Genomic DNA, 281,348 nt, shown 5'->3' with positions numbered 1-281,348 from the left:
TTTCTGCCAAGTAAAATTAGGGAAATAAATAAAACCTAAAGGCCTGACCCGGAGAGGCAGCGGCTCCGAGGCCGAGGTGCTTTGGGTGGCTCTGGGGTGGCGCTTTGCCCCTTCCGACAGGGCATAGGCACGTCCCTTTCCTCCTGGTTGTTCCCCTCCACATCTCAGCGAGAGGTGTGTTTGCTTTTTGCGCTTAAATAACCGCACGCTGTTTGCTCAGGCGGCGGCGCAGCACCCGGCCGACTTCCCTCCGTGTTGACGAGGAGCAAACAGCCCGGCGGAACAGGGGTTCCCGGCGACAAGCAATGTTTGCAGAAAATCCAGAGGCGTCTGGCTGCGTTGGGAGCCGCAGCTTCGCTGAGAGGGAGCAGCCACGTGGCTGCTTCTGCCGCCGCGAGGGGTGCGGAGAAGCCCCCGGCGCCGGCTTTGGCGTGAGCTGTCTCCCACGTGAACCCCAGCGGGTTGAGTGGGAGAGACGAACACGTCCCGTGGGGAGGAAGATGCTGGGGTTTAGCTGTTTTGCTGTAGCGGGCGATGCGGACCAGACCCGAGGTTCTGCAGAGCATCCCCTCCCGCCTTCCCTGCGATGCCGAGTCACCGAGCGGCCAAATTAATTAGGGAAGAGGCTCTCAGCCCCTGCTCCTCCGCTTGTCCCTGGCCGGAACGAGCCGGGGACTGCCGTGTCCTCCTCCTCCCGGGGCTTCTCCCGTTATCCGGGCGCGGATCCGGCTGTTGTCGGCAGGGATGCCGGGAGCGGAGCATCCCTGCGGGAGGGCGGTGTGCGGGAAGCATCGCTCTGGGGCTGCCGGCGCTCCCCGCGCTCTCGGATTCTAATAAAGCACAAAGGGAGCTCGGGCGGGAAGGTAACAAGCTGTGCTGCCGGGGAGCTGGGAGCCTCGCTCTGCCGAGCACCCAAAACACATCAGGCTGCAAATTCTCCTTCTCCACCGCTCGACCCTCTCCCCAGCACCACCGCCGCCAACCCCCCTCCCCCCCCATCTGTCAGCCTCTCCACAAACTGCTCCTGGGCTCCTTCTCCGCAGATGGCACTGGGGGGTTATTTATTTATTTATTTATTCATTTATTTATTTCCTTCCCTTTAAACCCAGCTGAAACCACTGTTTGCTGACAGCTCGGCCTCCCAGAGACGGCTGAGCGCCGCGTAGGCACCTGCAAAAAATAGATGCGCTGCTCCATGCCCCCCCCGCCCTACCCCCAGGGCCAGGGGGGGCCGGGGGTACCCCCAGGGCTGCGGGCATCACTCGGGGAAGGGGGGGCGGCAGCTCTTGCCTTGGCTGCCTGCTCGCCCCTGCCCACCTTTGGCGTGTGAGCTGCAAGCAGGAGGGGCGGCGTGGGCAGCAGCCTCCCGCCCTCCCCCCCCCCTTCCCTGCTTCCCGAGGATATAATATCCCTCTTTCCGCCTCTCCCTGTAATAAGGCGGCGACGCGGCGAGCGAGCGGCAGTGACCGATGCGAGGGGCTGATTGTCTGTATGGAGATGCTGAAAGGGGTCGCGACTCTCTAAGTGCTCGTCAGGATGAGGGATGACAGCCCCAGACAACGAGACACTTCCCTCCTCTCCCGCTGCTAATGAGTGCTCGGGCGGCCGGGCTGCCAGTGGTTTTAGTTTGTTTTCCCTCGCTTACTTCTTTCCCCGCTTATTTGTTTAGTTAATTTATTTATTTTAGGCTTCTCCCTCCCTTTTTTTCCCCTCCCTCCGTCCTTTCCCTGCCTCCCCTCTGGCTCCTGCAGCTATTTGTGTTGGATCCTGAGCAGTTTGCGCTCTGAAAAATTAATTAGGCGTTTGGATGAAACCTGAAAGCTGAGCCTCTGCCGGAATTGAGTCTGCAAGACCCCCCAGCCCCCTCTTAAGGCCACGTTGCAGTGGGCAGGGGGACACAGGAGCCCCCCCGGGGCCCTGGTGCCGTTGCCCTGATCCTGGGCGGGGGGGGGGGCTTGCATTCCCCTCCACCACCAACGGAAAATGTCTTTTATTCACGGGGGAGGAACTGGGATGAAAATGGAAGTGCGTTTGTCAGAAGAAGCCCCTCCCCAGCTCATTCTGCCCCGAACAATCAGCAGAATTAGCTGGAGGGTGGGGGCTGGCGATTCCTCCGCTAAATCGCTGGCAATCAGCTCACCAAGCAAAAAAACAATGGATATATTTTCAATTTCCAACCAAAAGGCTGGCCCGTGCGCCCCTCAGCATGTGCTGCTGGCTCCTCGGAGGAGGAAGAGGAGGAGGAGGAGGAAGAGGAGATCTCTCCAAACCTGGGTTGCCGCTCTTCCCTGAAGTTTTCCCTTCCTGCCTGTTTTCAGTGCCTTTCAGAAATGAGCTTTATCTGGCTTTGAAGGTCTTATTCTGGGGACGTTGCCTTAAAAAAACCAACCCACAAACCCCACAGCCTCGGCGGCCTCTTCCCCCTGTCTGCGGGGACACAAAGGGGTGATTCTCACGCGCTGCTGCAGGTGCCTTTCGGGGGCGCGAGGGAAGGGTCCCCGGCAATGTCACCCGGGAGCAGCAGCCCCGCTCCTCCCCTGCGAGAAGGATTGCTGGGGTTTGTTTCCTTCCCTGCTCTATTGCAGAAATAATTTTAGCCTTTGCAGTGCCTTTTTTGATCTCTTTTTCTTTTTTTTTTTTTCCTCCTCCTTATTACCGAACAATAGGACTTGTCCTGCTTTTATTCATTATTTTATAATATTATCTATCTCTCTATATTTATTATGTTATCTTGTGTCGGGAGAGCTCGATGTGAGCAGGGAGTGAAGAGAGGAGGAGACGGGCCCGGGAGGGATGCGGTGGTACCCGCAGTGGTTCCCACAGCAGGGTCGGGGCTCCAGCCCCCCCCAGCATCCCCATCCCTCACCCCAGAGCACTCAGCAGCGAGGGGACCGCATCAGCCCCCTCTTTGTTGTCTATTAAACGAGTACAAGCTTGAGAAGGCAGAGGTACTGCCTTCCCCCGGCGTTACCACATAAAGCCTTGGAAGTGTGAGCAGACACTAACAAATTACTCACCGAACTGACAGTTTGGGGTGGTTTTTTTTTCCTACTGTAAAACAAGTAAAAAATATACCAGGCTCTTTTTTGCCTCTCTCTCCTTTTTTAACAGGATCAGTTAGACGCGGGGACTCCAGCGTGAATAAACTGAGATTTATGTCCCCATCAGTGGGATCCTTAAACTTCCTAAGTACTTAAAACGTACACATTTTAGCTTGAAAAATTACCAGGTTTGTCTAAAGGAAAATTTCTAACATAAAACAGGAAACTCATTTGAAGGGAGAAATTCTCCAATGAAGCGAACCCAGGCAGTCATAAAAAAGTTAAACCAGGCATAAAGGGAAATGTCAGATGTGTGGGAGAGCCAGATGTCTCTCTATTTTTTTCTCTTTTTTTATATTTTTATAACCTAGATCAGATTATAGGAGAATATATGAATGTATCAAGCAGGGAGGGGTACGCGGTGAGAGGAGGAGAATTTCGCTTCCAGCCTTTAACTTGATGTAATGCGGAGTGCTCTACAAAGAAAAACATTTTTTTATTTCTAAATAAAGCACTTTAGAGTGACACATTTATTGCTGGCAAAGAATTACTCAAATAAGAGACATTGTCAGCTATTTATTTTAAAAGCCTTTTTTTTTTCTATTATTTGAGTTTGGGGAAAAAAGAAAGATCAAAACCCCTTTCCGTTCTTCTGAATATTCCCTTAAAAGCTTTAAAATAAAGTGGGTTTTCTGCTCCTACGTTGCCTTTCTGGTGTTCCCAGGGATCCGTGGGCACCAGGGGCTCTGCTGGGGAGCTGGGCCTGCAGAGTTCCCACCTGGGGGATGCAGGGGGGAAAAACCCCCCTGGGTCTCATGAGGGATTTACCGAAGGTTGCCCGCCTGGGGTGTTCGCTTGCCACTCCACCGGCACTGAATTAAGGTGTTTTCAGGCTTCCCGCGTGACGTGGGTGGCCAAACCAGGTTGAAATGTGTGGGCGTTGAGCCTCTGGACCCCCGGGACAGCTCGAACCCGGCCTCTGGGGCTGTTCCCAGCCGAGCTGGTGTCCCCAGCTGCCCGGTCCTCGATGCCACCGGGGCCGGCAGCGCCTCCACCAGCAGCTTCCAGGAGAGAAAGAGAAATGGGGGCCCCGAGGCGTTCCCGGCTGTAAATAACCTGTAAATAACTCTGCGCGCACGTGGAGCAAAGCGCCGCACGCTGTGCTGTTCCCCGGGACTCTGCGGTACTAAATGCTCACCGGCTCCTAGGTCTATTTATCCAAAGCGGTGTGAGGCCCCGGAGCCTGTTGCTGAAACGTGCCGGGCTCATTTGTTTGGGAGCAAAGGCGGCAACGAGAGGCCAGGGTGACGCCAGCCGGAGCCTTTCCCGAGAGATGCCATGGGTGGGATGGAGCCGTGTGGGTCACGGAATCACGGAATTGTCAGAGTTGGAAGGGACCTCTAGAGATCATCCAGTCCAACTCCCCTGCTAAAGCAGGGCTGCCCAGAGCACATCGCTCAGGGCTGCATCCAGGCAGACCTTGAAGATCTCCAGAGAAGGGGACTCCACACCCTCCCTGGGCAGCCTGTTCCAGGGCTCTGCCACCCTCACCGGAAAGAAGTTTTTCCTCACTTTTGAATGGAACTTCCCATGTTCCAGCTTGTGCCCGTTGCCCCTCGTCCTGTCACTGGGAACCACTGAGAAGAGTCCGGCTCCATCCTCCTTCAACCCACCCTTTAGGTACTTGTAAACATTGATAAGGTCTCCCCTCAGCCTTCTCTTCTCCAGGCTAAAGAGCCCCAGCTCTCTCAGCCTTTCCTCGTAAGGGAGATGCTCCAATCCCTCCATCATCTTAGTTGCCCTTCGCTGGACCCTCTCCAGTAGTTCCCTGTCTCTCTTGAACTGGGGAGCCCAGAACTGGACGCAGTATTCCAGTTGTGGCCTCACCAGTGCAGAGCAGAGGGGGAGAGTGACCTCCCTCGACCTACTGGCCACACTCTTCCCTACTCAGCCCAGGATCCCATTGCCCCTCTTGGCCACAAGGGCACATTGCTGGCTCATGGAAAGTTTGCTATCCACCAGGACTCCCAGATCCTTCTCCTCAGTAGTGCTTTCCAGAAGATCCATCCCTAACCTATATTGGTGCCTGGGGCTCTTCCTCCCCAGGTGCAGGACCCTACACTTGCCCTTGTTGAACCTCCTTAGGTTCTTCTCTGCCCAGCTCTCCAGCCTGTCCAGGTCACACTGGATGGCGGCACAGCCCTCTGGAGTGTCGGCCAGCCCTCCCAGTTTGGTATCATCAGCGAACTTGCTGAGGATACACTCTGTCCCCTCGTCCAGGTCATTGATGAACCTTCCAGGGCTCCCTTCTGGGAGGAGAGGTTTTGGGGTGCTGAGAGCCTTGGTGAGACGGGACACCCCATCACTGCCGTGTACATCCCGTGGGCATGGCTGGGGAAGGCGCTCAGCTTGGCAGAGCAGGCGGTTGAGGCCACCCAAAACATTTGGAAAGCCGTGATCGTTCCTACAAGGTCGGGCGATGTGAAACAGCTCATTACACTGCTCAGTTGCTGAGCCCTGTCTTTAACCAAGGCCTTTTAATGTCAGTTCCTACAGCCGAAGCAGCAGAGCATTAGCATACCTGTCAAGGCTTCCCGGGGAACCTCTCCGGCGAGCGCACTTTAAGCACCTTTCTCAGCCCATGGCTCCTCTCCCCTCTCTCTCCTGCAAAAAAAAAAAAAAAAAAAAAAGGAGAAGGAGAAGGAAAATAGCTCTTCCTACGTCAGGCTGCAGAGAGTCCTTCTGGCTGCGTGCGGGATTGTTTTGCGACGTGGCCACTCTGTTTAACCCTGTGGAAAGGCGTCCCCGCAGCTCGGATCCAGCGTGGTGGGGCAGGTTTGGGGGCGTTGCTGGGGGCAGCCCCCCTTGGAGACGCTGGTGATCCCACAGGGGCTCGGCATCAGCCTGGGAGAAGGAGCGTGGACCAGGCAGGAGGCCAAGGATGAGAGCCGAGTCCTTGGCTTCACCCTCCCCTCTCTGTGTATCGCCCTTTAACTCGTCTGTGCGGTGATACATTTGTCATTTCGTTAGCTTTTCATCTCACCTGCCTTCCTTCCCCCTCAGATTATTCCATTTCTTTTGCTTTCCCCCTTTTCTGTTCCTTTTACTCTATAATTGGATCATTTGCAGTTTATGGGAAGGGCGTGAAACAAAAGGTATTGACAATCCAAGCATCCAAAATTATGTGTCAAGCTCAAAAAAAAAAAAAAAAAGAGATGAAAAGAAAATCTGGATCCTCTTCCTTTGCATTCTGATTTCTGAATCCACGGAGCTCATTAGTTTCCCATGTTCTGGGCTTTTTCGGTGTCTGTAGAAACTCAAAGCCTACTTTTAAGAGGAGCTGCAGTCGGTTGCCTCCAGCGCCTGGGGATGGATGAAAAACAGCCACGGAAAGGGCTGTGGGAACTGCTCAGCGTCAAACCCCTCCTCTTGGCGGGGTGAAGCTCTACAGCCAGGCCCCACGCTCTTCGCACTGGCCTTGGTAAAGACGATGGGTTATTTTCTGGAAGAAAACGAACGGGGTTTTTATTGCGGGTGACTTCTCAGAGCGAGCGGCTCCTCGCTCTCTGGGCAGCCACTGTCTGCCAGGATGGGGCCACACAAAATGCTTTCTCCCGGGAGACCTGCGGCTGTAATTCCCGACTTCCAGCTTCATTTGCGGAGAAAGCAAGTCGCTGCCCTTCCTGCCAAACTTGGGGTCCAGCAGCTTCTCTCCAAGATGTGACTTTTGGCGGCCCAAGCCCAGCGGCAGGGACGGGAGGTGGACGCCGGCGCGGAGCATCGGTGTGCGGGACAACCTGCCAGCGCCTGACCAAGGCTCACACCAATTACTGCTGGCACCGGCCCAAACCATCCATCTCAGCAAATTTCCCTCCAGGGGCCGCCCCATTAGTAGCAAATAACTAATTATTGCTGTCAGCTTTAATAAAAAAACATTAGTTGAAAGACATTTTTTTCCCCCCGTAACTTTCCGACACTGTATAAATTACCGGAGTCAAAACTAACTTCTAAATTGAGTAATTCCAGACATTTGTCAGACTCCAAGAAATGTTTTAATTAGCGTTGGTTAATAAAGTGTTTAGGTAATTAGGAGAACATTTGTCCTGCCTGTGCATTTTCTCCCTCTTGCTTACGACAACTCAAAGATATTAATTGGAGTCCAGGCTTCGAGAATTATTAGGCTTTTATTTATTTATTTTCACGCTTCCTTTTTGTCATGAAGTACTGGTGAGGGCATTGATGATTACAAGCTGGAGTCATCCCGACTGATGGAGTTCTGAAAGTTTTCCCTGTTTTTCCCGGGGCGGGGCTGGTGGGGAAGGAGTTAGGGGCAGCCTTGGCCGGTGGAGGAGCCCAGCTGTTTGCCATGAGCAGAGATCTGAGGACAGGCTGGCAGGAATTAGGGCTTGCCAAGGCTATAAAAGGGCTGGTGCTGGGGTCATGGAGGGCTCTGATGGCTGGGGGAAGGTTTGGGTGCTGGGGAGAGGACAAGAGAGGGTGTTTGATAATAGGGTACCACCAAGGAAGCTGTGAGCAGACCCGTGGTGCTTTCTCTGGACAAGGTGATGGAGGCCACCCTGGAGGTGAGCAGGGCGTCGGGCACGGAGGTAGCGAGGGTCCTGGGCACTCGCTGCCTCCTCTGCAGATTTCCACCTTGCACTTGTGCTGTGGGAAGCTTTTCTGCCCTCTCCAGACATCTCCTTCTGGCTCTCCCACGTCTGTTTTAGCAGCCGGTGCAAACCAGCTCTGCTCCTTGAGCTCGGCTTGGTGGAGAACAGAGGTGTTTGGCAGGTGCTTATGTTTCAGACTTAAGAAATTTAAGGGCCGGTTGGTCTTGAAGATATCCTCCTTGAAAGGTCGTCCCTTTCTGAGTCTGAAAAGCCCACGTAGGTGTATTTTGTGTCATGCAAACGGTTTTTAGTGAGAGCTGAAACCCAGTGCTGCGGCTCTCAGTGGTTTTGCATTAGTTATTGCATCTCAGCCTTTCCAATCAATACATTAAGTGACTCTGCAATTAATTTGCTTGTCTGGGTTACAGAAGTCTGGATACCGTGAGAAACGCAGGGTTTTCTGCTCTGGTTTGGGCTGAGAGGACTCTGTTTGCATAGTGCAGGCGGCCCTAAACCCCTCTGGCTTTGCAGTCTGGGACTCCTTAAGCTCATTCTGTGCCAAATTCCTGGTTGTTGTGTCGTGGCTTCCTCCTTGGGGCAACTCTGGTCCTGGTGGCTTGGCCCTTCTGGGGAGAGAAGGGCTCTGAGAGGCCGCCGGGCTCATGGGTGTCCCATCACCAAGCCCTGGGTCTGGCAGCGACTCGGAGGGTTGTGAAACTCCGCAAAGTCCTGGCAGGGAAGGGCAGAGCTCGACTTCCAGCCCCTACATCAGCCCAGCAACACACAAAGACCCCCTGGGAGTTAAACCCAGCACTTTCCTGTCCTTTAACCCATGGTGATGTGTCACTGATCAGCACAATTGGTTCTAATAGCTCCCCAGGTAGATTTGGGAGAGCAACGAGTTGAACATAAAAATCCCTTTATTATTGCCATTTTGCTTTTATATACCCATCAAGCTTTCATATTTAATCTCCTACATCACAATAGCTGATCATTTTTAACATTTGACATTGATAAAGTGCCCGCTGCTATTATTCTGACATACTATAAAACATTACACCCATTTGCAATAGAAAAGGCAAAGAATCAATACTCAGCCCCATTTTCCAGCGTGGCAGTAAATCACGGGGAGCCTAACAAATTGTTTTAAATATAAGCACCTTCAGAACCAATAAAGAACCCAACCGATCCCTGTCCGTTGTCGTATCTGTCAAATGTCTTTTCTGTTAAATGGGCACATGGGTGTTCACCCAGCAAAGGCCCCTCCACCACCTCGGGCCCCCGGGAGAAGGTTTTGGGGGACACAGAGGGATGTGCCACGTCCTTCGGGCGGCTGGCTTGGACGTCAGGGGCTGCCTTACAGCTTGCCTCTGGCAGGGGTGGGGATTAGTAAGCCCATGAGCTAAACGAGATTCAGGAGGTGAAGCCCTCAGCCCAGCAGCACAGAGAAAATTGATGCTCCTGATTGTCCCCAGCTCCGTAGTTGGGCGGCGAGGTCAGCCCTTGCCGTGGGTGTTGCAGAAAATGGTCCCAGATTGCTTATTTTTTTAATGTATTTGTTGCTGGAGAGCCGTGACCTTGCTGTAAGTGAGGGCGGACGCGTGTTCCCCGGTGTTGCTCCCGGGGCCGGTGTTACCGCAGCCCATCCATGGCCGTGCTGCCTCCCTTGGGCTCAATTCCCTGGCGGAATAAGGTATCGCCTGATGTTTTACGTGGTTGTCCCTTCTTGTCAGAGCTTATTAGTCCCTGGGTTTACCCCTGTGCTTGCTTCGCTGTGAGTCGTGTGTGTCCCTGTGGAGCCTCCGCCTGCCCATCTTCTCCCCTGTAATATCTCTGTGTGCTGGGTGCTTAGTCACAGAAAGGTAAAATAAACAAAAAAAGAGCGTACAATTTTTACATCTGAGATGATGCAAACCTTGCGTGCGTAGTTCAGAACTGTTTTCGGCACGTCTGCTCTCAAACACCTCCTAAATAATCCGGCGTACCTGGGCTGACTGATTTATAGGGACCTGGCTCCCAGACCCCAAGGATGACATTTTTAAACGCATCTCCCTTTCATTTGTAAGGGATTAAACGAACGTGTTTTGACAAGATTGATCATACGGAGGTTCTGACGATTCCTCTTTGCGGCTTCAATCTATAGCTTGTAGGGCCGATAGGATGTTATTGTGTCTCATTAAGGTAATGCGTGGCTGGCAGGCGTCGCTGCGGGCAGGCGGAGGGGTGTTGGGGGGTTCCCTTTGTGTGGCCCCCCCCGGAGAAGGTCATGGCAGACACAGCTCCTCGTTCCTGTTGCCTCCCGCGGAGACTCGCTCGGGCCCTTGTTAGACATTTATTGAACGCCTGCTCCCGGAGGCTGCCCTCTGACAGGATTGCTCTGAGCCGCACCGTGCCGTTAACACCAGCTGGGAGCGGGAGGTGGATTCCGATTCCTCCGTTTCTCCGCAGGAAAGGTCTTCCCTCTTTAGCTGTTCCTGTTATTCTCCCCAGTAATTACATTTAGAGAGGGGGCTGCGTCTGCTGCCGTGCCCTGGTGCTGGCGGGGGTGCCCCAGGAGTCCGGTTTTGTCTTCCAGGCCCTCATTCTGCAAAATATTCCGCAGCTTTGGGCACCGAGGCTCGGTGGCAGGACCGGACTTGCCCCTGCAGGATGAAGGGTTTTTTTGGAGATCATACTCGTCGTTTCGGTTTCATTAACCTCGTGACCACTGTTATAGGCTGTCTGCCCTCCATTGCCTTCGGAGAAAATAAAGGGGAAAAAAACATCTTTCAAATCAGACAAACATCTTTAAGGCCAGAAGCCTTAGACGACCCAAACGGGCTTGTTCTTGCCCCAGGAATGCTCGAGCCTTGCAGTTCCTTTTGCAGAGGGAGCGGTAAATCCCTGTTGTCCTCCTCATGGGGATGGGGAATCGCCGGTCTGGCCGCCGGGAAGCGTCAGGAGGAGGGCAGTGGTGGGGTGGGGGTCTCTGGGCCCCTCAGGGTCGGTGGCATTTGCAGGGTCTTGTTAAGGTGCTGCACGGGAAGGCCAGTGCTCGGTGGCCTTGGATGCCATGCTGGATGCCTGCCCCCGGTGTGGCTTTCAATGATTAAAGTCAGCCTTTAAATGGTTTTCTGTGAAGGTGCTGCTGGTGCCAGCAGGACCATCGGGAGCCGAGGAGGAGAGTGGAAAGAAAAACTGTATTTCTTCCACAGGCTAAATGTAGAAGCACCAGAAGGCTTTGCAGGGCCAGTCTGGTCCCAGTTCATCCAGGCGACTTGTCTTCTCCTCTCTTGCAAAGTCTTGCTCCTGACATTGCCCTTAGGCAGGCGGCCAAATGGAAATGGGAGAGGGCTTTTTCTCCGTCCTCTTCTCTGCTTCCAGACGTGACTTATCTCCTTCCTGGCTCGGGAAGCCATTACCCTCGGATGGCAGGTGAAGGCAGCGATCTCCTAGGTATTCGCTGGCGATTTGCGTTGCTGCATTATGCATGGGCAGAAAACACCGAAATAAAGTACGAGGAACAGGAAATCATTGTGGTGTTTTTAATCTGAAAGGTGAGATCGAACTGCTGTTTGTAGGCTCCCTGTAATGGCCCCTCAATTGGTAATTAGTGTTATATTATCACATATCTTTAATAGAATATTGATGCTGTTGGCAGAGATATAATCCCGGTGTCGAGAGTAATTCCCCTCTTTCCAGCGCGTTGCACTTATTCCACACGGGCCCAGCAGAGCCAGTCGTGAGGCTCGGCTGATGCATCTCAAATCAATTAGACGCAGCACTTCACCAGGAGTGACTTAGGGTACGTCAGAGAGATGCATATTAATGATTTGCTTTGGGAGCGTGAACTGCCAGGGAGGAGGTGCCAGCTTGGTCTGACTATTGCCGACTGCCGGGAGGGGTTCCAGGAGAGCCTCGGGGGGCCAAACCCCATCCTGGATGTGCAGGAAGGACATCCCCTTCCTCGGGGGTTCGGCGGAGCCCTCGGTTCATTCATCAAAGCGCCTTCGGTTTCCATTTGAAAGGAGGTGAAACAATAATAAATACCGAGCAAGGAAAGTTAATCTCTATCCACAGCGCTGTAATAAATGGGAAGTTAAACAAAAATCGATGTGGACCTGTTAATTCCAGCCAGCTCCCGAGCGCTCTGCGGAGCTGAATTCAGCCCTGGTGGGAGCTGCGGCCACCCCTGTCCCCCTCGGTGACACGGGGCGTTATTCCCACGGCTCTGGGAAGCGACACCTTCACGAGAGCCTTTTCCTCTGCCGGAGCCAGAGAGGTCTCACTTGCCGATGAGCGTCAGGCCCTCGAATTATTTCACTGAGGTCATTTTACGTCTTATGCCTCGGGACTATTAGAAGAATTGCTTAATGAATCGCATCCCATCTCTTCCTGAGGCGCAGGCACGGATCAGAGAGATAACACAGTCCTCCAGCCATCGCCTCTCGAACGCCAGCAACGGCAAATTGGGATCAATACTTGCCCTGTTATCTCCGCCCGCGAAAGACTGCGCTGGCTCTGGCTCTGGCTCTCCTTGGCTGCGAAAGCCACACGCCAGAGCCCTCCTTCCCCTCGCTCCCGTCAAGGATTTCTCAGCCATCTTTCAAGGGCAGCAGCGGCCCCGGGGCGGTGGAGAGCAGTCAGCATCCTTCAGCCTGTCTGATGGTGGCGATGCCGGGGCTCTGGCTTCCCGCAAGGACTGCGCCTTTCCCTCCCCACGCTCCCCAGCCCCCAGATGCGCGGTGAGGTCCCTGGTGGGGCTCCAGCCCGCTGTCGGTCCCCCGGGATGCTCCTCCACTGGCCTCTTGCCGGGGTGGCACTGGCAGCTCTGATGGATGTGTTTGCGGGAAGAGCGTCACATCCCAGCGGAGTGATGCTGTGCGCGTTCCCGGTACAGCGTAATGTCAAATATCAATCATCCACGATAAACACAGTTTGAAAGCAAAGGACACTTCGGAAGAACAGGAGGGAGGAATTTCAGGGCTAGTTCAGACCTGGTGAGGGACCCAGTTTCCCAGGAGAAGGGTGATGCCGGAGCGGTGACCCCCCCCGTGGTGGTTCCTGGAGGCACTGGGCAGCTGTGCAAGCTCAGCACCTTGGGTTTTTTTTCCCTTGAGATGAAAGAATTTGATTACTGCAGAAACTGCTGTACTGAGACAGCTGCAAACAACACCCCGTGCTCAAGACTGAGCTGAGTATCCCCAGATGCTGCAGAGCCCTGGATGGGTGTACCCTTCTGGGGAACCTGTCAGGACAGTGAGGACTCCTCTCTCCACAGGACCCTAAAAGCCCTGCTGGGACTGGCGTGCTGGTGTGCCGCCTCGCCCCTGTCCCCCCGCTTCCCTCCACCAAGGGGAGCTGCAAACCCATCTCTGCTGGCAAGGTGGTTCAAGCTTTGGGCTGGGGCTTGGGCTCCTCTTCTGGTGACATTGCCCTTCCTTCCCAGGACGTCCCTGAGGACATCCCTGGCCTCCGGAGAGGCCCGTGTTCACCCCGACCCTCCCTTTGGATCCAGCACTGCTCCATCACCCGCGGGCGCTGATTTAGAGAGGACCCATGGATGCCTCCTCTGACACCTGCCAGCGTCAGGCCACCTCCACCAGCCTTGTGCTGGAGCAGGTGCGGTAAATCTGCTGGGGCTCTGCTGCTTCCATTTGCACGGCTCCCTGATTTATTTCTTTATTCCCTTTCAGTGCCTTCAGCCTCAATTAAGTAAAATAGCGTGCTCTGTGCCTGCATTACAGCCAGAGTCCCATTGACATTTACACTTGAGCAGGGCTCTTTTTTTTTTTTTTTTTTCCTTTTTTTCAAAGCACCATACTGTATGGGAGCCTTTAAATAGCCTTGTTTCCATTTTGTTGCACGTCAGTGCCGAAGACAAGGAACAAAACTCTCTGGGAGACGGAGCGAGGAGTCCACGTGTACAGAACCTTCTCCTCTTCCTACAGAAACCTGCTCTCGGTAACTCGTTTGTGTCCTGCGCTGTCTGCGAGACTCGGAGGTGCCCAAGCCCCATGGGTATGGAGAAGAAGCCCACGAGAATAGATGGTGACTCCCAACTCTGAAATTCAGCCGGCGCTCTGCCGCTGGAGGGATGCGGGGCGGCGCAGCATCCCATTCCCATCCACCTCCAGCAGGATTTAGAGCTCCTGGAGAACTTGATCCGTAGACTCCAAACAAATCCCGGAGCTGGGGTGCGGTGGACGGGAGCCACCGCTGGGCAAATTCTGCTGCAAAACGCTCGCAGTGAGTTTCAAAGCCTTGGATGTATTTAACTTTTAGCAAAACACCAGCAATCAGAAATCTTTTCTTCGTAGAGACGAGAGCGTCTGCGGCGAGGTCTCCCAGATAATGACGGCGGCGCACATTAGCATATATTTTCTTGAGAACTGAGCCGTCGTGAGGCCGGCCTCGAAAGCTATTCCGAGTATTTACAGCTTTTATGAGGCCCCCCGGGAGAGAGTAATCCTAAAGTACTGCAGACGCTGCTTGGAAGAACTGTGAAAAACATTCAATTTAGGAACAATTTTGCCTCCATCTATCTATTTTTTTGTAAGCGCTGGTGATTTCCCTGCCCTGGCAGTGGGTCGCAGCAGAAGCGACTCCGATGGCGCAAGCGGAGAACTAAGGGATTGGGCAGGGAAAGGGCAGCAGCGGGTGGAAAGCTTGGGGAAAGGAAATCCCGTCTTCCTGCAAATACCGCTTTGGAAATGAGAGAGAGAAGCAGAGACACGCAGGAAGACAAAGCAGCTGAGTTGTCTCTAAACGGCGTGCTCTCCGTACTTTTCCAGGAGGCATCGGTGGATTTCTGAGTCTGCCCGAACGCATCCGTCGTGTCCTATTACCCCACCCTCAGGATTCTGTAACCATGTCAACCAGAAGGGGAGACAAGGAAAGCAAGCAAAAAAGAAGGGGGAAAAAAAAAAAAAGGAGAAAGGAAAGGAAAACTCAGCCTGAAACCCACTGTCTCTTGGATTATGCAAAACACACCAGTACCTGATCCAGCTTTCGAAATTACAGGGTTTTGCAGCTTTCTGTTTATAGTGGGATGTCACAAGCTGTAAGGATCTGCCATATCATTACGGGAGCAGATGCCAAACTTAGCTCTCTGCCTGTTTATAGAAAGGCTCTCGCCTGCTGTAGCGCCGCGGAGGCTTTCGGAGCTCCTTGGCAAGCCGGGGGGGCCGGCGCTGGTTTGCCCAGGGGTGTGTGTGCAAACACAGCTGCCGTGGGGCCGGCGTTGGGAACCGCTCCCCCCTGCACGGGGGAATTCCACGGGCTGGGATACACATCCCACCCAACAGCCGCATCCTCCCGCCACCGAGTGCCGGCTGCGCTGCCACCGTTGTTACTTGATTGTCATTTTTCTGTTACTTAAAAACTTTAGCGCAAAGCAGAAACAATCCATTCTGGCCAAATTCCCTGCAAAGTAAATGAAAACGGCAAATGGGAGCCTGTGAGCGGGCAGCTCGGACCAAGTATAACAGGCAGAAAATTCCTCTAGCTCCCTGGTAGATAATTCTGAAGCGGTAACAACAGCCATGGAAATGAATAGCAGTTTAAACAGTCTGAAGATGTACAAACATCTCTCTCGAGTGGTTTGCCGCACCTTTGCTCAGGCATAAATGGAGCAGGCGGAAAACAAGCCTCGGGTCTGGCCTTGGCTCTGCCAAAGCCTTGGGAATCACGAGGCAGCGACTGGAGTGGGACAACGGGAACGCGGAGTCAGCAGTGACACCGTCCCTGTGCATCCCTTGGAAATCCCCCCCGCCCCCCAATGCTACTGGGGGTGAGCAGAGGAAGGACTGCTGATGGGGGGCTCGTGGCATTATTCATCCACCGTTATTCACGGGCGCCAGCATCCAGCACCCCCTATCTCCCGGGCAAGCCACGGGAGGCTTATGAAAACAGCCCCATCGTTCCCTGCGGAAAATAGCCCGAGAGGAACAACAAGCGGTGCCCCTCTTTGCAGGTATTTGCCAAAAAAAAAAATAAACATGTGCCTGAACAGAAAGAAGGAGGAATAAAAGAATTCTTGGAGCTCGTCTTCGGGGCACAGCAGGGTGAAGGGCATGTTTTATTCAGCGAGGAGCAGCTGCACTACCTGGAGCAGAAATTCAGCTCGTTGAGGCCTAATCTGGGTAGATCACTGAAGCTTTGGAGAGTCTAAACAGCCGGCGAGCAGAAGATCTCCTCTTTGTTGCAAGCAAGAGGCTTCTGCAGAGGGGGTCAACCTCCTGCCTTCATCCCGCCCAGCGTCACCCCATGATGTAGGGGTTTTCACCATCTGAGACCCTCGTGGGGCAGCTTGGGCTGTTCCCTCCACGGGCTGGACCCTCCTTCCCCCGCCCCCAGTGCCTTGCTTTTATGGGAATAACCTGCTGGAAGGGGCAGGAAAACAGGGAGAGAGCGTGGCTGGATTCTGCAGGGACGGTGGAGGGGTGGCTAAATGCTGGCGGTCATTTTGGGTTGCAAACACCCAAGGTGAGGTTTTACCAAAGGATGTGATATCTGCTTCCAGAAACAACGTCCAGGCGGTTGCTTGTGCTGTTTTCCTTTTCTCTTCTGCAGTGCCCCCCCCCTCCTCTGACACCCCAACCTGCGGGATCAGGGAAGGACCCCGAGGATGCGCTGCTCTTCCCGGCCTCCAGCTCAGCTGGAAAAGCAGCTCCGGGTCTCTGCCGGCTCCTCGGCTGCGGTTCCACATCCCGGGCAGAAATGCAGGGTGTGTTGGAGCCTGGCTCTGCTGCTGGAGGTCAGAGAGAGCAGGTCGTGACACGCTTTTATTCTCCTTTTCTTCTGCGTGCTGGGCTTCGGAAGATAAAGTTAGCAAAACTCCTCCTGTTCAGGGCAAAGAGCAAAACCTGCAAAGGCAAAAGCCTGGCAAATAAAATCCCTCACGTGCCTGGAACACGAGGCGCTGGGCGATGCGCTGGGGCTGGAGGGAGGCGGTGAGACCCCTGGCGCTGAGGCTGCCCGTGTGCCCCGCTTCCCCTGGACAATCAGTCATAGTCCACGGTGGCTTTTCCTTACCCAAGTTGGAGGATTCCCCCGTTAGCAGAGGGATTCCCTTTCTTCCCCACCCACCGTGACCCCAAAAGCCTCTCCCCGCGTTATCTCCCTCCCTGCAGCCGAACAAACGCGGAGGCAGAGCCGAGCCGCCCCCCAGCTCTTCCTCCAGCTCCCCGAGCGCCGACAGCTCCCTTCTGAGCCGTCTCTTCAATCTTTCATATTAAGCACACACCAACTCTGGAGTTTCTCTCGGCAGTTCTGATCTGAGTTTTTCTATTTTTAAGCTACATGTGTGTCAGCCGAGGACCAGCCCCACGTCCCAGCGCAGCTCCCATCCTTGTGCATGTCGTGGAGCCCAATCCTGACTGGATCTCGGGGTCTGTGATGGGGATGGACCAGAGAAGTCCCCCCAGGACACCGCATCCAGCAGAGCGAGGGACTGGCCAGGGCTCGTGGCAAATGGCTGCCAGCGTGGAAAATGATTTAGGGGAGATGGTTTAAAAGTCCGGATGATTAATGTATGTGACTTCTCTGGCACGCTGGAAAGGATAAATCAAGAGGGAATGGGGAAGCAGGGTATAAATTCAGAGGGTCTCTGGCACCGAGGAAGGCAAGGCTCAGCCTGGGTGGCCCCCACACCCTCATACCAGTGAGGATGAGGAGGGTACATGGTTTCCTACGTGCTGCTCCGCTGCCGGGACCCCGCGCCAAGGGCGCACGGGTTTGCTCAGCAGGGTCCTCCCCCGTGGCATCCCCACAAAATCACAGTAGGTTAAATTATCTGCATGGAAAAGGTGCAGGAGGTGTCCTGGGGCCCCTTCCAGAAACCCAGTATAATCTTTGAAGATGAAGGAAGCAAGAGGTTTATGTATAGAAAAGGAGAGAAGAAGGGGGGGGAAAGGGAGATTTTATTACTGAAATTTGCCAGAGACTCTTTACTAATGTCATTCATCTTTCTGTCAAATACATCACATTAGGGTAGTGAAAATGAACTTTGAGAAGGTGAATTAAGACTTAAATACATTAAAATGACTTAAGGAATGTTTAAATACAATACGACGTGGTTTTTTGTGTAGGCTTGTTTCATGCTGAAGTCTCTCTGCCGTGTCGGAGGCCGGCACAAAGCCCGTGGAGCGTGTGTGTGGCTGTGCATGAGCAATGCCACTTCCCATGGAAGCGAGATGTAAATCAGGCTTTTCTTTGGACCAGCGATAAGCTGGATGCGATGAGCAGGCACGCAGCCGTCGCCAGCTCTGAACCCAAAAGCCGAATCGCCCTGCGAAGCCCCTGCCCCGGGCGAGGGGAAGCTCGGGGAGGGAAACGCCATCCTTCGGTGTTGGCTGCTTTTAAATTCCAGGCTGCCGGTAACCTTCACCCCGGCGTTCCCACCTGCTGCGTCCTCGAAGGGACTGGCATCAGCAAGGGCAGATTTATCCTGCTGCGCCACAAACACCGCCCTCCTTTGCCGTGGCCTCACGAGAGGAGCGCATCTCAGTTTCCCAGCTCCGAGGCCGTGATTTTGTGCAGCCCAGGGGTGGCAGCAGCTCGGGGGGTGCCCATGAGAAAGGTCCCTGCCCCGCGCAGCGAACCACGCTGCGGGGAGAGAGCGAGCCCCCTCCTCCTGACACATGGCTTCTGCCTCCCAACGACTGAGTTTGAGAAAAGAGAGGAGGAGGTGGGGCGGGGGGGGGAAGGGAAATGAAAAAGAAAAAAAGGGAAAAAGAAAATTGCCTGGAGCTGCTTCTTGTTCTGCAGCGTTAGGACTAAAAATAGCTGGGCAGAGGGTTTCTGGCTGTCGGTGCTGCGCGCGGAGCAGGCGCCCGCTCCTCCCCGGCGCGGGAGGCAGAGCCGGCCCTGCCTCCAGTGGGGTATTTGTCTGTCTGTCTCCTGGAGAGGGCTTTGGTTGACTTTTAGTCTGTTTTTGCTTCTCGTCCCTAAGTGCTTCATCAGAGAGAAGCCACAGAAAAACGCTGAGAGGGATTCAGCTTCTAGGAAATACAAAAAAAAGGGGGGGGGATGATGCTGAAGCAGAAAACTCAGTGAATGCAGGATGCGCCGTGCTGCAAAAATTGAACTTTCCCTGCCATGCAGCGCTCTTTGAAAGCATTCAATTATCTCCCCGCGCCTATAGAAAGTGTTGGAATTGCTTCCCAAAGTCTTTAAAGGCTCTCTGCAGAAAAGGCACGCGGCTGCTGCGTGCTGGAGGAAATTAAAAACCCTCAAGAGCAACCTGTTTGTTTGCCCGGGGGGGAGATGGGTTCGTCTGGAAACATCCGCGCCTGTGCCCGCATCTTCCTCCCACCCTCCCCGGGGCCGGGTCTGCCCCTGGTCCTGGCTCTCCCCACGGAAAAGGTGGGATGGCTCTAGTCAGGCAAGGAGAGGGGGCAGAGGACACTCGCCCCAAGGGCTTGCAAAGAGGATGGATAAAAGGAGAGGCAGACGCTGCCTATTTTGCCAGTGTGGGACCCCTCGGGGATGGGGCAGGTACCCGTGTCCTCACCCAGCACATCAGCAGGAGCAGAATTAGCATCTATCTGAGGCCACGAGGTTAAAAGGAGCTGGATTTAAAGAGGAGCTGCCTAATTTTCTGATCAATAATAATATTTGTGAGCCTGCATAGCAGATGGAGGGCTAACCAGCTCCCATGCCGAGGGCAGCGAGCTAATGGCCTCGGAGGTCGGGAAGGGTTTCCCCCGTGGCACACGGCTGCCCAGGTGACTCCGTGAGCGGTCACGGTGTCACCCCCCTCTGAAGCAGGGGACACCGGGGGTGAGGTGTCAGCCCGGATGGACCAGGGCACTGCTCAAAGCGTGTCTGTGCAATTACACAGGATGCATGGATCTGTGATTCGAAGCCGCCTTGGGAGAGCTGAAGGGTACTGGCTCTGACTGGTGACATTCCATGATGTGGGAAGACAAGGGGAGGGGGGACATTCTCTCTGTGCTCAGACTCGATCCCCCCTGAAAAGCCTTTTTGTAGAATCACAGAATGGTTTGGGTTGGGAGGGACCGTAAAGCCCCCCCAGTGCCACCCCCTGCCCTGGGCAGGGACACCTCCCACCAGACCAGGTTGCTCCAAGCCCCCTCCAACCTGGCCTTGAACCCCTCCAGGGATGGGGCAGCCACAGCTTCTCTGGGCAACCTGGGCCAGGCTCTCACCACCCTCACAGCAAAGAATTTCTCCCTAATTCCTTCCTTTTCTCGGCTGCCTCCCATCCCTGGCGCTGGGGGGGTCTCAGGAAGGCGGAGGGAGGGCAGGGAGATGTCAGTGCCGCAGCCGCTCCCTCCGGGTGACCTTCTCGCTGTCAGAAAACACATCCTTTTCGAGAGTCCTTGGGCTGCAAACATCCCCCGGCTTAAACCAGACAAGAGGCTTTCGCCGTACGGCTAATGTTGTTAGGGCAAGCTGGGTTTTGAAGATCACAATTCTCCAACTATTAAACCCCAGGTGCGGTAACGCCGGCTTCGTTTCCCTTCCCGGAGCCGGCTATTACCGGGCACGCTCATTATTGTACGGTGCAGAAACCCCTCGGAGTTATTCCAACATGTATAATACGTGTCAAAACGTGGAGAGACCCTGTTTCTGGGCCACATGCATATTTATGGAGCATCATCCCGGGGCGGGGGGAGGCTGGCACCGGGGGAGGACTCACAAACAGCCCCCTCCTGCAGCGTCAGTCTGCCCTGCTCCCCCCCTGCCGTCGTCTCTGCCGCCCGGAACGCCGACTGACGAGTTAACAGATGTGACAAATAACTGGTATATAATTGGTGTAACTTGTCAGCAGCGTTCTGGCGCGCTCCCGCCCGTGTGTGCTGCAGTCATGCTGCATTTTAGGCTCCCCTGATCTCCCGCTCCCGTCTCGGCAGAATGAACAAGAAGGATCTGAGCGCAGGAACAGGCGCAAACGCGCAGGGAGCGAGCGGGAGCTCACACTTGTCTTTCACTCCATAATCAGGAGGCAACATCCTCCCCCCAGCCCGAGCCGGGGGGAAGTTGGGGACAACGTGAGACAATCCCCAAATGTGTCCCGCGGGGCTTGGGTTTGATGCCCCCTGGAACGTGATGCGGCGTTGGGGGAAAGGTAGCAGATTAGAGAGTACCTGACAGCAAAGAGCGTCAGGGAGCCGTGCTTTCCAGGGGGATGGTGGGTCCAGAGCGACCCCGGGGCTGCCCCTGGCCCCAAGGGATCCTGGTTGTGCTTTCGCAGGCAGTGAGTGGGGGTCCAGCATCTCAGCACGGGCGGCTGCTGCTGCGGTGCCTCCCCGGGCACCTCCGTCGCCGCCGGTGGCCCTCGCTCACCCCCACGGCATCTCCCCTTCTCTCTCCTCTAAGCCCCTCTGCCCTCTGTCTCTTTTCCCTGAGCAGAAACCCGTTACTGCCTGTGATATATTTTGGGTCAACCTCAGATAAGTTTCCCCCCGTGCCTTTATTTTATGTCCTCTGCAGGATTTCATGAGCTTTGGGATGTTTTGCTTCCTTTTCCCATGATGTGTTTTATGAGGTTTTAATTGTTATTGTTTATTATTACCCTGCTTTAATTGTCTGCTTGTTTCCCCCGAGCCCTTGAGTGAGCGATTTATCAATAACATATATAATTATTGCTATTTTTTGTTTAGCTTTCTCATATTCTCCACGTCTCCCCTCTGCCCCTTTCCTGTTTTCCAGGCCTACATGTTAAGTTCCTTCATCTTAAGTTCATTCATTCCTTCATCTTCATCTTCTCTTAAGTCAGACGCTGCTGAACGCTCTCAGCTGTGTTTTCACTCGACTTTAACGCCCTTTTTCTCTTGCTTTTAGTGAGATGCTTCGAAGCGCAGCCCTGCCGGAGCAGTTTATTACCAGGCGTAGCCCTGCGGCCACGAAGCCACCAGCCTCAGGCACCACCTTGGACTGCGGCCGCGCTGCGTTTCCCATGCTGCCCAGGAGGAGCTGGGGTGGATAACGAGGAGCTGGGATGGATAACGAGGAGCTGGGGTGGATAAGGACCATCAACCATCACTCTGCCACAGCAGCAACCCACCGTCCTTAAGGTGAGAGCTGGGGGTCGGCGCACAGCTGCTCCCCCAGGTACCACCCATCGCTGGGGCTGGGCCGGGGGGGGTGATTAACGATGGGCAAGTGGAAGGATGAGCTGGGTGATTAGGAACCACTCCCTGCCCCACGGCCAAGCCTCTCTGGCAGTGGGAAAGGTGGCGTTGGGGACCCGTGAGGTGTGGGGCTCCCTCGGGTGCTCGTGTGGGGATTAACGCTGCGGGGATGCGGGGCTGGGGAAGATGCGCCTCCTTGCACGGGGTCAGCTCTTGCCAGAGCTGCCTGGCAGCAACCTCGGGCTCCTTCCAAAAGGTCACAGCTTTGCTGGTACAGAAAAAACACCGAGGTTTTGCTCCGCTTCTCTGCGGGAGACCCGCTCGCAGCCTCCCCCGGAGCCGGGTACCAGGTCGCAGAGCGCTGTGGGCTCCTTTGCCTTGCTGTGGTGGCCGGGACCGGAGGGTGGCCGGGACTGGAGGGTGGCCACCACTGGGTGCGATGGGCAAGCAGCGGTGTGTGCGTGCGTGCGAAGCCGCTCCTTTACCCCCGGAGCCGCAGTCGGTAGCGCCTGGGCAGCCGGGTTCGTCTCTCGCTCCCAATGAACGTCTCTGCTGATGAGTTTGCTGGCCGGAGCGGCTGCACGGGCAGCGGTTCCGCAGCCGGTGCCGGCTAGAACTGAATTTTTAGCTCATAAAGAGAAGGGCTGTCCACTGGAGCCCGGCACTAGATGTGGCAGCCACGGGAGCTGCGCCGGCACCGAAACGCCTGCCTGGGGTCGGCCACGCAGTGACTGGGACACGCAGGGGAGAGAATGATAAAGTTTTGCCCCCCGGTAACAGGAGAAGGAGGAAAATGCACATTATTGTTGGGTAGATGGTGTTTGCTGGGCTTTGGTTCTTTTACTGGGGGACTAACCGGCCCTTGGCACCGCGGTCCCTGGGGTCTCTCGAGCCACCGGGCAGCATCTTCGCTCCCCCCAAGCCCAGGCCTCGTGTCGGGCATCTCTAATGAGGGGGGAGCAAACCCGGGCTGGCAAACAACCGCGCATCGCACCCCCCTCTGCAAAGAGAATTTTTACAGCCGGATTAAATGGGTTTTGGGAAAACGTCTTCAGGATTGGAGCTACAAATGGCTTTTTTGATCAAAACAAAAGCGTTCATTTTGAAAAACCCAAACTGTTTCATTAAACATGTTTGGGCTTTGTTTGTTTATGTCAGAAGCGATAGGTTTGCCGGGGTCTGAAAATTGAAAACTTTTAAGAGTTCTTCTATCTTGGACTCGCAACGAAAAAGCAAATCCGTCTCAAAGGTGATGTGGAAGAATAAGAACAATTAAAAATTTATTTCCCAGCAGCAAAAGGAATGATTAGAACGATCGGAAAAAAGTTCACGTGTCTCTTTTCAGGCAAACTTCTCTCGGCTTTAAAGGTAGGAGATGGCATCTGGGATGAATAGAATCGCGCAGGGTCCTTTTGTGTCATTTGAAGCTGGAGAAGGGAGTCCGCCGGGGGATGCAGAAAGGCTTTGCTGACACCTGACATTTGAGGCAATCTGCCCTTTTCCAAAGGCAAACGCCTTAGAAGTATTTTCATGAGCGGTAGCGATAATCAGGCTGAAACCCCAGCTCCCCTGAAATCAGTGGGCTCTTTTGCAGCCCCCGTGACGGGGGCAGCGTCTCTCCCAGCCTCCACTGGGGATGAATTAGCGGTGCCAGCGCGGGGCAGGGACCAGGGCGATGCCTGGAGCTGCTGGTCCTCAGCCCGTCGGCAAGGAGCCTCCCAAATCCGCAGGTGGAAAGCGTAAAGGACGGACCAAGGACAAAAAAGGAATGTACTGAAGGGAAATGGGTAAAACAATTAAAACAAAGTAATTCAGAGGGCTCTCCCGTGGCCCTTCCCTACGGGGGATTTTGGGCACTGTTGTTAAAAATTCCACATCTTTCATCCACGCAGACGGCGAGAATCTCCTCGCCAGGGGAGCGGGATCCGTGCCCCACCACCACTGGGTATAGAAATCTCTCTCTTCTGCGGGGTAAATCCTCTGGATTTCATCCCGTTTCCAAGGGACGATGATCTGCAGAGCGTAGGGGCGCGCTCGGCTCCGGTTCCCTCGAGAGGGATGGAGAGGGACGTACCGCAGCTCCCTGCTGTGCTGTTACCCCAGCCCGGGGTGCGGGGCTGGGCTGGCATCACTCCCCCAAAGCCCCAGCGTGTCCCTGACCCGGTGTCGGCAGCACGATGCGACGGATGAAGGGCGATGGGACCTGGGCTGTGTGGATCCATCCTGCAAACAACAGAAACCCGCGCTTAAAATGAGACAAAACCTCTGCAAAGGGGCAGCAGCTGGCTCCGCTAATTAAACGTTAAAAATTCCTGCAAGACGAGCGAAACCAGAAAACAAACAGGTGCGACAGCCAGGGTGGAAGGAGCTCAAAGGATCCCTGCTGTTCCCCGTCTTCCCCCGGCAGCACCCCACAGCACCCCGCACCTTCCCCTCTGCGCCTGGCTATAGGGAGCCCGTGGCCGGTGGCCACCACGGGCAGCCCTGCCTTGCCGGAAGGCGTCTCCATCGCTCTTTATTTCATGGCTTGGGGGAAGGGGGTAAATGTTTGTTAGTGGTGGTTTTGCAAATCGCCTCTTTGCGGAGAGGAAATAAGAGCCATCCATTTGTGCTGGTGCTATTAAAGATTTTCTATAAAGTGCCTACATTTCCAGTACAGCTGAATGGATTTTGCTGCAGAAAACTGCCAGGATGGAGAGGCACAGTGGAGGAAAATATCATATACAATGATTCACAAACACATAAAAATACCCTTCCCAGCTTGTCTATTCTTCACCCGCACAACAAACACCTTGTGACTCATTCTCCAACGTATGGATGTATTTGAAAATGAAAGTTGGATTTGAACATTATTCATTAAGACCTGGGATTAGTTCACTTCTCCATTTAGCCCCCTGAAAGCCAGGGCGCCAAGTCAGGCTAAAACACATTTTAAGGCTGTCTTGGTCACAAGGCAGCTCTAGCAGCCACGGTATTTTTCTACATCAATGTTTCTGTATTCAGCTTAAAAAAACCACCCCAAACCTTAATTCTTTGCTCCTTGCATTGAATTAATCAGATGTCTGGAGGTAGGTGGAGGAAAAAGAATCAACATTTTTCTTGGCAGGCACATTTAACTTGAAGGGCCGTAGCTCTTCCTGCAGCCGACAAGATCACAACGTCGAGAAGATAAAGGAAAGGGGACGGAGGGCATCCGTGGAGTGACAGCCGTTTGAACGCCCTGCTGCCGGCGACGGCAAAAATCAAGATATTCGTAGGGAGCCAGCAGGATGATTTACAGGCAGGTGTTGATACAGCGTCCTTTTTACAAACACGTGAACTCCCACCTCGGAGGAACCGTTAATGAAGAGTCCCATCAGCCCTTCCGACGCCTGTCAGACACGAGGACATCGCAGGCAGAGCCGAGGTTGGGAGCGGCACCGGGGTCCATGGCCATCCCCGGCGGCGAGGGATGTTCACCCACTGCTGCCGTGCTCCGGGAGCCCCGTGTTCCACGCCGGACGTGTAACCACCTTCTCCCGGGAGCAGGAACACGCTGGAGAGGCGTGTGGCACAGGGGATGGCTGACAGGACACGAGTCACGGGGCAGAAACGGCCCAAAGCAGATGCGATTCAGCTCACAGCTTCAGCGCCTGCATTTCACTGGCGCAGCAGCATCCTCTCCTTCCTCTGCCAAGGGGGAAAACCAGCACAGCTGTGCTTGCCGCTGCTCCCAGGTATATTTAGGCTCGTTTAATGACAGTGCGGGGCATTTTGATGCAAACATATGGATGGTGTGACCCTATTTGGGCGATTACTCAGCAAACCGGTGATTGCACCTGCCCTTCAGATGCCTGACCCTGCGTCGGGGACCGGGGAGGGCTGGGCGTGTGGGAAAGGAGCCATTAGCAATGCTGTGCCCGTAGGAGATGCCCTCTAAGGTTAGATTGCTCCCAGGCTCTCAGCAGCAGAAACACCGTGCGAGCGAGGCACCTAATGGAAGGCAAGCGAGCGGCCGGCATTGCCATGCTCGGGGTGTCGGGCTCTGGCCGCCAGCCGGCTCAACGAGCTCCGGGCCAAGGCGGCAGCTCCCCTGCATAATTTCACAGAGGACCGATACCTCTGTGAGAAGCACAAGCTGCTTGTGGGCAAAGAATCAAAATTCATAGAATAAATTACACGGCACTAAATTATTTGCCCAGCTTTGTTGATGATCTGCCGTTAAAAAGTTGGAGAGAGCTGAGCTCCTCCGCACGTAAACACCAGACGGATACTCGTAGTCAGGAGGTGCCGGGGTTTGGCGGAGGGAAGAGGAGAAGTTCCAGCCCCGGAGAGGAGGTGCTGCCTGCGGACCCCCCCGGCAGCCCCCGGCTCTGGGGACCGGGGCAGCCCCGTCCCGCAGGCGGGCAGGGAGCTGCGATGAGCATCTTGGCAGGGTTTACTCCAGTGGTACCCAGCTGCAGCAGGGTGGCCATGCTGCCGTGGGTGAGAGGGATTTACTGTTTGCTAACTGAACGAAACGGGGTTTATGACGTCATCTGTACGTTATAGAGCATTTAATGGCGTAAATGCAGCTCGGCATAAGCATCGGAGCGAGGGCTTGGCTTGCTGTGCACGCTGCTTTTCCAGCCTTAATCCCTAGAAGCAGTGCCAGTCCTGCAGTGGAGAGGTGTGGGGACCCAGGGGAGGGAGGCAGGGATTTCGGAGATGCTGAGGTTTGATTTACCCGTTTCCAATTCAGCCATGAGGGCAAAAGAACGATCAGGCAAATATTTGGGGAAAGTGGTGTTCTGTAATTTAAAGCTGCGGTGAAGATGACCTTAAATATCCAGGTGGTTCTCCAAGCTCCGTGCGAAGGGATCTGCGGTGGTTTTAGTCCCACCAAGAGGGTGTCCTGGCTTTGGGGACCGAGCCTTGGGTGCCCAACGCAGGGATGAAGGGTCCTGGTCCCACCGCTGCTGGCCACGCTCCGGCTCTCTGTGAGGAGGAGGAGGAGGAGAAGGAGGAGGAGGAGGAAGCAGGCGGTGGGTCAGTGTATTGAAGGTCTCTGATTGAACCCGATGATGAATCGCAGCTTGATGACTTCCTCTACATCAATGGAGCTGAACTGGCTTGGGGAAACTGTTTGATTTAAGAAGAATGGGCCTAATTTTGGAAGTGCTTCACACCCATCAATCTAAGTGAAATTCATTTATCTGAGGCACAGCTGATATGTCTCCCATTTACATAGTATTAAGTGCCTCACAATCCTTGATATATTGAGGCTCGCAGCGGGGGAAAAGGATGGCGCTGCTATCCCCGTTCCGCAGGCGGGGAAGGGAATCTGCAGCGTAATCAAATGAGTCACCGGAGTCAAACCAGGGCTCTGCCCCGCGCCCAGAAGTGGCCTCCTCCCGTCGCAGACGGACACGCTGCGGCTCCCGCGGACAAAGCGGCTGCGTGTACGGGGGGCCTGACGTACACGGGGGAAAGGGCAGAAGGAGCCTTCAAAGCCTTTTCCATCTCCCATCTAACACGGTTTTATGAAGTGCTTGCGATAGCGTCTCAAAGGCAAGGTTGGAAGGCGGGCTGGGAATCACAGCGGTATCTGATGGAAGAGATATTTAGAGAGAAGAGACATATGGCATCTTAAATAAAAAGAGCCTACTCGGTGGTTAATCTCCACTTGAAAAACATCCAGGACAGCCTCGTTCATCTACCGCTGCGCTCCCCGCCACGCAGCCTGCTGTCCGAGGATGCAGACGCCGCAGTTCACACCGTGGCTCTTCCCGGACGCGGGAAGCGTCTCCATCCCAGCCCGGTGGCTCTGGCCATGCCATGGATGGCGCTACCCTTGGGAGGGAGAGGGACAAGTCCTGCTGCTTCCTTGGCTGATGTTCCCCCGATGCTGGCTGCTCACTGGATGTACCAATTCATGGTCTGGCTTGAGAGTAACGATGCTTCATCAGTGGCAAGGGGGGGGTTGTCCCCACGTTCCCCCAGCTGAGGTTTAGGCTGTGGTTTGGTGCGAAAAGGAAAAGCCAGATCACTCGATGGAGGAAATTCCAAGGAGCGCTTGAGGGTTCCAGGACCAGGGCCGGGTTTTTCAGGGGAACCGAAGCTCGTTCCCCACCTCTCGCCGGGTCCTGCCTCCGAAAACTCCAGCCCAAGCCAGGCAGAGAGGCTGGGGGGAAAGCGGGGGTGGGGGGACAGGGACCCTCAGTGCCAGCCCCAGCGTGTCAGCCCCTGCTCTGGCTCTGTCCTCTGTGGCCTGACAGCAGAAACGGGCAGGAGAAACAAGTGCCTCCTTCCCGCAACTCTCTGTGGACACTTAGGACAATGACGAAAAGTACTCGAGCAATCACACCATGTTTATTTAATGCCAAAACTATCCCAGCCGCTTTATAAACAAGCATGAGTAATGGGAGGGGGGAGGGAGGACAGAAGTTTCTCTCTCTTCCTCTCAGATCTTCTGAGTAGGCACTTCTGCCGTGATTTATCCTTGTTGCAACCTTATCGACTGACTGGGGATGTAAATCAAACAACCCAACATTTTACCCGGAATTCCAATTATTTATACATAGATGGAAAGGGTATAATTACGGCTGCTAAATGCGGCCCGGCAGAGAGGAGAGACACAGGTGTCCATCCCCGCCGAGGTCAGGGATGGAAAAGTCCCCACTGGCTCCCTGCCCGTCCCTGCGGATGAGGGGCTCGCTGGCGCTTGGGCTGCTCTGCTGCTGTGGAGGACGGGGGAGCAGGAGCCCTGGGCTGACACGCGGAGCGGGGATATATTTAGAGTGTGGCAATTAGCCCATCGGTCTTCTGGAAAGGACCTGACAGTGGCTCTTTCCCTTTTTTTCCCGTCTTGTATGTCCAACCTGTTCTGGGAAGAGATCTCGAGAGGAAAAATCGATGAATCCTACGTGTGATTTTCTTCATCTCTCCCCCGGGAGCCGGTGTTTCTCGGGAGGGATGTTGTGGCACGCGCTGTGGCTGGGTGTTGGTTTGCAGGTGGAGTTACGGGGACAGCATCTGTACGCACCGCGTCCCTGCTCACCATCGCGGGGTCCCAGCGTGGCATCACGGGAGATGGAGCCGCTGGTGATGGCTCTTCCACAGCCGGGTCTCCTGGTAGGAGCCCAGGGAGGTGGCCGAGTCTCTGGGCACGGGCAGGACCCGTCCCAGCTCTCCTCCCCAGACGCAGCATCCCATCTTGATTTCCCCGCGGATTTATTTTGTGGTTGGAAGAGGGGAGCAGAGACAGGCACGAGCCATGTTTTACTTCCCAGAGGAGGACCCGAGGCACTGGGGAAGCAGCAGCAGCCGTGGCCGGTCCATCAGAGCGCTCCTGAAAATCTGCCTGACGTCACCTTCATTAGCTGATTTGCTCCAGCCGTTGGGGAAAAGCTCCTGACAAGTGATTTAGGTTCCCGGTGAAAGCGTGGCGCGGTGGGAGCCGTCCCTGGCCGCCGGTGCCTGGCTGCCAAGCAAACTTTCCCCACTCCTCTTCCAGGTGCTAAATTAGTCTCTCTTGGCAGAACAGCAATCTGTTGTTAATTAAAGGATACCCAAGGAGGTGACAACACTGGCCTGGGTGAAAAGGAAAACACGCGAACGCTTTTCCCTCGTCGTTTGTCTCGTCCTGTCGGCTCATCCCCACCTCGTGTCCCCAAATTAAAGCTTCCCCGGCTGGGGCTTGTGGTGGGGAGGCAGCAGAAAGGCGGCGGGCGGGCAGCCCACGCCGCTCCAGCCCGTGTGCCGGTGGGACGGCACATTAAAATAAAACTGTTACATGCTCGAAGGGATTTCAGCTCTGGCTGGGAAAGAGATTAACGGCGCTGCTTCCCCCCTGGCACCGGCGTGACTGGCAGCTTGGGTAAAGAAGAGCCCACTCTAAGCGCTCCCAGGGGTCCCGGGAGGAGCTCATTACGTCTAGACTGGCAGTAGCCGGCAGTTCTGCTTTGTGAGCTGTGAAACTAATGTTTATCCACCACTCAGCTCGATTCAGCGCCATTTAAGGAGCCCGGGGTATTAAGCAGGAGGAAGGAGTACGTTCCCCGGCGTGTTACTGCAGCAGATCTCGGTGAGGAGGACGGGAGCGGGACCCCGTCCCACCGAGGCGGCACAGGGAGTCTGGAGGCGTTTCCAGGGTCTCCCGCCCACCCACGCTTCAGCAGGGCTTCTCCTCCGACAGCCCTCCCACACGAGCCCACCGCCAAATTGCCCTTCAGCTCAAGGCAGCTGCTGCCTGTTTCATCTGTAAGTTGCCATGTACTTTAACAGCATCTCCCTGATCCCTTGTAATCTCGTTTTTTTCCACTGCTTCCAGTCATCCCTCTCTCTCCTTCCCTCCCTCCCTCCCTCCCTCCCTCCGGCAGCCGCAGAGCCCGCGGCAGCCCCACACGCCTGGTAGAGGCTGGAGAGCATCAGAGCATCACGGCAGAGCCCGCGGTACCCGAGCATCCCACGGCTGGGCGAGCACCGATGGACCAGCAGCCAAACCCTTGGGCACCTTCACCGGGAGACGAAGTGCAGCTCAGGGGCCAGCAGGCTTTTCTCCACGACGCCCTTCAGAGGCCCGGAGTGAAAGACATCTAAAATTCATAAATGTCAAGGAGGAAAGGGAGTGAGGACAACTAAATATAGATATCCAAACACCTCCTTTAAGACTACAAAAGCAGTGATATATGCAGCCTAAAAGCCTCTTTCCCAGGCACTCAAGCCTGGGAAAGAGCTTAAGGGCGGCCTGGCACGTGGGGACCCACGGTTTTGCCTGGGTCGGTGGCTGCCGTGCACCCCCAACCCATCCTTGCCCCTCTCCCACGGGCACTGCCATGCTCCTTGTCCCAGCAGCAGCCCGTAGGGGTGGGGAATAGCTCCTCCCGCTGATCCCAAAGGTCTGGCAGGGCTGCTCTTCCAAAGGGGACCTCGCAGTTAGACCCTGCGACCACCAGTGCGATCGGTGAAAGGTGGGGATGGGTTTTCTTTGCGGGCTGGGGCTGAAAGGGGTCGGGGGGGAGCCTGAGTGTGGCTGGGATGGGGAGTGGTGGTGGGAGAGCAAAGCCGTGAGCCCAAGCGATGATTTGAACTTCTTTCCAAATGGTTTAAATAAGGGAAAAAACCCATCCCCTCCCTCCCCACCCCTACTGGCTTCTTCCCTGAGCATCCTCCACGGGCAGATGCCAAGGGATGTCCCCTCAGGAGCCAGGGGCGAGCTCTGCTGTGTCCTCGTGTGTCCTGCCGGAGCACGGGGGCTGCCTGGAGCTTCCCCACTAAAACCTGTCCCCGCTGGAACCCAGGGTTTCACCAAAACAGGTGGTTTGCGTGGGAAAATGGAAGTGAAAACCCATGACATTTCTGAGTAGAAAATGTCTTTTCTTTCCGTCCCACAGGAATCCTGGCTGTTTACTTCTCCATTCTGCTTCCAGGGGAACAAAAACAGGTCCCGACGTGTCTGGGTTTCCTCTGGAAAGGAGATGCTGGTTTTTCAAAAGGGAATCGCGAAGCAGAAATAGCTGAAACCCGAAAATACATCCAGAGCTGTCAGAGTCTTCAGTTTCTCTGTTAATTATTGCTCTAGTGGGATTTTCTCAGAGATTATATTTCCACAGTGATAACCGGTATCGCTTTATTTTATAGCCTCCACTATTTGTGAGCCAGGAAGGAGCAGGGTGAGCGTCCAGAGGAGCTTCCAGGACAGGTCCAAAAGCAGACAGCGCTGGTTTTATCTCCTCCCCGCTGACGAGGAGCACGGCGTTGTCCCCAGCGTCCCCATCCCAGTCCTGTGGTGGCACGGCCGTCCCCTGCAGAGGCCGAACGCCGAGGACGTGCCGAAATCAGCCGGGTGAGCGGTGTGGTTGGTGCCCAAACGCCTCGCAGCGCCGGCAGGATCCAGGCCCTGTAAGTTACACCCCGACAGAGCGAGGGAAACGGGATGGCGGGGGCAGCCCGCTGCGAAGCCCGGCCCCCGTCTCTCCGGTCCCATCATTTTTGTTGGGAAGTTTTATCTTTTTAATTTGTTACATATCATGCATCGTCTGATTAATTATTGCCTCTCTGCAGGGAGGACTAGAGTTTATAGAGCAATATAGCATTAGTGTTAGCTTTATACACCCTCAAAGCCCAGAGGAAGCTCAGCTCAGTACTTATGCGATGTTCTGTCGATAATAATGACTCAGCACTTGGCCGCTCGCTGGGTATATCAGAAGCGCTTTATTAAAGCGTACACAGTATATGCGGCGAACATAAATACAGCCCAGAGATGGGGAGCGTGTCGTGCCGCATACGGATCAGCCTGCGCGGATGCCGGGGGAGCTGGGCACCCACAGCCCTGCCTCCTCCTCCTCCTCCTCCTCCTCCTCCTCCTCCTCCTCTTCCTTCTCCTCCTCCTCCTCGTTCCGCCAAGCCCCGGCAGCACAGGAGTTTAATTGCCCCGGTGGCCTGGGATGCATCGAGCTGCTCGGCATGTCCTTCAGCTGCGCGAATGCAGAAATAGCCACTGTAAAATTCCCTTTACAGCCCCATCTCTCCGCCGGCTGCGCGGGAGCCCTCTCCCCGAAGAAGCCTTCCCATCCAGCCAACGCTATTAAGGAGGTTGTATAAGTGATTGGGGAGGGTACTGCGGCAGGACTAACAGCAATGAAATGCAGTTGAACATTTCCAGCACTGAGTAAACCATATGTCTTCATAATTTGATTGTGCCCCGGTCCCCCAGGTACCTCCCAGCCCTATTGAACACCGATGGAGTTATTTAGAATCATAAATAATATTATCAAAGAGGGTCTGCTGGGTAAACAGAGTCGGTGTATAAATTGTCCGTGTGCGATATTGATTGTTCTGAGCTGACTAATGAATTATTCTGTTTAAGGGCCCGTGGAAATAACGCTCAGCGTTTTCAAGGCAGGGGCCCTTTGAAGAATTTCCCCCCCGGGCGCTGCTGGGCTTTGTTGTTCCAGCCACTGTGGGCTGGTGGCCATCTCCCCGTCCCCAGCCCGCGTGGCACGGCCGGCGCAGCCCTCGGCACAGACCAGGCAGGGAGGGATTAACGATGGCAATTCGCAAAATGTTGCCCGAGCCTTTGATCCCACCAGCTCCATCTTTTCCTCCTCATTTCTCATCTTCCCTTCTTCCTTCCATCTTTGTACACGCAGCGCCTGGTGGAGAAGGGACCTGACGGGAGATCTGGGGATGCTCCGAGACGCGCACCAGGAGCCTCGCTGCTGCCTTGTCCCATCTGAGGCTTCCTACCCTCTTCCCACCACCTTCTCATCCCCTTCCCACCTCCTTCCCATCCCCTTCCCACCCCCTTCCCACCTCCTTCCCATCCTCTTCCCAGACCAAATGCTTTTTCCCACATGCGATGAACCTGGGCACTTCTCCCACCTCTTGGCGCTTCTCAGCTTTTTGGGCTTGTATCTGTTTAAATAGGGTGGGTTTTTTTCCCCAGAGACGTACTGGCTGCCTTAAGGCCTGCCCCAGAACAGGGAGAAATGAGACATCCTTTTTAACAGAACTTGCTTTTTTTTTCTTTTCCCCACCTGCATAATACGTTCTGTTAAATTTATAGTTTTTCAATCCCTTTGATGTAGAGGACTCAAAACACTTCCCTGCTAATCTCACGCAGCGCTGCCTGAAACGCTGAAGGCGCTGGCTTGGGACATGGCAGGGAACCAGACAAAAATTATTGGCGTTTTTGGGGGCTGGGGCAGCATTAGGAGACAGCTAATTTTAAAATAAATTATGCCATTAAAATGCTTTTGTTCTTTTTCCGTTCTTTTTGGGGGCTACAGGCTCACCAGAGAAGAGGCAAAGCCAGAGCATCCCAGTGGAGAAGCCACGCTGGGCACAGAGGTTTGCAGGAGGAGGAGGAGGAGGAGAAAGGCAGCTTTGTCTGGGAACGAGCCCCTGCCCTGGGTGAACGCACTTGCCCACCACCCATAATTAATTATTACCGATTTTGCCATAATACCTTATATTTTAGTGCATTATCTTTCCTCTCTTCCCCTGTTTGAGCTGTGATTGCTACTCCGCTTTAGAAAGGCAGCCCCATTATTTTCCCTCACAAATAGGGCCGGTTCAATTTTCATAGCCCCTTTGCCAGCCCATTAAACATTACTGAATTCACCATTCCTCACCCATATGACACTATTTCTGTCTCCGCTCGCTTTCCCTTTCTCCCGAAAGCTCGGGAAGACGCTCGCTCACAACTGTGGGTTTAGCATCCGAGAAACCCAAACATTTGCTTAAAGTTAAGCAGAAATTTGAACACTGCCGGGACTTTACCAACGGGCAGGATCAGCTGGGGCCTCAGCCCAGCCTCTGCCCAGCACTGGGGTGAGCGTGTTCTCTGGATGTGATTCATTTGGTTAATGAGGGTCTCCGGGGACTCCTTAAGGATGCTCACCCATTAGTTGGGATCAGGGGATGCTGTTCTCTCCCATGAGGGGTTTTGCACCGGGGTCTGGAGTGGGATGGAGCGGGATGGAGCAGGATGAAGCGGGATGGAGCGGGATGGAGCGGGATGCTCCGGAGCAGGATGCCCGGACCACACTGGACCGTGGGAGCGCATCCCCTGGGATCCTGCCTGGATAAGCACACACGTTCTCTCCGGGTGCATGAGGACGGGAAGGAGTTAAGCCAAGCCATCCCAGGACCTTAATGTCCAGCATAATTCAGACCATTTAATGAGTGTCCCAGGCTCGGCATGTTCGATAGTGTTTCCCCCCCAGGGAGGAGCACACCAGCTCACATATATTGCCTGTTATCTTCCAAGTACTCGGAGCAGAATGCTTTTTCAGTAACCTCATCAAAGGATAAGCCAGGATTCAGATAAGCTTTTCAAGGAGGAAGTCAGGGTTATAATTTTCAGAGACTTCTGAATGTCACCTCCAATTTTCGGCTCCGGCGTTGGAGCGGCCGGTTTTGGAAGCCACCCAGCCTCAGATATTGAAATGGGTGACCTGTGGACTCGGGCCTCCTCAGTTCCTGGTCACCGTCAGTCTGGCAGATCCCGGAGTTGAAAGTGCTTGAGATTTCTGACTTTGTAATAACGCGGTTTCTCAGAAGTGCAAATTACTGAGGAATTGGTGCTAAACTCCCCATTAGCTATAGAGCCCGAGAAATCCTCAGTGTCCCAAATTACCTGTCACTTTCTCTGTAACACGGCATAATTCTGTCACTTAAACAAAAAAAAAAAAAAAAAAAAGGCCATAATTTGAAATTTCAGTGAAATTCCTAATTGACTGTGCAGCTCGCTTTGTGAGCGAGCCATTCCCCCCTCCCAGCGTGGGTTTGGCATCCCAACACCGACCGCTTCGCCCCTGGGCATCGTGATGCTCCCCAAGCCCCTGGGTAGGACCCGCTGGTGATGCTCCCTCTTCCTTGGTCTCTTTAGGGCACTGGGGACCCTTCTGCAGCCCTCAGCTTCCAGAGGGCCTGGGGATAAGGGTGTTTTTGAGGGTGCCCAAGACCGTACGGACAATCTCAAATGGAGTGTGGGTGCAAGCTTGAGCCTAAACACGCCAGAGGGAGAGGGTGGCAGGAAAACTCCAGCTAAGGCTGATTTCAGGGTTAAACTGGCTGCTGTGCCTGTAATAAACCTGTGTCTCGTGGGAGAAATTAGCTTATTAGGAAGGGTTTGGATATGGGTGGTTTTCCGGAGTAGGAGATGGAGGACAGATACAGGTGACGGCGTCGAGAAGCAGGTGAGGAATTAGACTCTGAGCTGTGGTTTTTTTGAGGGGGACATTTTGCTGTGAGTTAGGAATGGCTTCTGGGTGTGTTTCCCAGACCACAGTTTCATTCACGACCACAAAAAATTGCCCAGACCACATAAAAAGGACTTTTACATAAATACAGAGGGGGGAAAACCCAGGAAAAAACAAGGACCCAACTGTCGTGGCCTTTCACCAAACGCCTGTCGGGAGGAACAACGAGCCCGTCCCAGAGCTGCCGTTTCACCTGCAGTTTCTGCCTGGATTTGGGGGTTTGCTGCACGCCCTTGGGCAGGCTGGAAAAACCCCTGAGCGGGGGGGCCCGGGGGTCCCGTGCCCTGCTGTGACCGCCCCAGGGGACCGTCCTCAGCAGCTCTCTGTGCTCCACCGCAGCCCTCTCTCCCCCTTTGTTTGTCCGATGCAATTCCCGTCGCTTCCAAAGGGGTGGTTTGGACTTATCCCAGCAGGGGAAGAAAATTGGGTCTCTCGAGTCCATTTGCAAACAGATTCTGGCTTCGGTTTTTTCTTCCTGTAAACGGCAGCAGCATCAAGCTGCTTTGTCTGAGAGGTTTCCAGCCCCGTGCTAAGTGTATAGAACCGGTTCATCTACACTTAAAAACTTGCTCCTGCCGCAGTTAGCGGCAGCACTCCCAGGCCTAATAGCTCTCTCCAGCCTCAACTTGCCATCGATTTCCTATTTTCCATCCCCTTCCCCTGATCTCCCGGCAGTTTCCCAGCTGGGGTGGGAGTGCAGGTGTCCTGGGTCAGCCCCCCCCCAGCCTCAGCTGCCCCCCGTTCCCTATAAATAGCCGGGGCAGAGTCACAGCTCCCTTTGGCTCAGACGGGAACGGGGCTGCTTTGGTGCTGCTGGCTCTCAGGACAGCGGTGGGGACAGCCAGGGTGAGTCGCTGCGTGCCGGTGTCCAAGGCAGGACCCCTCTGTGAGGGCTTCTGACCCAGATTGCAAACTTTTGGTGTACAAAGATTTATTTGCCGGTGTCTGGTCGAGGTGGTGGCTGCTCTCCGGGCTGTGTTTTGGTGTGTCTGCCCTGTGTGTGGCCAGCTCAGTGGCCCCGGAGGGACAGGAGCCTTGGTGGCCCCTTAGAGGGGATGCTGGCGCGCATCGAGGCTCTTTAGCCCAACGTGTCGTTCGGCTGTTACCCCCTGAGGAGGCGCTTCTGCTAACAAAAACATGTAATCTCAAATCTCAGCAAACCCCTCAAAGCGGCTGGGGCCGGGCAGGGTGGAGGGGACGGGCGAGGAGCATCCTCCGGCTCCCTGCATCCCGGTGCTGGGGCTGTCTCAGGCTGGTGGGACGTGTCCCCTGCCCTGGGGACAGGGTGGGAGCTGTTGGAAAGAGCAGCCCCAGGCCAGAGCTCGACAGCGACTTGGTGCCTTTTCTTCCCCTCTGTTTTTTCTCTTTTTCCCTCCTGGCTGAATCAATAATTAAGCATATTCTAAGTAGCGCAGTTTTGCTTGAAATTTTCCATTTGGCTTGTGCATTAGTTGGAAATGAAATATTTAGAGGACAGAATATAGTAATAAAGCCAAGACACATTTTCTGCTAGTATATTTTATTTATTTTGTTTAATAATGAGGTTCCGTGTCTGTCTCTACCCCCCTCTGTATCGGTGGCTTTCTCCTCTTCCCCTTTCCTTTGGAGGCAGAAGATAATATCCCCCTTTTAAAAAAATAATAAAGTCAGGCTTGTCTAACAAATCAGGCCCCGTGCTCTGATGTTGTAAGTGTTCAGAGGAGTTTCCCACAAGGCTTAGGGAGAGGAGTAACCCGGCATCTCCGCGCCGACGCTCCTGCTAACCAATGATTTGTCTGCAAGGGCAAAGCGAAAAGGATTCCTTCCCTTAAAATTATTTGTTCCCCGCCGTGAAACCTTTAATAATTCCCCGGGAAGAGAATGGATCCTTTCCAGGCAGGAACACCACCTGCCCCGTGCCATCTCCTCCTCTGTGGCTCCGCGTTTCCACTCGCCAAAGGCTCGTTTGGGGCCTTTTTCTTACCTCCGGCTGCGGTGGGAGAGGTTTGCAAGAGCGGGTTCCCCTGGGAATTTGATGAATACATCAGTGATGCTGACGGGGAAGCAGGGAGAAAGGGCTGAAGGCCGGGTAATTGGCCTGGGGAGGGAAGGCTGAGGGACCCTCTGCGGCTCCCAATCCTTCATGTGCCGCCGCATTTCCCAGCCGGTCGAGTTCCCTAGGGATCTTTGGGGAAGGTAGGAAACGGCTGCGCTGCCCTGAGAAACTCTGCGGCTTCAACCTTTTTTTTTTAATCCCCCTCCCCCTTCTGCTTTTGGGATGTAAAAGCAAATGTAAATCCGTGCAAGAGAAATTACACCAAGGAAATTCATTTCATCTACAGCAAAGCGCTTCATCCCAACAGCTTCAAAATATTTCACTGAGATTTTGATCTTTTCTTCAAAACCTGTTTACAGTTAAAAAAAAAATAAAAATACGTGTGTATGTATTTGAAATTGTGTATGTATTTGAAATGGAGTACTTCTTACAAGCAGCCTAAGTGTGGAGAAATGCCTCTTGTCTGAAAAGCAAATGAAGTTTTCCATCAAAGGAAAGAAACCTGGAGCTTCCCTGGCTCCGGGCAGGGCTGGGGGGATGCAGCTGGTCCCGCTGGAGTTCTGGGCATGTTTTCTTGTGCACGATTTTCTGCCGAATCTGGGCCACAGTCCTTTCCCAGTTCCACAGAGGTTTTGCCAGGGTCCCGCGGGGTTTTTGGTGGTGGCTGAGCCAGGTCACGGCTCCGGGGCTGCTCCCGCCTTGGGGGCTGTTGGTGTTTCCCAGGCTTGGACTGTGCGTGTCCCCTCCGAGAAGGGTCCCTGGTCCCATGTGGGTTTATGCAGGCATCAAAAGTCGTTTTCTACCCATCCCCAAAACCTCTCGGTCATTGATTCTGCTCCGCAAAGGTGTGATTAAATAAAAAAATTAAATAGCAAAAAAAAAACCCTCCAGCCTTCTGTTTCAGGTGTGGAGGTGCTTAAGAGGAGTAATTATTTGCACAGCTTGTGTCTCTAAGCTCTTCTGCACTTCAGATAAACATTTTGTATACATTTGAACTCGGAAATTAGGAAGAAAGCTGAGCTGTGCTGATCCGTTCGGGATCTTGCATGTTTGAGAAGTCAATCCGTTCATCTCCCGCAAATTAGGGGGGCCAAAAAACCTTATATTTTTCTAATATTTACTCAGGCTGGCGTCACGTGCCATGTGCTCCCGGGAGGAAAGGCTGTCGCGGGAATTTTACCACCGGCTGGTACAACCTCCTCAGCTCCACAGCTGTGGAGCACGGGAAATAGAGCGGGTGCTAAATGAAATTCCTGGGGCCCGATTCTCACCTTGCCCTGGCAGGGATGATGCTCCGGGTGAGGTGTATGACAGACCTCGTCCATCTGTCCTTCTGCAGCCCCTGGCAGCCTTAGCTGAGGATTTCCTTGTTGGTCCAAATCTTGACCCTGTTTTGGGCAGCCCAGGGTGAGTTTGCGTCTCCCTTTTTGTGTGGGTACTGCTAAAGCCCCAGTTTGTAACTCTCCAAGAAGGCGGGGGGGCGGGGGTCTCCGTTAATGGGTCTTGCTGGCAGGGCAGGGGGAACCCTTCCTCGTCGGCTGCTGGTAGTTAATTCTCGATAATAGTTCTCCCATTGTTAATATTGTTGCTAAACTTCTGCATCCTCACCGAGCAAGAGGTAATTATAATAATTAACAGAGAACTCCTGAACTTGTCAAACTGGTAATTATAAACCGCAGGGACTTTTATCATTAAGAGATGCCATTCAGGAGGGGAGAGATGGGATGCGAGGCCTCTCGTGATGAGATCTGTGCCTGTGATGAGTCTCGCCTCTGCCCGGGTGCCTTCTCTCCTGGGGCTCGCACTGCTCCAGCCCGTCTTCGCCGTGCCCTGGCTGAGCAGGGGGCTGGCGCTGAGGATGCTCAGCCTGAGCTTTTCTCCCCTGGGCTTTCCCTCCCTCCTCCGGCTTCTTCCATGGAGGAGGCCCCTGTGGTCCACGATGCTCCTGTGTGCTCCCCTGGCAGGGGGATGGGCAGGAACCCCTGCATGGAGAACCTTCTTTTGGTGCAAATTGTCCCTTCCCTGTCCCCAGAAACCAGCACAACCCAGCGCACTTCTGCTGTTGGATCAACACCAACACCTTTGGCAGCGGAGGCTCCATCTCTGGCTCCCAGGCACAGCCCTGCGCTTGCCCACGAGGAGAATATGTGGGCTCAGAGCCTGGTCCTGCGGCTCCCTGGGGTGCTGGTCCCCGTGGGCTGGAGCCACCAGGGGGTGGGCAAGTGCTCTCCGCAGGGCTGGGACCCCGATGGGCGCCGCAGGGAGAGGGGCATCTTCCTCTTGTCGTGTCCATCTTGTCTTTTCCCTTTGATACCTCAAACCCCTCACCCCCAGCTTCCCGCTGTGCCCCAAGGTTCTCCCCGAGGGTCCTGGATGTGTTATTCCGAAACGGGAGCCATTTCCTTGGAGGAGCTGTTTAGGTAGTTGCTAGAATGAGTTCTGTGTTTCACACCATGCCTCATGTATCTTAGCTGCGTGTGCCCCTTTGTGTGTGCCCAATTCTCGATGAAACCAGGAATAAGAGTGCACTCTCGGTTTGTCTTTACGAAAAGCACAAAGCTTGAAGTATTTAGGCTAAAGGGGGTTCTGGGGGTCCCATTGGCTCCGGGAGGCGGCTCCAGCAGAGCCCACCGTTTGGGGCAAGGCAGGGGTGAGCACAGGAGCTGATTTTGCATTAACCTGCGGGTCTCCGCCGTGCGGCCTTTTGCCAGTGGCCCCGTCACCCGCAGCTCCCGGGGCGGCAGGAGAGAAAGCAGGAGCCGCCCCTCGTCCTGCAGGGTACCACGTTTGCCTGTTTTCAGCCCAAAACGGGGTCAGCGGGAAAGTCAGATCTCAGGATCGTTCTGTGTGTGGCCGGGCAGGTTTTGGCCGGATTCCCTGGAAGGGAAATGCCCTGGAGTCGTTGCAGCGAGTGCTGTGGCAGGATCTCCTGCCATGTCCGTGCCCGTCGCTTGCTCCGGGGAAACTTCTAAGGAAGGTTTTGCTCCCCTGGAAGCTGCGTTTGCCAGGACAGCATCCCTTCTCCGTGCTGAGTCCCGGCAGAGCCATGTGCCTCCCCAGGGAGCCCTGTGCCCCTCAGCAGCATCGCTCCCTCCTGGCCCCGGCGAGTTTTGCTCAGATATTCCCCAAGTTTCCTCTCGTGCCTATTGTGAGCTTTCTCTCCCGGACAGTAAACAACAAATGGTCCTTTTCACCCAGGAGATAAGATTGTTCATCTTCCAAAGTCACCGGCACTTGTGACGCGGGGTCTGGAGCAGTTTGAATAATGAGCCTTCGGGAGAACTCGTGTTTCTCTCCGTGTCCTTTTCTTAACAAAGACCTGAGGCTCCCAAGGCAGCGGTGGCTCCACCAGGCGCCGTGCGCGACAGGGGCTGCTTCTGAAGGGCACAAGTTACAGAGAAGATTTTCTTTTCTTCCCTTTTTATTTTTCTCCTCCACTTTTCCAATTGTATCTTTTTCAGGCGGCGTCGCTGAACAATCGCTCCTTTATAGAAAAATTCCCACCAGGAGCGCGGCGAACGCTGCTGCGCAGATCCCCCTCCTCCCGTGCAGCCGCTATCTCGCAGTGCCTCGCATACACATCTCAACCTAAAAAGCCAACCAGAAGTTCCCTGTGTCCTTAAAGCTTTTGTGGCTCTTATGCATCGCCTTTCCCATCCTGTCTCGGCCTTCTTCCTCTCTTCCTCCTCTCTTCCTCCCTTCCCATCTGGCTTTGCCCTCTCTTCCAACTAAAGGGAGCGTAACAAGAAAAATAAAGCCATTTTCACAGCTTTATTTTGGAGGGGAAAAGCATCATGGACAAATTAGGGGCCTTTGCCCACTGCGATTGTGGGGTTTCAGTCCCTGCGCTGGGCGGCTCAAAAGCCGTCTGGAAAAACTCCTGCCAGAGCTTGGCAGCCTTTTTGCATCAGCCCCTTCGGAACTGGAGCCTGCCCTTGCCCTGACAATGAAGACACAGGGAAACATGCAAAGTGAAAATAAAGGCTTTCTCCCAGCAGCGAGGTAGTGAAGATGAAATTCATTCTCCCCGCTTCCTGGAGCGGCCCCAGAAAAGGCAGAAAGGCTTTGTTTCCTCACTGCTGAACTTGCGAGGGTGGATCTGAAAACTCAAGCCGGGATTTTCTTCCTTGTGTGCCGTCCAGACCCTGTCAGCCGCACCATTTCCCAATTTCTTGTGCAGCGCAGCCCGGTCTGACACGGGCTCCCCCCGAGCACCGACGGGACCGGGGAGGGATGCGGGCGGTGGCTGGAGGTGATGCCCAGCACCGTCACACCCAGAGTCAGGGAGGGGAAAAACCAGCCCAGTTGCCAAAATCGTGGGGTCATCCTGGTTGCCACGAAACCTGCTGCCGGAGGAGGTACCGTTCTCGGCCAAGCAGCATGAAGGACTTGGTGGGACACGTCCCCGTCTGTGCCTTGTCCCTTTGGGAGGCTGTGGAGAGACGGGGAGCGAGGGGGGGCCTGGCCAGCCTGGTGCAGGGAGCCATTGGAACGGCACATTCGAGCATTTAAAATACATTAAAGGAGCCCTCCCTTTGAAGTAGGAAACTATCTCTATTTAATCAGAGAGAAACAACTTTTCAAAAGATTTTTTTCCTTCCCCCTGCCTCCCCCCCCCCCTTTACCTTCAGCTGTCTGGCTTCTCCTGTGGATAGTACCATGAATAAAACATGCATATCCCAATTAAATCTTGATTTAATTTCTCTTCTTCGCAAAGCTGATGAACTCGAGTGCTTTCATAAAGACGTGAACATTAGCATTCTTTTGTGATGCACAAGCCGGTCAGAGGAACGAGGGACTGAAATAATCACCCGCCTCTCTCTTGGCCTTGCCAAGCTCTGTGCTGGCTTGGAGAATAAACCCGGGGCTGGGGTCACCCTCCGGAGCGGTGCCCGTGGCCGGCTGGACCGTGCTGGGATGCTGGCACCCAGCGAGGCAGGTCCCGTACAGCCCACTCCCATCCCGTCCCGTTCCCAGAGGAGCTCCCAGTGTCCTGCCCACACCAAAACAGAAGCCACCCACTCGCTGTTGCTGTATTACAGCTGGCCGATATCCTCCAATTTATATTTTTGTGGGAAAAAAGTAGGTTTTAGTAGATTTAGCGTATTGTAAATTGCCTCTCGTATGCAACCTCTGAAATAAATAATGCCATTTACGCTGATGTGGTCCTGCCCATCGTTTCAGGCTCCTGGCACTAATCGATGCTCTCTAATGTTGGCAGATCGACTATAATACTTCAAATTACCTGTCTTTACGCTACGGCGCATTCGCGTTTTTCCTTGCTGTCTTGGGGCCCCGTCATATGGAAATACCACCCTTGTTTATTTTTCCGTGCTGGAAGCCATTTCCATTGTACCTAATGACCTTATATTGCAGCCAAACATGAAATGCTTCTCACATAAAAAAAAATTGGTAAATGGTTCAACAAAGTTTAATTTCTGCACAAAAAAACCCATACACAAAAATCCCTCTCAAAAAAGGGCTGGTCTTTCATTAAGAAATGAAACCCTAAAAACCAGGGCACTTCAAACTTTCTTTGCTGAAGAGCCTTTTCTTTAAAAAGAAAAAAGTCTATAAACCCTCTCAAAACAAATTCCCACCAGCAAATTGTTTTTGCCCTTCCATTTTTAATACGGATATTTAAAATTCATTTCCTGCGTAGCTCTATACAGAGCCGCTGAAATGTCACCATGGTGATTGTCCTCGTGACATTTCCGTTCAGGACCTGGAGCAGGGAAACCAATCTGTGTGCCTGGCTGGGGAAGGGGGCGGGGGGGGCCCGACCCCTCGGGGCACCCCTTCGGGAGGGCTGGGCTCCTCGGCTGCCCGTGCCTCAGTTTCCCCGCCAGGGCGATGCAGGGTCGTGCTTCTGATGGGAAGAAATAGCTCGGTGGAAGCGGGGATAAAGAAACGCTGGATGGGAAAGCGTGAAATGTGGCCGCTTTCATGGGTCATTGCAGGAGATTACGAGTCCTCTCGGCGCGGCGAGGGCTGGAGTAGCCTTGGCTGGCTGATGTGTGCTCTGCTGCGGGGGATGCAGCTCCCGGATGGAGGGGGATGCTGGTTGGGAGGGCTCGGGGACCCCCAGAGCGGGTTGCCACATCCCGGCTGTCTTAGCGGCCTCTGGAGCCGCCGAGCAGCCCACCCTCCGGGCGGTGGAAGGCGTGGGATACAGGGGAATCTCCCCCGTGCCTCCCCTCCGCTCGCACCGAGCCCATTTCCCTGCTGACCCGTGGCCCCTAATTTATTTGGTGAGGGTAGTGATTTATTTACACCCCAAAAAAAGTTTGGCTCCGAGTTGTGTCTGGTTTAGGGATGCTCTGCTGTGTCTGTGCAGCCTGGTAAATACTGGATTTATTGGCTGCCCCAGACCCCGCGCTCCGGCCTTGGGGGCACGAACACGGGTTTCCCCACGCAGCCAGAGCTCCTCAGCTGCGCCGGCGCTTGTCGGGGGGGTGGGAATAACTTTCCTGTGCACCCCGACTTCTTGACCGGGCTATGGAAAATGGCAATTTGTCCCCCATCTGTCCCCCACAAAGAGCTGTGCCCGTCCCTGGTTTTCAGAAGGGAAGGGGGGGTGGCTGCGGGCATCGCAGCTTCCTCCGCTGGAAAGCAAAGGGGGGCGGAAGGAGCCCCCCCAAGTTAATGGCCGAGCGAAGCTGTTGTGTGCAGGGGGAGAAAGCCGGGAATACGGTGCTTTCACCTGCCCGGCTGGATAATTAAAAGCCGCCTGAAGCACCACTAGCCTTTTTTTCATCGCGGCATCGTTCGTTATAAAGCCAGAAAGAATTAGCTATGCTGCATTATCAGATAGAGAAAAATATTAATAGCAGAAACGGGAAAGAGAAAGGAGGAATTTTGGGTAAGTTAATTAAACTACACATCCTCAATGACTTATTAAGTAGCTGGACAGGCTTCCTTGGGCTTAGCTGGCCCTCGAGAGTGCAAGATACTGTCCTTGAGGGAGAAACTCGTCAGCTCGAGCAACTTCTCTGTCTGAGGCCAGCACGTGCGTGGTCGTCCCAGCTCTCGAGGCAGGCTGAGAGCTTCTAACAGCAGCGTGGATTTTTACCCTGACGTATTACCCTTAGTGTGAGGCAAACGCGGGTGGTCGGAGCCGGAGAGCATCTCTGCCAGGTGAGCGTCTGGCTCTTTAGGGCTCTGCTCATAACACACCTCGCCGGGGGCAGGACTCGACAGCCCCATCCCATAAACACCCATCGACAGACTCGGCAGCTCCTCCCCGAGCTCTGCAACCGCACAATTCCGTACCCGGCGCTGCCGAGTACGAGCGGGGACGCTTCTCCCGGTGACAGCTGAGCTCTCAAACCCTGATAAATCACGCCGCGTAGGTATCGGCTCCCAAAGGCGCCTTCGGATGCGTGTGTGAGCGGTGGCGAAGCCCTTTGCAGCCTGCATGGGGTTAATTAAGAGAGGCACCCTCGTGCTAAGTCGCGGGGCAAAGCTCAATTAAGTTGGGAACTGAAATGGATAATTCCATTAAAATGGATTTATTCACTGCGCTGCTGCGGATGCGTGTCACGCTGAGGAATGTTTTCAATGGAAGTTTGTATTTTATCAGCTTGGCTTCCCCGTCCTCGTGGTCCCCAAAGGCCTGGGGTGAGCGGAGCAGCCATTCGCAGGTGGAGCAGAGCCATGTCCCCCAGGTGTCCTGGTGGTCCCACGAGAACCAGACCTGGCCCTTCCCGACGCCGCGGGATGCGACCATGAGCTGGCATCGGGCTGGTTCGTTCAGATGTCTGTGGTCGCTCAAGACCCCCAATAACGAGGGGGGACATAAAAAGCTGACCCGTGGGCTGCAATGCGGCTCTCACCCCGCCTTTGCCCCACGCAGCTGGATTTTGCTGGGGGGTTTCCGTCCTGGTCAAGTTTTACGGCGCCGGGAAGGTTTTTCTTTTGCCCTGGTGCCACGGTTGTAGTCTCACCGGTGCCGGAACCCCTTCTCCATCCCTCCTGCCGTGGGGATGCGCTGGCTTGGCCAGCAAGAGGGAAGCGGCACTAGTCACACCGCTCACCGGCGGAGGAGCACATCCGAACGGCGGTAATTAATAGGCGATCACAGAGTTAAGCAAATGCAGAGTGACAGCAGCCCCAGCTCACTTTTAACCTGCGCCTCCGCTAACATTAGTTCTGCAGCTAGACCCGCTGTCTGTTGACATGTTGTTTCTCCTCATTAATAAATAACTGCCTGAAACAATTATCCCGCAAGAAACCAGCCTTATTATTTTTACCTATTCGTTTATTTGTTTGTTTGGCCTGTGAAATGTAGAGGAGAAGCTAACAGCTCAGGCTGCCTTTGGGAGCCAGAGCCCGGGCATCCCTGTGCCGGCCCCTTCTGCCCAGGGACAACTTGAAAAATCTCTAGAAATCTGATTTTTAGACCGTAAGGCTGAAGGCGTTGCCCCCCCATAGCCCCAGCCCCTGCGGAGCCAGCCCGGAGCAGATGCCTGGATCTGGATGCTGTGGGTGCAGGTGGGATCCCGGGAAGGGATGGGTGACGGCTTCGAGCTCTGGGATGTGGTGACCACCTTCCTCCAGCTGGCCCGGGTCCTACGGAGTCGCGTCTCGCCGTGGCCGTGCTGCCCGGCGGCTGGAGCGATGCGTTGGTTCAGCTGCTCCAGGACCTGGGAGCAGGAAAAGGACCACCATGTCCTTCTGTCACCTGCATCCGGCACCTGGACCCAGCTCCTGCGGCGCTGCTGGCCCAGCCAGCACATCCCTTCATCCGAGGAGCGTCAGGCCGCCAAGGAGGGAATAAAAAAACCAACCCTGGAACGTTTAAGAAATGAAATTGTTTCATTCTTTCCAAAGGTCAGTTGCTTTAAACTCGGTTCAAGCCACTGGGGCACCTTTCAGTTCCATTTCTACTGTTTAATTCTCGCCAGTTCATTAAAGCCTGACCTTCCGTGCTCTTGGCAACTGCTTACGATGGCCAGCGAGAGAGAAGCCCTTCTGCTTTCGAGGCTGTTAAACTGCCAGGGATATTTTAGGGTCTTTTCTTAATATTTCTGATAGCAACTCGTCAGTCGCTATCGGAAACCTTAGCATGTAGCAGAGAGTAGAAAAAGCAGAAGATAATAGGAAAGAATAGAAGAATGAAGCCACCGAATGCCGTTCCTTGTGAGCTGAGGAAAGGTCAGGCGAGATTCTGGACAGTTATCTCCTCGCCGTCGCTGATAAAGCAGAGGAGAGCTCACAGCCACCAGCGGCCACCTTTAAACAATGCAATATTTAATTAAAGCCCACGAAAAGAAAAGAAAGGATAAGTGCTTTAGAGATAAATTCCTACAACCTAGCCAGGCTTGAAGATACGTGAGAGTCAGGATTTAATCTTCCCGTTACCGCTCGGCAGGGTGCCTGGGCATCAGCTGAGTGCCTGGGGTGACGCGGGGGCACCCTGAGATGAGGCTGTGAGGTTTGGGGGGGCTCGGGAGCACCCCGGGCTCCTGATGTGCTGTTTGTACCGTGGGGGGGGGGAGACAGAGCCATCCTGAGCCGGGGCTCCGGGCTCCATCCGGAGACGATGTGGGCAGCTCCTGCCCTCGGGAGAGCAGGGGAACGCCGGGCGCATGAGGGTGGGACCTTGATATCCACATCGGGGGCAGTATTCAAATATTCGTGCCTGGGGAAGGGCCGTGAGGACAGTTCAGAGCCAGATGCTGCCGTGGGAGGAGGCAGCCCTGTCCCCGCGCGGGGCTGCCCCGGTGCCAAGCGGCGCAGCGGGGGTCTCCAAAGCAAAGCTTAATGCTGCGATGGGTGGAAAAGGTTCTTTTCTGCAGGGTTTTAGCCTGTGCTGTGTTGGAGCTGGTGGGGGCTGGAAGTCTTGAGCTCGCGATGCTGAACACAGCCCTGCCGGTGTGGGGGGTGAAGGTGAGAGGATGCTCCTCAGCATCCATTCCCACACCTTCAGTGTCCATTCCCACCTGTGCCATCCATCCCTGTCCCGTCGGTGTCCATCCCTGTGGCAGCGCCGAAGCCTGGGTGAGCATCCCGCAGTGGGAAGCGGTCCTTCGCAAAGGCAGAGGCCGGCAGTGCCCGAGCAGGCCGGCTGTGGGTATTTAGACATCACGTTTTATTTATTCCTCTAATTAAAACAGAGGTGGATCTGGCTCTTCCCTGCCCAACTGTCCAGTGCCGCTTTGTGGGAGGTGTTGATTGTGCCGCTGCAGCTCGCAGCGGAGATTTGGGGAGAACCAGGTCCCAGAAGAGTCGCACTTTAATAAAAACACTAGCATGATTTATTATCTCCCGTGCTAAGGGAGCAGGCTCGCTCTCTCTCTCCAGGTGAAAACCACCCTCTGCATCCGCTCTCTTCATTTGCATAGGTAATGGTCATGTCATGAACAGCTCATTAGGAGCAGACAAAACAAAAATTCAGAAGTGGTGAGGTAGAGAGGAGCGTGGTCCCCTGCCCGGCAAGGAAACGCCACCGTGCTCCAAACCGCGGGTTCGGAAAGCGAGAGCCGGGTCTGGGAGACAGGGAAATACAAAGGGAAGAGCCACGGGTCTTTTGGATCTTATGAAACGTAACGTGGGAGGAGCGATTTGTAGAAGGAAGGTTAAAATTGCCCTGTTGTGGCCATCGCAGCCCGAAACTGCTGGTGGCGGGGAGTTTGGGGGGTGAGCGGATGGGGAGGAGGTAATCGAATTGTCGCAGAGAGCAGAGGGAATGGGATGCATGGATGCTGCCAGGCGATTCCCGGCTCCTGCCTTCCCCGGACCATGCCAGGGATGCTGTGCCAGGGATGTCCCACCAGCACTGCGGAGCTGGGGACAGCCAACGACCGGCTGAATGGTGACCTTGCCAGGGCACCGCTGGTCCTCAGCTTCTCCAAGTGCCACTTGAATTACCCAGGCAATTTAAAGAGTGGGAGAAAATAGTAAGTTGAGAACGAGCCAGCCCTGGTGAGCAGGGGCTTTTGTCAGGAGAGAAAGGCCCCAGAGCCCTCAGATGAAGGGGGAAAAGAAAAAATAAAATAGAAAAAAAAAAAAGAGGATAAAATATAAATTAAAAAAGAATAGAGCTGGTTTCAATCAATAACCCTTGAATTATTGACTGCTCTTCCCATTACAGTCTCATTCCCAGCAATCTTGCGGGGAGGTGCGTGCGGAGCTGGGCTGGGGAGGGAGGTGGTCGCTGCCCACCCTGACTCCTTCCCGCCCCGAGTGGCAGCCACCTCGGGGGCTGTGGGGGGGTGTTATTTCCAAAAGTGATCTGGTGTCATTGCAAATAGCACGACATGGTCATACGGGAGCCCTGTTAACTGTTGGGAAAAGAGGTGTCTGGGCCGGGGGGTGAGCTGTCGCTGCGGGCAGCAGGGCTTGTTTCCGAGGGGACGGTTGAGGGACGTTCACTTTCCCTCCCGTCAGCTCGGCTCCGACAGCCCTCGTCTCCCCAAACGTGCCACTGCAGCGGAGTTTTCCTGATGGGAAAGGATGTTCACGGGAAAGGGGCTGAATGTAGTCAGATTAAAAAAAAAAAAAAAAAAAAAAATCAAACCCCAACCCCTCTTTCAAGTGACTGAGGTGGATGAAATGACAAATTTTGTCTGAGGCAAAGAAAAATCTGTTTGGAAGCAAAACTTTGCCTAAAAAAGCTTAGGGTATTTATTTCCCCACCCCACCCCCAGTGTACTTTGGGTTGTTGTTTTTTTTTTAAAATATATATACACACACCCGCTGCTGATAACGTGCAAGTAGCTGTTTTTGTGCTGAATTTCCCTCCTTTCCGTGAAGGCTGGGAAAGGGGCATCTCACGCTGAACGTGCTCGCTCAGGACTGCCTTGGGGTGGATGAGAACTGGAGAGATGGCAGCCGAAGCTTCCAGCCTGTCATTGGAAAAGAAAAGAGCAAGTTTGGGGGTCTCTGGTTTTGGGTGTCCGAGCGGGAATGTCTCAGAGGGGGGGATCTGCAGGATCCAGCTGCTTTTCCTCCTGCAAGGCCAGGTGAGGCTCCAACGGCGCGCGGCTTCCTCCAGGGCATCGTCTCCAAACAGAAAAGCAAAGCTCTGCTGAGTTTTATTATTAAGACGTACGGCCAGGAGTTATTTTCCGTGGCAATACTGTCCGCTGCCTTTATGAGCGGCAGTTACAAAGCGCTGGGTATCCTGGAAAGCAACAGGCTGGAGCTGAGATCTCAGCTCATCGCCCCCAGGAGCGGTAAGAACCAGGGGCGTTCGTTGGGGTGAGACGCGGGGTGCCCTCCGTCCACAGGAACCCACCCCAAATGCAGCCTCTGGGGCTTCCGCGGTGGCCTCCCAGAGCGTGTTGTTAAGGTAATATTTACCCTGAACTCAAGTAGCTGAGGGGCTGCTTGCTTAAGGAATTGCACAAAGATTTCTCTTATTTATAAATAGTATTGTTGTTATAAACAAACTCCGCCCAAACACAGGCAGAGAAGGGGAAAAATCAGTGAACTCTGAGGCAACATTGGTTTATGTCTCTTACAAATGGGGGAAAAAAAAAAAAAAAGAATTAGACTTTGAGAAGTAAAAGTCCTTGGGAGCCCCGTAATTCTTAAAGGTGGTATTTAAGAGCAGCCCGGTCAGAGAGCCGCCGCTGCCATCGTGCCTTTGCTCCAGCCCCCGCGCAACTCAATATTTATACACGGGAAAGTAAACGTTCGGAATAAAAAACAAACCAGGTTAAAGTCCCGCTGCGGGAGCTGGGATTTAGTAGAGGAGGAGGAGGAGGAGAGCTCGGGAGCTCTGCTGCGGGGGGAAGTGTCCGTGCCACATCCCTGTGCCGAGAAAGCTCTTTTTGTTGCTTGTTTTTTACCAGGGCTGGAACAAACGGGGCATATTCCTTCCTGCTGCTCGCTTGAGCTAGAGACAAATAATGGGCAGGTCTTGCCACCCTGCTCGAGGAGCCCCGGGAGCCTGGAGCATCTCTTTGGGGTACCGGAGAGCTCAATCCTAGTTTGCCAAGGGCTTGGGGACCCTCGGGGAGGACAAGCGGCAGCAAGGACGATGCCAGCACCCGGCCGTGTCCCCATCCCTGCCCGCCCTGTGCGCTGGGACCACAGGGATCTACAGGTTCCACCAATTCGGTTTGCCCTGTTCCATGCTCATAAATTAATCGTCTCCCAGGATTAGACTCTGCGTGCCGGTAACACTCCCGGGGTGCTTTATTTACACATTAATAATAGGGAGAAGAATAAGAAGAGAAAAGCAGGACAAGTTCTGACACCTTTCCATAACGGCCTGCAATACAGGCAGGAACGGGCTCCTCGCTGTCCTGAGATGATAATTCCATCCGCTCAGTACAAGGGGGTGCTCTCTCTCCTTTCCAGGTAGCGTTTTAAGACACCGTTTTCCTTCTGGAAAGCGCTGTCACCCCAGAGGACGTCTGGCTGAGTAACCTGTATCGACGCCTTGATTTATTTCTGTTCATTGTCACCGCTGCTCTTCTCCTCTTTAATTGTTGGGTTATTTTAGGAGCAAAGTGCAGTTGGGGGATTTATTATTTATTGCGGTGTTGCCTACCAGGCAATTCTCTCAAGCTGTTAAGCGTAAACCCAATTCTTTGCTGAGGAGATACGTTGCAAACGTAATATAAAGCTGATACGCCGTCAAAAATAATTGCTCCCCATCCCTCACCCTCTCCGGTCGGACACCTTCCCTCCCTCTGCTCTCCCAAGGGATGGGTGAGGAGCATCCATCGCTTCTGCACTCCCCTGGGGACTGATGCTCCTGCATCCTTCCCGGGGGGCTGGGACTTCTCCAGCGTCCCCTCTCCTCTCCTCCTGCCACCTTCCTGCTCGCTCCTGGGCCCGAGGAGCATCATCTCCTTGGGGTTTGGGAATCCGCTTCCCCGGTCACCTCTGGGACGGCCTTTGGAAACGCTCGGCAGAGCTGGCGGCGGCCGAGGGGCGCCCGGCCAAGGCTTTTCTTTCTGCTTTCTGCTCCCCTGCGCGCGCCTTTCTTCCCAGGGCGGGAATGTTTGAACACCTCCGAAGGCGGAGGAATAACACCAGGCAGGAGAGTCGTACTCCATTGACTGGGCTGTGAAAAAACAGGACGATTAATGCTAAGCTCCAGCCCGTGGAACACAGAAAATGGTATTAAAGGATTTGCTTTTCATGACCATAATTCAGAGTTAATGTACATTTGATGTTTAATGTATGAACCACAGGTGATTTCAAACTGGCACAGCCTTTTCTAAATAGTGTTTTAATCTTAGGGGGTTTTTTCAGTTTTTTAAGGTTCAGCTACTCAGCCTGTCAGACAAGAGCAGAAAAAAACCACGGCAAAGCTAGGTATGAGAATCCAATGTGGGCAGAGGCTTTTGTTCTGTCTTTTATTGAGGTTTTACCTCTAATCTCTGCCTTTTTGATGCAATTTAAGATTAAGGAAATGAAAGGCAAGGCTGCCTGCGAACGGTTATACAAACAGGACAGCCGAGGGGCGCTTAAAGGCGATTTTGTAAGAGGCTTTGGGCAGCTTTCCCCGAGGAGAGAAGCCGGAGGCTCGGCAGCGGCCGGCCCCGGATCCCAGGGAGCGGGGACTGGGCATCTCCCGCTCCCCATCCCACCTCCCGGCCTCCCCAGTGGGGACCAGTTCCCGAGCACAGGGATGCTGGGCTGCCGGGACCTGTGCTCCCACCCGGAGAGGTGATGCTCGGGAACCGGAGTCCCTCATCGGCTTCTGTGGGTGTTGTGCACACTTTGTCATGATAAAAATCCACATTTTGGGCTTTGTGGGGTACCGAAGGGGTTCTCTGAACACAGGCACAGCCGGTCCCAGCATCTCGGCTGGAATAAACCCACCTCTCTCCCATCAGCGCCGTCTCCGGTGGCACTTTGCCCTTGCTGCCCGTCCTGGGATGCCCCGGCCCCAGGAAAAGCCTCGTGCAGCCGGGCAGTATCCGACTGGGACTCTCAGAGGGTGCGTCCCTTGAGAGGCTGGGAAAACAGGGGGGAAAAACAAGTTCCTGCCAGGAAAAACATCTCGAATAATCAAGGCCCTTCACATGGCACTGGTGATAAATTGGCACTACTTATCCTGACGAGCTGAAAGGTCACGAGGAGACCTTCCAAAATAATTATTAAATAACTTTGCCATTTGTTCAGGATCAGTTGCAACCTCATTACTGGGACCGGGAGATGATATCTCCGCATCCTGGGCACAGATCCAAAGAGGTCATTAGTAACAATCGTCCCAAATTTTGCAAGGGGAGGGAAGATTTATCTTCAATTAACACACGTAACTTTCCAGGCTTTTGTCTTTCTGGTAAACAATCGGTGAGGACTCGGGAGATCCATCTTCTCTCTTTCTATCGTTCCTATTTCAGTAGCCTTGAAGGGGGCGAAGGGCAGCGGCGGAAAGAAATGTTCTGTCATTGTGAAGCTTTAAGCTCAGCAACGAATCAAGAGCCATAAATTAGAGCCTCTTTAGTCCCCAGGACTCTTTGCCTTGCCTGCGGTGTGCAGCGCTGACCGGAGCTGCTGGTTCACACCCCGATGGAGCCTTTGGGCTCCCCAGTCAGCGCCGTGTCCCTCCTCCTCTGTTCCCAGTCCCCAGCCAGCGATGAAACTGGGATGTGTCTTCAAACCCAAAACGGGTTTGCCAATCGAAAATGGGCAAATGGGAACTCACCCAACGAGGTTTCTTTGTAAACCAAGATTCCTACAGCCCAGTGCGGGATCATTCACGTTTCCAGTCAAAATAAACGCTATTTGGGGCTTTGGAAAAAAAAATAAAAATAAAAGGCAACATCTCCAGGAAGGCTTCCCCCCAACTCATCAACCACCTCTCAGCAGTCAGGCAACTGTGAGTAAAGCCCAGCTGAGGCCATCCTTGCTCCTTGTCCGGGGCTGGTCAAAATTAGGTGGAGACCAAGACATCTTGGGACCAAATTTGCTCTTTTTCCAGCCGTTCCTCCCAGCAGATTTCCCCCTGTTTTGCCAGGCTCACAAGTCACAATGCAAAAGTGAGCACAAGCCCTTTGCAACGCGCCCCAAAGCGCCCCTTTTCGGGAAGCCTGTCCAGGATAAGGACTCAAAGGCGGTGAGTTGGGGCTCCTGTTGAAGGAGGCTCTAGGTCTGAAGGGATGTGCATCAATAACCCGGCGTGTGCGCGGTCTCTGACTGACTTTCAGCCCAGTTCCTGGACTTTTCTGTGCATTTCTGTGGCTCCTCAGCTGTGGGGATGTCTCCGGTGTCCCCAGTGGAGCCCAGTGCGGGTCATGGGATCAGCCATCAGCCCAACAGCTTGCCCTTTGCTTTTATTGTGCTGAAAATTTAATTTGCTGCTGATTCAAAGGAGAGAAATCCCTTCTCTTCGCTTTAATCTGGCGGCTGCTTTCGTCCTCCTGGGGTTCCAGCGTCGGCCACTGATTCCTTGAGGACAATCAAAACGGTCTTAGAAGAATTTCCCATACCATACCTGCCTGCATCGCTGCATTAGGAAGCGTACGTCACGCTGCAGCCAACGGACGGGGGCTCAGCTCAGCAGATCGATCAATCGCCCTTAGTCAAACCCCTCTTGCCAAAGGTGGGGTTGGACAATCGTCCCTCGAGGTCGTCTGATCCATCCCCGGATCCAGGGCTTCACGGTCCCACCTAAACCGCTCCTGACAGCCTGTGAGTCTCCGACCACGCTCTCCCCCTTCCACCCGTCCCAGGACTCCCCCAGCCGGGCCACCAGCCGCTGTCACCGGGCGCTGGCTCTTCCCAAAGCCCCTCCTCGCCTCTGGAAGCGCGCTTCTGATGTCAAACATGAGCGCTCCTTGCTGCAGTTTATGTTTATCTTGTCATCATCATAGCGAACATGAAAACCTGTTTATTCCCTTCCTTTTCAGAGCTTTCCTTTAAATTTTTGAAGACTCTTTGCACGTCTCCCCTCATCTTTCTTCTCTGGAATAAGCAAGCTGAAATTTCCTCCACTTTTATCACATATCAGTGGTTTAAACTCTCTGCTTCTCCTGGTTGCTCTCCCCCAGACTGTTCCCAGTGTTTTCCCATCCTCGGGAGCAGCAGCCTCAGTGGACAGGAGGATGGGCAGGAGCCCGAGGGGCACCGGGAAGCTTTGGCATATTCCTGAGCAAAATACCCTCTGTTCCCGCTGACTTTGCCTGGTTTTTGCCTAATTGACAAAAATCCGGGAGTGTTCCCGGCACACGGCAGGGGTTGATGGTGCTTTCCCCACGGTCCCGCTCCCCTCTCCAGCTCATTGCCCCTACAAGAAAAGCTGCTGTTTGAGCTTCTGGAGCTTTTCCCCCCGAGCAGCTCGGAGTGCGGGGAAAGAGGCGGTGGGAGCGTGGAGGCAGAGAGGGCGGCTGGGGGAAGCGGGAGGAGAAACACACCACCGGAGCTTTCATTTAAATAAAGAGCAAAGTAACATTGTGCTCCATTGATTACACATTTTTTCTGACTGTTGTGACATTTGCAGGAAGGCTAATTTATTCAAGCATGGAAATCTTTAAAAACTTAATTAAGTTATTTCTGCTATTTCCATGCCTTATTGTTTCGACTTCACATTTAACTTTTATTTCTGGTTAATGTGGTTTTTTTTTTTTTTTTTTTAAAAAAAAAAGAAAGAACACCAAAAAACTAGAAAGAGAAAAAAAACATTGAAAGAAAAGGGAAGATCTGGTGGGAACGCTGGTTTGTGCGCCTTGTGAGCGTCGTTTCAGGGCTCTGTCCTGCGGGGGCTGCTCTCTGATGTCGGCTGGCGTGTGGGCACAGAACTGGTTTTGGGGGGTGACCTTGGCCTTCCCTCATGCCCATCGCAGGTGGCTTGGGCCGGGGCAGCAGCACGGTTTGGATGCGGATGGAGAGGGCTGGATGGAGAGGATGGAGAGCAGGAGGCACCAGGGGAAGGAGGGGAGCAGGACCTGCCGTCTGCTCCTCCTGGCTCACCCCCAGCAGGATGCAGTCCCCATCCCGGGACCTCGCCTGACCCCCTGCCACCACCCAGCACCCCAAATAGGGCGGGGGTGGGTGCTCCCAGACCCCCAGGAGGCAAAACAGGGGCAGGCACATCCCCCCAACCAGCTCTGCCCAGCGCCGCTGCCGCCGTCACAGGGGCTGGGCTGCCCCCGGAGCCAGTGTTTTGCTGAACAGGATGCTCTGAAGGGCGCAAGACGCTGCCCGCAGAGCTAAATGCTGCGTTAATAAAGTTTCTGTCAGTAAATTCACTAATTAAGGCGCACAGATGGAGCTGGAAGGGATGCTTGTGGTGAAACTCAAGAAGTGTGAAAATTGGCCGTTTTTGCAGGCGCACAGCAAGTCTGGGGAAAAAAAAGAAAAAAAAAAAAAAACAAAACAGGGGGGAAAAAAGAAAGACCTTCAGGAGTTTCAAACAGCGTCCCCTGCGTCGCAGGAGAGGGGGGTGAGAGCGAAGGTCGGGTCTGGTGGCTGCGGGCGAAGGGGGCCTCGGTGAGCTGGGGCTCGGCCAGAGGACACGGCCGCGGTTTGACAGCAGAGCTGGCTGGGAACAGAGGTTTGAACCGCGTCCAGGTCTCTCCAGTCCCAGGTTAGTTCCCTAATCACCAGATCTTCTTGTCCGTGACAACAGAGACACGGACAAGGAGGAACCGCTACCGCTGTCACAACCCCCAGGGCCATAAAGAGCTCCAGCCGTAAAAGACAAAGTGCTATAAAGTCTCCTGCGGCCGGGGCCGAGCGATCCCTTTGCTGCCCAGCGCTGGCCGAGCATTAGGATGATTTCCCCCGGGCCTGCCGACGGGCCCTTCTGTGTTCTCGCTCTGTTTCTGCGTATTATTTTGACGCCGTTAGCCTCTACCTCCTGTTCCGACTCCACAGCTTTTACGGGGGAAATTTATGGCGTGCCTCCTCCGAACAAGGCGGCAATTCAGAGCGGGGGCGAATGCCCCGCGCTAATGGATATTGCTCTTGGCTGGTGTTTTTTCCCCTCCTGTGCTGGAAAGGGCTGGTTGGGGGGGAAATGCTCCTTCCCCCGGCGCTGGCTGAGGGGTCCAGGATCCCTCGCCTGGCGCCAGCCTCTTCCCAAGCATCGAGGTATGCAGATAGGGATGGGGAATGGTGGCGGTGCCGCGGGGATGGTTCCGTGCTGCTCCTGGCCGGGGAGAGCAGAGGAGACGCGGGGAGTGCGTCTGCTTTCTTCTCTGCCACAGCGTTTCTGCCTTTCCTCCCTCTGTAGCTAAGGCAACATTTGTATTTGTCAGCCTATGGCGATCCTTTGCATATGGAATGCGTTTGCTTTGGGTGTTTGCCATTAACATTTTCATTTCTGTTTAGTGTCAGGAGTTTTCGATTACTGGCCTTGCGGAGGAGCGAGCTGTTGTTTTCATGCTCGCTTTGTTTTCATTTCCGCATACCGTCCGAGGAAATTACAGGACGGGAGCCTTGCCCCGGGGAATGCAGGGAGAAACCCACTTACTGCACTAGATTTGGGGTTGGCTCTTCTCAGGCGGTTGTTGGCTTCTGGGGCCTGGCTTTGTCCAAAGCCATACTGTACTGAAGGGAAAACCAGGGACTGAACAAACCCGTTGCCCCCTTTGTCCCCTCTCTGCTCTGCTCCCCTCCTCTTGGGAGGTAAAAGGGGCTGAGAACGGGGAGAAGCTCAGTGCAGGTGTGTCCCCCCAGGTCAGCGGATGCTGTGTGGCAGCCTCCGGTGCAAGGTCCTTCTTCTCTCCCGTGTCCCAGCCGTGCTCTGCTCTCCCTCCGCCGTGGCTTTATGTCTCTGCTTTATAACTGAACTCCATGAAGTCGAGTAGAGATAAAACTGCTTTATCCCGTAAAGAAATGAAGGCCGAGTAAATGCACATCCTGACTGAGACAGCAAGCTCCGTATTTCTGAAGTGCCGCTTTCCTAAAATATAATTAAGCCATAATGTTTAGACGGGAGCAGTTGAAAGAGCAATAAATGGCTGCCAGGTCAGGTAAACGGCAGAGCAGCCGCAAAGCGTTTAGCGAAGCTGAGAGCCCTTTATTGAGAGCACACGATGTGCTCCCAGAGGTTATTGCGTTACCCGGGCTGTCACAAATCCCTGGGAGCACGGGGGAACTTTGGTGGTCCCCACGGCCACGGGTGGGTGATGGACTGATGGACGGGTCCCCAGCTGAACCACAGACGGGAGGGGGAGGAGCTGGTGCTAAAGCTCACAAGTTTTCAAAAAGTTATCCCGGTCTTCGTGCCTGCAGGCCAAGAGAGAGAATGGAACCGAGGGCGTCGAGAACGGGCCAGAATCTGTGCCGAGGCTTCCAGAAAGGTCTCAGGGGTGGACTAAAAGCTGGTTTTCCCTCTCCCATCCAGAGCCCACTGCCGGGGAGCACGTCTCTGAGGGATGCTCTGGCTGCCCCAGCTTTCCTGCCCTTGGTAGACCCGGGGTGAGCAGCATGGGGTGCAGCATCCCACCCCTGCTCCGGGGCTGCTGTGGGGATGGAGAAGTCCCCAAGAGCCAGAGAGGTCCCCAAGGTCCTCAGGGGACCTTCTCCCACACAGCACAGGGCTAGGGCAGTTTATCCCTGGCCAGGTTTATGCGCATGGGAGCGGGTGTTGTTTATGAAAAGGCAAGCGATTGGAAGTCAGTCCGTATCCCGCAGGATTTACTGCACCACGCCACTGATTTCAAATGCAGTAAAATTTGACTCCTTTCATACAGGGCTAAATATTTTGTAAGTAATGCAACATCTCTTTTTAAATCAGCGTGACAAAAATTTTATGGCAGACGTAACGCAGGCATGAGGAAATATACTGTCGTTTCTTGTAGCTAAATTTCAGAAGGCGGGGGGCAAACTCCAGCTCAGCAAAGAGAAACGAGGCAAATAAATCCAGCAACTGCTTAATAACTGCGCACACATCACCTCGAACATGCAGATCGCCTCAGGTGCCCCACCGCCGGGCAGTGCCCGCAGCCAAACACACCCACCCACATGCCCAGCCTAAGGCCCCGTGTGTGAAACCTCCAAAATACACTGAAACCGGTGTATTTTGCAGGTATAAATTGTTCATACCTCCCCGCCCTGCAGATCATCCCTCCGTCGTATCCGCACCCGGCAAGATGCAGCCCCTACCCCAACCCAGGGTGGATGGAGATGGGGTAAGGAAAGGAGAGCTTCCCAGGAGCCCGCCGGCTTTCTGGAATAAATGGGGAAAGGCAGGAAAACCATCCTCTGACGACCATTAATGCGCACAGGGTGCACGGGAGATGGTGCAGGATGGCAAGTTGTGCAGCTGTACCAAATGCAGGTCACCTCTGATTTAAAGTTGGGGTTTCCTTTGATTTAAAAGGATTTTAAAGGTCCCTGCACTCCAGCAATCTAATTACCCAAAAGATTTCTGTTAGATTTTTTTTTTTCCCTCCCGCTTTGTTTCTAAAGAGGGCTTTCTAAGAATGCCACTAGGTTAGAGTCATTATGGCGTATAATGCAAACAGGGCCATTTATTGCATTTTTATGAGGGTAATGCTGCACCAGCTAATAAATTTTACAGGAAGAATTCGATACAGAAAACGCTGAGGTTCAGCCACAGCAGGGTCAGCCAACGCGAGCTCTAATTTCAGATGAAAGTAGTTAAGGGGGCAAAATATGTATTTTTCGCTCTCCAGTTTTGGAAAGGGTAGGGAAGGATGGAAGCTAAGGAAAAGCAGAGGAATATGAGGACAGATGAGGCAGCAGATAGAAATGAATTAGCTCAAACAGAATGAGAAGGTCCCAAGCTGCCAGAGCAAGAGCTACATCTTAATACAGGCTGAAAACATTGGCTTCTTTCCCCATCGCTTTGCATTTCTTTGGGAGCTCTGAAAGGGCTGGCTTCTGCTTGGCCGTGGCACAGGAGGTTTTTGCCGAGAAGAAACGTGTGCTTGGTGGCAGAGGGGTGCACGAATCCCCCCGATGCTCGGGTGGGGACTCCAAGTCTCGGGCCGTCGCCCCAGCGTGGCTGGTAGCCCACTAGCCCCGGTAAGCCGTGCCCGGAGCGGGGAGCCTGGTGTGTCCGAGGGAGCCGCTGCCCCACCGAAAGCAGCAGGACAGTTTGCACTGGGTTTTGCAGCCGCCTTTGCCTTCATCAGTTCCTTACAGCAAGCAGGGGGATCAATGAGAACAGGGTATCGATCAGCAATTCATACCTTAAAATCAAGCTGCTGGTTCATTTCTCCGTGGCAGAGACAGATCTATCCCTCCCCTTCCCTGTGAAATCCTCCACCGCCGCAAGCCGCGATGGCATCCTCGCACTCGGGAAGATGCAGAGACGCTGCGATGAAGCACATGCCCATGGCTGTGACGAAGCCCCGAGCCTCCCGGCGATGTTTGCATCTTATCTGTTAGGAAAAAGGGAACTTGGAGCAGGTCCGTGGCATCGCCGCTCCCCCCCCGCCCCCCGGCTGCTGGGCAGGATCCTGGGGATCCAGCCCCGGGGATAAACAGGCTGCACCACCTCCTTCTGTTGGAGACATGGTAGAAGTCAAGGGTACAATTAACCACTGTGAATAACCAACAAGATGCAGCCCTGGAGAAAGAACAAGAGGATACCATAAAGTAGCCAAAATTAGGGAATACTGAGATAAACTCAAGGGGAGCAGAACTGCTAACAAGGGCAGAGAAGAAGTCACTGGAACTATGAACTACCCCAATTAACATAGTGAAAAACCCAGCCTTGGGTTGGGAAAGCCCCCTCCTAACAAAAGCCCCCTCCTCACGGAGCCTTCATAATCTGACAGCTCATCTGGGCTTTCCTGCTCCTCCTCTTCTCCCCCTCACAACCGATGGATCAAAATTCTCCCGCAAATTCACGGGCTGTTTCCTCTGCTGCCGATACAGGGACCTGAGAACTGTCCTCGCCGGCCTTCCCCACCAAAGGAAGAATTCAGTTATTTATCGCTGCCTCTGGGAGAGCTAATTGTATTGCTAATTGTTTTTTCCCTAGGAGGAATGTTGCATTTTTTCAGGCAAACGGCTTCAGGCAGTTTAAGGGTTTATAAAGAGTATTTCATCAAACACGTGATTCAGGAATGAACTCACCGAGATGACATTTCCTTTCCAATTTTCTGTTTATATTATGGAAGTGGGGATTGCTGGCAGCCCAGGGCTGTAGCTGCTAACCTGATTCATTCCCTACACGGGGATGGGACTCAATACAGATGAATTTTACCAAATTGGCCAGTGTTTATGTGTAATGGTAACAATGATACATTTTATTTATCTCTCGTTGAACTCGAGAGGAGTTTTCCCAGTAAGTTCAGCAGCAAGAGGATCAAGTGGCTACTGCAATGTCTCGTTGGAGGACTTCGGGGTACTTTTCTTCCACCACTTCGGATTCTCGGGAGGGCTGGAAGTGGCACCTGGGATCCTGTGCATCCCTCACATGAACAGGAGTTGGGAGAAGGGAAGGGCACGAGCCCATGAAGGACACGGGGACATTTCCCTCTATCCAGGGAGGCACCAGGCACCCCGACGAGGAGCGGGTGCAGGGCATAGTCCAAGGTGTGGGAATATCAAATCCATCCTGCGCGAAAACATGAGGGTTTCCATGCTTCCTCTTCCAGCCGGCAGAAGCTCTCCCATCATGTCTTCTGGCTTTCCAGAACCACGATAAATCTTCCCGCTTAAAATACACCCCGAAGAATGACAACATCAATCACTTATTAACTGGAATTAGTTTACAAGCTTCCTAACCCCTCCTGTGCTCGGAGTACTTGCTGTCTGCCAGAGAAGAGACGCAGCCGTGGAGCCTCAGTGATGCTTCTCCACGTGTTCCATCTCCAAAATGTCCTGCATGGACCCTCCTTCCCTCCCAACGTGGTGTCTGAGCTCCCCCGGGGCGTCTCGGACCATCCGAGCTCCCTGGACCAAGCCACCCCTTTCCCCAGTCTGGAAAGAAAAGGGGGTTTGCAATTCTGTTCTCATTTCCACAGCATTAGGAGTAAAGCGGGAGCTTGTTTCAGGCCAATTCCCTTTCCTGATTCCATACAATGAAATGCAGCGACGAGGGAAACATAATACTTCATTATGCTGCAATACAGCCAGCAATTTACATGCTGCTCCTTTTTTTTTAATGGTGCCGGCGCACCTGAAGATTGCTGTGAGCTGTAAAAACAAACAAACGCATCCTTATCCCCGAGTCCTCCTGCTCCCAGACTCTGCAGACCCTGCAGTCCCCCGCAGGGCAGGGGGAGGTGAGGAGAAGCCCCCGTTCCTCGCCCAGGGCCAGCAGAGCCGTCTGGGGCTGCTGTGATTCAGCCAAAGATGGGCTCGTGGACCGTTTCAGCTCCCGTCCTCTGCCCGTAGGATGTTCCCATCTCTGGGATGCTCTGCCCATCCGAGGGGAACTGCTCCTTCCCCGCAACGGGAGCACAGCCGGTGCTTCGGCTGCAGCAGCGTCATCCCCCAGCGCACAGTAAATCAATGAGACTTCCCTGCATCGACAAGCCCTTGCCACTTAAACAGACGAGGAGCAGGGAGGGATGGATCCTGCGGGTTCCTCCCGACCACGAGGCATAAATCTCAAGAGAACAGCAGCAGAAAGGTAAAACACTGCTGGAAACGCAGGGTGGGGGTTTAGGATTTGTTTGGAGTTTTTTTGTTTTGACAGTAAGGAAAAAGCGACGGCACTTCTTCTGCCATGGGTCAGCAATTAGTACGGCCGCAGGAAAAGGTCGTTTGATGGTGAGCACGGCAAAGACCTCGCCGCACGTGCCTTGGTGCCGCACAGCCCTTCTGAAGATGATGATTTGTAAAAATCGGCTTTGACAACATGTCTTCACCCTGGCTATTGCTTCATTTCGCTTAAACGAGGGCTGGGCGAGGACCTCTCTCCCCCTCCAGACCCGTCTGCCGCTGGTTGTGCCGCTCTGCTGTGGCCAGCGAGGCGCCACCGCAGAGAGCCGCGCTGTGACAAGGTCTGTAAGCGTTCTGGTGGCAGGACGGAAACACTTAGAGGGCATCCGATGCTCAGATAACGAGCTGGGTGTAATTATCCGTGATGGATAGGTAACAAGATGGAGAAGTATAAATGGGGAACTAGGAGACTGAAGGGCCAGCTTGGCTACTGCCATGGAGAGGGTGGCTCCTGCCCCAGCCCCGCAGCTGCGGGCGATCTGCCCTGGCCAGCTCGGGTATGAGGCGGTGGGGCAGAGCCCGCCGGCCCTTCGCGGGGTGAGCTGGCCGTGTCTTTGGGAAAACAAGTGCTTCTTGTTTGGAAGAACAAATGCTAAAGCCATTCCATCCCTTCCCTTGCCGTGCGGAGGGCAGCCAGCCCGCGCTGCTGCGAGGAGAAATGTCATTTCTGAGGCGTAATTTGGCTGGGCCCCGCTGCAGGACAGCCGCAGCTGCAGAGGCAATGCCAAATAATGCTCAGCGCTGTAATTGCATATGTAAAGAGGAAGAAAAGAGAGAAAGCAGCCTCCTCTCCTCCGGCGGGTGTTACAGATGTAGCTGTCAGCCGCTTCCCCCGGCGGAGTACCGGGACTCGACACCTACAACCACTCCGCCGGGTGTTGTAGAGAGATTGGAATATCATTTCCGATGCGCGGAGGTCAAGCCGTGGGGCTTTACCGGTGCCTCAGGGCTCTGACAAGGACTTATGGAGCTTAGAGCTTGATCCCATGTCCCTGTGCGAGGGTGGCCGGGCTGGCGTGGGAGAGCTGCGCCTGCTCCCGGAGGTGGTGCGGGGCAGCGGGGGCAGCGGCAGCTCGGGACCCCCCTGACCACCCTCTTGGGAGGCTCCTTCGTCCTTCCTCACCTTTGTCAGTGATTGGCATCATCCCGCTCGCTGTCCTGCCCTTACGCCTTTGGGATCAGGTGTCTGGGAGATGCTGGAACCAGGATCCCCTCAGCCCCCAGGTCTGCTTTACCCCAGGTCTGCTTTACCTACAGGTAAAGCAGTGATGGACGGACAGACGGATGGATGGACAGATAGATGGATGGATGGACAGATGTGCAGATCCCTCCTCATACCTGCTGCCCTCCCAAAATAGCCCGCGTCCTTGCCCTGGTCTGCTCCACCGACCACACCACCTGTGAGTAACCAGTATTTGCTTTACGCTAAAAATTCCGTGTTAAATCCCTTCAGGTGCTTTGCAGAAGAAATATAATATTGTTGTACTGTGTCCTAAATGAGATGGTCTGCTTTATATAGACATTAATCAATACATGAAACAGACACCATTAGAGAAGACAGAGCTTTTTCTCTTTCAAATGAACTCTTTGCCATGTTACATCCCAGATTGTGCAAATTGAAATCAATTTGTCAGTCTAATTTTCTGTTCACAATTTATGCTTTTATTTTTCAGTTCTCTCTAATCGGGCAGCAGAGCTAAAGAGAGCGGTTTCTCTGCGCACGGACAACGTCCTGGTCCCGGTTTGCTGTGAATTCAGGCTACGTGGGGGATGCACTTCCCTAGATGGGATGCAGAAGTGATGTTCCCTCGTGCTATGGGATCATTAGAGTTTCTGTGTTGCCTTTTTTTGTGATGTGGAGTTAACCTGCTCTGGTAGTTTCATCCCCCTTCCCTAAATTATTCATCTTTTCCAATGGCCTCCCTCTCTCAAGTTATTTTGTGGCTGTGGAGGTGGTGGTGTCTCAGCAGCAGAGGATGATCTCCGCAGACCTTCCCACCCGCCGTGGGGGGGGCTCAAGGCTGGGCCACCTCCCGCTTGCAGCCAGAGACCCCCCCGGGGATGTCGGGACACGGGAAGCCTTCCTGTGACGGAGCGAATGTTTCCTTCCGAAGGCATCGGCCGGGTAATCCCCGACGGCGCTTTGCCGTTCCGCCTCTCGGCTCCTTCAGGTAGTAAATGTTTGCTATTTCTAACAAGCTGTGAATCTGATGAAAGTGTAGAAAACCCAGGACCGAGCAGCAGCAGAGACAAACTGTGCAGCACGCAGAATATTGCTCCTATAGGGTATCCGCGAGTTTGCCCGGTAATGATCCGGCAGCTGCGGATCTATACAAAGCAGCGCTGCTCCGAAGGGCTGTAATTATTAATCTGCTAACGCAGACACAATGCACTCAGCCTTCCTCTCCTCCTCTCCCAGGAACGGGAAATAATGCTGGAGTGGCAATTACCTTAATGCAATTATCTCAAACGTGAAATTTCATAGCGGCGTGGCGCGTCCTGGATTTTAGGGAATGGAGGGGGGGAAGTGGGGGCTCTCCCTGAGCTCTCACACCCCCGGGCCCAGGCTTTGGGCTGGCTCCCGGTGCCGGAGGGTCTCATGTCCCCATCAGATGGGCTCTGGTTTAAAGCCACACCAGTAACAGAACCTGCCGTGTCCCACGGCACGGTCATCGGTGAGCCCATCCTTCACAGAGCATTGCTGTGGTCGCCAACGGGCAGGACCATCCTTCTACGTCCGTCTGTCCCACGATCTCACCTCTTCCCACTGATGCTTTGGGTCCCAAGTGGTGGGGAACACCACTGATGTTACCAGAGCCATGTCCTGAATAAGGAATCCAGAAATCAGGTGGCGTCGGACGAGCAGTGAAGGCAGTTTTGGGGCCTTCCTCGCCCCAAAAACGGGCTGGAAGGAGCTTAGATTAATTTGTCTTGTTCAGACCCCGCTCCGGGCAGCCCTTCCCGAGGAGAGCGGCCGCGCTGCTGGCAGTCCCGGGTTAATGGTGAGCATTAACAGCACGGCTCCTCCAGCTCGCAGAACCCATGGCAACCCGTCATTAAGGACACTCGGCAGGAAGATCTAAGCTACAGAAAGAAAGTTCCTTGAGACACTTGCGCACGCACACACCAATCAGCCGAGAAAATATTCCGCAATTTGTTCAAGATGGACTTGGAGACTATTTCGGTGTTCTCATCTCCGAGGAAGGAAGAAACTAATTGCAAGGGATTTTTAAAAGAAAGACTGTAACTAGCCCAAAAACAGTAAATGGATTTTACTTCCTCTCCTCTGATAAATATTTAATTGCCAAAGGTAACGCAGGGAGTGAGTTTTGTTCCCGGTTGTTTTGATAGGCCTGTGTTTGTTTTCACAGGGATTTATTTATTTATATTCTGCGCTTCCATTGCAACTGACGTCCTTGTGTGGCGTCTTCAAGCTGATATCTCTTATAATTAGACAGGATTGTCTTTTCATACCGCTAATCTGAACCGACTAATTACTCGATGAATATTTAGCTCCCGTACGAGGCGGGGAGGCGGGAGCCGGGTGGGTGGCAGAGCTGGGGAAGGGCACTGGGGCTGCTGGTCCCGGTGCAGGAGGATGCTGAGCCCCCAGGAGGGTGCTTTACCTGGAATCTCTCCTTACTTTGGTACAGCCAAAGTGGCAGCAGGTTGGAGGATCTGTAGGAAGGTGACTTTCCACCGAACCCCAGGAACCAAAGGGAAAAATCCCTTGGAGAGACCCCGAGAAGCCCGGACACCACAGGACTGTTCCAGCTCCTGCAGCAGCCACCCAAAAATCCAAAAATAAACCTCCTCTCTGTGGATCCCACTCTCTCCCTACGCTCATTTCTCCGACGGCTGCTTTTTCTGCTTTGTTTTGGTTTTTTTCCTCTTGTTTTCTGGTGTAATCCTGCACAATTCTTAACTTTTTTTTTTTTTTTTTTTTTTTTTTTTAAATCTCAACCCTATAATGTAATCGCTTGAAAACGTTTATTTACTTAAGGGACTCTTTACTGAAAACTCCAGGCTCTTGACTACTAATATCATACATTTACGTAATTGTGTAATTAGAAATCAAATGACAAATGTTCATTTAGGCTCCATTTCTCACTCAGGCTCTCAGTTCGCCCCGTTCCGGGAGCAGCGCGTCGCTCGGGGCTCGTTTCTGCTCCCCCAAGCCCTGGGGCGCGTGTCCCTGGGCAATGACCCCCCCGGTCCGGCACAGCCACCCCGCAGGTGCCCACACTTCATCCCTCCCCGGCCTGCACTCAAGCCTTATGAATTATTCCTTATGCAAAATCTCATTAAAATCACGGAGAATTTGCACAAATGAAGCACCCCAGGATCTGGCAGGATAATCCTGCTCTGTCCTACGGAGTCAATGCCGGTGCCGCGTCCCTGGCCCGATGACCGTCACCATCCACACACACTCCTGGTGGTGTCCGGCCCCGGCTCCATCCCGTTCCTCTCATTTCCCACTGCAGGATTTTTCCCAGCAGGATTGATAACGCTATAGCCCCGTAAATAACGTTCCCCAATGGGACGCTGGGCTGGTGTCTGGCTATTAATGGTTGTGTATCTTTCTTCATAATGTTCAGCTGCCTTATTTCTGATTCATGGCGCTCACTGTCTTTCTGAGGAGCAGCTCAATGGCTATTACTGGCTGGGTTGGTGGGGCTTAATATATTTTTTTAAATTGAAGCGGTTGTTACTGCTGAAGGCCCCTACGTGTCCTTAAAGCCAACTGGGAATGCCTGGTTTTTGCTCTCTGGCCACCTGTGAAGCTTTTTCCTGCAGAGGTGACTCTCTCCCCACCTGTGGCTGCAGCATCCCGGGTCTCCCCCCACTTTGACACGCAGAATATTCCCAAACGGCGCCGGCTGCAGGTGCGATAAAGCCTCGGCTCCGCTCTCAGCTTTGCTTCCCGCCACAGAAAGGTCTCTGGATCTGGCATTTGATGGCCTCAGGCTTCTAAGTAGCCATAAAAAGGTAAGGGCAACTACACCTTAAGGTATCGTTTCCCATCGCCTCCCCCCGATACGCTGCCGTGTGTCACCAGCCGCTCCTGGCCGGGAGAAGGGATGAGAACCGGGTACGAGCAGAGTTATGGGAGGGAGATTTAAGGCTCTTCACTCTTTGTTAGGAGCCCCTTTGACAAGTAACCTCACTCACATCTCTTGGCGCCGAGGTTCCAGCAGCCAGGGAGCCTTTGGAGACGTGGGACAATGGGTCAGTGCTGCCTGGGCATCGCTCCGACCAGGAATGGGGAAGAGAGACAGGTCCCTGGGTATGGACAGAACCCGCCGGGTCCCCGAGGAGCCATTCCGAGAGCCTTAAAGCCGGTGGGTATGTTTGATGTCGGCTTTCATCGTTTCATGAATCCCACTGAACCTACATCCATCAGTTAGAGGCTTTCAAAGTGCAGGGGAATAAAACTCCTCATTTATAACGGCCCCAAAAATGCCTTTTGGCAGCTTTATTGCCTGTAACACGCAGGGAAAGGAGCAGTTGCAGTGTAAGAACCAGAAACCACTTTGATAATTCCATTAATAACCAGCCAAAGGTAAGGCAAGGGGAGCTTTGTTTTCACCGAGGAGGCGAGAGCTGCCGGAGCTCTCCCGAGGAGCGCTGCCTTGGATCTTGAGCTGGATCTCAATGGCACTGCCGATGGGAGCCCAGTGAGTGGGAAGAGGTTTGTACCAGCCAGGAAAACCCGCCCCATGCGTCTCCGTGGTGGAAATCTCCAGAGCTTGTGAGTCAATCCCGGGAGGGAGGTGTTAGACTTGCGGGTATGATCATGGAATCATGGAATTGTCAGAGTTGGAAGGGACCTCTAGAGATCATCCAGTCCAACTCCCCTGCCAAAGCAGGGTTGCCCAGAGCACATCACTCAGGGCTGCATCCAGGCAGACCTTGAAGATCTCCAGAGAAGGGGACTCCACACCCTCCCTGGGCAGCCTGTTCCAGGGCTCTGGCACCCTCACCGGAAAGAAGTTTCTCCTCATATTTGAATGGAACTTCCTATGTTCCAGCTTGTGCCCATTGCCCCTCATCCTGTCACTGGGAACCACTGAAAAGAGTCCGGCTCCATCCTCCTTCAACCCACCCTTTAGGTACTTGTAAACATTGATAAGGTCTCCCCTCAGCCTTCTCTTCTCCAGGCTAAAGAGACCCAGCTCTCTCAGCCTTTCCTCATAAGGGAGGTGCTCCAATCCCTCCATCATCTTTGTTGCCCTACGTTGGACTCTCTCCAGTAGTTCCCTGTCTCTCTTGAACTGGGGAGCCCAGAACTGGACGCAGTATTCCAGTTGTGGCCTCACCAGTGCAGAGCAGAGGGGGAGAATGACCTCCCTCCACCTACTGGCCACACTCTTCCCTACGCAGCCCAGGATCCCGTTGCCTCTCTTGGCCATGAGGGCACATTGCTGGCTCATGGAAAGTTTGCTATCCACCAGGACTCCCAGATCCTTCTCCTCAGTAGTGCTTTCCAGAAGATCCATCCCTAACCTATATTGGTGCCTGGGGTTCTTCCTCCCCAGGTGCAGGACCCTACACTTGCCCTTGTTGAACCTCGTGAGGTTCTTCTCTGCCCAGCTCTCCAGCCTGTCCAGGTCACGCTGGATGGTGGCACAGCCCTCTGGAGTGTCGGCCAGCCCTCCCAGTTTGGTATCATCAGCGAACTTGCTGAGGATACACTCTGTCCCCTCGTCCAGGTCATTGATGAATATGTTGAACGGGACTGGGCCGAGTATTGACCCCTGGGGGACACCACTGGTTACAGGCCTCCAACTCGACCCTGCTCCATTAATTACAACCCTCTGAGTTCTGTCACACAGCCAGCTCTCAATCCACCTCACTGCCCCCTCATCTAGCCCACACTTCCTTAATTTTCTAAGGAGGATGTTATGGGAGACAATGTCAAAAGCCTTGCTGAAGTCAAGGTAGATGACATCTGCTGCTCTCCCCTCATCCAGCCATCCAGTTATAACGTCATAGAAGGCTATCAGATTGGTCAAGCATGATTTACCCTTGGTAAATCCGTGTTGACCACTTCCAATAACTTCTTGATCTTCAATGTGTTTGGAGATGACATCCAGAACGAGTCGCTCCATTATTTTCCCAGGGACAGAGGTGAGACTAATTGGCCTGTAGTTTCCTGGGTCCACCTTCTTGCCCTTTTTGTAGATTGGTGTGATATTTGCCTTCCTCCAGTCAATGATATCCCAATGGGCATGGTGTGAACTTCCCTGCTGGTCTTCAGGGACATGGGAGAGGGCTCTGGGTCTGCCAGCAGTGGGAATAGATTGGAGGTGGCATAGAGGGTCTTTGCTGGATGTGTCCGTGCCATCAGGATGAGCTGGCATCAAATCCAACCCCGTTGTCCTGCTGACTTACCTGCTCCACTGCTCCTGGTGGCACAGGGCTGTGGATGGGACCCCCATACTCATGGATCTCTGTCTCATCGCAGGTCCCAAACACCGTGAAAATAGGCAGGAACTCACTCCTCGGAAGCCAGGCTCGGTGTGCAGGCTGCCAGGGGTCCAGACCCCACTGACCCCCCTGGGGCTACCAGCCCCCGGCTCCAGTAGCCACCACGTCCCCCTGCCCAGCAGCAGGACTGCGCCGGCAGATGGACTCCCGGCGTCCAGATGTTGTCACCGGGAAGTCCTGCCAGGGGTTGCTGGCCGGGGTCTCGTTCTCGCCTGTCAGACTTGACATCTTCAGCGTATAATTAAATGCCAGGACGCGAGCAGCAGAGCAGGTGCATGCTAATGAGGAGATCAATTTTAATTATGATTTTAATTAAACACCCAATCCAGTAGGAAATATGACAAGCAGGCTAGAAATGCAAAATTTATAATGGGGAAAAAGAATGGTGAGAGACAGGGAAGACAGAAACGAGGCGTGGGCATAAGCAGAGTGATGGGGAAACCGCTTCGTTAAGTCTAAGCAGCTAACGAGCAGGGGGCGAGGGGCGTCCTGCTTGGGCCCCTGGGCTTTCTGCCTGGGCAGGCAGCCCCTTCCCAGAAGCTTTGCTGGCAATGGGAGATCTTAGCTCATTTTCCAGTCGACACAGGGCATGATGGTGAAATCCCTCCGGGTCTTCGTGTCCCCTCTGCAAAGCACAGGTAGGTCCCCTTCCGGACCCCCGAATTGTCAATGAAGGGGACAGAAGTGCCAGGCACAGGTCAGGTGGGAGGAAGGATGGCGTGGTGGCTACCAGCCGGGGCTGACAGGGAGCCCCGCGGGCGGCAGGGTCTCCCGGCTGGATGGAGGCAGCCAGAGAACAGCTCTGCTCAGCGGGATGTTCTCAGCACAATCAGAAGACAAAAAGAAAAAAAAGAAGCTGAAAATATCTTCTTGTTGCCACAATTTGATGAGGAAAGTTCAAAGAAACCCACATTTAACATTCTGTTGTTGGTGGTTTTTTTTTCCAACTCCTGTTTTTTGTAGGCCCTGTATAAACGGGGTGGTGGGGCCAGCGTGGCAGCGGGGCTGCAGGGAGGGTGCTCGGGCACTGCCTTCCCTGCTGTCCCCCCCCCCCGCCGTGGCGCCTGGAAGCCGAAGGCGATGCTCCCGCTCCTCCTCTTCAAAACAGATGTGTTGGTTTAGAGTCGGTGGCAGAACACAGGAGGGGGGGGAAATCAGCTCGATGGGAGCCAGCTGAGAAAGGAGCAAAACAGGGCGAGGAGAGGCGATCTGCCGGGGAGTCGCAGGCTCTTGTAAACCACAGGGTGTGCACACTAGAAATGGGCTATAAAAAGAATTACCACGAAACGGAGGTCTTTGGCAGGAGGCTTGAGAAGAGGCCTGTGTCATGGGGGGGCTGCGGTTTTGGATGGCGGATCAGAAGGAGCCTTTGGGATCCCTCGGGACACAGTCTGGTACGTTCGGGTTAACCCCTGCGCGGACCCGGGCACGCTTCGAAAGAGCAAATCCCTCCCCGATTCTCAGTCTCCCCGGAACGGGAAACCCTCCATCGCTCCCACCGTGGGTACCTTCCGCCCCGTCGCTCATCCTAATCTGTCTCCTGAGCTTGTTCCCTTTGCAGCGTTACGGGATGCCTTTGAAGGAGGGGTTGGGGAACCACTTAAATCAGTGATTTCTCTTCCCGGGGCAGGTAGACCCAAGGTGGCTCGTGCTGTAGTTGCCTCCTGGCCGCCTGCGCTCCTGAGCCCTGGGTTCTGGGGGGCAGCCCGAGGTGGGATGGTGCCTGGGGGTACGGTCCCACCGAGGGAAGAGGAGCCGGAGGACGCTCTGCTGGTCCGAGGCCCCGGGAAAGCATCAGAGGAGGTGGGTGAGGGCTGTCCCACCAGACCTGGCTGCTCAGGCATGTATTTAACACCGGCCCAGATGTGGGGAGTGGGGTTTGGGGTTTGGGGACAATGGACCTCATCCATTGTCTGAACTGGGTCCTGGGTCCCCTCTCTCCCCCCAGTCTCCCCCTGACTCTGCAGAGATATCGATTTTGTTGTTTTTCACTATTACATATTATAAATTGACTTCAGCAGCCCTTTTCCCTAACTAATGAGGCCATTAGCGCCAGGGCGTGGGCGGACAGGCAGCTAACCCAGGATCAATCAGAGGAGGGGACCTGTCTGCACACAGGGACGGACAGGAGACGTGGGCCCCCGCGGAAACACAGCACATCCCGCACCCACCGCCTCCGAAATCCATTCCCAACGTGGGGGCCGGTCCCAGTCCCCGGCCCCCGGAGGGATGCTGCAGGGATGCAGGGCCCCGGGGCGATGGCAGCGAGTACCGGCCTGAGGACACGGAGCCTGGGGCAGGAACCAGCGGGGTCCGTGGGTAAATGGGGAATTGGGGGTGGGCGTCCAGGGACGTGCCTTTGATCGCACCTTCCCGTGCGGTTTGGCTCCTGGCCTCGGCGCTCTGAATTGGGGTGAATTCTATTTGGGGCTGTGAATTGGCTGCACCGAGCCCCGCTCCCCCCGAAAGGAGGAGGCTGAAAGCAGCAGTGCCGGTGTCCTTCCCGCAGCCCCCTCGCTCCCCCGCCGGGCCAGGCTTTTATTTGCTGGCTTGGAAGTTTGCTTTACGGATTTGTCCCTCCCGTTTAATTAGCTGCTTCGAGAGCTCAGGCAGCAACCGAAAAGCCCCGGCCTGTGGGTTTTTTTTTTTATAGAGCATGAGATCCTTCCTGCGTTTTTACCTCTCACCCTCTGGAAATGTCAGAGCGGCGGGGAATCCGCACCGCTTTGTTGCCTCTACTGTTTTAATAACTTTATGGCTTGCAATCCTCCGGTGGCCCCCTTTCTGCCCACCTCCCCCCTCGGAAGAGGAGGGCGCGGGGAGATAACAGCCCATCTGATGTAGAGGAGGCGGCGAACAAGAGCACCGCATATATCTTTAACCCCGGGCATCGGCGGGGTCACTTCATTTAGGCGGCACGGTATTTTCTGCCGCCTGAGCAGCAGAGTCCCGCGCACTTTCACACGGCGGCCCAGTAAATCATCCTGGCCGAGATAAAAATGAAAAGGATGGTTAGTTACTTATCTGGGGCTCAATTTAAAAGCAGGCAGATGGGGGGGGGGGGAGAAGGGGGAAGGCTGACGGGCGCGGGGGCACCTCGGCTCACCTCCGGGAAGGGGTGGTTGTTAGAGCTGAGCCACCTCGGGCTGCAGGAAGCAATTTGTCTCCCGGAGGCTGACAGGGGCTCCTTTCTTCTCCACTTACTCCTTGCTCAGACATAAAAGGGGCATCCGCGCACATGAAAAGCAGGGAAGGCTCCAGGTTTCCCTTGTGAGGTCTCTCCCAAGCTGGCACGGACGGGCAATTTGTACAAATGACACTTCCCTGGGAGGGAAAAAAAGAAGCAGCAGCAGCAGCCAAACCCACCCCGGCTTCCAATTTGTGCTTCGTCAGTCTGCTCCAGTTCCTCTTCTCCCCCACTTTCAGCCGCATTTGTGATGCTCTGGCTCAGGTCCCCGTCTCCCCCATGGCTCCCCCTCCCTCTGCTCTGGCAAGCGGCTGCCATCCCGGGGGCCGACGTGGCTTATCCCATGTGGGGCTGATGGCCACCCTCCCACAAGAGCCGGCTCCCGGTCCAGCATCAGCATCACTTGGCCTGACAGGGATGCGCAGGCCAATGCATCCCAATTACCTCGCGAAGTGGCTTAGTTAAACCTCCGCAGACTCCTCGGTGGGTGTTTTTATTCAGTATTAGAGTGGTTCTAATTCGATTTATCTTAATTCACTTACAATTTGCTTATAATTAAACTACAGTGAACCAAGGGATCTGATTTACCCGGCGCACTGAAATCTGATGAGGATTGTGAATCAGCCATCTCAGTTCGCTGCACAGTGTATTAATATAAATTGAAATCAATGGTGTTTTACATTAATGCTTTCTTGACTGTCCATATACGTGCATGTCCGGGAGAGAGCGCGGAAGGCATTTGTCTTTGGGGAAAAACACCATCCCCTGGGCTTTGTGCTCCCCCAGGGCACCCGGGACCAGCTCCTGGGCTTCCCATCCTTTCTCCCTATTCCCCTGCGTCTTCCCAGGGACTGTGCAATCCCAAATTAACCTAAATTGGCACAGGAACTCCCACTCGGCTGTCATGCTGCTGGCGAAGGGTTAGGACGAGTGAACTTGACCCCAGCTGGAAAGGTATTGCCCGTGGAGGCTTCCAGGGAGACTTGTGGGTGTAGGAGTTTCCCTTTCCCACCCCACGGCTTCGTTCTGAGCCGGGTGCCGGGAAACAAGCTCTAAATCCAGAATTCCCGAGTTAGAGTGACAGGCGTGATTTGCACGTGGAAACCCTCTCGGAGTCAGCCAAAGCCACGCACCAGAGAGCAAGTGCGAGAGTTCTAACGCACGGCGGTAACGACCAGGCAGAGAGGGAGCGCGGAAAAGCGTGTTTTGGAGATGGAATAGGATTTTTTCCCTGCAAATGACCTGGGATCTCATCATTCGCAGGCCGCTGGCTCAGGAGGTGAGTGCAGCATCCCATCCCATCCCACCCCATCCCATCCCATCCCATCCCATCCCATCCCATCCCATCCCATCCCATCCCCTGCTGCCACCCCCCCGCCTGTTGCTCCTGCATCCCTGCATCCGAGGATGCAAGCCCCGGCTTTGATTTGTAAAGCCGCCCGTGTAATCGGACAAAAGAGTTCAGCGGAAGGATTTATTCACCCCCAAAGTCTCTCCTAATGGCCCCAGCGCCTGACAAAAGGGGGTCGTTATCGCGAGATAATGGACCTTGTCAACATTAAGCTCTCTCAGGACGCAATTCAACACACTCAATTATCTCCTAATCAGGGCCGTTTTGTCAGAGGTTATTGCCCTAAGGAATCAATTAGATTATATATACGTCATTAATATTTTATGGAAAAATCATTCCCACGAAAGTGTTAAATACCTTTGCAAACTTCCTTTCCCCCCCAACGCTCCCAGGGAAAACTCCACCTCCATCCAGAGGTGTCCCATGAAAAGGTGCTCCTGCCTCATCCTGACCCTTCATACGCAGGTTGGTGGCACCCGAGCACCCCAAGGTGTTCCTTTTTCTCCTGAAAATCCCTTCCCCGCCTGCCCGCAGAGGTGACCTGCAGCACGGCCGTGAAGGTGACACATCTCGCCAGGGTCAAGCTCACTCCATCCCTGCCTCGGGGAAGCTCCGGCGGTGCCTGCAGGTCCCTGACTGGAGTCCCAGGAGGGACGGGGGTGTGGGGCTGCTCTCGCACACCCGTCCCCCACCGGCTCCCTGTCCGGCTGCTCCCAAGTTATTTCCACGCTCCCAGTTATATTTAACTCGAGCCATAACAGTTTGGCACTTGAAAACCTCTCTGCTTTATTAAGTGAGGCATTTGGATACTTGCAAGTAGAGCTGGTTGGAAAATGGAACTGCAGAGAATTGCAAAGTGATTTATTTCCATTACTTTTTTTTTTTTTCCCCCAGAAAACCCTCGTTCCCTGTGCCAGGCCCTTGCCCCCTTCCTCCAGGACATCTTCTCTTCTGGACTGGAAGCCGGTGGGGGCAAAACCTGCTGCTTATTCCGTGTGGGTGTATCACCTGTGGTAACGGGTCTGGGGCTCGGTAAAGGCTGCTAAAACACCCCCTCCGTGGACCTGTTAAAATAATTATAATGATTGCAGAGGGTGCCAAATGTCCTTAACATCCACAGAGTTCAGCTCCTGAGCAACAGCCATTAAAATTAATGCCCTTGGGAGGCTTTTTCCGAACATTGCTTTGGTGGGCTCATACTGTTCTCTCAGGTGGATTTTCTTGCTGGTAAGAGCACAGTGAAAAGAGTGAAGTTAAGAGAGGAAAAACACATACGAAAAGCTAGTAATGCTGCAAAATGTTGTGATATTCCCGCGTCTTCTGAGGTTTCTCTGTGTAAATAAAGAACCCGGCTTTGCTCCCTCGGACGGATTTGTCGGAAGAGCTTTTGAAAGCAATAAAGCTCTTGTTCTAAAGAACAAGGTCTATGGTCTCAGGACGTGAGTTCTTTGAGAGGGTCCCTGGGTCATGGTGATGCAGAGCCTTTGCCAGGGGCTTGGGGGCGCAGAGACACCCCCTCCCCGCCCCGCAGCGATCCCTCTCCCCCGCCTTGCAGCCCAGGCAAGTGTTTCACATTAATGGGGATTGACATATGGTAGGGTTTATTTTTTTAAAAAAGTAGTTCTCCTCGTTCCCTAGGCAGTTTTGATGTGAATATTAATATTAACATAATTTCATGATGATTAGAGAACACAATTAGGGGCTATTAATAATGACACAAATAATGACATTTAAGGCCTCATTTTCATGTGAGTAATACTCTGTCTGGTGGTATTTAAACAGCTCTGTCTGGCACAATTACGGCGGTGCCAAGGTGCAATCGCATAATGGCAGTATCAATCCTGCGGCTCCTCGCCAGCGCCTGCCCCCTGCAAAAGGAACCGGCGCTGCGGGGTCTCCCGGCACCTGGGAGGGAGCGGGAAGGGACAGGGATGCTTCTGTGGGAGAGTTTGGAGAAACTCGGAGAGTGCCGCGAAGTCAGTGAGCATCAGCGTTGCCATCTCCGTACATCAATTTAGTGTCATCGTCACCCTCTGCCCCTGGGGACCGCAGCCAAAATATGAGCGACCTGGTGGCTGGTGGCAGCTGGAATCATAGAATCAGAGAATGGCTTGGCTTGGAAGGGACCTTAACTATCATCTAGTTCCAAGCCCCCTGCCCTGGGCAGGGACACCTCCCACCAGAGCAGGTTGCTCCAAGCCCCCTCCAACCTGGCCTTGAACCCCTCCAGGGATGGGGCAGCCACAGCTTCTCTGGGCAACCTGGGCCAGGCTCTCACCACCCTCACAGCAAAGAAGTTCTTTCCCACATCTCAGCTCAATCTCCCCTCTTCCAGTGTCAAACCCTTCCCCCTCCTCCTGTGGCTGCCCTCCCTGATCCAGAGTCCCTCCCGAGCTTCCCTGTAGGCCCCCTTTAGGGACTGGAAGGGGCTCTAAGGTCTGCCCGGAGCCTCCTCTTCTCCAGGCTGAACCCCCCAACTCTCTCAGCCTGTCCTCACAGCAGAGGGGCTCCAGCCCTCCCAGCGTCTCTGTGGTCTCCTCAGGTCCTGCTCCAGCAGGGTCTGGAGGACCAACTGGAGGAGCAAGGAGAAATGATAGGGCAGCGCTGGGGGTTGATGGGGACGCTCAGGGGCTATTTTCCACCTTGAGGAGCTGCCTCCTTTTTGCAGGGGGCCCTCCAGCCACCCCCACATCTCCCCACAGCTCAGCCGTGGGGCTGCAGAAGGGAAAAGCTGCCATAGTCTCAGCAGAGCACCGTCCCGGTGAGCGGCCGATCTTCTCCAGGCTCTCCGGAGGCCGTCTCCCACGCCCCACGGGAAAAGCAGCCTGACGGGGTTGCTCCGGCTTAACTCCGCTGAGGCCGGGCATTGAAAACGCCCCGTTTGGGTTACAATGCGCTCTCTGCCGGGCTCAGCCCTTGCGAGTGGCTGTGCTGTGCTAATGGGACTTAATGGAAACCTCTGAATCAATTTTTCGCTCCCCGAAGAAAATCCCCCTGGTTTATGCGGCCAAAGCTGTAATACTGAAAATGGCTGCAGATTTTTGTGGGGGAAAAAAAAAAAAAAAAAAAAAGAGAAGAAAGGTGTATTGTAGTTCCAGAAAAAGAGGGTCAAGTGGAACTTTGCCAGGTAAGTGACGGGTCTGTACGTGTTGCCCCTGGGGCAGTACCGGGCTGTGACGTGCTGCGGGCTGTCCCCAGGGCTCTGTGGGGACATGGCACGTTCCCCCCCTGGCAGCAGGATGGGGATCTCTGTCTTTCAGCCTCCCAATCACAAAATCCCATTTATTGAACCCCCCCCCGTGAGTGAGCCCCTCAAGCCACAGAGAGGCAGATGATGAGAATGAATTGGGGGGGTATTATCCCACCACCCCTCCCAGGTACCAACCCTCGCCCCCAGCCACCCCAGGGGACCCTCCGTGACACGCAGAGCATCCCTCCCAGACTCTGTCATCCCTGTGGCACAGAGGAGGTGGGTGGCCGAACCACCAGAGCCCTCCTTGGTCAAGCCTCACACCGAGGGGCTCTCAGGGACAGCCAGCAGAAAGTGTCGCCATCCTGAGCATCCCCTCTGGTGACCAACGACTCCTGCTGTGTTGTACCCGGCTCCTGTCACCGCCACCAGCGGGTGTGTGCGGGGGTCCCTGGGCAGGGGATGCAGAAGGCGCTCCGTGCGTTCGGCGTTACCTACACCCGTAACTCACACGTACAACACGCCGCGGCAAACGGAGCCTTCTCGTTAAATTCTTAAGACAAACAGCTCCGGGCCATTCTGCATTTCACTGCACACACGCCGACACCTCGGTCAAGTTCTGCTCGTTCAGACTTAATGTTTAATTTCCCCGAGAGCGTTTTCATCCCGTTTCGCAGGCAGGGCCCGGCGGGTGCGGAGGCTCCGGGATGTGCCGGGAAGGAGCTGCTCTTCCCTGCTCCCAGCCTGGTTTGCAGGCAGGAGCCAGAGCCAGAGCATCACAGCTTAGGGTGGCCGCCGAGAATGGAAAGGACTTTGCAGGCAGGGCTCTCACAGCTCTGGCGATCTGCAGGCGAGCGTTTCCAGAGACTAATTACCCACTCAGAGGTTCTCGATGGTGCCAGAGGGGGTTCGGGCAAGAGGATGAGCGTGACCTTCCCAAGAAAGCCACCGGAGCCAGCGTTGGCAGAGCAGGCGGCAGAGCATCCTGGAGAAAGGCAGCCCCGGGGGGGTCCCTGAGACCTCTCAAACCTGCCACCCCCTGCCCCAAAGCCCCCCAGAGCCACCTGCCCCCCCCCAGCAAAGGCAGGGCTGCCGGTGGGAGGGCGCAGGGCTCTGCCACAGGCAGAAAAAGCCACCAAACAAGTTATTAAACTTTAATCAGACAATGCAGAAGGCTACAGAGATAATACTAAAATTTAATGAGCCGGTCTTGTTGGCTTCCCAGAAGAACCGCACGGCAGTAAAAGCGTGGCTCCTGAAAGGGGCCTGACTTCCAGATACCATCCACAAACCCGCCCCGCTCTTTGTTCACCAGAAGAAACGACGTGTGAAGGAGTTCATTACGGCTGGTTAAACGAGGGTTTGGTTTCCCCCCTCCTCCCGCAGGCCAGATACTGATCATTTTTTTTCCTTTCACTTTCTCATCTTGTGGCAGTTTATTTATTCTGGAATTTTGTCTCTTCCTTCAGAGCACAGGAGCAGAGAGGCCTCGTGGTCCAGCATAAATGCAGATTCTCTGTGAATAACAGGGATACTGGATTGATTAAGCAGTTTTGTGTGTGTCCCCCAACCCGCAGGGATTTTGCTCCGGGTGCCCCTCACTCCAAAGGGGCTCAGTCCAGGCTCCCCCCACGCTTGCTTCTTGTGCCCAGGGACCTTAATGGGGTCCCACCACCCCGTGTCCCTGGACTGAGCAGGGTCACGCTGAGGGATGGTGGGGCGGTCGCTCGGCGCTGCTGGGCCAGCTTGTCCCAAAGGCACATCTACAGCCACACCACCCTCTGCCCCCCCTGCAGCCTGTGGGTTCCAAAGCCACCCGGCCACCTCAGCCAGGGAAAAAGGGGAAAAAATCTGGAAAAAACTCCTGGGTGGGCCTGGAGACCCCAGGGTAAGGCGTTCTCCCCCCAGGGCGTTTCATCCTCCTCCACCCATGCTTTAGCCCCCACGGGCTGGGGTACCAAGCCCAGCACCCCCACCACAGTTCCCCGAGAAGCAGCAGGCAGGTTCTGGATGGGCACAAAAGAAAAGAGACCAAAACAAGAGTGTTTTTTTCAGCCGAGGAGATGCTCCACCTCCCAGTTCAGGATGCAGGCAGCATAGCAGCCAGCACCGCACAGCTGCATGGAGCAATTCAAAAATTGTCTTGTTGGACTACAATGTGCCAATTTTTCAAATTTACAGCCATTTTCAGTATTACAGCTTGTGGCACCGGAGCCAGGAGGCTTTTCTTCAGGGAGCAGGGAGAGATGTGGAGGTTGCCATTACTGCCCGCCGCCGCAGCACGGCCTCTCCTCCGGCTGCGAAGGGTGGGGGACTCGTGGGAGAGGGGCTTCAGTGGCTGCATTTCATCTGCCCTCGGAGCAGCGGGGAGATAGGGGGCTCCTGCGGGAAAGGGGAGCCAAGTCAGAGCCCCCCCAGTCCAGACCAGGGGGTTGGCAGCGGTTCCCGCGTGGTTTTAATACGCCTGCTTGGACTCCAGGCTTCCGAAAGCAAATCGGCCCTTGGGCTGGAGCCAGGGCCGTGGTACCTGCTCATTAATTGAGGGGCTGATTGCAGGGGTGCTTCAGGGTGCCAGGCAGGGGTGAGGGTGCAGTGGGGTCCCTGTGGCCTCGAGTGGGTTCGGCTGAGGCAGTTTTGGGTACAGCTATGCCTGCGGCAGCTCCCCCTGCATCCCTGCGTAGCTTTATTTATGCGATAGGAAAATGCCATTCAGGGCGAAGGCGGGCTTTCCCAAAAATCCCCACGGAGAGCGTTTCCGGGCAGTACCTGGCCCGGCTCGGAGCTGCTGTCTTTGCCAGCAACACCCACCGCAGCAAATCGCCCTGTCTGGCGGAGAGAAACTCCGCGGCAGCGCCTGGTGCTGGGGCCTTTTTCCATTCCCCCCCTCAGCTGGTCCTATTCCCCAGCTCCACGAGCCCCCCACAGCCTCCCCTGGCCTTTATTAGTAGTTATTTAGTGAGCATTTATTTTAATTTGCAGAAATTATTATTATTCCTCAAAAAAAAACCCCTCTAAAAGGAGCTCTGTTTGCTGTACAGCAGCTTTCCCATGTGGAGGGGGGTGTTACAGGGGGGCAGGTGGGGCTCATTGGGAGGGCAGGGAGGGCTGATGGCAACGGCTGGCAGCTGCGGGGCAACTGGAGAGGCTTTATAAGGGGGTGGCCGGGTAGGGACCAGCTTTTTCCTTAGGAGCTGAGGGCCGGGAGGGCTACGTGGAGCTGCGGTGAGTGTGGGGTGTTGGGGCTGGAGGCGGGGGGGGGGGGGAAGCTTGTACCGCTAAGTGCTGACAGGACGTCGCTGTCAACACAATGTTCCGCCTTGATGAACCTTCATCTATAAAGATATTTAATGAATTAGTTAATTAATGAGTGGGGTTTGATTGATGGATCACAGGGAGTTCTCAGCAGGGTGAGCCTGACCCTGGGATATTGCTGCTGTTGCTTAAATGCATCCCCTCGCTGGTCCGAAGCACTCTGTGTTCTGGCAATTTGCATGCATTAAATGTAGCTCCTTAATAGGATGTAATGTTAGCGAAAAGCCAAAAGCATAGCAGCTGTAACTTAAAAGACAGCCCCATTACTGCAAGCCTTATAATTAGGGTAAGAGGGAGACTTGCGCTGCCATATGTTAAACTCTTTTGAGGTTAATAGCTCTGTAAGATTTTGCAATTTAAAAAAATTAGTCTTGAGGAACGATGACAAGGCTCGTCAACGAGCCTGTTCAGATGGCGGGCCGGGGATGCTCTGCCCGGCCGCAGCCTCGCCACGCTCGGGAGACGGAGATGCTCACGGGCATCCTGTGCCCTGTCTCGCCGCTCTCCTGCCCTCCCCTTCCCCAGCCTTGCTGCAAAAAACCTTTATTTCTGGCCTCTCTTCGCCCCAGCTGCAGCCGGGAGGTGCTGGGGGCTCGGCTGTACGGGCAGCTCTTCTCCCTCTGCCCTGCTCCTTCAGAGGCAGCTCGTTTAAATTACAAGAGCCAGCTGATGCCGCTGGGTCCCTGGACCAGCGTTTGGCTGATGCCGGGGAAAAAATAACCCTTGTGCAATTCTTGTTCATTAAAGCCCTTTTCCCGTGTAATGGCTGCAAAGCGCCCCTGTGCTTGGTGTAAGTCAGACCCCTGGGTGCAGGGGGGCTCGGCGAGGACTGGGGAGGGTTTGGGGCAGATCTGTGCTCCCGGTGCTGGTTGTGGCTCGGGGCTGGAACGGGGACGCGGGGGGGGTCTGCATCGTCTGCCTCGCCTGGCGGGGGGGCTGCTCCCCGGAGGCTGGGCTTGGTGGGGGGCTGAGACGGCTCCTGGATTTTTCCTTTCTGCTACTGCTGCTTTTTCTCCCTTTCCGCTGTCATGTGGGCAAATTATTCTACCTTCCTAGCCTCAATTTCCTCATCCATAAAACTGAGACTAAAAATGTACTTGTTAAGGGTGTCACAGGGCCTTCCGAGTCTACAAGGGCTTTGAAGTCCCCTTGTTAAAAGTACCGTGGAAGTGCAAGTCATTTATTATTACCGTTACGTGAGGTGGGTGGCTATCAGGCAGCAGCCGGGCTGCCGGGACCCTCTGGGGACACTTGGTTTGGGCACTTAACGCAGCAGCCCGTGGTGGTGGCCCAGGCGGGGGACTCCCCGGGCACTGGATTTTTGCTCCTGCTGCCAAATGACGGGTAAATGGCCTTTATAAGTAGCCAGGAGGAAAATAATAGGTGCGCTGGGTGCAGGGTGGGGATGGGTGCTCTGACCAAGTCAGCCCCACTTGCTAAATATTAACGTTCTCAGCTACAACAGGTTTTAAGGTCATCCTGAAATCGCTTTAATAGTTTCCTTCCCGCCTCCCCCTTGCCTTATTAAAGTGTTTAATTGCTTTCTTATTTAAATGCATCAAGATTTCCTGATATGCTAGTCCATTTGGCACACTTCTGCTCTTTAGGGAGGATGGAGGAATCGAAAAGAGAAAATTATCTTGAAACTCCAGGTTATTGCCGGGGGGGCGGGGGGGGGAGGAGATACAAGATTGTTAAAGGCTTTCCATCGGAGTTGGAGTATCATGAAGTTTGGGGAATGCTTTGATATTGAACTGGGTTTCAGCTTTGCGAGTTCATGATTTTTTTTTTTTTTTTCCTTTTGCTACTTGGAGACAGAGGCCTCAGCTCGGGGTGGTTGGAGCTGCTCAATTACCCGCGCTGCTGGGATGGTCCTGGTGCGGTTTCTGAGGAGTCTGGCTGCAGCAGCTGGGGATTCGCACTTGGGAGGTGTGGTTTTGGGGATGTAGACCCCAAAGTGGTCTGACGCCTCGGGCAGGGGCTCGTTTCAGTTTGGGTGGTTCTCGGCACGGCAGAGCCCTGGTCTCGTGTGGGGCAGAGGCACCTCTGAACCCCCAGCAGCAGCTGATGGACATCGTCAGCAGCAGCCGAGCCCTGGGGAAGAGGCTGCCTTTTTCCTTTTCCCATCGCATGCTCCAATGTCAAAGGCAAAATCACCAGCTTTGGATCAATAGCAAAGCCATTAAAGTGCATCTTCAATTTCTGCGCGTGATGCTGCTGTGTTCATCACGGCATTGGCAACTGTTTTATAACAAGTTCATCTCTTCTTGGAGAGGGAAATACTTCACTGTCCTCCCTTCTGCAGGCTGACCGTGGGACGGCTGATCCCTTAGCAGGGAAAAAGAGGGGTTAGGGAGATTTTTTTGGAGCCCTGTAGCTACACGGCTGCAGATTTCCAATGTGAAGGAGGAGCTGCCAGCCTGCAGCTTGCTCACACTTCAAAATAAAGCCGCACTCGGGGCATGAGCGGTGCCAGAGCATGAATAACTTGCTTAGACTGCTTTTGCTCAAGGGGACTTACATTTGCAAGCATATTCTAAAGCGTGACTCCCCTACACGGGAGCAAGAAAAGCCCTTCGCTGCCCTCTCTCATGTTCCTGGTGATGTTCCTGGCCGTGCTGGCGGGGACCAAGCCGGATTGGCAGATCCTGGGTCCGGCTGCAGCCCACGGATCCCTTTAGAACTGCTTTGCTCCCGCTCCCCCCTCAGCCTTCGGAATTTGCTGATGCAAAGCGTGGGTTCTGCTGTATTATGAGGTGCTCAGGGTATTATTGGCGTTAGTGCCTGGGTGCCGGGGCACTCTTCGGTGCTGTGTCGAGAGCTGTGGCAGCTCACCTGTAGCTGCAAACCTTCTCCAGCTCCCTTTGGTCATCTCTGCGGAGCGGGCAGGTGAGGATGCTTCGGTCCCGCGCTCCCCTCCTCTCCTCCGGCTGGGAACAAAGCTGAGCCAGCAGCTTGCTTGGCTTCCCGTCTGCTTCTTCCACGCTGGAGGAGAATGGTGTCTTAGTTGTCTGAGCAGAGACTACTTTTTAATCATTTCTGGTCTGCCTGGGGTTTGGGCCTCGTTGCCAGCTAGTAGGAAAAATCAATAATGTTTAAATTATTCAATTAAAAGCACTGGCTGCCAGTTCCTCTTCCTCCGACGCAGCCGGCTCCTGCTGGAGGGAATGTCTGGGGCGTGTGTGCTGCTGGGGGGCTCTGGGGGGGCGTACCCCTTCCTGATGGCGGGGGGGGGACTGGCAGGGTGCCCTGCCCGGAGCCGTCTGCCCAAGCAGCATCTCTCCAGGGATGCTGTCGTGTCCTGTGTGAGGCTTTGTCTGGGCTCCAGGAGAGCTGAGCTCCTGGCAGATCTCTGGGGAGAGACATGTGTGTGCCAGGATGCTCCAGCCATGCCTCATCTTCCTCTGATGAAGAGGTTTTGGAGGGGTTTGAGGGTGATCTGACCTTCTGATAAGACTATTCAAAGGCAGTGGAGTTGGGGTACGGGGTGCCCACTGATGCTGACACACCTCAGCTGTGTCCCCAGTGCCGCTGTTCGGGGTCCAGTTTAACAGCCGGTCACGGGGGGGGATATAGATCTTACCCTCATCCTGCTCTGACGGATGGGAGAAGTCCCTCCAGGAGCTGGGGACCCGCAGCCGGCGCAGCGAGGGGCTGACGGGCGTGTGATGAGTGAGGACAGTGAGCGTAACAGGAGGGAACACAACGCAAATCCATCTTCTGGCCCTGGTTAAGTAATGATGGTGGTGTTCGGACAGCGGAGAAATATCCTTTGGACAGCGTGACAGAAAACCTTATGGATGCTGTCAAACATGCCCTTTGCTCCTCTGAGCACATTGTTGATCTCGCCGTGAGACAAATAGCCTCTGTGGTGAGCGCGAGTCCAGCATCCTCCATCCCTCTCCTGGTGCGACGGCAGGTGCTGGAGCAAAGGGGGTTTGCAGAATTCCTGCTGGGAATGGGGAACAGGCTGGGACAGAAGGGCCACGAGCAGCTGCTGAGGCTCTTGTTGCAGAGACGTCACCCCAGCTGTCCCATCGCCCCGTGACCTGCCATGGGCCCCTTAATCTCCTCCGTGCTCCTCTCTAAAAATAGGGGCTGGTGAAGCTGATCCGGGGGGGACAGATGTGTGGGGGCCGTGCTGCCAGCGATGGTGGCCCTGGGCAGGGAGGGGTGACAAGCTGCATGGGGCTTTCCCAGCTGTTGATAACTGTTGCTCGCTGTTTTTCCTCCTTCCCCCCTCCCCAGCCAGCAGCGTCCTGGCACTGCTGAGCGCTGATGAGGTGTAAATCCCGGCCTGACCTCAAATTCCATCCACATTTCCTCAGATACGCTCTCCTGAGCAGCGCTTTCGCTCTCGATTCCCCCAGCAAAGCGGGGCGGGGGAGCGGAATAATGCTTTTCACTGTTTTACACCTCTTTGCACCAGAAGGTTTCCAAGCCCTTTGCAAATATTAAGGGAGGCGGCAGGTGAGGATTAGTGTTCCCGTTTCGCCGATGGCCGTGAACCCAAAGCCGTGCGGAAGCAAATCCGAGGTCGTGCAGTGCGTGAGCATCAGGATTTGGGCTGAGCATCCCGAACCTCAGCCCCATCCGGCTCCACGGGCATTGGTTTTTTGGGAAGCTTCTTGCCTGGGGGTTGTCCCCAAGCAGGGACCAGGAGCTGCTGCTCCTCCATGGTCCCGGGGGCCGGCAGTGCCCCAGCAATCAGCTCCAGGCAAGCCCAGCATCCCAGAAATCTCCTGCCTCTCGGTGCAAAGCATCAGAACCGAGAATCTGACACACAGAACAACCTGTCATGTTGTGTTCCCCGAGGTTTTGTTTCACTTCTTAAAATTATTTAATTGATGAGCCCTTTCTTTTTACACATCCACGTTAAGCTGGTTTCCACAGTAACAACCAAACCTGGAACCCAAAGCTTGGAGCCCTATCTGAGTAAATAATGCCAAAACCAATCTTTGAATATTTAATTAAATTCACTGTCATGCCCCTTTTATCTTTATTTTCTGTGGATGTTTGTAAACAGATTTCATGGAAACGTGGGCTTTAAAGACAATAGGGGAGGACACCCTTCAGGGGAGATGCCCTCGGTGGCCTCGGCTCCGCTGCCAACATCGATCCAGGGCAGAAAAGCTCCTTTGTGTCTCGTAAAGCGCGTGTTGGGAAAGGCATCCTGCTACGATGCCTTCGTGCAGCCTGGGACGCTCCTGGCTCGTGTTCAGTTTGTGACCTGCAGTAACTCTGGGCTCCTTCTGTGGTCTTGGTTTTCTAGCGACACCTTAAAAGTTCATTAGTTTCCCTGGATTTTTAGATCGAATTCCCCGTTTCTGGATCGCTGTCGATCCGAAACTCATCTCTGCTGTACTCTCACTCCTAGCACCGTGTCATCTGCAAATCTCATAATTCTTTCTGTCCCATCATTTTGGTCGTGAATGAAAATACTGAGCAGTGCCAGACCTCGGACCTCAGCAGTGTCCTTGGCAAATCCATCCTTCGGCTCTGACAGCAGACCATTCATAAGTCCTCTTTGCATACAGTAATTCATCCCGTGACACAAAGGCGTCCTCTGGTCAGAGTTTGAATGATGTGCTTTTGTACCTAGAGCTTCATTCCAACCTGTCCTTCCTCCCAAAATGCTCCTCAAAGCAGCGGTCAACCCCGTCGAGGTGTTCACCAGGAGCTCCACCGTCTCCAGTGGGTGGCTGACCCCGGGGGGGCTTCCACCGAGAAACACCCCTGTGGGACCACTGGCCTTTGGGGTGGGCTGGGCTTTCTGCTGCTGGTCCTGGGCTATTGAGTGGAGTCACCAGGGATAAGTTGGAACAGCATCATCCCAGGGATTAGCTGCAGCGGATAAAGCCAAAGGGAATTCCTCCCCACCAAATCCTCTGCCGCAGGGGAAAGGAGGATGACGAGACGCGCACCTCTGGTGTGGGAGGCTTAAGGAATGTTCTGTCCCAGATTCACCTTCCCACGCGCAGGTCAGCGGCTGCTGCTGCTGCTGCAGATACGACGTCAGGACAAAGAACAGTGGTTTGATTTGGTTGCCTGGAGATAAATTTCCAAAGATGCTGGTAGGTGTGTAAATACTGCGTAAAAACCTGGCCCCAAACTCTCCAAAGGGGATGAGTCCCAGCATCTGACCTTGTAGGTATGATTCACAGCCAGCTGAAAAAGTGTGATTTGTTCTTCCCCCGCCCCCAAAATCGAAAGAATTGCAGGGATTTATTTTTAGAGAGCCCCAAATCAGCTGTTCTCCAGCAGAACTTTGAGTAGAAGTGAAGGTTTGGGGATGGGGGAGGATGGCAACAGGCACCCGGTGCCTTTATTTAAAGCCAGAGGAATGGCGAGGTGGCTTCAACAGCAGCAGGTAAGAAACCAGGACTGTTTGGGGCAGGTTTTTAGCCTCTACCTCCCCCCCGACCCGCCCCGCTGCTGGTGCGTGGAGCGGGAGGTTCAGCATCGACAGCATTGTCAACTTGCAGCAATTATCTTGGTTAACCTCCAGGCAGATCAATTATCCCTCCTGACAAGGAATGGAATATTAATACCCAGTTGTGTTGGTTTACTTACAATAGCTCTTTGGTGCTTTTCCATGGTATCACAACACATCTTAATCAGATGGTGAGTGGGCTTAATTAGCCGAAGTATAGGTTTTATTTTTGATTTCTATGACTACTTAATCTAATGGAAACACATTATCTGCTCCGAGGTCTGCAGTTTTCCATTTGTAATTATTGCTGCTCTTAATTGATAGTGCATCAGGGGTTGTGGCTGCAATATGGGAGTTGAAATATGTCTCCTTTCCGGAGTCGGGCTCCTGATCTGTTCCTGGGAAAGTGTCTGCCCCCCGACGAGCCGGAGCAGATGGACTCTGGGCTCCGAGTTGCCCGATACCCGGCTTCTGTCAGAGGGAGGAGGAAATCCTTTGGAATAGTGGAATATTCCGCGTCTGTGGTGCAGGGGGGGTGTGTTATGAGGTTGATGGTGCCATTTCACGGCGGAGTTGAGAGAGAACCGTGGTGCCTGGCTGTAGTGGCTGGAAGCTGTTCAGGTGATGGAAGCAAAACAGCTTATAAATTTCCAACACACCAGGCCTGGCATTTATGACTAAAACCTCACATTTCGGGACATGCAGATGGTTAGGAAGGAACAGCTTGGAGGGATGGGCTAATAGAAAATTATTAATTGTAGCAATTTTTGCACCTTTTTTTTTTTTTTTCAACCGAGGGCCGCGGGTGCAGTAGGTGCAGTTTGCAGTGGCCAGCGGGAAGGGCTGGGGGTCCGGGGGGGTACGCTGAGGCTAACACCACGTTGCTGAGCCGCAGTGGCTGTTCTGCAGGCTTTTCCTGGACGGAGCTTGCAGGGCGATGTAGCTTCGCCTCCTGCGTCTTCCCTGGAGGGAGGGAACCAGGCTGTGGTGTCTGCTGGGACCAGTGGTGCCCGTGTGGCCTGTTCCCACCCAGCAGCTCATGTGTGGTGACATGCGGGGCTGTTTGAGGGCTACACGAATATATATATACACACACATATATTTTGAGATGTTTTTCCCAAGTCCCGGCATCTTCACGAGGCTGTTGGGTGTTGCCTTTTCCAGCTTCTGCCAGCAGAGGGAATCTACCTAAACGTGCCAAAGGCTCTCTTCTCTCTATTTCCTTCCATCACCAGGACCCTGCTCAGCTGGAGAATGGGACACCGCGATGATGTCTCTTGTCCTGGGCCACACTGGCTTGTTCTCAGGACCCCAGCAAGGGCTTTCCCATGTGCAGGGGGAGGCAGTTTGTTTTACACCGTATTTGCACGGGTTCCCTCGTGCCTGACCTGCTTCGGTGACAGGGAGAAGCTGAAGCCTCTTCCCCAGCCTCTCACAGGGTGACTGATCAGATAATGTTCTCTAAGCAAATGCACAAATAACATGAATTGGGGTTGGCACTGAGCAGTGAGGTGTAAAAAAAGCAATTTGAGGTGTTCTAAGAAAATGCCAGAGCCTCTGAGATGTGATTGCTTGTCGGAAAGCCGTGCCCACGGCGCGGAACTGCTGGAGAGCTGCTGGCGAGGGAGCAGCCCCGGGGCGAGCAGGAGGGCGAGCGTGTGGGGAAAGCAATGGGACCAGCTCTGGGGACCGATTTTACGGGCTCTGTGTGATCCTGAGCGCATCGCTTCATCTCCTTTGGCTGCGGCACCTCGGCTGTGGCTGTGCGTTGCTGGCTGTGTGTTGTAGATGGTGAGGGCAGGGAGAGGCTGTGCTGCAGCCCCCGGTGTGATGGGGGATGCAGAGCAGGGAGGCAGCACGGGTTTGAGGGATGCTGAGGCGAGAGCTGGGCTGCCTCCTCCTCAGCAGAGGGAACAACAAGCTCAGCAGAGCCAGTATCACCCGCTGTTTCCCAGTTACAAGTGTTCCCGAGCACAGGCTCCTCTCAAAGCGTGTGGCTTTGCGTGCGGGACACGTCCCTCCCCGACGCCCGGTTCTTCCTCGCCCCCCGTTCCAGCCGAGCTGCGGGTCCTGCCGTGCCTCGGTTTCCACGCCAGCCTGTCTGGGGAGCGGCAGACGATATCTGAGATGGCAGCCTTAATTTCTGCTCCATTTCCCTCCAGCCTCTGCCTCCTCCCTCCCCTCCTGTAACGTTCATTAGCTGCGGCGAGAGCGGGGCTGGAGCTCTGCGCGGAGGCTGTGGGCAGCCCCCCAGTCTCCTGCCCCCCCCTCTCCCCCGCCAGCTCCTCTCCGTGGAGCGATGAGTCCTCACCTCCCTGCCCCGGCTGCCCCATGTAATACCGGTGTTTCCTCGTTAGCGCCTCAGAATCAGCTTCTGTCTCCTTTACGGTGCCTGTTTACAGGGAAACTCGGGGGGGGGGAAGCTCTTTGTTGTTCGAACTAAGAGGAGGGTTATCAGACCTGGGAATTCCGTGTTATTTAGGAGATGCGCATCTTGCAAGTGTCAGAGATGAGCCGCTTGCCACCTTCAGGGTTTTACGGGCACCTGAATTCACATAAATGGCCCTGTTATGGGGGGACCCTTTGGGTGCTGGGAAGTTTTGGGGTGGCCTTCCTGCTCCGCCAACTCCAGTAGAGATCCGGGAGGGTCCCACAGCTCAGGTGTGTTACTGGGTCAAGCTGTTGCTCTCCACGTTGCTTTCGGAAAGCCAGTGTGTGCAGCCTGTGACAAAGGAGACCCCGGAGCAGTGCCAGGTGAGGAGCACAGCCACCTCCAGGATGACACCAGGAGAACCCACCCCAAATACCCCTGTTCCCCGCAACTGGTGTGACTGGTTAGTGCAGCTGTGGGGGTTTGGCAGATGGGCTTTTGATGTGATGCAGGTGGTTCTTCTGCGAAACCGAAGGTGCTGGTGAGGTTTGAGGTGAGCGGCTGGAAAGCTGCCTTCCTCCCCGTCCCCTCCCGAGCGCTCCCGGTGCTTTCCCTGCGTGTCTTTACTGCTGCTTGAGCACAATGCCCGCACGGGAGCTAAAATACTCTTGCAGATAAGGATGCAAAGGGAATTATCTGGAAGCCCGCAGACGCTGGCTGTGAGGGGGAAGGTCACTGGAAAGAGGGAGGAGATGGAGATTAGGCGATTTGGAGATGGTTTGAGGGATTTAGTGGAGAGGCAGAGCTCCTGCGGAGCATGGCCGGGCAGTAGCACCTCTGATGGATTATAGGGAGCCTTGTTCAGCGGCTTCCCAGGCTCCTGCAGCCCCCAGCAGGGGAGAGACGGGGAAATCTTGCCTTGAGAGGAGGCTGCAGAGCTCCAGAGAGTGACATCCCTTCTGTCCCTCCCCACCCTGAAATCCCTCTCACACAGGCAGAGAGAAGCAGCCGCCTCGCAGATGGTGAATCCGGCTTGGCACGGTGAATCCCAGGGGCAGAAGCGTGGCCACGGGAGGTGAAGGGGGGGATGAAAGGCCTTTTCTTCCTCTAAGAGCTCATGGTGGGATGCTCTTCCCACGGCGGGGTGTCTGCAGGGGGATTCCTGTCCTTCCGAGCCCTGCTTCTCCGTGCCTTGCTGTGTTCATCTTCCTGTCCTATTTCAAGCCCTCCTCTTTTAGTGACAGCACGGCTTACAGTCTTGCCCCTACGGGCAATGTCTTGCTTAAGTTGTACCAGGGCTTTTCACTGCCACAGAAAATAGGGGCCAAGCTGATTGTGCCGTGCAATTGCTGCCGGGGATGTGAACCCCAGGTAATCAGCCACCAGATCATATCTTTTCAGCTGGTCGTGAGCAGCGAGATCCCCCCGTCGGCACCGGGCAGGCTGTACCAGGCTTTATCCTCTATTGTTAAGGACAAAGAACAGGGATTTGTGTCCCAGGCTTAAGCTTTCTCAAATCTCCAAGTACATTCCCCAAATGGTTTTCCTGGCTGTTTCCAGAGCGGCTTTCTCTCCCAGTTGCCTTTGTTTTCAGTTGACGTTGCATTTTATGGTATGTATTTAGTAAATATCGGCGGTGTTTACTGCAAATTGGCACCAGTGTTTCTTTTTTGCTTCCCCTGGGATGCTCTGCCTTCCCCGGGGCGCCCTGGGCACCCCACAGCACCCGTCCCCAGTGCAACCCAGGCTCTGGGCTGCTGCCGGCACCAGTTGGTGCTGCCTCTGAGGCGCGGGAGGTGCCTGCATCCCGGAGAGCGTGTTAACATTTAAATCAGTGCAACGGGCTGGGAATAGCATCGAGTTAAAAGGGCCTCTCCTGAAAAGAGCACAGCGGGGACCTGGCTGAAGAGTTCTCTTAGCCCTTTAAGCACAGGCGGCTGCACGGATTCCCATCAGCAGCCAGTCCATTAGGGCTTGATTTAGACACTTTTGGGGCAGGGAGGAAAGGGGGGCATGCCCGTTCTTCCCCCTTCTGCAGGGCGGAGGGGGTGTGTGGGGGGGTGTCTGAGATCTGCTGGGTCCTTTCTTCCATTGTTTGGAATTTTGCCTGGGCCTGTTCTTGGGGCCCTTCCCGTGTGGGAGAACCCTGTGACCAGTTTCCAGTGGGGTTTGGGCTGGTTTTGGAGTCGCTCTTATGCTTCTGTCGTCAAACTTGAGGCCGAGGTAATAAATGTGTAATCATCTGCCCCACACATGAGGCTTCATCCCAGTCTCTTAATAGTCCAAGGTGTTCTTCAGCGTGAAAGAGGAGGTTTAAAACTCTCCTCGGCAGCGTTTCGCTATGTTTCAATGAGCCCGGGTGCTCCCGGTGGCTGTGTGAGCCCTCGGTCCCCCCTGGAGCCCTGCTCGGCTTTTGGCCTGATTTCCTGTGGCAGGAACTTCAGCAACTTAATTACCGCGCTGGAGAAATAGTTCTTTTTATCAGCTTGGACTTTCTTCCTGTCTGTTTTTATTGAAAGCCCCGGTTCTCATGTCTTACGAGATGGTGGAGAAGTCCCAGCCTCCCTCTCCGGGATCATCCGTTGCCTCGTTATTGCCTCCTCTCACCGGCTGCCGTCCCAAAACCGGAGTCTCGTTTTTTAAAACAATCTGTCTTTACTTCAGAGTTTCCCAGGACCTTCATGCTCCCCTCTGAGCACCCCTATGCCTTTGGCCCCCTCTTTTGTGTTGGGGGGAGAGGGTGGGGATGCGGTACCACTGGTGGGATGTGGGATGCAGGAGCCATCCCAGCCTGAGGAGCCTTCCCCCTCTTGGCCGCCGAGCCGGAGCTTTCAGCGAGCTGTCTGTAAGGCTGGCAGCCCCTTCAGCTGAGCTGACAGGATTAATTTAAAATCCCATATGGTGGAAGAGTTGGCTTTTCCCTCCCAGATTGCTCCCTGTGTGGAGAGAGGTCCATGTTGGCGGCTCGTTGCCACCTTACCTGGGTTTGTGGTGATGGCTGAGGCTCCCTGGTGGTCCCTGGCCCGGTGAAGGGCGTCCTGCCTGCGTGGCCTTGCCATTCTCACCTCCTCCTGGGGTAATAAACCCCATCAAAGCCCACAGTTGGACGCCCTGAGCCCCATATGGGGTGTCAAGATCCTCCATGAGTGATTTAGGGAGCTTGGAGGAAGGCGGAGGCTTCCACCTCTGACCCTTGATCTGACAGCGGTAGTTAAAAACCAAATAATGCACTTTCTGGGTAAAACGTGCAGGGAAATGCCCCGTTCTGGATGGGGAGGCAGCCACGGTCCCGGGGCAGTGCCCTGGTGAGGGCTGCCTTCCCCCCAGGGCCGTGGGACCTGCTTTATCTGGGGCTGGCAACTCTGGGGCAACTCCTGAACCGCCTGGGCTTGCAGCGGGGGAGCCGGGACCCGGTTTCCGCTCGCGAGTTCGGCTTGATTTAATGGAACTTCGGGCAAGTGAATTAATCTTCCTGCATTCGTTGCTTTTGCAGCTCCCAGCGCCGAGGTTTTGTTGGTTACTGTTTATAAAGTCTTTTGAAATGTGGCTGTTGGCGTGCAGGTCCAACAAAGAGAAGCAATTGTGAACAATAAAAGAGTATTTTCCAAAATACAGTCTAGTAAAAGCAACCGAGATAAGGTCTGCTCTCATTAATTTAAAAAATGATATTTTCCTCCTTCTTTCAATAAAAACTGTCTGCATGATAAACTGACATCTTTAACAATTGTTTAAGCTGCACAGGTTTAAATATATACTTCCTGCATAGGCTGCTGATGAGTCACTAGTCAAAATTATTTATCGGGAGAGATGGCTCTGTGCTCGACAGCGCAAGACTCGGCTCTTTCTTTTCTCGCTGGAGCTACGTGGCCACTGCGAACAACGGCCGGGGCTCTCAAGTTCTGCCCGCAATTAGATGATTTTGAGTCCATTTTAACATCTTTGGGAAGCCGGGCGAGTTCTAGAGAAGGGTGTGTGCGGCGCCAAAATGCAATATTTTCCCTAGTCTGAAGGAATAAGCGAAGCTTAAGCCATTCTTGGGAAATGCCGTTAGAAATGCGTTTTGGGAATCTCAGATGCTCAGAGCTCCGCTGTCAATTCCCGAACGCTTACAATCCTATTCCTTTTGATTGCAAACACATAAACACTCTTCAGCTAACCTACGAGCTACTCGCTGGGCGAGGAAAGAACAAACAGACCGTACCGGGGGCTGACAATACGTACGGCGGGAGAAGGGGTTTAATAAACGTATATAGACACGCACACACCCAACAAGCTTTTATTTGTGTCGACGCGGAATGGTATGTAACGAGTATAAACACCTTAAGGAAGGCGGCTCGTAAGGCACCCACCAAAGGCAAGCTCTGGAGTGTTGCTGTGTTGGTTTAGAGACTTGAAAGGACGGAGATGTTGGCTTTTGTGATTTCATGGCACCGGGGCCAGTGTCTGTAATTGCGGGGGGCGCGGGAGGCTGCGGGCTGTGCCCGGGGAAAGGGCCCACGCGTGCCAGGGGCTGGCCGGGGTGATGAGGGTGGAACGACGAAGAGGATGCTGAGCCACAATAGATTGTTGATGGGGCTGCTTTGGCTGAGCCCAGAGGAGCCCTGGCGCTCGATGGGGAGGAAGGGGAAGGTGGGTGGCCGCCCCCGCTGGTCCCTTTGAAGCCCCACTGGCCTCTTGTCTCCAGTGTCTGGCGACCTCCGGAGCGAAGCCCGTGCCCTTGCCTGCCAGAGGAAGGGGTCTCTTTCTTCCGGCGTTCGCAGGGCGGCTCTCCCACCCCAAAACACCTTTATTTTCTTTTAATCAAATTGTCACCAGGAGACACATCTGTTCCCGCTTGCCTGCCCGCTTTCATCAGGGGCGAGGATGGAGCCGTCCTTTTGAGCAGCCGGTGCTTATGCAAAACACTCCAGCCAGGCAGGGCTACTCGGATATCAAAGGCAGAGACTGAAGAGGTGGCCTGCTGGAATTTGCATATAAAATTGCGTGCTGAAATCCAAACAGCAGAGAGATGTGAAGATCAGTGTGAAGGGTGAGCATGAAAAGCACTGGCGGGCCCGGGGAAGGGGGGAGCGAGGGCAGGTAGGGGGAGAGCAGCGGCGAGATATGAAAGAGGAGGAAAATGAACACACAGAATATTTTAACTAACAGAAAAGTTTCTTGTACCGCAGACAGATGATGAAAGAGAGACAGCGAGGAATTATTAGGACAGAAGATAAGGAAACAGCAGAGATAGGAAATAATTATTTTGTATCTGTCTTTATAAATGAAAATGAAGGGCATTAACTTAAATAGGATTTAGATTTTCAGGGACAGAAGGGGATGAATTAGGAAGTGTTCAGATAACGGCAGAAACGATTATTAAAGGTCGGGGGCTCTTGAAACCGACGCCGGGGCTGAGGCTGCGCGGGAGCATCCCGGGACGGGCCACCTTGGGGGCTGCCCTCCCGGAGGGGACACCCCGCTGGCGGCCAGTGGGGGTGCTGGGGGGGGGGAGCAGTGCCCCTGGAGCTGATGGGCCTCCCTGGGGAGGGATGGAGGAGTATTCGGTGTTGGTGCTTGGAGAAAAGCCGTAGGTCACCTCGTCCCACCCTGGTGAGGCCGAGCAGGCGGCTGGTTACGCTGAATTACTCCAAGAATAATGTGCTCGGGGTCCGTTTTCTCCCTCAGACCCCTCGCCCGTGGCCCATGGTTCCTCAGGAAAGATGCTGGTGTTTAGGGTAACGCAAATTAGGAACGCTTTCCAATATTGCTGTGAGGGGAAAAAAACCCACCAGCCCCAGTAAGAGCTTCCTAGAGGCGTGTTTTTATTCCCCTCGTGCCCGTAGAATGAAATTCAGCGAGTCAGGCATTTTTATCCTGTTCTGAAGCCAAACAGCCCTGGGCCCTATTACGTTTTTCAGGCACTTAGAAGAGCACTTGCAAAATTCTTTTCCCTTGCATTTAGTTTAATTTCAGCTGATGCCTTCGTAAATCAGCTTCCCCACTCAATGAAACCCGGTGGATGTGGCTAAAAATGTGTGTTTGCCCGGTTTAACAGAGCAAGGGGGGGGGGTTGGCTCCGCCGGTAACTGCAGACGTGGAGGTCGGGCCGCGTGATTCCTCTGAAACTACAGGTCGGGATTTTGCAAACAGACCAGTTTAATGTCCGAAATGGAGCCGTTTGAGCGAGGCCTGACCCTGGGGGCTGCGTGCTCTCTGCTGCCTGGAAACGCCGCTGGAAGCGCTTTGGTTGGGACGTTGAACCCCGGCAGCCAAAATCCCCGCTGCTCCCCCGGCACGACCCGATACGAACTTTTAACTTCTACCCCGATAAACAACACGTAACAGGCTTTAAATAAACCGAATAACAGTCATTTCTCTTCACCTCAGACTCTTAATAACGCTTCTCTCTTGTGTCGCCGGGATGCGCTGAACTTCTCTGGTGACGGATTCGGGTTTGATGCCGCCGTTGTCTGCGCAGGGTGGGATTCCTGTAGGGTTTTACCGGGGTCCTGCCAGCAGCTCTGTGCCCTCTGTCTGCCCCGGAGAAGCCGGGGTGGGATTGGGCCGACTTTAGGCTTGGAAGACCTCGGGTAACCAGCTAATCCCTGGGTCTGGCGGGGCTGGAGAGCTGCGGGATGCGCAGGGCTGGTGCTTGCTGCCTGTGGGAGCCCCCGTGGTGATGAACCGAGCCCCTGCCGCGCGATCCTCCGGTAATCCCCCTGGCAGCCCCTCCGCGGGGACCGCTGGAGGAGTTCCCCCTGTCTCCCGCCTAAAAGCGGAGCGGGATCAACCTCCCGAGTGGGCGAGCGGCTTATTTATAACTCTCCCCCTGAGCGGGGGTTTGTTTAATTTTCTGGAGCGGCGCTGTCGAAGGAGGCTGTATAAATTTGCTAACAATAGCGTCCCCACCTATGTATAAACCTGAGGACACCGCAGTCCAGGGCGCATTCCAATTAACGGGGTGATGCATGATATACGGCACCTATCTGGGACCTTCCGCTGCTGCTGGTCTTATCAGCTCCCTGGGAGCGACGCTTACGCCTCCCTTCATCACAGCTTCAGAAAAGTTTAGATACCACCCGTTCTTGTCCTCTGCTGTGTATTTTGGGGCTACCTTAAGTGTTGAGACCCACACATTTGGGGTGTCCCCCTGCATCTCTTGCATCCAGGTCACTCTGGCACCCTGTGAGCGACGGCAGAAGGTCTGTGTGGGACGTTGGTGTCGGTCCCTGTGGCGAGGATGGGGATGCTGCTGACGCTGCCACCGAGCAGAGGGTGGCAGGCAGCGGAGGGCAGGGATGCAGGGGAAGAGGGAGGTGACATTGCAGAGTGAAAGGCGGCAGCAGTTTCAGCACATCAGCAAGCAAACTGCTCAGGGGTTTTAAATAGACACCATTGGAAAGAGGGTTTTTTTTTTTTTTTAAGAGATGTCCATTATACTGTTAATTGCTAATTGATAAAATCTGACACAGAGTAAAGGCCGGAATCTGCATGAGGGAAGCTGAGCTTGTCCTGTAAATTACCCAAACAGGGCTCGAGTTTCCTCCTTGGCTATTCTGCCAGCAAGAATAGGTCTATTCACCTGTTAAAGTGGAAAACCATGATTGAAATGAGATTTACAGCACGGTTGTGGGAAATAATCAAAGCGAGAGGCTGCCTTTTCAAGCCTCTAACTCAAGCAGAGAACTGCCGTGGGCAGGATGGCCGCGGGATGTGGGGAGGGATGTGGGGAGCGGGAGCATCCATGGGGCAGGTCCTGGGGATCGATACCCACCGAGGAGCTTCAGGTGAAGGGAGTGCTGAGGTCCTACTGTGGGAGCATCTGGAGAGCAGCGGAAATACCCGCGTCGGTAAGGCGCCTGTAACTGCACCGTTACTCCTGTAAGACCTAAAAATCGGATCAGAAATAAGCTCTTGGCCAGAGGGACCCTTCCTCCAGGACAGTGTGGTGTCTCCGCTCGCTCTTTGTAGAGGAGCTGGTTTGAAATGCAACCCCAGCCGCGGCGACGGCAGCAGAAAGCTTGGGAGAGCAGACCCGCCTGTACGGTGTAAGGACAATTTATACCCCGAATAAGCTTCCCGGGCACACGCGCAGGCTCGGTGCTGCTTGGCATGCAGCAGCCAGAGCAAGTCGTGCACTGTCTTAATGGAGCAAAGTAAATTCCATCAGCTCCAGAGGCTGCGGACTGGACCTGGGGAGGGGCCGCTCCAGCCTCCCCATAAACCCAGTCGCAATATCACCATTTCATGTCATGCAAAACAAAAGGTGCAATTTAAAATACCATCCTTCAGGTGCATTGAGCAGCACTGGGTCGTCAAAGCGGGATTTCTTTAAGCCACTGGTCCAGAATGAACTGGTAATGAAGAGTCGCTTGACAGCAGGCAAGCTGGAAAGGTGGATGTGAAAATAATACGCGGGTCTCCAGTTTATCGTGCGTTTAGCTGACATTTTTTCTCACGTGCGGCTACTTACTGCAGAAGGTGATTCAGCCTAAGTGTGTGTTTGGGAAGGAGACTGAATAAGCGAGTTGCAGGCATAGAAGGCGTTTGAAAGGGCATTCCAGCAGCAGTGGAATGAGGCAGGAAGGAGAAGCCTGTGCTCGGTGGGCTGCAGCTCTTGTCGAGCTCCTTCTGTGCATCACTCCCTCCTCGGCTGCTTTTGTACCAGTTGTAGAGCTCAAAAACAAAGGTGTTTTCTCCAATATCTGGCTGTGCTTGCGTTGCAGCCGCTATAGAACTGACTTGTGCTGCCTTGGCTGGAGGTCGGGCACGGCATCCTTCACACCGAGCCAGCGTTTGTATCGAGAAATCCCATTTCCCGTCTAACATAGAGGGTAAACGCCCGATTCCTGATTTTCTCATCCTCCCCCTGCAGTCTGGAAGAAGCGGCTGACAAGACCTATTATTTTTCCGGTTATCCAAACTGTCCGCATCTTAACAGCTTCCTACTTCAGTCGAGACAGTCTGAAAAGTTTAATATCATTTCAAATCAGAGCGCCAATAAAACTTGACATTATTAATATGGTGTCAAGGGGTTTTCCAACTGCTTAGGGAAAAACAACGTGTCCCATTAAACCAAGCTCCCTGCATTGTGAAATATTAAGTGACTTTTCAACGAGTGCCAGCTGGAGCTATTAGTTTTCCTTTGGTGCCGTTGATGTGGAGAGGAGGCTGGTTGAGAACCTTTTATGAAGACATTAGCTGAATCCGTGCAGTCGGAAAGGCTTTTGCTTTCCGAGGGACGCGAGGATGAATTATTAAAGGCGGTAAATACATTTGGTGGGATGTGCTTTCTCCCCCCGCTTTAATGCACTTGTTACACTGGGGAGTCTGGATCACCTACTGGGAGTTGGAGCTGAGATTTTAATAAACCAAACCCACTTCTGAATCTCCTCCCGCCTCTTCCAGCGGGAGCTGGAAAACAAGGGAGCGTCGCCGGCTTTATCTCCCGGGCTCTGACTCAGGGCTGGACCGTGGGCGTTCGCTCCAGGCGCCGCCGCCGGGCATTGCCTCATTGCCCTCCTGCACCTTGGCCTCCGAAGCCTGGGTTGGGGCTGGGTGTTAATTTTTCCACAGGGACTTCCCCCCGGCAGAGCTGCTGCCGCGTTCCTGGCTGGATTTGCTTTTCTTGCCAGGGCTCGGGCAGCTTCGAGGAGGCAGGAGGCCTGATGCCGCCGCGATCTCTCCTTTGCCTCCCAATTACTGCCGAAGAAAATCGCTTCATCTCTTTGTCCAGACTAAACAAGTTCTGCACAAAAAACAGTTGAAACAGATTTTTTTTTTTTTTTTTTTAGAATGCCTTTGGTAACACACCCCGGGACTGAGCAGGTTTTCAGTGTGCTTAAGGCTTTGTAGAGCACATTAAAGGCTCGTCTATCCGAGATGTTTACAATGGGCATGTGTTGGTGCACGTTCTTAAACACACCTCTGATTCTGGTCTTGGCTCTGCCTCCGTCTCTGGTTTCCCCACTTGTACAATAAGTGTGGCTTTGATGTCTCACAGGGGAAGTGTAAGTATTTAATTTAACTTTTATGAAGTTCTTTGACAATGTAAAGAGTGCTGCGTATAAAGCTGAGTTTCAGGGAAGTCGAGGCAGTGATGTCGCCCTTTTATCTCCGAGAGAGTTCCCACATCTGAGCACGAAGCCCTCCAACCCCCAGGGCTTCCAGCCAGACGCGCTGTTGCCTTAAGGCCAGAACTATTTTTGGCTTTTTTGGCCAATAAAACCATAAAACCCCCTTTTCACATTCTAATGCACCGGGACCGCTTTATTATCCCAGCAGTTAATTCTGCCGGGCTGGGAAATTCCCAAGGGTACCCCCGTCCCCTGCGCGGGGCTGAGATCTGTCCCGGAGCATCCCTTGGAGCATCCCCTCAGCGTTTGGGGACCTTCCAGGCAGGAGCGTGGGGCTCGGGCTCCCGGATAAGCCCGGCTCCTGGAAGGAGCAGGCAGTTGTTATGTAGCCCTTGAAGGAGGAGGAAGCCTGGCGCTGCCTCTTCCCCGCTGCACAACCTTCCTTCACCTTCTTCCTTTGAATGTCTTAATCAAGTGGCTGATAAGAGAAGCGATCCATGAAAAGGACGGGTATCTTGACAAGGCACAGAAGCTTGTGGCAGCACTTTCCCCACAGATCAGCATCCTCCGCGAGAGGGAGAGACAAAAAAGGCAGATTTTTGTACCCTTAAGCTTCCACCACTGCAGTTCAAAAGACCAATCTTTACAGAAAATAAATTTAAAGGAGAATTTTTGATGTATATGATGGTCTCTTGTGGTCGACAGGAGTGCTGCTGGCAGTGTATGGAGTTATGCAAAGCCAGGGTTGGGATTACTTAAAAGTGTCTGTAGTGCTTTGATTAACCGGTGTGTATTTTATTTTTTATATGGCACAATCACAGCCCTACATTGATAATATCTCGCTATTATTGTTCGATACGCGAGGCTCCCCTTTTTCCTGCAGCATGTGGCTGCTTTTTAGGGCACTTTTTAAAGAATTCGCTCTCTGCATATTAAATTCCCGGATTGAAGGGAGGGTTTGCATGCCAGGGTGCGATTTTGTAATTTGAAGGGGGGGGTTGTGGGAGCGCAGGAGGGGAAGGATCTGTCTCGTGATAATCGTAATGCTGGCTGGTGGGGGGGACAGGCTGGACCGGGAGCCTGGTGGCATCCTCCGCCCCCGCACCGAGGGCAGGTTCTGGAGCTGCCGCAGCAGGAGCGATGCTGAGAATCCACGACGCTCTTTTTTTTTTTTTTTTTTCCGTGTGATTCTTCACCAGTTTTACAAGAAAGGCATGTGAAGCGCGGGGGTGAGGGGGAAGGAACTGGCCCCACAAGAGGCGCGGGGTCAGCGGGAGCAGATGCCCGGCTGCTCCTCTCCTCACTGACGGCGTTCTCCCTGCAGCCCCTCTCACCAGCTGCTTCCTGGGCTAAAGGCGCGTGAGGCGTTGGCGAGCCACGGGGGATAATAATAGCAAACTGGGAGAAGGCAGAAGTGAGCAGTCTGGGGCTGCTGGAAGGGGAAGTTGGGCAGCTGGAGGGAAACAAAGGAGCTGGGCCACGGGGTGGCTACTGCCTTCTGCTTTGGCCACCTCCCTGGACCAGCAGGTCCCCTCCACCCGCGGCCAGGCAGGGCAGAAGCACAGAGCAGAGGTGAGATGCTGTGCGCCCCGTGTGCGCGATGAGAAGTCCGTCCCTGCCCCGAAGTCCTGGCAGCCTCGGCAGCAGAAGCCAAACCCGAAGCACGGCTGCACACTCAAGCCGAAACCGCAGCCGGGCTGGGCCCTTCTGCTTTTATCCTGTCATTTGATTATTTTCGCTTCTGGCCTCTCTCCGCCGCGTGCAATACCAGTTCCTGAACGGGGACCGAGCTGGTGCGGGGTTAATCCCTGTGCTCTGTGTGTTCCGTACCACGCGAGGAGGCTCCGGCTCTCCCCGCCGCGGCTCTGCGGCGCTGATGGCCCTAATGGCTTGTTCTTGCCAGTTGGCTGAGCAGACAGGACTCCCGGGGTAGACGCGGAGCCAGAGATGAGCTACATCAAGGTGTCTGATTTTTCCCCTGCAGGCTTACCTCCGCCTTCCTCGGGAAAGGGGGGGAAATAAACCGCAGGAAGGTTATTTAGCCCATTCCTGGGGACCGGGGAGCGCTCGGCATCGCTTTGGCTTCAGCGAAGGAAAGGGCACCTCCTGTTTCCATGCGTTGAATTTACACGGGGACCATGATGGTGGTAATAAATGGTGTAGAACAGCCTCGGATCAGCATCCCCGGAGGCTGTTGTGGGGTGAGAGCTGTCTGGGGGTGCTCTGGGAAGGAGAAGGCGGATGTGGGGCCTGGTCCCACCTGGTGCTGTGGGATCAGACATGGAGGGGGAAGGGATGCTCAGCCCTTTGATTGTTTTCCCCCTTTCATAATGCTTTCGTTTCAAATAGAAATGAAGGTAGAGAGTAAATTTCCCATCCAAAGGTGGGTGTCTGCTCCTGAATAGGATCGATTGAGGGTCAGCGCTTCAACAGCGCGCCGGATTTGGGTTTCAAAAGTTCCCAGCCATTACTGCAGTCAGGTTTTTCTAAAGGGCCCAGCATGATGACATTTACAGCCAGATTTTTCAAAACCGGCGTAGTACTTCAGATGCTGAACTCCTGAAAAATCTAGTCATTTAATTTGTTAAATGAGAGCGAAGGTCTCTTCGGATAATCTCCCAGTCATTGTAAGAGCTGAGCTCTTCTGCGGGAAAAGCAGCCCATTCCTGACTGAAGCTCCTTTAAGGTTCCAAACACGTTACCCTGGAGTCACTTTAAAGAACGTTTTAAAGGCGGAGAGCAACCTAGAGAGGGCAAAATGCGACGTGATATCAATTAGCTGGAATTTGCATGGCTTGTCTCTTCAATTGGGAGGTGTTTGGGCTGTGACAGCAATGTCTGCGCTCATCGGGGGTGTCCCGCTGGAGCGAAGCACGGCGTTTTCCATGTGCGTGTGTGGCTGGAGCGGGGAAGGGGACTGGAGAAGGCTGCACGAGTGAGCGATGGGTCTCCGAAGGCAGATAAAAATACTTCTGTGACAATTCACTCCAAAGATTTCAGGCGCATCTTTTCCTGAAGAGACTCTGGCGGGGGCTGAGCACCGTCTGGGGACGCACAGCTCCGCGTCCATCGCTCCCTCCAGCCACAGGCTTTGTGCGAGGAGGGCAAAGCACTTCATCTGCCAGCCCCGCTCTGCGCCGTGGGACCGGCGGCACCGCAAGCCCTCAGCGGGATGCTGGAATTCCCGCCCTGACTCCGTGTTTGGGATCAGACCCCAGCCCTGCATCCTGACTGGGGGTCGAGGTTCATTGTTGGGCGGTTTTCCCTCCGTCGTCGTAACCCTCTGGGGGTGAAGCAGCGGCTGGTCGGTCCCTGGCCCCTCGCGCCCCCGTTTGCTCCGGATGCAGGATGCGGGTGGGACCGTGGCACCAAGATGCTGCCACCTCTCTGGGGACACAGTGATTTGAGAGGATACTTCTCTGAACACCACGGGGAGGGGGTGTGTAAATACCAACCGATGGGCTAAACCCCTTACTGACCTTTAACTACTTGGTAACTGGTTCTCTCCCGTAATAAATACCTCCTGCAATTAATAGTCAATTGCTACTTAATTAATGAAGCAATAACAGTGGAACAGAACATTGTCACAGGATAATGGCCTCCCGCAGCCATTACACCGTAGCTGTCCCACTAAATCAAAATTAAGTGCGGTGTGATGCCCGTTTGGAGCGGGGGAAGCGGAGCCGTGCGGCTCTGGCTCTTTTCCTGCCGCTGGCCCCGGCCCACGGCTGCCGCTGGGCGCTCGCGGCACTCGCGTCCCCGGGCGGGTACGGCAGGGGAGAGACACCGGTGTGGAACGGGCAGGTGCTCGCAGTGAAGGTTAAGAGTACAGAACGAACAAACGGCGTCTTTAAATAATCTCCCCCCAAGGTCTTGCGTAGCCGCTTGGCAGGGCTGCAGCTGCGAGGGGAGGGGTGCTGGGAGCCTCTCTGGCAAGCGGGGCTTTAAGGAGCGATGCAGGAGCCTTTTGCCCCCAGGATGGGGCTCTCTGGGAAGTCTCCCTGTGCTGTACAACCCCCCCGTGCTCGCTGCTGTGCCCCGTCCTTTCCCCAAGCGCAGGCTGGTGCGTTAGAGGTGACTCAAAGCCTGCCAACGCCGGTTTCCTTCTCGGGGTTCTTTTTTTTAAAAGTCCCATTTTTCTGTCTTGTCAGGTCTATTTAAGCATTTAATGAGGTGAGATAGTACCAATAAATTTAACACAGCACAATAACTCTGATGTGGGCCACAGCCTAATAAACTTCCATCCTTGGGCCGGGAGGGCGATGCAGCCGGTGGGAGATTGCATCTGGTGTGATTGCTGCGCTCAGGCGTTCCCGAGGTTGACCAAGGACTTTGAAGGCGCTGCCAGAGATCTGAGGGTGTTCACCAGGACGGGCTGGAGCGCGTTTCCCGAGGGCACAGGGGACAGGAGGACCCATTTTGCCCGTTTCCAGCTCCTCTTTGTCCCGTACCCCTCGTGTCGCCATCCCCTGGGAGGGTCCCGGTGGTCCTGCTGCATCCAGCCTCAGATGAAACACTAGGAGATTGCTGCAGAGTGTAGAGAGATTTGTAGCTTGGCTGGTTTGAATGTCTCCTGAATGAGTAACTTGACAGATTTCTTGCTTTCCCCCCCTCTCACTACTTGCAAATCTGTTTGCAAGCAGCTTGCTTTCTCGGAGGAGGACTTGGAACCGTCAGCTGGCTCCTGCATCCCGCTTAGTGAAGCATCCCTTCCTCTGACTGCCTTTGGCAGTGCCTTTTCTCTTCATCTGAATGGGGTATTTTGGGTGGAGAAAACCGGGAAAGCTGAGCTTAAAGCCATTTCATGCTGGGCCATCTGCAAGTTTAAGGGTTATTCTGGCCTTTGGCACGTGCCTTTGTGGCTGGAGCAAAGTTACGTCGAAGTTAGAAAGGATTGCCTCTGTCTCTGTACCCGTCTTGGGATTTTCATTGCCCCTGCGGTCTGATATTGCCCGTTGAGCAGGGGCCAGAGCTGAAGATCAGGGGAATTACCCATCTCTATGTGGGTCCTATACGTTACAGCAGTGTACAGCAGGGAATTATAGGGAGTCTGTGATTCTCCTGCTTTTTTCCTAAGGCTACGTAAGACATAAACTAAAAGTCACCCGGCACTGACACCCTCCTGGGGCGCTGGGGGAGAGGTGAGAAGAGCATCCACGCTGTTTGTTGGCGATATCCGGGCACGCCAGTGGGCCCTGTTTACAAGAATCCCACACAAATTCCCTTTGTTTTCTTCTCTATTTATAGCTTTCCAGTGCTGGCCCACGCTAAACCCCATCACACTCTAGAACCGGCCAGACACAAATCTCATTACCCCGAAAGGGGAGGGAGCGGAGAGGAGAAAGCAGATAGAAATTTCATCACCCAGCCTTGTGGAAAGGTGTGATCCGGAGCCCTGGCTCTGCGGAGCGGGGCTCCCCTTCAGCAGCACGGCTTCCTTCAGCTCACTTCTGCCCAGGATTTTTTTTTTTTTTTTTTCCTTTTTTCCCTGCTCTGTGCCGAGGGACGCGCCGCGAGTAGTTTATTACAGCTTTCTGTTGAGTTCTGCTGCAGTACAGTAGAAATAATGCAATCACGCCTCGGCTCCATCTGGCCTCGGAGGCTGAGAAGCAGAACAACCTCTGGCTTTGTTTGCCTCCCCGGCGCTGGGGGCTGCTGCGGGGATGGCTGGTCCTGGGCTCCCACCCCGGCACCTCCCCGTCCCCCCTCCGCCGCTGGAGAGGAAGTGCCGGGCTTGGAAAACAGCCACCCTGTAGCTAAATATTTGTGTTTGTGTGTGTGGGCTCCATATTGCAGAGCACTGCAGCCTCTCTGGCGCAGCGGGTCAGAGCATCCCGCACGGGGGGGGGGACACGCTGCCAGGCTCCAGCGCCCCCCTGCTCCTCTCCCGCTGCAGAACATAAACCTGGCGCTGCCCCCGGCCGTCACCGCCGTGCCCTTTGCTGCTGCTCTTACCCCGCGATGTCACCCAGGGCTGTGGGAGATGTGGGTTGGCGCTGGGCTTAGAAAGGAGCAGGGTGGCGATGGCTGCAGAGGGTCTCCGAGCCCGATCGGGGTTGGATTTGGCAGGAGGACAGGCCACGGAAACTAAGTTGAGGGTGTTGGGGGTGAGCTCCATCCGGAGCATCCAGGCGTGGATGCGATGCTTGGGTTAATTCTCAGAGTGAGCTGCTCCAAACAAATCCAGGGATCACTCGCCGCTCGGAGCGGGGACCCCGCTTTTCAGCTAAACGGAGAATTTAGCAGTTCTTTGAACAAAGGCTTGGGAGGTGCGAGTCCTGTCAGGTAAGACGTGAGTCAGTGCGGAAAAATGCCTGGACTGCTGGCTTGGCTGGGCTGCGGGGGTCGTGAACTCTACTAAATTCTTCCAGCCTCTGGTTCTGGAGCTCCATGAAAGGACCCCGGGGGAGAAGGAAAACATTCCCGGTGCCCCCGGTGCCTCCGCGGAGCCGCGGCAGTGCCTGCTTCCAATTACTGCCAGGAGTTTGCATGCGCGGGGTGATCCCACCCAGCGCCCCCGGGTCTCCGTCTCCTCGCTGCTGTGGAGGGAGTCTGCCAGCCGGCATCCACGCTCCTGGGAAAACACAAAATCCGGCTCTGTCTCTCATCGTAAAGATAAACTCTATCCCAGGGAAGAGAGGAGCAGAGGGAAAGCGAGCGGCGTGGGGCAGGGGATGCTCAGGACACCGACCCCTCTGCGGGGAGCCGGGGGGGGACACGCTCCGGGCACCACGCAGCCAGGGCTGGGTGCCGGGAGCCGTTCTGTGTGTATAAACCAGCTTGTCTGACTCGCTGCCTTTGAGAGAAAAACGGGAGAGAACGGCTCTAAGGGTCTCTCAAACCTACCCAGAGCCAGCTCCGCACACGGCGATTTCCTCGGGAGGATAAAGCGGTAAATGGGGGGTGTTAAGTGTCCGTCACGCTGTTTAAACACCCCGCTGTTGGACACGGGCGGTGTTCAGAGAGACCTTGGGGAAAGGTGTGGGGGAACGGCTTGACATGCCGGGAAGGCTTTTGCCCAGGGCTGGAAAGCGGCAGGAGAAAGCGGCCGTTGCCTGTGGAGCTGGGCAGAGGGACAGGACCCACCAGCCCTGCTGCAGGAACCTCATCGTGCGCTTTTCCGAGAGTCTGATGCTTGGAAAACACTCATGGTGTTGGTGTCAGGGCAGTTTTTCTCCCTCCTGAAGGGGCTCATGTTTGCTTTCCACGGCGCTCCCAAGCAGGGGGGTCTCGAGGAGAGCCCACCTCGAGTCAGAGAGAGGAAAAGGTGCTGCTGGATGGAGCCAGGGGGTTAAACGACCCTCCGTGGGGTGGAGGAGCTTTGGGAGGGTGTCAGACTCCGCTTTCCTTAGAGAGCCAGCTCTCGAGGCCTGGCTTAATGGGAGAAAGAATTTGCTGGCAACTTCGGGAGCCCAAATAAAAAGCCTCGCACAACCTGCAGGATGCTTATTTGCCTCCAATAATGGTTTTCTGGGAGGCAAATTGGCAAAACGCAGGAATATTCGGTGTCTTACTGCAAAGCGGGGAGAGGGGTGGCTGGTGGCAGAAGGAATGTTGCCTGGCGCAGGGCTGGGGGTGCCAGCCCCCTCCGGCTGCCCCGCTCCTCGCCCCGCACAGGGACCGGTGCCTCTTTGCAGCCTGTACGAGCCAGCAGCAGCAGAGACCCTTGGCTGCCTGACAGCCCCAATGTGGTCGAAATGCCATATGTTTCTGGCTCTAGCCCTCCGCGGAGTGCCCCGCTTTCTCCGTGTTTTGATATATTTGTCTTTTTTTTTGGTTTTTTTTTTGGGCTCAGGCTGGAGCAGCTCTTCCCGTCGGCCCCAAGGCCGGGGGGGGGGAGCCCGCTCCTCCCCGGGCTTTTGTTGCTGCAGTAAATGAGGCAGGGTCTGGGCTCCCTTTCCCTTCCCGTCCTTTCCCTTCCCTTGTAAATCCCGCAACTTTCTCGGGTGACGACATAAATTCGCAATGGCGTTGTACAGCAGCTCCCCGCCAAACCCGCGCTGCCTGGCATCCCTAACAAGCTTATCAAAGGGTTTCTTTGCAGGGAGATCTGAGCCCTCCAGGTTTTGATTCGTAGCAGGTGAAGGCAGAATGTGCCGAAGCCTGATTGAAATGTGCGAGGTCAACAAAATAGAGCAGAGAGTGCACAATAATTGGGGAAGAAGCAGCCGCCTCGCTTTCTGCATGTGTTCCTATGATCCCTCGACTTTAATCTCCCATTTCCAAAGGGAAGCCTGTCTTGCATACTTTATTATAGTGCTCATTTGCACAGGAGGCCTCTTTTTGCTGGAAAGGGAGAAAACCCCCAAACTAAAACCACGGCTGACTTTATTCTCCCCCTTCCTTGTGCAGCCGAGGAGGGAGATGTCTGGAGCAGGGCTGGGGGGAGAGGAGCGCTTCCCGCCTTTCATTTTCAAGGCGTTTTGCTGCTCCCAGAATTTCAGCCTTTTTTTTTTTTTCCTCCTTGTCGAAGTGCTGGTACTTGCTGCACATCTGGAGATGAGGAAGGGGTTTCTGTGCTCTTTTGGAAGTTAAAAATATCTTGAAGGATGGGGCGCTGGGGCTGAAATAGCCGGGCTCCGTAGGGCAAACCCTATTTGCTAGCACGGATTTGTGCCTCGTCTTGGGAGAATTTACACTTTTGGGGATCTCTGGCCTTTCTCAGAGATTTGGGGAAGAGGTAGGAAGAGTGTTATTTTAAGTACACCTTTTCCCCACAGGCTAGAACACTTTGCTGGAAATACTCCGTTCCCTCACATCTGTGCAAATTAAAGCCTTGCTTTGCTTCCGAGCGTGCGTTTGGGGGGTTTCCCTTCGCTTCTGCAGTCTGGCTCTGAAGGGGGAATAGATAAAAAACCAAAACAAAACAGGGAAGGGGGAAGAAATCTGTCCCCTTTTCCCTCCTTCCCATCTGTTGTTTAATCACCAGCTGCTTGTCCTTAAGCTTGGATTACAACCTCTCCACCAGCCTCTTTGCTCCCCCACCCCGTGCAGCGGGGCCTCCGTGTTCTGCATCCCCGCCGGTGGAAAGAGCAAACCTGGGGGAGGCTTCCAGCCCCACGCCGTCTCTCCAGCAGAAACCTTCCTTTCTTCTCCCTCTATGTTCCTGCTGGAGACCTCTGTGTTGGAAATGCCCGTGGGGGGGACGGGTCTCTGCCTCTGGCCCGGGGATGCGGGCGTTCGGGGTCGCTGGCTGTCCGTGCAGTGAGAGGGATAAGCCACCAGCCTGCATTGGGGTAGTAAATACATGTAGGGGGTAGTAAATACATGTAGGGTGTAGTAAATACTGGCTGTTTTGGCAGCACGTTGTTTACTACACATTGAGGGAGTGGATAAACAAGGCTGAGTTTCACCCCCGTGGCTGGGAGGCGATGCCCGGCCGGTAGCCAGCGTGGCTAGCAGGCGCCGGAGCAGCGTGCCCTTGCTGGGGCCGGGCTGTGGGAGCTGCGAGGGTTTGTGCCACGCTCTGTTCCCCGGCGTCTGCCTCACGGACGGGAGCTGCGACAGGCGGAGGAGCTGATGGTGCTTGATGGAGTACGAAGCCAAGAGTGACGCCGGGTTTTTAGGACGGGAGCCAGCTCTGCCTCCATCTAGAAGAGCTGCAGGAGAAGTCAGCATAAAACCCAGGGATTGCTTAACAAGCTCTTTAGTGCTACTGAATGTGCTGAGCTCATCCAGGGAAGCCGGGGGTGCCAAGTCTTTCTCACTGACGGACTTAATGCCGTAGGACAGGGAGCCATCGGTCGCTCCCTCTGCTTCCCAGCTTCTCCCAGCCCCGTGGACAGCCTCGGAGAGGGGACGAGGCACCGCTTTGCCCCATCTCCCTCTCCCGGAGGTGCTGGATGTGGTGCTTCCAGTGCACAGGGGTGCGACGGCTGCATCCCTGGCATCGCCTTCACCTGCCCCTCTTTGCTGGCTCCGTGGTCCAGACCCCTGCCCAGCGGGTCTGGAGGATCCGGGAGGCTCCACGGTTGCCTGAAAACATAGCTACCGGAGCCTAATTATCACCAAACTGGATCACTACCTCGCTGCAGCCACCAGCCTGATGAACAAACAGCCCCCGGCAGACGAGAGCCCCCTGTAACCCGTGGGAGAAGCCTCCCTGCTCCGCAACAAAGGAGGTGGAGGTTTAAAGAGGCGACGTCTCCCTGGGCATGCAGCGAGGCACCGCACGGCGCCTGCTACATCATTATTAACGATCCCAGTATCAAATGTAAACTGTTCTTAGGCACCTGTGTCAGTGGGGGAGGACAAGAAAAAAAGCAGAAGTGCAGGGCTGCCAAACACAACATCCAAAATATTTTTATAGATTAGTCTGGGCTCTTTTTCCAGAGCAGGGGAAGTTCAAAGGAAAGCAGGGCAGGGTAAGCAGCCTGGTACAGAAACCTGGGAATCCATTGATTTAGCTCTGGGCTCGTACTCGTACAACAAAAATCCAGGGAGGAGCTGGGGCTATGGTTTTGGGGACGCAGCAGAGGTCTGGGGGGTTCTTGCTGGCGAGGAAGCTGCTGGAGATGGGATGGATGTTGCTCCCATGCCCTGTGTGGGACACCCGGGCGGGTGTCGAATGTGGTGTTCGGTACATCCACGTATGTAAAGAGGAAGAACGGGCTCCTCTGGCTTCAACCAAACCGGAGAGGAGCGTTTAGAGGTGGGGGCCAGGGTTAGTTCTGCTGCACCCATCACTGATGAGCTTGGTGGAGGACTTTCAGGTGGGACCGGCGCTGATATGGCCCTGTCCTGATGCTGCAGTGAACCTCTGGAAGAGAGGACAATGCTGTATTGTCACCTGAGGCATGCTTACAGCCTGCGCTGTGACCGCGGGGTCACCTGCCTCCCTGCACTGCAGGAGACGTCTCTGAGGGGTGGCTTTAAAAGACGGGCTTTTCATCTCGGATTTCCTGGGAAACCTGGCAAAGCAGGGCTAAGGGGCTCTTTGGGGTCAGGAAGGCCCAGAGGTTCGTTGGTTAATGCATCACCAGCAAACCCCAGCTTCATTAGGCGAGGGCTAATCATTTACAGGCTATACGTTGAGATGTCTGGCTTTAAGTTCATTACTTCATGCCCCGAGTATGTGCGCCGGTTTCCTGGCTCTAGGGGGGTGTCTGTGGGTCCGTCCTTGTCCCCCTGTGCAGCAGAGGCTGGCGATGCAGCGCGTATGGAAGCCAAGGGATGCAGAGGCTCCTGCCTCTCGTCTGGCAACCATCGGTGCCGATGTCTGTCTGGGAAGAACCACCCACTGCCAGCGTGGCCAGTCCCGAGACGCTCGAGCTCTTAAAACCTTCTGTCCTTTGGCTTCTGTACGTATGGAAAGAGCCTAAATGAGGAGAAACCTCAGCTGTTGACTTGGAGCGGGGCTTCCAGGTCTGACCCAGGAGAAAGCCTAAAGCTCCGACTCAAAATAACGCAAAACGTGTGCTCGTGTGCCAAACTCGTGCCTGGAAGAGGCAAAGTTTGCTCGTGACTCCGAAAGCTCTGGGTTTTGGTGTAGGGGACGGAGTCTGTTTGCCTTGGTGGTGCCACCTGAGTTTCGGTGTCACTAGATGCTATCACCGTCGTGCCAGGGCATTGCTCTGTCGCTGCTGTGCTGTACCGAGGGCAGCCGGTGCCCGGCCGGAGGGTCTCTGCCCCCCAGACCCCCCACCTCGCACCACCCTCCTCCTCCATTCCCACTCCTCTCGGCTCAGTCCCTGCCTTCGCCTCTGAATTTCCCCTTCGAAGCAGCTATTGATTTTCCTGACTAATGCACCGGGCTACGTTGTGCACCACGCACCAAACAAAACAAAGAGAACTCAATCAGCCACTTAAACAAAAAAAAAATCAAAAAACCCCACCGGCTTCCCATTATAGGCTGGGCAGATCGTGCAGTTAGGACTTGAAAGGGTTCCCATTGACCCATAGCACTCAGTTAAAATGAAGGGAGCAATGCAAATACAGGCTGGAGATGCAGGCTCAGGAGAGCTCTTTCCTTACATAAAAAAAGAAGATTCTGCTTTTTTCTTTCTTGTTACCTGCAAATGAGAACGAAACGCTGCTCTCCCCCGCTCTGTGTAGCGTTATTCCAAGCGTACCGGCTCTCGGCTCCCTTTTCCCTTAGCTAATAAGTAATCATGAGGAGGTTTGTGGCCTCGTTTATTATATTTGGCCCAGAAAATGCCCTTTTTTTTTTTTTTTTTAATCTCCCCCTCCCCCTGCCTCTTTCAGTAAAATGCTTTGAGATTTATTTGTAAGCCTGTAAATACAGAGTAAATAGCTTTAATTTAATTTACTGGGCTACTGTAAGAAACAGTATCTGCAAGCAGGGATTCCATCAGCCTCTGCTGAGCGGGGAAGTGTCTGTGGCTGCCGGACAGGCAGATCCTTCCCACTTTTCCCCCCTTTTTTCCTCCCCTTCCTAAGGAAGAAGCTGTTTCCTTGCCTTCCGCTGCCTTCATCCCAGGGTTCCAGGAGCTTTGCGTGCGGCATGCTCTGGGTGTGGGTGGGATGCTTGGTGTGGCCATGGCAAACGGCCACTTTGGCCCTGGGGAATGGACAATAGCGAGCTGGTCCTCAAGGAGGCCCGTGTGGCCACTGGCCTGGCTCGCTTTGACATGGCAGAGCCAGAGAGGACGCCTTGCTCCTCTTGCAGCCTGCGCTCCCAGAGACATCATTTCCATATTTTCTCATGGCTCTTGGAGGCTTCCCGGTTTCTGAAAAATCCTTGGCAGACGGGGTTTGATGCCCGACTATTGCTATAACAGCGTCTCTAGGGAGATGTGGCTGAGGTGCAGGGTTTTATGAATGGGGAATATGGGCGGCATATGGGAAGCTGTGCTGAGCCTAAAATCCCTGTGAGAAAGACGGGAGAGGATGCTCGCTAACGGCCGGGATGAAGGCGGTTCCTGCGTCGCTCCGGGTCTGGGCACTCGCGGAGCCTGGCTGTAAGGGATGGACCAGAGCTTGCCGTGGCTGCCACCTAACAGAGCTGCTCTCTAAAGCTTGTGGGCTCTAAAGGGACAAGGACAGTACCCAATGACAGGTTCACAACATCCCTTCCCAGCCTGGGGTGAGTGCTTTGCTGGCCTCCTTAGCCCTTCACCCCGGGTCCCAGCAGATAAAGCTGGGCTGGCAGCCCCATCCATCCTCCTCTGCTCATCTCCAGGAACATAACGGGGAACTGCAGCCAAGTTATATCACTTTTTAACCCATTTTCCCAGGAACAGCGTGTGCAATAGCTGGTCACGGGGGCTCCTGCGTGACTTGAACTGTCCCGTACGCAGGAGCAGCAGTAGCACAATCCCACTGCTTTCGGAAAGGCAGGGCCAGTGATGAAATGAGGTGGCTACACCGCTTTCTCTCCTGATTTCCAGCGTTGTCCTGTCCATCTCCGCTCCCTCCCAGCTCTGGGGCCGCGGGGAGAAGCTGCTGGTGGAGCTCTGTGAGGTCAGAGCGCTCTGCGGCAAGAACCCGGAGCAGACTGGGTGGGAAGGCGGGCGAAGCTGTGACAGCCCCGGCATGTTAGCAGAGATAAATCCTGGAGAAATGAGTCACTGACACAGGAGGCTTGCTCTGCCCTGGTTCGCCCCCGTAACGGGGGCTGGCGCTCTCCCAGTTAATCCAGCGCGGCTGGTGCTTGCCCGGCTGATGTGCAGGACTGGGATGCTGCTCCAGGCTGGCTCCTCTGCTGGCAAGGAGCCCCGAGCTGAGGGGGTGGCTGAGCTGCCTCTGTGCCTACGTGTGGTTTCACGCTTCCAGTTATGAGATTTGCTGGCTGAGATGCTGAGATTTCTCATTTTGCATCAGTCTGTGAGGAGCTTCCCCCTTCCCCACCTCTCCGGTTTCGTTACCTGCCTGGGTTCAGCCCGACAGCTTCTTTAGAAGGGGCTGGCGCCCAGAGGCAGATTTTGCAAACAAATAACTCTCACCCGACGCGACAGCGCGCAGGAGACTGCGAGAATCCCGGGCGGCGCTGGCTGAGGTGACAGTGACAACAGGAGTTTTGTCCTCATTAGTTTTCCCCACACAAAGGCTTCCAGCTCCGCCTGGTCCTCGCTGCGCCTCGGTGGGAACAGGCTTTCCCACCAGCTCCCTGCTTCCCAGCCGGCCCCTGTGCTTGGGGGGCTGGAGGGGTGCGGATCCCCGGCCCCCTCGCCCTGCTGGTCCCCCCGAGCCTTGTTCCTCCACCTACGGAGAGGGTTCACCCCGGTGTGCGACAGCAATTAGCGTGAGGGTGAATCCACGCCTGGTTTGGGGTGGGAGGGAGGGAGAAGGGAAGGCGGCTGCGGTGCCTTTGGCTGCTTAGCACAGATCTAAGAGCTGCAGCGAGCGTCGCTCCCTTCTGTGGTCATAGCAACTTCTAAATTAATTTTGCTTACTTTTAATCTGGAGTATTTGCGGTTCCCACATGAGTTGTCCTCTCCAGCGCCAATCTCAGTTACCGTGTAAATGGGAGAGCGGGGAGGGGGGGGGAAGAGGAGTGAATCCCCCCCCCCCCCCCCCCCCCCCCGGCCGAGAAGGGGCTGGGGGCTGGGATTTACGAGGCTGATCTTCCTGGGCTCTGCGGGGCGGGGCTGAACGGGGAGAAGGGGGACACCGCTGTTTAATACAACTTATTTCTTGGGCAGTGTGTCCGCCAATACGTCTGCCCCCTTATGACCACTCACCTGATAGAAAATGGACTTATTTCAGTCCATTTCAGTCTCCTTTATTTAAGCCTTGGGACACGGAGCTCTCGGGGGACGGAGGAAGCGCTTCTCCATCCCCTCCCGATCCCAGGCATGCAAATGCCTCAGGGGCAGCTGCTGAGCACCCAGGGAGAGAAACTGCCAGTCTCCCCGAGAGCAGAAAGTGATGAGAGACTTCTCCTGCCGTGGGGTGCCAGTGGGCCACCATTTTTCCTAATTAGTCATGATGTCTTGCCCATCACAGGAATAAATAGCAAGCTTTCCCTAAGGATGTGAGACGAGGAGCACTATTTATTGTAGCTCTCAGAGGAAGCTGACAACATGACAGGTGAAATATCAGGAATAATTAAGAAAAATAAGGGCTTATGTACTTTATTGCACCAGCAGCAGGGATGTATTGCCAGTGACTCGTACATCCTCATGGATGCCCCCATCCTGACACCGGCTGTAAATACTGTGTGTTCTGGGCCGTGCTCCCGTACTTGCGCGGTGCCTCTCGCCCAGGAGCCGGTGCTGCTCGTGGGTCCCGGATTTAGTGGCTGGAATGAGCCACGGGCACCCACTTGGTGCTTCGGTGGCCGGGTCCCACCTGCAACTGGTCCTGCCTCTGAGGCAGGAACACGTCAGCTATAAACGTCTCTTTAGGAAATGCCATTTTCCAGTGAGCTCTTTGTCCGGGAGAGAGGAAGGAAAAAAACCTCGGTTAGCTGTGTACGACTTGGGGATTTTAGCCTGGTTATAAATTGCTGACTTGAGGAAAGTGGCTGGGAAGTGGATCCCCCCCCGGGGTGTGTTGTCTGAAGGGGCTCAGCCCCCGCCTTCTGCCTGGCCACGCTGGGAAGAGCATCTCCAGGCTGCGACCCAGGGCTTGCGCCGTCCCCGCTGGAATCGATGATGGATGATGTGCTGGGGAAGGGGAGCCGCTCCGATGACCCCGTTTTCCATTAGAAAGTTAGGCTTGGCCCCGGGGTGCTCCTGGGTCCACCGGGGCTAATGCCGGGCTCCGTACCCTCCCGGGGAATGAAGTTAAAGCCGCGGCGTTGGGAGATGTGTTTGCTTATGAGGCAGGACAGCTGGGGAGCCCGGGAACTGTATCTGCTCAAACAATGTGGAAATCTGATTACAGCGAGTGTCACTGGGCATCACCGAACTCTCCCTGCGCAGCCCTGGCCTCGCCTGACAGGCATAATAGATCTCCTGGATACATCCTGCGCTGAAATAAAATGCCTCGTCAAAAGCAGTTAAAATCCCTCAAGTTTTGAGTTTGCTAATCATGGCTCTCGTCCGCTGGCTGCGGGGCCGGCCGCATTGAGCCTCATTACGCCCCAGCAGCAGCAGCAGCGTTCCCGGGCGCGGGCAGGAAAATGCCTCTTTCTTTAGGCGCTCGGAGAAAAGAGCATCACGCTCCTGGTCCCGTCCCCTCCGACCACGGGCTCCGAGCGCTCAGCGGCACTTTTTAGGAGGTTTTGTGAAAGGGACCCTTTGTCAGGGGGAGGAGGAAACCAGCAGCAAACAACCCCTGAACTGGGGAAACGCGGCTCTCGGGGCACTTATATTTAGCAGCACTCGCAGCACTGGCCCTTCAATTTACACTCACCCTTTTGTTCCTTTTAACTACCAGCCGAGGGTCTGAAAGAGAAGGATGCCAGCGAGGAACAGGCAGCTTCTCCTCGCCGAGCTGAAGGTATTTTTAACACAATGCCCGAGAAAAAGGGATTTGTTTCCTCCAACCTTCAGTCAAAATCGGTGCGGTGAAGGGTCTCTGAAGGGAGAGCAAAGCCCAGGCGCTTCCATCGGGTGCAGCAAAGGAAGCAAAACCCCGTAGAAAAGCTGAAGAGGTGCGTTGAGAAACGAAGGTAGAAGTTCATCCTCGCTTCGTGGCCTGCCGTGACTCACGCTGGAAGGCGAGGTGCTGCGAGGGAGGCAGGCAAGCCACGGGCATTCATTTAAAATCTGCGGGGTGGCCGGGATGCCAGCCCGGCAGCAGGAGAGGATGATGGCTGAGCTGCAGCGAGAGCCAGGTCCCTGCCAAAACCGAGACCGGTTTTTTGTTCTCCTAAATATTTATAGAGCGCTGGAGTGCCTTGTGCTGCAGCCTGTGTTCCCAGAGGCTTTGGAGGAGGAAAACATGCCCAGAGCAGGCTTTGCATCTTCTGCGAGATGCTACTTCAGAGCCTGACCTTGAGGATTTCTCACCTCCCTCCTTTTGACTCACGTTCTGGCCTCTGTGCCTGTCCCCCTCGGATGCCCTGGGCTACCGGGCAGGCGGGGAGGTGATGGCTAACGGTGGCCTCGGCTCCGCCCGGAGGTTGCAGGCGAGGAGCAGGGCTTGCAAGGTGTGCGACGTGCACACCTTGACCCGGGAATCACGTTCCCGATGGAGCTCACCCAGCTCCTGGGATGCTGGTCCTGCCCCAGCAGCTCCCGGAGCATCTCTGGGAGAGGCATCACCCGCCAGCTCCTCTTCCCCGCTGCCGTGCCCGACTCTGGGCACCTTCTCCCAACTTGCCCATCCTGCCAAGAAAAAGCTTCCCCCCCCCCGTCTCCTCTATCTTTAAAATGTTTGCTTTCTTTATCAGTAGCCAGCTGGTATCAAGCCCGACAAGCCTTGGGTTTAACTGCCTGATTCCTCAATTCTCCAAACAAATAAGCCCAGATAAAGCCCAGACCTTTGAAGCCAATTGTAATTTAATACAGCTTAAATTGTAAACATCGAACAGTCGCAAAGGAAATATGATCAAAGGCATTGATTTTTTTGTAGCGACACAGTGTCTTTTTGAATAATTCCCAATAATGAGAAAATCTGAGAAAATTGAAACCTGTTTGCAGGTATTATAAAGCTAAATGGTCAAACAAATAATTAGCAAGCTACTCATCTAAGCTCTGCATATGGAAAAGCAAGAATATCCTTGATTTCAAGTAGAAATGCTGGACTAAGCATCTCTTTTGAGTAAAATGGAAAAAAAAAAAAAAATCACTCTGGGCAGAGGGGCCGATGGATTTCTTCCACTGGAAGAGCAGGATGCTCATTGTGGAGAACAAACAGCTTTTTCCACACTGCGTCAATAGAGCACTATACGTTTTCCATTGCGCGGCTCGCGTTTTTCTTCTGGTCTGTGGACTAATTTTAGAGCGCTAATGAGCTGCCCTGACAGAGCATTTAGAGCCCGGAGGAGGAGTGGGGTATTGAGAGCAGTTACACGTCCGGCCTGCGTTTGAAGTTGTGAAAAACAAGAATATAAAAATATTAGGGTTTCTGCCTGGTGAGAGCCTGACGGGGCAGCACTGATGTTCTCCAGATGTTCGGTCCTGCCCCGCATCCCGCCGTGCCGGGGTCGGGATGAGGGTGGTGGGAAGGGGGAGGGCGACGGAGGGGTGAATCGGTGCTGCCGCTGCCTCCCCTGCTGCGGCTCCGCTCCACGCCGTGGGCACCGGCCCCTCGGGGAGCCAAAGCCAGCTCAGCGCCGGCGGGAAACAGCGCTTTGAAATATTTCTTGCTAATGAGAGCATCCCGGGAAGGCCGGTATCAGGCCCCTTCTGGTAAGAAATGTGTTTGTAGTCGCGTTTGTTTAATACGGGCTGTCTGCGATGCCACAACAGAGGGCAGGTTTAAAGTGCTGTCAGTGTCGGGCTGACTCCCCCTTTACGTTTGCGAAGGGCACAGCACGCCAGAGAAGAGGTTTAAAGGAAGAGAAGCAATTTGTTGCCGCTTCCCTCCGAGCGCGTGGAGAGGAGATGCTCCCACTCGCGCCCAGCCCGGCACCGCTCCTTCTCTTTCCTGCTGGGCTGGAAGCGGCCGGTGGCTCCAGCTCACCAACTCCAGCTGCACCAACCCCGCCGAGCAAACCTCTGTTCATCTGCCTTTGTGCGTAAATCTTCGTTTTCCTTGGGGAAAACCCATCCCCGAGGGTGTTGAGCTGTTGGGGGACACACAGAGCCTGAGCCCTGCGCCCGCGTCCCTCCTGGATGCTCTCCATCCACCACGATCCCGTGCTGCCCCGTGTTCCCGGCTCTTCCAGCCCAGCAGCTCCCGCTCCGGAGCACTCATCCTACCCCTTGGGTTTCACTGGAAGAAAATGGTTTCTGTTCTAATTTGTTTGGTCTGGGAGAGTAGCTTTGGCTTCCAACCCGGGAAGTGGGGGCGCGGGGTATGGGATGCCATTGGGTTTGTGTAACTCATGGGAGGATGCTCTGCGATGTTCCCGTCGCGGGAATTTGGTGGTGATTGTGAGAGTTATGCACTGGAGGGCAAGAAAGTGAGGTTTCTAGTTTCCCCAGTACAAAATACCTGCCTGATTATGGCCCTGCAAAGGCTTCCAGACTTTCCAAGCCATGTCTCTCCCGCCGGGCCGGTTCCGTGGGCAGCTTTACCCCCCCTGCCCCCGGCAGAGACGCCTGCGCTCAGCGTTCAGGTTTCTCTGCGTTTCCACCTGCAGCCTGGCTTTCAGATGTCGAGATTTCTCCCGGGGCCTCGTGGCCGCTGCTCCAAGCGGGAAAAATAGGGTGGCCAAAAAACGCAGGATGCGGCAGATAATGCTGGCAGCGGCGGCGGGGCAGGAAGCCACCGGTTATTGTTAATGCCAGGCCCGGGCTCAAAGTGGATGTCCTCGAAACACAGCCGCGCTCTCCCCCGGCCCCGCAGACAGAAATGAAAAGCCTTTCATGTTCTGCGGGGGCGGAGAGCACAATTTGTGATGACCCGGCTCTGGCTGGTATTCGAAAGGTCACTTTGAGTACGACGCTCTCTGAGCCCATTGATTTTTAAAAAAAAAAAAAAAAAAAAAAAAAGGCTCCAGCGCTGGAGAGAGGGGGAACGCGGGGGAGAGGAAGCGAAAATAGCTCTGGCAACACTCATTGTCTAAAACCAACAAAGAGGCGCTGAAAGGCTCCCCGCTCGCCGCTGTCAATAGCCACGGCAAGGGCGCTGCCCGGCACGGCTCGGGCAAGCTGGCGGCGGAGCTGGGCTCGTGGGGAGGACTCAGAGGGCACGGGAGAACCAAAGCTCCCTCCCGATGGCGAGGGGCGGGTACCGACCCCCCTCCGGGGACACGGGGCCGTCCCGTGGGCCAGGGTGACACTTTTTAAATAAAAACGGGCATGTCATGGATGGGCAGCACTTGGCACAGGGGTGCGAGAGCCCAGGGGATCTAATCTGGGCTCCCACAAACCCAAATGTAGTCTGTGGGGGCCTCGCCCCCCAGGCACGGCTGGATCGTGGCCTCGCACGCATCCGAGAGAGAAAGGATTCGCCCTAAAGAGCTCGGGCAGCTGTCAGCCGGTTTGTGAGCATCAGTGAGTAATGAGGAGCGAGGGCGGCGTGAGCCCTGCCTCTGTGCAGGCGGCTGTCACCTAACGAGGGAAGTATTGGCACGTTGTCATGTTTCCGACGCTGCTGATCAATGTTTTTTCAAAAAAAACAAAAACAAAAACAAAAAAAACCCTGCCCTGGGTGTGCCCGGAGGCCCCGCGGCTCTAACCCTTGCTCCTCATCGGAGGTTACACTCCGCGCTGGAAAAAATGGGGCGAGTTGAGGGGAAAAGGGGTGGGATGCTCAGGAGAAGGGGGAGTTTGAGTGACAGAGACCCAGCTGCAGGGAGCTGTATTGCCTTGGTGTCCGCGGGGGCTGGACAAACTGACCCCCAGCTCCTGCCCTGCCTGTGAAATGGGGGACGGTGGCATCTCAGAGGTGCTCCGGGGGTGGGAAGAGCCTGTGACAGTCGCAGGTCGCTCTGCCGCTGCCGTGGTGGGAATACCAGGAACGCGGTGGGTGGGAGAAGCCTGGCAACTGCCACCTCCTTGATTGCTGTCTCCCATAATTAATTGCAGTGCGCAGCGGTAGATGCTCTGGTGGTTGAGAGGGGAAAGGGAAGACTGAGACTCGTAACTACGTGAGTCAGGAGAGAAGAACTGAGTTTTTCCCTGCCCGGTGGTGAGAGAATGCTGCAGGGGGATGGTGGAGGCAGCATCTCCTGCCCTGGGTACCAGGAGGGACGATAATCCGAGAGCAGAGGTGGCTTTTCTAGCAGGCTCATGCTCACAGGTGTCCAGGAAAATGGTATTTCCCTGTTGCCTCGGTGGGGCAGAGGACAAAAGGATCCCTGCTGTTAAGGCGAGTGATGGGAACCCCTTTCCTCTGGGCACGAGCGGGTCCCGGTCGGTGGGACGTGCCAAGGAGGCAAAGCTCCGGGCTGGCAGGAGGGGACTCGGCAAAATCCCTTAATGGATTTGTTCTTCCCATTTCCCTCGGCTCTTCCGAGCTTTGGCTATAAGCAAGGAGAGCAAGTTAAGGCACCGATTATAAAAGTGATGGATCTCCAGAAAAGGGAGAGGTGGGAAGGGCTGAAATTTACTGCAAAGCCTGGCCCAGGGATGACCCTCCTCCTCCTCTGGATTTTTCTGTCTTGTGCAGAAAAATGCAGCTGGTCAGCTCGACGAGTGGAAACTGTAGCTTTGTCATTACTGTGCGATGCTGAAACAATGATGTATGGCTGGCGATAGATCATGTTGGGTTTCCGGAGAGCAGGGAAGACGAAGGCATGAGACTAATTCATGATGCATGAACGCATTGATCTTCCTGGCTCTGAAAATACAATGTAATGAACCCCCGCTAACACATCATTTTTATGCCACCGCACCTCACTAATATCTAATGATTTCACCTTGCTCTCAGATAAAATATAATTGTATGGGAGTTCCAGCTTTGTTCTTTAATACGCGAGTAGAGTTAACGAATTATGTTTTGCTCGGTAGCTGTCGGCAAGTTGAGACAAGCGTACAAAAGCCCCGCAATTATGGGGTGAAGATGCGGGTTTAAAACACGGGGGGGTGTGTGTAGATGTGTGTGTGTGTGTGTGTATCTGCTGGGGATGCAGTGAATGCACAGAGCGTGTGCCGGGAGCTGGCGAGGAAGGATGCTCTGGGGATGCTGAGGAGCGGCGCCCGTCCCTGGGCGTTTCTGGGTCTCATCCTTCCAGCCGGTGCTCGGGGACGGCGACAGCTTCGGGATGGAAACTGCCTGTAAAAGCTGCTGCCTGTGGCATGCCAGCAGGAGACCGGAGAGCACAGAATCCTCTCGCCTTTTCCAAAGTCCACCCGCCTTTTGAAGATCAGCCCCCCCCGGTGTGCCCTCCCAAAGCCCCAGCCGGGCGGTGTTTCTCCCCCGGCCAGGGCCAGGCAAAGCATTCTGCTTAAGAAAGTAAATTTGGGGTCCTTTTGATAGAGCTCTCCTGAGTTCTTTGTACTTCACTCCGCTGAAGGCGCACGTTTTTCCTGCTTATTCTTTGTCCCTGAGCAAACGCTGCCTCCGCTCCCAGCCGGCCTGGGAAGCGGGGTCTCCCTGGGCACGTACCCGAGTCCCCGTCACCCCTTGGTTCTGGGAAGCTCTCTGGGGGCGAGCGAGTGGCAAACGCCTTGTTCCACAGCGAGGGCTGCTGCTGGGGTCCTGGTCCCCGGTGGTGGCTTTCAAGTGCTAAAAATGAGTGGGGCAAAGGAGCGGGGGCCGGGAGATGCGAGCTGAAGGTGATGTTTGTGGAGCCTTCAAAGGCGAGCCCTGCTCTCACAAAAGAAGTCAATGGAAATCTAACCACTGCTGACAGTGAAAGCTGAAGTAATGTTGTACCTAATTTGAAATTCCCTCTAGGCTAAGTGAGACTCTTCCTTTCATGTGCGGTGTCTGTATCCCTTCTGGGAGCCCTTTCCTCTGTACCCAGCTCGGTTACATGCCGTGTTGACAGATGATTAAGACGCAAAGTCTCTTAAATCAGAGGAGCAGCCAGAGTTTGGCGTTGTGTGCTCAGGTGTTTACCCACAGCGTTTGCAGCGTCTCGGCCCGACTTTGAGGTTGGGGACGTGCTGGCTCTTGCAGCTGAGGCGTCCCCAGCGGAGGAGGAGGTGCAGGGAGCAACCAACCGGGGTCGTACAAGCAAGGGACCAGAGGGGGGAAAAGGTCCTTTACTGGTAGCAGATGATCTTACTGGCTTTGCTGGTCTCCTCAGAAGTTACCTTACAGGCTTTGCTTTGTGGAGACGAGGAGCAGAAGCCTCTACAAGGCTCTGGTCCCTGTTCCCACCAAGAGAAGCTCGTGAGGTGACTTAGGGAAACCGTGGTTCCGGCTCTGAGAAATAGTGCCTTTGCATCTTCTGGATGTTTCCAAAACCCAAGGTTAAAGAGCGTTGCTGTCGTTTGCATCATCATCGTTGTCTGCTGCTGCTCTGGAGCCCTGTCACTGGGGTCCACGCTGGGTTTTTGGCTGTTCAGGTGGGGCTGGCAACACCCACGAGGCATCTCGTGGGGAAGAAACACCTTTTGATGGGATCAAAAGGGCTTTTTTTCCCCGGCAGCTTGTGTGTAAACAAACAAACAAGCAGAAAACCCCAAATCCTTGCCCGTGGTGCCCGTCTGGAGGGCGCTGGACCGGAGCAGCCGAGTCCCGGCGGCAGCGCCGGAGCCGTCTCCCGTGGCAGAGCTGCGCTTCCCCCGGCACTTATGGTGCTGGCTCCTTTCCACCCCCGCCTCCCCGTGATCCCCGTGTCTTGACTTTTGCAGGCACTTTTCTCCTATAAGAATATTAAACATATTTAAAAAACACTTAAATGCTAATGCGGAACCTGAAAAGAGGATGTCAAACGCAAGCGGCGCTCTGAAGACACGATGTCTCTGCAGAAGGGTTTGACCCCGGTAATCTAATTTGCTTTACATTTAAAATGATACTTCATTCTCTTATTATAAGGCTCTGTGTCATTGGCTCGTAAAGATTACAATTTCTTGTCTTCCAATTGTAATAAATCCCATTCAAGCACCCTCTTGATTTGAAATTTGTCACAACAACACGCAGAGGGCACAGTTCCTGAGTTTTATGGCGCGGGTGCATTAGAGACTCATCTGCAGGGAAAGATGATGCAAGACTATAAAATGATTTGTCCCCCTCCTTTCTCAATTGGATCTGTGTTTTAAAAAAAAAAAAAAATTAAATAAAAAATGTCTAAATTATAGCTTATTCCTCATTACCCAGTAGTAAAAAGGTTAGAGCGGCAGGGGAGCCAGACTGGCTAGATCCTTCGTGCTCTGTCCTTACGCTGGGGAATCAGCCAGTTTCCTCAAAGCCGTCTGAAAATGAAGTTTCCTCTTGTTTCAGCAGACTCGGGAGCTGAACCTTTTCTGGTGGGGCTCAGCGGGGGCGATGGAAAAGCGATGGGTGTTTGATGTGTACACCTTCTCGGGCCCTAAATGACACAGAGCCGGCAGCTGATGGGCACAGCGGCTTCCCGACAGGGAGCCGGGCGTCCAAAGGGATGTCAGAAACCAGCAGTTTGGTTAAAATCGGGTTTATATGTGCATTTCAGTCGCAGGGAGGTGCTGCGGGGGCCGGCGGCTCCGTGGGGTGCTGGGGTGAGCAGGGGGTGACTTTTGGTCTGTGGATGGGGTGGTGACAGGGAGGTGGCCACCGTCCATCGGTGCCGTGGAAATGCCTTTTTTTTTTTTTTTCCCTGTTTTTTGGACAGTCTGGAATAAATACACGCGAGAGACTTTGCTCAGAGAGAACTTTTATACTTTTAGTGTCTGTTGTTCCTTGGGGCTTGGGATTTTTTTTTATTTTTTTATTTTTACTTTTTTTTAACAAAGGTTTTAGCCGAGCAAAAAAATCCCATCTGTATGGCTTTTTTATTAAAAGATAAAAAGCCCGGAGTTCACAGGAGTTAGCATTAAGTCACAGTCCGCAGCAATCCAAGGTATTCGCTGGCTGGGGACTCTCTCTGTTTATTTCAAATACCCCTTTATCATTTTGTTGAAAGAGCGGTGTTCTCTGTAAAGCTCTGCCAATTGAAAAAAGAATCAGATAATGAAGACTGATGCCGCACTGATGACAGCCCTTCAGATCCTCAATAGGATTTCTCCAAAATCAAAAGACTTTTTTTTTGTTTTATTGTCACACTTGTGGCTTAAAAATAATTAAATTTAATCTTTGTGCTCTAGAAGTAAAAATGAAATTTTAAAAACAGGCCCCCCCCCCCCCACCATGTGGGAAAAAGACAAAGCAAATGCAAATATCTGGTGGGTGCTGGAGAAGATTTTGTAAATTATACATGAGAATATGGTATTTGGGGTGGGGGCCCGGCACACGCGCCCCACAGACCCTCCGTTACTGCTCTCGGCAGGTGCGACCGGTCTGTGGGAGCTGCAGGGTTTGTCCCCGGGGAATTAAAGTCAGCATATTATCCACTCCTACAAACCTTGCTTTCCTTTCTTTCCTTGGCACCGGCATTTTTTGGAATCACTGTGCAAGGTACCGTCTTTTCACCCCAAAGCCCGGCGTGCCCCCCCGGGTGGTGAGAGCCGGGCGACACGACCTGCCCTCCCTCCTCGGCGGTGGCTCCGCACCTTTCCAAACCGGGGACAAAGCTCCTCTTCCTGGCAGGGGAAGGCAGATAAATACAATATATCGGGAGCTATTTGTGCTGTAACTAAAGCCCTAAATTTCTAGCGGGAGAGCGTAGCAAATGAGGACTTTGTCACAGCACATGAAAGGCTGGGAAATTGGGCTTTGCCTTTTTACCTCGTCTTTAAAGAGCCGGCGGCGGGTCCCGGGGCCGGGGACAGGTAAGGGGGGGCTGCGCCGGGGAGCCCACCCAGGAAGCGCCGAGGTGGCTCTCAGGCGAGGCGTTAAATCCCCAGTGCTATAACTTGATTATTCCTCCTCCGGATTCCCTTTGACGAGCTCCTCCGTTTTCAAAGAGTTTACACAGGATTTAGCCCCGCGCTGGCTTTAGCGGGAATTGTGTGGCTAAAATTGCGTGCGGCTCTTTGAAAATCTCAGAGCCGGCGCTTTTCCCCGAGATCGACAACTGTTTTATTTCTCTTGACAGAATTTGGAGCGCGAACAAACACCGCCGTTCGCTCGGGAGCCTTTTTGGTCCCCGGCTCCGTAGCACCTTTAATCTGAGGCTGAAAGAGCTGCATAAGAATGGAAAGTCCCACTCTACCTGCGAAAGTGAGATGCGTCCCGCGCTCCCCTCCTTTTCTAGGGCTCTTCTTTGGGTTCTTTTTGCCTCCCTGGGCTCGTGTAGGGGGCAAATGGCAAAGCCAGGGGACTGGGTGGAAAGGCAGTGTGGCTAGCGGGTAATCTGGGTTCCCTTTGCCGGGGTTTGTGACACTGAGGAGAGGTCACCGACGGCTGGTCGTGTAAACCCGTTGGAACCAGCTGCCCCTGGAGCTGCTGCTGCGAGGGCTGTAATTACCCTCCGCTTCCTACAATTACCCCAACATCAGGAGACTTGTGCCCTCTGAGGCCATTCATGGCTTCTGCCCCAGGGACACGCCGAAAGCACCGTCCCAGGGCTGGCTGGGGGGGAGGCAGAGCACAAATGGAATTTAGGGAGCTCCTCACGCCTCCCTCTGCGTGTCCCTGGAACCGAGGGCTCGGCTCTGGCTCCGGGAAGACACCCCAGACTGGAGTTCTCCATTTGGAGTTGGTTGCTGCGCCCGATGGAAAAGCTGCGTCACCAAACAATTGATTATCGGTTCTAAAATGCAAAAACACCATCTGGTCTTTGAGTTGTGCTAAACTGCGGCTTTGGGAGGGGGGCTGGGGGGGAGCAGGAATGACACATCCGAAGGATCTCGGCAAGTGGCGCAGGGCGATGGCTCCTGGGGGACATTCCTGCCGCTCGTAACCGGGGTCAAAGCCGAGGGGGAAACTTGATCTTTCACGTGGGGACCAGGGGAAGTGCCTGTGTGGCCGCTGACCTGTCACCCGGGCCCGGAGGGGCTGGCTTGGAGGCTGCTGCGGCATCCCAGCCCACCACAGCGGCACAGACCAGAGCCCGGTCCCACCGGTGCTCCTCCGTCCCTGATGCCAGGAGCTGGAGAGGTGGCTGTAGGTGCTGGTGGCCCTGGGGCTTCTCGAGGGCCATAACATGCCGTTGGCTGCGCCCGGAGCGGGCGCGGAGCGGCTTCTCTGCATCCTGCATCTCCCGGAGCATCCCCGGAGAGAGCCGGGTCACGGCTGCCCGTCAGCGGGACGGGTCGCCCGGGGACCAACCTTGTCACGTAGCGCCCACCATCCCGCCAGCGGTATTGGTGGGTCGGGTCAGCCCCCACCAGCCCTCTCTCCCCCCCCCCGGGTCGGTCCCGCCGCTGCCCCCGGCTGCCTGCGACCTGCTTTAACGCAGCTTTCAATCACCGCCAAAGGGGCTCGCGCTTCCATATCGTAACCGCTAAACAGGCGGTGACAAATAATCTGAGGCTGAGCTTCCAGGACAGAGGAAATCGTTTCCCCCTCGAAATTAAAGTTGATGCATAATGGAAGGCAGTAAGATGTTTCCAGCAGGAACGAAGCCAGTTCGAGTGCATCTCGAGTCCCTCTTTGTCTGCCGAAGGAGACGTAGGAGGTTAGGGAAGTCATTTCCTAGAGTTCAGGATTTGCAATTTGCATTCTATAATCCCCCGGTCATTTAGCAGCAGATAATTTGTCATGGTTTGTTTTAGCTGTTGTGATATTGATATTTATTATGCAAATTGTATTTCCTACTACTTATTGTTCTGCACCCTATGAATACTTGAATTATTATAAACCTTTTTAGTTAATCCGGGTTGTCTTTCAGCGTGATGCTCGGGCCGCGGTGGGTCGTAATGGACGATATCGTACAAAAGGGTCTAAGCCATGTAATTAAAAAGAGACGACGAGGGCAGCCGGGGGCCTGATGCCGCAGAGGGAAGCGAAGCTTCGCTGCAGAGCCCTCCGGCCCGAGGTGCTGCTGTTTCTTCTGCAGAGAAGGGGATTTGGCGTCGCGGATAAATGCTTTGTTACAAACTTGAGGGATAAATATGGATTTGTCGTGGAATTGCGATGATTATGGTGGCCAAAACCAGTGCACTTGTTGAGCGGATGGAAGGAGTCGTCGGATGCCTACGGAGCAGAAAGGCTTGATGTGCTGGGAACATGCCGTGGGGCAGCGCAGGGGGTCCTATGGGGAGGTGGGGACACTGGGAGGGAGTGGGAATGTCCCAAACCCGGCCCAGAGGAGCAGCCTTTTGCCTTATCTCGGGAGCCGGCGCTGTGAAATCATTCCGGTTTCGCAATCCGGTGAGCGACGGCTCTTCCCCGCGCCGGGATGTGACTCAAGACTGGCCCTGAGCGGTTTTCACTGCAGGCCTGGCAGGGGAGGGGATGATGAAGTTAAACTGACACCTCACCTGCCTCAGGTTAACTTGGAATAACCTAATTAATAACGTCAGAAATATTTGACATCCTCTGCGCTTCCTCCGCTGCTGCTCGCGCAGGCCCCTGGTGTTTCTGGCCTGGGCGGTGGGAGGGAGGGGGACGGGGAGGGGGACCCTTTTCCAGCTGGGATCAACCCCCCCCGCCCTCCCACTCCCCGTGGATTCAGGCACGGCTCAGCAGGCGGGGGGGGTAGGGTGGGGGGGAGCCATTGTGCTTTTCTGATTAATTTTCTCAATTTAACCCCTGTCAAAACCCATTGCACGGCCGAGAATCTGCAGCGAAGGTTGATTTTTGCCGGGCTGCGGTTAATGAGCCCCCCCCGGCTCCCGCTGGCCGCCGCCCCCGGAGCCGGGGAAGGCTCAACACCGCCTCCAGCGGCCCGGGGCCCGGCGGAGCGGGCGGGGGGTGCCGGGGGGGCACCCCGGGACGGAGGATGCTGGAGGGGGGGGAGACCCGAAGGACGCTGGGGGGTGACGGACCCCGGGAGGAGGATGCCGGGGGGTGCTGTTGAGGTGTAGACCCGGGGGGGGACCCCAGGAGTGGGACCCCGAAAAGGAGGAAGAAAGGATGGGGGGGGGGGGGAAACACGGACCCCGGAGGAGGATGCTGGAGGGGGGAGGAAGCTCGACCCCGAGATGGAGGATGTTGGGGGGGGACGCGATGCTGGGGACAAGCGCCGAGCGGCTGCTGCGCGCATCCTCCGCGCCCGTGGGAAACGGGGAGCTTTCGGGTGGCTGTTTTGCAAATGTTGTTGTTTTTCTGCGGCAGCGCGGTCTCCCCCCGCCCCGCCGCCGGTGCCGGGAGGGGGGGAGCCGGCAGCCCCGCTCCCTCTGCCCCGATGGGGGTCCGCGCCCCCCCCCCCCCCCTCTTGCCGTGCAGGGGCGCCGTGTCCCCGCCGCGCCCCTGCGCCCCGCGCCGCGCCCGGCACTTTGCCCCCGGCCCCTGGCGCGGCGGGGAGGGGAGGGGAGGGGCGGGGCGGGGCGGGCGTGGCCTGAGCGTGGCCCCGCCCCCCGGCGCGGTGACGCGGGCGCATCTCATTATCGTGGCGCGCGGCGGCGGGCGGCGGGCAGAGGCGAGCAGGTGCCGGCGATGGCGGGTCGCGCCCAGCCCAGCGGCCCCGCGGGCAGCGGCGGCGCCCGCGGCCTCCTCCCGCTCCTCCTGCTGCTCCTCTCCGCCGCCGCCATCATCCCCAGAGGTACGAGCCGACCCTGACCCCCCCCCCCCCCCCGCGGGGGGGCGCCCCGCGGACGGGTCCGGGAGGGGGAGTGGGGGGGGGCGGGCGGTGTGTGCGTGTGTGTTATGGCGGGGGGGAGCCTCGGTCCTCCCGCATCGCCCCCCTTTCCCCCCTCCCTCCCTCCCCAGCCCCGGCGGTCCCGGGAGGCGCGGCGAGCCCGGGGCGAGCGGGGAGCGGCGGCGGGCTCAGCCGCGCGTGTCGGGGCGGCCGGTTGCCATGGAAGCGGCTTCTCCCCGCTGCCCGCGGGCTCATCGACCGGCCTCCCAATTAAAAAGTAATTGCTGTGCGCGCCCCCTCCCTCTCCCCCCACCTCCCACCCCCCGGCGTTTTCCTGCGCGGCGGCGGGGGGGGGCGATGCGGGACCGGGGGTGGGCGATGCGGGAGCGGGGCGATGCTGCGCCGCCGCCCGCGGTCGCGGGGAACCTGTTGGAATCCGAGCGCAACTTGCCCGGCGCTTCCCTCCCCCGGTGGCCAACGGGCGCCTCGCCGGAGACGCCTCCGGTGGCGAGCGCCCGGCTCGGGGCGGGTGGGGGGGGGGGGGGGGGCTCGGGAGGGAGCGGGCGTTAAGCGGCCGCGAGTCCCGTCCGCGGGGAAGCCGGGGCGGTGCGGGGCCGCCTCCGCACCCCGGAGCCCCGGGCGAGCGCTCGCCACCCCCCGGGCTGGCCGCGGGAGGGACCGCGCCGGCGGGATGAGGCGTCCCCGTGTCCCCCCCCCCCCCCGTCCCTTACCGCCGCTTTGCATTGGCGGCGTGTCCCCGGGGAGGCACAGGGCTCCATTGAGGGGCCGGCGCGGCCGGGGCGGCGAGCGCGGCTCGCCCGGGCCCTTCTGGGCAGAACAAGGGGGCCATTGAGCCGCCGCCGGGCTCCGCTCGTAGGGAGAAGGGGGGACGGGGGCGCGGGCGGCCCGGCCGAACAAAGGGCTGCATTCACAGGCGCGCTCGGCAGGCTCTCCCCGGTCCTCCCCGGTGGCCTTGCTGGTGGGATGCTGGTTTCGGGGTGCGGGGGGGAGAAGCCGGTGACATCGTGCCGCTCGTTTTCCCTCTGCGAGAGACGGGCGTCCTCGGAGCGGGGCCGGGGGCTGCCGCCCGAAAGGCTGGCCCCCGCGGCGGGGATGGCTCCCTCTCTCCGCGGCGCCGTCGCCTGGGCTGGGGAGCCCGAAGGGTCGGTGGGTGTCGCGGCTGGTGTCGCCTGGGCGCGACTCCCAGATGTTTGTGTAGTTCCTGCCTTCCCTCCCGCCTTCCCTCCGGCGGCTTCCTCGCAAGGTGCTTTTTTTGGGTGGAATTCGGGCTCGGCGTAGCTCCAGGCGGGGTGACTCTCCCGCCGCCCGGAGACCCCCCCAAGCTTCACGGACGCCCAGATTTAAAAGAAAAGCCCGGCTGCGGGAGAGCCGCCGACCTTCTTTGTTTTCCCGTCGGACTCCTGGCACCTCGCCTTTCCCAGCCTTTCCTTCAGGAGCGGGTTTGGGCTCCCGGCTGCCGTGGTCCTGCCGTGGGGGTACGGCCGCGAATCGCCACCCGGCTAACGAGCGTAACGAGGCCGAGCGGCTGCGGAGAGACAAAAGCGGGGCTGGACGCTGGATGCTGGATGGAAGGGACCGTGCCTGACCTCCGCAGCCGGGCTTTTCCAGCCGGGAAAGGCACCACCCGGCGTGAAGGGGGATTGCGACGCCGGCGGCGGAAGATAACTCCCTCCTGGTTTTCGTGCTCCGTCGTGAATCGCAGGATAAAATCCCAGACCTCCCGCTTTCACGCCTTTTGGACAAGATTTCCTTAAGGCCAAAGAACTCAATTTTTTTTGTTGTGTTTTTTTTTTTTTTTTTTCTTGTTTTGTTCCCCCCCCCCTCCCCTTTCCACAGCCATCGATTTGTGGGCTCCCGTCGCCTCGGAAGAGAGGAGGAGGGTCGTGGCAGTGATGGCAGGGTGCTGTCGTGGCGGCTCCCGTCGGGGCTGCCACCCGAGGCACACCGCTGCCGTGGCCGTGTCAGCGCCGTGGTGGCACCCCGCGCTTCGGGGCCGGTCGTGGCGGCTTTTGGGGGGTGTCACTGGAACGGCGAGGGGCAGCGCCTGTTTCAACCGAGACGAATCCGTGCATTTCTGCGGCGCCTTTTAATCTGATGGCAACGCTTTGCAGTTCATTACGCTCCAGAACCCCCCTGCGACGTCGGGGGAGAGCGCAGGAAGGATTTTTGGCTGATTTTGAGCATCGGCCAGCGCCGGGGTTGGAGCGCAACATCCGTCTCACGGAGCAGAGCAGCGTCGCCCGGCAGTTTATAAAGAATAACTTTCCACGGAAGCCGTTTAGGGACGGTGCCGGCATCGGGATGCGACACGGCCGAGGGGCTGGACGAGGGATGGTGGCGGCTGTTGCCCCCCCACCACCGACAGCAACTGAGCCCCGTTTTTTTTTTTTCTCCGGTGTGCCAGAGAAAAGCCCTCTCGGAGGCAGCGAGCGCTCCCACCGGGGCTGTGCCGGGCTTTGTCAGGAGGGAGCTGGTTTCCGAGGAGCTTTGCGAGCCCGGGAGGGCTTCTGGTGGGCAGCGCCTAACCTTGGGCTCGGCGTTGGAAAAGGTGGTGGCGTTCCGCAGGGGGAAGGGGCCGGGAAATAAAGGAATCCGTCTGGGCTGCAGCTTGGGCTCATTTGTCTTGCGTGTAGGCAGCGGAGCGCGGGTTCGTAAGCACGGCAATCTGGCCGGGAGAGCGCTGCCAGGGAGGCTTCCCGGGGGTGGGAAGGCTGGGAAAGCGGCTCGGGAGGGACACTGGTACCCCACGCTCCCCCTCCCCGGGATGCTCCGTGCCCTGGCGGCCACCGCTCGTGCGAGGGGGGCTGGAGGAGGATGCTCCCCCGGGAGCCCCGGCCGCGCCGCTCGCTTTGTTTGCCTTTCGCCGCCCATCCTGGGCGTGCAAATAAATCAGGTTTTGTCACCGTGCGGCCCTGGCTGGGTGACCCCGGGTGGGGGGACGGCGTGGGGACAGGGGGACGCGGCCCCTGCCCTACGGCAGGGCTGGAAATGGGTCAGCTCTTTAACCCTGCCTCCCCCGAGCCCAGCCGGAATAAAAGCCGTGTTTCAGCCGGGATGCGCCGTCCGTTGCAGCCGCCGTTTTCACGCTCCTGGGGCTGGCTTTGCTCAAAAAAAAAAGGGGGGGGATGGGGGTTGAAGCTTCCTGATATTGCGTGTAGGCAGATTTTTCTGGATGTTTCTGTTTAATCTCTAGAAAAGCTGGCATTATTGTCATACTTCTAAAAGGGGCTTTGGCAACCTGTACCTCTTCCGTTTTTCGCCAGCATCTGGCAGTGCTGCTGTCTGGAGCGCAGGGGCTCCCCGGATCCGGGAAAGCGGAGGGAAAGGGGGATTTCGGGGAGATTTCAGGCGGTTCCCGGCCCTGCAGCTGGAATCCCGCCAGCGCCTCAGTACTTCTGCCCTGCTTTAAGAGCACAAGCCGAGCTGGCCGTGCAATCTCTGTCTCTTCTGAGAAATGGGATGCTACGTGGGGGGAGGAAAAAAAAAAAAAAAAGAAAAAAGTTGTGTTTGTTTCTCCGGGGAATATCGTGTGCCGTTCTCGGGTGGTGCAAACCCACCGGCGCTAAATAAAGAGCCTGTGTTTGGAAACCTGCAATGACGGAGAGACCCGGGGTGGAATGCTGTAATTAGGAGTGGTATGTACTTGTTTAAGTTTCATAAATCAGTTGCCTTCCTGGGGATTTAATTGCCGGCTGCAGGGAGCAGCTGCTGTTGTGGTTAATGGGGAGCTCCACCGCAGAAGGCTTTGAAGGTCGCCCGGCGCTGGCTCGGCCGCTCTGCTGCCTGCTGAAAAAGGAGATTTTTTTTTTTTTTTTTTTTCTTTTTTTGCCTGTGTGGCAGGCGTTTTTTTTGAAGAAAAAGGCCAGGAGGCATCAACCCCAGCCCGGCAATGGATGGAGGCAGGCTGTGTGGCGAGGGGAGCCGGGCGGCCGGGCACGCGTGGCTGCCTGGGAGCTGGCCCACGTTGCTGGGCGATGAGCTGGCGTTTGTGGCCGCGCCACGGGCTGAATTTAGATCTTCCAGTTTGTAATTTGCCGGTGCGGAGAGTGAGCGAGCCCCGGCCACGAGCCAACGAGGCTACCGACCCTGGCCTGCCTGGGACTGCTCTCCGCCTGCTTTCTCTCAGCCCTTTTTTTTGCCATAATAAGAAGAGTTTTTCTCCTTCCTCGTGCGCCCGTTGAAGTTGTTGGTTTTCCTGCTCCTGGGGTTCTCGCCTCCGGTCGTGGTGCGGGGACGGATGTCGGGGAGCCCCATGGAGTGTGGGTGCCGGCTGAAGGGGGCTCCCAGAAACCCGGCGTTCGGGTCCATCCCATTCCCCCCGTCCACATCCATCACTGCGATTGATAAAAACACGGGGGTGGGGGGTGGGTGGCGGCGGCTCTCTAATTGGTGTGAGCTCCCACCACGTGCTCACCCCCTCTCTGCGGTCGGTGCTTTCCTGTTGTATTTCAAACCCTCGGCTGGGTTCTGCCAGGGGCTTTTATTGGCTGGTTATTTTACGCCTGGTTATTTTAAATCGATGATGTCCCCTGGCAGGGCCGGGCCAGGGGGCTATTTTTACCCCATGGTTTGGTTTTAATTGATTACGTTCTACTGTGGTTTAAAGAGTTGAGTATTAAAAAACCCTCCTGACCTTACTGAATTCTCAAGGTGAGTCTATTCTAGGACCGAGACCCCATTAAGATGCCAGTGGAAAGGATCAAAGTGACACTTAAGCGCTTCTCTTTGCTCAGAAATGTGAAACTTTTGTGGGCTGTAGCCTAACTGAAAAATCTCTGTAGTCTTGAGTTTTTGAGTATCTTTTTGTCACGATAAATGCTGGCAGCCTCTCAGCGCTGTCCGTTTGCTGGCACTTTCACGTCTAGGTGCTGCCTTCTATAGGTTCCTGATGGGTTTGGGTTGGTTTGCGGGTCCTCCCCAGACACGTGTCCCTCTCTCCCCTCCTCTTACCGGCAGCACCAGTCAAGGGCAAATATCGAAGAGAAGATAGGACACGAGCTGGTGTGTGATGGTGAGCACTTTGTAAACCCCACGCGTATGTTTGGCAGCAGGAAATAGTGATGGGGGACGCCGATCTCTGCCTGGGGAGCAGGGGAGATGCCAACATAGCATTTGGAGCCAGGGATGCCCACGGGGCCGGCGTTGCCTCCTAAAGTTGGGCTTGGGCTCGGCAGGCGCCGGGTACCCAAAGCCCTGGGTTCAGGTGGCGAATGAACCTTCTTGATCTCCTTGTGCCCTTTTTTTAGCAGCGTTAGTGAGCTCTTGGATCTTGATTTATAATCCCTTCAAAGGTTCTGCGTCCGGAGTGGAAATGTCATCGGATTCCCCAAGCCACCAGCAGGTCTCTCTGGTGGACATCTCTGGGGTGGCCTCTGGCAGCGGTGGCTCCGTCCAGAGCCACACTCACGGGCTGATCCAAAACACGACGACTCTTGTGAGCTTGGACCTTAACATGCCGCAAAATTTGCTGCAGGAACACACCTTTTTGTTAGTGCAATAATGCTATTTATAGATAAGATCTCGTCACGGCCAGCAGGAGACCAACCTGGGACTTGGGGACCCTCAGCGAGGGCAGTCTGAGGCCACCGTCACCTTGAGCCCTTGGTACCACCAGCCTGTGTGACATCTCCCGGACCCCTCGCCCACGGTATTCCAGCGCTCCGCAGTTTATATCCTTTCTCCAAAGTGTGACAGGGAAGAAAGAAATATCAAGCGGCAAAGTGACATCCCCCTCTCTCCCTCCCTCCCTCCCCTGCTCCCCCCCCGCCGTAATAGAAATACGAGTCGGAGTCTGCGGCATCAAAAGGGAGATCAGAGTAATCGGATCAAGCACGAGAAACTGCTTGTTGCCGCTTTTCTGTTTTTCAATGAGGCTGCCTGGCAGCTTCCCCCGCGAAACACGCCGAATATTAGTGACGCGGGGGCTGCGGCCACGGGGGGGCTCTGCAAAAGCCGGGCTGGAAAGAAAACTTGTCGCTTTGGGGCTAATACCCCAAAATGAATGTGTCTCACACCCTCCCAGCCCTTACTCCGTATCCAAGAGGAGGAACGCTCGTCCCTAACTCATTGCAGAGAGAGCACTCCCGCTTGGTGCCCTTTATCACACGGTGTGGTCCGTGACGCTGAAGCATCCTTGTCCTTGAGAAGGCACGGTGCCTTTCTGGGGAGTTCTTCCCCACCCCGCTGCCCTGGTGTGGGAGAACTTTGGGGCAAAAACTACCCTTTGTCCATTGACTCCTACGGCTGGGTGAGATCAGGGGAAGAGCTGCTGCTCCTGTTGGTGGCTCAACTCCAAAGACTGGGTTGTCCCTGCGCTGGCTGGAGGCTCGTGGGCATCCACCCTGGTCCTCAATGTCTGCGGTGCTCCGTAGCATCACAACAGGCACATGCCCAGTGCCGTTGGTTCCACCGTTGTGTTTGCTCAGGCATTGGGCATGGATTAGCTCAATTGGTCAAGGTTTGGAGAAGAAGGGCAAGTGGTGTTTCCTTTGCTGTCCTCAAGCAGAAGGCGATGCCAGACTCCTTGCTGATGAGATGGCTTTCTTGCAGGAGTGCTGCTCCGGGAGATGCTAATGGTTCTTTGACAACACTGCTTCGGGTGAGAGCTTTTGTGATGCCACAGATATCCATGGTTGCTCTCCGTGGATACGGAGAGGCTGATGTTGGACAAACCCCAGTTGCTTCAGCGCCCAGGAGGAAGGCAGAAACCCTGTGTTGCTCGGTGGATCTCCATTCTGAGGTCAACCACCTGATTCTTCCTGGTTTCGTTGTCATGAAGACCTGAAATATTCGCATTTTGAAAGATGTTGCTGTAGCTTGGCTTGTTGGGATTTGCATTCTAAGCTATTTTGCTTGAAAACATGGTTTGGGCTTATCTGTCTGTGCTCCCACTACTCTCCTCTTTGATATCTTTATCCACATTAGCGAAGGCGGACGTGGGTTACGACATGAGAAGCTCAGCAGAAGCAGGGAAGCCCCTAAGAGCTGCCCCTCCTGCTCTCCCCAGTCTGTATAAATTCAGATGCTCTTTTTGGCTGCCTCGAGGACGGACACGGCCAAGAAGGCTTCTGGATAAGGTGGCCCGGTGCCCAGATCCCCAGCGATGCCGCCCTCCCTTATCGCTCCCCGGTGACAGCCTGACCGGGCTTCGGGGTGGAAAGCCGGCTGACAACCATCAAACCCGTGACGGCCCGTCATCGAGCCGTGTCGGCTTTGTCAAACGGAGCTCGCGGAGGATGGCTCGGCTTCCTCGGGACTGTTGGGAGAGAGATGCTTTCCCACGAGGTACAGGATGGAAGGAAACTGCACAAAGCCCCTGCTTCCCATGGCGTTGGGGAGAGTCTAATTTGGCTTGAAGGAAGCCCCAGCTTTCGAGGCAAAGGAAATTTTTGGCCACCCTCATTTCTTACCCTCCTGTGCAGAGTTTGGAGGAGCCACAGGTGGTTCCTCGGCACCTCTCGGCCGACGGGGGCTCAAATTAAATTGAGTCGTGGTGGGGACGAGGCAGGACCCATCGAACCTGCTCTTGCTTCTTCTCCGTAGTCACGACTGGAGAGTGGATGCACGGAAAAAATTCTTTGGGTGTAAAACTGGGTGGAATTTCTGCTTTGTCACTTCGCTTTTCAATTCTGACCTTCATTTTCTAACAGTTTACCCGCTGCTCCACGCGGCTGTGTCGTTAGGAGAGTGTATCCGCAGGGTCATGGCACACGACTCCTGTTTCCTGCCGTATCGCAGTTAAGGACCGTTTTTCCTCCTCCTTGCTCAGCTCCCGCTCTGGAAGCGGCTCCCAAAGAGACAGAACTGCTGGAAGCGACTCCCGGGCTGAGGTTCTGGAGCTCCCTCTGCATCTACAGCTTCTCGTTCGACTTACGGGTCTCACACTCTTAATCGTGCCGTATAGGCGCAGAACGCAGACGTTTAATCAACCCTCCCGGAATCCGTAACTGCACGTGGAGCCCGGGCGCGTCGTTCCTCGGTGAGAGCAAAGATTAAAGCGGGAGAGATGGGAGATTAACACCATTCCCTTCGGACACCTGCAGGGGAAGGGGGAGAAACTCGCAGACAAGAAATAAAGGAAATACAGGGAGGCAAATCATTTATTGCACTATAGGAATATACAGAGCCTTGCAAGCAGAGGGTCTATAGCAAAACCAAGATGTGGCTTTTAAATCCCTCTGGGAGAATTTCGGATGCGCGATTGTGTGATGACTCTCTCCTCCGGGCTCTCTTTGGCAAATTGGATCTCGGGCTTTCAAGAATTAACGCAACGTGATGTTTATGGAATGCGGCTCCGGAAGGAGCGTGTGGCATTGTCAGACAGAGCTGTCGCTTTTGGGGGTACTTCTTCAATTTTGCGTTGGGCTCAGATAGATCTATTGATCTCATTCCTCTTTGAGATGGGGGAGGTCGTCTGTAGGGAGAGCTCCCCTTAAAAGTGATTTCGGTGTTTCCTATAGAATGACCTTGTTTCATTCCCTGCAAGAATAAGTATTTTGTGGACTATTCCTTGTATTCCCGATCCACCGTTTCTCCTTTGTGGCACCTCTCCCCACCTGCACGTCGCACCCCAACGGTCTGACGGGTCTGGGTTTCTGCGCGAGGCTGCCGAGGCAGGAGAGGAGCAGGAAAATTGGTGTCCGTGGGTGATGGGGAAACGTTGCCGGTTTGAATCCGGCCTTTTTGTTAACTCCTGGAATTAATCCTCAGGGAATGTGCAGCTGGGAATGGTCTTTGAGGTGCCTTTGCCCCGGGGTCCCACGATGGACGGGGCCGGCAGGGCTGGGGCTGAGCACGGTACCCCGTCCTGGCCCCCCTCCCATGTATAAATCCTCTCCTAAAGTAGGGGGGAGCCAAAATCCTCCCATGGTAAATAGAGGAGGATTAGTGAGCTATTTTAAGGCTCCTCATCTCTCTCCCTTCCCGGGCAGAGCCTGGGGGACGGAGCGGGCGCTCTCTGCCCGTGGGGACAAAAGAGTCTGGCCCCGGAGCTGGGGGGGACGCGGTGGCTCCGCGCAGAGCAGGGGGGTGTTGGGGAGAGAGGGGGTGGATGGTTCCCCGCTTCTGCTGGGTTTCACCCCCCAAACGGTCCCTGAATTCACTGGGGAAACCTCGGGAAAGGCAGCTCCTCCCTGCCTTAATGCAGCATCTTTGGAGCAGCTGGAGAAGCTGGCGTCCCTTAGGGATGCAACCCAAAACCGCGCGGATGTTTTAATAACTTTGATATTTTTGTTGTGCCAAAAACTCGAATTGCTTACAGAATAACTTTTCCTTGCTCAGCTCATTTATAAACGTCTAGGAACCCGTTTGCCTGAACCTCTGTAGAAGTTGCATTTGAACGAACCAGCTAAAGAGTAATTTTTGTCAGTTTAATAAGCATAATAAAACGGTAAATCTTAGGGAGGAAAAAAAAGCGCCTCTGAAATTGGTCTCTCTCCATTTTAAATTGGTTCCTAGGATTTACAAGGAATTCAAAGGCAGATAGAGAGCGAAGAGCCCGGGGTGGGCACTGAGGCAAGTTGTCCCTGTTTTCCTGGCAGACGTAGGGATCGCGCCGGGCTCTGGGCAGGGAACCGGCGCCGGTGGCACGGAGCGGGACGGGGCACCCCCCGGGCTCCCCTGTAGCACGGTTCCACGCTGCCTTCGCCAGTTCTGGACCGCAGCGGGTATTCCCGTCGCCCCCTGCCTCGTTCTGTGTGTTCAGTCTCCTCTTGGAGTGGCTTTTTCAGCCCTGGCTCGTCCGGATTATCAGCATGCAGAGGAGAGGCGGCTCGTATTTACATGATTTAGTTGTAAATACGGTAAGTGTTGATAGATATTGTTGTCATAAGCGCTCACGGCGACTGGACTGATTACTGCGTTTCTTGGGTGAGGACGTGTACGAGCCGTGCGTGCCGGCAGCGTCCCCGGGGGACACGCGCTGAGCGAGGGGCTGCCCTGCACATCGCACCCGAGAGGCGGCCGCGGGGGGGGGATCCGTCGGGGAAGGGGTTTCTGCCACCACCCGGGGTTCCCTGCTGTAACCGAGGGAAAATAAAACCTTCTTATTCCTTTTTTTTTTTTTTTGGTGGGGGGGAGACAGATGCCAGTGTGCGGAATAGCTCTTTGGGAGCGACGTGCGTGGGAGACGCCTGTGCGGTTACACACGGGGGGCTCGGGGTGTTAGTCGCTGCCACGGGGGTCGAGGGAACAAACACCTTATTTGCTACTCGCTTCTTTTTAACGGAGCGCTCGGCTCGCGCTGCCGAGCCGTACCGTTCAGCGGTGTTGCTTCCCGAGTGCTCTACGTACCTGCCTCCATCCCTTGCATTTGCAAACGGATATTTCCAGCAAGCGTCTCTCCAAATGCAAAAAGCTGGGATTTGGCTAAATCCTCTCTTGGGGGGTGGATTGCCGAGGGCTCCTGCAGCCTCGGGCACAGATCCCGAGCAGCGCCACGGCGGGCTGCTCGTGCCTTTGGGCCACGGAAACGCAAATTCGGGGCTGTGATTTGAAGAGTTAGGGTGTTTTAAGGTGATAATGGTTATTATGTTAAAAAAGTGGCTGATGCTGGAATGGGGGTCTGAATTCCAGCCGGTGCCGGTGCATCCCATGTAGGTCTGCGTTCCCGGCTCCGGGATGAGGATGGAAGCCCTGGACCCGCAGGTGCCCCCCAGGCTCCTCCGTCGTCCCGAGCGCGTGGAGCTGCCTGGTGCGGGAGATGCAGTCTGTCCACCAGCTGCTTATGGAGCACTCGATGCCGAATTTAGGGCACAGATAAAAAGCCTCTTTTCTACTTTTCTATGTAATACCAACACTTAAAACCTTACATATCTCACTCCGGCTTAGTCTCCGAGAGGAAAACCTGGGAGCTGCGTCCCAGTTCTGGTGGGGCGGGTTTTTCTCAGCAGCCCCCGTACGTGTGAAGGGAGAAGCGGCTCGTCCCCCCCGTCGCTCGCCGGGTGTATTTTCTGCGTCTGGAGCCGCTTCGCGGGGAGTACGGAGGAGTTGGAAGGAATATCTGTTCCCTCCCAGGCAAAAGCTGTCCCTCTGCCGGGAGACGGAGCGGCTCCGTCTGGATTCGTGGCGGAGTTTGGCAGTTTGTTTGCCGTTCCGCCCCTCCGTTTGGGTGTGTTTTGCCTTAAGGGGGGAAAATCCAAAAAAAAAAAAGTCTTCCCTCGTGGGGTCGGGAGAGAAGGGAGAACAGGAGCCCCGAGTCGTTAGTATGGGCCGAGCGAGCTTTGCGGAGTCACACGTCCAGATGGATTACATGAGGAACTTGACATCTTGTTTAAAAACAAATCATTCATTATGTAGCAATGAATAATCAAGCATTACAGTTTCATCTCTGGAGGTTCCTTTTTTGGTTGGAATTTTGATAGTTCCGTAATTAAAAGCTGAAAGCTATTACGCTGTCTACATGTTGATCAATTGGTAATTAAAAAGTTGATGATAGATACGGTATTTCATGGGACCGGTTTGTTACGATCAGATCTCCGTAGTGTGTTTTGAGTGTTGTCATTTAACTTGGCACTTAAGCATTTTTCAATATTCATGGACTATTTTACTTGAATTGTATAAAAGCCTTTAAATTACCCACAATTTGCATACGGTAATTTGAGATCCTAATGATCGCAGGGTTTTCGTGTGATCCGAAAGGTTGGGTTTCTCCCCATGGACTGCGGCGGGTTCCAAGCCCCACGTCCATGTTTCTCCTCTGGTTTTTATATCCTCCTTGGGCTGCCGTGGAGTGGACTTGCTGGGCTTCTCTGGGAGATGAATATTGAAAAGCCCGTGGTTCTGCTGAGCCCCCCGCAGCCGAGGGGAGGTTGGAGATAAGTCTGACAATACAATTGGGGGTAAACCAGTCGGAAATGAAGGAGAACTGTTGGTGGTGGCCCCCGCGATGGAAGATTCATTGCTTCGGGAGTCTCATCGGAGACCGAAATGAAGCCCAAACCTGACACTCTTCAGAGCATAATGCAAGATTTACTGCTCTGCCACGCTCCAGAGATTAAAAAAACCCAACCACCGCCCTCTGAACCACCCTTCCTTCGCTTGCAAAACTTGAGGAAAAACAAGGCTTTTTTCTTCTTGAGAGTTTAAAAAAAAAAAAAGATGTTTTTGCCGTGTTTTTCAGAGGCGTGCTGAATCCTCCTTTCTCCCATGCTTGCGGCCCCGCTGCTGCAGGGGAGGGGTGGGTTGGCCTCTCCAAGGTGGTTCTGGTGTGGATGTCACGCTGGGGCCGGGGGAGCTCGCCCAATGGCTACCGCTGGGGGTCTGGCCTTGTTGGCCACCTCCTCCTTCGGGAGCTGGCCCCGTGCCCCACCGGAGCCCTGGCACTGGCTCGCTGGGTTTGGCTTGGAAGGAGAGATCCCTGCCAACCTCATCTACTGGAAAATACCTTCCCACCGCTTCAGCTGGCAGTCTGGGATGAGCTCGGAGAGGTTGGGCGAGACTTCCCTGACCGGACACCTGCAACGATGCCTGATTTGGGTCATCTTTCACGACGCTGTGTCTTCAGTGCCGGGGTGGAAGGGGAAAGCCCAGAGGTCGGACCCTTCAGAATGAGGAACCCTCCCCAGATCTCACCTCTGCCCAAGGGACGTCCTTCTGCGCTCTTGGATAGAGCTATCTGCATCCTCCCGATGGTAAGAACGCCTGTGGTGGCTTCGCTCCTCCTTGGGGACACATGAGATGGCCAAGTCCAGCAGGAGATGGTGATGCCTCGTGGAAAGCCCTGGGTTTAAGGAGCGCCCTGTCCTTAGACGCTTGTTGCTTTGTGACAGCTGGTTGCAGTAATTTGCTTTTATAGGGCAGTTTGTAGCAAATGAATGACACGTTGAATATTTTACTGAGATTTTAGATTATCGAAAGAATACTTTCTGGTTTACTAATTGGTAGATAATGCTGAGTACATTGATGTTGACATGAGCAAATGGATTTAAAATGATTTCGAAGTGAGCCTCATTAAAAGATGCTCTAATTCAGTCAACAGGAAATGTCAACCGATGTGTCCACGCGCTCAGACCGGGCTGTGGCAGCCTCGGAGTTCTACAGGTCCCTCTTAATTACGGGCAAACGCACCGCTGCGTGCGGCTATTGGTGAGTCTCGCTAAATTCCGGGTGACAAATTCCCCGAGTTGCCTTCGTTAGGAGGCGGTGAGTGTGAAAGCTGAGTAATTAGTGATCTTACAGAGCTCCTCGTGGCCTTTGATGAGCTGGCCCCAACCAGGCGAAGGTGGGGAGGCTTCTTTTAATCGGTGTCTTTCTGAAAAATACTGAAGATGAGTAAACCCGTTGTAAATGCAGGTAACTGGAAGGTGTGCTCGGGATGCTGCGATGTCCAGTTGGGTTTCTTGATGTTCTGGGGGCAGGTAGCGGTTTTGGAGGGTTTTCCAAAAGCTGATTTTCCATGATTTTCCATGAGCCGAGAGGCAAGTTGGCTGCGCTGGTCCAGAGCTGGGGATGAAACTCCACGTTCCAGCCCGAGCTGCGGCCGCAGCCGAGTGTGCGGCTTGGCCCGTGGAATATTTCTCTGTAGCGGTGAGAAAAGGGAGCAGGAATTCTGTAAGAGGGCCAGCTCGCATCTTTACTTTGCCACAATGTGCAGGCTTTTGTTGGCAAAGGCCATGGGATCTTCAGAGCAGATCCTGACGAGCGGTGACAGTCCCAAAGCATCTTGGATTTTATCCTAAGGAAGGAGGTGGATTTCGTTGTCTGCTCAGGTTTGTAATAAATCACTGCAGCGCCACGGTACTCCAGGTCCCATTTGTTGTAGACGGAGAGAGATTTTCTTTTTTTACTTGCCCAGATTAGGATCTGCCTTTTCTGGGCCTTCCATCAAAAAAATTAACTTCTGCCTCTCTCTGTGAATCTGTGAAGGATGTTGCTTTGCTGCCTGGCAAGGAGCGTCTGAAGTTTCGAATTCATAAAACCGGATTTGCTTAAATCTCTTGTTTTCATTTCCTCGAGACAAATGGGGAAATTAGTGCATGTGCAGCTCTGGCCCAGCGTTAACCCTTTTGTCTTTCAGGGAAAACGAGCTTCTCTGAGGCTTAGGAAATGAAGGAAAGAACGCTCTGGAGACATGACTGACATATCAAATACGCGCTATGTTGCATAAACCTGTTATGGGTGTAACGTAATGTTCTCTCTAAAGAGATTGGTGGCCGTTGGGGGGAGCGAGGAAGCGATGCTTTTCAGCACATTGTGGTGGGATGAATGTATTTGTAAAGAAAACCAGAGAAACTGAAATATCTCTTCCCACGTTGTTGTGCTTCTCTGCCGTTGAGTCCCTCCGGCCGCAGCCGCCTGACCAGCTCCGGGAGCGCGGTGTTCGTTAATGAGCGAGATGTTTGGCCGTGCTAATTGGTTCCGTGCGAGGGAAAAGGCTGGTTATAGCCTTGGTCAGCAGCCTCTGGATCTGGGAGACGGAGGAGCAGCGGGGTGGCTGAGAAATGGCAGTTCCTTCACGAGCACAGGATGCCCGCAGGAGCCCTGGGGTCACCTGTGGCTTTTCCAACCAACTCGAAATCCCTGTGGCGTGGGAAATAAGCTCCCGTGCCCCCTCCACGGTCCGTATCCCCGTGTTTCCCAAGCCTGAGGTCCTGCCCGGTGCAGACGTGGATGTCTCTGCTCCCCTCCTGCCTCGCAGAGGGTGGCTTGTGTCCGTGGCTCGGGCACAGCCCCGGTGCTTTCCCAGCCTCCTGCCTGCTCCCGGCAGCAGCATCCCGGCGGGTGGCAGGGAAAACCTCCCCGGCCCAGCCTGAGAACGGAGTAATAAGAGGAAAAGGGCAGGGATGGAGCCGGTTTCATGGTATTTCTATGAGGCCTCGTTCCCTCCTGACCCCCGTGGGCCAGCTGTCAGGAATTGCGGTTGGGGGGTGTCAGAGGACATAAAAATACACTTGTGTTCCAAATAGCACATCTTGGCCGTGAGAGAGCACGGGGAAGGTTTACCAAAGAGGATATTTCTCTGGGGAAAGAAATGGACCTCAGCTCTGGTGTATTTGGGAATACTCAAAAGTTAAGGGATTCCTGTGAGGTGATTAATTCTCAAAAGGTATGGAATGCAGCCAATTACGGCCATCGGGATTAGGGGAACCGTAAGAATATTTGACAAAAAACCCAAGCCAACCCAACAAAATCAACCAACCAACCAAAAAAAGGTACTTCTTACTTTTCTAAGTGGAAACTGAGCAGTTTTGGGTTAACTTCTTTGGGAGCAGCTCTTCACTTTCTTTTGTGGGGCTGATCTCTGCAGACACACAGCAGATAAAAGCTGCCGGGCAGGGGATGAGGTAGAGGAGTCCTTCACTCAAACCACCTTCCAGGCGAGGGGCGATCGTGAGGAGTGTTTTTAAAGGGGGGGAAAACCTCAACTGCCCCCAGCTCCCCCCCCCAGAAGATCAGGCTTTGGTTTTCCCCGGTCATCACGGGCTTGCCAGGGTGCTCTGATGGTGGCCTGAGCTTCTCTGAATTTTCATTAGCGTCTAAAAGTAATAAATAGGAACGTTATCCGTTTAGTGCGTAATCTCTTCTGTAGATTGCGTGTAGGCATCATCAAAGGGTGCTTAATGTATTACATTACCTGGGATATTTGGGGATATTTTTATTATACTCGGGAAGTAATCTGCAGGATCTGATCTGAAGAGACACAAAAGGTTAGTTGAAAGCAGACAAGAACTGAATCACTGAATGGAACAGGAACCGCATTGTGCCAGCTGTAATGCTCCTTTCCATTCATTACTGCAATTATAATTATGGAACCCAAAGTATTTAATTGGCCTCACAGACTCTTCACTCTGAATAGATTGCATTGTTGCCATTTTAAAAAAATACCCTCTTATGCATTGCAAATACATGTACGTGTTGCTCTCTGGTTCTCAAGAGGTTTCTTTGTTTGTATGATGAGTGATTAACTGAATTATGGATCTTCCCCACGTTGTGCCAAACTTGAATCAAATGGGTGAAGAATTCTTCCTGTGCATGGGATGAAATTAGAAGTTTTAAAAATATAGCTTCATGCCTTAAAAACACCAAAACCCAGCATAATCGGGGCCATTAGGACAGTTTTCAGAAGAATGAAACCCCCAGTGGCCCCGTTGCTGCGGGCCGGGGACCGCTCCGTGCCCGGTGCCGTCTCCACTCCCTTTGGGGGGGAGCCGGCTCAAATTATCCGGCTGTATCCAACTCCGCTCTTTGCGCGTGAAACAAGCAGAGAAGTTTAATTACGAGGCAGTAATTCCATCAGCAAGGCCCTAGTGAGCCCTTCAAATGCAGGGAAAGCCTCTTTGTTCTCCATTAACAACGGAAAGGTGCGGAAAGGTTTGTTTTTCCGCCCTTACTGCGGCATCCCTGTGTGCCGCTCGGGCGGTATTTATCGCCCTTTCCTGATCTTTTAATGTCTCCACAAATGGAAGGGCAGCGGCTTCCAATAGCGCCAGACCATAACTTCCCATTAAATGGCTTTTTAGGTGGAGCGTTGTTTCTGAATCGCCGTTTCTTCTCGTTGGCTGATCTTGGCTGAGGGGCGGTGGGGGACGAGGGCTGGAACTGTCGCGCACAAAGATGCTGTGTGTAACACTTGGCAGAAGGACTTGAAATTGGATTACAAGCTACTATTCCAGCAAGTAAATGTCCGTGGTGTTTTTATAGCTTATCTCTATTCATCTATGTTTGCAGGGCTTTGCTTGCCAAGCGTTAATGTAAACACTCTATTTTGAGACATCGGTCCATTTGCCTTCTGGAAATCCTTCTTTTATAAGGTGGTAGTAAACCTCTGTACATAAAAACAAACCAGCCCCGCGGCGGTGGCTGCTCGCAGAGCAACCCCGCCGAGGCCAAGCGTCTGATGGCACTTGCCACCCGGGTCAGCAGTTGGGTGCCCCCTGGGTCTGGATTCAGTGAAACTCTTGCTCCGGGCACCAGCACTCGCCATGGTGGCTCCCCAACATCTCCTGGCCACGGTGCTACAGCTCACAAAGCCATGTCGGGGCTCTCAGTCCCACGAGTGGGTTCCCCACAGCGATGCTGGGACCCCACGTGTGATGTTCCCATCAGTCGGTCCTTCTGCAGCACGTTGCTCCTTCTTCTCACACCACAGCCTTCGCACGAGGAGCTCCTGAGGCCCCGCTCCTCTCTTAACATCTCTTTTACTATCTTTGAACTTTCCACCTCTGCCTCAGAGCTTGAGCCTGACCAGTGAGTCTACAGACCATATGAACCGTCGCTGTTTGGTCGTGCTGATTGGCCATCGTCTACTGAACACAAGTGACAGCTTCTGCCTAAGTGCAGCCCAGGGTCCTCCTGGATTCAACATGAAGCTCCTTTGAAACAGGAGCAACCTGGGGAGATACATATGTATGGACTTTAATTTTATTTTATTTTTCCCCAGTGAGGCTGGAGATCTCTTATAGTTGACTTTGGAAGAATTCAGATAACTTTCACCAGTCGCTCCTGATAGACTCTCCTAGAACAAGGTTTCTAGAGCTGAGGCTCAGTTTGAAGCAGGTAGAATAGTTCAGACTCTTCAGGGGATTTAGGAAATGGTTTTATTGTTGGTTTGGCTGAAAAAATTGTGTGGAAACATCACCTGAAACTTGGACTGAAAAGAGAAAATGAGCAAATCTTGTGTGTCCAGCCAAGCAGTTGATTATTTTGGTGGTATAATATGTTGCACAATATTTTGGAATAAACTGTGCAAACTCTCGGAAACGTGGCCTGGAAAATGTGTGAAGAATTACAGTATTCTGTGAATGTGCAATCTGTGTAGTTCTTAGAGGGAACTTGGTGTCAAGTACTTAAGAATATTTAGTGGTTCAGAGCTTTCTCGTGTTTATTTTGGGATGCTTTGTGATTGGGGAAAAAAAAGAAGTAAGTGTTCACCATAGTTCCTTGCCTCCTTGGAGAGCACAAGCAGAAGCGAACGAAGAGATAAAGGTGTAACTTCTCAGTGGAGCGCTGGCGTATTTGTGTGGGAACGAGATGAAAATGTGCCTTCGTAGCGTAGGGAAATCTGCACATAAAACCCGGTGGTTTTCTTCCACTCCCTTTGCCCCAGTTCCCTGAAAACTCATATACGTATTAAATGGTGTTAAACGACCTTCTCTGGTGGTGGGTCCAACGTAGAGATGGGCTCAAGGGTTGGGAAGGGAGGCCTGGGATCACCTCTTCGGCTAACGAGGCTGGCCTCATGAAACTCAACGGGAATTTGGGAGGAAAAAGAAGAGACTTTTCACGTTTTCTGGCGTTGCCACGGGGTCAGGGAAGGAAGGGACAGGACAAACTTTCGATGCGGCAGAGCGCACAGAGATGGGGATTTAGGGCTGACGGTGGTGTTGGCGTAACAACGGCAGGGTCGGGAGAAGCTCCTCCTGGTTTTAACGTGGGATTTTCCCCCATTGAGCACAGGAAAAGAGGGATGGAGGTAAAACCATGAAATGGCATGAAATCTGAGAAACTATTTTGGTGCCTTCTGAGAAGGGAAGGGTAAGGCAAGAGCTTGGGACTGGAGGGTGCTACGGTGACGTTGGGAGAGGAACGCACAGCACAAACCTCCATCGTGCTCTGTTTAATAAACACATTTGTGCTGGTATACAATAAAATACTGTTATACTACATTATAGGTACAATTAAGACGTTTATTCCGCAGTGCCTCTTTGCTCTCTTTGAGGAGGAACCCGGGGCTCAGCTCTGCGCTGCATGATTTTATGAGAAATGTGTGTGATCAGCTCCCGCGGTGACAAATGGCAACTGTCGCTTAATTTTTATCCCCAATTATGTATCTCCAGGACCCATTTTTCAGGTGGAATGTTGGAGCCATTAAAAAGAAATAAGTAAACTATACACTATTCCATCATTTTTGGCAGCTACCCAGTGGTCCGTAGCCTTAATGTGTGCGTTTCTAGAGGGTGTTTTTTCACCAGGCTCCTGCGAGGTGACCGTTCATCGCGTTGCCTGTTGACTTGACTTGGAGAAGACGCAAGTGTTGAGTAAACCTTGAGCCGGGCTCTTCCACATCTTGCTTCCTCCATCCAGAGCAAGCGATGGCTCTGCGCTGGTCTTCCCGGGGTCGTGGGTGACTGGGCAGTGGGTTTGATTTATCCTGCGATATTTCTAGCCTCCAGCAAGGCAAAGTCTTCTTTGAAAGGAGGGTGTGGAAGGGGAGGGACGTGGCGTTGCTCCTCTGCTTGCCATGCTGATGGGATTAGAGCTGGTGTGTGCCTCTCGCTGGTCGGCAGTGCCCTGGTTGCTGCCACACGGCTGGAATTTCAAGGCTGGCAGAGCCTTCGTTTCATCGGAAGCATTAATACACCGAGCAGGGGCTTAAGCATTATCAAGCTTTGCCAGTTGCTCTGAGGATTTTCCTTCGAAAGCAGTAAAGATCACAGCTGTGGGGCACTGCAGTATCCAACTCAATCTCTAGTTCTAAGTGTTCTTGCCCCCTCTGAATGGGGGACAACGGTCCTGCGTCATCTGAAGATGTTGGATTTCCAAGTTGTCGGCTTAATTCCCACTTAGACGTGTTATGGTGGGGGCCAGCGATGGGACATTGCACAGTCGTTCGAGGGAAGCCGGGGTACCCTGGGAGAGGTGATGGGGTCCCCTCTTGGCGGGGGCTTGGTGCTCCCCCCGGGCTGCTTGGAAAGGTTTTCCCTTTGCCGGGAGATCTGCCCTTGTTCAGGCGGAGTCCCTTTTCGTACAAAGCTGCGTATTATCATAAAAGCATATGATTTGCGACTACGGCGATCCCGTGCTCCTCACATCTGCCTTTTTATCTCAGACCGTTCATCAGCCGCTTCAGGAAGGGAATTCAGGTATTTTTATCGCGAGTGACTGAGCTTTACCTTCGGCACACTGCTCTTCAGTGGCTTATATATATATTTTTATGATCTTGCTAAGTTGCGGGAACAGCCTACAAGTTTATCTGTTTCTTCAGGAGGTTGGTACGTGCATATGTACGTAAATCCCCCTAAAAAGGAGAGCTGCTGAGCAGCCGCAGCGCCGGGTGCGTGCGGGGCTGGCTGGAGGTGTGCTCCTCGCTGGCTGCGGTTGGCATGATGGAGATGCTCCAGTTGGCCAAGGCAGCTCCTCCAGAGGAAACACTGGAGATTAGCGTGCCTTAAATTCTCTTCCAAGAGGGGATTTTTTGACAAACTTTCTGTTTTCTTTAAAGCAGGGTGAATGTTCTTAGCACCCTGTTGTCCATTGAGTGTGTCCCTCTGTGTGCATCAGGCCAACGACCTGGCTGGCCCCTGCTTGGGCACGGGTGAGGAGAAGGTGAAATACGAGGTTTGGGGTCCTTCTTGGAACGCAGTCATGTTCCTGTGCATCTTGGTTCTCCTAGGACGTGGAGATTCCTTCATTTCAGTGGGAAGTCTGGTGCTGTGGTCGCTCTTCAGCAGCTTTGTGTGTTCAAACTGCTCCCAGTTTGGCTTGGGGACGGTCCGAGCCTCGCTCTGCAAAATACAGACCTTGTCAAGTTTCAGCTGCAGTTGTCGAGCGAGTATATATAGAAATATAAAGTTTCACAGGGAGAAGGCACTTCATCTCCTCTTTGAAAGTTATTTCTCTGTCTTATGGAATTGGAATGAAAGAGAAATGATATCTAATTGCAGGCTGCATTATTTGAATTTTTTGCCGTGGAGAAGTTCACACCTGATGCTGTTTTCTAGTCCCACTGTTAGTCTTTGCAGTTCCAGGTTCAGGACAATGCTCTTTACAATTCCAGAAGCTGCTAAAAGTACTATTCAAGAGAAAGCCCTGGCATGAAGTGCTAGGAAGATTATTAAAATATATGGTATGGTAGGATTTATTTCAGTGCATCGAATTTTACTTCGTGCTTCTTCGTCACCGCGGTTCAGAGAAGGGCCCGTTGGTCCCGTTCTGTGAGGGGTGAAGATGCCCCGAAGCACAAGGTGGTGGTGGGTGTTCAGCCCAGCGTCGCGCTCTCCAGGCGGCAGCTAAAGCTCCTGTTCCCCCTTGAAAAATGGCAGAAAAAATGATCAAAACACCTGCAAGGCTAATAGCAGTTATAAACTCCCCTCAAAAACTGGGCAGGCTTGAAAGGTGGCATTTTTTGGAATAAAGTGCACTTCTGCCTTTAAAAAAATCCATCTGAACAAATCAAATTCCTCCCGGTATAAGCACCCAAGATAGTAGAGAGGGAGCCGAAGGAGATTATTGTGTTTCTGAGATAGGATCAGATGTATTAGATAATTTCTAATTTAGTTTTGAAAATCCTCCATTTACAGGGACCCCGAGGTGTTCCGTGGCAACCTTTGCCCGTGCTTGGCTGTCCTGAACCAGGGTTGTGGATTTTTAAAATTTCCAGCTCTGGGGTTTAAGCCTTCCTTGCTGCGGAGGTGCCTGCTGTAAAATGGCCGGATGGGATTTGATTTTGTGGGTGCTCCCACAGCCGAGCCTTTCCCTTCCCCGCGCCTCGGCCGGGGAATTGAGCAAACCTTGTTCCACATAATGCGCTTTGCTGAAAAAGTATGTATTTTTAGGAAGTTTACAGCGGAGGCCGAAAATGACGTGGACAATTCGCTGCCCTCAACAAGAAAAAAAAGGTATCTCCGGTTGAATTTCATAGTGAAAGCAATCTTTTAATAGACCTCTTCCTTAAAAGCTTAGAGTATTGCAATGACTCTGGCTTCGCCATGAATCAAATCTGCTCCGTAGCCGCGGGATCTGACTCGGGCCACCGTTTCTTTTATCTTGGCCAGTGGTTCTGACACTTTGCTGCATTGACCCTCTGCTCCCTAAATGACTGGCCGGGCGTTTGCCACCCGGGCTGCTCCGTGCCCGGCCAGATGTTCTGGTAGCCCCGTGGCCAGCACGATGAGCCATGGCATGGGCTGGGCGTGCTGTCCCTGTCCCCAGCACGGCCGGACCTGGCGTCTCCAGCAGCAGATAAATAGGGATTTTTCTCCGGGCCAGGTGTGGGAGCCCAGAAATCCGCTTTCCGGTCCCTGGCTGGCCCTGCTGGTGAGCTGGAAGACATTTGCTTGGCAATCCAAGGCATTAATAGTGGGTTTTGTTGACCACCTGTTCAGGGGGAGGTTTTTAATTACCTTTTTGGTCGCGGGCCAGCACGATAATGCCTGTACATGTTTCTTTTCCTCTGTTTGGTTCCCCCAGCTTGAACACAAAGCGAGCATTAAATTGCCTGTTCAGAGGAGCCGCGGCTTTGGAAGGGGTGACGTGCCTTTCCCCTATCTTGGTTGTATCTCGCAGCGTGGGGTGCCAGGAAGTTGCATTTCAAGGGGAAAAAAAGCTCGGAGAAGGCTTCAGGAGCAGCTGGCAGCCGTGCTGCTGCTGGCAGTGCTCGGGGAGCCGGCGCGAGAGAGGGTGCCTTGGGAAAGGCGCTGCCTTACCCCGGGAGGTGACGGCGCTGCCCGTGCCCACTGCAGGCTCCGGACGTGGTCTTCTCATCCAAAAGCTTGGGAATGCAGTCAGACACCTTTATTCCAGTGTGGATCATAGAGTCATAGAATGGTTTGGGTTGGAAGGGACCTCAAAGCCCCCCCAGTGCCACCCCCTGCCCTGGGCAGGGACACCTCCCACCAGACCAGGTCCCTCCAAGCCCCCTCCAACCTGGCCTTGAACCCCTCCAGGGATGGGGCAGCCACAGCTTCTCGGGGCAACCTGGGCCAGGCTCTCACCACCCTCACAGCAAAGTTGTTCTTCCCCACATCTCATCTCCATCTCCCCTCTTCCAGTGTCAAACCCTTCCCCCTCCTCCTATGGCTCCCCTCCCTGATCCAGAGTCCCTCCCCAGCTTTCCTGGAGCCCCTTTAGGGACTGGAAGGGGCTCCAAGTTCTCCCCAGAGCCTGCTCTTCTCCAGGCTGAACACGGTGCTTTCAGGGCGCCAGCCTGGCGGCTCTTGGACGATCTACATTTGTTTTCCTTCATTATAGCAGGTGGCTTTGAAACGGGGGAGGTCGGGGGGAGCTGGGACGGTGGCAGAGGGGGGGCTGATGTAGGGTGAGCTGGGGTGGCTGGAGCCACCACCAGCAGCGATGTCAAAGGTCTCTTTGGCGTGGGCACAGGGCAACGGTGACCTTCCTCGAGGGCTGGGGAGGATCAGGGTTTGCACAGGGCTTTGAGTGTGGCCAGCTTTATGTAAATAGCGGGTAGGACTCTCTTATTAATTCCCTCCCCCCTCAAGTAAATAACCTGAATTCTGCCAAAAGGAGCGTGTCCTTCTGCAGCACCAGTCCTGGATTTAAATGCGCCCCCGCTTCGTGCCACGGGGTGTTTCTTGCACAGCAGAGGAGCTACCCTGGTCCATGTCGTTTTGGACTCCGCATTCCCTCAGTTTATGACGTGGTTTACCATCCCCCCATTACCGTGGGATGTGTGACGAGGGAGGATTAATCTGCGGTTTCCAGCTCCTCTGCCCTTGTGTTCCTCGGGGACGTCGCTGGGAGGGCCGGGTGTCTGAGGCTGCCTGAGACCTTTTACTTTACCTTTGACTTTGGGAACTCCTTTCCAAAACTTAGTGTTGTGCCCGAGGCCAGGGAGGGTGGGACTTGACTCTCTGCCAGTTACTTGCTTAAACTTAAGAGATCTTTGCATTCAAATTCCTCGCCCGCAGTGCCGGCGGGCTCGTAAATCCAGGGGGCTGTTCTAAACACTGTCAATCTCAAGCGTAATCCTATTAAAGTAATGGAGTGTTTTCAGGGCAAAGGATTCCCGCATCCTCTGTCCCCAGCGCGGAGGAGAGGACACGAAAGGCAGGCTGGGGTGTCCTCTGCCCGGCATTGAGCCGCCCGGCTGCAGCCGAGAGCCGGGAAGTTTGGGAAGTTGGTCCTGGAGCGGTGATTCGGAGCCGTCCGTGTTTCCGGTTTGTGCCTTTCTCGTGGAAGTGAGTGGGGTTTGTCCTTGAATGGGGCTGGTGCACCTTGATGAGGACTGGAGAACCTTGGCGAGGACTGGAGACTGCTGTTATCCCCTGGGATCTGTACCTGGAATGCAAGGAATGCCGAGGGTCACCGGACCGGCTCTCCCAGGGTGTCATCCCCGCACCAGAGTTGTGCATTTGACACAAAGAGGAGGCTGCTGAGAAAATCAAATGGCTTTTCTCTCCTGATCCTCACCGGCGATCCCTGCCTGTGGCTCCCCCTTTGAGATCGTCGGTTCCGTGGTTTGTGTGGTTTCGGCAGAGCTGGGACAATGGGCTCTCCTGGTGGCCGTGCCGCCGGTGGAGCCCCCAGGACATCAAAGCGCAGCCCCTGCTGCTGCTTTAGAGAAGACAGTTTCTCCAGTTTGCCTTTTGATAATCTTCAAATGCAGGCATGACCTGAATTTACAACACGGAGAAAGGAAACGAGAGGGGAAAAATATCTCTGAAAGCTTTTAAGGTGTCTTTGACAGCAGTAAGCTAGAGAAAACAAGCACGAGTTCTTCCCTCTCCCCTCTGCTTTTGTAGGTCACTTCAGGGGAAGTGTGAGCAAATCAGAGAACTTCAAAAACAACCTCCAGCCCAATCACTTCCACCAGATACCCGAAAAAATATCCTGCTGTGCAACCCACAAACCTCAAATTCTCTTTGACAGCCTCGTGTGAAAACCATCTCTGAATAACTTGCCACAAAGAGGACACGAAGTTCCCTTGATTTGGGAAAGTAAACACATTTATTTTTGTTTGCAGAAGCTTTTCCGCGGTGCAGCGCTCCGGCGGCTGACCCGTGTCGTCGTCTTGCTCGGATCTACCTTTGGACCCAGCAGGCAGGAGGCCGGCAGGAGAGGAATGGGTGGGTGGAATGGGTGCCCTCCTGGCCGTACGGTGCCATGTTTTTCACCCCGTTTTTTCCTGTGGAGTGTGATCTATAACTCCTGCCCAGCTCGCCTCGTCGCTCCCGCCTGCTCCGTTTCACCCCTGAGCTTGGGTTACCTTGAGTGGAATTGGTTTATGGCAGGAGGCAGGGGAAGAAACGGCCCTGTAACTCAGCAGGGTCTGCCCTTGCAGTGATTTAGCGGGGCTGGAGGGTGGCCGAGGAGCCGCATTGATTTGGAGCCGCTCCGGGAAAAGGGCCCTGGCTCCTGCCTGAAAAACCCACCGGGAAAAGGTTCTCAGCTCCTGGCACCGCTCCCGACGCGTTCGGTGTGTGTCTGTACCACCGGGAGAAATGTGCGCTTATTGTTGAAATATTATCTACGGGGGCTCGCGGGAGATGAAGAAAAGGCACTTTGCCGCAGTAACTGCTGGGGACACGCTGTCGGGATAATGCTTTGCTGTTCTTATATTGAGGTGCCGCTCAATATATTTTCTCTTCACTCTATACCTTTCTAAAAACAGCCAAGCAGTTAGATCTGACAAATGGCGCTTTGAAGGCCGCTTTCAAGCGTCCGGTGATTTTTGGCTTGAAATGTTTATTTTCTGGAATCGTTATTTTTAGTTTAATCTGCTTGGATCTGGCTGGGAATAACGTCTCGGCTGTTCTAGTGGCCGGGCCGTGTAGAAAGCGTGAAATAGCGTTGGTCATAGGTGTAGGAAGGAATAAACGAGCCTCTCCGAATTGCTTTGAATTGAGGTGTTTATTGAGGTGAACGTGTGGGAACAGATTTTATTTTGTCGTGGCTTTGCCACGGACGCTGCTGGAAAGAGCTGTAAGCGACCCTCCTGTCGCAGCCGCCCTCTCCGCCGTAGGAAACACCCTTCGCGGGCGATACCTTTGCAGGAAGGTTTGTAGTTACCCTCCGTAACGGCACAAACCCTGGGGCTTTTCCCCAGAGCCGTTTGGAATAAAAATACCGCTTTCAGCGCCGCTGGGTCCCGCTGGCCTCGGGGCAGGCGATGGGCGGCGTGGGAGAAGCAGGGGATGCTCTGCCTCAGCGGTTGCGTCTCCTTTGCTCGGCTCCCACCTCTTTTGTGCTTACCGAGCGAAACGGGGTTTCTCGTCTAATCGCCCGAACTGCAGAGTAAGTGCTTGTGTCCGGGGCGATACTCGGCGGTGCCAAGAAATAGAATCGAGCGAAATTAAGCCCAAATGTGATTAGTGACCTACTTAGAGGGTGCTGGGGTTCCAGCTTAAGCAAACTCAAATGCCCTATTTAATGGTGGTTTTTTTTTTTTTTCCTTGATTAATAAAACGTAAGCGAAATATGGGTCAGGATTTTTAAAACAAGCAAGCACCTTGAAAACATGACGTGTTTTACCTTGGGAGGACTTAATTAGCTGTCAACAGCACAACATGGGAATGGTGACTTTTGAATGAAATGATGAAATCTCTGCTCCCGAGGCGTTTTTCTCCCTCCCTCCCAGGCGGAGGGAAACGCGACAGATTTGTTTAGATGGAAGCAAAGTAATTTTTGGAAACTGGTTTTGCCCGCGCAGTTTTCTTGTCTTAATTACAGAAGCGTATAACCCTTCGGATCTCGCTTGGAAGCGAGCAACCAACACAGAGGTCATTAAATCAGGTTGGAAGTGCATTTCCAAGCAAATCCGAGATTGCGGTCTTGCGGTTCTCCATTTAATGGGCTAATTTCTTAAGTGATTGAGCTTCTATCATCCAACTGGATACCACGGTAATTTACTTATTTTACAAATGCGATAAATAAAACACAGCCAGCCAATGACTCGAACGCTCCTAATTTAGAGCTCCTTGCTTTTGCTGACACATGATGGAAGCGTGGCAGGGATATCAGGAAAATCGATGCGTTGGGTGAGCGCCGCGAGGAGGAAGCAGCGAAGGGAAGGAGAGCAAGGCGGTTGGAAGTGCTAAAATATCTTAATGTTTTGATGGGTTTGTGGTGATGGGAGCTGGTGAGACAGCGTGCCAGTATAAACAACTTTGCTGGAGCATTAATGTTAAATATAACTTGCCTGTCTTACCCAATCACAGACTCACAGAAGTGTAGGGGTGGGAAGGGACCTTCAGAGATCATCTAATCCAACCCCCCCCCAGGTTGTCTCATGGTAGAATTGAGTGTACTCTCCAAATGAAGCCTCAACCTGGGTTTCCAAGACCAGCCATTAGATCTAATGCCATTCTTTAATGGATTTTTTTTTTTTTCCCAGAAGTAGCTTAATAACCTTATAATAAATAAATAAATAAGGCAAATGGAACCCAAACAAAAAACCCCATTGTTAAATGGGGGTAGCTGTGCCTCCTTGGGAAATGCGGTGTGTGCCGTCCTTGATAATCACACCTCCAGTCGTAGCTTAATTTGTGGCAAGGTTTTCTCAAGAGCCTTGACTGAAGAAGAAAGGTAGATGAACGTAGATCTGAGAGGACCGTCAGATGATTTATGAAACTCTCCTGTAGTGCCCTGTTGAGCTTGGGCTTCATGAAGAGCCAAGGGGACTTGGCACTCCCTGGTGGCTTCCTCTGAAGTTCAGGAATAGGCTTTGAGGTGCATTATGTTGGTCGGTCTCCATGAGACCTTCTCCAGGTGGTGTTCTCCCACAGTACTCTATCAGGTATCTTTGGTCATGGGAATGGTGACTCTGCAGGTAGTGGGATTTTGGCAAGAACTCTCGTTCTTCAGCTTCTTAAATCATTTGGGTGAAGAGACCTAAACTTACGATTTCAAAAGGGGAAGAGGGGAATGGGAAGAGGAGGAACCCTACTGTTATGATCCAAGGGACAACCTTGAGAAGTGTTTGACAGACTCTCCAACACCGCATTGTTCATTTCGGGGTATCGGTGAAAGTGGTGCCCAAAGCTTGGGTGTGGGAAATTGTCATAGTTGCAACAAACTTGCAAGATAAATTATCAACATACTCTAAAAAAAATAAACAAAATTGACATGTAGAGTGTCCTGTGGCCCGTCAGCAGCTCCAGTGGCTTCAGAGGGACAGGGACCTACTAAGAGGAGTATTTGCTACTTTGCTGCTTTAATATCTGCGCAAATCTTCCTGAATCTGCGAAGAAGTGATTGTGCCTTGGATAGGATTTGTAAAAATGTATTTTTAAATGACCACAGAAGTCTGTAATGTACGTATTTGTCCTCCCTGTAACTTATTTCAGGAGGCTTTTTATCTGATTTTATATATGGAGCTGGAGCTCCTGAATGTAAGACTTTATTTACTGAATTTATTTTTGCAAAACAAGAAGGAAGCACTTTAATTATGAGCTGATGTGTGTTGCAAAGAGCTGGTATTTAATGCCCGGTGAAGGTCCAGCCAAGGCTGTGCCGCAATTTGGTGGTGATGGGCAAGAGGTGCCCGTGTCCCGCTGCCGTGGGTACGAGCATCGCTGGTCTTTCTGGGTTTTTTTTTCCCTATTAAAATTTGGTTTGACTTGGAAACGGGATGGCCGCTTCCTGCTGCGGCGGCAGTGCTTCTGGCCGGGATGGAAACTGGGGGCGGTGGCTCCTGGTGGGCTGGGTTTGGCCTGGCCGTGGTGGTTGCCCATGGCCGGGGTTTCGTAGCCGCGCGGGGGCTCCTGGCCCGTGGCTCTGCTGTGTTGGGCACCGGGTGGCTGTTGCCGTTGCGGAGTGGAGCTGCTGCTCCTCGGAGCGTCCCACCGCGATGGGCTTCGTTAGTAGCAAGGTTCATCAATACAAGGCATCTTGCACCGTCTGTGCTGCCACCTCGGGGACCGACACCACCATCCCTGGGGACAGATGCTCCTAAACCTGCCTGGACGCAGGGATGGGCGAGATGGAGAAAGAAAGGATTATTCTGGCAAAACTTTAATATATAATGTCAGGGCTGGTTTTTCTCAATGCAGATCTGACCTTCAGCTTCCCCGTCCCCAGTCCCTGTACACCTTCTGATAGAGATCCCCAGGGTGATGGGGAGAAGCGGTGAAGGGCCCCCTCCTCCCCCCACGTTCTTGGCGACTTGTGACGAACAATTTCAAATTTGGCAGGTGCAAGGAAATTGTTAGCTGCATCCTGCCGCCGCTTCTGGGGCTCAGGAATGTGTTTTTGTAGCAGATGGAGCTATTAGTTAGCCGTGCTATCTTGAAGAATTGCTTTCCCAGGTAATCAGCTCTGCTCATTTAGGATGTCGTTTCCCCACCTCGATGTGTCAGCCGAGGAAGCGGGAATGATTAATCACTGCGTCTCGGACACTGCACGGGAATGACTGCGCGGAGGGAGTTGTTCTGCCCAGCCCGATGCCACGGGGAGTTTGGAGCGCTCCCCTGCGGAGCGAACAAGATGGCAAAGATGCCCGTGATGTTCCCGGTGGCCGCGTGGCAACCGCCGAGCTTCTCTGGCAACCTGGAGAGATGAGACCAGGCTTTGAACCAGTGGCTACTGGGCAAGGGCTACTGGGAGCACTGGGCTCCTTCCAGCGCTCAGTAAAGCTGCCCGTGTACACACGCCTGCCACGGTCCCGGTGAATTTGTACTGAAGGAAGTTAAAGGTTTATGAAAGGGATGTTAAAAATTAGCTATTGATCCTGGCTGCCGGCTTTTTATCTGCACGGCTGGGGTCTGGGGGACAGAGTGACAAAAATACTGTACGAGAAGCACATTTTTATTCCTCTCGGGTTAAAGGCTGAAAATGAGATTTTGTTTTTTTCAATTACTACTGTTCTTAAATTGCCAATGAGGAAGGTTAATCCTGTTTTCTTATTTTTCTCTGGCAGATCTTATGTCTTCTGGCGGCCGCCTCTGTTTTCATTTCACCCCTTTGAAAGTAATTTGGAATATTTTGCAAGACTTAGCGTTGCCATGTGCCGTGTAAACAGAAGGTGCAAAATAGGGCAGCCTGGGATCTGTGATACGAAAGGGCATCGGCCGTCGCTCTGAAGTATGACCAAGCGATTTAAACTCGTTAGGCGGCCCCGTTCCCTGAGGGACAGGCGGGATTTTCAGCCTCATCCCCTCCCGTAACAGCATCCCACCGCCGCTCCCCCCCGGGGCTGGGGGTGTCTGGGCTCCTGGGGACCTCCAGCCGCGGTGGGGACTCTCCTGGGCGTCTGATGCAGCAGGAGAAAGCCAAAAGGGACTTGTGGTGTCCCGGAGGAGATATCTGCAGAGGCTTTTGTTTTCTGCTGCAGGAATGAGGACAGCTTCAGGCAGGGGGGAGCCAGAGCGACGGTTGCAGTAATGGGAAGTTAATCCTTGCGAAGCTGCCACCCCCGAACGCAGCCCCGGGAAACTTATCAGGAAAACTGCTTTTTTTAACCATTAGGGTTCATCTTCATTTCACGTTGGGTTGTAGGGCAAGCAGTGAGCTCTGAATATAGAAATTATAGCGGCGTCAAACCTTATGTCGTGAGTTTGGTGGGAGATGGATAGTCTGGTGTTAAAACCTAAAGGAATATATCACGAAAGCTCGTCAGTGCCATTCCACACAACCAAAATAGCCGGCGCCGGCTCAGGGGGCGTGCAGCGTGTTGGTCCAGATGCTTCGGTGGCACCACCGCCTTCGGTACGAACCGCACGGAACGTCGTCTCCTCGCCGTGGGTGCGTCCCGGCGGTGCCCGAGCATCCCTGGCGCGGTGTGGTCCCTCTCCGGGCTGGTGGTGGGATAACGCAGGGGTTTCCTCGGCAGGGCTGGTGTCCCGTGGCACGTTCCGCCGTCTCTGCGCCTCGTCTGAGCTCCTTCCAAAGCTGGATACGAGCTCGCGTGTATTTTTGTACACCCGACGCAACCGCACCGTTCTGCACGCGTGTAAAACCAGGCGGAGCCAGCGCTCGCAAGCGTCGTAACGAAGCTCCTCCGCTGGTGCTTTGTGGGGTGTGCGCTGGCCCCGGCGAGAGATTGAGGGTGGGATTGAGGGTGGGATTGAGGGTGCTCACCTCTGAGCCCGTGTGTGAACTCCCCGTACTCGCCTTAGTCGTGTCTGTCTCTGAAAACGTTGTTTATTTTCAAAGCCGCTGGTGCCTGTAGCGAAATTGTGAAGTTAATTGCCTGGGTGCAGACGGAGTGTTACTCGGCGATAGCTGCGGATAGAGGCTGGAGAATAACCTCGGGGCATCTGCCTGGGAGCAGGCGTGTGAAAATATTAATTTTTGAACTTGTGACTTCAAATGGTTTGTGTAAAAATGTTTAAGTAGTTTTTTGTTGGTTTTTTTTTTTTTTTTTTTCTATCAGATTTGATCTTTTTGAGTCACAAGACCTTTTTGAGGTTGGCAGGGCTCCTCTAACATATTTCTTTTTAACCGATCTCTGAAGTCGTCGAGTCCACGGGTACCGAAGTGCTTGACGGGAAGCTGTACGATGTGTTCAGGCGGTAGCGTAGAACGAGTGTTCTCCAGCAGAAGCCGAGCTGGCTTTTTGAAGCTCTGCTCCTCGGGTTGAAGAGGCGGTTTGGTGTGTGAGGGCTCGGGGGACGGTGGCACGGCTGCTGCCCCCCCGCCCAGCCTGGGGTCCCCCCACGAGGAGCTGCAGCGGGGACCGGGCGCTCGGAGGCGTCGTTGGGGGCAGCAAACTTCTTCCTTGAAACTGGAAAGTCTTTCCCGAAGCGCGGAATGAAAACCGCGGGGACGTGGGCCTCGTTGGCAGCGTTTCCACGTCAGCTTGAATCATCTGCCGTCGTCGTGACGGACGGGCTCCTTGGCTGCGGGTTCCGGGCTTGTTTTGCCTGAGCAGGAGCATCCCGACCCACGGAGCGGGACCAGGCTGCGGCTGAGTCGGGAGCGACGGAACCGGCTCCGTTATCACTTCCTACACACGCCGGCGGAAATTGTCCCCGGAATCCAAATGAGGGGAGCTCCTGCTGGTGGGGGAAGAGCTCTAAAGGCTCTGAAGACAAGTGTATGACTTAAAAACCAAAACGAACCACTGACCGTTATTTCTAAATGTCAGGGAACCCAGAGCCCACGCGGCCCGAGCCAGTGTCCCCCGGGGGGGGGTGACCTCGCAGACCTTCCGTGGGTGGCAGAGCTTGTGTTTCCCCGGCGTCGGAGGGGACTTTGGGGACCACGTACCGCTGGCTGCGGCTCCAGCGTTGCCTTGAGCCCGGCAGTAGAGTGCTGCGGGAGCCTCCGTCTGCCAGCAGCCAACGTCGGCCCTTTGGGTGGAAATAGCTGGGAGCTGGGAAACACAGCAGTAAGAGGAGCGGAGCACTCCTGGCGCACTTCATAAATCCAGACGGATCGGACCGCTTCCGGGAAACTCTTGCGGTTTGGATTTGAGGCTTTTTCCTGGGAAATAGTAACGTACTTCCAGTGCTCCTCAGCCTGTTTTTGCCCTTAACAAGGCAAGCGGACGAGGAAAAAAAGAGCAGCAGGGATGTGTCATCTGAACAATTAAATGTTTGGAAATTGATTATGCTCCGCAGAAACAGGGTTGTCTTTCTGGTGGGAAGCTGTAAACAAAACAGATTGGATCAATTATCTCTTTCTTTGCAACAGCCATTGCAATTAGCGAGCATCTGAGGAGCAGAGCGTGCTCCCAGGTGGAGCCAGAGGGAGACGTGGGACCCTCCTGACCTTGGTTGGGGCTTGGGGAGCACGGGATGGATGGTCCAGGAGATGCTGGGCAGCCAGGTGCGGCTCTGGGATGGCTCCTTCCAAACCTTGGAGAGTTTGGGATGCCCGCTTGGGATGCGCGGGTGGAAAACGAGGAGGATTTTGTCTGTGGAACCCTGCAGGTGCCCCCGGCGCTGGGGGTCCCGTCCTCAGCGAGTTCCCGCCGTCTTCTCCGGGCTCTCCTGGCCAAAGTCAGGCACGTGGCAAAATGTTTTGCTAAGTCTAGGAGTTAACGAGGTGCCACGTTGGGAATAGAGCTGCGCTCGCAGCCCGGGGTTCCTGGTGAAGTGTACCTTTAATGTGAAGTGACACTTGTCAAAATAAATGAGCAAGATTTTTATTGCATGTTCACTCGCTTGTAAAATTTGCTAGTCTGCAGTGGCTCTTAATCATTGATGTGAATTAGCCAGGTTCTCCTGTAGTTTAATTACCGGTATGTCATGTTTAAATTCTCCCTTGATGAACTAATGGTTAGATTATAAGCACAGTTTCATCACAGGTAACGGGCAAAACACAAACGCGCCGGGTGAGGGGAGATGCTGGAAAGGGCTTCGTCTGCCGGAGACCGAGGTGTCGTTGCCATTCGGGGTGGAGGGACGGGTGGGACCCGGGTCACCCCCACGGGGCTGGGGTCTGTGATTCTGTGATTCTGATTCTGGGGCAGCATCTATCCAGGACGCGCTTTATCCTTCCCCGGGAACTGCGTCTTGGCACGAGGACAGGGACAAACCCCGCTGGCGTTGCCGTGGCCAGCGTCCCTTTGGGTCACCTCCACTAACAGCTTCAGACTCTGCTTCCTGCCGACATCCTGCTGCTCCACGGTGTCGTTTGAAGGTTTTCCTTCCACATTCGCAGCCGGTTTCGTAGCAAGATTCAATCATTTTGATGGGCGAAGCAGGGACGCTTTGTATTGTTCCATATCTCTCTGTTCCTGGAGGATTAGTGAGGGAATGGGCAGAGGACTGACCAAAGACGCAGACTTTGGAGAGGGTTTTTCCTTTCTGGGCTGTTACTTGGAGCTTTTCAGTGACGGAGAGCGCTCCCGAGCCGTGGTGCTCGGTGGAGATGTTGCCTGCTAATTGTTTGACTCGGTTCTCAGAGGACGATGGAGCTGCGGTATTTAAACAGGGTGGCAGGTGGAGCAATAGATGGCATTAAAGGGGAATTCTCTGCCGGAGATGCGCTCCCACAGATGGGCTGGAATTCAGCGGTGCCTTTCCCCGTCGTCGTGGCTCGGGAAAGGAGCGCCCTCCGGTCGGAGCTCTGGAGGTCCAGCCTGGCCAGGCTTTGGGGAGCTGCCACCTCATCCTTCTGGTGGCAGTCATCGTCCCTCCCTTGTCCTGACCTCTGGCTCAAAATGAAATTCTCAATTGCTCGGGAACCTGGTAACTGAGTCGTGCTGCACGTTGCCAAGGAGACAACGAAAGCCTGTTGAACTCCAGAAATCCTCTTGCAGGGACTGGCACGTTTCTTCCTACTCCTAGAAGCACGTTGAGACACTGAGGTTCTCCAGATGTTGTGTGCAGCTGCTGCCTTTGCCGTATCGATTTCAAAATTACATACCTGGATGCAGAAGAGCCGGCTCGTTCCGCCGGCTCCGATCTGCGCTCCCCGGAAATTCTCCGTTTCCCTCGATAATGCAGTTTTCTAAGTAGCCACACTCGATAATGAGCAGGTAAGACTAGAGGAGATGTGCGGAGGTTGTAATTGGAAAGGAAATAACATTTAAGAAGTGAGAAATCGAGGATGCTTTCCGTATGGAATAATATATAATCAGCCTTTTAAACCCAAGGACCGCCTCACTGCTTTTTTGGGGGGGAGGAGGGGATCGCCTGTAAATCACAGGCAGCTCTGCTGAACCGGAGGTCTCGTTATAACCACAGAGGAAATTCGGCTTGGCTCCCAGCATTAATTTACTGCTTTTGCCTTTTCCCTGACACTGCAGCTGCGAGGGGAAAGGGGAAATGGGAAGTGGCGGTGTAAGAACAGCTCTGTACCGTCTTCTGCTGTGCTGGGGGTGAGGAGAGGTCCGTCACCGCGCTGGGCTGGGAGCACCCCCAGAAGCACGAGCGGTCCCCGGCTCTGCAGAGGTGGGCACCCAGCGAGCGCAGGAACCCCTGAGAATAATTACTGCTGGGTTTCCTTGCCTGAACGGCTTGAAATGATCTGCACACCCGTAATTTCCTCTGGAAATTCCGGCTCTTGAGCAGTTCTTACCGCTCTTCAGCGAAGGAGACCCCGATGCGAAGGCAGTTGGTGACGGTGCAGCCCTGGTCCCTGCTGACCTCGCGGTTGGGCTCTGCCACCCTGACTCTGCTGTTCGTACCACGTCGTTTTCTGCCGTAGAGAATTGAAATTGAGGGCGTTAGCTCCAGAGCCATCCCCTTCACACCGAGCCATCGAAGTAACGCGGATCCAGGGATGGAGCGGGTGTTGCCCCTGTCTCCAAGGATGGTCAAGGCGCTGGAAGTTTTTCTCCCTTCTGCTGGGACCACAGGGGAGACGCCTTTCCACACGTGGCTCGGGGCTCGGAAGGATCCCGACGCGCGCCCATCAGTCTGTCTGCCTAAATTAGCGGTGACAAATTATTGATAATTAGCACCGCTTTTTGTTTTACCATTGCAAAAAGCGAATTTATAAAAGGCAATTTATTTTTATCTTTGGCCTCAGGAACTCCAAAGCAGTTGTACTTATTCTTAATTGCTTGTTTTATGGGGAAGATTAAGCTGTAACGTAAACGGTGGCGCGAGGAGGCTGGGGCAGAACCGCTCCAGTGTTCCGACAGCAAGGAGGAAAATTGGCGCCGAGGATGGCCTAATACTTCGCAAATTCCAATTTTTATTAAGTTTAACAATGCAACCATTTCCAACCGTTCTATAACTAAATATAGTAATGAAATTTTATTTGAAGTCAGGAACATTATCCAGATATGACTTGATGTGTGTAAGATACCGCACATCAGCGGAGTGGTACAGATTGTGTTAAATGGGCCTGAAATAATCTTCAGGAAAGAAAATCGTTTTCTGTTCTTCTTGACACAAAGTGTTTGTCACAGATATGCATTCTTATCCACGTCTTGTTAGTGAAATCATTATACTTTCCATTACAACTTTTATGCAAATAGGCCGGTTTTCCTTGATTAGGCTCACACGAATAAGCCGTAATTACAGGCTGAGGCGATATTAATGCGCAACAATTAAATATGTAATTACTATGTGTAATTAGCGCTTGAGAAGTGCGTTGTAACAGCCCGTGTGCTGTCGGGTGGGGGGGTTCGGTGCTCCACGGGGGTGGCAGGAGGTCCAGCCCTGGATGGAGGGGGGGCGGGAGAAGCGTGGTGTCGGGAGACCCGGGGACTCTGCCGGGGACCGCGGGAGCTCCTGCTCGGCCCTTTCTGCTGCTTGAAACCCTGCTGCGACTTGGAGCTTTGCTGGAGGGAATGACTCGGGGCCATCTTCCCCCACCCCCCCGTCTTCGGGATGTGGAGGAGCGGCTGCTTTGCCCGCTCCGGGGGCAGCTGGGGCTCGGTTGCTCGCGGAGATCTGGGGATGGGATCTCTTTCCCTTTTAGCGTGTGTTTGCTCTGATGCTGCGCGGGTGGTTTTGCTGGAGCTCCTTCCCATTGAAGCGTAGGCCAGGCAACAAGAACGCCTGGGGGGTACATCTCGAGGAGGGCTACCGTGGAGCAGATAAAACGGTAATGCTTTTTGTGCTGGGAGCATACCAATGAGGGGCCGGAGGAACCTCCTCAACTTCGCTCTTCCTTCTGCTAAAGCAGCAGCTGAGGAAGGATGAGGAGGAGGGACACGGACCTGCCCTTTCCCACCGCCCCCGTACCCTTCGTGAGCGCAGCATCGTCGGTTCTGGGTTAACCTTGGTTTGCTCTCCACCCAGTCGGGTAATTTTCAGCCGTCCTCCTCTCCCCGCTGAAACACACGTAGCCTTTGAAGTATTATATTTAAGGAAACTTTTTTTCCCAGGCAGCTTTTTATATCTGCTTTAATTTCTGTTAATCTCTTTGTGCACATGGCTCATAAGGTTTAAGCAATGGGAATTTTCCCTCCCCGTGACGCACTTTGCTGCATTCTCAGTTGGCGCTGGCAGAAGGAATGCAAAAAAAAAACCCCAAACCCAAGCTCAGAAGGAGAAACACTGACCTCAAGGAACCTGCCAAAGTTATCCTCTTGGCAGAAGGTCAAACGTGCTTGTCTAATGGATGGGGCATTGAGACGTTTTCCGATACTGGGGATATCCGAGTCTTGCTCTGGGAGGGTTTGGAAGGGTCCGTTACTGGTTGTCACCGTCCCCGTGGTGGGAGAGGGGTTTCAATGTCACCAGCCATGGATAAGCACGTTTGGAGGTGACTGCGAGTAACGAGATGAAGGGTTGGCAAAGGCATGCATTTAAATGCCTTTCCTTTTGTCACAGCGTCCTTATTCAAGAGTTCCCGTAACTGAAATTCCATTAGTTTTGGTGCCGAGTGGATTTTTCCGTGGGGTGATAGAGCAGGGAGACCTCCTCGGGTGGCTCCTCTCTGGTGGGGGCTGCAGCCCCTCCGTGCCGCCCTCCTGCCGGTCCCATCCCGGAGCTCGGAGCGGACTGGGATTCCCGGCGCAGAAGCACAGCTCGCTATCTGTAGCTGGAAGAATGAGTTATTGTGCCGGCAAGAATTGTTTGAAGAATTAAAATTGACCCATTTCCTTCAGGCACGGAGAAGTTAATACTCCAGAGCGTTGACATGGTAGGAGTGATTTGAGAAGTATTATTCGTCAAATCCCAATGCTAATATGTATGTAGGTATAAATAAAAAGGCCTCAAAGGTTGTTTCAGTATTTATTAACCTCTCCTCCAGGGGCTTGCCTGGGCTGCAGAGGCTTGGTCGGGGATTGACTGGTTAGCTGTCGATCCGGGATCTGTGGGACTGGAGGGGCAGAAAAAGGGCTGTGGACACTTTGCTGCAAAACCCGGTTGCCTCCTTGGCTGCCGCTTCCTATTGCAGAGGGAATGGCTGGAATGAAAGTTTTCTTTCTCCAGGTTTTTGTGTCTAAATTGCTACGTTTGTACTAATGTTCTCTTTTCCCCGCTTGCTTTAGGTAAGTGAATCCCTTCCGACACGTTAGTGTGAGTGGTGATGGGACGGGGGACGGCCGCCGGGCGCGGACGCTGGAAATCAGTCGGGAGCCGTCGCCGGCCGAGGGCTGCGTCGTTAGTAAGTGTGGGAAGGATGGAGCGCGAGTGGCAGGGTGTGACGGCGAGGACGGGTACACGGGTGAGGATGGGGACACGGGCTGGGGGACACACGGTTCCCGGCACCGGGGTCTCCATCGCTGGGGGGGGGGCGGCAGCCGTTCCTCTCGCCATAAAGTGCCGATCGCCCCTTCCCATTTAAAAAAAAAAAAAAACCTGTGAAAAATACACTTCAACAGCTTTTTGAGGTTTTCTGGGATTCTCCCGCCGGGGTGAGGAGAGGAGGACTTGAGGACTCCTTCTCCCAGCCCTTCCCCCTCTCTGGTTTTTGAGTTTCTGTCGTATGTTTGGAAGCGTTACTCTTCAAGGAGTGGTTTTGAAATACGGGTTGGTTCCTTGGCTTGGGAGCGTTCCCCGGTTGCGTGTTGAAAGGGAGCACGAGGCAGGAGGCAGAAGGGTTGTTTTTTTAAATAATGCTTAATGTAGAATTAAATTCAGAGGAGTGCCTGGAGAAAAATAAGATCTCGCTGATCAGATTCTCCAAATACTTTTTGTCTTATCTAATAAGCAAGGAAAGCTAGTAGAGGGAATTATATGCTGGAAGGGGAATTTTAATAGCAACAGATATGCAAAGAGGAAGGTATCTCAAGTGACTAAAGAATGCAAACGACGGATCATTTCCAGGCTTGAAGAATGCAACTTTTTGCAGCACAGACACAAACCCGGGCCTTCCCTGGCGAAGCCGGAGGAGAGGAATGGGCTCCCTCCAGCTTTTACGGGTGTGAGGATCCCTGGTCCTGGCCGGTCCCACCAGCCGTCACTGGGAGGGAGGAGCGCTCCCCAAACCCCCCTTCCCATTGCACGGGCTGCCTCTCTCCGCGTGGGTTTGTCCTGCACCCCCGGTACCCGACTCTTTAATTAGAGAGTCTGCGTGATGAAGGAAAACATTTAAACTCCACGAGTGCCCCGTTTGACCAAATCCCCAAACTTTAGCCAGTTACTGGAGAGGGCGCTCCGTTCCAGAGGAGACGCAATCGCCGCCAGCCGGCTGAGCGCCGAGGGGAATATCCCGCTTTTCCAAAGGCCTGGGCACGTTACAGGAAAATCCGAGCATCTCGTAGCGAGTGCCAGGTGCTCTCGGTATCTTTGTGCCTACGAATCTAGTTAAATAGACAGGGTTTTGCTGTGGGTGCCATGCAGGGTCAGTTGTTTGGTGGCACTGCAGCTAATGCCAGTTAAAGCAGAAAGCTGCTTCCATTTTTTAAAAAAGACAATAGTAAAAGCTTTACTTTCCTGTGGAGAACTGGTGCTCGTGGTCTAAACTGGGCGGACTGGTGCAGGACCTGACCCCTACGGCCCCATCGCCCCCACGGGCGCTGGGCACCCCCTTCCCACGAGGACCCAGGCGTCCGGGGAGGGGGGGCTCTTAAGGAGGAGGAGGGAAAAGCGGGAACGGGAGCAAGATCAGTTTCCCCTCCAAATACGATCCGTTTAGTCAAAATACTCCTGCCATGTGTTAGAATCCCCTTTTTTCGGCAGTAACACCCTCATCGTTGTGTTCAAACACTGAGATAAATGCATCCATCTAAATTCATGATTTGGAGTTTTTTCAGACAGTTGCTAATTATTGAACATAACTAGCTTATTCATAATTCCTTTTCTCCTCCCGCTTGATAGCCGTAATCCTGTATTTGTGCGGCTGTCATTCCCATGGTAACAGACTGGTGTCTGAAGCAGAAGATTATTAAATACAGAATAGTACATTAAAATAATGTTAAGGTTCTGACTTAGAGACTTTCACATGGGGGCAAACTTCAAAAAAAGCGAACGTTTTTACAAAAAGCAATTTACTTTGCCAGTAATGTTCTCTATTCCCACAGCCATTCCGGAGGAGATTTGTTTGAGCAGCAGCCGGCTCCCTCCCAGCCCCTCTCCCGCTCCTCCCGCTTTGCGGAGAAACCCTAATCTGATGTTTATGTCGTCAGTCTGTTGCCATGGAAACCCTGTCACAAATGTATCATGACCTCACAACGGGATGGCAAAGGAGGAGAATGTGGGCTGAAAGACGGTGTTAGAAATGATTATCAAAAGGAGGAAAACAACCCCGAGGAGATGTAACAAAGCAGGGAGAAGGAGGTGGGGCTGGAGCGTGTTTCTCCGGCAGCCGGTGTGTGTGTCCCTGGGCCACCGTGCTCCGTTTGTCCCCTCTTGTTGGCTCCGGTGGTGGGACCGGGGCGGGATGCTCAGGGACCCCCTCGGGGGGAGGAGGGATGCTCAGGGACCCCCTCGGGGGGAGGAGGGATGCTCAGGGATCCCCTTGGAGGAGGAGGGATGCTCAGGGACCCCCTCAGAGGGAGGAAGGATGCTCAGGGACCCCCTCGGGGGGAGGAGGGATGCTCAGGGATCCCCTTGGAGGAGGAAGGATGCTCAGGGATTCCCTTGGGGGGATGCTCTTGTCCCTCCTTAAGTGCCACGTCTCCGTCTCGTGGCTTCTGGCAGCTCTTCTCTGCCACGTGTGGTGTTCGGGTGAGGACGGGGCAGCAGTCCTTACCCCATGGCAGGTGAGTTCAGGGTGATCTGGAATCACAGATTTCAAGACGATGATTTGGTTTTTTGATGCATTTAAGAATCGGACTGCTGCAGCTAAAATTTCAGAGAGGATTAACGAGGATGCATAAAGGGTAGGTAGGGAAGAGGTTTGATTATCTGCATGGAAACGCTCTTACGTGTTTGAGGGACATTTCCCTGGTCCCTTCCAGAGCCGCCAGTGAGGACACGGTGCTGGGAACTGGATATTTGTGGAATCAGCGTGGCTGGCAGCGCTGGGGACGGACCTCCGCAGGGAAGGTCTCCTTCCCACTCCAAGTGGTGAGGCTGAGCAGGACCAGGGTGCGCCATGCCTGGTCTGCAGGAGTGGAACATGGAGCAAGAGCGTGTATTACACCTCCTGTGAGCCCACCGGGCCCTGAACATCAGCTCGTGGCAAAGCAAGATGATAAAAATAGAGCCCCGCAGACAGCAAGTTGCTGCTGCTGGAATGTTATCTCCGCTCGCAGGTGCTCAAAGCAGCGCAGCCACGTAGAAAAAGCGCGATTGGCTGCGTATTTCATGTATTTTTAATACAATCCTTTATGGTACCAATAAGATCTTTGCGCAGCTTGAGCCTCCCTGAGCGCCAGTGGCCGTAGCGGTGTCACAGCGGGTACCTGCGGCTCAGGCGTTGGACACGGCAGGTGGGCAATGCCCTGGCTCGCCACCTTGCCCCTCACAGTGGCCCACAGGGCTAGGGGAGGGCAGGAGTCGGAGTCCGAGCTGCCCACCCGGCGGCAGAGGTGGGGTGAATCTCCCTGCGTGAAAAACCCCGATTGAGGGGATTTCTGGCGGTGGGAAGGGACGGCGCCCGCAGGAGCAGCACCCCCTCTGCCCCTCAGGGGTTTGCTGGGAATAGAGCGAGGGGCCAACTGGTTTGTAGAGTGTGTGCTTCGGCGTCCCCTTCCTCTTCCGAGCAGTTTCCCTGCCCTCTCCCTTCCGGAGAGCTTAAGCCTCGTTTTCCCCTTGCGGTTGGTAAAAGGGGAAGAGAAGAGTAAGCACAGATTTCTGCGACCCGCAAACCATAAAGTCCTGCCAGCAGCGTCACCCCTCCCGTCGCTGTCTGCTCTGTTACGGCTTTTCACGTTGTGACGAAACGGGAAAAAGGACTTCACTGAGAGGTTCAAATTAACAGTTTATTTGGACTTCACTCACAGGTCCAATACGTCACTATTGCGAGTTCTATGTGTACAATGGCGATTACACTATTGCAATTTAAAATCAATTCACGGAATACACTATTGTAACCTACAAGTGATCCCGAAAAGTAACAACACAAACCACAAGCGCGCTAGATATTAATACCTTAAAAGAGTGCACAAATCACGATCTTAATAGCATGCCATATACCATACGTATGTTTCTTTATCACTTACCCTTTCTCTCAGGTAAGGTCGCTCAATCCCTGGGAAGTTACCCTGTACAGCGTCCTGGACAAGGCGGGGGGACGAATCTCCTACAGGCCAGCTGTATCGTTGGAAGATTACCCCCCATTTTTCTCCTCAAACCTTGCGGTTTATATTTCCTAATTCTGTGGGGGTGCAGGATTATGCCTGAGTGGATTACACTATCTGGGATGTTTACCTCTGGTGGTGCGATGGCCGAGTCTCTGTTGCCAATTTTGTGATGTCTAGCACTCAAAGTCATGGGACTAGTGGTGGGATGGGACTCAGGGCATTTTATTTGTTAAGGGAGTTAAGGCTCCATTTGGTTTCGGTTCTTATTGTGATGCAATCTTGAGACAACCCCGGGCTGAGCCGTTTTTTGCAGCTCCCCCCAAGTTATCTCTGCATAGACAAGGCAAGGCGGAGATGAAGCTGAGTCGGATGACAACCCCCTGCATCTCACCTATTGTGCTCTGAAACCGGTTTGGCTGGGAGCTCCCATACACACGTGCGTTAGGTTTTAACAAACAAGAATTCTCCCTCTGGAGACAGACTTAAAAAAAAGAGGCTGTAAGGAGAAGTATTGAGCACGAGACAAGATGCTCTGAGAACAGCCTTAAGAAATCTGCGACTCCAGAAGGAAAACAGCCGTAGCTCTGCAGGGTTTCCTGCTCCTCCGTTGTTGCCTGTGCAGCGAGAGGAGTGGAAGTTTGGCGTGGACTGCGGCCGGCGGCGGCTTCGCAGGGCAGCTTTGTGACGCGATGGTGCGGGAACGCTTTCCGCGGGGGATTTGGGCGCTTCTTCCCGTGTTGGGAAAGTTTCTCCACTTTGAGGATCCTCAGCGGGTTCTGTTCTGCAAACCGGGGAAAAGGCAAAGTACAGCAGGAAAATATCCTCTGGAAGTAGGGCATCCTGGCTCCGCTGCTGTTGTGTAACTGCGTCTGCCCGCTCCCTCCCGGGGAACGCACGGCCGAGTTCTCCGCCGTTCTATATTTGGCTGAGATATTGAAAAATGCATTTGCTATCAATGAGTTCCTTTAATATAAAAGGAAGTAGATTTATGGGAAGAGGAGCGCCGGCGTCCCCAGTACCCTTTGTCTTCCGTCGGTTCTCTCCTGCCCGGTACCTGTGGTGTTCGGCAGGATGAGGATGTGGAACTGAGTGATTCCCACCCCAGGGAGGCAGCCCGAGGATGCGGGTCATGTATTCCTCCCTGGGCTCTGCAACCTTTTCCTGAGCTTTTTCCGTGGAAGATGGAGGGGGAAGTGAAAAGAAATACAAAGTGGGAAGCAATGATTTCTGCTTTTGCCTTGACTCCTTCCTGCTTGTGTCCAAAACCGTGACGGTGCTTTAAAATGATGCAATAAGTACCTTTTTTAAGGATACGATCCAAAGTTAGTGGAATTTGGGGTTACATCCTCTGAAGAGCAGTCGGTTCCCATCTGCAGTGCCTGGGCGAGGGGTGACGACAAGCGGTGGCATTTCCACCTGGAAATGTCCCTGATGGGCAGCCCTGGGTTGGACACGGCCGACAAATGCTCTTCAGATGATCTCCTCTGGCTTTTCGGCTCCGTGGTCGTGCCGGTGTGCTGAGCCCTGGGCTCCGGGAGCAGCGAGGGAGAGCGGGGGCAGCGAGGCAGGACAAAATCAAGCTGGCAGCAGGGCTGGAGATGGGAGATGCCGCGTTTGCTCACCGTCTTTTGACTTGTAGAACAAATGAGTTGTAGGTAAAAATCTTTTTAGAAAAAAGGGGTGGGAAAGCACTGAGGTTTGCAGCGGAGTACTTGGTCTAAACTCATTGCAAGATGACTTCCCACCTCAAGTGACATCGTTTTGGCTCAAAAAGGCTGTGGTTCTGAAGTGCCTGACGAGGCTGGTCTTCAGGGCGTCCAAAGACCTGACTTGGGATATTTTCCAGAGTCCGGGAAGCGCAGAGGTGAGGCAGTGGCTGGTGGGATGAAATGTCCGTGCTGAAGTCTGTCTGGGCAAGCGACCTGGGACTGGGTGCCAGGGGTTCTGGGGACAGGGGGAAATGGTGCTGATGGCCCCGGGAGATGGATGGGTGGGAGGAGAGGTCGGAGTGATGGGTTATGGCTTGCTGGGTACAAGAAGTCCCATCTGAGCCGCTACGCCGGGCTGCCACGGGGACAATTTGCCTCGGAAGAGCAGGAAGGCTGGGGGCCAAAAGGGCTTTATGATCCGCATCGTGACACAGGTCCCTGTGCGGGGCGGGTTCCCGAGGCTCCCATGATGGGAACGCTCAGGGAATGGCCGGCGGCGGCGATGGACCATTACGTGCCAATCTGGCTGCGAGTCGGGGCGCATCAGCTGCTTGTCGGTGTGTGTCCGTGCCGTTCCCGGCATCCGAGCGTGGAAGCCGCGTCTCGGGATCGCGGGTCTGTGGCAGAAGGTGGAGGTGGGCTCCTCCTCGGCGTTTCCCACCCCGCGTGCCGCTTCGCCCACGGTCCTTTGTAATCCCCGGTAAAGGCTGCGAACGCCACGAGGAAACAGTGAAACGCGAGGCTGCGGTGAAGGCGACGTCCTTCTGAAAAGGAACGAGAATTAAATGGAAAATGTCTTTATTTCTGTTCGTTTTGATGAATTCTCTGAATTGTGTGTCTAATTGTGCTCAATTATTACAGCCTCGCGCAGATAGGTTAATAGTTTCTAGGCAGTGATGTACATTGATTTCTTTCACAGGCTTTGAGACAATAGTCAATTTATAAAGAAGGACTAACTTTGGTTTACTGTCAATTGTGGGGGTTCTGCGTTTCTGCTGCTGTATTATTGGCAGCCTTTAAATTGATTCAATTTGAAAACTGAATGAGAAATTAGCATGTTCTCGTGCGGACATGTTTCAACTAAATTATTAAATGAAGTGGTTGACTTCTAACTGAATTAAACCAGTAGAAAAACTATAATTAACTATTTCATCGACTGGGGAGAAGCTGCAAAATTGATGTAGGACATTGACCTGATAGATTTTTTTTTTTTTTTTTTTTTAATTTTTTTTTTCTTCTTCTTCTTCCCCGTGCTGTGGAAGCGAGGATGAGCGTTTAGGGGGATGAGAGGAGGGTGGCCTATCTGCTTTGTTCCCAGAATTAAAAATGTTTTCATGTCGTTCTTGCCGCTTTGGCTTTATTTTTCCTTCCCCTCGGAGCTGTTTCCTGGCGTTTCCCACGCTTGGCAGGGCAATGGTTCTCGGTGTCCCATCGCTCACCCTCCCGACGAGGTGCTGTCGGGCACCCCAGGGGCACGGGCTCCATGCGAGACCCTGCTCCGACACCATGGAAGGTGGTTTTAATCGTGGCTCAGAGGGATGGGGATAAACGGGCTTCTTTCCCTTCATGGGAAAGGCATAAATCTGCTGCAGCCTTCCCTGCCTTTGCCTGAGCTTTGGACTCGACTGGGGCTCAGGCTCTCTGCAGTGTGACTCCCCTCGGCTGGGCTCTTGGTGGTCCCTGGTGGCTGGTCTTTAGGAGAAGAGGCAAAACAAGCCGTGAGCTCTGCCTTGGGTTTGGGTGTTTGCCTTACGAAGTGTGTGCTGCTCAATTTTTGACACAATCGGCTTTTCCAGGAAGACTCCAGCAGGTCTCGGCTCCATCAGAGGTGCGTCGCTGGGGTCTGTGGGTCCCCGGCCGGTTCCTGCCCCTCTACCAGCCAGGGCTCAGCACCCAGGCTCCCAGTTTGCGCAGATTTTGGCCTCGTGTCCGTCCTCGCGGATGAAGATGCTCGACGAGCACAGATAACACGGTGTGATCTCCGGGGACGGGGATCCCCGAGCTTCGGGCACCAGCCCATGCTTGGTCCCCAGCAGTGAGGGTGTGGGACGTCCCGGGGACACAGGGAACCACCACCTCTTTGTTCCAGAGGGCGACATCGTTGTGGTCCGAACAGCAGGCGTTTTCTTGGCTTTTTTGCGTGCGAAATAAGACGCGCTTTTTGAGAGCTGGGAACGCGTGGGTCTGCATAACCCAGAAATGAAGGATTGCACTTCCTTAGTAACAGGTGCTATGATCCCGCGGGACTCTGGGCCCCTCTGAGGCGGGAAAATACATGCTTTTTATTAGGAATATCCGAGTTACTCTCCTAATAGAAAATTATATTAGCTATATAAAAGTGCACTTCTGGGCACTGTGTGGCGTTAGTAATGGATTTTGTTGGTTCAGAAGTAATACCTTTTTGCTACCCAAATTTTGCATCTAAGTGCATAAACCAGCGTTATTACCTCCGCTAACTGCGCGCTTAGGGTTTCCTTAGGAATTGCCGGGGACTTTGTGGCGTGTGTTGGGTTTTGTCACAAGGCAGGCGGGAGAGGAACGTTTGCATTTGCCCGATTTGAGAAGTGAACAGAGAATGCTTTTTTTTTTTTTTTTTTTTAAAATGTCATTTTTTTCCCTCTTTTAAGCCAGCCCTTGATGCTGGGGACGTGCTGAGGGTCCTCACTGTCAGGGAACCACTGCCACCACCGCGTGGGTGACTGGGGGGGGGGGGCCGGGGTTAATTCTGCAGCCTCAAATCCCGAAAGTCTCCTACGACACCGGGTCTGTTCAGCGCCTTCTCGTATCCCTGCCTTGTACCCGGCAGCTCCTTTAACCTTATCTATTTTTAATCGTACGCTGCTGTAATAAGCGTACGCGATAGCTACCTCGGTAGGAGAGGTGAAAATCCCTGTGGAGGCAGGTTTTCTGTAGGGTTTCTGGGAGCAGCGGCAGGAGGCGTTTAAGGCACCCTGTGCAGAGGAGGCGAGCTATCCATCAAACGCACAATCTCGGGTCGGAGTCTTCTATTTAGATTAAGCGCGTTAAGAAAGATGGATGGTGAATGCATTTCAGCAGCATTGTCCCCAAACCAGAACGGAGCATAAAGACCCTTGGAGAAGGATTCAATTACGCTGGCAAATAACTTGAACAAGAGCCGGGTAAAATGGGAGCTCGTAGGGCACCGGGATGCTGGTTGTGGGTTTATATAGTTTTGAGATAAAAATGTGATTTTCATTAAACCTTGCCATTCACAACCACCCCTACGAGCCGCTTGCTTGTTGGGTGTGTTTTACGGAGTCCTACCTGTAAGTTACTTTAGACGGTGGGTTTTGTGCTACTGCACATGTGTTAATACGGAAGCAGCAGTTTATGGCGTGCCTAATTCGTGAAGTTTTGTTTGAATGTCTTTTGGTCAGGAATCACGCCTTTCGGGTGATGTCCCAGCTTTTTTAGTGCTGGCGGAGGGCGGGGGGGGACACGTCCCAAGGGCTCTGCTCCCCTTGTGCTCTGCTGACCAGGCTGGCAAACGCAGCACCAAACAGTCTGGGTTGTGGGCAAATGCTTGGTTTGGCTTAAAATAACAAAAACATCTGCCCGTTCAAAGCCAACCCTGCTTGTTCTTTTGTCTTTGAATATTCTTTTCCTAAAGCCAGATCGCGTCGGCAGCGGCGACGGGAAGGTGGTGCTGGCGTTGAGAACGCGAGGTGCGCTGAATCAGGGGAGCTGGGAACCTGGCTGGACCCTGGGATCGTCTCGGAGGGGGTGGGTTTCTGAAATGCTTCCAGGCGACCGGAGCGGGGAGGGTGGGTTTGCTGGTTCTGCCCGGAGAGCATCAAAAGAGAGAGACCGCTCCTGTCCCCAACGTGTAAAGGACGGGCTTTAAAAGGTAAAGCCAGGAGAAGCCGCTGTGTTTATTGCTTCCTTGTAGAATTAATTAGTGCGGAAGACAAACGTTAACAGGAAGCTGTGTCTTGTGCCGCGATGGGAGGTTCGGGGGGAGCGAGAGCAGGAGCTGCCAGCGCTGGCATCGCGAGCTCCGGTTTGGGGGTGCAGGAACGGCCGGTCACCTCTGGTGGGATGTTCTCCTGCTCCCCCCGTAACCGCAGCGGCTGAAGCTTTGTTCTTTTCCTCCCAGTCTAGCACTTGGCAATTAGGGAAAGCGTCTGATGCCTGTACTTTGATCTTCTTTACCTGCTTCTCAAATCGCTGGTGTTGCTGTGATTTGGAGGAGGGGAAGTATTAACCATTGCTTAGACCCAAAGTCGGCGTGGCCTTCCCGTGCCAGGACGGTGGTTTGGATGCTTGTGTTTGTTCATTTTATTCCACGTATGCCAAACTTGCAAAATAATTAACCCCCAAACCCTACTCAGGTCAAACCCCCCTCTTGAAGAGACCGGATTTCTCTGCTAACGCAGCCCTCGGAGGGGATTATACTTCAGTGAAGGGTTAATATGGTTTTCTTCTTGGTTGTGGTTATTTTAATTGGAGATAAAGGATTTTTCCTTCCAAACTCTTGTTGCGTATCCTGTGCGTTCAGTTATTTTGTCCTCATTTGGACAGACACGAGAAGGGAGGCGACAATCCTGATCTCACGCGCTATTGGGCTACGTTGTGCTTTAATTTCCGTAGGGCTCCGAGTGACCCACGGCCGAACGTCCAGTGGGGCTGTGTTTGTGTGTCGGTGTCTCGGCCACCCTTCCCCTGTTCATTTGGGTGGTGGCAACACCGGTATAGCTTCTTTTAAGCAACAAGTTTTCAATCCAACCAGCTGGATTTTCAGTATGGCTTTTCCACCCCGTTTTTTGGTCGTCGTTACTGTGCCAGTCTCAAGAGTCACTGAGGTTGGAAGGGAGCTCTCAAAGTCCGGTCCCACAGCTTGAAACGGACTTTTTGGCCTCAATAGAGATGCTCAAGTCAGTTGATTTTGTAGCAGTAGGAACCAGCAAAACTCCTCCTGTGGTTTTTGTCCACGGCTTGTCAACCATTAGTTTTTCTTTCTTTCTCGGAGTTCAGAGGCCAATGTTCAAGATGTTTTTTCCCTTCATCGCCCAGATCTCTATTTAATGCTAGCCCTGGTGTGATTTAGGCGCGTTTGGGCGTGTGGACGCTTCTGCTGTCGAGACGTGGTCCGTGCCTCCAGCCAGGTCCCAGACCTCCCCTCCTGGTTCCTGGAGGGGGTAGGAAAGTTGTGTAGGTCAGCTTGGAATCATCAGGCTTGCAAGGGAAAAAATTGAAACTGACTTCAAAGGACAACTCTGACACGGTCAATTAATAATTAAAACAGTTTTTTAATGAGCTCTGCAATTACCTGTGTGTCCCTGGAGACGATAGTTTATGGTATTATTGCTCAGTGCCCTTTCTTTAGTCATGGCAGATGACATCTGTAATTTAAAGCAGGCGAGACATTAAAGTGACAGAACTTTCATTAACCTTGTCTAAAGTTTGTTAATGACAAATGTCTCATAAAAAAAAGCTATTGTCAAAACACCAGCTTAGCAAAGAGAGAAGCCTCTAATCCTGCAGCCTGGGGGGGTTTCTTTTCCGCTCACCAGCCTGCGTGACCCCCCTGGTGTCCCGAGGGCGAAGGGGATGGAGGAGACACTTGTTTCCCTCCCTGTTCCAAACCCCTTGACTCGGGCGTTTCCATGGCTGGGGTACGGGGGCGCTTTCCTGGATGCTCTCCCTGTACGTTTTTGACGTTTGAGTTTTGTACGTGAGTAGCTGTCATTATCGGACGTGAAACGTGACATTTAACCGAGTTTGGTTTATCAAATTTTAAAAAGTGATCTTCTGAGCACAACGGACGGACTCTCAGGAGCCGGGCGATGGGAGAGGGCTGGAGGTCCAGGCTCTGTGATGAGTTGCTGCTGCTGGTCCTGCTCGCCTTTCCACATCTCCTTTCCCAGCCGTGGAACACGCAAATCCCCCGAAATCCTCCCAGCCCTGCTTCCTCCCCGGGGTCTCGTTCCTGCGGTGTGCGGGGCAGGGACACCAGCGCGGGGTCCCCCCACCCCTGGCGGTGCGGGACACGGGGGCTGCCTTGCTGCGTGGATCACTGCGTTTGGTTTTACCCGCTTTGCTGCTCAAATTGCCCAGTTCTGTGGCTTTTGGGGCTGGTGTCTGCGTGGGGAGGAGAGGCAGAGCCGGGGGGGTTCCGTCCCGACGTCGAGCGCTTGGATGCTCCCGTAAATACCCCCTCGGCATGGATGGGCACGTCCGAGAACCTTCGCCCCCCCAAGGCGCCGTCTCTGACGCAGGGCTTCCCGTTCCAGGCGCTGAGAAGTTAATTTGGTTTCCGCTGGAGTCTAGATTAAAGAGAGAAATTATCTGCTTGAATCATGAGCAACTTTGTAGGGAAGGGATCAGCCGGGGGGAGGGCTGGGGGGAGAGATGCATTAGCGAGGAGATTGCTTTGAAAGGGATAAGTCAGATCTTAACATCTCAGTATTGAATGTCAGGCGGCCTGGAAATGGAATTTTTGCAGCAGATACTACAGCAAAAAAAAACATTTTGTTTGGCATTCTCGCAGTCTCCGGCACGGAACAGGTAGGAAGCGCCTTGTTAAATTATTTATTACCTTCAGATGAACTTGGAAGAGTTTATAGCGGCACACTATGGCCTCAGACTTTGTTAAACTGGATTAATTTTTGCTTCCAATCCTGGGAGACTGAAAGCCCTATTAATATTGACTGCGGTATTTAGGAAGCACCTTTCATGCAGAACACCTCGGCTTCGAACGCAGCCCAGGACCCGGAGACCTCTCGTTCATCTGCCAAGAAGAAAAGTTGTTTCCCTTTTTAAATTAACAATAAGGAATGTCAATGTCTGTGTGAGGGTAACGCTGTATTTCATGCCTTTGTTTGTCCTGGCAAATTGGATTTTAAAGACTTGCTCCTGCAAGAGGCTTTTATTTGCCCTGAAGAAAGGATTTTACTTACTGGGGCCCCCCGCTGTTAAAATAAGTGTGTGTATATATATATATACACATACATATATATATATATATGTGGATGTTTGTGTGTATGGATGGAGCGTTCCCTTGTCGTGTCTTGGCAGTGTCAGGACCGGGAATGCCGGAGCAGGAGTCATCCCTAATCCCAGCGAATCCTGCCGCTTTTCTCAGCGGGGATTCCCAGTTGGGCTCTCACTGGTGCGAGACTGGTACCGACCCTCGTCTGGGAAGGAGGAAAGCATCCTGATATTAATAACGTGCTCACAGCAGATGCAGGCTCTTCTTTCTCTATTCACTTCCATTTCCCTGTGACTAATTGCCCAATCGAAGACGCGCATTTCTTGGAGGAAGGGCATTCTCCGAGGAGGATGTTTACGGTTTCTTACTCATTTCCCGATGCAATCTGTGGAAGCCTGAGGATTGCCACAGAAACGCCAGTGCCTCCTGCAAACCCCCACTTCTTAACAGAGACAAGAGGAAGCCAGCCCGATGCCGTGGGTTACCGTCAGGGGAATGCAGAGAGAAAGGGCAGAGGGATGCTGCGGGCAGCTTCATTAGCAGTGGGTTTTGAGGGCCACCGGGGTTATTTCCAGCCGGGTACGTGTGGCTGGTGGTCCCGGCAGGGCAGGAGGTGAAACCCCCTTCCCCAGCTCTGACCTTCCTCCCGGTGACGGCAACCAGCCTTTCTGGCTATTCGTTGCTTCGGCTGGAAAGGGAGGTGCTGGAAAGAGATGGGGAATAGCTATTTATGTGTGTTTATCTAAGGAAACATAATGCGTATTCCCCGGGTAAATGTATCATGTTGCCAAATTTTTGCCTACAAATTGCTAAAAACCGGTTATGCGAGCACGTTTGCAAATGCACACGACTCTGGGGAGCGTGCTTTCGTATGAAATAGCCCATTAATTTGAACAAAACGTTTTAAATAGTCGTAGGTGATTTATTTCTTGGAGCCGTGCTGCTCGGATGCGAGGAGCAGCAGATGTGCCGGGGGCTGTTCCCGCACGCGGGGAGGGGGCTGGCCTGGGCTGATTTCTCCGGCATTGATTTCACTTTGCACTAAAGTCTCTTCTAATGCTGGGGAAAACGGCACTTTTAGGAGACTTTAGTGTCTGATTTGGCGAAAATACTTGCTTTATCGCCAGCTGTGGTGTGCGGGTTCCAAGGTGCAGGGACGAGGAGGAGAGGCCCAAGGGACTTGCCCCAAGCTGCTGACAGGATTATTCCATACCACGAACGTCACGTTCAGTATAAATTAGAAAGTTTGCTGAGGAGTTCTCTCTCTCTGCCTTGATAACTGTGGTCCACAGAACTCCTTGCCCCGGTGCCGGAGCCCTGAGCCCTTCCCTTCCAAAGCCATAGGGCTCGCAGGGTCCCCCGTTGGCTGTCCCTTCTGGGGGTGCACGGCTCCCTGGGATGGAATGGGCTGGGGATAATTCTTGTATATCTTGTCTTAGTATTGGGGTTAATACTGGTTCTTTAGTATTATTGTTAATTATTTACTCTTATCCTATTAAATCTATTTATATTTCAACCCTTGGGTTTCCTTCATAGAATCATAGAATGATCATAGAATCATAGAATGGCTAGAGTTGGAAAGGACCTTAAAGATCATCTAGTTCCAACCCCCCTGCCATGGGCAGGGACACCTCTCACCAGACCAGGTTGCTCAAAGCCCTGTCCAGCCTGGCCTTGAACACTTCCAGGGATGGGGCATCCACAACTTCCCCGGGCAACCTGTTCCAGTGCCTCACCACCCTCACTGTAAAGAATTTCTTCCTTATATCTAATCTAAATCTCTTCTCTTCCAATTTAAAACCATTGCCCCTTGTCCTGTCACCACTCTTCCTGACAAAGAGTCCCTCTTCAGCTCTTCTGTAGGCTCCCTTCAGGTATTGATAGGCTGTTATAAGGTCTCCCCGGAGCCTTCTCTTCTCCAGGCTGAACAACCCCAGCTCTCTCAGTCTGTCTTCATAGGAGAGGTGCTCCATCCCTCTGATCATCCTCGTGGCCCTCCGCTGGACCCGTTCCTTGTTCCTTGTTTTTCCCCGATTCCCCTTCCCGGTTGGGGAGGGGTCACGGGGTGAGAGAATAATTAACTAAAGGACAATAAATTGTTGTGGGTTCCTCAGCCCGTGGCAGAGGCCGAGCTGGCACCGACCTTGTCGTTCTGCGTGGTGTGGGTCTCCCGGGGCAGAGCCGCGGAGCCGCGCTGCGGGAGCCTCCGCAGCCGCCTTCGTAGCACCTTTAATTGCTGATTTGCCGGTGGGAGGCAAAAAGGTTGGAGAATGCGTGTCGCTTGAGGGTTTGGATCGCTCAGCCTGTGCGTGTGAGCCAGTCCCGGCCAGTACAAGGTGCAAACATCACGCTCTTAAGTCCCGAGAGCTGAGCTGGGTGCTGGCCGTCCACAGAGGTTTGGCCGAAGCATCCCTGCAGGTGACACTTGTCACCTGGCGGCTCTGAAGTCAGAAGGTGCAGAAGCTGGTGAATTCTCTCGATGTGGGTTCCTGGCCTCCGGTTTTAGGTAAAACTGTGCTGAGCTGAAGGTGAGCTTTCAGTCTCCAAGATGCCCAGGGTGGGATCAGCAAACCCACCCAGTTCCTGATGGGCTGCTGTCAGCTGCTCCCGAAATATAAATGATATAAAAAAAATTATAAATATATATTTATATAAAAATATCCCAAAATATAAATATAGAAATTTTTAAAAAACCCAGCTCTTTAACTCCTTTGTCCTTGCAAAAGCCCTCCGTGCTGGGGTTCAGCCTGTTGGAACTGGCCCGGTCTGTCTCGTAGGCGCGGAACGATGGATCTTCCTCTCCTTGGCAGCTGCCTTCAGGTGTTTGAAGAGCTTTCATTCTCTTCTCCCGTGTCCTCTGAGCAAGCTCTGCGCGCTCAGGTCATGTCTTCCCAGAAAGCTAAAGATAACCTGGCGTGAGGGGTGAAGGGGTGGTGGGTACGGCTTGGCTCGGCTTGGCAGGGCGCTGGGACGCTCGTTAGGTACCTCCCTTTAATTGCAGCTGGCCGGTGCACGGTCTTACTGCAGACGGTTCAGCTCGTGCCAGTTTGAAGAAGGCTAAAATAGGAACAAATTTGGGTTTAAAGATAGCAAACTAACTGGTGCGTAGCTAACTCGTGATTATTGCAGCTCTCGGTGGTTTATAACCACAAAAATATCAAATGCTGTACAGTTCAAGACTTATGATGTTGGGGGGAAGCAAGGTTAAATAGCATCTCGCACCTTTCACTTCACATCTCATTATTCATCGCTAATAGAAGCCCAGACCATCTGTCTCCGCAGAGCGGTTGGATGTGACAGGCATAGGAGATGCTTCAAAACTTTCTCCCCGAGATGTTTATTTCTGGCGTGTTCTGCTCTGGGCGCCCCTCTTTCTCCTGCGGCTCCCCGGCTCTCAGGGACGCGTGAGCCACCACCACGGGGGCCACCGTGGCTTCACGACACGCTCTTGGGGCTACCAAGAGCTGGGCACGCTGCTTCCTTTCCTCTTCCCTTCCGTTGGCTTGCGAACAGCCTCCCAAAAAGCCCGATGGATTTTTGCCGCCCATTAGAAACGCGCGTTGGGCAACCAAGAGTGGGTTTCCAGCGGTAGCCAGCAGGCAGGCTGGATTTGCCACCCGGAGGCGTTTCACCCCGTGGTGCCGGGTGTTTGCCCGAGGCTTGGGGACGGGAAGCAGAATAACCTTCCTTAAGAGCCTGCTGTGGTTCCCGCCCCTCTTCCAGCCCCTGTCCGTCTGTCCCGCGGCGTGGGTCTGCCCCTGCCAGCCGACCCGAGGAGCCGGAGCAGAGGGTTTTTCCTCTGCGGCATCCCGGGAACGCTGCCTCTTTGTTTTCCTACCCCTTTGCTGGGGAAATACTCGGAATATCAAATGCCCATCTTCCCCGGAGGGAAAGAACCGCTGCGGGATTTTTTTTTTTTTTTATTCTTTTATGTTTTCTTTCTGCAGCGGTGAGGAAAAATATCTGCTGCTTCCCGTCAGTTAAATTGATGCTTGTGAAAGATTTAACAAATATCTTCTTTCCATAGGGTTATCAGGTTTGCAGATTTAAGCAGCAATCGGAAAACAAAACATAAAGGGTCGCGTTGAGTAAAAAAATCCCTTCTGCTGAGGTCTCGGTCGTCTTGGTGGTCGTGGTGCGACTGGGTTCTCAGGAGGGAGGGGGTGAATTTAAATGCTGGGTAATTTCAGGCGGGAGTGCAGCGGGGCGGGCGCCAAGGCTGGCTCCTTAAGTAGGAGATGATGGATTCCTGCAGAATCCCTTTTTCTCCTTTTCTGAAGGCGTTTTAGGGAGAGAGCCTTCCTAAGGGGATTGAGGTCATCGCTCTTTCCTTTTTCAGAGCCGGTGAATTGCCTCCCGGACACTTTATCTTCGGAATGACACGGTGTTCAGTCAAGGGGTTCTGCTGACGGCGGGAACCGCTCCGGCTGGGCGCAGTTTGGGAGCATCAGCAGAATCGGAGATTGAAATACCACCCCAGCCTTTATGATTTAGTCATGGGATGTAAAGAATTTTCTACAGTAAAGGCATCGGGTTTTGAAGTACTTTTATCCTCTGCAGAGTTTTAACTTAGATGGCAATGGGATATCAGTATTCATTTTATAGAATTTTTTCCGGAAGATATTTTCCCTATTTTTGCCGGCCTGACGCTGTTCGCGTTCCGTTTCCCTGTTATCAATAACTGTAGGAGCAGCCCGAGCAGAGTTTGCAGAAATTGCTTTGTCTGTGCTTTAGTCCTCCGGTATTTATTGGCTGACAGCGTAATGTGATTATTTTTCTGTGTCCCTCTTAAAGATGCGCCTTTGAAAGATACTGTCCCAAAGTGCAAAATCCGCAGTTTTCTTCTGCTGATGAATTTGTAGCAGAACAACTGTTTTTATTACAGGGAGCTGATTTGAAAATCACTTCTTTGGAAAGTGGAAGATTAAGGAGCGTTGAATATTTTTTATATTTACGAAAGGTAGGTCTCAGGTATGTGGTGAGACAGCAGGAGTATTTCCTTGGAGGCGACGTACGTGACCGAGACTGTTTATTTCAGGCTGAGAAATCTCCGAGATCTCCCTTTCCTGGGTGGCTCCTGCTGGTCCTTCTTCCCCAGGCTTTCACCAACGGGAGAGGAACCTGGGTTGTGCTTCTCCAACAACGGTTTTGTCAGCGTAAAGGTCTTTAATTTCCTAATAAACGGTAATGAACCCGTCGCTCTGCCCTGCCGTTGTGGCTGAGAGTCGCCTGAGAGGAGTGAATTTACCCGGAGGTTCTGCAGAGCGGCGCTGCCACGAGGGCGGCAGGAGGAGGTCCCGTCTGGTGGGGAAGGGGCTCGCTCCCGAGGAGGACCCTGGCGGGGGGGGATTATCCCATCAGATGGAGTTCTAGAGTGGGCTTTCGGGTGGGATTTGAAATTCCGGAGTGATTTAATTTGGGTGCGCTCGCAGAAGGTGGCAGGAGAGAGAAGTTTTAATAGGACGAGAAAGAAGTTGCTTAAGTTGCCATCTGCAGTGAATCTCGGTTGGCAATACGTGCCTTGGAGCAGTATATTTGGCCACTGAGCTGGAAAATTGTTATCATTTGTGGAAAGGCTATTTTTAGGCAGTAACATCTGTGGAACACCATTTCTTCAAACTTTCGCTCTCTTTTGACAAGTCAGCCAGATGTGACTCACTTGAGCATATTGGATGGAGAGGGAAAAACGACGTGTTGTGTTTACCAGAAATGCAAACATGACCTTTGTCGGATGAAGGCAGCCTTTCCTCCCGTCCCGGGGAGGGGGCAATACGAAAAGATTGGTTTTCAGCATCGGTATTAAACCTCCGTACGGTGTAGCGTGGTGGTGTCCCGCTCTCGCGGAAGCCGTGTTGAACAGGCTTCGGCAGGAATCCCATTTTCTCTCGGCTAATTTCAGAACTGGAAGGGGAGGGGGCTGAGGACCGTGTCCCTGGCGTCACCCCGGGTGTCACCGTCTGGGGGGGGGGGGGGCCTGGTGGAGCCGGGGTTTGGCTCTGCCGTGGGAAACTGGTCTCACCTCAGTGGGGGGGTCCCACCTTTCCTGCAGCCCCCACCCTGGGAGCAGACCCGGGGTCACCGGGAGCCCCTTGCTTAAATCGGATGTAGGGTTTGGTCTTCTGGCTGTGTCACGGATGGCTTGCCATGGAGAGTCTCCTCTCCTTGGGAGATAACGAGCGAGGAAGCTGCGGAGTGTTACTGCCTTGTTACGAATGGTGGGCGCATCTTCTCTTCGTGGTGGCCACTTGGGCATCTCCAGTCTGGAGGCTGTCCCGCTTTCCGAGGGGCATTAATGTCACTTATTGAAGCTGCCACGTGGCTGGAGACCTGCAGCTTCTCAGCTCCGAGCCCTTTTGTGGTCACCATATGGGTCTGTGTGGGAAGAAAATCATGGGAAGAGTTTGGTGTGGAGCCTGAGGTGCCACCAAGCGGGAGCAGCACCTCCACGGGAGGTCTCAGACCAGGTCTGGCTCAAAATTAGGTGCCAATCAGGTGCTATAATCGCGAGCAGATTTGTTTAAGTAACCGTTAAACCTTGATGGCCGAAGTGAACTTGCGGCAATACATTAATTGCTCGGGCAGGCGCCCGAAGAGGAGGCTCGTGGTGGCTCTTTGGGAAGGTTTGGTGGGATTTTTGTAGTCCCGATGTCGGCTTTGAAGCGTTGCGGGGGGAAACGGAATCGCCAGGGTGGGCTGCGCGAGCCAAAGGGCGCCTTTTACTGCGCGGAGGCGCTCGCTGAATTAAGGGCATCTTTTCCTTTAACACAGCTTCGTCAGAGCAAATAAGCCCCGAGAAAATATTACCTGCCAGGCTTCAGCCGGGCTGTTAGAACAGGAGTCAGACCTTGACATTTGATGCCTCTGAAACAGGTTTTGGCTTAAATTCAGTTGTTTACTACTGCAGTCGGGAGCAGATTTGTTAGACAGGGCTAATTATACGTGCACGTTCCAAAATCATTTGAAAACTGTAACATTTGTTGCTTTTCAAACACTTTAAAATATGCAAATATTTCAGGCGATGAAGAGAACTGATTTTTTGCAAGGATCCACAAATGGCGTGGAAGCACAACGTGATTTCAGAGGTGGCCCAAAGCCCTGGGGTCCATTAGACCCCCCCGGAGAGAGGGGGGCGGAGGACGGGGGGGGGGGGGGTGTTTCTTTGCTGCAAAGGTGCCGCATCCCAGCTGGAAAATGAGCATTTCTTTACTCTCCTGGGTAGGAATTTGTTGATGGGGAGATGACCAAGAGCTGTTTGCAGTGAGGAATGAGGTGATATGGGGGGGGTTTCTGGGGGTGGTCCAGCTGAAGGGGGGGGTTCGCGCCGTCGGATCCGGGCAGGGAGCTGAGATTGGTCCCACCTCCAGCAGAATTCCTCAAATCTCAGTATTTGAGGTGTTTGTTTGGGGGTTTCTACTCACTAAGCGTTATCTCCTGCTGCTGGAACGTTGCCTGTGTTGGGGGGCTTCTCTGGCCAGCGGGGGCACGCAGCCTGCTTCCCTCTTTTAGGGAAAACCTGCGGATTTGGGGCTTTTGCATGTTTTGCTGAAGGTTCAACCTTCCCAAACCACGTGCCTGGAAAAGACCCGGATTCCGTGTCCCGGGTGCTGGGATCCGAAGCGGTTCCTTTGGGGCAGGAGGGAAAGTTTGAGGAGCTGGTGCGGTTGGAGCCGCCGATGCCTTGCATGGTTCAAGCGATCCGGGTAATTTTTTTTAAAAGGCTCCTTATTCTGTTTGTTTCCTTGCTGGAAACCATGCCTATCTGCCAACCTTTCCAAAATGTCATGATGTAATTATTTTAACAGGCAGTCTGTGCTCCTTTGTTTGGGGATATTAACCTTTCTAAACAAAAGAAATGTTAATATACATTGGAGACGCAGCTAATGGGATTTCATTTTTCTTATTAGAGCAGGCTTGAGTTCTCTTTTTAAATTATTGTAAAAGAATTCAACAAGTCAAGTAATTGCCTTCAGCTAATCCATGATAGCAAATTTGAACGTGAATATCCAGATCATTCTGTCTGGACTGGAAAAAGTAATGTGATTTCCTTGTTTTTTATTTGCTTTGGCTAAACAGTGTTGAAGGGTGATATAAATTGATTGAATTTGAAACAAAGAAAATGCTAATTATTAATGCGCCGAGTTCTGATACGCTGTGAAACGCGCTGTTTAATTTGCAAAGCCTGTTGTGGCCTGTTTATATTTCATCGCGTATTGATTCAAAGTTTGTATTTGTGTTGGGTTCGGTGTCTTTCCCCGAGAGCCTTGAAGTTTCAGCCGGATTTATGGGCTTCTCCCTCCGGCTGGAGCCGCTCCGGTGGCGGAGGGGGTGGACGGGCTGGTTTTGGGTCCGCGACACCCCAGGGGAGGTGCCCGTTGCCTCCGAAACGCGCGTCTGGGTGGATCTGGGAGCCTTTGGAGCACGTTTTATAGAGCTTGGCTCAAGCTCGCTGTATTAATTAAAAGTTTATATATGTGCAGTCTCTACTTAAAGCTGTTTGCGCTTCCCAAAGAGCCATTTGGCTCGCGGGGTTATTTTCGCTGCAAACACTATTGCTTTTATGAGCTGATGCTGCATTCACCATCCTCCTCCTTTCCCCGTGGTGCCTTGCGGTTGGAAGGCGGCGAGGTAAATATCCCAGCCTCTAAAGGATTTATCCCTCGATCTCGATTTTAAAGGAACGCTTCCAAGCGCTCCAATCAACCTCGCTTTTCCTGCAGCCATCCTGATGCCTTTTGCAGCGCGGTGGCTGCTCCGGCCCCTCTGCTGGAGTCACAAAGGAGCGAGGCTTGCGGTTAACAAATACCCGATAGAATTTAATGCAAGCCCTAATGCAAGCCCCCATTAAATAGAATTTAATGCGTGGAGGAGGGTAAGCGCGAAGTTGATTGCGAGTCTGGAAGGATGTTTGTGCCTGATTTATGTGCTAATTTTAGGAGTGGGTTTTCTTCGCCGTAGTGAAGTGTCGCAGGAGCGTGGCCCTTTCCCTCTAAGGCGCTGAAAACGGGCAGCGGCGCCGGGACAGGAGTTCCCGAACTTCCTCATCCGCGGAATTTCCCCCAACACAGCCCTGGGGAAAACGATCTGCCTCCGTACGGGTTTGTGAGAAATCTTCTGGAAGCCTTTTCCTCCCGTTGCCCTCCCTCAGACTGCTTCTGAACTAATTGTGATATACAGGGATTGATAATTTATCTGGCGTCTGTAGGAGGAAAATGAGTTTTAAATTTGATTAGTAAATGACAGGTTTCAGCCTGGTAATTTGCAGTCTTTATTAACAAACTTGTAAAACTTATCAATAACACTAGAAACCTCTTTATTTGGGCAACTTTATTGCAGCTGGTCTCGTTTCTGCAGGAGGAGAAGTGCTGGCATTCTTATCTTGAGTGAAGCTCATTAAGGCTCTCGGCTCCATTTCACTTTCACACGGCGCCTTTCTCTCGTTAAATGCCGCAGATGAGTCAGGAGCCTGTCGTGATTCCCGGTTGCCTGCTTTGCCGAGTCCCCCGGGATTTCTCCCCGAGATGATACTGGGTGCTTAACCACGACTTCAGGCCTGGCCGCAGATTTTAGGTGGGATTGTTGGGTTTCTGTCGGGTGGGATGAGACGTGCTGCGGAGAAAACAGTAGCCGTATGTAGTAGACTCCCCTCAAAAGTTGGGAGAAGCTGCAGAGCGAAGATTTCCCGAGTTTACTTGGGAAATTTGAGTCTTCTTGGACCTGGTGAACTTCCCTGGAGCTGCAGGGCTTCGGGAGCAGCGTGTTTTGTTGCCTTCGGACCGTCCCAGGAGGTGACAAAAGGAACCCTCCTCAGACGGTGAAGTCTCTGGGATAGGCAGGGATGCATCCCGGGTGTCGGGAGGATTCCGGCGAGGAAAAGCCGTGCTGGGAGGGCTTGGCAGGGGCTGGGGGGCTGCGGGATGCTGACACCCTGCCAGGGCTTTGCGCGGAGAACGCGGGGATTTATTATGCAAATCCGCTGTTTCCAGCGGCATTGCGCTCGCTGGGGATGATGCCGTTAAAAGTTGTGCTGCTTTTGTAGATAAACACGGAGACATCCGCTTTCAACTTCACATTCCTTAACCTTGTTCTATTCCTTGCTGAGTGCTGGCACTTTCAAGGCAGATGAAAATCGGACTAAATTTAGCAGCGAGCGAAGCCCCCTGCCCCCCCCGCCCGTTCCCGCCGTAGCGTCTCTATCCTTTTGATTAGTTTTGCCCTTGGTTTCTGCTTCAGATGTGAAGTTTCGCAAAGCGATGCTGACAAGAAGCCCAATTTTTGGATGCGATGAGCCCTTGGCAGAGGCGGTTGCCCCATGGCTAGCCCGGGGCCGGCTTGGGAAGCCACCGTGCTCTTGGCCCCGCAGCGGTGGCTCAGTGCCGCACAGTGGGACCACAGCGTGCCCAGCGGAGAGGTCACCCTCTGCTCCGGGTCTTCATCCACCCGAGCTACCCGTCCGCTGCTGTGTTTGTTGGCAGGGTTTTGGGAAGGTGCCAGATGGAGACGGGACTCTCAAGGTCATCATGGGTCCTGTCCAGACACGAATCTGGGGACAAACTGTTCCCTCTCCTCGGGCTGTGCCCCCATCTCTGCTTCTCCGTCATCTGGGGGGACTTCTGGTGGGGTTCTGCTTTAGAGAGGTGGGGTGCTGGTACAGCTCGGGACGGGGCAGAGCCAATCTCAGGAACGCTGCTGATGAGGAATTGTGAGCATCGGCCTCTTTGCCGCAGTGTGGGCAGGCTGTGGGCGTGCTGGTCCCGCGGCTCCTCTGAGAACCCTCCTCAGCTCTTCCCCAGCTCATTTAGTCCCACGGTTGGTCGTTTGAGCAGAGATTAATTGTTTTGCTGTGCTGTGATGGCTATTCAAACCTGAGCCCTCAGGGGAAGGGATTTTTTAAGGCAGTTGAGCCTCAAGATTTAATTTCAACTCCTGGCTTTCCATTTGGACAAGCAAATTAGTTGACCCTTGCTAGTTGTGAGCTCTGCGCCAAATAACGAGACCACGGATGCTTCAACTGCTCCTGGACATGGGTGATGGGCGAAGCGGGATCCCAGCCTCCCCCTCGGACCCCTGCAAAGGGGGTGAGTCCTGACATCGTAGAATTGTAGAACGGTTTGGGTTGGAAGGGATCTTTGAGATCATCGAGTTCCAAGCCCCTGCCATGGGCAGGGACACCTCCCACCAGACCAGCTTGCTCAAAGCCCCATCCAGCCTGGCCTTGAACCCCTCCAGGGATGGGGCAGAGATGCGTTTGGCCATCTCCTTGTGTCCCAGCAGGATTTCCTTCGCAGCCAACCGGTCCTTTCCAAAGAACCCCTCATGGATGGCTCCCACCATGGGCCACCGTGGTCCGGCCGGTGAGGAGCCGCGTCTCCTCTCCCATCTCTGCTGCCACTTGACTGTTCATTGTTCTCCCGCCTTTCATCTGCCACCAGCGGGTTTGCATTTCTAATACGGAGACGTCGGTGGCATCTCCGGATTAAACAGCCCCCATGGCTTGTGGAATTAAGCCCTCTCGAGCGGCTGCGTAGCTGGCGGAGGTGCGTGGCGATTGTTAGGCTTGGATACGCGGCTGGAAAATGAGCCTTGCTGTCCTGTCCTCTCCTCGGAAGCCGCTCGAAGGTGCTCGCGTCTGCCTTGCAATGGAACGCACCTGGGCAAATACCGTCCCTGTGATACGGGGCGAGTCAAGGCCACGGGGAGCTGCCGTCACGGCGGGCACGGAGCCACCGGCCAGGGACCCAGAGGGGCCGGGTGCCAGCAAGGGCCTTGGGCAACCAGAAATGTCCCTGTGGCAAATGTCCTGGCTGAAAGGTGCCGTGGCTGAAAGACACGTTGGGAATTTTCTCATTAAATAACGGCACTTTGCAGGTGCCATTAAGCTTCTTGCTTTTTTAAAAATAAAACCTACCTGTGCTCTTTGCTTTTGAAACAAAAGGCGTGCGTGCAGTATTTCAAATTAATATTGAAACTTGAGTTTCCCCAACCCAAATCTTATTTCCGTGTTACTGTTTAGAAGAAAACTATGACTTCTCTATATTCTCTTAAACAATTGATATGTTTTTTATCTGCTTCACCGATAACATTCTTGAGCAAAGCGTAGCCCTGGCTCTCCAGTATGATCAATTGGCACTGGTTTTTAGGTCCTCTATTAACTTTGTTCCCGAGTAATCAAATTAAAGCAATCTTCTATTATATCAGGGTAGAACCTGCACACGCAGCTCTTTTGTACGGCAGCCCGAGTTCTCAAGGTAAGTTAAAGTTATTTCATTTGTTACTTATCTTTGGAATGACGGTCGTGACAAATGGCTGCTGTAATTTCTTCCCTTAGTAGATGGATATAAAGCGAAGATATTACATGGGCTTCTCACTGAATTCATCAATTTTTCGATTGGGAACATTGAGTTAGATATTGAAACATCCCACTTGACAGGAAGATAGAGAATTGTTTTCTGATCTCGTTGGTGCCATAAAGCCAAACTCGGTTGACGAACTTTATGTCGGCGGCTTTTTGTTGCTGCGGGGCCTCGGTGGGAGGAGGAGCAAATCATCCCAGGGAGAAAGACTGAGTTTTGGTGTTCCTGCCAGGGGAACGGGCTGGGGGGGATGTGGCGGGGGGAGCGGAGGGGGTGATGCCCTTGTCCCCGTGATTGGGCCGGTCCCTCTGGCCTGGGATGGGCCCCTGGGTGCCAGGGCGAGCTGTCTGCTCCCACGCTCAGGATGGCTTGTTACAGAGAGCAAATAGCAAAATGTTATTTGAGTATCTTTTCAAGCAATATCTTGTTTTATCTACGTGGCTGCTGGCTGAAGAGGAGGGTGACGTCTGGTTTAAAGCACAAGTGGCACAAGGAGATGAGCCTTGGCTGGTCCAGGCGGGAGCAGCAGAAAGGACACCCAGGAACAGAAAGGAGTTGGGATGGAGCTGAGAGCAGTGTCCTCAGCAATGCCAGGGGTGGGATGGGGCCGGACCCCTTCCCCGAATCCCACCTGGCTCCTCTCCTTTGCCGGGCGCTAGTGGATGTGGCCGGCACAGAGCTCCGGGTGCGGATCCCACCTCTCCCCCGGTATTAATTGCTCTTTGGATCCTTCTGCCTTGATTTCGAGCCAGGCAACATCGGCGCGAGGTCCGTGAGGTTTGCTGATGCGCGCTTTTTTTCTGCATGAAATGAAGTTTTATTTAGCGTGATGTTAATTGGGTGTTGCCCTTCAAAATACATGGTGTGATCTTCTAGTGTGCGAGATGGATGAGGAAGGAGCGGCTGGGTTGAGATGCAGAAGTGGCGCTGGTGGCTCCCTGGCTGCATCTACAGCGCTTGTGTGCTGTCGTTTGTAAGAGGGAAGGAAAATTTGGCTTCAGATTTTGCCAGCCCTAAAGAAAATATTTTGATATGAGCTCATGAGTCATGGGAGATAAAAGGGAGGAAGCCCGAGCGCTGGAGCGGCGTGTGGCTTCCCCGGCAGCCGAGGAGGAGGCTGGGGCTGAAACTGGGCACGATGGGGCCGAGGAGCAGCCAGGTGGGCTCTGGGGTGTCGAAGCCCCCCGACCTGGGGAGATGGGGCTCCACAGGGTTCCCCTTCCTCTTCCCAATGAGTGTCTGCTGTGTGTCCTGCCGTGCCGTCCGGGTAGATCCCGAGCATCTCAGTCCTGGGGGCTGCTCCTCTGCCGTGGGCTTGGGAGGCAGAGCAGTGTCACCAGCGGAGGTCTTGGCTGATCATAGCCCTCGTGTGCCGCTCTGCCTTAACTTTGAAAGGGCAGAAAGCATAGGGTAATGCAGAATAATGCCATTGGGCTGCCTTTATTTTGCTCTTTGAGATGATCAGCTGCTGCTGAGCAGTCGCTTCCTTTTTAGAGCCCGTTCTGCAGTTTGCTGTGTGTGACCACCCCGGCGTGGTGGGCTGGGCTGTGGGCTCGCACCAGCTGCACGGAGGAGAGATTTTTAAATTTCATTTTATTTATTTCCCCCAGGAGGTGGGTTTCTTTTGAACCCTGAAAGGCGAACCAGCCTGTGTGCTTGAAGTTTGCATATTTTGCAGCGCTCCCTCAGCGATTGCGTGTCGAAACTCCAGCAAAACTTGGTATTTTTATCCCGTCATACTCCAGATTGGCTGGAGACTGGATCTTATTGCACAGACTGGGAAACAGATTGGCATAATATTAAATGAGAATTTATGGTACCTGGAGGGAGGAGCCCAGGAGGTGCCGCGGGGATTGTTGTTAAACCGGCTTGTTAATAAAGGTTCTGGAAGGAAAGGGGGAGCAGCTCATTAATGCTCATTAATGGGAGTTGTTGGGAGGGGGAGTGCGGGAGAGCGGCAGCGACACGGTGTTCTGGGGCTGCTGGAAAACGAGAAGGGAAATGGCATGAGCTGGCAGTACTTCGGTGACTCCGGCTCGGGAATATTGACCGAGTCTTCCGAGAGAGACTGGGAAAGGGTTCTGGGCGAATGGGGAGGCTGGGTAGTGTGAGAGCCCTCTTCCGATTTTAATTCTAGATGTACTAGTTTTTAAACTATACTCATTTACTGCTCATCTTTGATTTCTTGGATATCTGGTTCAGAAAAGATGATTTTTTTCATTTTTCCTGTGTTCTGGGTGGTTCCCGCCACAAAAATAAGCTGCGTGTCTTGTGAGACGGTTGCAGGAGAAGTGGCTTTTAGGATGAATAAAAATGTGCGTAAATCCGAGCGGTTCAGCGGAGCAGGAGGCGAAGGAAGGGCCGTCGCACGCGAACCGGGTCCTTCTCATCTCCTCGTGTGTGGTTCTATCTGATACCCCCGAACAGCAAACACACCCACACCCCTGCACACGCGCACAACTCCGTGTATTTTCGTCAGTACGGAATTCTGAATATTAATTTGAAGCATATCAGTGTGCCAGTTCCGTGGTGACGTGCAAGGGAACAGAATACTTTGGTCTTGTAGGGACTGTTTGTTCAGTATAATTGCTGCTTTAAACAAATTCGGTGGCCAGAAAGCTGTAAAACATTTGCAAGCAAGAGCATGCTTTTAATATTCATCTTCTTTAAGTGTCACCGAGTGACATCTAAGACTAACTGGGCAGAGATGGGTGCCAGGCAAAACAGGGAGCGGGGAGTCTTGCTTGCTAATTGGTATTCTAGATGTAAATCTTAAATTAGTTCGAGATCTTAAAATGGATTTTTAAATGCCAGGCACATAAGAGGCAGAATCGGCATTAATATTAATAGGCTTAAAAAGATGTTTAGCGAAATATTTGTATAATTTAATTTTCTTCATCAAGTCCGAAAAGCGCCGGCTGACCGGGGGGCTCGCGGACCCCGGCTGGGCGGTGCGGCCGGTCGCCTTGGTGTGCTGAGCGTTCCCAGGGGTGACCGAACCCCCCCTGGTTTTACGGGGCTGACCCGGGCTCGTTAGCTCTGCTCGTGTTCTCGCACCTGGGATGTCACTGATTTATCAGTACGTTAAGATACCTCTAGAGGCACAGGCATCGATCACAGGCGCTGGGTTTGGGGCTGGAGCTTTCCCTGTGGCTTTTCCCGTGGCTTTCCCCGTGGCTCGGAGCCACGCACCCCCCCCTGGGTGCGGGGTACCGACTGACGGCTCCCTGACACCCCTCTTAATGGGGCGAGGAGCAATTAGCGCAGCTCACCCCAGATAACGGGGGGCTTAGCGTCCTTGAGAGCTGGCCGTCCCGTGGTGGGGAGCGTTTCTCCGGGCAAAGAAGGACTCGGGAGGCGTCGGAGTGGTGTATCCTGCAGATATAAATAAAACGAGGACAGTTGCAGGAGGAGGAGGGGGAGAAGGGAGAAGCTGCAGTATTAATGAAGATATAAAGCACTGCACCTACACTGAGAGCAGTCTGATGTTCTCGCTCATCTATTCACGTCGAGCTGGCTGGAGCTTTAAATTTTAAAGCCTGGGTGGAGAAGAGGGGCGAGGTGAGGCGGCTCGTTAGAGGGCCGTGGTTGCGCTCGCAGCCAGCTTAATCGCTCCAAGGGGGAAGGAACCTTCGGTGCCCGGGGTTTGGCTACGGCCGTGTGTCCCAGACGTGGCTGCTAAGCATCCCTCCGATGTCGCCGAGTGCTGCTGCTCTGATGCAGATCCTCCTGGGCCGAGGATGGGGCTGGAGGACGGGACATCTCTGCTGCCACAAGCCCGTCCACGCTGGGGGCGAAGGCAGGACATCCCTAATGACGGGGGCAGAACTCTTTAGGGAGGCAGAATCTGTGATTTGCGGTGGGGTGAGCAGGTAAACAGCATCTGCCCAGATGGTGGGATGGTCCACGGGCTCTGTGAGGCAGCATTTATGGTCTTCTGCACGGAGTGCTCTCGGGGGGCTGCCCAGAGCTGGGGCCTGGGAGCCATCGTGTGGGAGTTCCCACGCTGGGACCGTGCTGCGGGAATTGCCCCGGCACAACGGGGCGGGGGGGCACCGGGGAGGATGCTCTTCAGCAGGAGACATCATCCATCCGTCGGGGCAGGAGGGACGCGCTGGCTCTTCTCCCGCAGCTGCTGCAGGTACCTCTCAGCTCTGCTCCTGCACGTCCTCCTCTCTTCAGCAAGGAGTTTGCCTCCACCTACAGGAAGCAGAAAGCAAGATAAAAACCCCCGTAATGGCACGATAACCATCTGTTAGTCCTCATCCTTCAGAGAAGCTCCCTAAAGCATCTCATCACTCTCCATCGCTGTGTGAAGCGCTCGGACGCGCTCCTGAAAGGTGCCGTGGCAGCCCCAAGACTTCTTACCCATCAGAGAGGTTTTAATTCACCTTTCCTTGTAACCCCGGCCTGGAAAAGGAAACGTGCAAAGGCTGACAAGCTAGTAATTGAATTTGGGTTGGCGTTAGCGAGGCCTCCGCTGGGGCTCACGGTTGAAAGACAAAGCAGGTCTTTCCGCGGAGAGCAGCGATGGTGCTGGAAGGTTTTGGAAAAGAGCAGCTTTGGGGGAAGCGGAGTGTTACGGGAGCTGGCTCTGTCCGTGCAGGGAAAAGAGGGCTGGGGTGGGTTATTCTCATCCGTTACCCCGGGCAGGGGCGTCAGAGGAGAGAATGTGCTGGAAACCCCTTTTCGCATAGAAACGGTGACAGAAGGGCAGGACGGGCCCTCTCCCGCCTGTCCTGGGAGCCGGACCCGGGGACGCGACGGCGCCTGCCGGTGCCATCCCATGCGATTTCAGTCGCGTTTCGCATTTACGGTCGTTTCCCTTTTCTCTGCATGTGAACGCAGAAGAAGGAGGAAGGAAGCGCAGCCGCCGCCTCCGTGGCGTCTCCGGGGGAACCTCTCGGTTCCCGTCCCGTTCCCGAGGGGTGAGCGCTTGGCTCGCTCGTGGCTCAGCGGCCGTTCAGGCGCACGCGGTGCCAATGTCGGGGTAGTTTTTCAATATCACAGATTTCTCTTTGGGCTGTCCCTGTAGGGAGGGCTGGAAGGACGTAGGATGCCCAAGTGCTTGGCAACTTTCAAACCTTGGTGGGACACCACCAGCAGGACATCCTGGGCAAAAGCTTTCCCTTGGATGCTATGGATCGGCACGCTTCTTGGTCCCGGTGTGCCAGGTCTTGGGGCTGGTGTCCTCTGGATGCTGGGAGCCCAAGCGCGGAGGGGTGGGGATGGCAAGGAAGGGGGTGCCCACCGTAGCCCAAACACTGGCACGCTCCTGCCGAAGGAATGAGGGACATCTTGGGCATCGCCATCCATCCACTCCGGCTGTAGGTCCAAAAGTCACACCATCAATCCGGTGTCACTGGTGTCTCCCTGCTGGAATCGTGGTTTTGTGTGTCGGAGGGTGTCTGAGGGATGTCTGGGCAAAAGGAATTCCAACCTCTGGGTTTTATGTACAGGGTACCTGAGAGTAAAGCTGCGTGATGACCTTTATCTTTATGAGCTGTGAGAATTAAGGAGTTCTGTATTTTAGTTTAATTAAGCAATAAGGCGTAACAGATGGTGCTTTTCTGGGTGATTATTGAATGTCTCTGGTTTGACAGAGAAGTGCAGTAACACCGCGGTCGTGAGCGTATTGTGATTTGAGATATTTGAGATATCTGAGAACATGTGTCTGTGGCGAGGTATCTGTCGTCAGTCGAGCCGTCAACCGGCCGTCTGCACCTCGCCGCTTCCCACAGCTTTCCCCGGGTGGGTGACGATGATTTCAGTCCTGTTTGGCCACCGTGTTTGGGTGACATTGGACAAACTGCCGCCTCGTGCGGCTCAGCTGCCCGTCGGTACGAGCGGAGTCATCGGCTTCCCCTTCCCCTTCACCCACAAGGTTTGAGTGTGAAATTCTGCAGGGAAATATTCTTGTTTAACTGCCCTGAGTGGAGGCAACCCTCGATACTTTCTTCTCATAAAATTGACAAATGAATTACCCTCGGATTTCCAAAATGACACAGGTTCAAAAAAATAACCCAGCTCTCAATATTTAGAAATGTCTTGCTGTAGGAGTTCCCAACCTGATGAGTTTGCTCTATTAGCAGCATTGTGAGGAGAAGCCAAACCAGTAACTGGGAATTTTGGCACTCCTTGTGGATCAGGTGCACCCAGAGCATCAAAGGTTGTGTTATTCCGATGCTTACGTACCTAAATGGGGCCAGACATGAAAGACGCGTTGTCGTACGTTGGGCGCTCAGACTCGGAGAACCAAGAAGAGCCGAATTCCTGGCAGGTTCATTTGCTGTTTGTTTTTTCTCCAACTAGATGTTGTGGTTTGGGCTGGGCTGGCCACTAAACCGAGACCACGGCATGAAATGTTCTGTGCTGGGTGTTTCTCTGCACGCGTGCACGTACCATAGTTACTCCAGAGGAGGGTAAAAACCAGTTGAAGCGAGGAAGGGTGTGGAATCGATGGAGGAAGCCCGGCCGGACCGTGGTTCTCGGGGCAGGGTGATGGGCATTGACCTCCAGTTGAGGTTCCTCCCACTGATGTGTTGGAACTGGCCCCGTTTCCTGCCCCCAAGGCCACCAGAGATGGGAATTGCTCGCAACCTGGCACTGAACTCGCACTTTGCCCATACTTTAGATCACTGACTAATATGCCTCAATTTTTCTCATTAATGGAGTATTTGAAATGATCAAAATGAAATAGATCCACTTACTGGCGGTGAAGTTGTTGTAAGGATGATGTATGAGGAGTTTCTAACATGGCCGTAGTCTCGTCGGAGAGAATCTCCCGTTCGTCTCAGTCTCCTGCTCTTGTGAGGAGATCCGGGATCCTACTTCAAAGCGGGAAAATCAACGGTTACGGCAGAAAACTTTCAGTTTGGGGTTCGAAGGGTCTTTGTCCCCCCTTGACCTTTTGGCTGGTTTAATGAGCTGTTTCCTCATTAGCCCGTGTCCCGAGGTGGTCGCCAGTAGTGGGTGTCCCGCTGTCACGGGGAGCGCTGCCGGTTTGGGCGCACGTTTCGGAACTGCGCACCGCAATTAAAGCAAATTCTCGGTTGTGGATGGGTTGGCTTTTTGCCATTTTCGGAGACAATGTCCCGCTTAAATAGCCTGGATCGGGCTGAGAAGAATAATTGCTGCTATGAAATAATTTTGCAATTACCGCTGTAATTAAGGGCAGTTTGTTAATGAAGGCGCCGGGTGACTAATGGCTGCGGGGCGCTGCGTCCAGGGGCGTCGCGCCAGGCGCGGGGGGCGGCGGTGGCCGGGGACGCGGTGGCACAGCCCTCACGCTCGCGGGATGGATGCGGACACCCGCTGCCGCCCGTGATGAAGTGCCGTCATTAGCCTTCTGCCCGGTGGGAAATGGGCGGACGAGGAAAAATAAACTTAAAATCTGCGGGGGAGCGCTCCCGGCTGCTGGAGGCCCCTTCTCCCCGCCCCGGCGAGGGGAGGCGCAGATGCCCGAACGCGGCTGATTCATCGCTCGGCTGCAGCCCCCGGATCCGTTGCTCGGGAACACAGCCTTATTCCGGCTGGGGTTTTAATTTTGTAGCTTTGCTTGTCCTAAGCTCTGTTGCCCGCATCGTGTTTCCCTTTCACAACACAAGCCGCTGCAGGTCTTTCCGTTGTAGAGGTTAAACCCGAAATAGGAGAATCCGTGGGCGTGTTGTAGTGGACGCGTAAGCGCCGACGGTAAAGCCCGGCGTGGTGTGTTTGTACGGAGCAGCTTGGAAAATACTTTTGTGCATCGAGGGGCAAGAGTTAAACTAACGGAGCGCTTCGCAGTGCTGGTGGGAGGCAGCTGGCGACGGACAGTTTTCCGGGAACTGGGGATGGGGATGCAGTAAATATAATAGTCACGATGCTGACACAGGCAAGTGACTTTCGGGAGCCTCCAGGGTTCTTTCCGTGTGACCCGGTACCTCCTTATTTGTTGCTCTTGGCTCTCTGGGGGGCTCCCGAGTGGATTTTCCAGCATGAGAGAAGGGTCGGTGGGTCTCATTGTCCCCAACTTGGGGGTGGCTTTCCCGAGAGCTCCGGGTGCCAGGTCGCTCTCCTGGCGTTTCAGTGGCCGGTTGGCACCAGAAAAGCCAAATTCCCAGCTGGGACTTCTTTATGGACACCTCTGGAAGCGCTTCTGCCCGGGAGGTCAGGATCGCTGCTGGGAGGAAAGGTGATGGAACTGGTGGGGAGACGGGAATGGGTTTCAGATGGGCTGAGGAGCGAAGCTGGAAGGGGCTGCCTGGCTCGGGGGGTGAGCTCCTCGGTGCCGACGACAAACCCAACAGCATGTACACAGCGTGACATTTAGTGTTTGAGTGCAATCTAGGGAGGAAAAGCAGCACTTTCCCCATTCCTTCTCTCCCCAGCAGCCTGGGCAGGAGAGGGCATCCAGGTTAAAAGCAGTCCCGTGGAACAGGGAGATGCTTTTGTTGGTGCCGTTTCAGGGGAACGGCGCGACCCGGCAGCGTGTGAGGGTTCTGTTTGGTCCTTACAGCGCTGGAGACTCTTCTGCCGCCCGCGCGGCTCCGCAGCCCTGCCTTTGGGTTTAGTTGGATTTACGGACGCCCTGCCAAGGCTCGATTTCCAGGGCTGCTCACACGCGCCCAGCGAGCTCCTTGGAACCGCTGAGGTGTTCGCGTGGCCACCAGCGGGGAAGGATCCCAGCCCCGTGCGTTGGGTTTGCTCCCGCAGAGCCCGGGAGGGGGCTCGGGGGGGTCCCCTCCTGCCCCACCGTGGGGGCCACCCCCGGTCCCTCCGCCTGGTGCCGAAACCCCGGTGTGGCTGCGGGGAAGCCGCCGTCTGCCCGTATCCCGGGCTCCTCGGAGGTTCGTACATCTCCGTAATGAAGATGGATCAGGTTCATCCTCGTCGCCGGTCGCTCTATCAAAATAGTGCTAATTACCGCAGCCGCACGTGCGGCCACCTTCTCCCTCCAAGCTCGAGAGCACGTTTTGTACCACTCACAAAAGATAAAATTGAGGCAACTTTTCCCCTTCTATTTTTGGAAAAGTAGTTAGTAAAGGAGAAGGAAATTGATTTTGGTGTCAGAAAGGACATTTCTGACAGGAGCACACTTTGAAATGATTCAAGGCATCTGTTTCTGTTGCAGACACCCAGCGAGGCTAAGAGCTGTACCTAAATTAAACTGTTTAAGATGTCAGCTCCGGGTACGAATGCAATTTACATCCCGGTAGCACGGTTGGAATTTTTATCGTTTAATGAACTTTCTCACTCAATTTCCGAACAAAGTCTCTCCCACGGTGACTATTTTTGGTGTGCGGGGAGGTCTTCAGGTGCGGTGCCGATGCTCCCGTGGGAAGGGATGGGGCAGGGTCTGAAGGCTCAGGAGGGCTTGTAGGACCTTGGCAGGGGGGCTGCCTCGATGATGATTGCCTTCAGGGTGTCGATTTTGTGGTCTTTCCGGTATAATCTTGATTACGGTGCAGTTAAGCGTTAGGAAAGAGCATGCCGCCTTTCTGAAGGTGGCCTCCCCCGTCCTCCGCGCTCTGCTGAGGGTCTGAAGAAGGCTCCCGTTTCAAGGTGAACGTTAAATTAATATGAAAGACTTCTGGAGCTCTACAATTAAAAGGTCTTTTGCTTTCCCCACTTAAGAGCGGAGCCGATGGTTTATTGCCGGAGCCTTGGCGCGGAGCCTGGCTGACCTTGGCTCCGTGCCTTTTGAGGATCAGCGGGGTTTCTTGTGCGCTGTTGTGGCCTTTTGTGCGAAGAACAAGCCGCTTTTGTGGCGACCGGCTTTGGGAAGGAGCCGGCGATACGGGGTGGGTGCCGGGGAAGGCGGGCACTTGATTTTCTCTTTCACACGCATCGCGCAGTTGGCGCTCATTGTGCCCGTGAGGTATCTGCCAATGTAGATACCTTTTCTATTTAGATAGTTATCTTTTTAAGCTTCCCTAAATGGCTCCGGGCAGATGAGGAGTCCGAGGAAGCGCGGGCTGTGGTTGCCTCTTACAAGGCTGGAAGTTCTGTCTCTGGTCGCTGCGGTGCCCTTCGCATTCCCAGCTCTGACACACCTTTGGCAAACGCTCCAGAAATGGCAATGAAGCTGATCCCATCCCCTCGAAATCAGCTTTCCGTGCTCCTGCTCCGCGCGGTCGAGTCGCAGCCCGGGCTGGTCGAGCCAAGTGCTGGGTTTGCGTTGGAAATCCTGGCATATAACCTTCAAATGGGGCATTAAACCCGCTTCTGCTGTTTCGGGCACGTTGGGAGGATCGCACTAATGCAGTTCAGGTATTCCTTTGCCCAAAGTAAATTCTCACTCAACTTGAGTCGTCTGCTTGAAGGGGAGAATAAATATTAGAGCGCTAACATGAGGAGCGTACTTAAGAGGTCATGGGTGACGTGTCATTATCATTTGTATTAGTTTATATTGGCTGAAAGGATGAAAGGGGAAACAAGAATATTGACTTACGTTACTTAATATTGAATTAGTGTCCCTTTGCAAAGGGCTCCTGGCTTAAGTCGTAGCTGCAAATAGTTCCCGTTCCAACAGGGATGGGGCCGTGTGGGAGCGGGGATGTGTCGGTCCCCGACAACGGCCCCTTTCTGCCTTCCTCCATTGCGCTGAGGATCTCGAGGATGCAAGACCTCGCAGTGCTGTAGCCGAAGGGGAGTTTGTTTAAGCTTGGACTTCAAACACTGGATTACCTTTTATCATATTATATCATTAATTATTGATCCGCTCGTTGTGAATATTTCAGCGAAGAGGTGCCGACAAAGGCTGGCGCTGGCAGATCCTGCGCCTGCTCTGCCCTTGTCCTCCCTGGCGGCGGATGCTCAGTCTCGCCAGGTCCCACCATGTGTAGAGTCATAGAATGGTTCGGGTTGGAAGCAACCTTAAAGCCCCCCCAGTGCCACCCCCTGCCCTGGGCAGGGACATCTCCCACCAGAGCAGGTTGCTCCAAGCCCCCTCCAACCTGGCCTTGAACCCCTCCAGGGATGGGGCAGCCACAGCTTCTCTGGGCAACCTGGGCCAGGCTCTCACCACCCTCACAGCAAAGAAGTTCTTCCCCACATCTCATCTCCATCTCCCCTCTTTCAGTGTCAAACCCTTCCCCTCCTCCTATGGCTCCCCTCCCTGATCCAGAGTCCCTCCCCAGCTTTCCTGGAGCCCCTTGAGGGACTGGAAGGGGCTCCAAGGTCTCCCCGGAGCCTTCTCTTCTCCAGGCTGAACCCCCCCAACTCTCTCAGCACCCCCCTCACAGCAGAGGGGCTCCAGCCCTCCCAGCATCTCCATGGCCCCCTCTGGCCCCGCTCCAACAGCTGGAACCACCCAGGTCTCAGACCAAAGGCAGGTCGTCGTGCTCCATCCCTGCAGACGCGGCTCCACACGCACAAGGGATCCTCAGCCGCCCGTCAGGCTGCGGTCGCTCTCCCCGAAATACAGCGTCACTTTGTCACCCAGAAAGGAGAGATAAGATGGTCAAACCCAGCAGCTGATGAAGACGTCGGTGGCAGGGTCACAGCGTGGAGGGGGAGAGATCTCCATGGAACGGCGTTAGGTCACTCCTAGAGCTTCCCAGGGCCTTTTCTCCTTGTAAATGCAGCTTTTATCTGTGTTCACTGATGTCGGAGGGACCATAATTTGTGCTTATTGAGTTGCTGATTTTGAGGTGGTCCCGATGCCGTTCTGAATCTCAGCGTCACTAGGGATGTGTAGGTAAACGGTGCCCTTGAGGGAGCAGTTGTGATTTCAGCCCGCCTTTCCTGGGGGCCCGAGGGAGCCGGGGAGGACTGGAACGCACATTTCCATTGTCCTCCCCGTAGCAATATGGAAGAAAGAGATAAAGCAAGAAAACCACACATATTTCTGGCTTAAAGCTGCCCAGACGAGACGTTGGGGAGCTGTTTGCTCTGAAACTCAGATGTAGCGTGCATCAGGAGAGGTTCTGGAGGCTGCTCGCCCTCTGCAAAGGCGGAAGACGGTATCGCTGGAAGCAGAAAGGGTTTGGAAGTCTTTGAGATGAGTTTCTGATTGTTTTGCTTGGTGCACTCTCCACGGAGCGGCGGGGCGGTCGTTGGCATTCCGGCGGCACGGCGCTCGCTCCTCGATCGATCCCGGCCCCTGCCCTGCCGCGTATTGACAGGCAGCTCCGAGAGGGCTCATTTCAAGAAGTGCAGCACGGATAATTAAGCAATGCACTCTACGAGTTGTGATCAGCTTCTTGTGGAGGACCAATAATGAATAAAAAGTACATTAACTAAATTAAACTCTTGATGCCTGTAGGTCTGTAACTGTAGAGTTGCCTTTATGAAATTCATTACAGTTTATAAGAGTTCTGTTAATCAAAAGACTCCTGCAGAAAACATTCTGGGATTTAAAGTTTATTTTATCGCTGTGCTGTTTGGAACAGAGATGAGCGTCGTTGCTGTTCTGTCTGAATACTTGACTGAGCTCTGACTCATCGAATGGGGGGGAATTGAATTTAAACAATTAAGCGCTCTCAACCCCCTCCCCCAAATCTGCATAACGAGAGTTCATGCCGTTTCCTGGTGGCCTCTTGCCTTTGAACACAAGGGCTGTGCTCGGTTGTGTGTTCGGAGCAACTAAGAGACACCCAGGCTGGTTGTCCCACTGTCTCTAAGCCAACACACGTGACACACGTTTATTTGGTGGTTTATTGATATTTCTTTCTCTGGAGCGCTGAATTTGCGTTGGTTTCTGTACATTAAGTATAAAGTTGGGTTCGTTGCTGGAGGGGGCCAGGAGCTGGGATTCCCTCCGGGAGCAGAGACCAGGACCAGCAGGACCTTCCCTGGCTGTCGGGATGCCGAGCCCCGGAGCTGGGCTGCCACCCCTGGGTTCCAGCGATTCGTTTTCTTTGTGCTTGAGAAAACAGCTGCGTAATTCTTAAAAATCTTTAAGAAAATCCACATAAAGCAAGTCGAGGTGCGGGAGATAATGAGCTGAATGAGATGGTTTGCCGGGGTCACCGTGTGGCTGGGGTTTTATATACGAAAGGTGCAGAGATCAGGATTTGTCCCTTTTTCACCATTTCCCCCTCCTCTGGGGGTAACAGCCCCTTGGTCCGGTCCTGCTGCCCCCCGGTGATGCTGATCACAGCCCCGGGCACAGCAGGGAGGATATCCGCAGGTCTAATCGCGCTGTGGGTGATGATGATGCCCTTATAATTGCCCATGAACTCGTGCTCGCGGTGACCCCCTGGGTGCCCGGGAAGCTCGCTCTCTGCGGAGCTCTCAGACGTAGATGCTCTCTCAGCCGAGCAGATGCTCTTCTCGCCCTCCAGATGTAGAAACGTTTTCGACCAACGGGAACATCCTGCAAAATCCGTGTCTGCTCTCCCAACTTTTTGTGGCGAGAGGCTGCCAACTGCAGGCTTGGACGGGAGCCATTTATTTGCGGCGCAGTCAATCTTCCCTTAAAGAAAACCACCAGTGAATTAGCTTTTGCATAGTGTTTCAATCAAAGCATTTGATCCTTGTTTCTGCAAGATAATCCTAAGAACTTCTTATTTGGAGAATAGAAGAGCGTGATGGATTTAATTCATAAAGGGAAGCAGCCGTAAGGAATGTAAATGTAAGAGGCTGATAAGGTAGGATTTCCTCGTTGCTATGACAACCCCTGGGTCATGAGCCTGAGAAAATATAAAGTAAGTCCTGGAGCTGTGAAGATGATTATAAAATTTAACTGTCATTCTTCATTTGGAGATGATGGCAAACATTATTTACTTAAGTTTATCTCCAGGCGGGCGAGGATCCTTTCTTCCTCCCTTAAATCGCAGCCTTGGATGGCGGAGGAGCGTGTTGTGCGCGTCCGGCACGGCGAAGGGAACCCGCTGTTTATTGTTCTCACCGGCCCCGTTTCCCCGCCACGTCCCCCTCGCCTCGGTCGGTCTCCAGCAGAAAGCGGGGCTTGTATCCGCCGGATCCCTTCCCAAAGCCTCCCCGACACGGGGGGATGCTGCTGGTGGTGGTGGGGGTGCTCCCCCAACAACGGGGATGCCCTTATTCCTGCTTTCTTACCCCAGAATCCAGCTTTTGGTTTCCCTGGGGAGGGAATGCCCAAACCTAGTGCTGTGTCCTGCGCACTCGGCCTGCGCTGGGGGGGCAGGAAGGAGCCATCAGCAGCGGAAAGGTGGTTTTGGTTGGTTTTGTGCCGTGTCCTCCTGTTTGAAAGCAGCGGGTGATTCCTCTCCCAGCCCGTAACCACGTTGTGGCGTTGGGGGCTGAAAGAGCAGCCCCAGCTGGGAGGGAAGAGAGCGTGAAGCCTTCCCTCCTGAGCTGCTGGCGTTCCCGGGATTAATCCCGCCGGGATCTGGGCATCGCCCGGCACAGCCTGATGCGGGGGTGTCCCAGATGCTCCGGCTGCTGCGGAAATGCAGGTTAATGCCGTAAAGGCACGTCCTGAAGCTCTCCTCCAGCTGGGAATGGGGGACTCCCCGCCTTTCCGGAGTATTTCTCTGCGTAGAGCTTGGTTCCCAGCACTTCTGGCGTCGTAAAATGAACTAACACGTCTCGGAGCGGCGGTGTGCGGCTCGGGGGTGCCGGCCGTGCCCCTCGGCAGTGGCCTCTGGCCGCTTCGGGGAGCAGCGAAGGGGGGCGCGTGGACGGTGCCACGGGCTGGGCTCACCCCCTGCACCGACCCGGCGCGTGGGGGGGTTAAACACGGCGCTTGTGGATCGCTTCTCTAAAGATCTAGAAAGGAAATTGTCCTCTCCGTAACGTTAACCCCGGATCACTGCCTTATTCCCACCTTCTCTTTAAAAAGGCAGGAAAAACTCTTGCAATTACTTTAAGGACGTTCCAGCTCTGGCGAGGGAACATCTGACCCAGATGAGGAGCACTAAAAACCACCCAGAATCATCTCACTCTGAACTTTTTTTTTTTTTTACTGTGTTTGAAAGGTTTTTCTGTTGCTGCTCAGCCTTACTGGAGGTGATAAAAAGTGAAGTCATTTGATTCAAAGAGTTCACATAAACTAAACGCCTTTTAAGGCTTTTCACTGACTGCCGGAGTTAAGGCGGTGCTATTTTTGAGGCCGGTCTCACAATTTCAGTTGGGAAACTCTTTCACCTTTGTGGCTTTCATCCCCCAGTGAAGCTGGGGCGGGCGAGGCAGCGAATCCCGCTAAAAATCAGCGTTTATAACCCTTGCTAAAGGGAAAGTAGCTCTTGTGGAAACGGAGCAGAGGGTTACGACTGCACTAAGAAAAGCAGAATTGATTATTACTTCTCCTACGATGGAAACTTTTTGAAGGCACGTGCCCAAGTGGAAATGGAAGCAACCTGGCGTTCTGGCCAGTGCCCTTCTTTTGGCGTTAGCCCGTCGTCTGCAGGAGCCCGGCCCCGCCGACGTCGTCTCTGCCTCGTGCCTTGGGAGGGGGGTCATCGATACGAGTCGACGTCCCAGGGAGAGCCAAGACGTCCCAGATGCTGGCTGGGGGGACGCTCGCTGAGCACCTCTCTCCAGCGAACGTGTCCTGGCCAAAAAACGCTCAAATATAAACCACGTCAACTGTATTTTTCTACATGGAAAAATATGTTGGGGCAGGGAACGATGCTGCCGCAAATGCTTCTGTTCGGAGTCCAGTACAACTTCCTGCAATTACTCAGACTCATACTCTTTTCACTTGGTGCCAAACGGGTGCTTTTCTCCCTCGAGCAGCCGAGGTGATACTTTCCCTCTTTACAAGGGAACGTAGCCGGGTGAAAGTGAAGCTCTTAGGTTTCCATCGACCACACACTCCAGGCAGCTCGTCCGAAATCACGGTTTTCTATCAGAAAGGAGTTTCAGCTGCTTCTGTCCAGAGGTGACTTTGAAGTGTTGGGTGGGGTATTTTTTTTCCCAGGTTTGATTCTTTCTGGAGACTTTGTGAAAACAGCTTTTTCCTTTGCCTGCTTTAAAGGATGGCCAGTTCCAGACGGGAGGCTGTTTCCGTCTCCAGGAGAGGGTGGTTGCGGGGAGGGGGACGGTGAGCGTGTCCCGGTTCCCGGCACCACACGATGCCGACGGGACGCGGGTACATCAGAGCCGTTCCTGGCTCGCTTTTGCCCTTTGCCATTTTCAGAATCTGTAGTGGTTTTGATTTTTACGTGCAGTAACCAGAGGAGGCCGAACCTCGGCATCAGCGCAGCGGGGTTTGCGGCGGAGACTCATCCCTAGAGCTCCCTCGGGCGAGCGGTCCTGCTTCTCTCTGCCGTCTTCAGTCATCCGAGGCCACCGGTTGGGAAGGAACATCAAAACCTCTTGACCCAAAAGGCATCCCCGGTACAGACCGTTGTGCTGGAGCTCGGAAGCGTGAAAGAGAACCGAAAGGTCTGAACAGAACGGGTCTGAACGCCAAAAAGCATTTTTATTTAGTTTCTCATCAGTTCTCCTTAAGCGTTGTGGTGTCTCCAAACTGATTAGAGGTTTAGCTCTGCTGCCCTTATTATTCCCCGTTTAAGACGGAATATACTTTTTTTGGAAAAGCAAAGACAAAAGCTTTGGAGGTAATTAGATCTGTAAAGAAATGAGGCGTGAGCTGAGCCCTGCAGGCGGGGGGCCGCGTCCCACAGCAGCGTTCTGGTGGCATCACGTCCCTCCACGAGATGCAGACCCGGAGCCCCCCGCGGGTAAACCCGGGGCAGAAATGGCTGCGGGGAGAAGGGCCGACGGGTACGTGCCATTCCCTGCGTCCGGCACACACCGTCTGCGGTGCCCCGGAGGGAGGCGAACAGAGGCTCTTCTCAGAAATATTTTCCGGACAAAGTCAGAAGTAGAAGCGCGGAGCTGGTACAAAATAGTGGGGGTAAAGACAGGGATGGAGGGAGTTGCTGGAAATACACGACTGAGCCAAAATTCATAAAATGAGGTTTTTTCCTCTTCTCCTACCGAGTTTTCCGGTTGCTGTCTCCCTTCTGCACAGCGCGATGGCTTGTGCCCTGCGTGGCCTTGCCCGGTGGTGACACGGCGGCTGGGATCATCGTTGGTGAGGACGCGGAAGGGAATTAGCTCTGGAGCTGAGGTCGCCCCTTGGGTCGGGAGAGGAGGCTTTGCCGGTCCGTACGCGGGATGCTCAGCTCCCACCGAAGCCTTTGGCTCATCCTTGGCTCGGCTCCGAGGGCCGGGGGTGGAGAGGAACGTTCTCATCTGGCAGATCTCTGCGAAACTCGATGAGAACGTGTCCCACCGCCCCCCACGCGCTGCCTTCAGCTTCCGTCTCCTGGCTCACAAACCCCCGGTGGTGTTGGTCCTGAGAGCTCCGCGGAGCCCACCCACCGCCCGCCGCCCCCGGGAGAGCCGAGGGAAGGCTGCTACTAGTTCCCCATTTTTGGCAATAGGAGGAATACGGGATATTTTTACAGAATCCGCTTGTCGGCAGAGCGGGGGGAGACACAACCTCCCGTCAGCCCCATTTCGTGCTGTGGTTTTTTGTGTTAAACACTTGCTGGAGAGTTGGAAGCAGCCAGGAGCGATCGTGGATGCTCAGGGCTCCGTTACATCGGCCTGTAAAGGGATCCAAGGGATCCTTTCCTGCCATCCTGGTCCCATGGAAGGGAACGTTTGCCCTTCCATTCCCACCTCTGGTCACGGGGGGGTCTGCCTGTGCCCCCCGGGTCTCCGCAGACCCTCGAGTGGGGGATGCCCAGGGGAGGTCAGAGCAGGAGGGGGACACCCAGAGAAGCACGGTCACGGATTGCAGCTCTCTATTTGTTGGAGTACTTGGAATTTTGTGAACTTCTTACCCTGGTTCCTGCAGCGCTCGTGTTCTCTTAGCGGGGCCCCGGCGGAGAGGCACTCGGCCGGCTCCAGCGAGTCTCCAGCTCCCGTGGCTCTGGGAAAGGTTTACGTTATAAAATGCGAGCTGAGGGACTCCTCGTGGAGCTTTACGTGGGAGAGAGGATCCGACTCAGCTCCCGGGAAGCCGATTGACCTCGTGGCTAACAGTCAAATCCCGTTGTCACGCTGGTGGCAGTCATCAGGAGGCAGCAGCCCCCATCCTGCTCCTGCGACGCCGGATAAATTGGCAAATCACACCGGCATTAGCGGCGTGATGACAGTCCGTGTCAGGGAGGGGGGAAGCGTGCATAATGTTCAGAACAGACCCGCCGGAGCACACAGGGGAGTGTGACAGTGTTTTCTTCACTTCGGTCTCCCTGACGAGCCTGGGAGATGAGCAGCTGGAGCTTGGCTTCGGGTTCTCCACCAGCATCCGGCCCGGTCCGCTGGGTACCAGCCCGGTGCCGGGGGATGCTGACGGGTACCCCATCCCTCGGGGGGCCACCTTTCGTCACCTCCAGGCCAAAGGATGGTTTCTAGGCCGGCGTGAGCTCCTTTTCGTGCTGACGCGTCGGGCGGGAGGAATGGTGAGGCACGGCGGAGATGCACGAGTGTTTCTGGCCAGAACGAAGGTGGGCAGGAAGCGGGAGTGGGTGGGATCCCACGCTGACATTTCGGATACCTTCAGCTGAAATAAGAGGTGATTGCAAAACAGCAGTGGTAAATGTCGCCTGTGTTCTGCTCCCGTGAAGGAGACGGAGCGGTGCAAACGAGTAGGCAAAGATCAGGCAGCCAATAAAGATCATTATGAGTAAGCACAGGAGTAGGAGACCAACCTATATTCCCAGCGCCAACTTTTTTAGCTGCCAAAATGTAACGATTGTGTTAAGCACGTGGCTTTCCAGGCAAATCACGTTAAGCCCCTTTGTGGGTGTACTATATCGTGGGAGGTGATAACTCTGTTCCTTTGCCTCCTTGGATGGGAACACGGGTTAGCACCGCCCCCCCAAAAAGGGACTCCGGTTTTTGGGGTGCTCCTGCTTCGGGTCCTGCGGTCTGGAGGGGTTAGAATGGACTGGGGTTGGGAGAAGGCTGCTGTGGTCTCCCCGGCGGACTCCACAGACGGCTCTGTCCTCCAAATGGTTCTCGGCTCCACTTCCACAGATTCTGTAGCTTGACTCCGGTTTTGATTGGGGTTTTTTGTAGATGTTGAGAAACCGGGAGGTTTCGAGAGGACAGGTCTTGTTCTCGCTGGGAAGTTTCCGTGCTTTGTATTGCCTGCACGGATACCGGGTACCATCAAACACCCCCGTTCCCAGAAGCCCGTATTATCCCTATAATGCGTTAACGAACGTGAAACGGTGTTTGGAGTGCATCCAGGACCCCTGTGGCATTTTCCACTGCAGTTTGGCTTTTTTCTGCTTGCCCAGGACTCCATGGGCTCAAGACCCTCAGCCAAGCCAAAAACCGCTTGTGGACGCTTTAGGGGGGCTGCTGGAGAAGGGCGTTGTGGTGGTACCGAGACTCGGCTTAATTTATGGGAAAGAAGGGAGGTTAACACTTGAGAGACAGGAATCCGCTGTTCTCTTTGTAAGTGAAAGGTCACGGAACTGAGCACTGCAGGGTGGATTTGTGAAAAACGAGCTCCTGTTTGCGAGGAATTAGAATGAGTCTCTGAGTTTTAATTTTTTTTTTTCCACTGGTGACCTTTAAAGATGCTGCTCTGAGATTGATAAGCAGCCTGATGCTTTTAGCAACCCGATCCCAAATTTTCTTCTCGCAGAAGGACTATCTGTCAAACGCCGTGGGCGTTACTTCCAGCAAACCTTCCTTTCCGCCACCCCCTCTGGGGAGAGGGATGCAAAGGTGGGATCTTCGCTGACAAACACAAGGAGAAGTCAGATTTGTTTCAAATGAATAAAAAGGTAAAAGTCCTGAGGTCTGGAGCCTCAGCCCAAGGACTTTGTGTACCTTCTTTTTTTTCCGGCAATTCTACTTTATCTCTTTTTCCTTTTGTTGCAAGGCTTGAAGTGCTGGTGCCGAGTGGGACAGTAGAGACAGCTGAGGGAGGCTGGCTTTCACCCTGGGCCAGGAGATGCTCTTTTCCCTCCTCTGCTGCTGAGGAGGAGCGTTTTGGGGCCGCTGAGAGGTGGATTGGGGAGCCCGTGCCGGTGGCCGGTGACCCGTCGGCAGGTTTCACATGGGTTGTCTCAGGTCGTACCAGCCGATGGACGGCTTCCACCCCTGCTGTGGGTATCGCTGCCAGCATCTCCGCGTTCTCTCAGCTTCCCAAGCCTCGCAGCGTGACCCTACGGGGGGGTTTTTTTGCCAAATCCACAGCTGCACCTTGTTTTTCCGCTCACAGCTCTGCTGGGCAGCGGGACTCCCAGGAGCAGGGGATTTCGGGATGCCGCAGTGCGAGGGGCAAAAATAACAGCAGCAGAAGATGCACTGAACTAAGAAAAGCCCTTTTCTTTGTGGTGAGCAGTGGTTCCGTGTTCATCAGGTGCTGATGCATCCCGAGATGTGCAGGGGAAGCGCGATTCCCCTCATTAACCAGAGGGCTGGCTCCTCCAGCTTGGCAGCCTCGCAAAGAGGCTTTTTATTTTATGCTCCTAGACTGCTTTTGGCACTGAAGCGCTGTGACTGTAGACACCCCTAGTATTTAAGTTCCTGTAGAGGGACTCTCCTGTGCTGTGTCTTCTGCCGGTTGTACCGTACAGTCGGCCTGTGGCTGCCCTGGATGCTCCATCGGGAGCCTGTTTCTTACAGGGCAAAGACATTGCAGAGAAATAGGCTCTTTTCTGGTGATTTCTCCTCTCATTGCCCTCGGTCATCCCTTATCCTCCAGTTCCAGATGAAACTGGAAGACGTGGCTTCTCCTGAGCTCCGCTCTAAATCACACGAGGGCAATTAATGTGGATAATTCCACCGCCTTGTTTTCTTTACCGTTGCTGGGGGGATGCTGATGGATGAGCAGTTCCGAGTTCTCGCCGCCGTTCTGAGACCGTTTTCTCACCTCTTTCCCTGTTTCTCCGCCTTCACATGTGTACTTGTCCAAAACTTATTAAGGTAAAGATGCCGAGTTTCTTTCTGGTTCCTGCAGGGGCTGTGAAACAACCAGGACTCTGTGCGGGGAAAAACGTGTCTGGGGAACAACGCTGGGAGCCGTGCCTTTGGTGCTCTGGTCTGATACATCAGTGTGACGAGACATGAGCGTATGCGTTACGCCTTCTGGTCCCTCAAGGGGCTTCAGGAAAGCTGGGGAGGGACTCTGGATCAGGGAGGGGAGCCATAGGAGGAGGGGGAAGGGTTTGACACTGGAAGAGGGGAGATGGAGCTGAGATGTGGGGAAGAAGTTCTTTGGTGTGAGGGTGGTGAGAGCCTGGCCCAGGTTGCCCAGAGAAGCTGTGGCTGCCCCATCCCTGGAGGGGTTCAAGGCCAGGTTGGAGGGGGCTTGGAGCAACCTGCTCTGGTGGGAGGTGTCCATCCCAGGGATGCCGCCCTCACGGGAGCGTGATGCTGCAGCAACACGATGCCGGCGCAGCGGAAACCTCTCTGGGCCAGCCAAGTTCCCTGGTTTGGAGCCAGACAGCTGGGTTTGGGGTTTTCATGGCGTTTTCAGTAGCATTAGGAGACCTCATAAAGCAGCTTCTCCGGGGTATTGTGCCCAGAACCGCATTCCCAAGCAATTACAGAACTGGTCTACGTGGGTAATGAGCCCTCGCTTTGGGAAGGGACGGCGGGAAGACAAAAGCAGAGCTTTCAATGAAGGCTGTGAAAGCTTCTACCGTGAATAGGTTTGGGCTTGCTAATTGGGATGGCCATTCGAGCCGTTCCCCAGCCCCGGCCCGGGGGGAGGGTGCCCTTTGCAAGGGAAAGCGGCCGAGAAGCGGCGGCTCTTTGGGATTTTGCCGTTAATGATTTTTGGCGAGGGTGATGAGGCGGGATTGAGCCTTTTCCAGGGCAGAAAAGCAGTCCAAGTCGTTCTCTCCATTGGGCGAGTCTCGTCAGAGCGAAAAGATCACCCAGTCCCTCGGAAGGAGGTTTGCTTCCTCTGCCTTCACCACCCTCCTCCTTGGCTGCGACGTGGTGGGAGACGGAGGGGCTGCCCCCGCCGGGCTCTTTGCTCCCCGTCGCCCCCGGCCCCGCGGGGCTTGGGGTGCTGGCGATGGGCGCTGTGTCACGTAGGCTGGTGGCCGTCCTCTGTCCTCCCGGCGAAGGTCCCGCTCGGCTTCTTGCTGTGCATGAAACCAGCGGCTCTTCACCCTGCCAGGAGGTGCCAGGGGTCTCCATGGGTCCCGCTCCAGGGGGGAGCCTGGTCCCGAAGCACCAAAACCTCCTCGTTTTGGAGTCCCAAGCAGAAGGGCAGAGCTGGCATAAGCGTGTGGCCGGTGCCGGGGGGAACATCTCCAGATGAGAAAGTGTGTTAAAATATAGATTTCATAAACGAACACCCCTCTGTATGTGTAGCTATTGATGAGCTGGTGGCTGTACGTGGGGATTTCAAAGCTTCTGGATGTTTTCTTCAGAGTTTGGTAGGTACCAAACAAGATGTGAAGTTTGAGTAACAACCTCTCCGGCTTCTGCAGCTAATTATTGCCAGATCCGCTCAGAGTCGGGTGTCCTTGTGTCTACGTGGGTAACTTGCCGATCAGCGCAGGTTTCGCTGATGTTTCCTTAGGAAACAAACCCAAAACTGCTCCGAGCCAGCGTGAGAACCTCATCCCGCTGGGGTTTAGAGTCAGACGAGAGGTACTGGGTGTACTGGGACCAGTCTGAAGGGCGGCAGCAGCCCTGCTCCCGCGGCATCGTCCTGCGTCCCTGTGGCTGTGCAGGTTTGGGGTGAAGGAAGGCAAACCCGTGCTCTCAAAGGTCCGGTTGTTGCCGGGCTGGTCACGGGGAAGGAGCCGCTGGGCTCCCAGTGCCGGGTGGGCAGTTGCCCATCACTCCCCCCCAGCCCGCGGGTCGGCTCTATCGCCCGGCTGAGCAGGGACAAGGTCAATTCCTTATCTCACTTTCAGATTGAAACCAAGACCGTGGCAGCTGAATTTCCTTCTTCTCCAATTCCCTACCCCCGTTTGATGACGCTGTTGTTTCTTTGGGCGTATTGCAGTGGAATTTGACTTCCCTCGTTATCCCTTGTCCCCGGCGCTGCCTCCGTGCCGTCGGTTTGCCCTGTGCTCTCCCAGTCCTTCCCTTCGTGCCGTGAGCTTTGCTGATGAGCAGGATGTCATTCACCTTTTTTTTTAGGAAATTATACGAAATGGCATATTCATAAAACCTTATGATTCACGATGCTTTTGTCCTCGTAACGCAACCCACCCTGAAGAGCCGTTCAGCCAGCCCAGGCTGTCCCTGGGCGTCAGAGTGGTTTTAAACCCAGTGTTTTATTCTATCTGCAGGGTGCAATAAACACCGTTCTCGGGATGGTTGTTCCAGGGCGCTGCGTTGAAGCAGCCCCCCCGGGAGCTGTGCTCGCCCCCAGCGCTTGTTGGGGAGAGGCTGGTGCTGCTGGGTCTTGGGGGGGGTCTCGGACGTAACGTTGGAGGTGGAACCTGCTGAGGACGAAAGGATTTATGATACCTGGAAACTGGTGTAACTCTTCCAGCCAACAGCTGACCCTGAAAATATTTCAGTAATACGCAACCTTGGCAGGTTTAAAAAAAAACAAACCACAAAACCAAATCACCTTCGGTGCGGGAGCCACCCCAGTGACGTTTCAGCAAGAGCGTTTAAAGTTTATAAATTGCCTTTAGATTGAGCCAGGCTGCCATTTCAGTGCCTGGCTCTAGGAATACCCGCTATTGGGTGCGTTTGTAGCTCTAGAATGCGGTGCATCACAGCCCGCTGACAGCAGCGCTGTTGAAAGGTCGGGGTTTCTGGGTTTTGAGGAAGGGGACTTTGGACAGACCTTCCTGTAGGTTAAAGGAGGTTCTATAAAGTGTTTTTAAGTGCGAGTGAATAAGGGGGGGGGGGGGAATTCTCTTGTTCTCAGATGCAAGTGCAGCTCCTGAATGAGAGAGTCAAGTGCTGAAAACTGAAACTCTCAGGGCTGTGCTGCCGAGCTCTTTGTTGTAGAGCCCTTCCTTCAAAAACGGGTTTTGTTTTTAAATATTCTGTCCTTGACGTGCTGAGTACGAGAGCAGGAGGACACCGGTCTCACAATTCCTTCAAAGCTGGCAAAAATAAACAGAGCTCTTCAAACTGCTGGGGCTTGAGAAAAGAACGGTGAAGAATGCCTGTAATTTGAATTGTTCTTTCAAGAAATGCTAAGAAAATGTCTAGTAGATTTTCAGGTGCTGCTGCACCATCTGTGGAAGGTCTCGTGTCTCCCGGGTGACACGTCGGTGACCGGTGGCCCCGCACTTTGCTTTGATGGGGGGAGCAGGAGGATCCCCGCGAGAGGGTGTGATGTTGGAATGCCATCGTGGTGGTTACCATTAAGAAGAGGAAGGGACTGCTGGCCTCCCTGGGATGGCTACTAGCCCTCGTTGTCCCTAGCCCCAGCTCCCTCCTGGGTGCTCCCAGCACGAAACCGTCGTTTTGGGTGAAATTGTGGCAAAAAAGCGGTTGGAAAACCAGTGTTGGAACGTGGGTGAGCAGTGGGTCCCTCCAGCCAAGCATCCCTCCATGATCCCCGCGTGGGGCTCCCCAAAAGCCTCTCAAAGAGCTGATCCACGGCTCCGAGGGGCTGCGGGTGGCACCGAGCCCGTACTCGTGTCTTCTCGTGTCGAGGAACGTTGTCACTAATCTCCGGGATCATCTAATCCTGGCCAAAAGAAGCCAACCCCACCGCGAAGGCAGGTGCGGCAAGGAGCTGCGGGCTTTTGGAGGTTGCTTTGTAATCCCGGCCACGCCGGCGCCGCGTGCGGGGAGGGAGAGGCTTGATTTAATTCTAATAACGGTGGAGATAATGTTGGCTTTGTGATAGTCCCGGGCACAGCCGCTCCGTAATATCCACGGCGGCACGCGATGTGAATGGCTAGCAAGGTATCGAGCCTCCGGGATGTTTTCCTTGCTTTTCAGCGCCTGAATGGATCGCGTTGGTTTATTGGAACAGTCTGACTTTCTGCTCGCAGTAATTAATTCCCTTTTCCGGGCTGGGGGGAAGGTTGGTTATAATTTCCTGCATTCTTTTATCATAAGGCCAAAGGAGAGACTCGGAGTAGCGAGCAGATAGAAGCGCTGCATACATGCATTCCAAATTCAGTTTCGAGCAGTTAAGTAGATAGATTTTTATTTTTTTTTTTTTTTAGTGAAGTGGTCTCTGTATTTGCACACAGTTTTACACCGAGGTGACCCGGAGGGTGGGTGGTGGGATGTAGTGTCCCTTTCCGAGACCACGGGCCGTGCTTCCAGCCGCCTGCGGCTGTAAATCCGGACCCCCCTCCTCTTTCGGGGCAGTTTCGTGGGCTGGAAGGCGGGAGTTTAATCTAGTTTTCCTGCTGTAGGGTGGGCGGGAGGAGGATCGTTGGGAGGGAGCGCAAATTTATACCCACCAAACCCCTCTCATCTCCAGAGCCTGGTCTTTGAGCGTAGGAATGTGGTGGGGGAGCGGCAGGGGAAGCCCCTGCTGTCCTCCTGCCTGTGCCCTGCTCAGGGACATCCCTTCCGAGGGCCTCCCACGAGCTCGGGATCCCGAGAAAGCCATCAGAGAGGGGGAAAAACTCACTTGAGAACCAGAAACTGGGGCAAGAATGAGGTTTTTTGCCGTTTTCACTGATTTTTTGGGTTTTTTCCCAAAGATGGTGGGCACCTCGGGGCTCTCGCTGTTCTCAGGTCCTCTCTAGTAACACGTTTGCTTCGTGGCCATTGCTTTCCGCAGGACGCGTTCCCGTGGGGAACAAGGCTGGCTACGGATAGGCAGGGTGGGCAAGCGCGTGAGCAAAGTGGTCGGGGTTAGTAAGTGCTGGAGTCCTGGCAAAATCCTGATTTTATACCAGCGTTTGGGGTTTCCCGTAGGGGCTGCAGACGCTTTCCCGTAGCCACCGGCTCCTTCTGCGTGTAGCCGGTGGCAGCCCCGAGCTGGGCACGGCGTCGGATCTTCCAGCGAAGGTGTAAACGGGCAGCGGGAGGGGATGCAGGTGCTGGAAGCGCTGCCTGGTGGCTGCGGTCCCCCCCCCGGCTCCCCGCAGCCCGTTGCCTTGCCAACACGGAGCCGGCAAGGAGAGGATGCTGCTGCTGCAGAGCCGCAGTGCCGGGGCGAGGGAAGGAGGAGGGAGAGCCTCACCCCCCCTAAAAACACACATTTCCACCACAAGAGAAAGGGGGAATGACTAGATTCTTGCAGGAACACCCAGCATCCTCTCCTGGCTGCGTCTGGAGTTGTACAAACGGCGTAACGTTTTAGCCGTGGGTAATGAGGAAACATCAGTTTCCAATCTGGGGGTTTTTTTTCACCTTTTCTTCTGGCTGAAGCTGCCACGTCAGGGAGCTCGAGGCGCTTCGCGGGCGACCGGGGGCCTCTGCTCCCCACCGATGGAGCCCATACCTGCTGGCGTTTACCGTGCGCGTATCGGGGAGGAGCAGCAAACTGAAAATTGCTTCTGATGGGCTCAGTTTGCCTGCTTTAATGCTTCTCAGGAGAAAACAAGAAATGTTGAGGTTTTAAAATAGAAGGGGCGCAGCAGGCTCTGGCAACGCACGTTCCTTGTGTTTCCCCTTCTTCGCAGCCCGCGTTGCTCGGCGGTGGCTCCGACGCCCCCTGATCCCGAGAGCAGAGCCCGAAATGCCATTGCAGGGTGGGGTGTCCCGTGTCAGGGCTGCGTCTGGGGCTGCTGGTCCCGTCCCCGCCGCCGGGGTCCCCCCACGGCGTCACATCGCCCCCCGCGCAGCGGAAGAGCAGCGTTTCAGTCAAAAAGATGGGAATGGGAGAGGCGAGGGGTTTTCTCGCGGGGGTCGTGCCTCTCGGCAGAGAGCGGAGTCGGGAGCCGGAGCTGCCTCGTTCTTTCTCCAGGCAGTGTTTTGATAAATGTTGATGAGTTTAACTGTAAAACTGAATGACATTTATAGCACGATGTATGCTTTACCCATTGCTTAATTATATCTAATGGTGTTGCATGTAAAAGGCATTTACCGTTTTACTTTTGTTTAAAATGACAATCCAAACCTCAAGGCCTATGGGTTTTTCTGCGAAGATGAAGGCTTAATTAAAAACCGAACACATCCCGTTTTTCAAAAGGCAGCTGCAACTTTAAGAAATTACGTGATAAAATCTACCAAATGCTTGATAAGAGGGAGGAGCGCTTTGGAATGGGAGGTTTCGGGCTCCCGTGGCTCGGCTGGGTTGGAGAGCCGGGCGAGTGGCCAGTGTGACCCATTGGCCCCTTGCCCGTCCCGTCCCTGTCCCGACGCCCCCCCAGCCCCTCTGGGGCATCTGCCTTGGGATGGATCAAGCCTTGGGGGGGTGTTTGGGCACAACCTGCCTCTGCTCATTTGAGCGAGACGGGGTGAGGACCGCATCCAAAAATGTCCTTTTTCTCCTCATTTCTGTATGTATTTAGTGGCCTCACCGCCGTCACTGCCGAGGCAATAAGGGGGGACGGGGCTAACGCGGAGTGTAAAATCCTGGGGTCATTTCTGTGGGCGCTGTACCCTTTCCCTTCCCTGCCCCCCAGCGTCGCCCGCAGGCAGAGGCAGGTTCTCTGGCGGGAACAAGGCATGAAGAACGAGGAGGGATCAAGCGGCGTCTTTAAAAATAAACAGGGGATGAGGGCTTTGTGCCTTCCCCTGGGCTGGAGAAGCACTGACAGCAGGCAGCAACGTGTTCGGGGGCATCTGCCCTTTCTCTTCTCGTCATGGCTTTAGTCAAAGCAAATCCCAGAGATGAAGGAGGGGAAAAAAAATCCCAAACTGCGTTTTCTTTCCCCTTGCCTGGAAGAGCTGCCGGGCGGAGGCTGGAGGGGGGGACGCGTGCAGAATCTGCAACGAGTAGATTAATGTTTCAAGGCATTAGCATTGGTCTTTTAGTAACATTTATAAATCCCAGGGGTGGCAGATTGAGGGCTGATTCCACATTTTTTCTTCCTCTTCTGTAAAATAATAAATATGGTAAAATAGCTCTCAGAGCTGCCTTTATCGCGGGGATGAATCAGGACAGTTGGTGTTGCAAAAGACTTAAAACTTACAAATATGTTGCCCTTTAGGCTACCATTCATCATCGTGTCTGATCGGGGATCTAGACCAAAGGCTTTTGTTAGAACATCCCTTTTTATCCTTTCCTGGAAGTGGAGATTGGAAGGGGCTCTCCCTTTGATCATCATGACGATGCTGCTGCTGAGATGGGGGTTTTTTTCCCCCCCTGTTTTATTTTGGGGGGGGGGAAGGAGTGCATAATCCTTGCTGACGGTGTCTGTCATTCTCCCTTTGCCATCTCTGATCTCTAAAAGAAAACTAAAAGGTGGGGGGGGCTTAAAAAAAGGAAAGAGTGAGCCAATGTGGTTCTGCGGCAGCTCCTGAGGGTGGACCTCCCGGTGCCCCCTAGGGCAGGGACCTCGGGGAGCAGCGGGGGGTTCACAATTAGGCTGAGGGCTTGGGAAGACGGAGGATTTCATTAATTATATTTTGCTTTTTGCACTAATGCTGTTTCCATCTTGTGGCGTTTCCAGCTTTGTGTTTTTGAGCCGAGTTGTATTTGGCGTTTCGGTGCCGCTGCCATCGGCAGCTTCCGAAAGGAGCCCAGCTCTCGCTGTAAGAGATTGGAACAGCAGGTTTTTGCTTTATCGTGGGGGGAAAGGGCCTGGAAAATACTAAATTTGTGAATTCTGGAGGCTGGCAAAGCAGGAGGGAGGCTGCTGGTCGCCCTCCAGCGCCGCACCGAGCCCAGGAGGTGTTGGGGTTTGGGTTCTTTCAGCCTGAGCATCTCCTGTCGCCGTCGCGCAGCCCCCCCACTCCAGGAGGGCTCCCACTGGGATGAGCCAGGAAAGGCGCTGGGATGGGTCAGAAACCGGGAATTCAAAGGGGAAAATATAAACTCAGCTTAATCCGCGGAGGAGAAGCCATCCCGGTGCGGGCGGCCTTCAGTGGGGCTGTGCGGGGAAGGGGGGTTCAGGTCCACAAGCTCCCAGTTCTTCAAACTGGTGAATATTTTGTGTTCTCATTTTATGTAATGGTGAATTCTTTGGATAGAAGTTCTGCGGGTGTTTTATTGAAGGCTGACAAAATAACTTCTGTGTACAATGCGGCAAGCAAAGTGTTGTAATGTAAGGCTGGCCACGTGCTGTCTTAGCCAAAGGATGGGAATTGGCCAGAGAACCCCAAGAAAAATGGGTGTTCCCATTAATTATCGGTTATCCCATTGTGCTTCAGGACATTTTCCACAGGTTTGAACATTCGTTATTAACTTCGTCGTGTACTTCTTGCCCGTGGCAGTGGCGGAACTGAAGGTTTCAGAAGGGCTCTAAGTTACACGTGCGGGCAGTTACGGGAGATCCTTTCTCTAGGGAGGAGATCAGGCTGATGCTGATCAAAATTCATCTTGGGGGCTTCATGGAAATAAAGATTTCTTGGGTTTAAAAGAGATTATTAAGCTGCACGTTGTGACAGATGCTACTGACAGTAGGAAAAAAAAAAAGGGTGTTAAAAAAATGTGCAAGGAATGGGTTACAGGTATGGATGTAAGATGTGTCTGTTCATTAGAGTAAACTGAAACCCATCGTCTGACCTGAAACGGTTTTCCCCTTTGTTGGAGAATCCTGTGATTCTGCCTAATCCATACGGATGTTCTGGGGGCGATGCGCTGCGCCTGGAGCAGGGGCTGTAGGATCCGAGACCCGAGTGTATTTCAGCAGGGACTTTAATAGTAACGGCGTCTCTACCCAACCCTTGGAGATGCCCCAGAGCATCTCGGAGATGCGGGACAGGGGTGGTGCATGTCCCTCAGGTGTTCCTGGTGGTGGCCGCGTGGGGAGGATGCTGAGGGATGGTCCCCCCCGCGGTACCCGATCCGTGTCTGTGATGGCGCAGGTTTGGCGGCCGCCGGGAGAGGTGGAGAGAGAGCAGATGGGAGAGTCTCCTCCACAGATAGCACTTGCCAGTCCCCGGTGTGACCAGTGCCACGCGCAATCCGAAGCGTGCGGCTGCTGCCAGCCTCCAAGGACAAAAATAGAGGTGACGGTGCAGGTGACAAACCTGCAAACACGTCAGTTCTCTCCTTCCGTGCCCCGGGTTCCAGCAGAGGCTGCCGTGGCTTTCGCCCCCCGTGGCAGAGAGAGAAAGGACTGTCAGGCAGCGGGTGCTCTTAAATAATGTTGTTCTGCTCGTGTAAATGGACTGAATGCGCTCATCGTCGGTGAGAACTGAGTATTTCACCCGCGCTCCCCCCTCTCACCTGCAGCAACCGGCTGGAGATCAGGCTCCAGCTCCTAATGGAACAAGTCACGGCAGAGAGAGGAAATTCCACGTCTGTTTTAAACCCCAGATAAATCAAGGTCTCCTTCCTTAGATCTAGGCTGCGTGTGTCCTTGCTAGCGATGGAGCTGGAAGATAAAATGCAGATAAGGAATGCTGTCTTAGGGCGGCATTAATAATAAATGAGTGTTGATCCTAATTGAGTATTATTTAAACACACTGATCGGAGGCAGCAGCCTGCTGGGACCCGCTCGTCTTGTCGCACCGCTTCTCCCTCGCTGATGCTGCTCCTGCCTGTGGCAGGGAGACCCCAGTGCTGGATTTTGGGTGGTGTCCTGAGGGACGATGGCTCCTCGGGATGGCTGGGTGTGAGGAGGAACGGGAGGAGAAGATACCCACCCTGTTTCTTCCCAGGCCATGCGGAGCTCTGTGCTTCACCACGCTTTCGCTCGCTCCTCCACACTCTTCCTCGCTTCCTTCTCCCCGTGAGAGTCCCCCCGGCAGCCCCTTCAGAGCCCCTGGGCATCTCCCGGGGGTGACATCCCTGTCCTGCCTCCCTTCCTCAGCCCTTCCCTGTCTCCTGGGTGCGGCGGCCGAGGAGCGGTGCTCACCCACGTCTCCTCTGGATGATGCTCTGATAAACCCCTGACCTTAGGAGAGCGAGACAGGCTTGGAATAAGTGACCTTTGATTGTCTTGCAATGGACCGTCAACTTCCAGAATAAAAGCCAGAGATCAGCTGCTGCCGTTTCTTGAGAGCTCCTCTTCTGGGAAGTTAGCTAAGCTGTTTGAGCATCCCTACATAGACACACACATATATATATATAAATAAAATAAAAAGCTGCAGTAGCAACATCTTTTATTTAAGAACTGTCAGATGGGCTAAGAAATTAGTTCTAAAGCAGGAAAAACACATAACGCAGCTTTCCGAGTTAGCTGTGGCAGCAAAACCTGTAAATTGGGCTTTTAGACACGGAAGCTCCGTTGTGGCCGGTGTGACTCGTAGGATTCCGCCTTCAGTGGTCCGAACCCATTAGCTTGAAATATGGTCGTGCTCTGGAAGGCTGAATTTCTGGCAATGGGTATAAATTGCTTTCTGTCACTAGACTTGGTTAGAAATGGGGAATAAAACCCTGGGATTTGCAGCAGAAGAGGCTTTGTTTCAAAGCCCGGTGCTGCCGGACCCCTCCCGCCTGGTTTGCCGTGCGTCCCCCTGGCGGTGACAGGTCAGACGGGTATCGATCCAGGCAGCCTTTGAAGGGACGGGCGACGCATGGCCCTGGGAGTTTTATCTATCAATATCTGGGTAATAGAAAGACAAGGGTGACATCTAATCCCAGCGCAGGTGACGGGTCATAAATCTGGGCGGCCGTGGTTACTGGTGGTGGCAGGAGCGCCAGGGGAGGGGGCGACGCGGCGCTGACGGCACCCACAGGTCGGGGAACGCGCAGAAAAGCGCATGAGGTTCTCGTTCTTAACAGCAAAATAAGTATTTTCCTTCGCTCATTGGACGGGGTGCGGGATAACCTGGGTGTTCTTGTCGAGCGACGGGCCGGCGGCACGCGGAGCCCCGGCAGCACTCTCCTCAATTAGCTCTCCAGTTAATTAGCACTTTGATACTGGGAGGGCTGTTGTTCTGGGGGGGGTCTGTTGGAAGTGGGGTACTCCCAGCTCCCGGCAGCCTCCGGGGTCCGGAACGAGGAGCATTTTGGGAATTCCTGGGAGGGGGATTCAGCAGAGGAGCCGCTTTTCCTCGGACCCGGACTCGTGCGTCGCTGCAGCGCGATCTCACATCGCTTTTCTGTCTCTCTGCCGTTTCGGTCACAAACCAGTAGAAAGAGTTCCCCGATGCCACTTTGTCACGCAGAAATCCACAAATGTTTAAAGTAAATACAGCCTCTGGTGTCAGTTCGGAGCTGTTGTCATCTTTTATTCTTACTCTTTAAGCAAGAAAAGCTGTAAAGGCAGCTATAGCTTTTTTTTTCCCCTCCGCAAATTGAATAGCTGCCTGCAACGTGCTGGAATTTGCAGTATATTTTTCTGAGGTGTGTGTTTCAGAAGGTAAAACACGCTCCCCACAATGAGTAATTTTTAGCACGGTCCCGCAGGCTCTCTCCGAGGCACGGGGAGCGATTCCGTGGGAAAGCGGGATGGAGCTCATCTGGGAGAGGGGCAAAGAGGTCCCCGCGATGGCAGAGGCTGAGTAAAGCCTGTGGCAAGGGGACGAGGCAGCTGGTGATGGGGACGGCAAGTGGCAGGAGCGGGTTTGTCCCCACAGGAACTGGCAGGAGTCGGCTGGAAGGAGCAGAAGCCTCGTGGCCACCAGTCCTGGCCACCGCTGCTGGGGACCCGCTGGGGTTGGGTGATGGAGCATCCAAAGCTGCGTCCAAGTGCCTCCCCCCGGGTCTGATGGTTCCGGGGACACATGGAGAGGCCAGTGTCGATCTTGGCTCCAATGATGAGAATGTGAAGCTTTAATCTGGTGCCTCCATCTCTTTTGCCGTTCCCTCTTCTGAGAAATGCTGAGCGTTTGGGCAGAATCGTTCTCTGCTCTGAAAGTAGAAGGCCTTGTTCCTGGCCAAGGAGCGGTTCCTTCCTTGGCAATAATGTGCATCGTTAGTGGTCAACAATACCTGCATTTTTACAGATCCATGATACTGACATTTTGGGAATAGTTTCTGGGAATGTTAATTCTCCACATCCCACCTTTTTCCCCACACAGACACTGATGCTTTTGGCATTACCAGGTGGTGACTCTTTGGCTTCATGTGAGGAAAGCCGTGTCACGTGCTCACATCTGTGTATTTTTGTAGGTAGCCTGATCTAAAATTATCATTCTTTTGCACCTGAAAAGATGTCATGAAATTAACTCCATGGAAAGCAATCGCCTTTCCTTGCCGGCACAATTAGCATGGATTGTCCATTCTTCTTGGTGTGACGACTGCGGCCTCCAGAGTTCCTGGGCAGACGGGGCGAGCTCCAGCAGCCGCTCCCAGCGCCGCCTCCTCAGGGCTCTTCTCCCTCCTTGAGGCAAATCCGCAGAGAAATTAAATGGCGATTTGATTCCCTTCTTTCTCCTGCTCCGGAAGGTCCCCGAGTCTGATCTTTGGTCTCCCTGAGGAGACGTTCCGTGGTGTTTATTCGGGGGATGCTCCCCCGTGACGGATGGAGCAAGCGGAGACCCTGCTCGATGGAGAGGAGGAGACAAAGCTGTGGGAGGAGGTGGATTGTTGGGTGTTTATAAACCCTCTGTGTGTTCATCTCAACTTCGGCTGGTTATTTAACCACCACGTTCCTTTCAGATCGCTGGAATCGATAGATGAGTTTTGACATTCAAATTGCGTTGGTTCTGTGGATTGATCACGGGGTCATTTTTTTCCTCAAGCACAGGAACGAATAGTTTGTGTGTCTGTGTGCGTTGTTCCCTTTGACTCAATTTATTAAGAGGAATTTTGTTTGAGTTCATGGGCTTCCATAATTCAGAAAATCGCTCTTTCTTGGAAGGCGTTTGTGCCAGTGCCCTGTAGCCTGAATCAGCAAGTGCTGCTCCTGATGGAGCACCTGTGGCTCCCCTTTTGTTAGAAATTGAAGAATCGTGCTCACAGGCACGTATTTTTAATCTTTCCCTCTTTTCTCCCTGATGCTTCGCTTTATCCCAGTGTGCCACAAGAGGAGAAAGAATTGATTTTAAATGTGACCGCTGCATATGAGCCAAGGTCCCTGGGCTGTGTCCAGCTAAGAGGAGCTTGTTTGAAACACAATTTACTCGTCTGTGTCTTACTTTGCAGCCTTAAAAGCGAGGACTGCAGCGGTCTAAGGCAGGAAGGCAAGCGCAGAAATCGATTGTCCAGGTTCTAGCCAAAGCTGCTCCTCGGGCGTCGCGTCCCCCCACCTCCCAGAAAGTGTAAAACACGATTTTACGTCCCACAGGGAGACTCAGAAAACGGGGCCAGGACTTGCTTTGGGTAATAAAGGAAACGTGCAGAGCGTTTTTTTTCCTTCCCCTTGTGTCGCAGACGCCTCTCTCGGCCGTTGGACTTGCTCATGAGGTGTCGGAGATGAAAATCTCTTCCTAGAATTCTGCTGTTGGGGTTTTTTCCCACTGGCCCTACTCATGCCCTGTCCCCAGCGCGTTGCTCGTTGGGAGGGGGTTTACGGTTGGTTTTCAGTAGGAGCTTTCCTTTGCTTCCCTCAACTTCTGAGGTTCTGTGGGTCCATAAACTTCGTTTCCCTCCTGAATCTTTCCTTTCCTATTACAACATCTTGTAATGCTGTAAATGTGTCTACCCTGATGCTCCTCGACGTCCCTATGTGCTGCCGCTGAACATTTGCCAAGACGCTTCCTGAACCGCTGAGAGAAGATGGGTCTAAAGAGTTTTCCCCGCGCCTTGCATTTTTATTTCATTTAGAGTTTGCAATTAAGGCTCTTCTCGGCAATAACTTTCTTGTCTCGGTAAGCGGGAGCAGATACAAATACAGATACCCAAAAGCATTCATGTGTAACATTAACTTAAGCGAGGAAATTCAGGCCACGGAGCAAGAGGAGCTTCGCAGACATCGGCCGGATTAGACTCATAGAATCATAGAATGGTTAGAGTTGGAAGGGACCTTAAAGCTCATCGAGTTCCAACCCCCCTGCCGTGGGCAGGGACACCTCCACCAGACCAGGTTGCTCAAAGCCCCATCCAGCCTGGCCTTGAACACTTCCAGGGATGGGGCATCCACAACTTCCCTGGGCAACCTGTTCCAGTGCCTCACCACCCTCACAGGAAAGAATTTCCTCCTAATATCTAATCTCAATCTCCCCTCTTCCAATTTAAAACCATTACCCCTTGTCCTGTCACTCCATCTCCTGACAAAGAGTCCGTCTCCAGCTCTCCTGTAGGCTCCTTCAGATATTGGAAGGCTGGATTAGACGCCTTTTGATTCAGAACAAATAGGAGAAAATGTGCTGCTTCGGACGGTGGGTCCTGCGTGTCCCCGCGTGCCCCCTGCCCGTCCTGAGCCCCAGGGAGGGATGCTGGTGCCAGCCTGGACCCGGGGATGCTGGACTTGTAAAGCCATCGCTCAGCAGGCTTAATGTAGCAGCATCCCGGCATGAAAAGCTTCAGTGGCTTGAACTTCAAATAATTTATTTCTAAATTACTTCTACTGTAATTCTTATTAATTCAAATAGGCTTCTAAAGCTGATGTAAAATTCAGTAAATGCAAGGAACAGTTTAATGAATTGAAAATAGGATTGAGTCTTTTAAAGTAAATGTAAAAAAACATGCTAGCAATAATTGCTTAGATGGAAATCGAATCTTAATAGCTTTGTTAATGATTTGTAGTGAATATTGCATTTATGAGAACATATCAAGCTGATCCTTGTGCAGGAACCTTGTTTTGAATGGGTTTGATAGAATTATTCCCCAGAAGCAGTTAGTAACGTTTCATAATTTCGCTTTTGCCGCTTTTGAGGTGTTTGAGTGTTGTTTACGCCGCAGCCCGTGGCTGTTGGGGATGGTCCCTGCGCTGCTGCGGCGCGGCCGGGGTTTTCCTTTGGGGAGGTGAGACGGGGCGGGCGGTGGGTCCCTGGGGGTCTGTGCCATGGGGACGGGGGCTTCCAGCACCATCAACTTGTGGAAAGTGGGGTGGGAGCCGGGAAAATACCCGTGACGGGCTCTTTGCCCCTTGCGCTGGGCCGGGGGGACTCTTCTCTGGGTGTCGTTCTGTTTGCTCACAACTTTCCATGTTCCTGTGTAAAGTTCATCGATCTGGAGAAAGGAAATTTCTACGGAGAGGGCAGAAAAGTGTGCCGAGACATCAGCTCGGTGCCGCCGGGCGTGGAGAGGCGCCTGACGCTTTATCAATCTCTTTCTTTCCAAACGATGCAAACTTTTTGCCGAACGCTGATTTCCGAGGCACGTCTAACAACAAATGGGAGTCAGGAGGGAAGAAAGAAAAACGGAGAGAATGCAAGAGGAGGGGAAAACGGGCCCGGATTTACTGCTTGGAAACGTTATCAAAAACTTGCATTTTTGCGTTTTCCGTGGCTCCCCGGGGAGCGGGACTGTCCCCCGGCCGCTCTCCCTGCTGTCAAGAGCAGGGGCTTCTGCTGGCCGCCCGGCCCTTGGCCAGGTGCCACTTCGTCTGGCAAATTGGCAACCAAAGGTTCAACGTTTCTCCCACTTTGCTTTGAGTCCTCGTCCATAAGGGCCCGCGGGGTTTGAAAGCAAACCAAAGTCGTTACCAAAAGGGACTCCAATTAGCCATCCCCTGGCTGGACTCCCTGGGGCCGGGTCCTGCCGGGGCTCCTCGCTCTCCGTCTCGCATCCCAACCCGAGGGACACTCGGCGTTTACGGAAAAATTGCCGTGCAAAGCGCTGTTTTCAAATCCCCATCCTCTGCATTCTTCACCACGGGAAGCAAATTTCTCGGTGTGCGTGTGATGTAATGATTCGATTCATTAGGAGGAGAGTTTTCGAGGTGATGACCTGTAAATGATTACAGGGCTCCCACAGCATAATTGCATCGGATTCTTTTTTTCCTGCCTCTGGACATTAATAGCGCCTCCTGATTACACAGAGTGGGTAAAAACTGGTTCCCTAACGGCTGTCTGCTCGAGTCGAGGGATAAATGCTTCTTACAGCCATTTGTTCTTTCAAGGTAATTTAACAAAACTCGTCTTTGGAGAGAGGGAGGGAGGGAATGTGTGCCGTTCCCACGCACGTGGCTCTTGTCCCCGGGGCTGGTGGCAGCGTTAAAGCCTGGAGGGGCTGGTGGCATCCAACGAGAGGGTTCCTTTTCCCTGTGTTCCCATCGCAGAGCTCCCTTCCAGTTGCTCCTCTTTTAATTTTGTAGTGCCCAGTAGAGTTTGGGTGGGAGGTCCGTGTTTGTATCCCCTGGCGTCGCTGCTTTGAGTGTTTCTCCTGTGAGTAATTGCAGTGAAATTATGATTAAGCCCAGCAAACCCCAAACGTGGCTGGGCAGGGGGTGTTTGCTCACTTCCAGGGGGGTCCTGGCTCCCTATAACCCCTCGCTGGCTGGAGAACCTGGGGTGAAGGACTCGCCGTCGCTGCCCCAAGCCCCCCCTGCAGAACACAAGCGGAGGAGCGGAACCTGTGTTGGTCCTTCCTGCCCGTGCTACTTCCTCTTGGCTCTCTCTTGCAGGCGACGGCCAGAACCTGGTTACGGAAGACGTGACAGTGGTGGAGGGAGACGTCGCCACCATCAGCTGCCGCGTCAAGAACAGCGACGACTCGGTGATTCAGCTCCTGAACCCCAACAGACAAACCATTTATTTCCGAGATTTCAGGCGTAAGTTTTGGCTTTCCTTGCGCGATGGTGACTTGCCCCGTGCCTCGCTCACAGCCGGGCAAAAGCCTTTGCCGAGATCTCTTCTTTTAATGTAGCGCCGGAGGGTTAAAGTTTAGGCAGTCCTTTAGAGGGTAGACGAGACAGGCAATCATAATCTTTCTCCTTAATGGAAACCTTGATGGTCCCCTTTAAAAGCCGAGCCCGTCTTACTTTGCAATAGGAATTGATTGTAGTAATTCAGGGTGAATTGCAATTGAGTGCCAAATATTTAGCTGACACAAACAAATTGAATCGGGCAACGCCGAGACAGTGCAATGTTCTCCGAGGTAATCTCTCTGCTTTGGAGACTCAACATTTCGAGACAATCTTTGCTTCTTTATAACCAAAGCAGAATCTCCCGTCACTGCCTCGTCCGTGAGCGAGTCTGGCTTTGTTTCCTGTTGTGACAATGCCACAGAGCATGTTAACTGCAATGAAACGCCGTAAATTGTCCACATTAATGTCACTGCGGGGACGGGACAGGTTGTGTCCCACGTTGTGGACACGCACATCACACCCCGCTCCCCTCCCGTCCCAGGCCCTTGGGTCCGGCTGGTGGGACTTAAAACGCTCCATTTCCACGTTCTTAAAAGAATTTGGGCAGCTGTTCCTGATCAGGAAACAGGATTTAAGCTATATTTTTCCCATTTCTTTTCTGTTTCACGCTGTCCCCGAGTCCACTGACCACATACGGTCAGAAACAGGCCCACGGAGAAGGTTTTTTTACACAATAAGAAGTTTATTTTCACAATAAGCATTTTATCTACACATCCTTCAGCCACCTGATAATAAAACCGTGTCGGAAGATGGGATCCTGCGCCCGGCGATTTGCTGATGGTGACGCTTTGTAGTGATGTGAGACCAGAACTATTTTCTCGGCCCAGAGTTAAGGGCGAGAAGCAGAGAGAGGCAGCCATCAGGAGCCCGTGGGGGCTTGTCCGGGTGCTGGTGACACCGTGACAGACCTTTGGCGTTGCTGGGTGGAGGGAGGGGACGCTGGGTCTCTCCTGGCGGTCACTGAGGCTGTGCTTGCCCCGCAGCGCTGAAGGACAGCAGGTTCCAGCTGGTGAACTTCTCCAACAGCGAGCTCCGCGTTTCCCTCACCAACGTCTCCATTTCTGATGAAGGAAGGTACTTCTGCCAGCTCTACACTGATCCCCCCCAGGAAATCTATACCACCATCACAGTGCTTGGTAAGGACTGGCCGGGGGCTTGCGGTGAGCTCTGTCTTCCCTGGACGTGCGGGGTCGGTGGGATGGGGCTCTGATGGGTGGGGGGGGAGCTCCAGCCGCTCTCTCCAGTGATAAAACACAGCGGGGATCGGGACACCGGGTGCTCTCCTGCTGGAGACCAGCTCAGCTCCTCCATTACTCAGTGCAGCCCCACGTGCAGACACAAGATTTTCAAGGGGGGCCAGCAAATGCCAAGCGGGTTGGCTGGTGACGTGCCATCGCCCTTGTGTCACAAGATGTCCCTGTTTGCACCCTCAGCCTCTCTTTGTAGGTTACATCATATTTAGTGGGATTCTCGGGTCTTCTGCTTCTTGTTCTCAGGCTTTTTTTGGCTTCAAAGAATAAGCAGAGGCGTAAGCATGAGGTGTTCTGCACTTCCGAGCCTCTCTTTTTCCCAGCTAGGGCACTGGGAAAGGCTGGAGTGGGGCTCCGTACCGGCCTTGGTGTGCAGGCAGCCTGTGGGGACCGGTCGGTTGTGCTGTCACTGCTCTGAAAGAGCAGCCGAGTGAATCCTTTGGCTTTTGGGGCAGGTCTGGACCTGCTGCTATCCTGGAAGGAAGGTCCAGGTCAAGGAGCTCTGCGGGATGAGCCCTGCTCCGGCTCGTGTCCATCTTCTCCAGGGCGAGGGAGGGCATGTTTCTTGGAAAGAAGGGAAGAGAAGTGGCTGTGGTTGGGTCTCGTTCCATGAGATGAGAAAGAAGTCAGCCAGAAACTAAAAGCTGTAGCAAATGTCTTTCAATAATTATCTGATATGCGGAGGGAAAATAAATGAAGGCTGGATGCTTCGTAGCACGGTAGAACTGCTCAGTTTATGAATTTTGCGGTTTCCGTAATGGGACTGCGCTGGTCACGTGCTGAATCTCTTCTTCCAAATCTTGGGGATCTGAGAGATGATGTTTTATTGACGAACGACAGCATCTTTGCCCATCGATGATGTTCCTTAAGGGGAGATACTACTCATGGCACCGTGAGTTGCGGTGAGTTTTCGCATCTCTGTCAGTTGACTGATATTTTCCGCGGAACCTTGCGTTCCCCCAACGGAAAGCGAGAGCTTCCACTTCATTTCCACGACAATTTGTTGCACGTGAGAGCGAGCGTAAACTCTCTCATTTCATCGCAAGTTTGCTCGTTTGCTGAGGGGTGGCTGTTTGCAGAGCGAATTCTGTGCCCCCCCAGATACGCCCAGGCTGGTGACCCCCAGCCTTCCCTTGGCCCCTCGGTGTCCCGGGCAGGACCGGGCAGGTCCCCGCCGTCGCAGCTCCTGCCGTCGCAGCCCTTTCTGCAGATTATCGGCGGCTTTTAAGACTCTATTAATAGCAGAACCTGAATCACAGAGGGTGACTTAATGCAAGATCTCGCTCACTGATTAGTTTAAATCTTCCTCCTTTTACTTAATGAGATTTGGTTCTTAGCTTTTTATACGTTGTTTAAATAATGTTTATAAGCAGTTCTGCTGCAGCTATTTATCGACATCTTCAAAGTTTTAGTGCGCTTTCTGATATCCATAGGTGTCGGCAGCTCCCTTCCAGCTCCTCTCTCTAATCACACACACGCCAGAAGAGCGTGTTGGATTTCATTTCACGGCTCACGACGCTGAGAAGGTGTTTGAAATAACAGCTCTCGCTTTATTCGCCTCGAAGCCGGTGCCGCGTCTCTCTCAAGTGGGAGACAAAACGGGGTTTTTGGCGTATGGCTGGTCCCCGCCATGGATCCCGTGCTCATCGCTCAGACGTCGGTACATCTGAAGTTCTGTCAGAGAGCAGTTCTGCTGGTCTGCCTCTAATGATGCTTCCGAGAGCGGGGGGACCTTCCGGGGCGTCCTTCCTTGTACCCAGCATTCGGAAAAAGCTTCGCGCTTTCTCTCGATTCCTCGCGCCGTGTGCTTCCCCCCGCTCTCCCGTGTGCTGCCACGGCCTCTGCGGCACGAGATGTGGATTTATTCATGCTTAATTGGAACATGTGAAAATCTCAAATATGTAGCCCGTTCTGTTCTTTTTAGAGAAAAGCCACAAGTGACTAATTAGTCCATTTGATCATCTGGATGGTATTTATACATATTTGTTCTTCGTTAGCTCAGAAACGTGTTACTCACATTTGAACTATGCAGTCGCTTAATCATATTGATCAGAGCAAAGTTGAGTTTTCTTTGGAGGTTCTGGGTTTTTTCCCAAAGCTGCGGCTCTTCGCTGCATGAAGTCTTGACGTTCTTTTTTTTTTTTTTTCTGATTCTCCCTGACTTCGGGTGCTCTCACGGCGGAGACTCCTTGTTCCCAGGTGGTCATTTTTCAGCCCGTTTGTCACGTCTGGGTTGCCCTGAGTGGCCGTTATTCCGCTGGAGCTCTGAGCCTGTTTCTGAATATTGCTGGATTATTTCTCATTGAGCGTAGTCTCCCGGCTTTGTGTTTTATGAGAAAAGAGGTGTCTGGGAAGAAGGGAAATGCCCATCCGAAGGGAATTGCTGGGTGCAGAGCTGGCTTCCGCTGCTCAGGGACGGTTCTGTGTCTGGTTTACGGTGCTTCCACAGGGCACGCTGTTCCGAAGGTGACGATATTCCACCCCGGGCTTGCGCTCGGTGGCTTTTTGAGCGTCTTAAATGAGGTTGACGCCTGCTGGCCGGCTTCCACCCCGGCCGGCTGAGCCTGGAGGCTGAACAGCAGGAGAGAAAAATTGCCTCGCGAGGTTAGAGGCACGGTAAGTAATGCGCTTCCAAATGTCAGCCTTTGTGTTTCCTCTCCTTGTCAGAAGGCGGCAAGAAATGTGCAGGGAGTCAAGCTGTATTTTTAAACGGCCGAGGGGCGCAGAGGACTCGGGCTCTTCCCTGGAATGGTGCCTGCCTGGGAGAGAGAACACCAAGTTACAAATTTGATAAGTAATAATTTGTGAAACCACGATGATTATTAGGTGGAGAGTGAAAGCGCTCGCTCTGATTACTGTGAAGCCACCTATCAAAGGATTTGATCGATTGAAAGACCAAATAAATGCTGGTGGCTACTTTCCTCCAGTAGATTTAACAGGTTTTCCTGAAGGTTTGTCTCGTGGCAGTGATCGAACAATGGGTTTTTTCATCCAGTTCACGTCGTGTTGTTTTCTTCGTTGCAGTCCCACCACGCAATTTGGTCATTGATATCCAGAAAGAAATCGCGGTGGAGGGAGAGGAGATCGAGCTGAACTGCACTGCCATGGCCAGCAGACCCGCCACCACCATCAGATGGTTCAAGGGAAACAAGGAGCTAACCGGTAGATGTGTCCTCTCAGTCGCTTGCTTTGTTCAGAGCCCTGCAGTGATTTATGTAACGCTGGGGATTTGTCCTCTGTTGCCAGTTTAAGGAGGGGGAGGGGAAAAAAAAAAAAAGAAAGAAAAAAAAAAAAAGTGGAGGGAGCTGCTTTGCACACCAGCTGAGGAACAAAGGAGTATGTGGGTGGGGAGATGACTCTCTAGCGCAGAAGGGCTGAGCTCCCTTTGGTCCTCTGCCTCCCTGCCAGGCTCGAGCACGGGGCTCGGGAGTCATTCTGGAACCGCAGGTGACCTTCAGCCGCACGCTGAATTTATTTCCGCGGCGGTTTTGTAGCTTTCCGCCCTGTTTTAGGCACGAGTAGGATCGTGTGGGCTGTAAAGATTTTCAGTTCACCTTCATGTTGTTTGTAGAGCGTTCTCTCTGTGTTCAGTTGAATATTCATATAAGATGGGTTTCTCCGACTCCCCGGAGTCTGGTCGCTCCCGGTGTTTGCACGTTCGACTCACTGACTCTGATTGCCCGTGACGCGCTGTTAGTTTAAGTCTGCACGTAGACGTGAGCTCGGCTGACACCACCTTTGTGCTTTACCCAGTCTGAGACACCGAAGGGCTTTCTGCCAAAGTCCAGACTCATTACTTCAAATCCGCCCCCCCGACAAGGGCAGGATAAAACCCTCTCTGCGAGTCCAACGCCTACGAGCATCCGCGGAGGACGCTGCGGAGGGCACGGTGATGGAGGTGGGAGCGGACCCACTGCCACGCCAAGCGGTGCCCCGCTGGTTCCCAGCAGGGGTTGTCATCTCTGTGGTGTGCCCAGCTTCCAGCCAGCCCTTCCTGGGGTTCCTGCCCCCTTCCAACGGGCAGCAGTAGTTGACCCTTCGTGCTTGACCTGTCCGGCTCCTTGATTGAGTCTCCCTGTGTTGGGAATCGGATCCCGGCTTTCCCCTCTTTGAAGACTGCTGAGATGAGCAGTAGCCCCTTGTAACACCAGCTCACCCTGCCCGTCCCTTGGATTTGGCTCTTAAACAGAAGTAGGGAAGCTGAAATACTCGGTTGTGGGTTGTGAACAGCAGGAAAGTGTAGCTTTGCCCATCAGAAACCCTTTCCTCTAAATACCCCTGGGTGTCGCTTCCTGCGGCTCTCCTCCGTTTCACTGAAATATATCAGCAATATTCTGTGTTGGAAAAACCTCTGCTACAAAAGTTGCTCCTAATGTTTCACTGTGAATTCTTAAACGAGAGGCCACAGATAAGACTGTTTGAAAACATAGCGGAGGCCCGTTGTCAGCAAGCGCTTGCTGAGTTATGGAGAAATCCTTCTTCTCCCATTTTGTCTCGTCTTCCTCCTCGTTTCCGAGCCGTGGTCGTGGCGTCTGAGCTGCGCCGTGCTCCGGCCACCGCTCTGCCCTCTCCTTCCCCCTGAGCGCTGCCGAGATGCTCCAGCCTATCAATACTACTTTTAATTAAGTTAATCTGTTTAATCACTTTTCCTAGCTAATTTGTTGATTCAAGAGCGGGAGGGGATTTGTAGCTCATTGATTTAGGAGTGTGGGGATTTGGGGAGGGCGTAAGGGGATTGTTAATCGTTGCGGTAACGCGGTGTGGGCATTAATTGGCAATAACCTGGTGGAGAGGTGTGTGGGGACCCCCTCCCTGGCACCCTGTGGCCGCAGAGCGGGGTCCGGGCATCCCACGGGGAGGGAGGAGAGGGAGGGGACCTGGGTGCACCCTCCGTGATGGCTGTCTGCTCTCCCGGCCCTCTCCCGCAGGCAAGTCGGAGGTGGAGCAGTGGTCCGACATGTACACGGTGACCAGCCAGCTGGTGCTGAAGGTGGGACGGGAGGACGACGGGGTCCCCGTCATCTGCCTGGTGGATCACCCCGCTGTCAAAGACTTGCAGACGCAGCGTTACCTGGAAGTCATGTGTGAGTAGCAGAACTTTTCCTTCTCTTAACTTCCTCTCGTGGAAAATGGTTCGCTTAAGAGTTCGGGAACTAGTCCCCGTGTGATAAAATCACAGCGTAGATGGGGTTTATGTCTTGTTATTTAAAAATGGAAATCAAAATGTTGGGCACCACTTCATGGGTTAAGCCATGACGTTTCCTGGCCCTTCTGCGACACGATAAATACCTGCCTTCGTTCTCTTAAGAAATAACTTTCTGTACGTAGAATTTGCACCGTCAAAGGTTCCTGGCTGGGCTTTGTAATTGTCAGAACAGATTAAATCCCAGTATTTTTCTTTCAGCAGCCTACTTACCTCTTTGAACAGTGCTTCTCTCCTACCACATCAAAGGGACCGGCCACCACTGCGAGTTTCCTGGCAAAAGTTCACTTGGTGCCGTGCCAAAGAAACCCAGTACTGTGTGTTGTGTACCCAGCACCAACTGGCTTCTGAATCCTGAATTATGTGGACTCTGCAGTAACACCGCTGACAAAGGCCAACCTATTTTCTCTAATGCTCCCAAAACGTTCGGTGTTAATAATGCATTTCCCTTCGTTTAGGAGCCGCTCTGCTGTGTGTGACGTTAAGGAGGTTTATGAGCAGGTCCCTGGAAATCCCCGCGGTCCCAGCCGTGGACTCTGCGCTGGCGGAGCTGCCGGCGCTGCTGCAGACACACACCTCTACCCCGAAAAGGGCTCCAGAAGCCACATCAGCCAGTGCTTGCGGGAACCCGGGTGCCAGGGCCATTCAAAGGGCTTGCTTTTGTAGCTTCGCTTCTGGTAGGACACTGCAGCAAAAGGGGAAGAGGAAGTTTTGTATTAATTTATTTCATCTGCTTCATTATGTAGTTTCATTATGAACATCTTGGTTACAATTCTCGTATCTCCGAAACTAGCGGGAAGTAATGTTCCTGTAATGAGGAAAACAGACCTGATCAGATACTACCTCAATTGGCAGATACGAGATTTCTTGCGACTCTGCTAATGTGTAATTCATTTATGCAAACTTAATGTCCATTAACATTTCTTGTAGAGCTCCATTAGCTTTAATAATACATTAGCACCTTTGTGAGGCTTGATCAAATACTTAACGGGGAAAAAAATAATAATCCGATCTCCCCTGTTATGCGGAGGTGTCGGAATCACGCCGGGTTCCTTCCCCTTGGCTGAAAGGACATCAGGTTATCGTTAGGCTTCCTTTCAGAAGTTCCTCTGAAACCCTTGTCGTTTGATGGGATAGGAGAGGGCCGCTGTTAAAAATTTAACGTTTTTTCCGTTCTTCCTCAAATAAATCCCTTCTTGACTGCTTTTGTTGGCAGCCCGTAAGGGTTCCCCATGCAGTGAGGGCAGAGCACAGGTAACTGCGGTTCTTTGTCCGTCCTACGTGGAACCCTCCGCTCGCGTGTGGGAGGCTGGTGGTGGGTCCCTCGCACAGGGTTGTGTCCGTAGCTCTGATTTCAGCATCCCCTCGGGGTTGCTCAGGAGGTGTTTGTTGGAACAGACTGAGGGCAGAGCCTCCTCGGAGTGGGACCAGGAGAAGAAGGGGTTTTCGGACTGGTTGGGGTTTATGTTCTGGTCTGAATTCAACTCTGAGCTAGTTAAAAGTAATTATGCGTATATCCAGGGCCTTGACCCCCGCTGGTCCGTCAGTGGGCAGCAGCAGATGGCTGGAGGGAGGAGCACCGGCAGAAGAACATGTCGTGCATCACAACCTTGCAGCTCCCAGCAATTAGCAGCTTGGGGACTCCATGTGCTGGAGCACGTCCAGACATTTGCATTTAATACCTGCTGTCGGACCTGAACTCAGGGCAGGAAAGGCACCTGCAGAGCAAACTTTTACCCTTGAGCTTTTTCTGCTTCAGGCTGAGGACTTGTTGGCCGGTGGGAGAACGCAAGCAGGAGGAAGATCCTCTTGTCTTTGCGGTTGGGTGTCTCCATCAGAGTTCCTGTGGACGGGGGCTTGGCCTCTTGGGGATCTTAACTCCCGCAATCAGGCCTAATTGACACGTTCGGAGTTGCTTTTAGATGGGGGGTTTGTGGTAGAGGAAGGGGCTCCCCCCGACTGCTGTGGGTGCTTTTGCACTGACCGTGGCGGTACCTTCCAGGTACATCATCTGCTGTGTCTCCAGAGCAGGGCCATCAGCGCTCGCTGCTCATCCCGCTCCTGCTGCTGCTTCTCCTGCAGCCAGAGACACGTCACTCCACATCAGTTCTCTGTGCCTGGCTCAAATCTGGGCTCTCAGGTCTCTCCCCCTCAGTCCTGCCCGTTCCCACCAAGGCCACAGTGCATCCGCCGCTTGGGAACATCAGCGGGGCACCGGGAGATGTTTTCCTCGGCAGACGTTGTATTTCTCTGCACTTAATGTACCCAACTGGAGCATGAAATGCGGGGGGGAAGGACAGGAGATGATGGATGGGGCCTTCTCAGATAATGAGGCATTTTTTGTCTGACTAAATTTCAAGAGCGGTGATGTTTTTTGTACGATGCAACTCAGAAGTTTGTTGGTTGGTCTGTGGGTTTTTTTAAAGGAAAAAAAAAAAGCAGAAAACTGCGTAATTTGGAAAGTGGGGAAAGGAAGCGGGAGAACACGCTTGTCCTCGCAGGAAACTATTCAAAATGCAAACTGCAAAGGGGAACAGCCCCTGAGCCGTGGGTTTGTGCCCTTTGGGGGCGGGCGAGATTGAAAGGAGAAGAGGCTTTTTCCGAGGCTGCTCTGCCCCCGGTCCATCCCTTTCCCAGGAAGAATCTGCTGCTGCTGCTCCATGGGCAGTGCCTGGGGTGGCTTTGGTGGCAGTCCCCGGCCAAGGAGAGCCAGGGTGCAGGTCTGGGGTGGCCAGGGCAGAGAGGAGGAGGAGGAGGGGAGGCGTTCTCCCCCCAGGGCTCCTTCGTTCTCCCCTCAAAGCATTTATTTACCTTTTCTCTTTTTAAGGTGATTTGCTTAAAGCCAGGGATGTCAGATGTCTTTGGGTAAATGAGGACCTTAAGTGTCATTGACAATCTGGAGCGTTTGTACTTCAGCTCGTTTGGAGGTGTTGCCTAAAGTGTGTATTTATTTTATTGAAATGTCCTCCTCTGCTAAAAAGAGAAAGAAAGGTGCAGAAATTTAAGTCTGCAAAGTGACCTACTTCGCTCTGTTTTAAAAGCAATTCGTTTGAACGTTTTCTTCTGCGTTGCAGTTCAAAGCAAATTGCCGACTGCGGGGGTTTGGGTTGTTTCAGTTTCTCAAAAACTTGGGGAAGACCCTTCCAAGGGGCTGTTGGCCCCTCGCCCCGGGCTGGGGGTGTCCCAGGTTCCCCAGCCGGGAGGGAGGGAGCAGACGGTGGTCTTGGAGGGGGGCAGAGCAGTTCCAGGGGTTCCTCGTAAAGGAGGACCTGGCAGCACCGTGTACCCCATGTGGCAGCCGACCCTCCCTCGCCTCAGCCAAGGTTTCGAGCTGCCTCGTTCTCTCCTTGGTTGCTCCCAAGCATCCTCTGGGGCGCCGAGACCGTCACGTCTCTGATGGAGAGGGAGGACCACGTCTCCTGCTCCCCCTCTTGTGCAGGGGGTGCTTCTGCCACGGCCGGATAATAGAGATACAGCATTATGTGACACGTTTTCAGTGCCCACTGATCGCTTGTTCCTGCACCCTGAGCTAAACCTGAAAAAGAAATGGCAGGTTGAGAGCGCAGGTACCGGGGGGAAAGGCTGTTTCGCTGTCATCAGCAGAACTGGGAGTAAGACGGATTCCTGCTGCGCGTCGCCTTGTCCTGCCCGAGGAATAAGCTGTTTGTTTATATATAACATGGCACAGCCCGGCCCTTTGTGGAGATAAATCTTTCCACATAAACGTAGGGCCTGTTATTAGAAAGAAATCTCTGCAAACAAGCACCCTGTGATACGCCCGAGACCCTCCCGGTGACGCTTCTCCAGAGCAAACGGGGTGTGAGGAATGGTGCCGGGGGCTCCCAGTAACGATGACACCTTCCCGCTTGATTCTCGTGGGTGGCCACGAGCCCCTGCGACGGGTGGCCACTAGCCCCTGCGTGGCATTTGGTCTGAAAGCATCCCCCGACTCGGGCCAGGGCTGCCTTCTCTTTGCCATTGGGAGCCCAATGAGGGGTGGAAGGGCCAGCGCGTCGAGTGTAATTTTAGAAAGGAAATGAAGCAACAAAACACATTAAAATATCATTAAGGAGTTGAATGGAAGCAGATACTCTTGGAGACATCGAAGTTCAGCCCTTGTGGTGCTTTTGCTTATCTCATTACGTGATAACGGGAAGGGAAAGTGTCAAAGTCTTGATCTGGCATTTTCTCTGGCTTGTTTTTTTTTTTGCTCTTCTGAAGTAATAAGTAATTGCACATTCATTTTTATAATATCTACACGTGTACTTTTAAAATATGCACGGATGGAATCAGTTTCAGCCTCTACTGTTATGATGGGAGAAATTCTTTGCAGCCAATTATGTTAAAAATTGGCCATATATGGGTGCTGTTGCATCTCCAGGAACACTTATACTTCTATCCAGTACAAATATTAATTGCATAGTATGCAGTGAAGTGATTAACATCAATGTAATTTATCATCTGGAGATTTCTAAAAACGAATAAATGAGTTGTTTTGTTCAGCGAGGTGTTGACCCCTTCAGAAACTTTGATTTAAAGCTTTTTTTTTTTCTTTTAGTAAATATGAAAAGCACCACAATCAGCCAAGTGTTTGGTTATTTGATTTTCCGGGGCATTAACCGCTCTTCTTTGTGACATTTCCCAGTTGGGTGCTCGTTTGCGAGCTCATTAATAAGGTTGTCTCGGAGGAGTGCTGTTGGGAGCGCGGAGCACAGGGTCCAGCCTGGGCTCGGCCTTCCCGAGCGGCGGCGGGAGCTGCAGTATTTCCGAGGGCGATGTTCACAGGCGCCGAACCGGCCGGGCCGGGGCTCTCCGTGCCCCGCCGCAAGCCAAGTGTTCAAATTTAGTGGAGGGTGAATTTTGCAAAGCCCTGCTGGGGGTCGAAAGGCTCTTCCCGGCAAGTTGCGAACTGGCAGTCACAGAGCTTATTCGCTGTTTTAAACACGGGATCTATTTATTTAAACAGATTCCTGTGTTTTGGCTGAAAATCGGCAGTGCGGGCTCTTGTCCTGGCAGAAGGGAAGGAGCGGAGCCGGGGCTGGGCTGTCCCTTCGCTCCCCGATGAGCCGACGCCGGGCTGCGGGGTGAAGGTGATGCTCGTAGTGACCCTGTGCAGAAACGGTACCTCCTCTCACTTCTTCTCATACGGCGAGGCATCCCCCTCCTCCTCTTCCTCTTCCCCCGGCGTGGCAGGATACAGAACCTGCCAGAAGCGGGGGGGTTGAGCAGTTGGTGGGGGCCGCAGAACAAAGCCCCTCTGGAGAGAGAAGTATGAGGTCGTGTCTGGGCAGCTTGGAAGCTGGAATTACCTCGAGTGGGCAGGAACTCGGCTTGACGCGCGGGATCCGTCTCCTGGGGACGCCAACTGTCGTCGTTCCTGCCAGGAGGGGCGCATCGGGAATTCATACAGTCAGCGTAAAAAGGGTTTGAAAGCTTGGGTGCAGTACCTAATTTCACAGGGCAGAGAATTTTCGGCTGAATCGCTGCGTCGTCGCTTGGGCTGGGCTGGGCTAAAGGAAGGACGGATGCTCTTCACCTCCCTCTCGCTGCAAGGATGAGCCCGCTGGCTGGGAAGGGTTGGCTGGCGTGTGGCTGGTGGTGGCTGGCGAGGGTTAGGAGGCACCTGGCCTTTGGAGAAGAAGTGGCGTGTCCCCAGGTGTTTCCCGGTGTTATCGGTGACTGTTTGGGTGCGGGTTTTGGGACAGATCGCTGCGTCGTGGGAGCCGTATCGCTCGCACGGAGGTTGCGAGGACCGGGAGCTGCTGGGCTGGGATGGTTCAATGCTGCCGCCGTTGGCGTGGCCCCAAGGAACACGTGTGTCCGGTGCCACCAGGCTTCCCGCAGCAGCTCCTGGGAGCTCTTGTGTGCCGTGAAATTACTGGATACCACCACAGGGTTAAATTTATTGCTCATAGTTTCCTCATTACACACATTCTGATTGTATTTCAGGGGAGAGGCACGAGGGCGACAACAAAACCACCGCTCACGTGTCCTTCCCAAGAAAAGCAGCTTTTTCTTGAAGTATGCGGTCGTAGTCCCAGATAAGTCATGCCTACAGTGGGTTAGCATCCCTGCTGGCTGCAGTGTCCGAGAATTGGCCACGGGGTGGGTGGAGAAACCGGTGCTGCTGCTACCTCTGAGCACTTGCTGCCCATCTCCAGCAGCTCCGAGGGTCACAGCACCCATCTGGATGGGGTTCTCGAGGGGGCTGGACGTTTGCCCTCGGCTTGATTTTGGGTGCAGCCCCACGGAGGAGCGGTGGGGTGGGAAGGGGGGTGCGGCTGAGGGTCCCGAGGTCACTTCACCTGGTGACGGGCTTTGCGAGGGTGAGCTGCCCGGCCTTTGAGATCTTTGTCTGGCCTGATGGAAGGAAATGGGTAGAAATAATAGGCTTAGGCTTCTGTGAGGCACCGAACGTGGTATAACGTGGTATCTTGGCTGATTAATGAGACCTAAGCGTTATCGATGGAGTGCACATTTAAATGGATTAAGAAATCACTAACTGGCAGATCTCAAAGCACCGTCATTAGGGAGTAATCAGCAGGCGATGGTATTTTTAGAGACAATGCTGCGGCCTGGGTGCCTGGCCCGATGCTGTGAATGCAGGAATCATTTGAAGTTCCCCAAAAGTCACTGTTAATAATCTTTGCTGATGGCACAAAAACTGGGCGAGCAGCTAATAAGAGGAATAACTGGCACAAATGGAGAGTAACTTGGAGGGCCACAGAGACATTGGGAGGGCTGGAGCCCCTCTGCTGTGAGGACAGGCTGAGAGAGTTGGGGGGTTCAGCCTGGAGAAGAGAAGGCTCCCGGGAGACCTTGGAGCCCCTTCCAGTCCTTAAAGGGGGCCTACAGGAAAGCTGGGGAGGGACTCTGGATCAGGGAGGGGAGCCATAGGAGGAGGGGGAAGGGTTTGACACTGAAAGAGGGGAGATGGAGATGAGATGTGGGGAGGAACTTCTTTGGTGTGAGGGTGGTGAGACCCTGGCCCAGGTTGCCCCGAGAAGCTGTGGCTGCCCCATCCCTGGAGGGGTTCAAGGCCAGGTTGGAGGGGGCTTGGAGCAACCTGCTCTGGTGGGAGGTGTCCCTGCCCAGGGCAGGGGGTGGGACTGGGGGGGCTTTAAGGTCCCTTCCAACCCAAAGCAATCTGTGATTCTATGAGTGTGTTGGTAACTTCCAAACCGTAGAGTTTTACAACGACGAGGGGTCGGTGGGAGCAGCCGGGGACGTGGAGCCCATCCAGCGCCCGCGTGACGTGGCAGCTGGAGGAGCCTTCAGCATCTCCATGGCTTGAGAGATGAAAATACGGGTTGTTTGATGGGGAGAGGGGTAAGGAGTGTTTCTTGGCATGGGGTCGGGGTGGCCCACACCCGGGGCACGGATCGGGGTGGGCTGTCCCCCCCGGCGAGGCTGCCGTCTGTCCCCCCCCCCACGCAGGCACCCGCTGCGCCCGTTGTGAAAGAAATCTCATCAAAGGCAGAATGGGTTTGTAATAAGTTTTTCAAATTGGTTGCTGCTACAGCGTAACCTTTAGACTGCTGCTGTTTAACCTTGTATATCACTCTTAGCTTTTGAATGAATTTAGCTTAATAAAGGTGCCTTATTAAATTACTAGGCTGTTTTTTTGAGCCGCTCGAAATAGGCGTACGAGGAAATAGCTTTGGGTTGTTAGATCTAATTGGCTGCCAGTGGAGTTTGTAGTGGCTCAGATGCATAGGTGCAAGTGGGTATTTTTATGTAGTAATCCAGCAATACGATATTATGAAGTTCCAAGTGGAGGGTTTTGGGCGGCTGGGATGCACTTGGTGGTCAAAACTCGGCTGCTGCTTGCCTTGTGCCCTGCATCGCCATCGAGGTAGTCGTTGCCCGAGATTACACAGCCACAGGTGTGTGATCACCGCTAGAACATGGCCTGTTTAATAAAGGGGTTAGTAGGTGGCGAAGTGCTAGCCCAGGCCTTGGAAGCCATCACAACTTACCAGTGCGGGCTACTAAATGCCGCGGTCCCCTGTAGGACTGAGCTCGGGGTCCCGGGGTGCTCAGCCTTTCCAGAGTCCATGCTTTGGAGAAAATAGACTTTGAGCCGGGACGCCTGGCAATACCCGTAGAACCTAAGATTGTCGAAATGCTTATCCCTACAAAAAAAGGAAAAAAGACACCCCCACCCTTCTTGGTTGAAGGAAGTGAAATTTTTTTTGTATCCCATGAGCCCAATGAAGATGCGGGTTCTCCTGGGTGCCCGGCCACCCTGCTGCATCCGTCGGGCTGGTGGAGCATTATGGTGCTCGCTGGAATTAACGCTGGCGAGCCCTGCCGAGGGGAGACCTTCCCTGTGATAACTCCATCGGGAAGGCTCTTGTCTTCTCCAGTGCTGCTAAAGCCCAGATCGCTCTCGCAGGTGACATCAGTCACAGTTTGGAGAAGAGGAGGCTGAGGGGGGACCTCATTGCCCTCTACAACTCCCTGAAAGGAGGGTGTAGAGAGGTGGGTGTTGGCCTCTTCTCCCAAGGGAATAACGACAGGAGCAGGGGAAATGGTCTGAAGTTGGGGCAGGGGAGGTTTGGATTAGATATCAGGAAGAATGACTTTACTGAGAGAGTGGTCAGGCCCTGGAACAGCCTGCCCAGGGAGGTGGTGGGGTCACCATCCCTGGAGGGATTTCAGAAACATGTAGACGTGGCACTTCAGGGCATGCTCTGGTGCCCGAGGTTGTTGGGGTGTGTCTGTTTGTGGGTTGGTTTTAGGTTTTTTGGGGGTTGGTTTTTTTTTTTGTGGTTGGACTCGATGATCTCAAAGGTCCCTTCCAACCAAGAAGATTCTGTGATCTCTGGGTGTCCGGACCCAAACGGTACGGGGTCTCTTTGCTGCTTTTTCTATTTACTCAAGAGAGAGCGAGGGGCTGGAAGCTGAGAGGGAAGGGCTTCCCTCCCGCCGTTCTGGGTTCGTTCTCCGTACGGGGAGCCTTCCGCGCCTTCCCCCTGATTTCCATAAGCAGTTGTCAGCTGGTAAACAGCTCGTTAGAAATACTAGCATCTCTCTAACGGAGCGGGACGGAGCTGGGGGGAGAGGCAGGCTGCAGAAGCCCTTGCGAGGGCTCTCTCGGCGCAGGGGGCTGTCGCCGTCCTGCTCCCCTGTAAATGGGGCTGAAAAGTGTTTCTGCCCGTTCTCCAGCGCGGGGGATAATGGCAGCCCTGTTCCTGGCGCGGGCTCTTAGGTACCGCCGCAAAGCAAAGAATAAATAGCGAGCAGATGGCCGGGGGGGTGGGAATTGTGAGTGGGGGTGCTGAGCCCGGGCCCAGCGTTTAAGATGCTGCTTGTGATTTACTCGCTGCGTAATCCTGGCTGTAACTCCTCTGCCCCTCGTTACGCCGTGGGTAAGCGCTGGTGGCTCAGACCAAGCTCAGTGTTTTAGCACCGCTCTGTGCTTTCCCGGGGGGGGCTGCTGCTCGTCCCCTCCTGCCCCCGGGGCCCCTCTGGCCGGGACCCCCAGGCTGGGATGGGGGACCCCAGCTGGGAGGCTCCTTCACCCTCCTGCTACAGACCTTTTCTTCCTCAGCTGGAACATTCTGCTCCCTTCCACGTCTTTATTTTGTGTGTTTTCATCCTGGGCCGCGGGACACCCCCAAAGCATCGCCGTCCCCCCCCCCGCTGCCGCCCCTCCAGCAGCAGAGCCTGCGCTGCCGGAGGCATCTGTAACGGGGATTAGTTTATAAAATGTTTGTGGTATAGTCATCTCAGGAGAGGATTTACTCGTGTAGCTTATTCCATTACTGAAAATTATGAGAGTTTAAATTGGTTAAATCCTGACATGGATTTTTTTTTTTCTAATCTCTATTATTCCATAGGAAGCATGTTAATGAGTTAAACACAGTTAATAAAATGCAGCAAGCCAATATTTTTGGTAGTGGTTACTCTCAGAGGAAATAGAAGCATTTAAATGGTTTCAACCTTTATGCATACTGATTTTTTGCCTTCCTTTGTTCCTTACAGTTGAGTAAACTCCTGAAAAATATATATGGCTTAATGGCATTTGTGGCGTCGAATTGATTTCTTGCGCTGATAACATTTTAGCTACAGCTTAGATTGCGTTTTTAATCTGTGTTTCAGTTGTAGGAGGTAATGAATTTTTTAATTGTGGACTCCAGTTTTGCGGTTTGGCTCTTTTTTTTTTTTTTTTTTTCCTGCAGGGTCTCTCTGAAGTGGTGTTTTTGAGCTGGCTCCCCAACTGTAAATGCTTTAATTCTCTGTGTTTATTTTAGGATTTAGAAGAGCTTCATTCGGACGACATAAGATCTTCTGTTGTTTCAACAGAAGCAGCCGTGGCTGCGGCTTCTTCCCCTGTTTCTAACAAGCGTCTCTTGTAAAGCCCATCGTATTAACATGCGCGGGCGCCGCGTCCTGTCGCACGGTGATATATGACACGCGATAAAACCCAGCACTTCTCAACGCCACAAATATCTCCGGCTTCACCTCGGCGTGAAGGCAGACGAGCTCCTTGGAGCCCGAGCCGGTTGGGAGATAAACCCGGAGCAGCAGGACGCGGTTCCCGGGGCGGGGGGGGGCTGCCCGCGGCGGGGCGGGGGGGCTGCCTTCGGGCCCCTTTGACACGAGGGTTCACCCCGCGATGTGTTTTGTCCTGCAGATAAGCCTCAGGTGCGGGTTTCTCAGAACTACCCGGTGCAAGGCCTGACGAGAGAAGGGGAGCCGCTGGAGCTGACGTGCGCAGCTTTTGGAAAACCACAGTAAGTTGGCCACTGCCCGGGACGGAGCAGGTTGCCCGGAGGGGCCGGGGCCGTGCCACAAAAGCCCAGGGACCTGGCTCGGCCTCGGCTGCTGTTGCAGACACTCGATGTGCCATTCTCCGCTGCGAGGAGGATGTTACAGCGTGAGGGAGAGAGATGCTTTCTGCACCCGAGCGCCTGCGGCACCCTTAAAATGTTTATTTTGGTGTGTGTTTATTCCCATATAATCCGTGGCTCTGGGATTCCTGCTGGAAGGGCTCCCAGGAGAGCTCTTCCTGGCCACCAAGCCCTCGGGTGCAGAAGGGACTCCCCCAGCTGGACCCCTCTTCCCCAGGGAATGGCGTGGGTGCCCGTTGGGTGCCGTTAATCCCGAACCCCGGTGCGGTGCCGGTCGCTGGCGTTCGGCTGGCACCGGGGAGTTGAGCACCTGTAGAGGTGAGAGCCCTCAGGTAAGGCCATCTGTCTTTCTGCTCCTATCGACCGGGTGCTGATGGTCCTCCCGTTTGGTGCCCCGTGTGGTTTTTATGAACTGCCAGTTTGATTCCTTCTCCTCGCCCGTGCCCTCGAGGCTGTCTCACGTAGTTGAAGAAATTTATGCGTCAGGAAAATCCTGGCAAGGGAGGGTAGATTTTCTTCCACACTTCCATTGTTGTTCTAATTTAAGTTTTGTCGACTTTTTATTTTGTTTTAAGAAACACTTTCTCTTCCACTTGGATTTATGGCTGTCAAGTATTTACTATCCTTTTTTTTTTATTTTCGTCACGTTCATAAGATCTCAGCAAACATCCCCTGGTAGTGTGCCCAGAGCTGAGGAGCCGCTGCAGGTGTGGGCGAACTGGGAGCCACCCAGTTTGGCAGCGGCAGGCAGGGTGTCAGCGCTGGGCGGCGAGGAGCCCTGGGGTGCTCCCCTCCGCCACCCCAGAACCAGTTACTGATTCCTCCTTCCCAGTTTCTTCTGTCGGGCACGAGGCTGGTTCCTTCCCCCCGCATTAGAGACCGGCTCGTCCCCAGCCAAATCCTGTTTTAATATCCATTCCCCGCTCAGGGCCCCTTCGGGTTCCTCTTCCCGTGGGTATCGGCAGTTCCTCCCGTTTGCCATCACCTGGGAATGTAACGAACAGGCTGCTTTACTTTTTCTCCTTCCAGGCTATGAGTAAGACATACACACGTTAAATAAGACAGAGGCATCTCCCCGGCAGCCTGCCGCTTAGCGTTACGGTGATGCCAGTAATGTGCTAGGAATTCGCTTATGTAGGTCACCTCACCTGTGTCTCTCAGAGCCGAAGAAAACACGCAGGGAAATAATGGGCTGTGGGTTTAGCTCTATGTTTTTAAGACAAAGAGATTTCGCAAAATCCTTTACAGAGGTTTAAGACGAACAGGGATGTTTCTCCAGTTAAACAAAATCACTGCTCTGCAAAATTGGGCGACGTAAACGTTGCGGGAGGGAAGCTCGGAGGAAAACAAAAGACCAGAGAATAGCAATTTCTATTTGGGTATGAACATGGGTATTTTGTTAGGTTAGACACAAAAACCCTGAGACTATGACAAAAGTGGGAAGATACCGAAACGGTCACTTTGAGGACCCCCAGGGTGAGGAACAGGCAGCGTGGGAAACCTGGGGACTCCAAAATCAGGAATACCCTTTGGAAAACCCTAGCCAGGAGCGTGGAAGCCCTTTCCCCCCGATGGAGGTTAAAGAGCAGCTGCTGCTGGGGGCGAGGAGGGAGGGGACCACCGAGCCCTTGCCCAAACCCAGCTCGGCAGCAGCATCCCCTGCCCCCACCAGGTTCCAGCTGTGGGGCTGGGATGGTGAAGCTTCAGGAGTCTCCTGATGGGACGGTAGGAAAAGTCCGAGCTGTGGGACACCTCCAGCGGGACGAGCTCCCAGCGCACCCCCCCTGCAGCTGATCTGTCCCCTCGCTGCTGGCCAAAGTCTATAACAATAATAATAATACTTAAAAAAAACCACCACCCGCCAAGCCCCGCAGCACTTCCTTTACCAGCTCTAACAAACCAGGCTCATTTCCCTCCCCAGCCAGCTCTCCCTGTGGTTCCGCGGGCGAAGGGATTTGGGAGGGATGTGCCAGGCGGGACGGGGGAGAGGAGAAGGACCACCCTCTCTTCTGGCAGCCGAAGCGCTCTCAGGGAGCGGCACGGCCACCGCCGGGCTGGTGGCCTCGGGGAAGGGCTCAAACTTGACCAAAACGTACTCGTTCTGCCACTTGCTGTCCAGATCTGCACTCAGAGCACCCTGTGGACGCAGCTTGAGTCCGTAGCCTCAAAGGTTTCAGGTTTTTCTGAATAAGCGAATGATTAACCACTAATGAACTTTCTTCCTGCTTGCATTAGTGTTTTCAGAAAATTTAAGGTCTGGATACAGTTTCCTGTTGGGTTAAAATAAATTTAAATTGAGGAAGCCCGACAGCGTCTGGGCTTGAGTAGTGCAAAAAAAGTATGTGTTATTTCTTTACAGTTTTTCTTGGTTTGGGCTTTCTGTCTGTGGATGAACTATTGAAGATGCCATCTTTACCATAGGAAAATAGTAATGTGACTGTTTCTTTTTCTCCCTCCTCTGTAGGCCTACGGACATGAGGTGGTTAAGAGTAGATGATGAGATGCCTCAACACGTTGTAGTGTCTGGTTCAAACCTTCTCATTAGTAACCTAAACAAAACAGATAATGGTACATACCGCTGTGAGGCTTCAAACGCGGTGGGGAAATCACATGCGGATTACATGCTGTTTGTATACGGTACGTGAGAAAAACCACCGTTCTTCTAGACTCCTTTACACCTAATTGCCACATACCGCGCTCGGAAAGCTTTGACAGACCTTAACGTTTTGCTTGATGCAAGGTTTCCAGGCAGCTCCCACCACCTCTGCGTTACAGCGGGCCGGGGCAGGGGCATTTCTTTCGCTGCTGGGACTCTCGCTGTGTGGGGCACGGGGAGCAGATGCTCCGGGGGGGCTCGCCCGGCGCTCCCTGATGCCAGGAAGAGCCCAGGGAAAAGCCAGAGCAGGGGCACGGGGAGAACTGGGAAGTTCTCTGGCCTGATAATTCCTTTTCCTTTTTGTAATACCTCCTCCAGTCTCTTCAGCAACGGTCCGGGCGGGGGGGTTCCAGGTCTTTCGTTAGTAAGTTAAATTACCGAAGAATCAGCCAACGTCCCCAAGTAATTACAAACCAGTAAATAAACTGGAGGAATGAGATGTCTGACCTATCCGTGGCGGCTGAGCAGACGCTAAAACACGCCTCAGCATCTTTTTAAAGTGCTATTAAGGACCTCCTTTAATTCTTCAGTTCCTCCGCGTTATTTTGCCATTGCTTTAGACCCCGTGCTCCTGTCACGAGGCGTTGCGTATCACGAAGGTTCAGGAGGCGCTTGAGGAGTGAGCCCCCGGTTTCCTGATGAGCAGCTCCCTGGGGCTGCCTCTCGAAAGTTTCTCTGCTAAGGGTGGTGATCGTGTGGCCGGGCTGAGCTCGCGGGGGTCATTGCCTGCCCCTGGGGTGGGACAGTCGCTTCCCTTGGCTTGAGGCTCATTCCGTGCAGCGGCCGCCGGAAGCTCTGCAGCCCAAATTCCCTTGGACTCGCTCAGCTCCGGATAAATAGTGACATCGCCTGTCCGAGTGCCACTCGCACGGGAGCCGCTTTAAGCCCAGTCTGAGAAACCTGCCCAAAGATTGCAGATAATGCCCAAACTGTAGCTTTGAGCTGAAACTGAACTCCTCCCGCACACCCTGCGGGTGGTTTGCTAGTGCCGCTGGCTCCAAAACCCTCCAGTTCACAAAACGAAGCCAGATACGCATTTATGATGGAGTAATTTGTGTGCTCGTGGGGAAAACCTTGTTTACATCGGTGTTTAAAGAAACTACTGCTGTTGTGGAGAAGCAATAAAGAAGTTAAAATAGGACGCGAGCAGTTCCCCGTGAGATTAAAACTGTGGAAGGCTACTGCCGTAAAGCGGTTGTAGATGAGCTGATTTCACTCCGTGTAGGGTTTTATGAACCTGCTTCGGCCCAAGTGAGCGCTAGATCAACCCTCACCAGCGCTGCTGACCCGGGATTTACAGCTCATACGAGCTCTCGCGCTTGTTAATTATCCTGCATTTTGGATGTGGGCGAGAACTAGACCGCACGGGACTTGCTCAGAGCTGCTCCCCCCCGGGATTAAATCCACAGGAGGAGACCCGAGACAGCCATATTTTAACGGAGATGCAGGTTCCCAGGGGATGTAGATCCGTGGACTCCAGTTCAAGCATCCAGCAGACGTTCTGGCCACGAAGGGGAGGGCTTTTCGTGGACTGTCAGGAGCTGGTGGGCAGGTGGTGGTTTTACATCTCATCATGTCCAGTTTCCGCACGTTTGGGAGCATCCCACTAGGATCCAGCCCTCTGGGCAGCGTAAAGAATCCTTTCAACCTGGAGTTTAAACGGGAGAGATCCAGAGGTGTCGGTGTAGAGGAAGCGGTTGGGCTGTGGCCATCGTCTGGAGGTACAGAACCATCCTCCTGGTGCAGAACCCGTCTCGGGGTGTCCCTGCGGGACCCAGCGTCCTGCTCTTGCCCGTACGTCCCCAGCCCCGGGCACCTTTCCCCACCACAAGGCAGCAGGTGCTCTGTCCGCACTGGAATTTCTCCGTGCAGACACCTCTCTGGAGGCACCGGGTGGGAGCTGGTGGGAGGATGTGCCCGCCCGCAGATGGGGCTCGAGGAGCTCCCCCGGATCACCTTACTGTGGGAACCGGGGTGTTGTGGACACGGGGTGTCGTCGGGGAGCAGCCGCGGGCAGGGCAGAGCCGTGGTCCGGCACCGTGGCCCCCGCACAGCTCCGGGAGAGCAGGGTTGCCGTAGTCCCCATGCCGAAGGGATGGGTTTCCGTGCCAACGGCCTCCAGTAGCCAGGGCTGGCACAATAACCGCTGCCGAGCTGTGCCTCGCACACCTCCCTCCGACGCACCCGTGCTGTGAGGATGTCTGATCACGTGGGCACCGAAAACACGTTTATTTTTAAAATTCCTTTCACGCTTCCCCCCCCCCCGTGGGAGACACTTTTTCTAGAAACTTCCAGCGCAATTAGCGCAAAGGCTTTTATTTTTTATTTTATTGCGTGGAGGAGGACTCTGCTCTTCCCAGCATCGTCCCCGCGGGGTTTGGTGAGAGCCGGGGAGTTCCATCCCCGGGCTCGGCCGTGCTCCAGCCGTGTCGGTCCCCGCGGCTCCCGGGGACAGGTGTGAATTGCGGGCGAGCGAGTGCCCAAGAGTAGGGACCGGGAGGCCTCGGGTGCAGGGGAAGAGCAATAACCGCTTAGAATTTAACCAAAAATAAGCGCTCCACGGCCAAGCAAACTCCAAGGTGATGTTTCGGAACTTTTGGGAAGTTGTATGGAATATAATAAAGGTGCAGCATATAATTAAAGTTCGGCTGGATTAATCAGGGAATCTGAGAGAGCTCGCTTGGAGATAAAAGAGCAGCAGATGTGTCAGTGACGAGAAGTTGACATGCTACAGAGGAAACCTAAAATCAAAAGCCCGTGAAATGTTTCATGCTCTATTATTGCCGAATGAAGCCGTAGTTCAAAGTCTTCCCGACTACTTAGCGCATTCGGTTTGATCATCTGGGCATTGATACAGAATTTTTTTCTTTTACATCTTCTCACATCTACCTTCTCCTGCCCGGTAGTTTTGCTGAGGATGTGGCCCTGTCCGTAACAGGAATGCCGTGAGAGGGGCAGCGTTTGGGTCTCAGCGGGTCACGTATGTCAGAAGGGGCTCGGTCACAGGGAGGAACATCCCCGGGTCTGGGTTTCTCATCAACGATGCCCCAGTGGCAAAACCAGGAGCGTTCCACTGAAATTGTCAGGAAAATATTGACTTTTTTTTTTATTAGAAGATCTTGCTGAAATTCTTCATACCTTGCAATTGGTATTTAGTAACGATGTTCTCCTTTCTTTGTATTTATTGCTGTCTTGCAAGTAGTTTTTAACATCCCGCTGCCGAGCGCTGAGGGAGGAAGGTCCAGGGCCCCGGGCAGGGAGCGCGGCGCCTTCCCAGGCGGTGGGTGTTGTGCCGTGAAGCACAGCGGGGCCCCTCGCCCACACCTCCCACGGGGGTTTCAGGCGTCCCTGTGGAGATCCAGCCACGCACCGCTGTGTCTCTCTTTGTACGCGTGAACTGTTCTTTTTGTTGTGGAAAGCGTGCAGTTTATTTTTCTTATGCCTCTCCCATTCCATTTCTCTCTCTCTCATTGACTAATTTATGCTGGGTTTTATTTGTTTGGTTTTGTTTGTTTTTTTTTTTTTTTAATTTGTTTTAGCACTGTAGAGGGCCAGAAGGGGGGGAGGAGTTTGGGGGCCAGATTCTCCGGCTGGAGCGGGTCTGGGCGCGAGTGGCACCGGGGGCCGTGTCCAGCAGCGGAGGATCTGGCCCCCGCTGTCCCCAGGGCCGGGCAGCCCCCGCCTGGCTGCGGAGGAGGAAGGGCATCCCCCAACCGCGCTGCTTCTTTGCGTCCTTGTTTTTCTCTGATCACGATTGACCGCTGTTGTGTTCTGCTTGTTTTTTCTTAATTTGCTTTTTTATTATTTTCCTTTTTATATTTTATCCAGATCCCCCCACAACTATCCCTCCTCCCACAACAACCACCACCACTACCACCACCATCCCTACCACCATCACAGGTACGGTACCTTCATAACCATTGGAAATGTCCTGAATGTTTATTGTCTTTTATGTATATAAGCAGAGCGTGAAGCCTGGGGAAAAAAACCAAACAAATCACTTGAAACATATATATTTTTTTCATTAAATACACCCCCCATACTGCGCAAGTCCTGGTCCAGCAGGTCGACGAGTTGGGTAGTCCTTACTGCAGGTGGTTCTGGAAGGCGGGAATTGCCGTGGCAGAAAAAGCGATTAATTCAGTTACCGGTGGCTAATATTGGGTGCGTTCCAAGGAAGGACACAAACAGACGTAGAGCTCATTTAATACGGGCAGTTGTTTTAGCCTCAACCCCATCGGTAGCAATTTCCGAGCAATTTATTCTCGGGAGCAGAAAGTTTGGTCCTTGGTAATTTAATTCCCCTGATGTGACGGGAGATGCTTTCTCTCCCGCCCGGGCGTTTGGTCTGTCTCGGTGCTAAGCTCCCGCCCCGCTCCCCCTGAAGAGTGAACCCCACCAGTCGTTTTTAGTGGGTCCGACGCTGTCGGTGTGACGTTTTTTGAGGAGCCGGCTTTTAGCAATTTGAGTTTTTCCATGTCTTGCGAGAAAAGGTGAATAAACCCAACCAGGCGATGGCGAGACACCTCTCTGTCCCACGCATCCCTCATACCTCCTCACGAGACCCGACTCTCTCCACCCACGGGCAAGGCCCTTCTGCTTTCTTTGTCATCATTTGCATTGTCATTTCGCTGATCTTCTCTATTCCAACCGCTGCTTTTGCTTTTGCTTGCTTTATTTTTTTTTTATTTTGAGGTAGAGGTGACAAAGCGAAGGTGAGAACGGACCATTGGGAAGCTAATGGCATCCTGTTTATTGTTGCTGTGAACCTTCCCCTGTGTAAATGCCTTCACCTTTTATTTGCTTTTATGACTGTTGCTGGGCTGACTCTAACTGTCCTGCTCAGGGTGTTTTGTGGCTTCTTTCCTCCTGAGGTTTTTGCAGCCGAGTCAGACTCCGCGGGCGTGGAGAAGCAGGGGAAGTCTCTCTGCCGACGTGCCTTACCTCGCACCGCGGGTGCGCCCTTCGCCATCTACCATCGTCTTCTCCAGCCCCTGCCATTCCCTGTCTTCCTCCCTCCAGGTGGTTTTCAGTCGCACCCAGCTCCAGGCACCCCAGGGTGGATGCTTGGGACGCTCTGCCGGGATCGCTTCCCCATTTTGCATTTTGTTCATTTATTTCTGCTGTTGTATTCTTAACCAGCTTTCATTTCACAGTAGGTTTCAGACTTTGTTAAAGTCTCCCTCAGAGCCATTTGCAGAGAAGCTCGATCCCGTGTGTCTCGGTGTAAATGGACGTACGTACAGTTTCCTTTGGGTTCACGGTATTTGGTTAATGCTTCCAGTGAAGTTTGGAAGGCTGAAAGGAAGAACTTGTCTTGGGGCGTGATTGACCCTGGTGTGTTGCTGTCGGTGCCTGTGAACATTGAGGATTGTCCTTTTCCCGGGAACTGGGTCGTTATCATGGGGATAACGCCATGGACCGGTTTCTGAAGCGCACGCTGTCAGGTCGGGCTCCCGAGCAGGGGCTGCTCATCAGAAATAGCAGTTTTGCTGTTTGCTCCTCTGTCACAAGCCTTGAAAATTGTTTGGGAATTTTTGGTGGCTTCTAGGCTCTCCTCCGCAGCCGTTTCCTAGCTTTTTCCTATTAACAAGAAGAAGGAGGGTGAGTAGTTCTCGAAGTGAGAAGCAGCTCTCACCAGCACTCCTGCCCGAGCCCATTTCTGCTGCTGTTACGTGATCCAGGGACGGCCCCAGTCCAGGGGTTTCTGCCTCGCTGAGGAGCCGGTGATGCCCAGGAACTGCCCGGCAGCCCCACAGGTACAGCTGGGGAGGCTCTAGCTGTGAGGAATTCCTCCTGAAGTCTCCTACAGGTTTGCTTTGAACATGGAAGGGAAGGGCTGATGGTCTCCAGGGCAGATGGTCTTCTGGGGTGATGTTTCCCAGCCATTTCTGGGCTGTCCTCTGTTTTCCTCGCACCTTGGTTTGCAGGGATGAAGGAGCTAAAACTCAAAGCTTGCTGAGATCCTGTTGGCAGGTGGGTCTCCATCATCTCCTCAGTGCCCATCTGTACGGGATTTGAACTGCTGAAGGGGCTGGAAATGTAATGAAAATGTGATATTGTTCACTGATTCCAGCAGTTGCTGCTCACGGGCTGTAGGAAGATCAGTTAGCGCCGATAAGAGAAGTTTTTGTGTTCTTCCCTGGCGCTGAGCTGATGCTGAATCTTCTTGATGTGCGTCTTCCCATCTTTTGCCCACAATTCGTTGAGCTTTTCCCACAGCGAGCAGCTGGGGCCTCGCCTCCCTCCTTTCTGTGTTTGTGTCCTGGTTTGAGGTTTTCCAGCCAACAACCAGGCGGTGCGAAGCGGCAGAACTTTTGCTCTTCAATAGTTAAGAGACTTTGGAGCCGAGAAAAAATTAGGTCAAATTAACATAATCTCTAGAATTACATAGCATAGTGGTGTTGAAGCACTTTTTAAAGCCTCAAGAGACAATTGATACCTTAATTCCCATCATCACCAAAGCGCTGAGATGCTCTTGCAGCACGACAGCAGCGTTGGGTAGCAGAGGGGGGGTCCCTTCTCCTCAGGGGCAGGCGGGGGGGCTGCCGTCAGCCAGGCTGAGAGCAGCTCCTTAGGGTGAGGGGGACTGGAAATCTGCTTTGCTTTGCCTTTTTCCCCCTACTTCTTGTATAATACTGGTCGAACCAGACTGAAACTAGTCTGGTTCATGTCCCCTGAAACCAGAGTAGTTCTGAGAAGCAATTGTCTTGTTTTAATTTAAAAAAAAAAAGGGAGAGAGGGACCTGCACGGGAACAGTTTCTACATCCGAAGCTCATGCTGTAGGTCTGCTGTCGTCTCTAGCAGCTGCCCCGAGGAAATTACATTTTTGGAAACAGTCCTTTTGAGTTATTGGAGATAACTTGGTCTGGAATCATTTTCCCCTACTCAGACTGTCAAACACAACAGTGTGACAGGGCTGTGTTTGCCGCCCCGCGTGCGTGGCGAGTCACCCCTTTTGTGCAGGTTCCGATGACAGACATCATCTTTTTTCCCTGCTTGTTCACACTATTTCTACCCAAAAATGTGTCCCAGCGTGACGTGGAAGTGCAGCCCCGTCCCAAAGGCTTATCTTGCTTATCCCACTGCCTGTGCTCCCAGTCCCTCCCTCACCCTCACTGGTCCCTTTACTGGCCCCTCTTGCTTCCCAGGGCCAAATCCTCCGGGAGACTTGCCTGAGAAAGGCTGAGCCCTGGAGCGGTTTTAGGGCAGGGAGGTTTGGGGGCAGATCGCTGAAAAGCTGCCCTCTGCTTTTTTCCAGGAGAAGGAAAAGCCGAGCAGCGGTAGAGTTTCCAAAACAGCCCGACCTTTAAAGCTCTTCCTCTGTCGCTGGTGCTCGGCTTCGGTGCAGGTGCTCCAGAAGATTTCCTGCGTGACAGCTTGATCTTTTCCCTGTACCCTCCAACTGCATTGATATTCCGGCCGTCCTGCGGTGTTTCGGCTGTTATCGCTGGCGAGCCCTTTTTTTATCAGTTCAAATTGTCCTTGTGGCTTTGTTCATTAAGATGTACAATATGATACAGGAGAGCAAACTGCATAATTTGAATTACCCCTCGAGTCGTTCCTTGAAATACTGGTTTTGGACAGCTGTTGTTTCCGGGGAGATAAAGGTTCTTAATAATAGCAAAGCCCTCGTCTTCGGGCGCGGAGCGGAGCTTTCCAGCCTGCCTTTCCGAGCATCCTCTTCCTGCCTTCTGGTCCTGCTTGGCACGGACCCCTCCGCACCCTGGGCTCCGCAGGGTCCTTTGGAGGTGCAGATCTGCCTTTCTCACCCTTTCTGCACAGACGGGTCCCACAGGTGCCTTGGCAACGGTTTCGGGGGGGGTCTCGGGGGTGCGACGTGCGCGTTACCAGCGCTTCAGCCTCGCGTTGGACGCTGCCGACTCTGCCAAGCCCCCGCTGCCCGTCTTGCAGCAGGATCAGTGGCAAGGTGACAGATTCCAGCCCGGGCTCTCTTTAGTGCCATCTCACACCCATCTCACACCCCACCGGTCCCTTAGAGTATCTTCTAGCGTGTGTGTGTGTGTGTGTTCAGGGGCTCAGACATTGCAGGGACGGGACTTAGGTTCAGAATTCCCAAAGATGCTCGTGCCTTCTGGATGAACTGGGGTGGAAAGCACCGAGCCGGCGCTGTGGCTGGTTTTTTGTTTTTTGGGTTTTTTATAAGGAGGAGGAGGCGAGCTCTGTTTGAGTGGAAGGTGTTGAGAAATCAGCCAGCCCCAAAGCAGGAGCTGCTTGTGGATGCGGAGTGTGACTATCTCAAGAAATCCTAGTGCGTGGCAATCCAAAGTCCTTGAGGAGAAATGGTGTAGCAGCTTTTCAAAGCATGAATTCTCATGCCAGGAGATTTTCCTCGGAACGAGGGAAATGATGGTTTGATCCGCGGTAGAAGTTGGGTCTGTTCTGGCTGCAGCTGGTTGTGTGAAAAACCTCCAGTCGCACGGGGCTTATTCCAGCAGAAATCCCAAAAGGTGGGGGGCGAGAGGAATGCCAGGGAAGTCGTTCTTTGCCCGAATTACCTTGCGGTGGGTCTGTGGGGGTGAGGAGGCAGCGGGGGCATCGCTGAAGTGCGTTGGTACCCGCAGAGTCTCAGGCTTTGCTTCTGATCGCTGAGGTTGCTTGTGATGCTGCTGGTGGCGGCGTTCACGTGGAGTTTAATTGTAATTAGGAAATACTCCGCTTGTTCCCCAGCCAAACCCAACACGGGGGGGTGGTCGGCTCCAGCCTGTCCCTCTGGGTGTTTTTACAGCTTTTTCTCCCCGTTCTCCCCAGCAGCCCCTGGAGGTGCCCACGCAGCTGACAGGGACCGGGCAGGTCACCGCAGCCCCCGGGCTCTCCTGCGCTTGGTGCCACCGAACAGAGACTCAGCCCGGGCATTTGTTCCCCCAAATTATTTATTATTTAACTTTTGCTTTCCGCTGAAGCTTCTGCATGTCCCTGGTAAAATGTCAAGTTAATTTAAAGATGATAGTGCACTCTTCTGACATTTTCATCCAGGATGTGACCGCATTAAAGGGAATAAAGGGAGAGAGAGCAGCTGACAGGCCCGTTACAGAAAATAAAATGAAATCGAATGCAGCCTTTTAGTACCGTGTCCAGCGAGCAGCGGACACGCTGCTGTCAGGCCTGGTGTCACGGGCGGTGGTGCAGCGTAAGCGCTGCAGAAACCAGCCTTTTGCTGGGCAGAAAAGGTGCGGGTTGAGGAGAGCGAGGGCAGAGGGATCTTCTGCGGGAAACCGTGGGCAGGTTCGGTGTTCGCAAGGTCGGGATTGAAATAAACCCCAAATCCCGGCAGATCCTTATGGAAAACCACAAAAAGGCATAGCCGGGGCCGCAGCAATAATTTTGGAATATTTTTCTTCCTGCCGCACACAACTTCCATACAGATTGCCATGATTTTTGTGAAACATCTGGTCGGCAAATCAGGCCGTCTCCGGGGTGCGCAGCAGCACGCCCCTACACAAAGGCTTTCAGCCGAGCCGGGGCCGCTGCTCGGAGGGTTGTCCTGGAGGACCGTAACGCAGGGGACACGTTCACCCCTCCTGCCCCGGAGCTTTTGGCGAGGGAGGGGGCTGCGGGGCTTTTCCACGCTGGGGGTTTGTGGAGCCCCTTCGCCCTCGGCCGCTCCCGACGTGCTGACGGCCAGCGGGAAGGACGGGGAGCTCCCTAGGGCTTTTCACTCGCCATAAGGACCCAAAACAGAGCAGAAATCCCATTTATAACGCTGCCCGCCGCTCCCTAAGGCTGCCAGGAAACCAGCGGCGTGGGGGAACTCAGGCTCGCCCCGGTCAGTAAATGTCAGGCAGTCGGGAAAACCAGAAAGGAGAAGAGCTCCCCAGGTCAGCCTTCTGTTTTCAGTTCAGAAAGCATCTTAAAAGCAACATATAGCATGGGTATCTAGGCTTTTTAATTTTTTAAATTAATTATATATAATTAATAATTTTAAATTAATTAATATAATTAATACCTTTTTAATTTTTTTTTTTTTAAATCCCTGTTTTGCCATTCCGAGCTGCGGTGCGGCGTGTGCTTCTGCGGGGCTGCGGCTCAGCCACTCGAGTTGGCCAATTCCATTTTGCTGCCGGGGTTTTAATATTCCTCCGTCGTGCTCGTTCTGTTTGAGGCTGCGGACTAATTACGGCCGAGTTTAAAGGGCCCGGTCTGTCACCCTCCGCAAACAGTGTGAAGTTGGAGAGAATCCATTTGAGAAAAGGAGGCGGCACCGCGATGGAGCTACGTCTCGCCCAGCTGCCTTCCTGCAGTGATTTTATAAATACGTGTATAGATGTGAGCGTGTGCTTGTGTAGCTGCCTGATGAAGCGGTGAGTGCCTAAAACTTGGGTGTCATCCGAGTTGTCTTCGCTGGCGGGTGACACCATCTGCATCGCCGGCGGACGTGCGGCAGCGCCGTCGCTCGAGAGCTGGCCGCGCAAAACTCCCTGCCTAGGACCAGCCCTGACCAAGAATCACCGTTAAGTGGAACGTCCAGCTCTATAGAGGCCAGTGGTTCCCATCTGGGGCACCTTCTTTAATTAAAAACCTCTGGTCCTCTGGTGAATTTATGTACACGTAGGTTTTGGAGGCCCATTGCGTTGTTTTACTGCTCCACATACAGCATGTTTGGATGTCTTAGAGATTAAAATCAGGAAGGGAGGCCTTTTATCTTTATCTTACGATGGAAAGTACCACATTGAGCCTCTTTGTTCCTGTGCTTTCTACGTCCCCTGCTTCGCTGCATCTTGTAAAACAGCCCCTTTGGGGCACCAGCCGGTCGCTGTAAAGGATGGCCACTGGCTGCATGCGGTCGTGTGGCTGCTGTTTGGGACCAGAATGGGGCTTTTTGGTGATGGCAGAGCCTTTCACTGGCTTCATCAGCCTTAGTTAGGTCAGACGCAGATCGAGGACTTTCTTGTCGGTCCCTGTTTGAGGAGAAGGGATGATTTTTCTTCTGGGACCTGGGCAGAAGTCTGATCTCTGGGGTGTTGTCTGCCTGGTCCAGCATAGAAACGTGGCTCTTCTTGGCAGTGAAGTAGAAGCCAATGGAATTCAGTACCTCGTGGCACCTGGAATTCAGGGAAGGACGTTTAAAGTTAGCCCATCCGTCTTAAAATGATGGGTTGTCCCAGCAGCAGCGTCGCGGGGCCGGGGCCGTTCCTTGCTGCGCGTGGGGTTGGGCACGTGCGCGGTTTTACCTGTCTGCATCAATTTCCTACCAAAGCGAGCGTGGCCTTTCTCTCCTCTGCCCTGCGAGCGCTGTAGGGGTGTCCCTGTGGCGGGGGCATCCCTCGCCGTGCTTTAACGTGAGATTATTCCTCTCTGGAGCACTCTGTGCGTGTGCGGTCCTTCTTCTCGAGGAAGACCCTGGGGCTGAAACGGACTTCCAGAAAACTCCCGCTAAACTTTAACCGGTCTGTGTTTCCTATTGCAACCATCCAACCCATTTGCTAATCATAACTTTGTCATTCCAGCTGCAGCCAACATGTTGTTTGACTTGGATATTTGTTCGCACTTACAACCGCTTGAGAACTTTATTTTTTGTAACCTGTGGGTCTCTGTCCCCAGCCGGGGAAGCGAGCTGCACTGTCCAGTTTGCACTGTTCCTTGACTAATATCTCTTCCAGCACGTGAATCCCAGTTTGCTTTCGGCAGATTCTCTATTTAGCGTAAAAGCTGACGTAACTTTTTTTATTACAGGAAGACAGTAAATTGAGACTATTGGTAGATGCCAAGATGCTATCTCAGGAATTAATACTCAGTTTTCCAGCCCTTTCTAAACAACAACTTTCCCCCCACCTTCACCGTCATTGTCCCCTTCACCATTTGCTGGGTTAAAAGGAGGCATCGCTGGGGGATTGCTGCCCGAAACCAAAGAGCAGCCCCCGCTCTTGTTCCCCTCCCCGCTCTGGGGGCTCCTCTCGCAGCCTCCGCCAGAGCCCCCGGCAGGAGAACAAGCGCTGGTGCTGGGAAGCGTGCCTTAGATTTGGTGGCCAAGACGAGAACACGTTGGCAGTGGAAACAGGCTGATGAGGGCTTGATAACCTGTGAATGCAAATCTCGGTGCAGTTTCTTAAATTGCGCAGGGTTTATTTGTTTTGCTTTCGTAATTAAAGCATGTAGACCTCGTATCTGTAAGTACTGTGTATTCCTTGTATGATCCTTGTCCTCGCTGGTGCTTCAGAAAGTCAGACCGGGGCTGTCCCCAGCTAAATTGCACAGGGACGGGGTCCTGCTGGTTCCACTGCTGTGTCCGTACCGGAGGGGCGTCCGGGCCCCTGGCCCCCCCGGGCAGCACGGGAATGAGGGGAAACGCCAATGGGAACTGGCTGCTCTTGCAACGACAAAACTCAAGCTCCGGGCTGCTCTGTAGAACGAGGCGGGAGAGCGCTTCTCCGCACCTCCCCGTGCCGTTTTACTCATTGGAACATTGCCTGCATCCAACCGGGGGGAGCGGGGTGGAACTGGGGCCCGAAGCCACCGGCAGGGACCCGCGGTGAGGGTTGTGTTGGGAGGAGCCGTCCCCCTAAAGCAACAGCATCACCCAACAGGTAGAGCCAGAGCAAAACTTAGGGAGTTTCAACAACTAAATATGCCCGTAATTCGGATAATGGGAACAAACGGGATTTAGACCTATGGGTGTAGAGGAAAGAACTGAGGCCACTGTCAGGAAAAGCCTTCAGATTTGGGTCGCTCTTTAAACTTGCCAGTTCCAAAGACCCGTGAGATGAAGCGTCCGGCCATTGGCAAGGCGGCCACCCCCGGCGATGTCCCGTGGGGTGTAATACACAGGGAGTAAAGTCAGCTTCAGGCTAATGACCAAAAGACTCTAAGTTTTAATGAGCAGTAACTGTTAACCAGTTAACTGTTGCGATAGAGGGGCTGGTCACTCCCGCCTGCATTGTGCTGGAACAATGTGTTTTACACCGAGAAATCCGGGCATCTCACGGGCACGTGGCTCGCCGTAGCCGAGGCCGAAGGCCACGCACACCCTCAGAACCAGACGTGCAATTTCTCATTGTAGCCTTTGGTGGCCACCTCTGAAAGTCTGGGTTCAGAGTCTCCCGCAGTAGAGGAAGGAGGAGAAGAGGGGGGCACGCAGCAGGCCCTGGCCACTGGCCCGTTGGTGGAGGCAATGTTTGAATGCGTAAAAGCTGTGTTCCGAGTGTCGGCTCTTTGTCCTGGTCTTGAGCTTCTGTTTTGGTCCTTGCCAACTAAAGCGTTGGTGTCGGTGTTCTCCCCCGTCTCCTGTCCCCCTGACTTTGCAACCACCAGTAATTGTCCTGGCAAGGTCCTGGAAAAAGAGCGAAATTTACTGTTTTCCTCAGGCTCATAGCTTTTGAACTGGAGGCATGTCTTCTAAACAGTGCAACTCACTTCAAATGCTTTTTGCCTTTCATTTTATTATTGCTTGTCACGCAATGTTCTTTGAAAGCTTGCTCATATATTATCTGTTCCATTTTTTCCATTTTCCCTTTTTTTGCATGCTGTTCCTCCTGTTTCTTCCCTTCCTCCAATCCTCTGTTCCCGTGTGTAGACACAACGGCGACGACAGAACCGGCAGTTCACGGTTGGTATCACATTCCTGTTTATCTTATTTCTCAGCGCTGCTGAGTGGCAAGACAAGCCTGGGAAGGGGAGGCCGAAAAGGGAAACGTAGTCTTCAAGGGAAAACCAGGTTTCAGGTGGACTGATCTCATAAATATAACATGGGTTTTGAGGCTGGAAAGTCTGTCTGGGCTTGTCATTTCTGTTGTGAGCTTCGCAGCCGGTTGCTCAGGTGCCAGGCGAGTGCCGGTCCCCCGGTCCCCGTGGAAACGGGGAATAAATAGGAATCCAGATTTCACGTTTTGGGAGGCGAGAGAAACGTTGGGCATTTTATTCTCTGCTGGGGAGTTTGTAGCAGGGGGCGTCCGGCGTGGGGCCGCCCCGGGGATGCTCGGGGAGGAGGAGCGGATGCTCCGGGGAGGGCAGCGCTGCAGTCTGCGTTACTGCTCTGCGGGAGGAGGTCTGGGAAACACGGAGCAACACTTGGCTATCGGCATAGCAGTCTAGCGAACCAGCCCTTCTCGCCTGCTCCCGGCACTCTCCCTAACAGCTTGACAGCTTCCTTAGCAGCCTACATTTTTAAAGCCAGCCTAAATAGTCACTCCGGGCTGGGAGCTGAGCATGCCGCATCTTGGCACGAGCTCGCTTTTCAGCTACGGAGCCGAAACCTCTGACAATTTTAATTAAGGCTAATCCATATTTGAGTTTGCTATTTTTGTTTCTTTTCACTCTGATAAATCGAGTGGTTCTGTTACTGACGGAAATCTGTAGAGCAGAACACCCCCCTCTTCCCTGCCTGCTCCCCACGGGGCGGCTCTTGGGCGATGGGAGAGGGAGGGCTGGGAAGAGGCACGGTTCAGGAGCGATGCCCCGTGTCGAGTGGAGGGACGTGCGGGTCCGGTCCCAGGTGACTTACCTGCCTGGGTGCAGTTTCCCATTTGACATAAAAATCGAAAGCCTTCAGGCATTCTTCTGTTCGCTCTGGATCCCCCATCTCCCTGTGTATGTTTAATATCAAGGTTCCATGACGCACGTCAGGGCAAGGCAATAATAGTCCAAGCGAGGTCCTGCCCAGCACTCCGCTGACGCTTGGGGAAGTCAGAGGGAGGCGAAATGTTAATCACCCCATCGTTAAGCCACGGGGGGAGCCTTGCGGAGCTGCTTCTGAAGACGGTAGCCCAGTGTGATTACCTGCAGGTCTGCCCGGTGGCACTCGCTGAGATGGTCCAGGGTCCGACTGCTCCTTTGAAGTTCCAGCCGGGCGTTTTGCTCTCTTCGAAGTGTCTGGGAGCCGTCGGGAAGGGCAGGAGAGACGCGGGGCTCAGGCTGAAAGGAACCCGGCTCCATCCCCACCTTGCCCCTGCGGTTTGGCCATAGCCAGGGCTCAGCAGCGGCCTCAGGGAGAGGGTGGCTCCAGAGCTTCAGTGCTGCTCCGGTTCAGCCAAGGGGCTCTGCCTTTAGTCCTAGAATTTGCCGAGAAAAGGTCCAGGCAAAAGAACAGGGTGACCTGCAGGGTCAGAAAATGGAACAGGTGTTTTGTTTGTCTCAGACAGCCCGGGCAGCGCGCGGGTGCGGATGCTGCTGCCTGATTTGGGCAGGATCGGGCAGCCCCGACACGGGCAGGACCTTCAGCATCATTCCTGGGTGTCTCAGCAAGGCTTTTCTGACACACCAGGTTATTAATCCCCGGGAGAGGCTGAGCATCCGCGCTGCAGACGGAGCTGTGAGCAGAGGGGACACGAGGCTGGCCCTTCCCCCTTTCCTTAATGCAATTCCCGATGGCTTTTGTTGTTTTTACTTGCGTTGGGGAAAGCCACAAAAAGCGTGTTTTTACCTCCAGGAGCACCCCTGAGTATTTCCAGGTCGGGGGGGGGGAGGGCTGGCAGCTGAAATGACGAGCCAGCCCAGCCGAATGAGTTGCCACAGACTTTCCTGCCTTAAAACCCAGCCGGTTTGTCCCGAGCCCCCCGCGCTTGCCCCGGGGGTGCTTTTCCCGTGGAGACTCGGGGTTTCTTTCCAAGCTTGTGTTGCCGGAGTGTGTATGGAGTACACCAGGTGTTTCTGTATGTTGGCCATTTGTTCTTACCAATGTCCGATGGGAGTGAGCATGTCTGTGAATGACTAGAAATGCATGGGCATGAACTACAGCCAAATGGATTTTCTCCAAAAACGATTTTAAATGAATTGGGGGAAGAAAAAATGAAACCAAAACAAAAGAACAACAACAACAAAAAAAAAAGAACCCAAAAAAAGAGATTGCTAGCAAAGAAAACAAACGTAAGGCTAGTGTGGAACCAGCACAATACTTCAATCTGGGAAAGGATTTTTGAGTAATTTAATTTTTTGGAGTGTATCCTAGAGGACTGGGGGGGGGGAAGGAGTCCTGTATGTGTGTGCATGTAACAGCGGTAGCAAAGCCCCTGCCATTCCCGTTTCCTCCTGGAACGGAGGCGACGGCAGCGATGCATGAGTGACTTAAAGCACGAACATTGTTAACTCTTTTGTTTAAAAAATGAGAGCTTAACTGTAAATTTTCTGATGCACTTTCTCCTTTCTCTGCACTGTTCATTGCCAGAACTCCAATAACAGCATGGTCATGGCCGGCAGGAAGGCTTGTGCTTCTGCTGCACCCCACTAAGCCGGGTTGCCCGAGCTTAAGCCCTCCTTCCCCCTCTGGTTGCCCGTCCCGGGGTCAGGGTGCCATCGGGGCTGGCACCGCAGGTCCCTGCCCGTCCCTGCAGACGGTGGCAGAGCCGGGAGAGTAACTCTGTCTCCGAGAGGCTGCCGCCACCAAACTGGGAAGAAAATCCTTTTTCTGCCATGCCCTTTCTCGCCCCTCCCCCCCCACCCCTCTCCCCCCCAAAGTCAACGTGTCAGATTTTAATTTTATTTTCCCGGCCGCCGGGGAGCTCAGTCTCTGTGGGGCTACTGCCCTTTGGGGAGCCCTCGCCTCGTGCCCCCTGCCCGGGCAGGCCATGTATAAGCAGCCGTGACCTTATACGTGACGGTCTTTTGCTACGGCAGAAGGAATTTCACCATTTTTTCCCAAATTTTGCTCCCGCCCTGTCGTAAGCAAAGAGCTTTCGGAGCTCCCGAATGGTTTTCCCAGGCCGGGGGCGATGCCCGTCGCACGGAGCCGTGTCCCTGGGCAGCCCCGGCCGGGTGCGGGGCGAGGGGGGTGCTCCGGGCTGCCTTTCAGCTCCCCCCCCGCGGCAGAAACACGGCGCGGGCAGCGTTTCTGCTCGTCCTCAGGAAAAGGTAGGGCGAAAAAAAATCTCTTCTGAAGCTGGCAAAGCAGGAAGTCTGGAGCGAAGGTTAAAATCACGAAAGCAGCCCAATCGTGAAGGAAGAGTGACGAGAAAATACCTTGCCCATAATATAGCAGGTAAATTATTTTATAAGCTGCAAATTCTTCCCCGAAGGCCCGTATGAATTTTTAATTACGGCCTTAGCAGGGTTTTGTACAAGAAGGTTTAACACTACCGTGTTAAGCTCTTGTCGCTTTTTCCGATAGCGCTCGGTCCCCGAGAATGAGGATTTTGTTGCCTGGAGCCCAGAGCTCGGCCGTGGCACAGCCCCTCGCCCCCCAGCTCTTGCGCGAGGAAGGAGCCCCCCCGCTCTCTGCATTAACGTTATCGAGCGGCTCTGCCCCTCCGACTGCCTTTCCTCTGGAAAACGCCCCACTTAAAAGTGTAACTAATAGTAAATACATTCCTAAATATATTTTACAGATCCAGTCCTTGGGGCGATTGAATAAAACATCACAAGGCTCTGCACATGTTTGGTTTCTGTGCGGTGCCCGGAATAGGCAGCATAAAACAGAATCCCAAATCGGTTATTTACAGCTCGATACGAAAGAGGAGAAATTGGCTTTTCCTTAAAATACAGAGGCGGCTCAAGAGCCGCCCAAAGCCGTGCTGTGTCCGTAGGAGCCTGTCCCTGCCCCGGTCCGTGTCCCCGGGCCAGGCTGCGGCAGGGTTCCCGTGGCACGGGAGGACGGTGGCCAAGCGGCACGTTGGCTTTCCCGCACGGAGCAGGAGTCGCCGCAGGCTTGGAATTCCCTCTGAGCAGCAGGGAGAGGAAGGGGCTCCAATGGCTGGTAGGAAAGTTTAACGAGAAAAACCCAGAAGAAATTTACTGCATGTTTAAAATGCCTCACAACAGGTTTTAATGCTGTTCGGTGGCATTTTTCAGTGTGCCGGGTGCTGGCAGAAACGGAATTGGGGAATTGTTAAATTTCTTCTGAAAAAGCCTTTTTTTGGCTTCATAAAAAATGCAACGTTGCCCTTTTTCATTATTGAGAAAAGGTAGTTCCTTTTAAGTGAAAGGGAAGACTCTAGAAGCAATTTTGGAGAGATAAAAGTTAAATGGCTCCTCTTCAGAGCGCAGGTTTGCATGTCCGGTGCTTCTGTGAGTCAACTGTAATTATATTTATAAATTGTATTAGAGTAAAGAAGGAAGAAATCCAAGAGCAGAGCACAAACAACATTCTTGCTATTAATCTAAACAACTTCCCACTTTAGCAGATAATTCCAGCTGTAGCTTCCAGGTGACTTGATGTATTTTAAACACTGTCACTGAAAAGGAGTTTTATTTTTAATTAATTATATATATATATATATATATCTCCTGCTGCTTTCCGATGGGGACAGTCTGCACAGCGACCAAACTGCGTTAACGTCTTGGCTGTTTAAAGGAAAGTCAGTATTTTTAGCAGTCGGCAGGCTCAGGTTTCCCACTCGCCAGTGACGGTGCTGTCTCTTCAGGGGAAATACTAAAATAAATCATGTTTTCAAAATAGAAAATAATGGCTTTGGGGGTCAGGAAGGCGTGTCTCACCTAACTGCTTTATCAGCTTTGAGGACAGATACTTTTTCCCTAGATGCATCAGATTTGGGAAAGGAAGAAAAGAGGGTTTGTGAGCTGTTTTTGCAGAGATACAGCCTGCGGTTTGCACCTACGGATGCCTTACAGACCTGAAATGCCATCCGCAATATTCACTAATTAATACTTTTCCAGGCTTGTCAATATTTACCAAAAAAAAGATCGAATTTTGTGGGAAATTGGAAGAAAATTTTACATTGCTCTGTGTATACAGAACCTAAATCGAACTGGACTAAATTGGAATGTGATGACTAAAAGCCGGATTTTGGGGGTCTTTGCATGCTGTTATGAATGAGTGACTTTGATTCCATGTTTTGTGTGCCAACAGTGTAGACTGAGGAGTGTTTCTGTCTGTAATAAAGGAAATTATTGCAATTCTGTCATACGAGTTACTCTGCCCCAACCGGCAGAAGATGGCAAGTGATTGACGCATCATGTTCCCCCCCCCCCCAAGAAATTCATCCTCGGTTCTTAAGTGTGTTGTTTTTTTGTCGCTCGAGAAACGCAGAGAAAAATGAGTTTGTTTTTACTTGTAAGGCTTTACTCAGTTGCCCAATTCGGCAGAGGAGCTGGACTATGGGGATCTCTCAGGTAAGGGCTAGTACGTAGGTAAATCACTGCTCTTCTCCGCTGGATACTGGTTCCGCTCTGATTTCTGCGTCTTGGCCACGTTGCATTGTATAGTTGCTGTGGTGCGGCCGTTCCTCCCACGCACGGGCTCGCAGCTTGGCTGGCCGCTCCTTCCCGTGGGGCTTTTCCTCCCCGTTTTCGGTTTTGGCACCCATTTCTGTGCGGCAAAGGGGGCGGGAGGGTGCGGAGCAGGCAGACGCCGTTCCAGGGGCCCTCCCGGAATTTTTTGGAACGCTGGTTTGGAGACTGGTTGAGTTGGAACTTGATGTTGGTCAAACGCTCGCCGCTGCCCCGTTGTGTGAAACCGTCTGTAAAAGACGCAGCCGGCGCTACCTCTCGGCTGCTTGGCGGTTTCTCACAGTCAGAGTACCACTTTGCGGGGAAAAAGGAGGTTTTATCGGCAGAGGCAAAGCCAAGGAAATGGTTTGAACCCCTTTTTATCCACGCTGGACTAAAGTTACGTAAATACGTGCTCATAGCTGGTCCTTGCGAATTAGCACTAATCCAGATGAGAAATGAACGCGTCCTCGGCGGATGCAGTCGGTAGATTCCGAAGAGGGGTCGTACCAGCGCTTACGAACGTCATCTGAATCTCCGATCCTCGCGTTTTGCCAGAGTCTTCCCAGGCATTTTCAGAAGCCCACCCGTTTTGGTTTTTTTGCTGCCACTTCTCAGAGCATCTCTGGAGAGGGGGCTGCGGGGCCGGGGATGGGAGAGCCGTGCCTGGGGGTCCCGCTCCCACCCTGTCCCCTTCGGGGGGGGTGACACGGAGCAAGAACCGAGGCCAAAAAAGCCAAGCTCCGAGTCCTCGTCTCGTTCTGTCAAATGCTTGCCCTTGACCTGATCACGTCAGCGGCATCTCTTCCGTCAGCCACTATCGGTGTGCTGTGGCCAAGAGGTTGGAAATGATGGATTGATTCGGTTTGTGTTCTAACACCTGAGCGATACTAATAATTATTGTTGCAGGCCCGGGCCAGACTCGTAGGTAAGGAGCACTAGGTGTCTGTCGAATATTATCGCTGTGTGGATGGGAGATAATTGTTTTGCTCTGATAAGCTGTGTTACTATTCCAATTTGTATTTTTTTTTAAAGAAAAATACACCTCTTGGTGAACGAAGAGAAGAACGGGAAACAATTCCACAACGGAATTCCTCAAAACGGGTGTCAGCGAGCAGCCCTGCCTTCCCCTCGGCTGCCGCGGTGCCGGCCACGGGGACGCTGTGGCCGTGCTGGATGGCGGCATCTTTTCCCAAATATTACAGCTCAGTGTCCCAATTTTCCTGAATCTTGAATGGGAGTCAAAATTTCCTCCAAACTTGAAGCTGCTGCGGGAGCCGGCAGAGGAGCGGGCGCCTTCGTGCCCTGCCAGACACCCGTTTTGACTACTGATGTTGGTTTTTTTTCCCTAAGAATTTCAAAATTTTGCTTGTTGGTTACCTGTGACACCCAGAGGGTATTATGCCCACCCAAATACGCCGGTGTCGGTAGAGAAAGGGCCCCGGGCTCTTCTGTCCCCATCCCGTGCCCGGGCTGCGGGGACACCGCGGTGACACCCCCTTTGCGGAGGGGGCTGGGGTCAGACGGGTGGTCCAGGTGAGTGCTGGAGCCCGGCTCTCCGGCGGGGGGCTCCGGCGGGAGCGGGAGCCCCGGGGATGGCGGCGCGGTGACGGCGGGCGCTGCCGCGGCGCTGGCTCAGTCTGCTGTTCCTTGCAGGTGCTCCCGTCCCGCTAAACGCTTCACCGGAGGCTCTGCCAACTGTGCAATTAAGTAATGCGTCCCTTGCCTTCCGCCCAGGTAGTTAGTCCCCAGCGCTGTACTCGCTTCTCCCGGTCGAGCTGTGTGTGTCCCTGCCACTCGCAAACCTCCGCTGGTTCCCAAGGTGCCGGGGGCGCGGGGTCCGGGCAGGGACCGGCCTCGCACCCCCCGCGGGGATGCTGACCCCCCGGCAGCGTCGGCGGGCTGCTGTGCCCGTGTGTGCGTCCAGGCGGGCACCTGCAGGGTGTGCGGACGGACAGAGCGGCTGTGACGGACACAGCGGGTGTGAGGAGCCGCTTCCCCATCCCGCACACCTGGAGCCCAGCGCTCCCTCCGCTCCGCTCCCGCTGCCGATGCACCTCTCGGAAACCGGGAGGGGCCCCCGCGTGGGGTTTGATTAACTAATCCCACCCTGATTAGCACCTTCGTTCAAGGGGGCTGCTGATGGGTCGATGGCTATCGATTGCCACTGGGCTCCCTTCTCTGGCAGAGAGGAGGCCGCAGGAGCAGCCGATGCGCATTGAGCACCCATCACAGGGATTAGATTTATGAAAACAAAGGGCATTATTTTTTATGAAGCGATCTTGAAATGGGTCACTGAAGGGGAGCTTATTGATTGGAGAAGGATGAGCTCCTGGAATTTCCCTGGCTTAAATTAGCCCAAATTCAATTACAATACGACAAACAGGTTAACGCTACTCGTTAACAGCCCGTGGATAAATCAGAGCAGGGCTGGGGCGCTCGCTGGAGCGGGGAACGGCGTCGCTGCTCGTCCCGCCGCACTCGGGCGGCGAGTTCTGTCCTCCCTCCCGGCGGGGAAGGGTTCCATGGTGTTTGTGGAACAACGGCAGCCTGTTCTTCCCCTGCCCGCCAGCCCCCACTTCTCCAGCTGCTCCGTCGTTTGGAAAACTCCATCCCACCAGAGAATTAACCGCCGATTTGGTGGGAAGATGTTAGCGCTGGCTTTGCCCTTCCTACCTGGTGGCAGAGAGGAGTAGTTGGCTTTACCAGCTTTTCAGAAGCGCACAAGTGACTTGAGGCCATTTGCACCTACATCGTCACAGTGGCGTGTGGGAGCTTAAGTCACGGTGGCGTGTTAATTCTTTAATTAACTAAACTTTAGCAAGAGGAAGGACAGATCGCTAAGTTCAGAGTCCTGCAAAAAGAAATTGGTTTAGGTTTCCCTTTCCCCACCGTGGTGCAGATGTTACGTTAACATCTGGGAATGGCGGTAGCTGTCGATGGAGTCAGTGTGAATAAACTTACACACAAATTCAGCCCACGGTGTCCTACATAAATGGCTTCAAATTAATTTTCACCCAGAAATAGGAGATAAATTTTGTGGGGGTGCAGCGATAAATCCAGATATGCCAGAATTCACATCTATATTGTGTTTTCACAAAAAGTCTCCATCAGTTTTCTGCTTTTACAGCAGAAATGTGGGTGGAACAAGTTCAGGGCTGGCCAGAGATACCCCCAAAATGTCACAAAACGTTGGCCTACCAAAGGTAAAGGCGGGAAGGAAGGCGAGGAGCGAGGACAGGAGCGCCCATGGGGCAGGCGTCCGATCAGAACAGAGTGACGATGGGAGGGGTGACGTCTCCGGGTGCTGCTCCCCAGTTCTGGTACTGGGAGACGGGGAGCCGTGGTGGGAATTGGGGCTGGATCCCTCGGGGAGGGCAGTGAGGGACGCTTTGGGAGCATCCATCATCCCGGGAATGGTGCTGGAGCTCCCAAACCTGCCTTTTTCAGCTTCACGGCACCCGCCTCCCAAAACTCGGGGAGCGCTGGAGCTAAAAATAACGTGATTTGAGCCTAATAGGTCCGAAGGGTTTAGAGTGGGTATAATTGAGATTTAAGCCCCTGGCCGGTACAGTCAGCCAGGTCCAGCCTAGTCCTTCTCTTCATCTTGAGAAGCTGCCACTTACAAAAGAGTGGAAGCTGGAATATGCATAGGTACGTGGACATACATATATTTTTTTAAAGCCTCATTAAGAAGAGAATGGAATGGAACCTTTTTATTGAGCAGCTGGGAGGAGGAAAGTCTTCCATCTGCGAGACCTTGCTGGAAGCACTTGACCCACATTGTTCGGGTGTTGCTGCTAAAATCTGCCGGCTTTTCCGTGCTCTCGAGACAGTCCGCAGAAAGCTATTTTTAAACAATTAGATCTGCAAAAATGTTAGAAAACTTGATTAATACGTTTATTTTTTAACAAGCGTCTCCCCCAGCAAAAAAAAAAAAACCCAACCATAACTAGGAAATGGGAGGTTTAAAAGGCAGGTGTTAGTTGACAGTGCTTCCCTGGCAGATAACCAGATAACCAGCTACCCTGGCTCAGAACCGGTGCCGAGAGCGGGGTGTTGGTGGGGTGACCAGGAGGAACCAGCCACAAACGCCTTTCTCTTCTGTCCACCTAATGTTTCATGAGTTGCTCTTTTTGTTTAAAGGAAAACTTCAGGGATCACCCTCAAGTGGTACAATCTCTTTTTTGGTGACTAGATGGTGATTGCACGAGCAGTTGATTGCAATAATAAACCAAAACTCGTTTAAAGCTACCAAAGTCTCTCGTTGGCCACCACTTGACGTGGGCCCACAGTGCTCTCTGCTGCTGTCTATGGACCTCAGTTCCATCCCACGTCGGGTGGAATCCTGGCATCCCTCTGATGGGCTGTTCCCGCGGGGCAGGTGTCGCAGCAGTTGCAAAGAAAAATTGATATTTATTTTTTTTTCTTGCTGCATCTTTGCAGTTCTCCAAGGGGATTGTACCGTTCTCGCTGCAGTTTTCCTTTAAGGTGCTTTGGTGTCGGGCAAAGCGCCCCCCCAGGACACGGGGTGCAGCCGGGTCGCCCCGGGGCCCTGCGTGTTGGTGGCAACGTGCGGGGGTACCTGCACCTCCCCTCCCCTCCCCTCCCTCCTCCCGCTCCCAGCCCCAAAAAACCCACAAGCAAACCAGAAACGAACCCCTAGTAGAAAAATTCTGCCTATTGGATTTAAAGGCCAGCGTGCTCCAATATGTATTAACATCTTAATGGGAAAGCTCTGCATGTATACATTTACTGCTCTCTGACAAGAGGGAATTAAATGTCAGAAGGATTTGTAGCATCTATAATTGAATTGGTGCTGAGAAAAGCAAATCTTGAGGAAGAGTAACATATTAGGATTAGCAAATAATGTGGCATTTTGTCAGTTCCTGCCATCTCGTCTGTTCCCTCTTCAGTAATAAAGTTGTGATTTCTTTTTTAATCATAGATATGAAGAGGGAATAGCTTTTGTGAATCAGAGACAGCATTTTGAAGCAGAATCTGGTTTTTAAGGTCAAGTCTGTCTGTCTTGGCACAAATTTGGGGAGGTGTTGAAGGAGGAGTATGTAGCGACGGGAACGGCGTCACGCTGGAACAGCTTGTGTAGGAAAGATCTGTCACTGGAGAGTTTTATTTAAGAGTTGGAGGACAGAAGCAGCGTTAGCAGCGCCCTGGGCATCGCTGGCTTTGCCACGGGGATGGTGGTCCCTGGCTCTCGGGGGGGGTCTTGGTTTTACTGCCCTGGTTAAGTAGAAGAACAAATTTGTGGCAGGCCTAAAAAAAATCCCAAATATTTGAATTGTTCTTTAAAATTGCAAGTAGTTTATCTTTGGAAATCGATGCCACATGGGAAAGATACGAGGCGGATTTGATTTTGGTGTTTTGATGCCCTTGAATGTGGCATCTTTGTTTGAAGACAGACCTTCAGCCAGTGCCACCTTTGGGTCGGGAACCCCATCAGCTGCCGTGATTGCAGGTGGCTCTCCTGGGGAATCGCCGTCCCACGCAGCGGCACAGAGACCCCAAGAGCCATTCCCGTCCCCTGCTCCTCTAAAATAAACAGAAATAGGGTACCGCGTAACTTAGGGGTGCACTACCCGGTGCCTGGCAGACTTGGTATTAGATGGTTTGCAACCATTAGGCTTCCTCAGAATATATTTTCGTTTTTATGTACTGTGTAAGCTGGCAGATGAACTATTTAGCCATCCACTTAACAAAATAAACTCGCGGCTGGCACTTCGCAGAGGTCGTCTTTAACAGAAGTAATTAAGAAAAATGGCCCTGCGTGTCCCAGTGGACACAGTGGAACCGAATAAACTCTTTGGCCAGAACTGTTTGCTTTTTGCCAAAGTCCCTTCCCAGGGAGAGGCTGTCTCCCCGCTCTCGCCTGGTTCCCCGTTGCGAGGGCGCTGGGAGGGATGTGTGGGGCACGAGGCTTTGGCTCCACAGCTGCGGGTTGGTGGGAACGGGCTGCCGGGAGGAGCCCACCAAGCCCCGGTCAGACCTCATCTTTCCAGAGCTTTAATTTATGGTGATTAAGAGAAAATGGCTCTTGATGCAAAATCCTGCTCTAAGCACATTATAGAGCCATAACTCAGCGTGTTTATTCTCCTCAGCTGTTCCAGATGTCAATGAGACATTCATCCTCCGGCTCTGGGCTGCTGCTGTCACCTCCTTAGCGCAGCCGAGCGGAGCTGGGTGCTAAGTTTCTAAAAAAAAAAAAAAAAAAACAAAACAAAACAAAAAAACCCCAGTTAAAAACATGGAGTGGAGCTTGTCTAAAGCAGCTGCTCCAGCGGATGAGCCGGGTTTGTTGCTTTGCAGGGAGTAAATCTTTCCAGGCCCGGATTAGATGGGGTGAAGGCAGCGGGGAGGAGCCCTGCAAGGCCCAGAGTTGCTGATTTTCCCCAGGTGCTGTCCCGGGCAGGAGCAGAGACTGTGCCCGGGTGAGCTGGTCCATTTGGCACGTCCCTGTGCCGCTTCCCCATGGGCGAGCGGGGCGGCTCGGCCACTTGCCAAAGCGGCAAACGCCGGGAAGCGCTGAGGACACGGTCTGCTCCTTCTGGAGGCGAGACAAAGCCTCCCGTTCACGTGCTCTCGGATCTCTCTGGCTCTTCCCACAGGGATCGACTGGGATTTAGATGATGTGGCAGCGAATGCTTTTGGAATCCCTTTTTTTTTGCCGCAGGTTTTAGCTTGCGGAGGGGCTGCTGACAAGGGCCCTCCGGTTGCGGCGCTGGGAGGCTGCTGGGTGTCGTGTCCCGTAACGTCCACCTTGTCCCAGCTCAGCCCAGGCGTCATCCCGCCGCCCGTGCCAGGGTTCCTCCAGAGACATTACTCGAAGAAGCACTCCGAGGGCTTTTTTTTTTTCTTAAATTGTTTTAATTACAAGGCGCTTGATGGTGCTCTCAGTCACGAGTTATTTACCCAGGTCCCTCAGTCCTTAATCTTGGAGCAGAATTGGAAATATCGATAGAAAGCGTAAATCCCGGGCTGCTGCTGGAAAGCTTTGTATCAGGTTTCAGCTCAAAAGAGCACCATTACCTTTAGCTGTCACGGATCTGTACGCTTGATCGATAAACTTCAAATATTATTAGAGGTGGAGGCTTCAGAGATTTGCTCTGTTCTTTGGAGGGAGACGGAGATAAATCTTTCTTAAAAATTGACTTGCATTTGCACTCTCAGTCTTCCTGGTAAAATGCATTTCTCTTAGGTGTCTGGGCAACTGCATGCAGGACAGATTTATAGGCCATGTGCTTCTTGTAGTGAAAGATTTAAATGGTAAATCCTTCACATATGACTTCACAAATCATGTAAAGTTAAAAGATTTTTACCGTTTCTGTTGCTGCTGTGCTTAAATTGTAAGGTATGGCCAGTAAATCATTTTAATGGAGGTGTCGCGCTTGACTCAATAAAAAAAAAGAGACAATGGTTTAGCTTCTATTCCAAAATGTTAATGTATTAATCAACGGGAGAATAATTGTTTTTTACTACCTTATAAATCTCGGTTGCCATTAGGATTGCAGTGAGGGTTGATGTAGCTGCGTTCTTAAATTAAAATTGTTTACACTGCTATACATTCATTTTACATGGCCATAGCTCATTCCGGGTTCATTGCGGAGTTGTTCCTCCGCCAAATAAGTCATTCCTCTCCTGGGTGACGGCCTCCTCGGGGAGAGGCGCTTATAAAAGAAAACTAATTGCGTGGTGAGGAGTTAAATAAATGAAATAAAGCAGTTGGAGGCACTGTACAATTATTGCTCGCTCTCCGCCTTTGAAGAGGTCCTTATAGCTTGAGTGAGGAGTTGCATGTCTCTCGACATGGAGAACGGCGCTGAAGAGCGAAGGTTGGGTTTCCTGGTGGAATCGTGGTGGGTTGGGGCAGAGGATGGTCGTAGACGCCTTTGCCGTGCTGGGTTGGTTGGGTTGTGGTCAAGGAGTTTTGGGGCTGAAGCTGAAACGTTCCCAACAGTGCACTCGTGAACGATGTTTCTCCAGAGCTAATGATTAATATTCCCGTATCGAGCCGCTATTCCCTGTGCCCCCGTCCCCCGGGGAGGCTGAGATTTGGGGAGCATCCTAGGGCAATTTCCCAAGACACGTACCCACCGCCAGCTCCATCTCTCCTCTCCCTCTCCCAGCTGTCTCCCACCTGCGTAGTCGTAGTGCTGCTGCTTAGAGCGGAGAACACCTCGCGAGTCCAGCCCAGATCAGTTCGGCCGTGGGCACCGTTCCTCTGCCCGAACTCATCTGTCTAGATAGCTCCGTGCTTCACCCCTTCTCCTTCCCAGAGCACGAGGGTGGCTTGTCCCGTCCTGAGGGCAGCTGCGGCCAAACCCTTCCGAGCTCATCGTAATAAGCCCCGAATTCTTATTCCTCTTCTGATCTCAACAGATTCTCGTGCAGGTGAGGAAGGGGCCATACGGAGCGTGGACCATGCGGTGGTTGGCGGCGTCGTGGCCGTGGTCGTGTTCGCGATGCTTTGCCTGCTCATCATTTTAGGGCGATATTTTGCCAGACATAAAGGTAAGACAAAGGCCGAAACTGGAAAAAGAGGGGAGGTGGCCCATGTTTCCCCCTCCTCCTGGTGTCCTGTCTGATGCCAGAGACTCCCCCCTCGGTTGCTCTGGAAGGATGTCTCCTGAAGGGCCGTTGGGAACAGGGAAAGGAGGAAGGTTGGAGCAGCCCCTCGATGTTCTGGGCACCGGGGCTTAGGGCAGGAGGACAGTGGTTGACCCCAGACAGCGCCTGTACCCAGCTTGTGGGTGTTGGTACCAGGGGAGGATCTTCCCTTCCAGGGCACCGTAGCAGCAGGATGGATGCCTGGAAAAAGAGGTACATTCTCTTTCTGGAGCCGCATTTCACATCACGGGGCACTGTGAGCTCTTCTCCAAGAGCCCGTGGAATGTCCTGTGACGGTCCCAGGTATTAGAGATAACGTGTAACGATGCACGGATCCACACGGGCTCAGCTCATCCCCAGAGCTGACAGCGACACCTCGGCTCACGGCTTAAAATGGGAATTTGGAGGCGCCACTGCAAAACCCACTTGACCTGAGCTGGTACATTATGTGCCACATTATCTTGGGTTTGTGTAAAATCGTCCGTTTTGGGAAGTTGTTACACCTTCCAGAGCAAATCGGAACATTCACGCCTCCCCCCTCCAGTGGTGACTGGTCCCCTGTATATATGTTTGTACGAAAGGAGTGAACGCTAACTGGGATTTATTCGGTGTATGTGGAAAAGCTGACAGAGGGTGAGGCTGGTTACGGCCGCACCCGGGATGGAGTGAATAATGTTGAGAAGAGAGGAGAAAGGGGGAAAAAAACCCTAAAGCACATGAGGGGAGAGAGGAAGTGGAGCAGAAAGATTTCTCTCCTGTAAGGAAAGCGTATAAAATGCAATTTTACCGATACTGGTGTGTTTCTGAGAGGTGGAAATGGCTGTGACCTAACGTTCTGAGTAAGATGGCGCAGAGGGAGACATGTCGGAGCGGGGACGGGGGTGGTGGGCCCGGGGGGTCCCCAGCCTGGTGTTGCCTTTGCAGGTACGTACTTCACTCACGAAGCCAAAGGAGCAGATGATGCGGCCGACGCAGACACAGCCATCATCAATGCAGAGGGAGGACAGAACAACTCCGAAGAAAAGAAAGAGTACTTCATCTAGAGCAGCCTTGGTTTCTATGAGGTGTCCAACCGTCGACGGTTACTACTGGCCCTATTTAAACGCTAAAGAGACAGTGATAGTGGAAGTTGCAACCAGCTTGTGTCTTTTTTTTTTAACGAAAAAAAAAAAAAAGCAAATGGGTGGAGAGTCGTGAGGCTGGGAGGGTCCGGGATTTGCTGTGTAAAAATATTCCTCGTAAAGTACACTCTGCTGTTCGACACCTCAGTTTGTTTGGGTTTTCTTTTTTTGGCCAAGTCCAGCTTGGATTTAGTTTAGTGAAGTCATTTGCAGAAGATTCTGTGCCTTGTTTAATTTCTGTTTGTTGGGGTCGGGGGGAGGCTGGGAAGAAGAGGGGCTTCTGTGCGTTAGTTCCCTTCGGGTTTCTGTGGCTCTTCGTTTCCCCTTTCCCGGTCCCGTGCTGGAGCTGCCTGCTGGGACCCCTTGGAGTAGGTGGCTTTCTTTGAAGGTGTTTCTCTTTCTTTTTCTCTTCACCGTTTCCGTTCCCAACTCGAGCTCATCGGAGGAGAACCAGCACATTTTAGATTCCGTAGTTTGCAGTTCAGTGTGCCCATCTCCCATCCCCTCTATCGTCGTCAAGGCTCGGATAAAGGAACGACCAGAACCCGTTGGGTGGCTGCCCGTCTTTCAGGTGCCTGTGATGGTGGCGACCAGGAAAGGGGCTGGAGCTCGGCAGAGGCGCTGCTCGGCCGCGGGGAGGCAGGACCCGGGGCGGGAGGGGGGGGTTCTTCCTCCCGGGGGGGGGATGCTGAGCCTTCCTCCACCGCTCCGTCCCGCTCCCCGGGGGCTGGAGGAGGCAGAGCCCCCAGCTCCAGCCGTCCTCTCCCACCCCATTGCGGCCACCGGTGAGATGTCCCCCCCCGCAGCGCCCCGGAGCCGAGCCCGGGCCAGCAGCCAGAGTAGCCAAACTGCCTTTTTTCTACCCGCTCAGTAAAACGTGGGAATTCGTGTTAAAACAACAGTGCTAACTGACTTACAAAGCCATAGGTGAAAAGGAGAATAGGTAAATTAGAATCCTAAGTGACAGGTAGCTGACTGCGAGGAGAAGACGGTATTAAAATTATATATGCTGAATTTTTTGGTTTTTTTGGTGAGTAATCTTGGATTTCGAGCGATACTTTTTTTTACTGTGTTTACGTGGAAAATGTATGCTGATTTATTTAAGGGAAACATTAATCTTAGCGTCAAGTTGGGGTTTTTTTTAAGGGTTTCTGGGGGAACATTTTCGTGCGTTTTCTTTTTTTTTTTTTCTAATTGTTGTTTTTGGCAGAACCATTACAATGGGGGAGTCCCGTGGGAGCGGGATGGCCTGACGGCAGAGAGCGAGTCCATTCTCCAGCATTATCTGTCTCGCCCCTTTTCACAAGAAGAACTGAAAACACCCCTTTTTTTTTTTTTTATATATATTTCCCCCCCCGAGCGAATTTTGTGGAGCGCAGCTCTTTTCTGAGCCCCCAGCCCCCTTGCTGCGCCGCGATGTGCCGGCGGGGGGCAGAGGGGGGGCGTGGGGGGGCTTTGGTACCCACGGGCGGGATCGGCAGCCTGGTTCGGAGCAGCCCATCGTTGTTTTGGAAGTGTACAGTAGTGCAGTGTTACCGATGTAACTTTGACTTACGATGTTGACATGTCTCAGGTTCATGTGTTTTGATTGGTGTTTTCCGTCTCAGGTAGATTGCAAAATTTCGGCCCCACACATTGGAAAAAACAAAACAAAACGACAAAAAAAACCAACAGGATAAAAACCAGGAAATTACGAATTTTAGTTGTATATCGGTTTATGTATTTTTTCTTCAGTATGCAGTGCACTGTTTGAAATGTATTGTTGAGTATTACTTTGTACAGCTTTAGATCATTAGGATTTTGAAGCGTGAAGAAAGAACAACCTTGTTTAAGGGCGTATTACAAATGAAGGAGGTGGAACTGATGCTAAACAACCTTGTTCTTTATTCACCCGGCCTTTTCATTTTTTCCCCTTAGGCCAGTTCTGTTTTAAGGTGTCCATGGAAGATGTGACAATGTAAGAAAACACATATCCATCTGTTCCCATTCACATTTTGTATTGGTTCATGTATACCATTTTTACAAAGGAAAAGAAGTACTATAAAATATCTGTCTTCTTAATAAAAAAAAATTAATGTTACAAAACCACAGCTCATTTTTGCACTCTTTGTGCCCCGCCGCGATGGAGACGATAAGGGCCATTGTCACGGGGGGGGGGGGGGTGTCTCCGGGCTGGACCTCGTGTGAGCGGCCGAAGTCGGGCCGGGAACCTGCCTCGGTGTTTGCTCCAGGAGAACGTTGGTCTGTGGCTGATATTCCACCCTCCCCGAGCTGCCGCGGGGGCGGCCGGCACACGGGCTTTGAACAGCGGAGATTGAAATGCTGTAACAGTAGGTGAGCGGTGAAATCTGTGACCCCCCTCTGCCCCGTTCCTGTCTCTGGCCCTCTCAGGGTTTCTTGCCTCTCCCTTCAAAACGCTGAGGATTTTGGGACCATCACGTGCAATGGCTGTTCACAGAATCACAGAATCACATGGGGTTTGGAAGGGACCTCTGGAGATCATCTAGTCCGACCCCCTGCCAGAGCAGGGTCACCCAGAGCAGGTCGCACAGGAACGTGTCCAGGTGGGTTTGAATGTCTCCAGAGAAGGAGACTCCACCACCTCTCTGGGCAGCCTCTTCCAGGGCTCTGCCACCCTCACAGCAAAGAAGTTCCTCCTCATGTTTAGGTGGAACTTCTTATATTCAAGTTTGTGCCCATTTCCTCTTGTCCTATCCCTGGGCACCACTGAAAAAAGACCGGCCCCGTCCTCTTGACACCCTCCCTTTGTTTATAGGCGTTGATCAGGTCCCTCCTCAGTCTTCTCCAGACTAAACAGACCCAAGTCCCTCAGCCTCTCCTCGTAGGTGAGATGCTCCAGGCCCCTCATCATCTTTGTAGCCTCTGCTGTACCCTCTCCAGCAGCTGCCTGTCCTTCTTGAACTGGGGAGCCCAGAACTGGACCCAGTTCCCCTGGGAACACCCAGCCCCGCCAAGAAGTGCTGCCAGGAAGAGTCTGCTTCGCCGCTGCTCGGCCCTCCATGGCCCCGGCCTCCGCTCCTCCTCCAGCATCTCCCGCTGCCGCGTCTCCTGAAATCAGGTTATGAGGCAGCTGCAGCGCTGAAATTAGAAGCATCAATCTCTTATGTTTTGGACAAAGGAGGAGGAGAACAACAATTGCTGCTGAGGAGCTGCTGCCGGGAGAGACGCTGCCGTAACGACCGTGCGGACACAAAGGAGATGGCGAGGAGCTGTGTGTGTCGGAATGGAGCTGGTGCTGCTCCAGGGCCAGTGTCCGGCGCTCCAAGCACTTAGCGCTTTTAACGTAGATACTTGAGAAGCAAAGGTTTTCTTAGAGAAATTATGATACCGAGGAAAAACTGTAGGGCAAGCCAGAGAAAGCAGCTGTTCTTGCATGAAATGGGTGTGAGCGTATGTTCTTTCATTGGTAAGATGGCAATTTTTTTTATTATTTCAGTTCATGACGCTTTTTCCCGCTTGGAGCCAGTGCTGATTGTGTCACACGCGGGTGGTGTCGGCACCAAGGTCACGGCGTCGCAGGCGCTGCTGGTCCCTTTCCCCCCGGGTCCTTCTTCCCCTTTCCCCGAACACTTTATGTCCTGGTAACTCAGGCGGTGGCATTTCCACGCGGCTCAAGTAGAGTTATTTTTTAGAGTGTTATTTAGCTGCGTTCCATGACGGGGTCTGATGTGTTTTGCCTGGAAATAGCAGGAATCGTGGGGAGCATCGTGTGCCAGACACGGTCCCTCCAAGGTGGCAGACGCGCAGGTCCTTCCGGGGGCTGTCCAGACGTTCTCGCTCGGTGGAGGGATGAGGCGGCCGAGGTGTTATCGTCGCATCCTCA

General features: G+C 53.7%; 1 protein-coding gene across 1 annotated transcript; it reads left to right on the top strand.

Moving 5' to 3' along the window:
• The first annotated feature begins 128,400 nt into the window (after positions 1-128,400).
• Positions 128,401-279,585, top strand: CADM1 (cell adhesion molecule 1). The gene is made up of 10 exons (XM_074162352.1): positions 128,401-128,525; positions 228,437-228,583; positions 229,663-229,815; positions 232,954-233,091; positions 234,858-235,013; positions 245,775-245,874; positions 248,456-248,628; positions 252,476-252,547; positions 276,156-276,287; positions 277,308-279,585. Exons 1-10 carry the CDS (start codon positions 128,420-128,422, stop codon positions 277,424-277,426), a joined length of 1,296 nt encoding a protein of 431 aa, XP_074018453.1. The 5' UTR covers positions 128,401-128,419; the 3' UTR covers positions 277,427-279,585.
• The last annotated feature ends 1,763 nt before the right edge of the window (positions 279,586-281,348 follow it).

Source organism: Numenius arquata, chromosome 22 (assembly GCF_964106895.1).
Source record: "Numenius arquata chromosome 22, bNumArq3.hap1.1, whole genome shotgun sequence".
Lineage (NCBI taxonomy): Eukaryota > Metazoa > Chordata > Aves > Charadriiformes > Scolopacidae > Numenius > Numenius arquata.
Note: the sequence above shows the minus strand (reverse complement) of the source record. Positions and strands in the feature narration are given on the sequence as shown.

Excerpts from the sequence above, each read along its gene's own strand:
- CADM1 (XM_074162352.1), top strand. The coding sequence starts at position 128,420 with ATGGCGGGTCGCGCCCAGCCCAGCGGCCCCGCGGGCAGCGGCGGCGCC. Across the intron at positions 235,014-245,774 it reads GCGTTACCTGGAAGTCATGT|ATAAGCCTCAGGTGCGGGTT; the intron begins GTGAGTAGCAGA and ends TTTGTCCTGCAG. Across the intron at positions 245,875-248,455 it reads GCAGCTTTTGGAAAACCACA|GCCTACGGACATGAGGTGGT; the intron begins GTAAGTTGGCCA and ends CCTCCTCTGTAG.